Source organism: Mchenga conophoros, linkage group LG7 (assembly GCF_057382185.1).
Source record: "Mchenga conophoros isolate Kocher_MC1m ecotype Shallow Benthic linkage group LG7, M_conophoros_male_GT1.1, whole genome shotgun sequence".
Taxonomy (NCBI): Eukaryota; Metazoa; Chordata; class Actinopteri; order Cichliformes; family Cichlidae; genus Mchenga; species Mchenga conophoros.
Window position 1 is genome coordinate 37,934,774 of NC_140532.1, and position 288,358 is coordinate 38,223,131.

Genomic DNA, 288,358 nt, shown 5'->3' on the forward strand with positions numbered 1-288,358 from the left:
TACTAGTAGCACTACGAACCCAGGCCCAGTCTCATTGTACTATATACTCTAGCTTTACCATAGCTACGTGGGACCTGGGTTACAATAGCATAAGGGGGTCAAGGCCAATACACCACTATGCATGCAGTGCAAACTGAACAACTTGTTGATTTTCTAGTATAACTCATGAAGCCCTATTTCAAATGAAATGCAGTTATTCACAGGCAATTCAGACAAATAGACATACTTCTTTTCACTAGCTAATGAATATTCACTCTACTTGTTTAGCTTTCTGGCTCACTAAAGAGGAACAACTTGTGAGAGCATATGGGCGAAAGAGAGCTTTTTTATTTTTAACTAGGTGCTAGTTTGCAAAATATAAAATTCACTTTGATCTGTCGAGATCAAGACACAAAGAAAAAGCTCCGGTTATGGTACCTTTCGGTATATATTGTTTGCACTTGGATTATAGAGGGACATTTCAAGAAACTACTTAGTCTAAGCTGTGGGAATGGAGCAGACAGTGCTATGTGACGCTATGTGACGCACTCAGCTGTATTAAAGCTGCTTGTGTATTCTGTGCACTGTATTTCAGTGTGCAGCCATCACCGTGTTTGTAACTGTGTGTCATCCTGTTCTCTAAATAAAATTGCAATGTGCATGTAGTCCTGTCTTGATAAAAGATATGACATTTCTATCAGCGTGTCGGCTTGTGTGTGTGAGTGACGTCACATGCGGACAAAGGTCCCGTCCTGTGCAGTCTGTGTGGCAGTCTGTCGGCCAGAGAGACAGAGAGGGTGAGAGAGAGAGAGAGAAGGAGAGAGCCGCGCCAGCGCAGAGAGGCACGGAGACGAAGCAGAGAGCGCAAAGGCTTCGTTATCTGGGGGGGAAATTAAAACAACTTGCATTTTTGAAAAAAAAAAACAGCCAAAAAACAACAAAGCCAAAAAACAAACAAAATCGGGACATAGCGGTGGGAAACTTTGACCGATCTTTCGCTTTTTCCCCCTGCACGGACATAAAATGAAAGGGTTACCTGGCTGCATGTTGGATTTTAAATCTTATATTACACCGCTGCGGCGTTGACTTCAGAGTTGCGCAGGCAGAGTCTGTATGAGTTGTCTGTTGGAGGAATTTTAGACACTCCGGATCAAACTTGAGTTGGACATCCAGGAACCAGTCAGGGAGTAAGCTAAACCACCTACCCACTGCTCTCACTGCATGCAGGACACTGTAAGTATTTGATATCTTATCCTCACTGTTGAGAGATTTCCCCACAATTTAACATTTGTTACATAGAGGGGGTACATGTATAGGTTTATGTGGACCGCTGTCTTACTATGCACATATGCCTAAGAGTGGGCATCTTTTCATAATCAAAAGTATACCTGCCACGTAGACGTGGCGATAGAGCAGTCAGTTCAGATAAAGGCTTTGATGGTATTAGCAGATGCCTGGAGCCCCTCAGCGCACCGTTATTTCAACGGGAGACGCGCAGTTGTGCGTCTATAGAGGATGTGAGAACAGGGACGCGGCTGGAATGAAGGACTTGTTGCGCCAGAACTGGGCTCTTTATCAAACTCTGGGATTGGAACAACACTTGTAAATGGGAGTGAGAGGAAAAAAATAAATGGGCGTTGGGTGTAGGAGTTTATAAAGGCTGACATCTGTTTAGATTTTCCACGCTGATCTCGTTATAGAGAATGTGTTCTTATGATCTTATTTTAGATTTCTTTATCGAATCTCTGCGTCTTCCTCCCCCAAATCAAATCTAAACTCATTCTAACCAGCATCGGTTATTCAAGAGAAAACACTTGTGCTGTCAGTGTGAGTATTACAGATGACCAAACCACCAGCAGCATGTTGAAGCATTTCTTGCAGTGCTGGCGTCTTTCCAAAGAAAACGCCTTGACTCTGTCTTCTGCCGGCAGGCGTCAATCCACCCTACTCAAGCCCTAAAAATCAACTGTAACTGTTACAATTTTAGCAGACTTTAGTAACACCTTCGGGAAACAAAGTGATTTAGTTATTTATCGAACACAAGATAGTTAAGTTTAACTGTATGAATTTAGGGTACACAGGCTTCACCTGTTATGGCAGAGATGGATAGCTCAGAGGTCCAACTTGTAGTCTAAAAGTCAAAAGGAGCAATAATTCCAACATCCTAAGACCAACTGGGATGGAATGCTTGGGTTTTTTTTTTTCATCTGACAGGTTCTGATCAGATGCTGTGTTGTTTGTCGGTTAGTCATAATAAGTCATGCATAACAAACTGGAGATAAATATACATGAAACAGCTCTTGTGGGGACCTTGCTGACTGTTATCGGACAAAAGCACGTCTTAAAAGCTCTGTTTCTGTTATTGGCACTGTGAAACACTCTTAATGGAAAAATCTGAATCTCCCTTGAGACCCGTGGGACTTAATTTAGAACAGGTTTGCTCAAACTTTAACTTGCCCAACAATTAAGCTGAGTTAAGATGTTCTAGATGATATAGGGTGAAATGAAGCCATTGAGTTCTGTCCTTACTTGAGTTTTCTTAGTCAAAACTCCCCATGGCAAATTTCCATTTGAAGATGAACCATTTCACATCTATACAAGAGATAAAAAGGCATAACTGAGTACTTTTATGTTTCCTGAAAGAGCTCTTTTGAGCCACACACATCTGGTTTGTCATCAATCTCCACAGACCTCAGGGATGGATTTCTGTTACCTTAGCCTGGGTCATGCATTCAAATAAACACAGTTGGCTGTGTTCTTGCTTGGAAAGTGACAAAAGACTTCACAGCTGTGTTGCTGATGTGATGCGTTTTACTGGCTCCTTTTAGTTCCTGTTATTGGCAGTTTGCTCATTATATGCCTATTCCTTCTAAAGTATTATTATTGTTTTGAAGAATGTTATACACCCACCAAAAAACCTTGAAACTTGACCAGAAAAGTTTATTAAGTTCATGACCTTCCTTTTTTTTATCAAAGTTTCCACATGCACCCAAGATATGTGATAAGACCGCAGGGTTTCTGTGTCATCAAAGTAAATTTGAACTGATTGAGAAGGCCTGCTGTAAGGGAAAAAAGGTGCTTGATACATGCTGTCACTCCCTTTTGATGTTTCCTGATTAACACTAATTTGGGACTCAAATGGTGTCTCTGTGTCTGAGTGGGTGTGTTTATTTGTGTATTCACAAGAGAGAGTGAGACCACTGCTTACCTACCACCCGCTGTCACAGGTCTCAGGGGGTCTTTGATGCTAAAGAGAGTGATAGGACCATTAGCACTCCTGAAGAGAGATTTCAAATGACTTTGGCTGCATCCACACTAATGCGTTTTTGTTTGAAAACGCATAGTTTTCTCTCCGTTTTGGCCTCCCGTCCACACTGAGACGGCATTTTCCCCAAGGAAAACACAGCGTTTTGAAAACGCTCTCGAAAACGAATACATTTCAAAACGGAGCTGTCCCTTCACAGTGTAGACACTCGAAAGCGCAGACTTTCTTAAACGATGATGCGTTTTAGTCATGTGACGCAGTCATGTGACCAATTAAACAAAGATAGCGGAGGGCATTGTACAGCAGTTGTTTTGATTGCTCTCAATTTTGACAGCCCTAAAAAAGATTACTATCAGTTTGTACATGCTCCAGATAGCTTTTCTTCAAATTCTTTAATTCTCACTCGCATTTGCGCATGCGCAGGACTGGAACGTAAGCGTTTTCAATGTGGACGCACAACTCTGTGAAAACGACTGAAGAAAACGCTAGTGTGGACGCAGAGCGTTTTCAGACGAAAACGCCGTTTTCAAATCCATCCGGGCTAGTGTGGACGTAGCCTTTGAAGCGACTTTAATCATGGATTCGACATTCTCGACATTTCTTACAGCCTTAAGCAACCAGAATGAAAGATTTCTCTTTAATAGTTTGTTGAATATCGATTTAGTTTTATTTACTTATTTGATGGATAGTGTGGATAAGTTAGATTTTAATCTGATCATAAAAAAAACTAAGAAACAGGAGATCAATCCAACAAGCACAGTGGTTCAATTATTGTCATATATACAAAATCTCACATTTTTTGGACATTTCTTTTCTGGGAAATTCTTCAGTAGTGTAGTGAGCCACATAGTTCTTATTTACTGAACTAGGTCAATTTGTTCACTCTCGATATAGCTTATTTAAGTCATTCTCAAGTACTTATTTAAAAAACAACAACTGTATAAATCTGCTTTTTTTCATTTAGCATCATCTTATGGTAACAAAAATAACATTTTCAAGTAGCTGCAGCACTCTGTGACACACAAACCAAATTAATTTAGTGCAACATTTTACAACTTACACAGCTACTGTAGAGTGTTGTAAAATTAAGACATAACTCGGGAAGAGAGAAAGTGAGAGATGATAGTGTCATACAACAAGCAGGAAAAAAAAACAGATAAGTGTAAAAGACTTATGATGCCATTGTATTAAAAAACAGTTGATGATGATTTAAAGTGACAGTGTTTGAGTGCTTTTGTTGAATGATACTTTGTCTATATATAGATTTAGATATATATATAGGCCACAAACATTTTTATTTACTAGTCAAGTGCACTTAAAATATGGGTAAAGCAAAGAGAAGCACCTCGGGTTCTTAGCCCTTAAAGTTGTTGTTGATAGATTTGATGGGGTTACAGAAACATACTCATCTGAAAGTCATTCCAGAGAAGTTGATTCTTTTGACTTCTGACCTCTTTTATCAAACTAAACAGAACTCCCATTGCAAAGACTTACTGTCTCCCCTGAAGATGACTGCTTTATGTTTCCCGTCATGAGCTTTGACGTCCATCAAAAGCCTGGGTTCTTGAAACATCTGTGTTATGATTACTGGAACCCTGATTTTTCCTCCCCCTATTCTAAGGAACTGCATTCCACCCATTCTTACTCCATAGGTCCAGATTGTTTCCACATTAATGCAGCAACCTGCATGAATGTGTGAGCAGTTGCTGCAGAAAAGAAATTTCTTCAAGGGCCATTTAAACAGGGAAGTAATTCAAAATAGGCTGTTCACAGCTATAAAAAATATACACAAGATAGAACAAATAGTTATAAATGGTTTTAGAATCACTGATACTCTCTCTGAAGTTATCTTGACTTTTACTTACATACACATGCATTCTTATTAACATGAATTACAGATATTATGCTCCTCAGTGTCTGCACAGTCTTTGAACATTACTGTGAAGTTAATTAATCAAAATTTAAAAAATGATGCAATAAGGACCTTAAATCTAAAATGAATACAGTAGTTGTGATATATTTTATTATCAGTTACTGTCAATAACATAAACAATATCTGAAAATATCTCTCAAACTTCAGCTTGTTCTTGGTTCTGGGATCAAGTAATTATAGCTGTATATCTCATCTTCTGAAAACATTACCTTTGGCTTTTAATAGATAGACTTTGATAGAATTTGCTCATAACTACTTATTTGGAAGCAGTCGTTTGTTTTTCTCAATGTATGTAGCCATTTCTTCTGTTTATCCACAGGGAGGTTTGTTGCCATCTTCTACCTTTACAATTCATTTTTTTACCTTAGATAAATGGAAAAAAGAAATTGTGGTTTTGACAGGAAACTGACAGCTGTCAGATTAACACTACTGTGGTTGCATGGCTACAGTGATACACAATGAATGTTGTTTTGGGAAGTAAATATATTTGATGTTAATGTAGTTACTGTATATTCCAAACGAACTTCAGATAACGTCATGGCATGCTGGAAACATTCATAAATATTTAAAGAAAGCAGATTTGCACAGTTTGGTAAATCTATACACAAACTGCTCACAACTATCAGTGTGTACATATTATTATGCTGTCATCATGTAAGGTATTGTTTTTTCAATCCACAGTTTAGCTGGTGCTAACAGAAAAGAAAATGGACCCAATATTTACCCAGAAAGATTACATGAATTAGGTTAGAATACACAATCACTTGCACAAAGGGTAGATGTGTATTTACTGCAAAGTGTTTTGGATGCATACAGTACATGTTTTGGCTCTCCAAAATATGGAACAGTCATATTATGTTACCACTTTACTTACAAGTTCTTCTTTATTGAGAGGCAGGCTTTAAGGGCTTAAAAGGATAATGGTCAGTGTGACCAAAAGCCAAGTGTTCATCCATGTGATGTTTACATTGTCAGGAGCTCAACCCACAATGGTGCAGTACTGTAGGCTCGTGCTGCCAGACACTGGACCACATCAGTTAGAGATAAACACATTTAGTGGCTCTAATGCTAACATGGTTCAAGACATAGACCCTGCACTTACCACTTATTTCTCTAATGACCACTCATTAACTTCCTTGTAACAGATCATGTGTGGCTTTGAGGCAGAAGACGGTTAAAATCATCTGAAAGGTGTCTGTCATGCATGAAAGAAAGAGGAACTGAGAAACACCATAATGAGGAAATAATTTTTCAACCCAGCACAAATCATGACTCTTTCTGGGGTTCTGTATTAGTATGATTATTTGGTTCTGTACTTCACCACGCTCTTTTTGAAGTGAAACAATGACACTAACCCTTTTTTCAGATGTTACATAGCATTTTAAAGTAGTATAATTCAATGCAGTCGAAGAGTGAAATGCTCTTTTAAAACAATGCAATGAGGTCTTTAGAATATGAGGAGCCCTGCTTATTCAAGACTTTGTATGTAATCAGAAGGAGTTTAAATTGAATTTTGAATTTAACAGGGGGCCAATGAAGAGAAGCTAACATATGAGAAATATTACCTGTCTTTTTTGTTCCTGGTAGTGATACTTTGTACAAAAACTTAATGTTTCATTGTATTTCAAAGGACATATTTTGATTGAAATGACTCCCACATTACTCATAGTGTTACTGGAAGTATCTAATCAGCCAAATAGATGGCAGCAAATCAAACATGCTGACATAGTCAAGATAACCTGCTAAAGTGAGCATCAAAATTGGGAAGAAAGGTCAATGAAGTGACTTTGACTGGTAAATGGCCTGTATCCACCAATTCACACACAGGTGATGGTAAGCTACATTGTAGTCACAGCCACCCGGTGGCGCACTGACATTGGCGAGGCTGCCGGACACTGGCGCCACCGGGCCCTCTGACCACCACCAGTAGGCAACGGGTGAAGTGTCTTGCCCAAGCCGGGGCTCGAACCGGCAACCTTCCGATTACAAGGCAAACTCCCAACTCTTGAGCCACGATCTCCCCACAACGAATGTGGTTGTTGGTGTCAGATGAGTTGGTCTGAACATTTCCGAAATTGCTGATTTACTGGGATTTTCCCGCACAACCGTTTCTACTGTTTACAGAAAATGACCCAAGTAAAAGAATATATCCAGTGTGTGGTAGATGACTGAGTTGATAGGAAATGAACAGAAACTCCAATAACCCTTTGTTACAACTGAGATATGAAGATACTCATTTCTGAATGCACAACACATCAAACCTTAAAGGTACCATACCAAATGTCCATCCTGTGTGCTTATAATAGGAACCAGGCCTCCAATTCAAATAAGGCTTACCAAAATTGGACAATAGACGATTGTAAAAATGTTACCTAGTGTGATAAGTCTTAATTTCCCCTGGATCATTTCGATGGTAGGGCCAGACTTTTCTCTTAAAGCCTTTTATGACCATGGTTTACCAATCTTCCAGTAGGATAACACTCCATGCCACAAAGCTCAAATCATTTCAAACAGGTTTCTTGAACATGACAATGAGTTTACTGTACTCAAATAGTTTCCACAGTCACTGGATCTCAATCCAACAGAGCACTTTTGTGATGTGGTGGAATGGGATATTCCCATTATGGATGTGCAGCTGAAAAATCTGTACCAGTTGTGTGATGCTATCATGGTACTTTGGACCAAAATCTCTGAGGAATGTTTCCAGGACCTTGTTGAATCTCAGCCATGAAGGATTAAGGCAGCTTGGAAGACAAAATGGGATCTGGTATCCAATAAAAAAGGTATCCAATGAGCATACACAGATGAAGATACAGACATATGCATACATTTATGCATATGTAAATCTAGATATATACACAAATTAATCATCATTTCAAATTATGACCACATGCACACATTTGTTTTTATTCAGTGCAGTGCATTAATGGTTTTGACAGGCCAGGTTATTAAAGTGATGAATTTGAAGAACACTTTTGAGTCAAACCCTGAAATCTCTGCAGACGACACTGACGCAATCCCATATTGCATCTGAGCTCCGGTGATGTAATTTGTGGAATCTGGCTCTAATAGTGCAATTTCATTAGAGAACATGCCTGTTAATAAAATCCAGAAAAAAAAACCAAACAAAAATAAAAACAAACTGATACATATGGTAGTGACTGTTTAGGTAAAAAAAAAATGTAATCCAGTCATTGTTAAATACTTCAGTTATTATAATAAAACCACTTGTTATAAATGGTTCTTAGACTGTTTTAAATGCATTCATACAACCGTCCATCAATTATTCATCTATTTTAAGCATCTTTTTCTTTCTTTTACAGTTTCTTTTTAAAATATATCTTAAACCACTGTAAGAAGGAGGATTTTTAATAGCAGATTCCCCTTTTTATGCCTTCTAGCATAAAGATTTGCTCTACCTAAACATGTGGGACAGATGAGAAAGATCTTAAAGTTAATAATTTGAGTTACATGACAGTTCCAAAATGAAAAGCTGCATTATATGCCACCACATAGATAATAACTAGTGAGTTGGATTTTGGTTGTCACTAGACTTTCCAAAGCTATGATCCCTGTGAGAATTTATAGCCAAATTAAAACAGCTTTTATATGTTATTTATGATTCTGCTCATTATTTAGAAATAACAAATTGCTGTCAGTGGCTTTGGAAAAACCGAAAGCCACTGTGAAACCGAGCCGCCTCTCTCTATGTAATTTAGAAGTTAACTCCTTCTCCTTGTGAAATGAAACATTATTTTGTCAGTGCATCCAGGAGTAACCGTTCCCAATGTGCTTCTGTTGGTGGTGTGATGAAACGCTGCTCCTTGAATTGCCTGAAATATGATTTTTCATCTTTTAAAATGCACTATTTGTTTATTTATTTTACTGCCATAATGTTTTGGTAGAAAATTCTGTTCAATATTATGTATAGTATACTCGATATATTTAGCCTATCACTGTTTAGTGTGGTTTTTGTCACTAAAGAATATTGTGTATGTTTGAAGCTCCTACATTTTCTAAATGCATTCATATCACTACCAGAGAGCTCTTTTTGAGATAAAAAAAAGCAACAATTAAAGCAAGCCAACAATGTTGGTTATGTATTTCACTACTGAATTGCATTCTTGTTTATTTATGCAATTGTGGTGCTTGATTACACTAATAGTCCTACAAAGGTGTAGTATTCTATTCTATTCTATTCTATTCTATTCCAGTATAATGACCATTTGGGGCCATGTGTGCTGTGATGGAAGTGGTTCGAAGGGTATCATCCTCTGATGAGCTGTGAATCAGCCGGTCACGCCTGCAGTCACTCATGACTCAACACAGGCTCTCAATCCAATCCTTGTTCCGAGTTCTGTCGGTACGCAGCAACTGTTTGAGTGTATGTGCAAGTGTGTGCATGTGTGTGTGGTTTGTAATGATAAAGATAAAGTTAGAGAATGAAAGCCTATGTGGCTGAGTGTTTGTGTGCATGCTAGCTTGTAGAAGCCCTGCGTCTCTGCTTTCTGGGGTGGGAGAGATGGAAACAATGGTCACATTGTGTGGAGAGTTGGCAAAGATGGGAGGAGGGAGCTGGAGGAAAAGACGCAGGCAACAGGAGAGGAAATCTGAGAAGAAAAAGATTGCAGAAGATGAGCACAAGGGCAAAGAGGAGAGGGGGACACAGAGGTGGAAAGAGAAAAGGAAAGAGATTTGGAGGTGAGGGATGGAAGAACCGTGGGAAGTTATGAGACTTTTTGGTTTCAGTTTCATGTTTGAGTTGAACATGGATTAAACACACATTTAAAATTCCCAATAATCAAGCTGCAATCAAATATTTCCTATAGATAATCTAAAATGCATTGAAATGTAGAAAAAAATACTTTTTGAACCCATTTGAAGTACATTTCCAAACATATGGGTAGCCTTGCATAGTGATTCATACCATATACCATGATACATAGTATGAAATAAAATTCCTCCATTTTAGTCATTTTTGATCAATATGTAGTTGTTACATCCTGTGAGGCTGTGGGAGTGTGTGGGGTGTTTGCCCGCTCTCCCCGCCTCTTCCTCTCTTGCCACTCCTACCCCCTCTGTCTCTCTCACTCTCCTCTCTCCCCAGGACACAGCTGCTTTTGATTAGCCTCGTTTGCCACCTGACTCCAGTCAGCAATCACCTCTGAGGCTATTTAAACTGGGGATGAGTGGTGAGCAGGGTGGTTTTTTCCCCCCTCTGTGGTGCGACACGGTTTTTGTGCTAGGTTTTGGACAGACAGCCGCCTTCTGACTAGTGAGTAGATGGGCTTGTGGGCCCTGAGAGTGTCTCCCTGTGTTAAGGAGTAGGGTGGGAAGTGCCTCCCATTTTTGTTTAGTAGTCTACTTGTCTTTTGTTGCTGCGAGTGTTTCCTTTGTTTCTTTGGCATTATTGGTAAAACGGCATTGCCGGCTCTTTAAGTTAATGTCGTTTGTAATAAACCTATATCATTTGTAATAAAACTATATTAATACAGAACAACTCTGTCTGTTTTCCTTTTCATTCTGTTTCTGGACTCATTTGTTACTGGTCCCCTCACTCGCATGCCTAGATCCCTTCGGGGGGAACGTAACAATGTGGGGGCTCGTCTGGGATCTGAATGGAAGGAACAGCAATTGAGTTTTAGGGAGTTGTTTGCCGGTGGCCTGTTTAGTTGTATGGTATCTGCTGCGCTCTCTCTCCAGTTAGCAAAGGGGAGTGTCTAGCTGAGCGTAAGCTCCTCTTTCAGGCACTCATTTTTTATTTTGCCTTTATTATTTTCGGAGTAATCCCGGGTGGGGATTAGTTCCCTGTCGGGGGTAGGCTTGTTGGTGCTTTGTGCACTTGATGCTTAGCCTTTAAAGTTGCCTTGAGCCTGGTACACTCCAGAAGCTAACTAGGCTGAAATTTTAGTAGGTAGGTCTGGGGAGAGGGTCGGTGGTATTTTTATTTATTGGTTAACCTGCGGCCACACATTTCCCACCTGAGTTTTGGAGGTGGTGTTTCTTTGTTGTTATTGTTAGCCTCAGGTAGTTTTTGTTTTAGATTTAATGGCTACCTTTGATATTGCTGTTTTTAAGGAAAACCCCTCGCTTGGGATAGTGGCCTTGCCAGTGTCTGCCAGTCCACTTGAGCATGGTGTAGCATCTCAGCCTGTTCCGCAGGTGGCAGCTCAAGCTGTAGGTCCATTGGTGTCTACACCTGTTGCTCAGGGGCTGCCTGAGGACAAAGCCATGACATTGCCTCGCTTCGAACCTCTCTCCATTGAATCAAGTGTAGGCTGGAAGCAGGATGCTAAGCTCCGTGTACGCCTGGCTCGTCTCCAGTTGGAAAAGGAGGATCGTGAGAGGGAGTTCCAGCTAAAGGAGTTGGAGCTTAGGCGTTTAGACGCAGAGCTTGCCAGAGCCAGGGAGGTCGAATTGAAAAAGGTGGAGGTGGAGGCGGAGACAGCTGTTAAGTTGCGACAGCTGGAACTCCGGCAGGCTTCTCTTCCTCCGACTGCCTCCATTCGTCAGGCAGACACACCATTTGATGTAGGGAAAAATAGTCGTCTGGTTCCGGTGTTCCATGACACTGAGGTCGACAGCTACTTTGAGTCGTTTGAACGAATAGCCACGGCCTTGCACTGGCCACGGGATTCGTGGGCCATTTTGCTCCAATGTAAGCTGGTAGGTAAGGCTCAAGAAGTTTGTTCCTCATTGTCAGCTGAGGACAGCTTGGACTATGACAAGCTGAAAATTGCTATCCTGCTGGCTTATGAGCTGGTCCCAGAAGCCTATAGGCAGCGTTTCCGGGGGTTGAAAAGGGGACAGGGTCAGTCTTATCTTGATTTCGCCAGGGGAAAAAGGTGTTCTTTTTGATCGGTGGTGTGCCTGCAAAGCCACTGACCTGGCTTCGATCCGGGAACTAATGCTCATAGAGGAATTTAAGAACTGCATTGCTGAGCGCATCGCAGTATATATTAATGAACAGAAGGTTTCCTCGCTACAGCAGGCTGCGACGCTGGCTGATGAGTTCGCGCTCGTCCATAAAACCAGTGTCAGTAGGTATGACCGGCGCGATGCCCCAGTGAAGGCTAGCAAGGTGCCAGTTGCACCGCACCCAAAGAGTGAGGTATTTGGGTTTCGTCCCAAGGCAGACCGAAAGTGTTTTTTCTGTTTTTAAGTCTGGCCACTTGATCGCAGATTGTGACGCTTATAAACGGAAACAGTCTCGACTTCACGTAAACCAAAAGGGGTCAGGCTGATTAAAACCATGCCTCCTGTCAGTAGGCCCCCCTCCCCTGAGACCCCGGATGAGTGTTTTAAGCCCTTCATTTTTAAGGGGACAGTTTCGCTTTCTGGTAAGACCGAGGATAAGCGTGAAGTGACCATTCTGCTTGATACTGGTGGTTCACAGTCCCTCATACTAGCTAGTGTGCTTGAATTTAATGAGAAGTCTGACTGTGACTCTAGCATCATCGTAAGAGGTGTTGGGATGAGTTTTGTGCCTGCTCCCTCCATCGTATTTGGGTACAGAGTGAGCTGGTGAGTGGTTCCTTCTCAGTGGGTGTGCGGCCTTCTTTCCCAATTAATGGGGTGGATTTTATAATGGGAAATGGTATCGTGGGCACTTGTGAAGGCTCAGAAAGAAGACCCTTCATTAGTTAAGTGTTTTACCGCTGCAGCTCAGGATAAGGGTGGTGAGGGGAGCAAGAAGCAGACATTTTTCGTTTGGGAAGGTTTATTGATGCGCAAGTGGACCCCAAGGCCTGGAGAAGACTGGAGCGCAGTGCGGCAGATGGTGGTTCCGACAAGTCTGCGGCGGCATGTGCTACAGTTAGCACATGATCATGCATGGTCAGGTCATTTGGGTGTCACTAAAATGTATGACCGTATACTGCAGCATTTCTTTTGGCCGGCAATGAAAGCAGATGTAGTGCAGTTTTGTAACACCTGTCACACTTGCCAGCTTGTGGGTAAACCGAACCAGACGGTGCCCCCCGCCCCTCTACGTCCTATCCCTGCTGTCGGTGAACCATTTGAGCATATCCTGGTAGACTGTGTTGGCCCCTTTCCAAAGACGCGGGCAGGGAATCAGTTCTTGTTAACCATAATGTGTGTGTCCACTCGATTCCCCGAGGCAATTCCGCTGTGGAGAATCACTACAGCAAGCATTACCAAAGCACTAGTCAAATTCTTTACCACCTCTGGCCTCCCGAAAACTGTGCAGACAGATCAGGGTACCAATTTCATGTCCAGGGATTTTAAACAGACTTTACAGTCCTTTGGAGTTTCTCATTCTGTGTGTAGTGCTTATCACCGAGAGTCACAAGGTGCACTTGAGCGGTGGCATCAAACTCTTAAAGCAATGTTGAGTAAATATTGCCATGACACAGGAAAAAGCTGGGATGAAGGGGTCCCTTTTGTATTGTTCGCTATACGTGATGCGAAGCAGGAGTCTTTGGGGTTCAGCCCAGCTACCCTGGTGTTTGGACATGATGTGCGGGGTCCACTAAAGGTGCTGAAGGAGAGTTTTCTCAGCGGTTGTGTGCCTAAAACTAATGTGGTGGAGTTTATAAAAACATGCAAGGACAGGTGCCAACGGGCTACTTTGTTAGCAAAAGAGGCTCTCTGTGTATCCTAGGCAAACATGAAAAAAACTATTTGATCAAAAAGCAGTGGAAAGACAGTTCCAGCCTGGGGACAAAGTTCTTGTGTTGCTGCCTGTGCCTACTTCTGCCCTCATGGCTCGTTTCTCAGGCCCCTATGTGATAGTGAAAAAAGTGTCTGACACCAACTATATTCTCAACACCCCAGAACACAGAAGGAAGACTCGCCTATGCCATGTTAACATGTTGAAACCATACCATACCAGAGACACCAGCATGACAGAATCACCAGACACTGCTGGGACAGCTGTCCCTGGTTCAGTCCCTGTTACCCTGCCAAGTGTAGAAGTTAAGGGTGATGATGATCTGGGTACCCTTTCTGAGGGACAGCAATGTGGGCGGTTGTCAAATTCTGTTTTTTTTTTTTTTTTTTTTTAGCTAAGGCCGAGGCCAACCTGTCTCACCTTCCTCAGTCCCAGTGTAAAGATGTACTTGACTTGTTGCACTCCTACCCGTCTCTCTTTAGTGACGTACCCTCACGTACCAATGTTTGTGAGCATGACAGTGATGTTGGAGACGCAGCCCCAATCAAGCAGCATGCATACCGTTGCCCCATCGCCAAACGTGAGGTGATGAAAAAGGAAGTTGAGTACTTAGTAGAAAACTGCTTGGCACAACCTAGTTGTAGCCCCTGGAGCTCCCCATGTCTACTAACGCCTAAGTCTGATGGCACACCCCGTTTCTGCACAGATTATCGGAAGGTAAACGCTGTAACGGTCTGACTCTTTTCCGCTTCCTCGTATGGAAGACTGCATCGACAGCATCGGCCCTGCCAAATTCATCACCAAACTTGATCTCCTTAAAGGCTACTGGCAGGTGCCTCTCACTTCCAGAGCTTCAGATATTTCTGCATTTGTCACCCCTGACCACTTCATGCAATACACAGTAATGGCCTTTGGCATGAAAAATGCCCCAGCTACCTTTCAACGTCTGATGCAGTTGGTGTTGGGAGATGTGCCCCAGTGCAATGTGTATCTAGATGATGTAGTGCTATACACAGACACGTGGGCAGATCATATGTCCCTTCTGAGGACAGTGTTTCAGCGGCTAGCCGAGGCCTCGTTGACCCTCAATCTCTCTAAGTGTGAGTTTGGTAAGGCGACTGTCACTTACCTAGGTAAGCAGGTGGGGTTTGGACAGGTCCGCCCAGTGGAGGCGAAGATTGCTGCAATCCTGGACTACCCGAGTCCAACCACCAGACGGGAACTAAGGCGTTTCCTAGGTATGACCGGATATTACCGGTGTTTCTGTAAGAACTTTTCTGTGGTCGTGACTCCGCTGACCAAACTGTGTAGCCCAAAGGTGCCTTTTGAATGGTCAGTGGAGTGCCAGCATGCCTTTGAGTCGGCAAAATCTCTCCTGTGCAGCACCCCTGTGTTGGCGGCTCCTAACTTCTCTTGACCCTTTATGCTAGAGGTCGATGCCAGTGCCGCCGGAGCAGTTCTACTGCAGGATGATGAGGAGGGTGTGTGCCATCCGGTCTGTTATTTCTCTGCGAAGTTCAAACACCATCAGCTGAACTACTCTACCATAGAGAAGGAAGCCTTAGCTCTGCTTCTAGCTCTGCAGCATTTCGAAGTGTATGTGGGCTCCAGTGCTTCCCCGGTGACCGTCTTCACAGATCACAATCCCCTGGTTTTTCTGAACTGGATGTACAACCACAACCAGCGACTGATGCGCTGGGCACTCCTGGCCCAGGATTATAATCTGGTGATCATACACAAGAAAGGTACTGACAATATAGTGGCTGATGCACTCTCACGCAGCTCGCGATAAGGTGTTGTTGTTGTTGTTTTGGTAGAGCTTTAATGTAAGGGAGGGGGGGGAATGTTACATCCTGTGAGGCTGTGGGAGTGTGTGGGTGGAGTGTTTGCCCGCTCTCTCACTCTCCTCTCTCCCCAGGACACAGCTGCTTTTGATTAGCCTCGTTTGCCACCTGACTCCAGTCAGCAATCACCTCTGAGGCTATTTAAACTGGGGATGAGCTGTGAGCAGGGTGGTTTTTTCCCTCTGTGGCGCTACACGGTTTTTGTGCTAGGTTTTGAACAGACAGCCGCCTTTTGACTAGTGAGTAGATGGGCTTGTGGGCCCTGAGAGTGTCTCCCCGTGGTGAGGAGTAGAGTAGGAAGTGTGGGAAGTGCCTCCCATTTTTGTTTCTTGTCTTTTGTTGCTGCGAGTGTTTCCTTTGTTTCTTTGGCATTATTGGTAAAACGGCGTTGCCAGCTCTTTAAGTTAATGTCGTTTGTAATAAACCTATATCATTTGTAATAAAACTATATTAATACAGAACAACTCTGTCTGTTTTCCTTTTCATTCTGTTTCTGGACTCATTTGTTACTGGTCCCCTCACTCGCATGCCTAGACCCCTTCGGGGGGAACGTAACAGTAGTTTATAAAATGCAACCTACAAACTGTGGAAAACAGCTAGTTAGCTTAGCAGTAGAATAGGTGCAAAGTAAGGGTCAACAGCAACTCACTCAGACTATGTGAAGTCTCTTTATATTGCAAGTGTATATAATATTTTAATAGCTGACATTGTTAATGTTAGAAACTGGAAAAGAGGGAAGGTGTTCACTTACTACTGTGAGGTACGCATTAAATAAACATATAGAGAAGAGCCTTAGCTCATGAACCCCTTGCAAGCTTTCAAAGAAGACATTTTTTTTATCACTTTCATATGTTTCCTGTGTCTCATAAATCATTCACATCAAAGTACAATTTGAAAAATGCTCCACAGGATTCATTTTATGTACCAAAAATAGTTAGACATTTTTTTAATCATGATTTCACCCCAGCTGTGTGCTAAATGACTCCCTTTTCTCTTTCTGATAATTTATGCTTCTCTGCAATCATTCTTACATGTTTCGTGACTTTTTATGAAAATCTTTTTCTCAAAGTTAAAAACCTCAGAGCCAGGAGCTCACTCTGGAGTACAACACTGATAAACTGCAGGGATCCTGTTTGGAACATTAGCTTTTTTTAGTGTGTGACCTCACATATAAACAAGCTTCAAATGGTCATATTTCTGTCTGAATTCCAAAGCTAGAAGATGTATCATTTTCTCCATAAAAAGAAAAGAGAAGTTTCACGGTGAAATGCTACATCAATGAGACTCATTCAAGAAAGAGACAATTTGTAGACTACAATACTTCATATACAGCCTTTTATTGCACATGTGAGTTATAGATCACTATGGGTTAAACAATGTATGATACATAAAAATTTTCTTCTCTTTCATGAGTTCCATGAAGGCTATATGTTGCTTAGCATGGAATCCCAGATCAGTGATTGGTCTCAACGTGTGTCTTTCTTAAAGGTATTTCTCTCAGGGGTGCATTTCAATAACAGCAGCCAGAAGGCTGGATGATGCATTTTCAATAGAGTGGGAACAGACTCTACTGTTAAGTGTTTAGTGGACTTCTTGTCTGGCAGTGACTGAAGTTGGTTTATCACGGCACTTGTCAGAACAGTGGTTAAAAAAGTGCAAAATACATTCACAAGCAACATTTGTTTTGTAGCCAATTAAAAACAACAACAACAACAAAGCAAAAAAGAAAAACCCCAACAAAACAAAGTATCAAATTTGCTCAGCTGATGAGCATGAGGCAGTGATGCATAAGAACTCAACTTACAGTGGATAGCTCTTCACATAATCCAATCATAATATGCTCATCTATGAACTCGCAGCCACTTCAGTTCAATAATGATCAGCACAATAAACCAAGTATAACACAAACAAATGGGTAGTAAAAGGATGAGAAACAAGATGATTTTTGCATATTTGTTATTTGACAAGCTGATATATGCATAGGTTTCAGGCAAGTATTTCTCTCAGAAAATATCAGAGTGAACCACGTGTGGTCGGAGAGGACATGTAAAATTTCCATTTTCTGATACAAGAAAAAATTCTTACTTTAGAAAATGAGTACGTTCTTCAGATGATGCAGCTCAGATGGAGTTTAGCATTAGGACTGCATTATTATTCTGCTGTATAAATCTCAAATCTGTGTGTCACAGGTGAAGACAGCACAAAGCAGCAATATTTAGAATCAGATCCTGACCAGTCTGCTGTTATTAAACTTAGAATTTTGTAAGTGGACGCTTTTTTCTGTGCGTGCTATGTGAAGTTTTTTATTAAAGTCAAAGGAAAGAATTTGACACAGCCAGCTGTTTGCAACAAGCTAGACTAGACACTAAAATAACAAGTATTGAGGAGCTCAGATATGGAGGATTGCATCTAAACATGAAGTGCAAAGTGCAAATGACTTTATGTATTTTTTTGGTAACAATGGTAACAACCTGATAACAACCTTCATTTAATTTACATTTTCCTGCAAATGTAAATATAAAAGGCCAGTAGAAAAATCGCTAAATTGACAAAATCTTCTCTTTTATCTTGACAGAAAAGAGCCGTGTTAGCACAAACTGTTAAAGAAAATCAACACCCAAGAATTATTTCTTTATAGTCCTCATGCTTAGTGTAGTTCAAAAGCAAAAGCAGAGGCCGAGCGCTTGATGTGTCTGCCAGGAAACTGTGGTTTGCTTCCTGTTTGGAAGCTTTGACTTTTTGAACTTTGTTTTGCTTGGTTTTCACTTGCTGATTTGTTTGATTTGAACTCACTTTTTTCACTTCAGACACTAAAAGCTACTTAGATTTAGTAAAAGATTGTGGTTTGAGCTCACAGCATTAAGTCAACACATTGAAATATGGCATTTGCCTAGTGTATCTGACAGATGTAACAGATCTGCGTGACTATTACCTAAACCTGGTCCACAGCCACTCGTGTGAAAAGACACCCTGTGTGTAATTTGGAGAAAATGACAGATTTAATGTCCTTGCAATGAGAATGGGCTGGATAAACAATTTACTATGTAGCACATGCTGACATAGCAGTCCTGATTCAGTGCTTTTCTACTAATACCATAAAGTGTGTTAACAGATTTAAATGCCATGAGCCCGTTTCTATTACAGCTAACCTAAAGCAAAGTGTTGAAGATTTCCATAAATCTTTTAATAGTAATAAAAAAAGTCTATGGTCCTTTGTTTACCTCATTTCAAGCTATAGCTTCCATTGTATGTGGTACTGAATGCATATTCTAGGAACCGTGTAGTTTTGTGATTGAGCATTAGTATCTCAATTTTTCAAAGGTGAAAAATTATCTCACCCTGCAAGGCTGCATCATTTATTGTCAATTTAGCACTTTGTTGTAGCGTGAATAAGTAATGGTGAAGAACAACTAGCCCCTATGCATGTGTCAGTTAGGCGTACATTGACAATATACGGATGTAGCCTTGCTGTTGATCCTTGAGTAATGACCTCACATCTATGGATTCCAGGGTGGTCCTTTCATAGCCTGTTAGACACTTACACACACAAAACACACACTGAGTCTCTCACTCCGCACAGCCAGACTTTATCACACATTACTAACAAGCATGAAGAGTGTGTCGACACACACTTGGGCACAGTGAGCATTTTGTTCTCTTCTACACACTTCCCAAACGTTCCTCTCTTGCTCTCAAACACATTTAAATTCTTGAAAAATAAGTCACTGCACTGTTCTTTGTGTTGTTCAGGAACAAAAAACGAAATTCCCCTCATTCTATGTCCTTTTTCTTACACAGTCTTGTACAATATTCAGCTATCAACTGTTGTATGCAGATACATACACAATGACAGGATCTCCTTCCACAGGCTCCGAAGGTCTGATGAAAGTGAGAGGTCACTGACACTTCCTCCACTTTCTTTTGATAATGACTTGTCTCAGGCATCTAATGCCCTGTTGATTGCTCCCTCCAGACATTTAATGGCCATAAACTGCAGACGACGACATGGGCATCTGCTGTTGTCATTGTAAATGGAGACTCGATCCCTGTGACTTTCTTTTAAATTAGTGTTGCTGCTGTCATTTAGTTGTTCCTCATAATGCCTCTTCTTATTGCTGACTGACTGCCTTACATGAGCAATGATTAAAATCTTAATAATTAGATGCAGGAATGATATTGTCACTTCTTTAAGAAAAAAACCCAAAAAACTTCCACAGACACCAAAAGGAAATAACACACCCATTACAAACAGGAAAGGGGGGAGTATTGCAAATTTAGCAGTTTGCTTCAAAAACAGATGTGTTCTTTATTTTCACATGTCCTAATAACACTCTTTTGCAATGAGGCCATACAGCTTTCTATTTAACCCTCTGGGGTCCAGGGTAAAATTAGCTGTTTTTGACTACTTTTGATTTGACCTCTACATTTCACCTTTTAAAACTGTTTATCTTGCCTTGTTTGGTATCATTCTTTTCAGCACAACCTCACATATCTGAATTTGGAGTTATGGTTTCATTTTGACATAATGTATTAGCACAATTGATCTGAATTCAGACAAAAAACTTAAAATCAGAGTAGAAAAAAGTTATATTTCTTACTGTAAGAACCAAAAATATGTTTAACGAATCATTTTCAAAACTTGAAATGCAAATACAAATTGTACATTTTTTAAAATTGGTCATGTGATTTTGATGCCCTGGCGCATCCGTGGACCCCAGAGGGTTAAATGAATCCTGGTTTTAAAAAACTCAAACAATGCAGTTTCCTTACAGGGCTGGACACTGCACATTACTACACTGAAAATGATTTGCTCGCTAGCCTCAGTATACTATAAACCTCTGCAAGTCATCTTCTGTTGTCAGTCCTTTTAAAATGTTAGTCCTTGAATGATTTCCTTATATTATTTATTTTAAAATTTTTATATTTTAATTTTTGTATGGAAGAACTATGCAGGTTAATTAAAAAACCCTCTTTATTAACAATAATATATTTATTTAAAGAGTGCTTTCCATCATAGTCCTTTAGAAAGCACAGACCAGAGCTAACAGAGCTAACTACAACTTAATCTAAGCTGGCAGCAGTGAATGTAAAGAGTAGTAAAACTGGAAAACTTGTAATCTATACTGTCATTGTTGTGTATTTGGAACTCCCTAAATAAGCCATATGTAGTGCACTGACCAGGCTCTGTCCATGACTGCGCTGCAGCAAACAAGCACTGCACTATAGTAATCATGAATGAATGGCTCTACCTTGCTAATGGGCAAAACAAATCCTGTTTTTTCTGGCTTTTTCGACTTTCAAGAAGAATGTTATGCAGATATAAAGTCTGCTCTTGCATAAATAGGAAGCCAATTAAGAGAGGCAAAGCGCAGAAGTATAATGATCATATTTAGATGAACCAGTAAGAATGCAAGCTGCTGCATTCTAAACCACGTTCAGACCTCTAACATACCTCTTCTTTGGGTATCCTAATAGTAAAGCAATACAATAATCCAAACTAGATGCACAAAGGCATAAAATAGAACCTCATCATATTTGAACAACAAAATATGTCAGGTGAAAGAAAGCCATTTGAATGAATAAAAAGGGTTTTCTTAAACAATAAATAAATAAAAATAAATAAATGCTTTCTGTCCATCCATGTTTTAGTTCAGTAATACTTAAATTTTAAAACCATCTTTTCACCAAAATTAACAGGCATATCAATTTCCTCCAGAAATTGGTGTAAATAATTGTAGATCATCAGCATAACAATGGAAGACAATCTCAAAGGACCTAGTGAGTTTACATATTGGTGGTTAATGTAGTGAAAACAGCTGTGAACCAAGGTCCAAGGGTTCCATAATTAATCAGTTGCCAAAGAGTTTCATAAGTCTCTCCACGAGTGTATTAAATGAGCTGTATTAACACAGGGAATGATCGTTGCTTACACATAGACAAAACCATTAAAAAAAGCAAAACAAAACATTGGTAAATAAGCATGTCTGAAAAAGGAGGCCCTACTTTCCAACGCTGTCTGGTTAGTGTTTGGAAATTAAGAAGCAGATACATCCCGTAGGCCTGGAACAGTCCAGTAATCCAATACTGCTAATACAATGTACCACTGCTATTTTAGTAAACAAAATAACATTTTACTGGTGCTTCAGGCAAATATGGCTGCAGCTGGAGTTCTTTATTGGTCTTTAAGAAAATAAAGATAAATAAATAAAATGAAATCTAAATATCCAGAAAAGTATTTTCTTTAACTGGTTTCAACTTTAAGCAAACAGCTTTAAGTTGCCATTGGTGCACTGCAACGTCTAATACACACCTAAGCAATGTACGTATATCACACACTGCTCATTTTGCTGCCGTCATTCTGCTGTTTATACCAAACTTATACTTTAACGCATGAGTCACTATGGAACAATTGCACAGTCTTGAGAAAATTATTGGTTAGACCTGCAGGTTTTCGCTCTCCATTATATAACATTCAGAAAAGCAAATTACCAAGTTGAGTTGCAGAATTTGAACAAATAGCTTTGGCAAGCTTAAGTTTTCAATGCTTTCAACATTGCTTCATTTCCCAGGATGATTTTTGATTGTTCATGTGACTATTTTAGAGGTGAAGGTTGTAATAATTTTTTTTCTCCCAAAATTGCAAGTTAGCTAAGGAGGGGGGGGGGGGGGGAGGGGGCTTCATGTTTGCACTTTCATGAAGGGTTTCAAATAATTTGGATGATTACAGAAGAAGATGAAGAAAGGAAAATTTAAAAGAAAGACAAAAAAGAAAACACCAGCCTTTGACCCAAAACTTCCAATACTTGTTATTTCAGTCATTGTCCCCTCATTTTTCACCAGTCCTCCTTGTGTCTGTATCTCTAGGACACACACACAAACAGACTACTCATGCCCTGAGGTCCTGTTTCCGGTCTTAGGTGCATGAGAGACACTAGCCAGCATCCGTGTGGGACTTGAGCTTTATTACAAACACATATACTCATGTGAGTAGTGATTGTGTGTGTGTGTGTGTGTGTGTGTGTGTGTGTGGGAGAGAGAGAGAAAGAGAGAGAGATGATGCTGTTGTTTCTACTTATTTTCTCAGTAAATGGTAAAATGGTAAATGGCCTGTATTTGTATAGTGCTATACTTAGTCCCTAAGGACCCAAAGCGCTTTACACTACATTCAGTCATCCACCCATTCACACACACATTCACTCAGTCTCCTCCTCATGCATCTTTTAAGCATAAATACTAGTTAACCTCAACCAGATGAAAAAAAAAAGGCAAGCCTGCAGGCACAAAAAACGCAGCACCTTTGTGTAATGTTTCTGTAAACTTGTAAACTTCTGTGACTTGTAGGCAACACAAGCTTCATTTTACACATGGTTGTATATTGGACAGTGTATGTTTTCTATGAGATAATAGTGACTGCTATAGATGACAACTAACATGGAGCATGCTTATGATATAGATTAATATACTAGATTGCTTCACATCAAAATTGTAATGAATAGGCCCAGATTCTCACATTTAAAGCACACAAAGGCGTTTTGATCACACTGCATCTACTGTTTTGTAACAATTTCTAGCAAAACCTCTGTAAGTATCAGCCTGTCAAGATAAAATCTGAGAAAAGGATTCACGTTTCACTCACACAGCACTGCAATCAGATAATCAGATAAGCTGAAATACTCACATATGCTTTTGAACATTCAGTGGAAGTGTTTCTTTGTTTAGTTTAATGCTCCTTCTGTGATGATTTAACATCACAGGTGTGATTTACACGAGGTGATCAAGTAAAGGAAACAATAAAAAAGTTAAACAGCACTGACTTCATAATGCAGATTTTAATTTGAGGTGGTGCATGTTGTCTCAGTTCCATGGATCTGAAAAATAAACCTCCCTTTTGAAATTAAATCTATGGTATTCAAATATACATCAAAAGACTTTCGATTTTCTATGAAAATTTTATGTATTCCATGTCTTTTCTCATTTTAGTAAACACCACTACAACCATGGATGAGGAACAATGCTACTATAATGAGAGCATCACCTTTTTCTACAACCGCAGCGACAAGCCTCTTGCTAACGACTGGGACACCTACAGCCGGTTGGTGATGGGCCTTGGCATCACTGTGTGCATTTTCATCATGCTCGCCAACCTTCTGGTAATGATCGCCATCTACGTCAACAGGAGATTCCACTTCCCCATTTACTACCTGATGGCCAACCTGGCAGCTGCTGACTTCTTTGCTGGATTGGCGTACTTCTACTTGATGTTCAACACGGGACCAAACACAAAGCGTCTGACTGTTTCGACATGGCTGCTGCGTCAGGGCTTGATTGACACCAGCCTTACTGCATCTGTAGCCAACCTGCTTGCCATCGCCATTGAACGCCACATCACCGTGTTCCGCATGCAGTTACACACACGCATGAGCAACCGGCGCGTGGTGGTTGTGATTGTCATTATCTGGACTATGTCCATAGTCATGGGGGCGATACCCAGCGTAGGTTGGAACTGTATCTGTAGCATTAAGTCTTGCTCCAACATGGCACCTCTCTACAGCAACTCTTACTTGGTCTTCTGGGCAGTGTTTAATCTTGTGACTTTTGTTGTCATGGTGACACTATATGCCCACATCTTTGTGTATGTGAGGCAGAGAACCATGAGGATGTCACGGCACAGCTCTGGACCACGACGCAACCGAGATACCATGATGTCTCTTCTGAAGACTGTGGTCATTGTGTTGGGTAAGAGCATTCACTTTCAGTCTACGTACTGTAGCTGTTGATCTCTTGATAGTCACTAACCTAGACTTTCTAGCAGGATGCCACTGCCTATATATGTATTTGTCTTTGTAGCAATGACCCAACATTTGAAGTCGCCAGCAGCAGCAAAACGATGCATGTGTTAATTAGTTTAACTATGAGGCTGTTACATTCAACACTGAATCCAAGCACAATGTCCTCCTAGCACTACTGCAGACCTCATATATAGTAAATCATATTGGTCAGTGGTGCTCCCCATGATCATTATTAAAAGGCTCAGGTTTTTAGTTATGAAGTCACCTTTAAACTTATGATTGCAAATAGCCAAATGAGTATGAAAATAATTAAATATATGCAAGCAAAAATATATAAACATAGTGGTTTGAATAATGTGGTTTTGTTGATTTAAAGTATAGTAAATTATGTCTCTTTTAGAAGATGCATATATCAAGTACCAAGGCCCATGTCCATGCAAGTGCCTTTAAGGCTTTACGCTTCACAATAATTGTGCACAAAACAAAATAACTTTTCTGGTAGTCTGTAAACAACAGCATCTGTACTACCAACAGAATATGAGGAATTTAGATTAATCCCACATCCCATCTTTTATAGTTCTGAAGAAATTTTCTAGTGCTAGCATGTCCTGTTTTCTCGGTAAGAATTGTGAAATACCCTCAATTACTCTCCAGCTGTACTTTCATTTTCACCTATAAAGAACACTAACGGATGTCTGAGGTATATAGGCTGTGCATAAAAAAAAACAGATTACAGTTCTCACAGATACAGCTGGCCTCAGTCCAGCTTTCCAAACTAAAACTAAAAACACAGTTGCAATGAACAGCAGCAGTTTTTGGTTTTTTTTACTGTAGTGCTGCAGTGTGGTCAACTTTTTTGGTGTCTGTTTATACGCTGCAGATGTAACTCTGCCTGTTTAACCTATCACCCAAGCTGCGTGTGAAGTCTTGACAGTTTTATGTGTGAGCATTAAGCAGAGATATGTTTCACACTTTGCAGGACTCTGTAATAATCAGAATCAGAATCAGAATCAGAATACTTTATTGATCCCTGGGGGAAATTATTTGATCCCTGGGGGAAATTATTATAATCAGACTCTACTCCTTCTTCTTCTTCTTTTTTCATTTAAAACTAGAACAAATTAGCAGACCAGCTCAGTTATGTTTATGGTATGTTAAAAATTGTGGGGGAAAAGGCTTCTTAGTGCCTGGAAGCAGGATGTGTTGCATCCTAGACAAAACATACCACAGGATTGCAAGTGATCTCTCTCCTATGTGCTCTGCTATCTCATCCTGTTGTTGTCTTTACTCCAAACTTAACTCAAAGTAGTGGACAGGAGACTATGATCTGGAGCCTATAGTGGGCTAAAGAGGCAGAGAATGAACATCTGCTGTGTAGAGATGTTTTGTTTATTTCTTTACTTCTTTGGTAACGTATGAGGTAAACAGTTCTGAAATTAATCTGCTAGCTTTGGTGTATGTTTCCTAATGGCCATGGGGTGGAAGCTATATACCATGGTATGAATTAAATCTAACTGTCATAGTTTTCTTTGCAGATAATGTGATTTTTCTAGGAGGAAGTAGGACTAAAAAAAAAAAAAGTCAAAACAAAAAAAAAACCTTAATCTGCTTTTTCTGATTCTTCCATTGCTATAAATTATAGTTGTTACGTTTCGGTGTTGTCAGTGTTTTGTTTTTGCGTGACTGTCATGTGTTTCCTGTTTTATTTTGAAGGTCTGTTGTTATCTTAGTGTGTTCAGTTTACATTTTCCCTGTCTCGTCAGTTCTAATTTGCCCCAGCTGTGTTTTCCTCCTGTGGTCCATTCCCTGATTGCTCCTTCTATGTATTTAAGCCTTGTGTTTCAGTATGTCATGGTCGCGATCTCCCCCGTGTTGTAAATAGTTTGGTGTTCTGTTATAAATAAATAGTTTGTTGTAAATACTTTCGTCATGGGATATTTTCGTTTTGGGATTTTGGTGGAGGGCCTTCGTGGTTTTATTTTCCTTGTTTTTATTTTTCTGCGTTGCACCCCGGTTGCCTAGGCCGGGGTGTAACATATGGGGGCTCGTCCGGGATTGCCTTCGCTGGGGGGTCCGTCTGTCTTCGCTAGAGGGTCCGGGGGCCGGTCCAGCCTTCATCCGCCTTCGCTGGAGGGTCCGTGGGACCGCCCCAGCCTTCGTCGTCTGCTGGAGGGTCCGAGGGACTGCTCCAGCCTCCATCCGCCTTCGCTGGAGGGTCCGGGGAACCGCTCCAGCCTTCTGCAGCTGGTGGGCTGCGTGTCCGTGTTTGCAGCTGGTGGGCTGCGTGTCCATGTTTGCAGCTGGTGGGCTGCTCGTCTGTCTTCGCTGGGGACCCGTGGGACCGCTCCAGCCTTCATCCGCCTTCGCTGGAGGGTCCGAGGGACCGCTCCAGCCTTCGTCGTCTGCTGGAGGGTCAGTGGGACCGCTCCAGCCTTCATCATCTTCGTCTGCCTTCGCTTCAGCTGTCCGTCTCCGCTGGAGGGTCCGAGGGACCGCTCCAGCCTTCATCCGCCTTCGCTGGAGGGTCCGAGGGACCGCTCCAGCCTTCGTCGTCTGCTGGAGGGTCAGTGGGACCGCTCCAGCCTTCATCAGCGTCGTCTGCCTTCGCTGAGGGGAGGGTCCGTGGGACCGCCCCAGCCTTTGTCGTCGCTGGAGGGTCAGTGGGACCGCTCCAGCCTTCATCAACTTCGTCAGCCTTCATCCGCCTTCGCTGGAGGGTCCGAGGGACCGCTCCAGCCTTCGTCGTCTGCTGGAGGGTCCGAGGGACCGCTCCAGCCTTCGTCGTCTGCTGGAGGGTCCGTGGGACCGCTCCAGCCTCCACCAGCCTTCATCCGCTTTTGATCAAACATTTCACTTGGGGTTACATGTTTGATTTTTGGGTAGGGGGAAATGTTACGTTTCGGTGTTGTCAGTGTTTTGTTTTTGCGTGACTGTCATGTGTTTCCTGTTTTATTTTGAAGGTCTGTTGTTATCTTAGTGTGTTCAGTTTACATTTTCCCTGTCTCGTCAGTTCTAATTTGCCCCAGCTGTGTTTTCCTCCTGTGGTCCATTCCCTGATTGCTCCTTCTATGTATTTAAGCCTTGTGTTTCAGTATGTCATGGTCGCGATCTCCCCCGTGTTGTAAATAGTTTGGTGTTCTGTTATAAATAAATAGTTTGTTGTAAATACTTTCGTCATGGGATATTTTCGTTTTGGGATTTTGGTGGAGGGCCTTCGTGGTTTTATTTTCCTTGTTTTTATTTTTCTGCGTTGCACCCCGGTTGCCTAGGCCGGGGTGTAACAATAGTACATGCGTAAGCACATTTTTGCAGTAAAATATCAGTAATGAATATACAACAAAAAAAAACAACTTTTTTTTAACAATAGAAACCAGCATTATTGCTGTCTTTATCTATTGTCTAATGGATAAATAAAAATGTCAATTCTCTGGTGTCGTTACAACTATCCTACAGCTCCTTTTTTCTATTCAGGAATACAGGAAAAAATGAAAAGCTAAGTGGATGTAAGAACATTCGAATAACTGACTTCATATGAACTTTAATGATGTTAATGCAAGGTTGCATAGCTATTTGCAAAAGACTCACTCTATAAATCTAGGTAGAAAACAGGTTTTATAATCACATAACAATAGTAAGCATTAGGATTCAGGAATTAACATTAAGAAACAAAGTTACAGTCATTTAGCTTCATGTATTTCGGACTAGAGATGACTGTTCTTTACCAAAAATAGAAAAATAGCTTTATGTTTTTACAGTTTCTTTTCAGTTTAATCAGTAAATCATTAGCATCAATTTGAAATATTGTTTTAAAATTTTAGAACAAGCCACATTTATTCTTCTCCACTCAAGCCGACATGTTACTGAGAAAGTAAGTCTTTTGAGTGAGGGTGTGATCTGTTTTGGTTTAGTCTAAATGACGTCATTTTGAAGCACTATCAAGAACGCTCAATTCCATGCCCCAAACCAAGTCTCTCCCTTGTATTGCTTGCCTGTTTCATTGTACATGCACTGAAAACCTTTGGACTTCTCTTACTTTTCATTAAACAAAAAAACAAATAGAAACAAATTTGTTTTTTAGCTTCCGCTGATACAGATATCAGTATGTGCCAAAAAAATTGACTATAAAGGATTTTTCCATCTCCAGGAAAGAACATGTAAAATTCCAGTTGTTTTTAGTCGCAGCAACCAATTTTTAAAGCCCAATTCTTCAAAATTTAGTACCACACAAAAATCTCAAATCAGGAATATGTTTAGGCTGAGCAAGAAGTGAAGCTCGGGAGCAATCCTAACAAATACCAGCTGACATCATCTAGCGCAGCCAATATACTTCCATGCATCCAAATGGGAATCTACCATAAGGGAAAACTCTCTAAGCTATTTCAGTGTGTGTGTGTGTGTGTGTCAGTTGTTGGCAAATGCTGGAGTGTTCTGTGAATGATTTGATTATCTTAAAGCTTATGGTGTTGTATGAGGTCACATCGTCAGACAGCATGGAGTGCCAAGCAATACCATGCCCAAACAAATGCAGATGCCATATCACAGACTGGTACTTGTCTCCAAATTACAGTGTATAAGCAGTCAGTATTTACCCCGAAGACTTATTTCAGTATCTAGATTTCAAAGGAAGGACAGAAATGAATGATTGCACACTAACAAATGTGCCCTACTCATACACAGACGTTTCTGTAATTTTCTGCTATAATGCTGGTGTATTTTCTGGCTGAGCAGAACCAATCTGTAAAAACCGCAAGCCAAACGCTCCAATCTACTGTCAGCATGGAAACACAACTGGCATGCATCTCAAAGTGTCATCTGTTTTCTGTGTGTTTGAGTTTGTGTGCATCTGTGTACGTCACTTAATGCAAGAAATAATTGTAGACAATACAGTCTTTGTAATTGCTCCCTATGGCAGGATCTACGCCTTACAAATGTGATTTCAGCAGCATGGGTTGTTACTTTCAGGCAAACTTTAAACACTGCTTAACCCTTTTACATTTGAGGCCCTTTAAATTTGTATAATATTTGATAAGGCATTTTCTTTTTCAGTGCATTCCTCAAAAGTGAATTGTAGATTTTATTTGGACTTTTTCTGGGAAAAAAAGTCACACTGAGTATGTAGAAGTCTCAGAAACTCACAAAAACGCATACCGTATATCCAATATGACACACTTGACTTAGAGTTAAACAGTTAAATATACAAGGTGTTATAAATTGCTTTTAGATTGTATTCAAAATAATATAGTTTCCTTATTCTTTCAAATTAATTTTTATTTATTTCCTTTTTTGTTAAAACATATACATCTTAAACACAAAACCTGCTGCTCATTTCAAACCGGTACCTTCGTTTCATTCCCGCCTTGATGTCTGTTGTCTTCTGTATGTGTTTCTATAATACAAGTTACAATATGTCTCCAAAAAACATCTGATCCCACAAAATTTGAAAAAGATTTTCATGCTGCATTTGTTAGGGTGTCTGCATCTTCAGTTACAAGGTTAAAGGGTACATCAGTTGTTTTAGAACTAAATGATGAGAGGCTAACCATCTTCACAAACCAAACTAAGTCCAGTTGCCTTCTTATCAAGCAGCTGAGAGAACCTAAGTAGACCTTTTGATGTTGATGTTTGATTTTCTTTTTTATTCCAAGTTTATTAAAAAATAACAGATTTTAAAAAGTCTCAGTGCATAGATGAGTCACTGCTGCCAAGCAAACATCTCTGCAGATAAACAGATAGGCTATTTTTGTGTAGGTCAAGCAGGAAAGAAATGCCATTATTTCAAGGAACTCACTGTGTTTCCGGTCAAAAGCTGGTTTCTCTAACCATTAGCTCACTGTGAAACCACTACAAGACTCCATCACTGTGTACACCACAAGCATCTTTGTGGACTCTGTGCTGTGGACTCTCAGCTATTGAATGTGAACTTTAATCTAATCTTCTGTGTGGAAGCACTGATGTGGGTAAGAGGGGAATGGGAAAAGAAATCCTTCTGTGGACAAACGGGAAACTAATGGGCCCTTTTAGAAATATATATAGGGATCATGGTCATGACCACAGATAATGATTGGGTTAGAGAGACAGTTGAGACAGAATGTGAGATACAAGTACAAGATGAAGCAGGGGATGGCTGACAAGAATACAGGTTGCAGAAAGGAAAACATGACCACGATCAGAAAGAGACGTGCAATGAAAACAAATCCCAAAAAACCAAGATAGAAAGGAAGGATAAACTCAAGATTTTAAAATTCATAAAGGGATTTTTGAAAAACAATAGATTTTAAAAAGAAAAAGAAACTGAGGAGAGCAATAAAAAATGATACAAATAGATTAATGGTAGGAAAATGAGTGAGACTCCCAGAAGATGAAAACAATAATTCAATTTGGGGTGTTTTTAAGAGCCACAGAGAATTCACATTAGTGGAAACCTAAGCTGGCATAATGAGCCTTCCAAAATAATTGAGTAATGTAAATGTAAGACAGAAGAATAGGAAGCTGTTTCTTGAATGTAATATTTTAATGGGTGTTGAATATTGGATAACTAGCATAGACATAAAATTGTAATGCAAACATGCAAGTGTAATGTTTGCACAAAAACTTTTGTTTTCTAGTGTTAGCTTAGTCTTCCTACATTGGGAGTACTTATGAGTTTAGCTTTTGAACAAAAAAAAAGAAAAGAAAAGTAGCAGGGGCGTCGTTAGCGGTAGAGTTTGTTTTAAGTATGCGTGTTTCAGGCTTACTGTAAAAAAATATCAGCCCATAAGTGCTCACTTGAAAAGTAAACACATTTAACATCTAACAATGTAGCCATCTTCTTTTCTAATTTAGTCATTATGACCATTGTAAAGAAATCGAAGTAACTGAAAAATCAACCAACACTTTACTCACTTTCACCTAGCCAGCCTAACAGTTGTCTGATTGGCTAATGTAGTCGTATTAGTCTCGCCAGTCTTTCCCAAATAAGCATAATTATTAGGCAAGTTGTATTTTTGAGGAATAATTTTATTATTGAACAACAACCATGTTCTCAATGAACCCAAAAAACTCATTAATATCAAAGCTGAATGTTTTTGGAAGTAGTTTTTAGTTTGTTTTTAGTTTTAGCTATTTTAGGGGGATATCTGTGTGTGCAGGTGACTATTACTGTGCATAATTATTAGGCAACTTAACAAAAAACAAATATATACCCATTTCAATTATTTTTTTTTACCAGTGAAACCAACATAACATCTCCACATTCACAAATATACATTTCTGACATTCAAAAACAAAACAAAAACAAATCAGCGACCAATATAGCCACCTTTCTTTGCAAGGATACTCAAAAGCCTGCCATCCATGGATTCTGTCAGTGTTGTGATCTGTTCACCATCAACATTGCGTGCAGCAGCAACCACAGCCTCCCAGACACTGTTCAGAGAGGTGTACTGTTTTCCCTCCTTGTAAATCTCACATTTGATGATGGACCACAGGTTCTCAATGGGGTTCAGATCAGGTGAACAAGGAGGCCATGTCATTAGTTTTTCTTCTTTTATACCCTTTCTTGCCAGCCACGCTGTGGAGTACTTGGACGCGTGTGATGGAGCATTGTCCTGCATGAAAATCATGTTTTTCTTGAAGGATGCAGACTTCTTCCTGTACCACTGCTTGAAGAAGGTGTCTTCCAGAAACTGGCAGTAGGACTGGGAGTTGAGCTTGACTCCATCCTCAACCCGAAAAGGCCCCACAAGCTCATCTTTGATGATACCAGCCCAAACCAGTACTCCACCTCCACCTTGCTGGCGTCTGAGTCGGACTGGAGCTCTCTGCCCTTTACCAATCCAGCCACGGGCCCATCCATCTGGCCCATCAAGACTCACTCTCATTTCATCAGTCCATAAAACCTTAGAAAAACCAGTCTTGAGATATTTCTTGGCCCAGTCTTGACGTTTCAGCTTGTGTGTCTTGTTCAAGGATGGAATAAAGTTTTGTGATATTTTCAACATTGTCAAAATATTTAACCCATCTGTCTTTGTGCCATGTATAATTAAGTAAGTGAGTGTTTGCATGTGTTTGTGTCTGCACATGTGAGTGTTTATCTACCCTCAGTTCTGCATGTGTGTTTTGCGTGCATGTGTCTTTGTGGGAGTGCAGGGTTCACTGCCATAATCTGGCCTCTATTATTTCCTTATTTTTGTTCCCATAGACCAAAGATACTTAATTAGAATTTAAGGAGGTCTGGATAGAGAAAGTTTCCTCAAACAATAGTCCACAATATGCTAAAGTTCCTTATAGATTATAATTCAATGCAGTATATTACAAATAGCCTAACACTTGTCTGTAAACAGGCAACAACTGGCTGTGAAGCAAAAGAAAGAAATTACAATTCACCATTGTTGAATTAGTGTTTCCTATTTATTTTCAATGAACTGGACGGTACTTTCATAATAAAATGTTCTTTTTGCAAGTAAAGCAAGCAAGGTTTACATTCAAAATTTAAAAATAGCTTTTCAAGAAGTTGTCTTTAAATAAAGGGCTTATTTAAAGAAAAAAAACATGAAAAAGTGTAGTTTGAGTTTCCCCTTTTCTTCTATCTATCAGGATTAAAATAACCCTACCATAAATACGACAAAGGTTGCACAGAGTAAAATAGAAATGGTGTGATAAATATGTAGTATAGGTATGGGTGCATAAAGAAATGCATCTGTGGTCCACCTATTCGTTACCTAGGCCATAGACCCATGTTCTTTTTCTAATAAAAGATTATTTCTGTAAGGAAAAAAAACAGAGGATAAAAGTTGTGGAAAATAATGGAAAAGTAAAAAACATGTACCATACTTACCATTCATGCCATTACATTGCCATGTGAGCATTAAGAAAAGTCTTAAGATAAGAAAGAGAGCATGGTGGTGGTTAAAAAACTGTTGCTGTATCTTACACTTGGATAAAGCAATACATATTAATATTAGCAGTTCATACTATAGGATAGGATAGTCCTAAGTAAACATTTATACAAATGCATCATGCAAAATTTCTTTTAAGTAACTAAATGATAATCTGAGAAACTGCATAGTTAGAGAGTGTACAGGAACAACCTCTCATACATAACTCTGTACTTTATTAGGCTCACCTAGGACGTACGAGGGTGGATTCCCTTTTCCCCTTAGTACCGAATTAATTGGTGGCATAGATTCAACAAGACGACTGAAGCATTCCTCAGAGATTTTGTTCTACATTCATGTGACAGCATCACACAGTTGCTGCTTATTTGTCAGCTTCACATCCATGAAGCATATCTCCCATTCCACCACATCCAAATGGTGCTCCTTTGGATTGGGGTCTGGTGATAGTGGAGCCCATTCGAACTGTCATGTTCAGGAAACCAGTGTGAGATAGTGAGAGATTGGTGACATGGTGTGTTATCTTGCTGGAAGCAGAAATCAGGAGATTTGGATATTGTGGTCACAAATGCATAGATAAGGTCAGCAAGAATACTGAGGTAGGCTGTGGTGCTTAGATAATGTCCATTTGGTCCTACTGGGTCCAAAATGTGCCAAGAAAACAGTCTCCACATTATAATATCACCAGCATCAGCCTGAAGTGTTGATATTACGCATAGATGGATGTTGTTTACTCCACATTCTGACCTCACTGTCTAAATGCCTTCAGAAATTGATACTATTAAATTCGGTTCTTTCGGATTCTTTATGGCCAAAAGGACAAGGCTCAAAGTAGTCTTTTTACTTTAAAAATGATCTTTAACATATCCTGGATATGGAGACCTTTGCACACAACACACACCCCAAGGTCTGAAGCACAAACGGAAGCCTAGGTATTTATATACTTGCTCTCTAGTGTGCATCGAACAGCCTAATTGGTTTCACTTTCACTTGATTCTAGCTGCAAAAGCATGCAATTTCCTGTCAGGACTTTTGGCACAGAGTGTACTCAGAGTTAGGCCTTTCTTATATAAAGCAATGTAATCAGCATATAAACATTTGAGATGATAAATTTAAACCTCAACAATACTCATTGGACCAGGCAACGTTCTTCCAATCCTTTGGCGTCCAACTTTGGTGAATGTGTGTGAATTGTAGCATCAGTTTCCTCGTCTTAGTTGACAGGCTTCTAAGTTCGCCATGTTTTGCATCCTGAGGTGCTCTTCAGTATACCTGGGTTCTAATTAGAGATGGCACGATACCACTTTTTAATGTCTGCCGATACCGATATGAATCCGATATAGTGTTTTTTGTTTTTTTGTTTTGCCTGTCCCGTTTGGCTCTTTTGCCATCAGAATTGTTGTCTAAAGGCAAAGAAAGATGCCCAACGGATTTACTTTACCAGATTGACCATCCCAGCCTTGCCGTAATGGTCCATTTGATTCACCTTTTATTGTTTATTTTATTTTCACTTACTGAATATGGGACAGACTTGACTGGGGGAAAGAAAGAGGGAAAGAGAAACAGCTGAGAAGAGGGACGGGGGAGAAGGGCAAAAACCAAAAACCAACAGAATGAGCAGAAAAAAAAAAGAAGAAAAAAAGAAAAAAAAATGCATATATCAATCACCTGGGTCACCTGCTGAGAAAGAAAAAAGAAAACAAGCAGAAGAGAATATATAGTGATATAGTGTTTTTTAATCAACAAAACTGTTTTTTTTTTTAAATATCTTGCTGCATTTTGTATAAGTTCATACTCAAGTGTAAAACAACAACTACACTAAAGCTATTCTGTTATACCTGTATGCAAAAAAAAAAAAAAATTTCATAGTTCAGCAATACTGATCAATCTAATAAACCTAAACCTACACCATCCTCCCTATTCTGGTATTTTAAAGAGTACTTAGCGTAAATATTAAGCAACCTAACTAATAGGGTTCCAACTCCCAGCAACAACAAAAATAAATAAATAAAAAATAGGGAACCACCCCTCACGCTCCACCTCATGATGCTTAATCGACGTAATCAACCTTAATTTGATGCAGTATGAAAAAAAAATGCACAGAAATCAATTATTTTTCAAGAAATATTAAATAGATTCAACATCTTTCTTCAACAAAATTGCAGACTGCACAGATGGTACCTTCCCAAAGGAAAAAGTACTATAGCTTACTAGGGTATATATATTAGACTTAATAGTCACTATATACAGTAATTGACTTCTATTCATTTTACATCAAATTAAAACTTTGGGTGTAAGATTCGGATAATTATTTATTAAAAGCTAGACATTTTAAATGAGAATAAGAAAGAAAAGTATGTCTTTGTGCCCCCTTTTCCCTGTTAATGCCCTATCGGCCCCCCTGGCTAAACTTTGCTAGATCCGCCCCTGCACGGTTACCAGCCTCAGCTACGTAGAAAAAGATCCTCGAGTAGAAAGTAATATTAAATAAATTCTAACAACAGCTGATCAAGCTTAAACGTGCTGCTGCTGTTTATCTGCTGGTTTCCTCTTTCTGGTGCAAAGTGGGCCAAAAACAAACCAGAGAGACGGACTGGACAGAAAAGCCGATCAGCTGAGCATTAAGCAGTTTCATGATTGAAGTAGCAGCAAGAAGAGGCAGTCGCTCCATATATCGCTTGTTAAGCTTAACGCAGGAATGCTTTACAAACATTCAGAGATGGACTTACACACTTGCTTTGCATACTGAGGTAGCATGCCACAGCCGCTCTATCACGTGATGCATACTGCTCCGACATGCTAACGTTCTGAGGTGAGTTACGGCGTGTTGCAAGTTTTGTGAGGTGCTTTCGTGATATTTAATGGATCGGATTACATTTTTTATTTTTCTCCGATATCCGATCCAGTAATTTAGGTCAGTATCGGACCGATACCGATACGTAATATTGGATCGGTCCATCTCTAGTTCTAATATGTGATTATTTTGCTCAAAGCAGTCTGGCCATTCTCTTCTGACCTCTGCCATCAGTGAAATATTTTTGCCCAGAGAACTGACACTCCATGGGTATTTTCTCTTTTTCAGACCATTCCCTATAAATCCTGAAGATGGTTGTGTGGGAAAGTCCCAGTAGAGCAGCAGTTTCATAAATACTCAGACCAGGCCAGTATTTCAGAAACTGTATTTATGGGAGTGCAGGCCCATCTGGCAACAACCATGTCATGTTCAAATTCTCTTAAATCACCTTTCTTTCTCAGTTTGAAGTTTAGCTAGTTCTCATGTCTGTATGTCTAAATGCCTTAAGACATTTGATTGGCTAATTAGATATTTGTGTTGAGAGTCAGTTGAAGTAAAATTGCAGATCAGTCTTTATAAACCCCTTGAAGCAATACATTTTTAATATGTTGTTCATGAGCAATGACACAGTTAATCCATTGTGCGCTGCTGTTTCTAATAATTGCTTTGAGTTACGTAAATCTTGAGAATTATTCCACAAACTAAAAATGTCTCCCCTAAAGCTCTTTATCAGGTTTGACAGCAAAACGATTCCTTTAAAGGTTTATTTATTGCATTCTAGTGACACATGAGCCATTAACAAACTAATAGGAAAATGTGTCATTTATGAAACTGTTGCAATAGTAGTTTGTCATTGCAATAGCCACACACATCTTAACACATTTCTATGTACTTACTTATTTTTATAAGACAATGAGCGTGCCAAAGTAGTTTTCCTACGTTTCCATACACTTTCCAGGCCTGCTTCAGAGCTGTGTTTATTTACCTTCTTCCAGTGACTTTCCATTCTCCAGCCTCTTTTCCCTCCATGTGGCATTTTTAAGTAGTGACAGGGCAAAAAAAAAGAAAGAAGAAAAAAGAATCACATGTTGCTTCCATAAACAAAACTCTGGTTTACCCTCTGTAAACCTGGCATGGTAGTAACACTGTACACTGTGGCTATGGTAAACCAGCCATATTCTTTTGGGGTAAAGAGGAAATTCTGCAATAAATATAAGTAATGAAGGTAATTATATACTCTAGGATTCAGGAAGGAAATTAAAGAATTTGAGGGTTGACCTCGAAGGCCATAAAATCACAAAACGGCATTCCTTTCTCATTTTGAGTGGAAATAAAACAAATTTCCTTTACATATATGCACATATAGTGTTTTATTATATATTTTTCACTGGACGTGATCAGATTTTTTCATTTATTATTGTGATGGATTTTGCCCTACTACGACAATAACATATTGTGGATTGTGGTTAAGATAGATTGGATGCATAATAAATGTTTACATCAACACTGACACAGTAAGACAGTAAAAACAGAAAATACAGTCGCAGTCATAATGTTAGAGTCAAGGTTTTTTTTTTCTCTTGTTTTTCAGACTGGAAATTCTAAATGCTTCCTCTGAGCATTTTTTGTGCTGAGTCTGGTCCTGCTCCGAGTAAGATGTTTCACTGAGAGACAAATAGTTGAAATAGTTTCTCTGCTGGGCAATGAACTGCTTGAGAAATTTATCCAACTCTGGAGAGTCCGCTTGCATAGTTAGGAAGTGAGGTCAAGCTCCGCTGCAGCTGCCGCCTGCACAACACTAACAGATAACAGACCTTCCTGTCAATACTCTCTCGCTTTTGCTCTCGCTCTCTCTCTGTCAACTCTGCTCATTTCTCATCAAGACTCTTTGTTTTACCAAGTGGAAAGTCCTATAGTTGTCGTATAGTTAGGACAAATATTGTCTGATGACTGAATTCACAGCACTTGACATGCACGAGTAATGTCAGTGACCCTTTCCACTGCGCTAACATATTTCATCTACTCGGGGAAGTGTCCACTTTAATGAACAAAGTGCATAGCTGATTTATTATTTATATTTAATATTTATCACAGTCATTCAAATCCCTTAAATCTAAGTTATTTTTCATCAATTTTTAATGAGGTTTTTGACCTTATTAACCTTTCTTTACTTACATTTGGTCATAAAGAGATATTGGTACTTTGTTTTCTTGACTAATGGTGGTGTGCTTCATAAGTGATGCTAATGTGGTTGTAGAGTGATTGTTATTTGTTTCAACAGATACACAAAAAACATTTGAGAAAAAGGACAGGAAGGCTATCAGTGAGGTTTACTTGTGCTCATTATAGAGAGGCACTAAAACAACGCCATAGTGCAGTGTCTACCACTGTTGCCTCTCATTAAGGAGGTATCTGGTTCAAACATCCTAGTGAGCTGGGGCCTCATTTGCTTGTGAGAGAGTGTACTGTGTTAGAGGACTATTATACTTCGCAAATGGCACTGTACGACAAAAACAGTGTCATAGGGTTGCGCACCTCTCAGTTTTTGTAACCTTCCATGCTCAGCCACTGCTGCTGCCAGTTTGTAGAGGGAAACGAATGTGTGACTGCGCTGGTTTTTACCACCATTGTATTGATATCAGTATAGAAGCCCTGAGGGAGATGTTACGACAGTATAAAAAAAACAAAACAGGACTTTGTGACAAAAGCTTCTTCTGCTATACCAGCACTAATGATTAGGGTTTGCATAAGTGGCAACACCTATAACTCTTGGAAATAATGTAGTTGATATCGCCACATTAACAGCAGAAATAGATGTGTGATGACCTCAGTGGTGGTCTAAAAGCAATCAATGCGTCAAATTTAATGGGGTCCCTGGCCCTGTGATTGGAAAAGGAAATATCTATCTGATTCAAACAGAGGATGTTGCATTGTTAGTGGATTGATAGTGTTTTGTTAGAATTATGAGAGGTGGTAGGATGAATTCTAATGTAGCACCAAAAGGACCCATTTCCAAGTTGCCTGTATTGACTCGTTATTATTCAAGTGTAAGTTAGCAAAAGCCCAAACCAAGTAATCAGTTCCCAAATGTTGCTCATGAGTCACGACCGTTACTTACATGAATCTTGCATACTTGGATCAAAAACTGCTATGTGCTACAATTTTAAAATCCTAAAACAAACACAAATTACTTTGTAAATTCATGGTGTCATCATATGATGAATCTTAGTGTCATCATCTGTGGAACTAAACACTCAGTTGACGTGACCCAAAATGGAAGAAGTCAGCTTGATTCATGTGAAGAGACGAGTAAATAAAATAAATAGTATTGAATTGTTCAGTCTAAGGCAAAAAGGTTTCTTTCATACATATCACAAAATTACACGTTAGCTCCAAGTATGTAAGTATTATACTTATGACAATTTTAAAATAGAAACAGTTATGATGTGGATTACTTTTAAGGTTTATATTCCATTATGAGGTGGCTGTTACTCCGGAGTTAGTGGGTGGTTCAATCCCTAGCTCCCCCAACCTTTATGTCGAAGTACCCTTGGGCAAAATACTGAACCCCAAGTATCCACTGATGCATCAAAGTGTGAGTGTATGAATTTTAATGTAAAAGTGAAATAGAAAGAAAGGACTTATATGAATGTGTGTTAATGAATGAATGAGGCTTATATAAAAAAGAGTGCTTTGAATACTCTGAGTAGAAAAGCATTATTAATTAAGAACAGTACCAGTCCAGTTACCATTTATGTAGCGCAGTGTATGAAAGGATGGAGTAGGCTTCGGTTTTCTGATGGGCGTGTCAATTACCTCAACTAATATGTACAATTTGTGTTTTTTTAGGTGCGTTCATCATTTGCTGGACCCCTGGTTTGGTCATCCTCCTCCTTGATGTTTTCTGCGCTAGCTGCAATGTCTTGACCTACGAAAAGTTCTTCCTGCTACTCGCCGAGTTCAACTCTGCCATGAATCCCATCATCTACTCCTACCGTGACAAGGAGATGAGCGCAACCTTCAGGCAGATCTTGTGCTGCCAGAGGCAGGAGAATGTGAATGGGACGGCAGCAGAGGGATCCGACCGATCTGCATCTTCCATCAATCACACGGTGCTGACTGGCAGCACCATGCACCACCATCACCACCACAATGAACATTCGGTGGTATAAAAAAAAAAAGAAAGAAAAAAAAGCCCAGTGTCTTGGATATGAATCCATCTTGAAGGGATTATTCTCTACAGGAGATACAGACTGAGAGAAGGTAAATGAGTGTATGTGAAGAAGAATATGGCAACTAGAATGAAAGCTGAAAAGACTCAAGCTTTCTGAAGACAGAGCTGAAGAGAACTCTGATAGGCTGTTATTATTTTGTTTGTTAATTTCCATTTGTGTTAAATGTGTTGTCACAGGTAAAGATGATATGAACTATTTAAAATCTGTGAAGTAGAGTATTGCCAGTATAGTCCATCCTCTTTATCCAATCTTCCTAACTTTATGCCTGGTAGGTTTGTACCATTACTCGTCTAGAGCCCCATCATTATGAAAAGTATCAAACTTAACACCCTACATTTATGTTATTGTTGGTTGCTGACTCACCTGATCCCAGATTTACAACATAGTGTTTTTGATTTTCATCTCCATTTGTCGGGCAGAAGCTTTAACTTTAAATGGATGTGGTGTAGGCTCAAAGCAGGATATTGTTACCAATGTTATATATATTTCAAAAGATGTCATCCAAAATGAAATTCTGCCTATATTCACTTGTTTTCCATGTTTTGCAATCTACCAAAACCCTGTGACACTGTTTCATCCATGAATTCAACACAGTATTTTAATAACCTCAAACATTATCATTTTCTGCTGTAGAGTTGTCATCTATTGTTTAGCAACAAGTAAGTTACAAAGTACAACCAGGTTTGTTTGTTTTTTTTCATTCTATTCTACCTATCCTCTTTTATGAACACGCTCTTGTGAATCCATTAAATCAGGTTTTTGCTTCCATTCAGTTTAAATAAAGTAAGGATCCAATGTTTGCTACAAATCCTGGATTGTTTACTCCCTCTAAGGATTTAAAGGCAGGCTGTTCCAGGGAAAAGAGTAAGAGGAGGACAGTTATGTGAAGGCAGGATGAGAGTCATGTTTGGTGCACTTTCAGAGTCTTCATATTATGACACCAAATGTGCTGAGCAGACTGCCTCTCAGTGTTTTCCTTGGTCCCCTGATGCTGACCTCGGGAGGGAAAAGGGGGAATTGTGGAAGTGAATGTGAAAGTATCACCTGAGTTAGTACCAGATTGCTTTGTGGTACCTTGAGAATGGGTTATTTAACAGAACAACTTAAAATTAAAAAAGAAAATCAAACCTTTTGACTCAAAACCCTTCTCCCACTCTATTTTTACCAACTTTCATGAACTAACGATGATACGTGAGCATTTACCTACCTCACTTCTGGTGTAGCCATGCTAGCCACTGTGTCAGGCAGGGCTCTAGGCACAACAATGCTATGACTATGCTGTTGGGATGGCTAATGACTCACAACATAACCTTGATTAGCAGCAAACTGTGCAGTTTGTTGTGTCAAATTCTTCAAAGGTGTACACTTTTAAGGCAGTTTGTAAATTGTCAGTGGTACACAGTGAAAGTTAGCCAAAAGCAGTGCTCTTCAGTTTAGTTTAGTTTTTGTGTTTTTCACCTCCATTAGAAAAAACACATTTTTTAAACAAAAAAATAAAGAATTTGAATTAATTGTTTAGAGAATTCTTGAACTAAAACCCCACAGACACAGAAATGCATTAAGCCTTAGCAAATGTGCAGTTGTTTAACAAAATCTCAATGACCAGCATAGATGTTTACTTGCTGTAACACTGGTATCAGTGATATGAAGTAAGCAGATATCCAACCAAAACATGTTTTATTTTGTGTCTCTGTCAGAGAGATAGTTGACGCTTACATTTAAAGTATTATTGGTAGCTTATTTTGATTTTTATGACAGCAATGACAAATTAAAGTCTATTCTTATCTTCCCGCCTTAGGGTGCCTTTATAACTGACTCACTTATGAGTCAGTGCAGTTCGAATGGTGTAATATTTCCACAAGTGCTCTCATTAACTTGCAATTTTGTGCCAGCTGAAATCCAGCATGGCAATGCTATGATGCACATTGTTAAAAATTGCAAACTGAATGTTTTAAATCAAAACACATTTTGGCCAAAATACATAGACAAACCTCCCAAAAACTGACAGCAAAGTGAGAATCACTGCCAAAAGTACAGTCAAACGTTTTCCAGGAAACCAGATGTTTTTCAGGAATTTCAGCTGCAGAGCTAACATTAAGTCACCAGGTATCTTTGCCCAGATGTTTGGCCTATTAATCAGGCAATTTATGTTGTGATATACAGACAAAAAAAATTTTCACCATCACTCTGCAACACTTGCATACATTTTTGATGCATGTGTGAGATAAAGCACTGTGCCCTAGGGCACCTCAGTCATCACTTTTATTAGTCATTTCCTTCCTGTGCCAGTGCTTTTTTTAATCCCTAGCAGTACTTCTACTTGAGACAAAATGAGAGAAATATTCTAAGGAACCAATCCCCCATAGCAAACGTGTTGCATTAAATTTGTCCAGCTTTCACACTTTAATGTCATAAAAATCTTGACCAGATTTTGTCAATATATGGCTCTGGACCCAACACTTCATATTTGAAATTCACTGTAACATTTCTTTTAAGTATTAATTTAGGTTATTATATCAAACCAACTAAACATTCAGTGTCTTTGTTTACTAGTGTGTCAGTCTTTGTGTGTACAATATGTATATATAAAATATATTATGCAAAGTTAATCACCAAAGGGAAACATGTTTTGTGTCTGTAAATTTCACTGTGTTATACTCTGTCCAGATGTACTGTAGGGTTGTTTGTATGGTTTTTTTAAATGCCATTTGTATTGTGATCCTAAATAATGACTTTCCCATAAACACTATTACAGCAACATTAACTTGTTTGTGATGCAAAATTCAATATCTATGAGTGCAGTGCTTTTCAGTTCCTGTCCATAAAAAGTCAATTAACAGCAGAAAAGCAGTGATTCGCCCTCTTCTGGTTGAAAGTTTTAAGCTTAGAACATGTCCAATCATACCCAAATGTGTTTAGCCGCAACCACACCCATCAGTGCTGTCTGTATGCACTTGTACAACACTGCAGTAGTGAGAAGAGTAAAAAAAAAAGAGCGGTGTTATGTTACTTTTCAAGCTTGCTAATACACCAGTCCTGCATATGTTTCAGAAGGACAGAGTGTAGGATTTAGTGGCATCTAGAGGTCAAGTCAAAGCATGCAGCTAACACAGCTTGTGGCTAACAACCTACCAAATTAAAAGTTGTTAGCCAATGTAGAAATGCAAGTATCAGTATGGATACAATGCCTGCCCTCTTTTATGCCAGTGTTTAGTTATATGTATGGAGAGAGAGAGAGAGGGAGAGAGAGCTACAGATGTCAACAACAGGCCTCCTGAAACTGCCCAGAAAATGGTGTGATGACTTTTATCTCCTTAGATTATAACGTCATGGCCATTTTACCCTGATTGCTTCTTATTTTGTCTGAATGATGTGTGCTGTGTTTGCTGTGGCCTTCAACTGATGCTGCTTGACACAAACACTGTGTGATGCAGTTCAGAAACATTCTGTAATACCAAAAAAAACTGATGTGTTTAATAAAAAACAAAACAAATAACAAAGCTGTAGATCTGAACATTTTGTTTTTCCAAAGTGAAACATAACATTAAAATGATGTTGAAGGTTTCCAGGCAAAGAAAAAAACAAAACATGCACCACATGTTTTATATTTTTAAGTAATGGTGAAAAAAATCTATGTGATTTCCATATTATCTGTACTTCAGAGTCCAATATTAATAAATGTCCAACCACAGTCATGGTGTTGATACAATAAAAACATCAGCCTGACTCCAGGTGAAAGTGTGTGAAAGTTATCTATATGAAATGAAGGACCTATGTAAAAAACACACAAACAAAACAAAGACTCTGTCATGGTTGTTCTGTTTGATTTCATGCCAATATTTGTGCTTTTGTCCAAACAGAATGGGGAACACAGAAAGACACAGGCTTTTATTGTTGTTGTTGTTGTTGTTGTTGTTGTCATTTTTTTCCCAGGCCATTAAATAGTTTGTGGAAAATGAGCCTGCTAACATAGTTTGGGCAGCCTTAACTGTTACCAGAAATTTTTGTGCGACTGTGTATTTATTGTTGGAGGAGGAACACATTTCCTCTCAATGCTGTCTGTGTGCGACTGTTTTACATAGTGAGAAAATGCTGAATGAATAAGTTCCCGAACCTTACACAGTCTCCTGAGGCAGTGTTTCTGGACTTGGCTCATATTCGGCAGACAGTGTTGACAACAATTCATTAGACACATGTGATGCCATACTTGAAGTCATCTTAGATGATTTTGGAATGTAAAATGTGTATTAGACAGGCACATTTATTTATAGTATATGCGTATACATTAGGTTGTATAATCATGAAAGATATATTTGGGACGAGCTGAATAGGGGAAGGGACTGATAAGCATATGCTTCCTCCTTCTGCTTTTTGAACAAGACATTTTTGGGGTAACATTTTACTTTTGCTTTTCTTTATTTCCTCATTAATAGGATGGCTTTCAGCGATTTCATGTTTATTTTTGTTATATGTATTTACAATCATTACTCATATTTTCAAAATAAAGATTCGATTGACTGATTGATAGATTGATTGATAAATGGAACAGGTTTTCTCATTTTTAATAATGTTATAACGATGTAGAACTACCATTAAACTCTTATGACTACTTTATGCTCTGTCTAGTCTATACTGGCCTTTGGTGTCTGTAGGCTGATTAATTTGGAATACAAAAGTTAGTGATTATCTGGTGAATATATGGAAAACAATTTATTTAATTTGTGACAAAATATTCGACTGACACAATGCCAATTCCCAGTCTAAAACCATCTCTTGTGTGTTTCCACCAAAAAACAATTTGCCTCAGTGGCTAGAAGATATGATATATGAGAAACTAACCAGATGTAGCCCACAGATTCTGTTCAGCATGATTTGCCACAACTTCTGAAAGAAAGACATCATTAAAGAACTAGCATTTTACCAGCACTGGTGCAGCGTTGGTGGAAAAGAGGTCAAATTTGCATCTTTAGTGTAGCACAATTAATGCACCATGTGCACGTGGTTACAGGTGCAAAGCAGAGACAACTGGAGCTGAACCACTAATATGGTATTTCTGTATGTTTACTTACACTGTAAGAGTGGTCAGGGTCTGTGTCATGTGTGACATAAAGTATGCAGCAGTCCTTGCAACAGCAAAGAGATGTTTCCATGGAAAACAACATTGTCTCCCCTTCTGTGTGTGTGTCTGTGTGTGAGAGTGCATTTGCTCTGTTATGTTTATTGTTCCACAGCTTTGGAGTGGTAGCCTCCAGTTGACTGATATACGTCTGTTCACGTCCTGTTGCTGCCCGAAAAGGCCAATCAGGGCCAGTGTGGCCACGCAGGAAGTTCTCTGTACAGTTGCTGAGTGAGGGGGGATGTAACATCTTAGTCACAAAGTCAATATAGACACTTTCCATAGTTCCTCCCATGGTTTGCTGAGTGAAAAATTAGTCCCATTAGTCAAATGTCCTACTGCCTGTTTGGATAATGACTTTAATGGATAGAGTTGAGCATCATGTTGCCAGCTACATTTATGAAAGATGGAAAAGTCAACAAGACATTAAAAATCTGCTGAACAGCTCACATCCAGAACATTTAGAAAATACCAGCTTCCTCTGTTACACTAACACAGAGTTTTGACAAAACAGGAAGTGATTCTTAGCTATAATAACATATGACTGCCAGACGTGAAGATCTGTTTTTCATGAGGCCACAAAAATAATTCTGTTTTACTAATTTACTGTGAATAAGTGTTACCTCCCAGTAAGGATCAGCTGATGGCTTTGCAGTACACTGAAAACAAAAACACTAACAAAACAAAGAAGATGGAGACAGGACAAGGAAATGACTGAAACGGCTGCAGATAAGAAACAAAACACCACAATCATGGATTCACTCTTGGAGGAAAATAGGAAGGAAATTAGGAAGTACATTCACATGGCTCTTTTGTATAGATTTCAACTTCAGTGAACTTTGACCTGTGAATACTTGTTCAAGAGTTCCAAACCATCCTGAAAGTGTTGACCTTTGACAGAATAGATAAACCTGCAGGATTAAGTGCCAGTGTTGTTTAACGAGTACATATCTTTTGCAGAGGCATTTTTATGGCTGATAGAGTTGCCTGTGAAATAATTTTAATCTGCATCCTTGGACAGCACACCAAAGAAGAGCAACAAAATGCTTTGCTTCTGTTTTTTTGATGTGGTTATACACACACACAAATGACACAAAGGACTGTTTAGCATTTTATAAAACAAACATTTCAATTCACTAACAAAACTGTTTAAGGATGACTAGGTGATTAGGATTAAAAAATAAAAATACAAAGAATGAGTAATGATTATGTATTCGGAAGTAGCATGTTCATAATGAATGTGATCACCTCATAATTTTCATGATAGCGCCACATGCGGTCTAAAACCTACTAACATACCATTGTATGATTCTCTCTGTATTGTATTCATTGGTGGAGAAGTGATGGAGATAGGATTGAAAGACTCTGAGCCAAAGTGTAGATCAAGAAAAAGACGGATGAAAGTGCAAGGCCAGACTCCATACAGTCTAATCTAAACAGTTTACACATAGGCATCCCCCACAACGCACACAGATGTCCTCCATTTAACTTGTATACACACACACTGTTGCACTGAGATGCAAACGCAGACATTTTGAAGAAGTTGTACAATTGCAAATAAACAGGGCTTATTGCAGTCACATAGAAATTCATGGTAAAAATGCTTTGTGTAGCACCATTTCTCTAATGCATCCTCTTGCACTGAGACATAATAAGATACTAAGGGCCTTGTATAAAGAGAGACATGCAATGAAATAAAATAAGATATAGTTTGGGCTCAGAGAGAGAAAACTCTACCAGTGATAATGTCAGTAGGAGCTCCTGAACCAGAGCAACACACCTTTGAAAGTGATTGTGGACATTTTTGGGTTTTCTTCTTTAGAGAGGTGTTTTGGGTTAAGTATGATGGCAAGTGTAAATATCCCTTTCTAACTGCCTGAATTCAGATGCATGCAGACCTTGTGAAAAAAGATCCATCGTACTCTTAAAAAAAAAAAAAGAAGTCACATTTAGTTCTGACGTACAAACTGTTCAATAATTATGTTTATTTGCAAGCAATACAAAGAAATATACTTAATGTGAATTATGTATGACAAACAAAAGGGAAAAAGCCCAAAACATTACTGATATAATGCAACAAATACAGCAAAAATGTAACAACATGGCAAATTTTGAAAGACAGTTAAGTCAGCCATTCTTAGACAAAATCAACATGTTTTTTTTTAGATATGAATATCTTAGCTTTTTTTATTATATTAATGTAACCAAAATGGAATTTTTACCAAAGAAAAAAGGTTAAAGAGCACAAGCACTAAGTATGATCTCTAACCTAGCTGACCTAATAAGCTTCCATTCTAGATTTATATTTTCAAAATGAGGATGCAAAGACATGTGGGCAGTTTGTCACTTGCAAGAGTCTATTTAAGTCAGTAGAACGAGTCCCATTAATAATTCTATTCATAATATGTGAGTTTTAGTGCTTCAGTAAGGAACTGTATGAGAAATGTAAATGAAAGTGAGGAGAATTAATGAACTTATGCCTACTGTAATTTGTTCATATGTTCAAGAAATATCAATAACAAGCTAAAACACATCTATAAAACAAAACTAAAACCAAAGAAACACAAATAAAAACAGAATGCCCCGTAGTGGAATACCAACTTGTCTACAAAACAATCATCAGTGATTTAAAGTGACTGTGTGCCACTGTGGAATAAGCAAGCTGACTTGAAGAGAAATGTTGTGTACAATCTTATAATAAATATTTCATCAATCCCTTTCTACGACACTGTTAAAGAAAAAACCTTTCAAGTGTAGATTCTCTCTTTCTGTCCAGTGAACTTTAGGGTCACATTGAGCCTATTCAGAGCATTTGCTAAATTTTCATCAACGTTTACAAAAAAAACTCTCAATGAGAAAAAGAAAAAAACAGATGAATGAGGTACAAGAGCAACTACTGCTAAAAATGACCATGGTATATCTGTATGGCTGGTTTCCAAGTATTTCAGAGACTTAGGGTCTGGGGTGAGTTAACTGATTCAGGTTTAACATTTTTCAAAATTAAAGTGAACCTGTCAGATGGACAGCTCCCGGTAAACAGTCAGAAACTGAAATCCTGAATTCTGAAGTAGCAACATACAAATGACTACAATGTGGCCATGTTCAGTCTCCTGAACAGACAAGCTGCAAAAAGAAAATGACTGCAATTACTTAACCAGCTGAGCATGCAAAGTACAGTGCTGCTGTGGACTGCCTTTTTATTTTAGTTTTCTCTCCTTATCTTATGTACGGAGGTCAGTTATTGCAATTTGGTTTTTTTTTTTTTTGCTTAGGTAAGTTTGATAAATATTTCAGATTGTTTCTTTTTGTTTGTTGTTTTGGTATAAAGGCCACCATGAAGTTACACTCAGCTCCTTATTAGTGTTCCATCCTAAAGAAATAACATATTGTTAAAAACATTTAAAAATCATTGTAAAATTGTACCAACTGTGTGATGTGGCTGCTTGAAGTCTGATTAGGATGGGTCACCTTTATGTTGTGGTCTGGCTGGATCACACCAGACATGTTAAATAAAAAAAAAATTAAAAAAAACTTAACTAGAACCTGTTTGACTAAATGAAATAGGCTATAAGTCCTTAAAATGAAATAATTCCTACCTTGATCTCAAGAAACCCAAGAATAAATGTGAACAAATTCACTGAAAAGAGTGGAAAGAGTTAAAAAGGGATTTCTAAGGCTTTGGGACTCCAGCAAATCACAGTTAAAGCCATTATCCACAAATAAAGAAAACTTGTCCTGACACTTACTAAGAGTGGCCAGCCCACTGAGAGCACATAGAACGAAGGTTTTGGAGTGGTATAGGATTGCCTTAGACTGCTCATACTAGAAAACCTTCCAGTAAATTAAGTTCTGCAAAGAAAAGTGGGCAAAAAATTCCTCCACAGTGTCGTACAAGTTCTTGCAGCCAAAGGTGGTGCAACCAGTTATTAGGTTTAGGGGGCAATTACTTTTTTACATAGGGCCATGCAGGTTTGGATAGCATTTTCTGCTTAATAAATTAAAGCATCATTTAAAAACTGCATGCTTTGGCTATTTCTATTTAAAATTAAAATGTGGTTGATCAAGTGAAATATGTAAGTATAACAAATATGCAAAAATGAAATTAAATAAAGTAAATAAAATAAAATAAGAAATCATGAAGGAGACAAATAATTTTTCCCCAGCACTGAGTGCTTGGGCCCAATGTAAGTATTCATTAAATCATTAAAACAGCAAATCAATGCCTTTTGTACAGGGAAAACCAGTTAACAGTCAGCATCAGCTTCAGTGTGAGCATTCATGCTTAGTCTGTTTTGATGCATACGTTCTAGTATCCGATGTATGCTACTGAAGCCGGGCCTGTCTGATGGGTGTGTACTCCAACAGAGCCTCATCAGATTATAGAGCTCCAAAGGACAGTTCTCAGGACAGGAAAGGATGTGACCATCCCTCACATAGTAAATAACCTCCTCATGACCCATACCATAATATGGCTGCATCCCATGGGAGAAGATCTCCCATAACACCACACCATAGGCCCAGACATCTGACTCTGTAGTATAGCGATTGTAGAATATAGACTCTGGAGGCATCCAGCGAATGGGGATGGCATCATTTTCATTGGCTTTGTAGTAATCAGCTGAGTAGATGTTTCTGGAGAGGCCAAAGTCTGCAATCTTTACCACCATTTCCTCTCCAACCAGACAGTTCCGTGTCGCCAGGTCACGATGGACAAACTTGCGCTCAGACAGGTATGCCATTCCTGCAGCAATCTGCTTGGAAATCAATAACTGCTCTGTACAAGAGAGAAGCCCGGTCTCCAGCTCAGAGGAGAAACTGCGACCCGACAAGCTAGCACGACTGAGGGTGCGCACTGACTGGGTTGGAGATCTGCGACGCAGGAACTCGTTGAGGTCACCATGGGCCATATACTCAAACATCAGACACATTGGTTTACCCACTGCACACACACCTGAGGAGAGAGCACACAGGAAACTATTTGATGGCCTATTATATAGATTAGCGCTTTTATTTTCCCACCACAGATGTTTTTAAAGAAGAAACACAAATATTTACCATAAACACATCAGTCCCATCACTGAAAACACTAAATTAACAGTTTTTCTTCTACAGTATCACATAATGAGTTCATTTACCTTAAAATGCCAAAAAAACCCAAAAAAAACTATTACCCAGACATAAACACAGATGGGCATGTACTCACAAATAAGTCATGCATAAGTTCTTACATCTACTTTAGTGGATCTTTGATATAAATATGATATATTTATTTTTGGCAAATTAAGTTTCTACTTTTTTTGGACTTTTTTTCCTGAGCTGGGTTTGGGGAAATGATGGCAAATGAAGGCAGATTATTAAATTGAGAGTGTAATGACTGAGGCTGCTCATGTTATAAATATCACTTGTGATTAATACAAGTTATTTGAAATGTTGTGTTTACATTTTTAACAGTAAGGGCTTCCACGGGCTTTGGATGTTTGATGAGGACAGCACAAACAGTGCTACAGTATCTTTAAAACGACATGGATTTATTTGTTAAATGCCAATTTATACTGAATATAGTGGGAATGCAACCTTTATTTGACAGAACTTCCATACTTATTGGATAAAAACTTAAACTGCAGGAGTGAGATGTCAACTTTAAAAAACAAAACAAAAATCAAGCATATGAATGAGGTCTTTGGTGAAACAGGATCTTGACAAAAGTGACAAAATTCATCCTACTTTATTTCCTCCTTATTTACTGCAACTCTATAAAAGAGTGTCTGTCTGCTTGTTTGTTCTTCCATTCCTGTGAGTACTTGTTGCAGCTTGTGAGCACACACTGCCAAGACTAGCCCTCCGGTCTGCCATCCGTATGGTTCACAAAAAAGTTTCAGTTCTTTTGAGCACAAGTTAAAAAATATATTGCTAGATGAACAGAAATACACCACTTTCAAACAGTGCCTTCAGTTCACTCTTCTTTTCTTCTCACTTTAGTGCATGAATAGTGTAATTTATGCAGTTAGTGCATTGAAATGTACCAACTTATTATTGGCCGCAGTTATAATTTTGATTGACTGCATTTACTATTGCTTCTGTTTTTCAATGAAAGAAACTGGAAGCTCAATGGCCCATTGGTCATTTTAAATCAGTTTAAACATTGTTCAAACCCAGTAACATTTATTTCCCCTCCTTGTTGAGGTTCCAAAGCCACACAAATTATGAAATGTGTCATGCTGAATTCTGGGGAAATCAATGAAGGGCCTCATTTAGCTAGACGGAAAATCACTGCACAGGCAGCCCTTGGACTGCATTTGGCACTGCCCTCCAGGGATGTCCACTGCAAGTAAGGGAGTGCTCATATAGGTGCAGCTCAGTGGTGGAACACAGAGTTGGAACACTGTACTTCAGCGCACAGTTGGTCAGATGTAATCTTTTTTAAAATCTGATTGGATCAAAAATGTTGAAATAGATTCAAAATTTTCAAAATTGTGGAATGAGACAACCTTATGTAATCCACTCTTTTATCATTACTATTATTATTTCTCTGTTATTTTGAGCACACAGTTATTTCAGGAATTTAGGATTGAGAAAACTTGGATCCAGTTTTATTTTATGTAGCATCATTTATGAAACATCCATTAATCACATCGTTCTAATTATAATGATACCATGAACTGAGACAATCCCAAGCACAGTTTCTCTTCCTTAGCAGATGAAAGTGCACTGAAGACATTTTCATCTGGTAAAGATAAAGAAAAAAATTGTTAAATGAAGAAATCTGAATCTTTTTTCTTTAATTGAGTGATGAACTTTTTTTATTTATACAAATAAAAAAAAATTAAAGTATTCACTCATTTGTTAAGATTATTGTACAGGCAGAAAAGTGGGACTGAATACCTGATCCTGGATCGTGAAATGTGAGATTTCTTAATCCAAATCCAAATTATTCTGATCTATATTAAACTTTCTGAACAACTGAAGCCAGAAGCTAAAGTATTTGTATTTAGTTGTAGTTCACTTTTTTTGCGATTGCAACATACTTCCAATGAACTTTAGGGGCGAGGAGGAGGTTGGAGGTCATGTTCACTTAATTCATATCCTGTGGGTCACTAGATAGAACAGCTCACCAGAGAACAATTATCGTGTGTGTGTGTGTTTGTGTGTGAAGGTGGCTGGGTGTATATGCTTCTGTGTACAGGGTGGGGGAAACAAGTTGTAATTTAGTGCCAGTGACCTTTGCTAAAGGACGGTAGCTGGATTAAAATGTTTCACTCATTGCTAAATATATAGAAGACAGAGGCCACACACGGCACAAGACACATGTAGACTTATGGTATATCTAATTCTGACGCATTCGTGTTTTGGATGATGCATATATTCCTGCACATGATTTACGGCTGTATTATTAGTCTAGAGGATAATTAAAGGTTAAGGAAATAATCTAATCAACTCCAGTTTCATGCACACCAGAGTCTTTGCTCTTAGTGTATCACTCTCCAGATGAGTCATCTAAAATGCCACTCAGAAAATAACAAAAAATAGTGAGTGAGGGAGTGACTGAATGCTAATTTTGAAGAAATATATTGCACAACGACTGGAGCTGCAAAAGAAAACTTCTTTGAGCACAGCCAGTGATCAACAGCTCTGTTTACTCGCTGACTGCACCAACTATGCTGTATCTCCAAATGTCTTCCTGGAAATATATTTGGATGTGAGCTGTTTGTATTAGATTAGATAAACTGCATTAGTGAAGATACGGAATTTTAATAGAGCACATTTGTTTTATATTGGCCAACAAAGGCACATTAGTTGTCAGTCAGCACTTGTTTACTGGCAAACAGCACTATGTGGATTATTCTCGGACTTTGATAGGTCCACAGCGGGAAACAAACAAAAAAAAGCATCTGAAGAGAGTGAATTCTTTCCGAAAAATTGCTGTTTGGAAAATCAGACTCAGGGAAATACTAAGAGGCAATCTTTTCTTTTTAATTTTATTATTTAGTTCTTTTTAATGAAAGCTCTACAGTTTTTTGAAAGTTTATTGTTAAATTGTTGCTTAACATAAGCAGGTGAAAACTAACAACTGAATAGAAATATTCTTTTAAATGACCCAAAAGACTCTTCTATGAGTTGAAAAGCATTCTTTTCAAAAGCTCTTTGTTTGGTCCGGCTTCTTTTAAATAACTGATTTATTTTAGATACCTAAATGCACTTTCAGGCCATAAAACTCTGAAATCAAATAATAAATGTCGATTTCTATCAGTTTTTACATGTCCAATTCTGTCTTTTCAATCTTGTTTGAGTTTTTTTCTTCTTCCTCCATTTCCATGTTTCTGTTTTTCCACTTTACTTTACTTCTCCCTGAAGTAAACTCAGGGATTCGGCAATTATTCAATGTAAGCTCCATCTGTGACCGTTGTCTCTTTGGAAATCAGATTTTTCGTTGCACACTTTTTCTCTCTCGTTTGCACACAAGCACACACTAACCTAAGAGTCGAACTATGTTTGGATGGTCAAATGCGGCCATGAGTGCTGCCTCTCTCTGGAAGTCATTCTGCATGTCAGCTGAAGCTTCCTCCTTCAACATCTTCACAGCAACCATTGTGAAAGACTCCATGGGTAGCAGGCCTGGAGCTCTGAAACAGACACAAACAAAGATATTCATGAACTGAGCACGAAAATATTATATTATCAGTATTTCTATTGTATTGTTAATGTTTTTGTCACTAATGCATAAACCAGACTTTTGTTACCATATGTTTCAAATGTGTATTTTAGCTTTACCCAAAAGTGTCTAAGTAAACAACACAGCTATTTAAGCGTTAGAAATATGAATGAAACACATATATGAACACATATTTATGCTAATAGGTCTACAGAGAAATACTTCCTCTGTTGGCTCAGGCGCAAAATGATGTTTCCTAAAGTAGATATAGCTGGGACAATAATCTTGATAAAAACAATGATATCACACACATACTGTAGAGTCACACAAAAAACAGACTGAAGCGCTGATGTCAGAGAAGAAGTTATTTTTTTCCTCAGGTCTATTTAAGTAACTATCTTTCACGTGGCTCTGTGTGTGTGTGTGTGTGTGTGTGTGTGTGTGTGTGTGTCACAAATGATTAAGTGCACTCTATAGTCATGTATTTACTAAGTGAATGTGCACACAGGAAACAGCTTGTGTTTGCTTTTGATTTAGATTGAGATGCATACATTACATTGTACTAAAGAATGCACATACATACTGTGTACTTCATGTGCATATGAGTTTATTCCTGTGAAACTTCTGTTTTGGAGGTTTCATATCATAGTTGTATAATCATACAAGTGTGTGCGTTAGAGTATGTATTTGTGTTCATGTAAGTCAGTGTGCGCATTATGGTCCCAGAGGTGTCTATATACTGCATCTTTCTAGTTTTCAACGAGGGATTATCATCTAGCCTTAAGGACATCTCTCAGATTTGACTGACTATGCACTCAGGTGCTACTGTCATAATGCTGCATGCTATTATTGTACTGCTCTGTGATCAAGCTATCATATGATGTGATTTGTTGCCTCCGTTTATCTATTGCATTATATTTATGTGGCTTCTTAAATGTTGTCTATCGTGTGTTGCTTTGAGTTGACTTGTTATAATCATGTTACTTACAACACAATAAGAAATTCTATTTAAATTGAGATTCCTTTTTTCTTGTATTAATCAAATACTTTTTTTAGTTTTCAAAACAGGCAGTTGAGCATTGGGCTTTACATTCTTTATTTTGTAGCACAGTCATGGACGTCATATGGGTGACAAGGCTGTGTTGCATGAATAACAGGGAGTCTAACAAAGTTGAAAAACCTATATCGAGAAGATCTAAACTGATTTACTTCTGCTGTCCTGAATTCTTGGCTGTGACAGCAAACAATTATAGATAGCTGTGATTGTGAAATCCTGTATTCAGTAAACCTTGTAAAATACAACCAAAAAATAATTGGATTTGGGTTATTTTAGTAAACTACAAAAAACTGTCAAAGAGGCTTGATAGGTTCAGTGGCTCTGCTATATGTTTGCTTCATGGAGTCATGCCACTGTATGTCATCTGAATTTAAGCAGATTACACCAATATTACAACATTCTGACTGATAACGAGCGCTACAAACTTCTGACGACTGCTATCTATCAAGCCTAAAAAAATTAGATTCATGCTCATGACCGATTTATGACTTTTTAGAAATATGACCCAGCTCTGGTATTGAGTGTGATTAAAGAGATAGGTTTGCAACATTCATGTCATGCTGTAAACAGGCTCAGGGTGCAGTGAAAGTGACACCTGTAACAGCTTGCCTTGTGACTTTGTGAATGACGCAGCAGTTCTCAAAATGACCAGTGACCTTGTTTAGCCATGTCATCCTTCTCAATCCTGTCTCATTCCCTTGCCCTTTCCCTCTGCCTTAGACATATCAGCATCATCAGCTTAGTCCCTGGATGCGATTATGATTATGACATGGCAATATTAAATATTAGTGTGCAAAAGCAGTGCTGCGCTGGAAGAAAACATCCTTTTAGATCTCTAACCATTTGATGAGAAATACTCTTGCTTCCCCTTAATCTCTCTTTTTATCATATTTGTTCATCTCTTCTTTTGTCCATGCTGTATTTCCCCAGTTCTCTCTTCTTTCTCACCTGGCTTGGAAAACTCGTCCAAAGGCTCCTTCCCCGATATCTCGGACGTATTGAATATTATTTCGGGGATACTCAAGGGCCAACAGTTTTGAGTTCAGCAGCAGAGGAACGCGCTGGTACATGGGGTTAGGGTGGAGTCGATCGAGCAATAGCTCTGATGGAAGGGCGTTCAACATCGGGGTCTCTATTACTCTTCTAATAAAAATAAATAAATATAAGCGTGAGCATTATAAGGATAAAAACAGACACTAGATAAAGAAACATATTCCATCTTTATCATCTTTCTTTTACCTCTTCCGATTCCTCAGTTGCTTCTTCCATCTGCGGCAGCCAAGAATGATAATGGCAAGAAATACTGCAGTTGCAAGAGCAGTCAGGATAACGACGATGACAGACATTGAGTAAGCTGGAGATGACGTTGTGGTCACGGGAGGGAAACGAGGGGTCTGGAGAGGGTCTCTAGACTCTGGCTTCACTACTTAAAAGCACAGATATAGGAAAAGTCACTAAACTTGGAAAAATGACAAATCTAGAACTCTGTTGTCTAAAATCCAGATTGTGCAGTCAAAGTTTTGGCTACTGGGTAGCTTTTAGTCTACTGTAGGTGAAGTGTTGGTTTCAAGTGTAAAGAAAACAGGAACTGTAAACAGGTGAAGTGGGGAAAAAAGTTCTGAATGCAGAGGGCAGTACCTGATGCTATGCTTGTTTCCCCACACTGTGGAACAGCACAGTACTCCCAGCGTATGTTCGGATTTAAGGTATAACACCAGGGCTTGTCACTGATTCCTCCTGGGTTCCTGCAGTGATTGCCTGAATTCTTCAACTCTGGAATGACATCCACTGATAAATGGTGCTGGTGGGGAACCTGCAGGATAAAGCACAGTAGTAAGGATCAAAAAAAGAGAAACACTTTCTCAGGCCTTTCCCACTAAGAGGAATAAAATAGAAAAAGAAAAATCACCAACATACATACTGCAACAAGGACGGTTAAGTATATTAATTGGTGAATAAACGTGGTTTGCAACCTGTGAGTACAGGGCTGGAGTCTGTGTAATGCATGATCTCTTTTCTGTTCTGTTGCTGACCCTGTATTCCGAGGGGGTAAAGAGGAAATCTACCTTTGCTGAGGGATCAGTTCTAGTGAGTTTTCTGTGAAAGAAAGAATTGATTTGGATGGATAGTTTTTAAAACTGGTGAGTCTCAAATCAAAAGTGAAGCTAAGATGACCTTCCAAATATTTCTTCCAGGTTCTGTTCTGTGTAGTAAGGTTACAGCTCCATAACCATGGGCTATTGTGAGGGACATTAGGGGTTGCATGACTGTTCCTGGAATCTAGACTGCCAACTTAAATATGGAACATCTGGTGGGCTTGTATGTCATGAGCTTTAATCATAAAAAGAGCAATGGCCAACTCCATCCCAAGAGACATGAAGACATGAACTGAAAATGTTGGGTTCAACACATGTTGCTGTAGCTGAATGTGTGAAGTCAACAGCATGGGGTTGATTCCTAACTGGTGCCAGGAATGCTTAAAACAACAGGTCTTCGCACTAGAATGACAAGTTAGGCCATTTGTCATCGCCTTTCAAGATAATACACTGACATTTGGCAGGAAATGGGATGCAAGCCTCCATTGTCAAAGTGTAACACTTCATACAACCAACCATCCTCCCCAATCTTCTTCCTGCAGGCATTTTGCAACACTATTCTGCAACACTCTAGATCCATAGAGAGAGAGGATTTCTAGCAGAAAAGGGGGTTTTGGAGCATAAACAAATGATCTCTGCTGGTAAGTAATCCCCAGCAGTGGATCAAGTTGCATTTCCTGCAGAGAACTCGACCCTTTTTAATGTTTAATTAGTGGCCACTGTGTTATTATTTTATGGATGATTCTTACGCCGAGTCATATATATACCATGAGAATGACAGTGTTGTATAGTATGTTTAGTTCGTTAGCAATGTTTTCCCCTGCAATAAAGTTGTGAATCATCGTCTGCAGTATTTCTATGACTCAGCACAAAATGGCACCAAAGTTACTCCATTCATGTATCATGTACATTTACAGTTTACATGTTTGTGCTGAACGGAAATGTGATTTTTATGAGACAGAAGTCATTCTAAGCAGAATAGCATATGTTGTGGAGCATTACAGTGTTCTGCTCATTTCCTATAAAACTCAAAGAGGGATCATTTGTATTATGAAAATATTTATGTAAAGCATATGCTCTCTGATGTGTGGAAGATAGAAGACAAAGCAAAGGGGTGGGGCTAAAGGCTAAAGCCCCAATTTTGGGGGCAATGAAAGCTACTGATTAAAAAAATAATTCACAACATTTTTTTAATTTTTTATTTTATTTTGAAGGATGGACTTTGGCATATGTACCTCAGTGGTTTGGTCAGTTGCCTACCATTCTTACTTTCCAATCTTTAAACAAAGGATGTGTCAGACCATACATACTGTTGTAACCAGACTATATTTTTTTTATTAACTCCTTACTCTGCGTCTTGTACTTCAGTGTGGCTGTCATTTTGTTATGGGACAGCTACTTTGCCCTATAATGTATCACACTTTGGGTGTGACTCTTAGTTTAACACCCTCTGATTTCACTCTGATGTTTATATTTAACACAAATCTTGTCTGATTTTCTATAATAAAATGACAATGAGATGCAAGTAAATTTATGAACTTGTAAAGTACACATCCCCAAGCACCAAGGTCTATCTGAAAACATCTACTGAAAAAAAATGGTTGTTGAGTTCAAAATTGTGCAATCACATTAACATTGCCTTGGGAGAATTGTTACAAGAGACATTACCCCAATAATGGTGGTATATGCTGCTTACAAGGAGGAAATGAAAGCTTTGGTGCTGGCCAGGAACTTCAGCTTAATCATCAAAATGATTCCATCATGTTTAACAGCTCACCTTCTGACTTATGTTCAGCCAGGACATTATATCAGAAAGTAACAGTCTTTTCCTGGAAGCAGCATGGACTAAAGCCTAACTTCCTGATGTCACTCTGTCTTCTTTATAGCTTCAATCCTATTGTCCTAGTGCAGACAACACACAGCACTGGTTTGCTAAGCCCTGCTCCCTTTAGTGCTTCTGCACTTACCACTTACCAAGCCCTCTGTTTTCCAGTAACACTTACGAAGTTTATGATGTCAATTCAGACCTGCCTCTCAAATGTATGAGTAATTTGATGAGTCTGTGGTCACAATTCAAGATTATGGTATTAAAAAACACACTCGGAAAATCCAGGCTTCTTCATTTGTACAATATCATGTCTAAACAAAAAATTACACTAGTCCAATCTGTTGTAAATGGCTATGTAAAGGAGCTAACATTTTCCCTAATGTCTTAGAGATAAGACTTTAAAAAATCTTCTGGAATGAATCTAGAATTTAAACAAGACTATCTTAGAAAAGGAAAAATAAGGCTGGATAAGCATATATGTGGAATAGACTATTGTTCTTATCATAGTGCCATGCATAGAGCTTAGATGATTAGAACATTCTAATTGAAAGGACGGTGTGCATTGTTATTGTCACTATGCTATAACAGTGCAAAGTGAGCTAATTTTAATTCAAATTAGCAGATAGGATGCAAACTAAAGGGTATTTGTAAAGTCTTACAGTTCAAATAAAAAAAATAAAACAGTCAATGCCACCTTTTTACTTTCAGTATTCAACATTCAATTCCACGGGATTGTCTGCATTTTCCCCCCACAAATGATCACCCTTCATACAGTGCAGGTAATCTTATTATTCCTACATAACTCTCACCAAGCTCAGGCGTGATTCTGTTTTTGACATACATTGAAATTTACCACGAAAGAAGATGAGCTCATATTACAAGTTGACACTTGTTTGTTGAATGTTTTATGAAATGAGCCCTTTACCACAATAGGATTCTGGAGAAGGATTTTTTTTCTTTTTTTGGTAATTTTTCCAGTGCCTGCCTTTAATTAAAATACATTTCAATTTTGCAGAGAAAGGGTGTTAACATTCTGAAGCTAAAATAACTGCACATTTAGTGGTATAGTGGTACTAGTCTTGACTTTCCCATAAATACATGTAATATACAGTGACTATATTTCTGCACAAACCAATCCATGCACACAGACACACAAGCATCTCTGGCCAATGTCATCCAGTATTGAGAACAGTAAACATGTCACTGGTTTTAAGAGTGAAGATGGTTGAACTGAATATAATTCTTGTAGAATACAAAACCGAACCTATGTGTTTATGTTTACTTGTTTACATCAGACACGGTTAAATGTGGTATTCATATGTTTTCTTCATGTGGTCTTATGCACACATAGTTTGGGGTGTTTACGAAGAATAAAACAACAACAGTTCAGTAGTAAACATAAGTGTAAGTACTAACATTTGAGAACTGCATTAGAAAGCAAGCTTTTTCGCAGTTAGCAGATAGTAGAGTATATGTGCGTGAGCAAATCCAATATGCTGAAGTGGGAGTGGGAGTGGGTGTGTGTGTGCGTGTGTTTTAGTGACGGAGCATGTGGAACATATGCGTGTGAGAGCTAATTGCTTCCAGAGGCAGGATGTGACATAATGAGTCCCTCCCTCTCTGCTGACCTGGCACACACACACACACACACACACACACACACTGCACGGGAGAGTAGTAACAGTTCACCCAAACAGACCCTCTCACTGAGCAAAGCCATAAAAACATAAAGGGGCTTTTGGGCTACAGGAAGAGTGCGTGCGTGTGTGGGTGGGTGTGTGTGTGTGTGATTAACACATTTGTGTGACGCTGTATTTGCTGTTGTTTGCACATGTAAGCATTTTTGTATGCTTTTCTGCTTCTGAGTAAGGGAAAGGAATGTTTTAATATAAAACTGAACATACATAAAACCTAAAACACACACACACTCAAAATATCAGTGAAGCATCTTTTCTTGGTTAAAATCAGCTGAAAACACTCAAGTGTGTCCTGTTTTTTGATTACATGTGGTTATTTCATACTTTTGCTGGTTTTATACTTTAGTTATAAAATATCTAAGTAGTTTTGTAGCTCTAGGAACGTTTACGCAAATGTACCCAAAGACAACAATACCTGTTGGTTCCATGGTTGACATGGTGTCCCAGACCTGGTTACATTCACACTACCCTGGTAGAAATAACCTCGGTCATTGTAACATGTTCCTGTTGATGTCAAACAGAACAGTTTACCGTAAGATAACAATGTTAACTGTAGCAATTACTTTTTAAAATAATAGAGTAATTCATTTTTGCATTGGACTAATTATGGCAGCTAGAAACAAATTCATTGTGATGTACTGAAAAAATTTTGTACTTACTTGTAATTAGATCTTTCTTGATGTCTGAATGTAGAAAAGATTAAGAAAAATTAATCTAAATATTGAGAAGAAGAGGAACTATGAAGTAGGGCTGCCACAAACGATCATTTTGATAGTCAAGTTGTCACCGATTATTTTTGCGATTAGTCAACTAATCAGATCATGCATCCGTTGGACGTAAAACGTACAGCTTATTGCACCAGCAGCATCTGCTCTTATATAACTATCATTAGCTTACAGCTTTAAGTGTTTAAGGTATGTGCTAACTAAAAACAAAGACAAGATGATAGTTTATTAAATTTTAATGAAATCTGCAGATTGTTTCGGTGGAGTTTAATAAACTCCTTGCTATCTAAAATATAACAGGACACCGGAGTATATTCTCAAGCATCTCACACTTCTGATAATCAGTTGTCTGCTCAGCTGTGTAAAAACGATAACTTTAATCTCAGCCAAACCGATTTACTCAGGAACAAATAAAATACTAAAAAAAGCCAAACAATAACATGTTTAAGTTATCTAAGTGACTTATATATATTTAACCTGAGTAGCGAAAGACGGCGGTGGGTTTGAAAACGTTTTGCCGGGAGTCCGGTGTTCTCACCAGCTCTAGTGAGCCTTGACCCCCGGCTAGCTATCGAGCTAGTGGGTAACAGACGTCTCCAAAAACGTCAGAGTGCTTTTGAAAATATGTGGTTTCTTGATAAACCAAGCAGATATTTGAAGTTTACACAACTACATTCTCGCCTGGAAATATGTTAAACGTTTATTTTGTGACCCAGAAAGAATAATAAGAGTAATATTAAACCTAACTAGCTGTCGCCATTGTTGGAAACTGAGCTGGGCTGCGCTATGAATTCTGGGACAGAGCTACTTCTTCTTCTTCGGGGTTTAACGGCAGCTGGCATCCTTGTACATGCAGTGCTGCCATTTTCTGTTTCAGTCCGTTATTACACTCTTAAATCCTGCTACTTATTCCTGCGTCTTTTGGGATCTTACAAAGCTTCAAACGACGCGTCGACTATTAAATCAGTCGTCGACGATTTTGATAGTCGATGTAATCGTGACTAGTCGACTAATTGTGGCAGCCCTACTATGAAGTCATTTGAACCAGAAGATCAGTACTGATTCACTGAAACACACAAACACAGAGATACACACACCTGCAGCTATATATTTTGGCTCAATTCAGACAAACCCTCTTAATGACCTCATCAGTATCAATGACCTGCAGTGTAGCAGACCATGCTTTATTTGGCCCTTAGCACACACAGCTGTACCCAGCCAACTTTCTTTTACATAATGCTTCACTTACTTTTCATAGCTACTTTTTTTTTTTTAGTTTAATGAAAGCAGAAGTCAATGTTCTTTTTAAAAAACAAAAACAAAAAAATCTTTAATTTAACAGACTTGTGCAAGAGAACACAAGGTCAGTTTGCTCTTAAATACGTTAGTCTTTGCCCAACTTATTTTACAACTACCAAACTAACAATTTTTACAACTAAAGTGGTTCAACAAACTAATTAAACTTCACTTCAGGTTGTCTTACCTGCAAAAGGAACATATGTACAACCATCAGGGTCTGTGTAAAGACTTGGTAAGGTCTGACATTTTGGCAGCAGTGAAACGGGAGCCTGGGACCCGGTGAGAGAGCTGAAGAGTCCAGACTGGACTGAACTGCTGCCTTCTAATATCAGCCACGCCTTATGGCAGTACAGCTCCTTCACTGCCAGGCAGTGTTCTCTGTTTATGAAGAAAAGGTGTATCAGATTCAGTGATTCTTTCTTTTGTTTAATAAATCTGAATGGGTCCAAATCTGTGGAGGGCCAAAAGTGCCAAACTGAAATAAATAAATACTTATACTAATAATACTAATTAATTATGCATCATTAAGTAATGAGAATTTGAAATAAGTAAACTGATTTTTTAAAAAGTGATTGAGAACTGTACAGCAGTATATTAAATTAAATTAAATATTACTGTTTAATCAACAGACTGTTAAGCAGCTCTTTCTTAAAACCATCATGCATGTATGTATAACTCTTACTGAAAAAAAGATGGTAAATGGCCTGTATTTATATAGCGCTTTACTAGTCCCTAAGGACCCCAAAGCGCTTTACATATCCAGTCATCCACCCATTCACACACACATTCACACACTGGTGATGGCAAGCTACATTGTAGCCACAGCCACCCTGGGGCGCACTGACAGAGGCGAGGCTGCCGGACACTGGCGCCACCGGGCCCTCTGACCACCACCAGTAGGCAACGGGTGAAGTGTCTTGCCCAAGGACACAACGACCGAGACTGTCCAAGCCGGGGCTCGAACCGGCAACCTTCCGATTACAAGGCGAACTCCCAACTCTTGAGCCACGACCGCCCCAAAGATGTATATCACTTGTTAATGTTAGTTTATTAATTTATTTATTTTTACTCTAGCAGGCTTTTTCAAAACTTTCAAAACAGACAGCTCATGTTCGGAATTTAGTTGATTAAATATTAAATATAGAAAAATTTATCATTTCTGGAGCTCGCTTGAGATCAGTCACCGTTATGCTAGTCCAGATCCTGGTGAAAATGCTTGTGTCCTCATATTAAAATTTTTATTTTAAATTAAAAATAAGTTGTTCCAACTCATCTGAACATCTTGAAATAAAGATGAGATAATGAGATAATGAGTATTCAAAATATACTGAAAATGAGACATTACAACTACAACCGCCTACAACTGCAAAGCTCTCCAGCGAGTAGTGCGGTGCTCTGAACGGATAATTGGAGGTGAGCTTCCCTCCCTCCAAGACATCTACAGGAAGCGGTGCCTGAGGAAAGCGGGGAGGATCATCAAGGACTCCAGTCACCCCAGCCATAAACTGTTCAGACTGCTTCCATCAGGAAGGAGGTTCTGCAGCATCCGGTCCCGTACCAGCAGACTGAGAGACAGCTTCTTCCACCAGGCCATCAGACTGCTGAACACGTCATAGACACCTCACCTTCACTACTGGAACTTTAACATTATGCACTCCATACTGTACAGTAATGCCACTGTTTTGCACATGTCTCACTCTGTATATTTTTATATATTTTATTTATTGTTTACTCTATTTAATTTGTAAAATATGTGTACACACACACACACACGTGTAGAAAAATATTTAGTATACACATCCAGAAATGCATATACTATTATATATTGTACATATATTTATTAGTTTCAGATGTAGCCAATTCTTGTATTTTGCTTGTTTACATTATTGTATTTTGCACAACTCTGTTGCTTGTGAAGCTCGCACACAAGAATTTCACTCACATGTGCTGTACCAATGTACCTGCACATGTGATGTGACAATAAAAGTGATTTGATTTGATTTAAAGTTCACTAAAACTATAAAGTTATGAAGCTTAATTTTAATGTTAGCCTAACCAATTTGCTTTAAAATAAATAAAACACCAATTTAAACCAAAAACAAGACAAGCATTGTTAGACTTTAGAAGTGAATTATGCTACCTGTTAGTGACGTGTCGGTCGCGAACGAAATGGCTCTTAGAGCCGGGTCTTTGACGTGAACCACACGATCCGGCTCCTTATAGCAAGCCGTGGGTTTTTTTTTTTTTCTCTCACCCTCTCCCTCTCTCTCTCGCACTTTTTTTCTGCTTCACTCTGCAGCGAGCCTTGTACTTTGTGCTAGGCAGAGGGGGGAGGGGCGGTAGTTACACTCAGTAGCACAGGAACAGAACGGGAGGGACAGAGAGAGAAAGAGAGCCAGGGACCACAATGTCACATTAGAAAGGTATAGTAATCATCCACAGCTATTTTCAGTTGCAGATGATAAAGGATTCAGAAAGTTTATTTATGCAGGCCCATATGACAGAGAATATGCATCTTGTTTTTGTTTTCATATTTTAATTTATATTTAATTGTGTTGTGGTTTGCAGTGTTTTGTGTTGTTTCACTTTAAATTTGTTTAAAAGGAAAAAGCTGAAAATTTAAATAGTTTAAAGTTGAACTGTGACTAGTTGGTTTTTGTATTATATGATTTATTTATTACATTTTATGTGGAGTGAATAAATAAAAGTATATTTACAGTGGCCCCTAAAGACAAAGCACGTACTAACTCCAAAACACGTAAAAACTCAGAAGCACGTAAAAACTCCAAAACACGTATAAAAGACAACAGAAGTGCTCCAGGATGCTGGGCGCAGTGTTGAGCTTTTGTTACCTAGTGGCTACATAAGCCAGCAAGTACCAACGACCGGATTTGGTGTGTGGTAATAACAGGTAAATGAACTTTTTTTTTTTATTATTTGAATATATATGAGTGCTTGTATATAAATACACAAACAATACACATATGCTTTCAATTGTGTAATTTAAGTGATCTAGGTAGCTCTGTTTTGGAAGTTCAGTTAATGCTAGAAATGTGTTTTGGAATTTGTACGTGCTTTTTGGAGTTTGTACTTGCTTTGTCTCTAGGGGCCACCATATACATTTATATAAATAAAACCACTTTTTTTTTTTTACATTAGTAATTCCTTTTGTGCATAATTTTATATTATTGTTAATAATAAATTAATTAAAGCAACAAAACAACCTGAAGAGGCGGTTCGGAGCCGAAAGAGCCGGCTCTTTTTAGTGAGCCGAGCCGAAAGAGCCGGTTCTCTAAAAAGAGCCGGAAATCCCATCACTACTACCCTTCACTCAGAGGGTCAGTGGAGGTTGAAAACATTGGAGCATTTTCAGAGATAGTCTCTATTTTTTCCAAAAACAAATCAAGCTAACTACTTCCTAACTAATATTATCACCATTATCTGGGATCAGTCTGTCTAGATTCATTTTCTATGGTAACCCACCAAATATTAGGGCCTATGGTTGAGCTTCAGTGACAGTTACAGATAAGATACACTGCAACACAGGAACCATAAAATAATTAAATATGTTGTCAACAATTGATGACATATTTACATAATTAAATTTGATTTTTTTATGTATACATGTATTTCCAATTTTAATTAATTAATGAGACATTTAATCAAATATTTATTTATGTTTTTCTTTCAGCACTCCTGGCCTTCTATACAACCATATGTTGTGCACAACTTATATCAACCCATTCAGTTTTATTTCTACACTGTGCAAAAACAAAGAGAAAGGTAGACCTCGGAGAACAATACTACCTGCAGACAGGTTTTGGTGCAGGTCCTAGCCCTGATGGGTTGCAGTCAGGAAAGGAAGCGTGGCAGAGCAATGAGCGTAATGCAGGACTGCACACCCCACTGAGCCCTTCTACCTCTGCCCACCAGCTCTGAAGAAAGTACTCCTGCATGTCCTCGGGGTTTGAGAAGGACGAGTTAAAGAAAACCAGCAAATCGTCGTGCAATATTGTGCGGCAAACATCTCCACGATATGCACTGCAGTAGCCTGCGATCCCCTTATAAAGTCTGTTTAAAGGAGACACACATACAAACATTTGGCAAATTAAAGGCAAAATCACAACAAAATAGTTCTAATGCTTTTTTTTAATTTCTATACAGCTCCACTGTAGGCGTGTTATCTAACACATCTCTACCATACTAATTCCTGGGGAGTAAATTTTTTTGGGGCGTTTTTTTTTTTTGCTTTTTTCAAATCTCCTACATATCTAAGATACCCCTTCTCTCCTAGCAGTATGTGATGAAAAGGTTTATAACACATGAGATCACTCCCAAATCACCATTTTTCAACATCTACCGTTATGGGGAGTGACGATAACATGATCCTTTACTAATCATCGAATACCACATCATCAAACAGATTTAAGAGCCTAAACCTAACTAAGAACAGGGACTTGCGAAAGTAACTTTAGTGCCTAATTCATTAATATGTATTTGGGATGGCATGTTATTTCTAATAGAAAAGATGCCTTGTGTGATTCAGTCATGCAGCAAAAACTGGAGTTTGACCATATTCCATACCGTTTTCTAGTAATATTTCTTTGTGTAATTTAGGTATTTGTTATTTGCATATTTTAATTTAACAAAATCATTGAAAAGAAAACCAGTAAGAGTTGCAGACTAAAAGTACAGAGAGTGGTCTGTTTTTACTGTCTTGGCTTATAGCAAGTGTCCACTAAAAAGTAAAAAGAAATCATCTTTCACTTGAAATATCTTCTTTAACATCATCCAGATGTTGATCATGAAACAGGTTGGAGAAAGTTTAAGTGAGATTGCATCCTCTCTGTTCAACTTCCTTGCTGGAGCTCAGTCATACCTATTTTGCATAAACATGAATGTTTGTGGGACAAAGTCCCTGTATTCCTCTTTCACCCTGTTTGCCTCCTTTTCTTAATGCTTTCTCATCTGTTAGTCCTCAAGCATTGCTATGATCCACATTTATCTCTGTCTGCTCCACACTGCTGTGTTTCTGACAGCATGTACTCTGATAACCTTCACTCCAGCATCACTGCGGCCTGTCTGCATTCTCTTACAGACTCCAGATGTTCCCTCTTGGGGAGGTTGGTGCTTCAGCAGAGTTCAAGCCAAACTATCAAACTCAAAGGTGCCCTGTAAATCTATCAATTCACTCTTTTCTTTCTTTCTTTTTTCTCTTTCTTCCTCACCAGATCTCTGTGCATCTAGTCCAGATGTGGTCACAAGTGATCAAGATAAATGCAGCCATTAAACCTGCCTTTCTGTGACCTACAGCCCTCTATCCTTAATGTACTTCATTTTTCATCAAGGACCCTGAGGCCAACATTTTATTTTCCTTATTTTATTTCTATTTTAGTCTCGTTCTTTCTGCTTCCTTCTATGTGCATCTTGTCTCCCTCTTTCTCTCCATCTTCACAGTTACATAGTCCAGATGTGGCAACAGCAGCTGTGTTAAGGTTCAGAACAGTTCAAATTCAACTCACACCATATGGGTGATTGAGAGACCCACTCTCTTCTTGGCATACGGGCATGTTCAGGAAAATGAATAGAAGCAGCAACACAGAGACCTTTATGGTGCTTACTTTAAAAAAAATAGTGGCAGGCAATGTACTGTGAAATTATTCTGATTCAACATGGGTCAAATGAGCTGAAACATTTTCTATAATCAATTCAAATGTAATATATACAAAAAGAAGTAACAAAAGAAACAAAGCTTAGACAACTTCACACAAATCTGGCACATATCTTTTCTCTTACCTCCACTCTACTGGGAAGTGGCAGTATCCAGAGTACACGGGATGAATAGGAGCAAGTAGAAGAAGAGGGAAAAAGATGAGAGACAGAGTGATGAGAAATGGTTGATAGATGAAAAATAGTCCTAGCAGGATGAGAAAAACAACCATGATGTTACTCTCTGCAAGTCATCACTAACTGTGGAGAGACTGAGGGGCAACCAGGTGGAAGGGCAGTGTGTTCTGTTGGGGAACAGGTGTGTGTGTGTGTGTGTGTGTGTGTGTGTGTGTGTGTGTGTGTGTGTGTGTGTGTGTGTGTGTGTGTGTGAAGGAGTGGCTTTGTTTGAGGAGTAGTAACCAAATGGGGTAGGCAACAAACAGCTGAAACCACACAAAGCACAACCAATATAACTGGCAGCTAGCATAACAGCAGGTAGTACTGACAGTAACAATAAACACCGAGATAGAAGCTAAATAGAAAGCAGACATTTTTTCTCTAATATAGCAGCAGGCTGCAGCAAATTTGAAACATGTAACACCATAGTATAAGCTGGAAATCAAAACTTGCCACCTGCAACAGTGACTTTTGCAGTTGCTTTGACAGTGTTGGCTCCAGCATTGTGTCTGTTGGAAGCCAGGCACGTATATAGGGCTGGCTTAGTCACCGTCACCTTAAGAACAGAGAGTATCACCTCTCCCACTAATGTCTCCTCTACTGAGGCTCCGGAGATCTGGAGGAAAATGAAATTGAGACAAAAAGATCAAAGTTGTAAAAATCAGTCATATACATGCAATGAGCAATTTGCATATAACAGTGCAGAGATGCATGAAGACTTTCTGTGAGAGCATCCTAAGCTTAAATGACAGAGCTGGAAAAAATAACTGCACTACCTGGAATGGCCACTTGAGGCTGAATTGAGTCCTCTGCTGAATTAAACATAAATATCAGGTTTTGCTTTGTCTGCCTAGCTTTCCTGTTCATAACTGCTGCATGGGAGGTGAATTTTAACAATAATTTATATAATACAGGGTGCTGCATGACAGTTTATTTATATATAATATTACATATTTTATTAAACATTTATATAAAATATTGATAAATACTGAAACTTAGATATCTTAAATTAGAATCTAGACTTTATATAAAACTACTAATAATAAGAGTAATAACAGATTACTACAAGATGTTTTTCTTATTGACACTTTGGTCATTTGATATTTGATAGTGGTCTGAGTAAAACTGGTTAGTTAAAAAAAATAATTGTGTGTAAACTCCTCATACGCTGATCATTATAGCCTTTGTGTTAAGCTCATAAAATGAAATGCATTCAGTACGTGTCTGGCACCGATATAACCACTTGTATTATTTTAACAGATTTGAAATTCCCAAAGTGTTCACACATTGTAAATCTAGCCAGATAAAATGTATCTGTTGTTTTTAGATGATTCATGTATGTACTTATACATTTATAAATGATATGTGAGGACCTCTAAAGTGTGAGCATGTGAGTGTATGTGAGAGGTGCTATTAAGCGGCTATGTCTATATTTGAAACTGCGTCTGACACCGCCTGCTTTTAGGACAAGCTCCATCCATCCACTGAAATTAATGACCATACCAAGCTGCCAGAAAAACAACTCTCACAGTCATTTTAATCAGCACATGCCCACACATAGTATTTACAGGCATTAAGAGCATGTAATCACTTTGTAGCTAGCACCCAAGACTATTAAATACCCAGACATTATGTGGTATATGTCGACCGCAACAGCATGTTTAAGAAATGTCTGCTGCCTGATGAAAAAAAGCCCTGTTTTAAAGGTGGTCACATACACGTTCAAGTTTGCATTGTTCCAATTTGAATTTCATGCATTTTAAGGTTCCGACCCCTTAAAAACCTTAAAAAACAACCCCATCTTTCAATACCCCTCTCACACTAAAAAAAAACAAAACAATTAACACTAATAAATTCAAATTCAAATTTTTTATTTGTCACGTACACAGTCATACACAGTACGATATGTAGTGAAATGCTTGGACAACTGCTCGTGACCTAAAGAAAACAAAAAAGGAAAAGGCTATGAATAAGAAAGGAAATAAATATGAAAAATTTAATTAACAGAGTGTATTATAAGCTAAATGCAAGATCATCTCTTCAATCCTCTGTCACCATGATGATAATTCCTTTGCTGTGATCTCAAAGCCATTAAATGTCTGTGTGTGTGTAGGTGTGTGTGTGTGTGTGTGTGTGTGTGTGTGTGTGTGTGTGTGTGTGTGTGTGTGTGTGTGTGCATGCGTGCGTGAAAGAGACAGATAAAGACAGCAAAGGTTAAATGTGTAATTTTACATATATATGCATACAATCTCAGGTAAGGTCTGGTTTGTATATTTGCTAATGCTCACTCTGCTTCATGACTAATTATTTTGTTGCTACATGTACAAAGATTGCACAAATAAATTTTTCCCTGTATGAGTAGGTCTCGGGCAAAGCTCAAAGAAAAGGTGGAAGCTACTTTAGTATATGTTCAAAAATTGTAAGTTAAATGTTAATTTTTTACTTTGCACAGTCTCTAACTGATTTCATTTCTGATAAAGAAAAAACAACAACCCCAAAACAAGGAGGAATCCTTATGTTCACTCAAACTGTATAATGGACAGTTGCTTTTATAACCATAGAATATTGCGTATGACAGCCAAGACAAAAATATTCAGACCTGCGGGTACCCTTAGGTACCCACATTTAGTGTTGATCTTTAAAGTATAGCTTGTGTTCAGTTTCTTACTAAATCATTCGTTGTTTTATGTACAGGAGTAGCAGAAGTAGCTGCTTAATATAGCAGTACCATGTTTTTTTAGCTTTCCAGTGTAAGGGGGTTTTTTTGTTTGGTTTTGGGATTGTTGTTTTTTTTGCTAGTGTAGTGATAATAAGGCCCAGCTGCAAACTTTTTCCTTTTACTTTTGTGTCATTTACTCAGTCATTAGCAGATGGACATATATCAATAAAACCGCTTCTATTTTGCAGAGCTACACACAAGCAAGCTTGTCTAAAAAGAGAAAAAAAATGGCCTGTATTTATATAGCGCTTTACTAGTCCCTAAGGACCCCAAAGCGCTTTACATATCCAGTCATCCACCCATTCACACATACATTCACACACTGGTGATGGCAAGCTACATTGTAGCCACAGCCACCCTGGGGCGCACTGACAGAGGCGAGGCTGCCGGACACTGGCGCCACCGGGCCCTCTGACCACCACCAGTAGGCAACGGGTGAAGTGTCTTGCCCAAGGACACAACGACCAAGACTGTCCAAGCCGGGGCTCGAACCAGCAACCTTCCGATTACAAGGCGAACTCCCAACTCTTGAGCCACGATCGCCCCATAATATTATAGTATTAAAATGTATTATAGTATCCAAGTGGCAAGCCCACTTGGATACTATAATTCTTACTGGAGAACTGAAACCAATGGACGGATTTGTTTCCAAGAGTGCCTTGTAAGCATTTGCATTTACCCAGTGAACTGTCATCTCTTTAGCTATAGTCAAAAAAGTGGGTAATGATAATGTGTTGGATTTAGACAATAAGTATTTGTGTAGTTCTATATCTATGCCTACAGCAGAAAATAAACTATTAATTTGCTTTTGATATGGGGTTATAATGAATACAAATTGTAATCATAACATCACTCTCTCTTACATGACAGCTTGGACATTTAATCAATTATTGTTGCCGCTTTCCCATTATGTACAGCTATGCAGCTGACAATGTGTCACTATTTTAGCTACGTGCTAGAATTTCTCTTATGTTGGCAGTGTGTGACTGACATTTGAGCCAAATTCAACCACTGTTGCAACCACTGTGGGGGAGACAAGCATATTCCTGGTAGGATCACACAGAGGCCAAGGAATGGATATGTATAGCTGGCTGGATATTTTGATTAAATTCTATTTTTTTTGTTAAAAAATCAGTATATATTATAAAAATATCAGCATCAGCAGCTGTACAGGTACCCACAAACACACACACACAAGTTGAGTACTCACAGTATTCCCGTTTTCCAGCCAGGTAATGGTTGGGACTGGATTTCCAGTGGCATTACATTCTAGGGAAATCTGGCTGCCATACGCCACCCTTTTGTCCTTTGGAACCCGCAAGATTCGTGCTGGAGCTGAGGGCACACACAAACAACAATAGCGTAGAAAACACACATGGTTTTACTGCAAGCTACAGCTTACATTAAAATACATACCTTGTACTTCTATGGTGACAGGCTTTGAAAAGGCCAAACCAAAGCTATTCCTGGCCACACAGCGGTACTGTCCTGCATCCTCTTTCTGTATGTTATGAATTTTCAATGCCCCATAGTCGAGAATAGTAACACGGTCATTGACCTGGAAGAGTTATTGTTTGTTTTAAAAATAGAAATGATATATTAGCATTATTTATTACCAACTATTTGTCAACACAGGCTATGAGACGCAAGAAAGCAAACTGAAAAACAGGATAACTTTCCTTTTCAAGTAATGTCTTGCAGTTTTGAAAACCTGAAAACTATCCAGCTATTTGCAGTTCTGGTCAAATAGTGAAAAAAAAATGAATTACTCATGAGTATATGGTACTCTCAGACAGTTATTATTAACTCCATAAGTCAGTGAACTGCATGTATTTTACCTAGAAAACTTGCAGCAACTGTACCTTGATAAGCTCATCATCTTTGAGCCACGTGACATCTGGTTTAGGGTTGCCAAGGGTAACACAGGGCAACACTGCTTTGGATTCTACCAGTAGTGTTAGATTGGTGGGATGCCTTTTGATCTGTGGCTCTGATGACGAAACCAACAAGACATAGAACAGTGGCTTGGAATGTGTTCTTTTAATGATGCCTTGGTATTAGTTATTTTTTTCAAAAATGTGAACTAATGATCAGATTCGCTCAAACTCCAGTCATACATCCTTGGAAAAAAGTAAACATACTCATCTTTAGCTGAAGCGCTCCACAGCTCTTGGCAGGTTCTCCAATGCCATTACTGGCAAGGCAACAATACTCCCCATTGTCTGACTCTCTTACATGTGGGATGATTAACATCTGACCCTTTTCCTTGGTAAGGTACCGTGTGTCATAGTACCTAATGGGACAAAAAGGACAGTGCAAAGGAAAGAAGTGATCACTGGATATGTGTTCTATATGTAATACTCCTGGGTTAGACTACAGCCCCAACCTAACTCTAAACTGGATCAAAATTAAGTTCACTGTTGTAGTTTAAATAAAGCTGTAAACTTACATAATTTGGTGATTATTTTTGGTCCAGGTGATCTCAGCAGGGGGGTGTGACTCCACCTCACAGATGAAGGTGGCATTGTGATCCAGTAGAACGTCCACTGTCTCTAATAATGTGATGATACGAGGTGCTACAAAAAAAAAGATCCAAAGGAAAAAAATCAAGATTTTTCTTTATATATGTAAGTTATTTATTGTTGTAGTTGCAGCAGTTTGTGTTTGAGTTAATACATAAACATAGTGCGCTGAATTATGTTTTATGCTACATAATACACTGTTAAATGTTTATTGGTTATATGTTATTACCCTTAAAGCCTCAATGAAGAACAGTAAGGATAGTAGGGCTGCCACAAACGATTATTTTGATAGTCGACTAGTCACCGATTATTTATGCGATTAGTCGACTAATCAGATCATCATCCACTGGACATAAAACTACAGCTTATTGCACCAGCAGCATCTGCTCTTATATAACTATCATTAGCTTACAGCTTTAAGCTTTTAAGGTGCTAACTAAAAATAAAGACAAGATGATAGTTTATTCAATTTTAATGAAATTTGCAGATTGTTTCGGTAAAGTTTAATAAACTCCTTGCTATCTAAAATATAACAGGACACCGGAGTATATTCTCCAGCATCTCACACTTCTGATAATCAGCTGTCTGCTTGACGTTTATTCAGCTGTATAAAAACTATAACTTTAATCTCAGCCAAACCGATTTACTCAGGAACAAATAAAATACAAAAAAAAAAAAAAAGCCAAGCAATAACATTTTTAATTTATCTAAGTGACTCATATATATTTAACCTGAGTCGAGAAAGACGGCGGTGGGTTTGAAAACAATTTGCCGGGAGTCCGGTGTTCTCACGGCGCTAGTGACCTAGCCCCCGGCTAGCTATCGAGCTAGTGGGTAACAGACGTCTCCGAAAACGTCGGAGCGCTTTTGAAAATATGTGGTGTCCTGATAAACTGAGCCGATATTTGAGGTTTACACAGCTACATTCTCGCCTGAAAATATGTTAAACGTTTATTTTGTGACCCAGAAAGAATAATAAGAGTAATATTAAAACTAACTAGCTACCGCCATTGTTGGAAACTAAGCTGGGCCGCGCTATGAATTCTGGGACACAGCTGCTTCTTCTTCTTCGGGGTTTAACGGCAGCTGGCATCCTTGTACATGCTGTGCTGCCATCTTCTGTTTCAGTCCGTTATTACACTCTTAAATCCTGCTATTATTCCTGTGTCTTTTGTGATCTTACAAAGCTTCAAACGACGCGTCGACTATTAAATCAGTCGTCAACGATTTTGATAGTCGACGTAATCGTGACTAGTCGACAAATCGTGGCAGCCCTAAAGGATAGTACATTGTATTTGCTGTGATTTTGGGTGCAGAAGCTACAAAACTTGAATTAATTATTTTTTAATTTATAGGTGACTGCAATTTTAGAATTATATTGGCAGTTCTTAGTTAGTCATTAGATACCGTATAAGTAAACTATGTCTAGAAATCTAAAATACTATTACAAAAGCTTTCATATTTTATAAGGAGCCCTGTTGATAGACAAGAATAGATATTGGACATTTCACAGTCTGTACACTTTTCTTTTCTTTTTTTACATTTATTTCAGCATGCAATATAATGATTCAAGCACATTATAATAAGTGATAAGGAGGTCTCAACAGCTGCATCTTTTTAGCTAAATTATTTGACATTCTTGGCATTCTTCTGTTGGACTGAGTCATCTGTTTTAGTCAGTGAGGATCCAGCTAACACTGCTGACTAATGAGACAGGGTCAGAGGTTTTGTGCTTTGTCACAGTTTTGACCTGAGTAAGCAGAAGAATTTGACCTTGAGATAACGAAAGAAAAAGAAGAAGCATGTTCATTGTCAGAATTAACATTTAGGATTTGGTTAGTTTTGGAGGATTAAGACGAGGAAGGGAGGATAGCACAAAAGGAGAGACCAGTATAGAAGCTGAACTTTATCTAGTGTTTAGAGGGTTGCTGTTAGTCGGGTGAGGTTAAAGCAAAGACAACAGAGAAATTTAACATTCAAGGAAAGCCTTTATCCCCACAGCACCCAATGTTCTCCACTATCTGATTTCAGCACATGGTCTTTGTCAAAACTAGGGTGAATAAGTCACCAATTGTGTGTACAAACACTATGCAAAATATTACATATCTCTTGTGATGTAAATCCATCCAGACTAAAGATGTGATCAATATTTATTTGGCTACTCCGTCTTAATAACGGACAGGGAGTTGCAGGAATTTTGAGCTTGTATTTTCAACATTGTTTTGTTGCTCTAGGTTATTATATTGAGAAGTAGAGAGTTAGTAGTGGGTTTAAAAGAAAGATACAAAAAGCACACTTTTAAAAGACAAAGAGAAGTAAGGAGATGGAAACACAGGATTTAGATCAGAGAGTTAGGTTGCTTTAAACTTTGCACGAACTAAGAAGAGAAAGAGGAAAAATATAAACCAGCGGAGGGATGAAAGGAGAGAGCAGAGGAAGGGTGAGAGCATGGAAAGAGAAGAAGAAGAAGAAGAAAGAAGAAGCAATGATAGGATTAGGGCTTACAGGGCATTGTGCTTGTTTTGTCTTTGGTGAAACCAAGATTTCACAATAACATAGCTGGGAGAAGCAGCCACATCCCCACCCTCAATTCAAGGTCACTGCTGCTGTGACTTCCTACTGACTGATGAAAACAAAACCTATTATAAAGCATACTCATGTACTGAAAAAGTCTTGGTCTTTAGAAAAATGATATATTTGTAGCTAAAGTCAAAGTAAGATGGAGGTCTATGAACTCAGTATCAATGAACTATTCTATGTATTGTCTTGTCAATTTGTGTGGAGATTCATTGTCCCAAGAGAACAAATCCTAATTAATTCTGTGGTGAAATAACTTTCCATCTCATTAAAGGAAATTAACCACATGTTGAACTGCTGTTACCCTTGTTGTGGATTAAGGACTAGGCTGAATATCAGGAAACACTTCCTCTTAAGAACTTTAATTTTTTTTTTCAAGTATTATGTTGTATTAAAGTTGCAGCAAATTTGGAGAAGACTGTTTGTTTCTGTCTGCAATGTCTTTCCATTGCCAATATTATGTCTGAACAGATGGGTAACATCTGAAGACTGAAGCCAAATGACTCACCACTTAAAGCAAACGAGAACCTCTGCGGATCTGACCCCGGCAGAGGATTTTGTTTTTCCAAAATCTCTGAATGTTTTTTGGACACCAGAAATGACTCAAGGCCGTCAAGGCCTGCAATAGAGAAGGCCACTTACAGTGATCACTTCTGGCCTTTGCTATAGGCATTACAAACTCTTACAAACTAACAGCAAGTTCCTTTATTATTTTTAGTGTTGCTGTGTTAATGCTGATCTTGATTGGCTGAAGAAGTAGCAACCAGCTTGTTTATGCTAGTGTGCAGCACTTTAGAAATGTGTGTGTAATTCAAGAAATGTCCTGATAAAATGTATCTTTTCCTAATCTTTATCCCATAAAATGTGCTTTTTTCATACAGCCTGTAACTCATAACCTTTGGTTCCTTTGGAGTTTGCCTTGAATAAAAGTTTAGCCTCCAGGTTTTTTCCATGCTCAGAGATAAATTGTAAATACTATCCTCTTTCTCTCACACGCACACACACACCACACACACACACAACCAGGCATACTTCAATGCTGTTGTGCAGACCAGATAGAAGCTTTTGACTTTTACTTTGGACAAATGAGAACAAAACAAAAAAAAAAATAGCATTGTTCTCATGGTGTATCTGGTGCTCAGATGTCTGCAAAGGATTCTTCCATTGTTTATTCTAGTTCAGTTACACAGGCATGTTGAGCAACATTAAAAAGCCTCTTTAACTAATCAGGCTGCTTTTGAATCAATAAGTGATCTTGATTCTGAGAATAGACAGTTAATTACTTAACAATTATACATTGAGTCTGAAGGTGTACATATTGAAAGTCTAATTTTGTTAACTTGACAGATGCAGATTGAAACCATAATCCAATGTGTAGATTTCTGCTACTAAAAAGCCTGGACTGGCTACCTGTGCAACCACCAACTATCAAGTCTACTTTTCGACTGTCAGTAACAGACACAACATATAAACTCCATGTAGAAAGGCCCCAGCTGACCAGGAGACTCAAACCAGTTACCTTCTACTGTGAGGCAATGCTGCAATGTGTCACCACAGTTGGTTCGCAGTCATTTCAAATTAAACCAAACACAGGAAAATAAAGACAGATCACCCGTAGCATGACATGAAAGTCAATATTTCTGTGCCAGCCATATTGGCTTTGGTCAATTAATCAGTGCCTGAAAAAACACAAAATAAAACAACCAATAGTAATAAGATAATAACACTTTTATAGCACTTGTCTGTCCAAAGTTGCTAAATATTCATTTACATATTCATCACAGTTTGTTATACTGTGGTCAAGCCAAACTCGTCACTTGATCTTAAAAAGTGCACCCATGATCATTTAATTTTCACAGATGTTTAAACTCAAATATTGTACGCTTTTGTGCAAAAGTCTTGAGTCACCCTTTATTTCTTTATATTTAGCTTTATATTTAGGAAATAGGTTCAGTGATCTATTGAAATATATACAAACATCCCAGAAATACAGTATATAAGAGAAAATAGAAGCCAGTGTCCAAAGAGAAAATTTGAAAGACCTTCAGAAAGCTTGGAGAACTTGTTTTAGACCGCTTTAAAACGTACAAGAAAGTCTGGGTCCTTGGAAGCAAAAGAAAAAAATGAGGAGTGACTCAAGACTTATTGTAAATCCAGTGGAATAGTTTAAGATGTTAATGTGTTGTAGATATTGTTTAAATCAAATCTTCAAGAAATACTTTTCTTTTCTTATTTGACTGTAGTTGATCTGCAATGACGTGGAAGAAGCTATGCACATCAATTCAACCTTCTGATCAATGACTTCCACAGGAAAAACCTACAGTCAAACCTAACCCTACACCATGTCAGTCCACCGTGTAGCTTGACTGTTACAATAGCCAACCAGGCAAAGAGAAACTGCATCTGCACCACCTGTTTCTATGAGACGATTCGTAGCATGTATAGCTTTATGTGTGTAGTCTTTAAATAATTTCCAATGTGTAGTAGTGTATTATCGATGACTTCATCTACATCTTGCATCTCATGACCCTGAAGCTGACCTTATTGGTTCAACAACAAGCTCAGGTTTGCTGTTTCCTCCCAATGTGGCTCAGCAGGAGGTGTCTCAATCAGGCTGAGATGTGGTGAAGAAGAAGCAGGAATAGCTAGTTCCCCACCACCCCTACCATATGCTTCAGAGAGGATATCCCAAAGTGTAGGAAGGATGTAGATTTAATCACATTTACACTATGTTGACCTATAAACACCTTCTCCTTTTCCCTGCAGGATGTGCAGTGGGAAACAGGTGATTACATGTGCCAGGAAAAACTCAGACTGCTTTCTCTTTGTCTTCTGCACATTATATTCACTTACACATGTGCACCCATCCAAAGGCACGGTCTTAAAAGGTTTATCCTTTTTTTTTCGTTTTGTTCTTCTGTTTACATTTCGTGACATTTATTAGGATTGCTGTTGTAACTTGGCAAGCACATTGCAGCTTTCATGCATAATTAATTCAAACTTCATGTTCTTCTAATTATTCACAACGTCAGTGTAATAAGACACTTTAGAAAACTTTAAAAAGACATGCTTGAAGGACCTCTGGTGTAGGAGTCTCACTTACCTGTCTGCATGTTGTAACATGAAGGGATCAAAATCAGCAGAAAGACCAAAATGTGTTCCACAGTCGTCATCCTTGCTCTAGAATTATTGGTCAGACCATTATCTAGCAGATACATAATGAGACTATGGTGAGATTCCCCCAGTACATATAGAGATGTTCTTGTTGTGTTTCTCTCCTATGTGCATCTGCGTGTGTCTTAGCCAGGGACAGCCATGAGCTCTGCGCTCAGCAAGAACCAGCTCAATCACTCTGCGTATGTATCTGTGTGTGCGCGCGTGTCTTTTAACTTTGTAACTGACGGCGGCAGCTGCTTGCTGTCCTCATGTACAGTCACTCAGGTTGTGTAGTTCTGCTCTAAGCTCCACAGGCTCCAGTGCTGGTGTGTTAACTACATTTAAAGTCATCAACAAACAGTGTTTATTTATCATATTCATATAAGACACTAGGTACAGGTTTTGGTCAGTATGGGCATACATAAAGACACAGAAATTCTGAAACTTCTACATTTTTTATATGCAGTGCAAATTACTTTATATTGGCATACTACCCTTTTTCTCATGCACCAATGGCTCCATGTAAATCTGGTCAGAGGTGTGATCCTTAAATACACAAGTAAAATAACCAAAAAGCCACTAAAGTCAGCTCATGTCAACCATCAAAAGAAAAATAAGGTATATTTTATCTGCAGATGTATCCTCTTTTAATATTAATACTAAGTCATTAATATTAATATATAAAGAAATTTACAAATACGTATTTTTAAAAATATATAGACAGGCTTATTTTAGCACATTACTTAACATGCATTTACTGTTATATATTGACACACACACACACACTCCAGAAGGAAGCCTTTGTGCCCACCTGTTGCCTGCCAGCCTGTACGTCCTGTTTTATTTTGGGAAAGGAATGGCATTTCAGTTTATTTGCTCCTTATCCATTCTGCTTCAGATACACTCTACTATTGTACTCCATCAGCACACACAGTTAGCTTCAGTCTGTCATCTGTGTAGGTTTAACTGTTGACCTAACGGATGTCACAGGGAGGTTTGTTTCAAAAAATTAATAAATAAAGCGGATTAAATTAAACGTAAAATACAAAGGATTGTTTGTTTGTGACCTTCTTGTTTTGTTTTGTTTTATCATTCTGTTCTTATGGGCTTTTTGGCTAATTAGCAAAAGCCTATAATATGAGAATTCTTTAACTTACAGTCCATGTAAACGTTGCGTCTGATGAAATAATTCACATCTGTTGATTGTCTAGCTCCATTCACCCTTTGCTATTTCAAAGAGTACATTAGCCTATTATATAGTAAACAGTATACAGTAAATGTTATATAAACTGCTGCTCTGCCAAAGCACAGGATTTTATTAGTTTACACTGCTGCTTGACAGAACTGGGCTGTATGTAGTGTAATGAGTCCAGTTTTTTTTAATCAGTTTTATTGTTTCATGAAAGTGTTACAACACCAAAGTAACCCAAACACATCAAAGAGATCAGGTTTTAACCTGGTATCAAACCAGGATAAAACTGAAAAAGATAACAAGATCCCTCTGAGACTGATAGGCCTGGAATCTCTGACTCAGTATTACCAGATGTCTCTGTTAAATATTTGCACTAATACTCTGCCTCCCTCTGCTGACAGAATCGCAGTAGTGGCTCCAATTTGCATCAGACTGAGGTTTGCAAACATACTTTAAAGACGTCCATTGTTTTGACAACCGTAAACTTTTTAACTTTTTTTTCTCTACATAGGCTGTACTACCAGGTTTCTGCCCTACATTTTGTATTCATATGTATGTATTTGTTTTAATGTGTTTGTTGGTGCTCACATGCATGTGTATTTGACACAAATTGCTTATTTGAAAAGATCATTGCTAAGGCTTTTGAGATTATGACAGTTGAACAAAACGTCTGTTTTCTTTTGAGAGAACATAAAAAAATTACATTAAACTCCAAAGTCACATTTTTCAGTTCAGGTCAATTCAATTTTATTTATATAATGGCAAATCACAACAACAGTTACCTCAAGGTGTACTATAAGGTAAAGAGCATACATTAATACAGCAAAAACCAAACAATCAGATGACCCCCTATGAGCAAGCACTTGGAGAAAGTGGGCAGGAAAAACTCAGTTTTAACTGGAAGAAAGTAGGAGCATGCTCAGGGAGGGGCAGTCATCTGCTCAGGACACTCAGGGCATCGTGGGAACCCCCCAGTAGCCCAGGCCTACTGTGCATAACTAAAAGAGGTTCAGAGTCACCTGATCCAGCCCTAACTATAACCTAATAAAAAGAAGGAGTCAAGTTCTATTTTAAAAGCAAACATACTGAATGTTGACTAGTAGGATTTTGTGGTGTTACATGCTGTAACCTGAACATCAACAAAGTAGATGTTTGATCCTGGCAGTGTAAGACACCTGGTCTAAACTTTTAAAAGGACAAATGTGCAGGATGTGAATAAACTCTGTATTTAGAATGTTGAAGACTTTCTAGATGGTTCAGTCCAAATGGTACAAACATCAACAGTGTTCCAATCCCACTACAATCTCAGTTGATTTGTAATTTGTAAAATTGCCCAGCAGGCAAATGCAATGTGTTATGCATAACCCCCACTCTCACTCTCTCCGGGCATGCATGCACAAACGTACAGTTAAGTCGAGTCATATCTGGTGTCAGTCAGCCACTCCCTATGAACACTGTCTCAACATGTTCTGTAATAATTAACCAGCTGCTGTGGGGTGCTACACACGCTCACCTCCTGCCACATGCACCGTACTCTGGACCTCCTACCACAAACACACATGTACATTATGCACACATGAGAGCTCGAATATGGAGTGAACTTGCTTCATTCGATAGAAGATTAAAAGATACACTAGTCAGGTAAGAGGAAATTTACTTTTGGTACATCTTCACTTTATACTTTGGTTTGTTAAGGTGTTCTTTGCAGCTGTAAAAGAACCAAAGAGTGTCTGGCTTAACAAAATGGAAATGAAATGCGTTACACCTCTTGCTGAGCAACACTTGCCAGTCACATTAAGAAAATAAAAGACTGTAATAGTTGAATTCTTTATATTATTTGTATGAAAAGCATACTCATTCTATGTTAGCCACATGGGGTGGACACCAATGTCACAGACTAGAGCTCATGTGACTCGAGTCATACAGTAGCCTGATACAGCACAGTTTATCTGTAGGCTGGAGTAGAACAAAGCTTTGTCACAATGTTTGTCAAGTTTTGCAGCCCAGGTGCAAGAAACAACCAGAAGGTATATTAAAATGACATAATCAGGTCAAATCTAGGGAGAAACAAAGAGCAAGGGCTATGTATGAAGACAGTCAGATACAGAAAGGAGTGGCAAAATGGGGAGGAGCAAAAAGTAAAGTAAAGGAAGTAAAACAAATACATGGATGTGTGTTTGTTTTCTTTGGCCTCATTCCGTTTTTATAGAACCACAGCTGACAATCTGAAAAAGGCTTTTAGTGCATACACACACAAAATCATCTGTTCAACCTCCAGATAACATCGTACTAAAAGTAAAGTGAAGCAGTCAACTGTGGCACTGAATTGTGTGAAGTGTATATGCCAAAGAGTTGTAAAAGTTTCCGAGTGATTATCGCATGCTATCAGAACATATGCCCTCTCAAAATATAAATAAATAAATAAATCTATTTCCTGATGGCTTGTTTAGTGGATTAGCAGAGAGAGGGCTGTAAAGTGTTCACCTACAGTGGGATTTTTACTCACCACTAGCCTCTTGAGAGAACATAAATATATGCCATGGTTCTATTCAAACGTCACATTTGATGCTGATTTCTTTCTTCTTTTTTTTCTTTTTTTTTTTCTGCAAGCAAAATTTACAACTTTAAAGGTCACTTGTCTTCCAGTGGATGTCCACCCTCAAAGCATGCTTTGTATAGACTTTAAGAGTCAACTTTTGATTATAATATGCAAAATATTTTTAAATGAAGAATTAATTCTAAAAATGTATAACTACATTGTAACAAAATGCAAAAAACAAAATTATTTAAAATAATTACATGTTTGTGAATACACTATAATACTGTGAATGTGGATGCTGTGTGAAATGGTGATAAATTGCTGTGCATTCTTTATATTCTTCAGTATATATACAGTAGTTGTTTCCTTTATATTACAAAGGCTTATAAGAGGTCAGTGAAAGAGCTCACATTATTATATGCTAGAGCTTAAATTCTCTGCAGCTTACTACCACGTATCACGTTTTTATGACTAGAAATTGTTCTTGTTGATCACATTAGTGCTGTGATTTCTTAAAGCAAATACCATTGGAATGATTTAACCTTTGCATACTGTTCAGGACAAATTTGGACCATTTCAAGATTAAATATAAAAATAAAATACTTCAAAATGTCTAAATGTCATTCTTTTAGCCTGAAGAGTGGCTTGAGAAGTATTGCCATGGCACAGATACAAGGTCTGAAATATAGTTGGATTATGGAGGTCCAAAACCCAGTTAGGCCTTTCTGTGTGGAGTTTGCATGTTTGACCAATTCCAGAGCACTTGGGTTATTCTGGCTTCCTCTCACAGTCCAAACACATACCTGTTAGTTTAATTGATAATTCTAAATTGGGCTTTTGTATGAGATATTGCTTGAGCTGCACTAAAGTGATATATATATATTAATTTTAAATGGTTAAAACAAAACTTGTAGCTAAAAGTGATTTGAGTGGTCACAAAGAACAGAAAGGTTATATATAAATGAAAGTACATCCTGTGCTTGTTTGTGCTGTGTAACTACAAGCACAAATATCCTCAATGCGAGGAAAAAATCTAAAAATAAACAAATAAGAATATTTTTATACCGCGCAAACTGAGATTAAACTAACTGAGAGCTAAGATTAAAACAGAGCTCATAAGTGGGGTGGTGGGATGATAAGATTAGAAAGGCACGTGACTTACCAATGCTTTGAATGCACAGACTAGTTTGCAATAGGCAAGTTTTTGTTTTTTTGTTTTTTGCTTTAAGATTTAATTATAAATGTTTTTTTGTGAAACAAGTGAAGACAATGATTAATGCTTATAATAGTTCAACACGGTTATATTTGTTCTTGCGATTTTCACTCTCAGTAAAAAATAAATTACTATGCTTGTAATGGCTAAATCTCTTAGGTGAGATGATGTTCTCAAAAATGAGCGTTATTAGATTTAAAAAATGAAACACGTATTAATCTTAATAGGCAATTTATACATTCTAAAAAGAGTTGCTGATTAAAATTTGTTGGAAACCCTAAACTCTGCATGTTTAAGAGGGAAAACATACAAACTGCTGGAGTTAACTCAAACTCGTAAGCTGGAGTCAGCATGATGAGCGTGATAATACTTTTTTAAAAAACAATTTCAGCAAACATTATTATAAAAGTACATTTGCTCTGTGCCATGTACTTTAGTACTTCATTCACACAAACATGCCCACCTGGGAGTTGTTACATAGACCCTGGATTTTCAAATGAACTCTAACTCCAAGCTTCTATCACTATGATAACCATTATTATTGTAATTAGTAGGAGGAGGAGTTGTAGTAGTAGTAGCACACGGTTATAAACAACCTACTTAACATCACAAAGACAAAGGAACTGATTATGGACTTTAGGAAGCAGGCTCCTCCTCCTAACCCTGTCACCATCAGAGGGGCTGATGTGGAGATAGTTGAGGACTACCGGTACCTGGGGGTACACTTGGATTGTAAACTGGACTGGACCAAGAACACCAATGCTATCTTCAAAAAAGGGCAGAGTCGGCTTTTCCTACTGAGGCAACTCAGGTCCTTCAATGTTGGTAGGAAAATGCTGACCATGTTCTACCACTCGGTGTTGGAGAGCGTCGTGTTCTTTGCAGCTGTGTGCTGGGGAAGTGGGGTGAAGACAGCTGATGCCAACAGGCTGAACAAACTGATTAGAAAGGCTGGTTCTGTCCTGGGTGTCAGACTTGAGAACCTGGAGGAGGTGTCTGAAAGGAGAATGCTAAAAAAGCTTGTTTCTATCATGGACAACCCCTCCCACCCCTGAACGCCCCCATGATGGACCATCGGAGCAAACGCAGCAAAAGACTCATTGCCCCGAAATGCAGAACTGACCGCCATAGTAAATCCTTTGTACCGGGGCAATAAGAATAACTCTTCCTCACTCTGTAGGTGATTTTCCTGAGACGATTACCAATGTTATTCTGTTCCCTTCCAGACTGTGCAATATTACCCAACAGTACCTTATTGAATATTTGTTTCATCCCCCCATCATACGCTGCTACTCCCTTTATTCTATTGCACAATACTGTCACTTTCTAGAATCGCCAGCATTGATAGTTAAGTTATTTATTCACCAGGATATAGTTTTGTTTTTTTGGTTTTTTTGCCTGTCCCGTTTGGCTCTTTTGCCATCAGAATTGTTGTCTAAAGGCAAAGAAAGATGCCCAACGGATTTACTTTACCAAATTGACCATCCCAGCCTTGCCATAATGGTCCATTTGATTCACCTTTTATTGTTTATTTTATTTTCACTTGCTGAATACGGGACAGACTTGACTGGAGGAAAGAAGGGGAGAAAGAAAGAGGGAAAGAGAAACAGCTGAGAAGAGGGATGGGGAGAAGGGCAAAAAACAAAAAACAACAGAACGGGCAGAAAAAAAAAGAAAAAGAAAATGCATCTATCGATCACCTGGATCACCTGTTGAGAAAGAAAAAAGAAAACAAGCAGAAGAGAACAAGAGTAATAGAATAAACAACATCACAATGATATATGGGAATATGACAGTAAATACTAAATATTAAACATTATTGTGCAGCACATAAGATCAACAGAACACAGTGTGCTTTGAGGTAGGAGCCAAAAAGGGTGTAGTTTGTGGGTGTGATCACCCGTGTGTACACCTGTGAGCATGGACGCGCTTGTTTTGTTTTAAAAGGTTCCTTCATGTAATGATCTGCTAGAGGGTGTGGGGGGGCCACAGCCCCGTCCTCCAGGGCATGAAGCAGGTATGGAGGAGATCAAAACTCCAGACATCCAGAGGCCCTCAGAACACAAGGATATAGTTATATATATATTACTTGTTAGAGTTATCTGATACTATGTCTTGCACTATCCTACTGTATATTACTGTACACTACTATTCTTATTGTATATATTGTATATCTCATGTCTTATTCATCTGTTCCTCTGTCTCTCCTGCTGCTTTGAGCATATACATGACAAAAGAATTTCCCTCGGGATAAATAAAGTTATTCTTCTTCTTCTTATTATTCTTAAACATAGTGTTTTCTATCAGAAAAGAGTAAAAAAGAGTCTTTACTGATTCTTTGATATATTAGGGATTGTACATTGTGCTTTACTGTTACAGTGCCTAAATGCAGTTTTACATTAAAGTTTGTTGCCAGATTCAGTCAAATCTTCATGTGCACATGAGATACAAATACCAACGTTTTCTGTAGAAACTGCGTGCTTAAAGTTTTGTTATTGTTATTGTTGTAGCTGGCACGTCTCCCTGTGCAAGAGGAAACAGTCAGTCAGAAAGAGGAGTGCCGTGGCTTCTGGTATGACAGCTGCTGAATAACTGAGATATTACTTACCAGCAAACAGGCTGAGGCAGAGAAAACCGGTAAGAATGAAAGAAATAGGCATATATGACTGCTGTTTTCAGACTGCTGGGAGTTTTTGCAGGATTCCAGAAAATAACAGGAGAAAGAAGTTTTTGCTTTTTTGTTTTTTAAATGAGGCAACATGAATATTCCAGCAGTCCTCTTTGTCGGTCACAGACTTCGGCGTCTCTGACCAAAGAATAAACAAATGGTTAGGTCTACACTGTCATCACGGGTTGCTGGGTGGAGTGCTGCTATAAAATCTCTTAGAGACGAGCACAAAAAAGAAAGTAAAAGAGTGAAGGCATGTTAGAGAGAGAGAGAGAGCAAGAGAAAGAGAGAGGGATAAATATAACACATCAGAGAGAGAGACAGAGAGACTGGAAAGAGATATTTAAAGCACAGAAGGAAGAAAGAGGCAGACACAAAGACAGTGAGAAGAGAGGATAGCTCTGACTCACCATGTTAGAGGAGGTAAGACTCGTTTTATTTAATTTGTTCTTAGAAACACTGACAGCTGGTTGAGGATTGTAGAAGTGCACTGTAGCTCCCAGTGTCTTTCCTTGCTCAAGTTGCTCATAATGCTGGTTAACTATTTTTATGGAGCCATATGCACTACTACGCAATACTGTTCAACAAGTTGGCAGCATCTGGTGTTAGTCACCTGATTTTACACGCAAGCTTACACGTATATGTTTGAGGGTTTTTTTTTTATAAAGTTTTCATTAACTTTATAAAATTGTTTGTTTGTTTTCACAGCAGTAGATGACCAGACATGAATGAAGCAGCTCTCCTCCCAGTCATCAAGGCAGGGAATGGGCGAACACTGTCCAGGTGAGTTACTTTGTATACTAAATGTCATTTATGCATTCTGTATTTCATGTTCCCTTAAGTGGTTCCAAATAATCTGACAAAGAATGCAACATATAAAATAATAAACTAATAAATATGACCTGAACATTGTCGGGCTGTGCTGTGCAAAACCTTGCATTTAGTTTTTTATTAATTTTAGAGCGGAGTTTCTCTCCCTGTTTAATACCTACAACTGCTTCCTGAAGGACCAGACTCAACTTCGCCTCACTTACGCTCAGGTATGATTTAATAAGAATTTGAAATAGGTTTCCCTTTTGTTTCCCAATTCTTGGGATATTCACATTGCTAGTTAGTTAATTAATAGGTAATATACAAAAGCACCATGATTCAATGGTTAGTGCTTTGGCTTCCTGGGGTCAAATGCACCTGCCTGTTTAGGCCTGTCTGTGTGGAGTTTGCATGTGTGTGGGTTCTCTCACACTACTCTGACAGAAAAAGATTGTTTGTCCTTGTCTGTGGTAGCCAATAGACTGCAGACCCGAGGCCTGTACTTCAGTGTTAATCCTGGGTTTTTAGTACTGTGAAGGTGGATCACTTCTTACAGGTGTAGATTGTAGCTTACACTGCTAGCCTAACCTGCTCAGGAGCAGGTTATGTTCCACATCATAGATCAACAGGTATTTAACCACCACCTACTAGCCAGTTTTTCCTGAAAATAGCGTCACCATTCCTGGAAGATCTCCCAGACTTCTTTGCACAGAAAGCAGGTGGGCCTAAAGTTCAAGTAGTTTCTCCGTGTTTCCCCATTGAGCATCAGTATTAAATATAGATTCCTATGCACAAATTTATTCCTTGGTTTTCTGTTTTCCTGTTCACAGTGAACAAATTTAAAACAGTGTTATTATTCTATAAACTTTAATTTATAGACCTAAAACAAAGCACCCATTTGTACTTGCTGCTCTTACTGCGTATTGCATTTGCTTGTAGAATAAGCCTATTTTTTATATTTATTTATTATTTGCTTGTTTGTTTCATAGATCATTAAATAATAACCAATTATAATCCATTAGATTCCCCCATGACATAATGATAGAGCTGTAATTTTGATAATTCTGTTGTCTCATGCAGTCTCCAACTTTATAGCTATATGCAGTCCCGATCAAAAGTTTAAGACCACTTGAAAAATGGCATAGTTGAAAAATTTTGCATAGTTGGATCTTAACTAGGTTTCAAGGTTCCCACTGAAAAAGGCTGTTTTAGAGTTGATCAAAAGTTTAGGACCAAACCTCCCCAAAACAAACCTGTAAACCCCACCAAAACAGAAATCAAAGTTTCAAACATAAACTCAGTATCGAATAGCTCCACCGTTATTGTTGATCACTTCAAAAAATTGTTGTGGCATGCTTGATGCAAGCATTTCCTTGAGGTGAGTGGGAACATTTCTCCAAGTGGTGAAGACAGCTGCATGAAGGGCATCTATTGTCTGGAACTGCTGTCCAATTTTATAAACTTCCCTTGCCATCCATCCCCAAAGGTTCTCAACTGGATTTAGATCAGGGAAACACACAGGATGGTCCAAAGAGTGATGTTATTCTCCTGGAAGAAGTCCTTGTCCTGTGGGTGTTGTGTACTGTAGCGTTGTCCAGTCGTTACCACGCAGACGAGGGCCATGAGGGATGCTCTCTGCAGCATCTGGATATGGTCAGCAGCCGTTTGACACCCCTGCATCTCCTGAAGCTCCATTGTTCCACTGAAGGAAAAAGCACTCCAGACATTACGATGCCCCTTCCACTATGGCGTATAGAAAAACATCTCAGGTGGGATCTGCTTGTCATGCCACTAATGTTGGAAACCATCAAGACCATCAAGGTTACACTTTTTCTCATCAGAGAATAAAACTTTCTTCGACCTTTCAATGTCCCATGTTTGGTGCTCTTTTGCAAAGTCCAAACAGTCAGTTCTGTGGCTTTCAAGGAGACGAGACCTTTGAAGACCTTTTCTGTTTGTGAAGCCCTTCAGTTTCAGATGCCATCTGATGGTTATCGGGCTGCAGTCGGCACCTGTAATGGCCTTAATTTGGGTCAAGGATCGTCCAGTGTCTTGACGGACAGCCAATTGAATTCTCCAACTCCGTGCTGGTGAAATTTTGGGGTCTTCCACTTGAGTTTTTTGTTCCATAACCCTCAGGATCACTTAGGAAATTCCAAATGACTGTCTTACTGCGTCCCAACTCGGCAGTGATGGCACGCTGCAAGAGACCCCGCTTATGCAGTTCAACAACCCGACCATGTTCAAAAAGGGAAAGTTTTTTTTCCTTTGCCATCAGAACAACATGACAGTGTGACTACCTGACAGAAAATCCACATTTTTGTACAGATTTGGCCTTTTAAAGGCATGTGGTCTTAAACTTTTGATTGGGACTGTATCTAGCCATATAGCTAATAGTGAAGCTTGTTTTAACATGTCTGTGTATGTGTTTCTGTAACAGGAAGCAGATGGCACGGTGGTGGTGGAAGGCATGCTGAATATCTGCTGGGGAGTACGGAGACCAATCAGGCTGAAAATACAGGATGACAAGCAAATGTTTCCATTTGTTCCTAAGACCTCTCCAGATCCCACCAGTCCAGTCAGCCCACTGGAAAGCAAGAGGTTAACATCAAATTTTGTACAATATTTTTAGTACTGGTGGGAAACAGTGGCTCTGTGGTTGCCACCATTGCCTCACAGCAAGAAGATCCTGAGTTTGCCTCCACCATCTGACCGCGGGCTTTGCATGAGCTCCCTGCGTCTGCATGGGTTCTCCCGAGGTACTCCAGCTTCTTCCACAGTCCAAAGACATGCAATTGGTGCGGTCAAGTTAATTGGTGACTCTAAATTGGCCATAGGTGTGAAAGTGAGTGCGACTGGTTGTCTGTCTCTCTCTGTTATCTCTGCTTAAGATTGGCAACCTGTCCAAGGTGTACCCTGCATCTCAACCAGTGGTAGCTGGACTAGGCTTCAGCTCACACGCGACCCTACTGCATGACTACAGTAGTTATATAGCTAAAGTGTTTCAGGTTTTGTTTTCATAGTCAATCTTTCTTTCAGAGGAATGTCACGATGGGGAGAATATGTTGACCTTCACCAGATAGATGAGATGGTTGAGACACCACAGGAAACAATCAAAAACCCTTTACCAGGTGAACGCTTTTTTCTCTTCACTATCTCTGTCATTTCTCAAAAATGCTATCTTAACCATTAAATTAGAGTATATTATAGATATTGTTGGACATAAAATCTTGGCTTATGGATTATCATCAAATCTTATTGTTAGCTTTAGTTGAATGTTATGTCTACTTGTTTACACACATTTAAAACTGTCTTGTTTATTGTAGTTACACCATATGTTGAATGTGAACCTTTTTTTTCTGGGGGTGTTTGCACAATCTAAAGGACCACCTGTTTATGAGACCTCAACCCTGCGCCCTCCAAAGCAGAAGAATCCAGAACAGGAAGCAGAGTCCAACCTGTTCCGCTGTATGAGTGATGCCTCGCTGGTTAAAAGAAGGAGGAGCACAGGAAAGTCAGCAGCTCAAAGAGAAAAAGAAAGGCAGCATCGCTTTTCAATCAATGGCCACTTCTACAATTACAAAGTGGGTTTCTGCTTAAAACTGCCCTCAGGGCTTGTTTTCTTCATCATGAGTTTAAGGTCAGTGTTGTTTCACTCTGTTCCACAGACCTCGATCTTCACTCCGTGCTTTGGTACACCAACTAAAGTTCGTATCTCTAGCAGAATGACCACAAACCAAGTCATTGAACAGCTGCTGCACAAGTTCAAGGTAAGTTTGGTGCCAGAGGGCTGGTACAAAAAATTGTTGTAATTTATTTTGTGTACATGCAAGTGCTGTGAAAAAAAGGATTTTCACCTTCTTGAGTTTTTAAAGGTACAGTAAGTCTATGAGGTTTTTAATAGACAAAACCCCAATTTTGAACACACACACACACACACACACACACACACACACACACACACATATATATATATATATATATATATATATATATATATATATATATATATATGTATATATATATATATATATATATATATATATATATATATATATATTGATTAGTGTGTAATTAAATATTTTAAGAAGCTGATTAAACGTAGAAATAATGCATTAAAAAGACTTTGTTGTGAGCACCATTTGTGGATGTTGCGATGTTGCGGCTATCTTGAATACAGTGTCCAACATGGGTATCACCAGTCCATCCTTTTATGCATGTGACTAGAGACCAGGCACACATATAATGCACCTCATAACTTTTCATTCAAAGGTCACAAATAACTTACACACTGTACCTTTAAATACAAAATGCAGTTTTTAAATGATGATTTCATTTATTCAGGAGGGAAAAAACAGCAACCCAAACATATCTCTGCATCGTCCCCTCTTGTTAAATCATTAATTTTTTATTTATTTTTTTTGAATGCTCATGTTCATTTTCAGCAGCCACACCCAGGCCTCATTACTGTCAGACATGTTGAATCAGGTAATCGCTTAAATAGAACCTGTCTGAGAAAATTTAAACGGGCTAAAGGAGCTCGGAAAGCGACACACATTGCCTAAACCTAACTTACTTGAGAACAGATAGGAAACAAAGTCAGTGACATCTCAGTATGGAAAGGGTTACAAAGCCATTTCTAAGGCTTTGGGATTCCAGTGAAACAAGGTGATAGCCATTATCCACAAAGGGAGAAAACTTGGAACACTGGGGAAACTTCCCAGGACTGGCCGCCCTACAAAACTTACAACATGAACTCATTCGGGGCATAACAAAAGAACCAGCTTTATATCCTGTTACATCAAAAAAGAACATTATACCAACAGACAATGGTGATAGTGCGATGCTCTGTAGTTACTCACAGAGCAACTACAGAGCACAGAGCAACAGAGCAACTCCAGGTCCTTGCTGCTCTAGGACCTGGATTACTTCTTGTAATTAACGGAATCATGAATTCCTGAAGGAGAGGTTTGGATAGCTTTTGTCCCTTAAAAAAATGAAATCATGATCTAAAAATTGTAGTTTATATTTGCTCAGGTTACCCTTAAATGAAAATTATGAACACAAATGAATATTAAAATTTGCTTGATGATCTGAAATAAATGAGTGTGACAAATATGCAAAAATCCAAGAAATTAGGAAGGAGTCAAAAAAAAGAAATCACAGCACTGTTTAGGGAGGGAGGTACACTATATTGGCAAATGTATTTAGTCACCCATATCAATCACTGAATCCAGGTGGTCCAATCACTTCCAGGGCCTCTGGTGGGTAAAATCCAGTCACTAGGCACATAGAGTTCTTCTACAAACATTTGTGAAATAATGGGTTGCTCTCAGGGTTGCAAATATCTTATTATACCTCATGGATTAAGCATGGGATGTAAATAATGTATAGTCAGAATTCATCAAACCATAATAACTTCATCCAAAAAAAAATATGTATATATTTATATATTTCTTTGGCTGTATGTTCATCAGATACAGAACGATCCCCAGGAATTTGCTCTCTACTGTCTTCATCAAAGTGGAGGTGGGTTCATCTTTTCCACAAGAAATGCAATAATTAGACATAGCACAAGAAAATGCTGCACCAATGTGGCACTTGTGTGCTTTGTCCAGAAAAAAGGAAGCTGAGTAACACAGACCAGCCGTTATGGGAGCGCACACTGCGGGGACCCTCTGATGACATCATGAAGATTTTTTTGATGGATGCAGATGAAGAGGAAGTTAGTGATGATGTGAGTGTAGTAGCCATGCCTTAACTTATGGTAACATAATGTTACCCTTTAAGTGTTTTAAGGTACCTTAAAACACTTAAAGGGTAACATTATGTTACTTCTAATAAGGAGTTTTCTGCTTTTTTATTTGTTGCAAACTATATGGTAACATATTTTTCTTTGCAGGTAGCTCAATATCTGAACTTAGAGCTTCCAATCCTTGAAAAAGTTTTACAGAAACTCAAAGACGAGGAGAACAGAGAGATACAAACGATTGAGAACAAGTTAGTATACAATTTTATTTGCTTAAACGCTCTTGAAATGCTTTCTCACGAGTGCAATTAAGTTTTGAAAATAGAGAATATAAATAAAGAGCCTAACGGTGCGTGTTTTACCACTTATGCATGACTACATCTTCCTTTACACCAGTCAAAAAGATGTGCATAACCAACATTCACCAGTATAAAAACTGTAGTAACGTTTGAGGTCAGGTGGTGGCGCCAATATTTAAACTTTCTCATTTATTTTTTGCTTATGGTGTCTGTATCTCTCTCCTAATCTATCTATCTATCTATCTATCTATCTATCTATCTATCTATCTATCTATCTATCTATCTATCTGTCTGTCTGTGTGTGTGTGTGTGTGTGTGTGTGTGTGTGTGTGTGTGTGGGTGCCAGGTACAAACACCAAAAGAGAGTCCTGTCCAATATGTTAAACTGTAAGATGTCACGTCCCATTGAGACCAGTGTCTAACAACTCACCTGATTTCCTAAAACAAGATTCAACATTCAGTACAGCACCATTTCCATGTTCAACGATGAAAGATCTACAGAAATATGAGGAATTCTTTTCCCTTGTTTTTTTTTTCTTCACGCACTCTTTAATGTTATAATTCTGAATCTCTGATACATAATAAAGATGAACAATTTGGGATATGAAGCACGAGGCTGGTGTATATCCCATACAAAAATATATCATCCTTCCAGTCTTATGTGTCTTTTTCTATTTTAAACTGTAAAATAAATTAAAGATGCAAATGTAAGTTGCTGCCAGAAATTGTAGTTCACTGTGTCTGTGAATAAATATGGGACCAGCATGGCCACTTCTGTTTGTGCTTTCTGTTTGCTATGTTTGAGTTATGTGTGCCACTGGAGCTTTTCAAGGGTTAATTGGACTCTGCTCAAGGTTTCTATTTTTTATCAATGATCAATGTATGTGTATATAGACTTTTGATAAAACTATATTGATTGTTAATCGTACCTGTGCATGTGCAATGACAATAAAGTTGAATTCTATTCTATTCTATTCTATTTACTCTTTTTTCTTGTACTTTGTTATTTTATATGTGGTTGAGTTGGATGGATTTTATTGCTGATTTCTGGTATTTATTTTCCTGGTTTGTAATAAAGTGTTGATTGGCTCAATGGAAATAGTTCTTGTGTGTGGTGTTCGTCAAATTTTAATCCAGACAAAACTTTCCTTGAGACTTAGCATTTGCACGTTCCTCAGACTCCTGCATTTTCCTCTCTATGTAGTTTTCCCAGTGTGTTTCTATCTCTTCCATGAGAGTCTGCATAATACTTTGTACTTACTGTAGGCCCCTGTTATTTTGTTTCTCTGCCTCCACCCTTTTTTTTATTTGTTTGCCTTCATCTGAACCTCTCAAAGTGGCTGGTGGTTAATTTGTCACTTAGTCACTGTGCAGCCAAACATCGTTCCAAAGATGCCACACATGACAGGTTGAAAGTGGGGGAAATATGTCTAAGATGAATCATAAAATGATGAAAATGCCACTTTAATTAAATATAGCAATCATCAACAATGGTACAAACAAGATGACAAAGAGTGAATGCAATAATAAGCTACTTTAGGGGACAGATAATAGGAAAACTGGATGACAGGAGATAAAACCAGTAAATAAAAGTCCTCTCTCATTTTGCTTCTCTGTGTCTGTGTGTGAAAGATGGGAAAATGCTTACAGATGGAAAACTTTGTCTTAATAGTTAAATAATGAATGTGAAATGAGGTGAGCACTGCAGTTTAGAGGCAAAGACTTTGTAATGGCTTGCCAGCCCACCAGACAGCCTTATATTACTAAGCAATTTTCCTCCGCCATGATGAATGACTAAATGAGAATAAACAGATGTTTTATTGTAGGATAGGGTTTCCATGTGCACCAGTTTCCAAATGGTAGACTTTTAAGAAATGGAAAATGAGTGTTCCCAGTGGCACAGTTTTGCTGTTCCATCATGAAGGAGATCCATAGATGTTAGCTGTGCAAGCCCCAGAAGAGGTTTTACATTTCTGTTTTTGAAAATTGGGTTTTACTCAAGAGGAAGAATGTATTCTTATCCACTAAATGCAACTTTTCATTTAGTTCATTCATTTAATTTTCTTTTTTATTTAAAAGAAAATCATACAAGTTTGTAGTTTTAACTGAGATGATATTGTACATGCAGAGCAAATATGTGATCTATGTAAGTGTCTGACAACTCTGGGTGTAAGCCACAAGTTTAAAGAGAGAGAGAGAGAGAGAGAGAGAGAGAGAGAGAGAGAGAGAGAGAGAGAGCATTTGATTATTAGTTGGGTTTATTAGCTCATTTAACTGCCCATTAACAAACATGCACAAATGTCTAACCAGCCATTCACATGATAGCAAGGTCAAACTGGTTCATCAGAATTGAGAAGAAAAGTAATGGTTTCTCATTCCAGATAGATGTACACCAATGATTACAGACACACACACCAATGATTACAGACACACACGTGTGTGTGTGTGTGTGTGTGTGTGTGTGTGTGTGTGTGTGTGTGTGTGTGTGTGTGTGTGTGTGTGTGTGTGTGTGTGTATTTGGAGACATGGGCCTCTTCTTTCTTCTTAGACTGATCTTGCAGTAAGTAAACACGACATGAATCTTAGTTTGTATTAAAAAGCTAGTAAGATGGGACAATAAAAATGAAAACAAAAAAATGAAATTCTTCAATATTCATGTTTTATTTTACTGCTTAAGATTCATTTGTGTCTCTGGAGGTGCGTCCACAAAAGAAAGGTGATTGAATATTCTTATCATGGGTCTTTAACTCATTTTATGACTCCATGCTTCTTCATGGTGGATAACTGAATCATTTAATTTTAGACGTGAAGTTTGAGGACACTCAACATTTAGGCTTAATGTCTAAAATTCTGGCAGCAAACAAAGGTAATCTTTATTTATTCAAAACAAAATGTTTCAGCTGCATCCTTAACTGCCCATACCATGCCTGTGGGCAGTGGCTTACAACCTACAGTGTTATTTTGCATTAAAAGTTAATTATTATACATATTGGCTGCTCAGATGAGATTTATTTCAACTTGTTTGAGGTTAATGATTCCTCCCTTTATGGATTCAGATTTATCTTGAATCTAAGGAAGAAAAGGTTGCTAGTAGTTTCATTTATAAATCGAATTTCAGAACAATACCTAGAAAGTCTGACCATCCCATTATATTACATTTGGTTAAAAACTGATACAAAGGTCACAGAGATCTTGGACTGAAAACAGGACTGTCTCCAAAAATACCTCTGAGACAAAACAAGCTCATATCTCTGAAATGAACAATGATAACTGTTTCTGTTCTTTGTTCAATACAGAATGCATTCAACTTGCATAAACGGGATACTGCCAGCTTACACACTATATGACTGCTCCTCTGTGATGTATCATAACTGTTTCCAGAAAAGTAGCAAAATGGTTTTGCTATTCTTTTTTTTTTTTTTCTAAAGAAGTACCTCTGTTTATGAGTGTAATGGTAGCTTGCCTAGCTGCTAACTGTTACATTATTTTCTACGTGGCAAGTTTCTGACTTCATCTCTTTGCATGTTGGTGTTGGGTGTGTATAGCGCTGTGGTAGCAGCATCTGAATCACATTACTCTTTAGCAGGAGAAAAATTAAATATACACTGAATTTTGGTTTATTCCTAGTTGTTGATGAATTTTAAGTGATGAAGTCATTTCTTAGGAATGACTTTGCATGAGTGCCTGGAGAAGAAACCATTACTGCCATTCCCGATCATTCTGTGCCAATAGGACAAACAGACAAAATGTCTAATTTTGATATAGAAAGGATCAATAAGTTGTACAAATGCAGTGAGTACAAAAGGCATGGAAGAGACAACCCACTGTTTCCTAAAATGTATAATGAAATGTGTTTCTCATTCCTCATGTATTTTTTCATTGGAAGATATTTCTACAGAAACAGGTGTAGGAGATGTTATTTCTGAATGTCAAATCATTCTAATGACTCAATTCCTATCCTTCTTTTCAGACATTTGACAGAGCATGAAGAGAGATTGACTTGTGAAAAACTTCATGACAAAATGTCTAATCAGCTGATTTAGCTATAAAACAACAACAACAACAAAAACCATCAGTTAGATAAACATGAATAAATCATGAACATTTTGACTCTTACCTGCATGCATATGATTGAGTCTATTCTAAATAGCCCACAGTAATAACTAAATAACTGAATCAAGTTGACATTTTGCACAAATGGCACACACATATTTTTTTTAAGCTAAAGTAAAATAGAAAAAGAAGGCATTTCAACCCATGAACCACAACCATGGTAAACCAAATTATAATTGCATTCTGGCAAACCTTTTTAATCTTTATTTCAAATTTATGATTTGTTCATTTTGAACAATCCTCCACATCCACCATGTTTAATGTGCTGCATTACATAGTATTGAAAATATATCTAAATTACAGAGACAGGAAATAAGAACACATAAATTTGCCATGGCAATAAGCCTACAAAAGCAATTCAAATTAAAGCTGTTCAAAGTTTAAACATTGTCTTTAACTTTCCTGCACTTTTGTTTCTGCAGCTCGTGTTTGTTGTTGCGGGGGTTGGACGTCACCACAAAGCGGCACTTCAGATGCTGTGAAAGAGGAAACAACAATGAGCATTACATGAGAATCAAAAGGGAGCATTTCTCTAGATTTCTGTTTTTAACTTAATATTTATTAATATTCAGCTTTTCACTTTTTTTGCTTTGGAAAAAAATATTGTTGAGAGACTTTACAAACTTTACAGACTTTTACAAATGCAGACAGAGAAAACATTCACCTTTTTCACAGCACTGCAGCCCTTCAAGTCTTGGTTTTCAGACTTGGGACACTTGGTTTTTCCCACGACTGCATCGATCTTATAGTCGATTGTATTGGTCACCTACAAACATCAGCATACATAAATGTATATTTTACGCTGTAGTGGGATTGCAATAGTAAAACGCTGATTCATTTTGTTTGTGAAAGCTGATTCTAACCTGACTCTGAGCATCAGTCACTTCAATCAATTTGAACATTTTCTTGCCCTTGGGCTTTTCATTGAACATCTTCACAGCATGTTGAGCTGCCTCCTGAACCTCGGCTGAATCTGGATTCCTTTTAACCCAGCCACCCAGAAGAGGCTTGTTTTCTTTGATGAAATTAAACACACGAAAACACACAAACATTTAATTTACACAATTTCATCAAGATATCACATCAATGATTAAAAAAATGATGAATGGATATTATTATGAGGATGCATTTCCTTATTGCACTAAACCGTGTGCCACTTAATGCATCTGCCAATTTAGGAAATTATTAAAAGTGCTTACCTTAGTAATCCTCTTATATCCTAATATTAACTTGGATCTGCTTTCATTTGCAAAGTCATACACTATGCCGAACTCCATATTTTAGTCCAGAAACCACAAAACCCTGCACTGAGCTGGTCTTATACTGCCAAACTACACTGACTTCTAGGCCAAACCAAGCATTGCTCATCAGAATCTGCTGTAAAGCCCTACATGGCTCCTGCCTACATATATATCAGCGCGACTGAGGTATTATATGCAGATGCAGCCGACTTCTCATCTTTTCACTGCTCCACCCTCTTACTTTAAATAAGAAGTGAGCTTCTGATGTTGTGGAGATTAAACTTTGGAATATTCTTCTTTGGCCTGTCAGATCAGCTGAATCAGTGTTTTGTTCAATCACTCCTGAAACTAATTTCTCGAGGCTGACTTTCTTTTAATCCTTCCCCCATTATTTTTCCCCTTAACGTACATCTATTTGAGTACTCGGTGAGTAAAACAATGGTTTTCATCTTAACAGATTTAGCAAGGAGTTGCCCTTAAAACACAAGTTAAAGTTATACGCAAGGAAAAATGCAATTTTGTCAGATGTATGTCTGAAAACAAACACTCCAAAGTTATGAAAATGATAAATCACATTGCATTCCAAATTCTGCGTAAATTGCATCCATGCTGCAGATTTTACTGGACTATATATAATCTTCCTTACATACTAAGTACTGGTACTGAGTTTTCCTGATGGATTACTCGTTTATTATTTTTATTCCTTAACACTCTGCAGCTACAACTCCACCATGCCAAATTAAACAGCACTTGAACAAGAACATCTGTATCTGTGTTCTCTTTTTTTTTTTTTTTTTTTTTGTGTCCCGTTTGGATCTTTAGCCATCAGAATTGTTGTCTTAAGGCCAAGAAAGATGCCAGGCGGATTTATTTTACCAAGTGGATCATCATGGCCTTGCCATATTGGTCCATTTGATTGACCTTTATTATAATTATGAATTTATTTTATTTTCAGTTGCTACAAACGGGACAGACATGACTGGGGGATAGGACAGGGAGAAAGAATGAAAGAAAGAGAGGGAGAGAAAGAAAACCAAAGGGGAGAAGAGACGGTGAGAGGGGGGGGGAGAAGAAAAAAAAAAAAAAAAAAAAGCTCCGCCGGCAGCCAGCTGTGCCTGAGTGACCGAGCCCCAGGCACCCCACCTCCGAAGTGGCCCGAGCGAGCCCCAGGCTCCAGGCCCCGATAAGCGGCCGTATCTGTGTTCTCACTAAGATAAACATGACTCACTGTAGCCAACCAGACTGCAGTACAGAGTCATCAAATATGGCGCCATTTTGGTGCCGTTTTGACATTCAAAGACTTACTAAGAGGCAAAATGTAAGCTCCCTGACTGTATGAATGGTTTTAAACAATGTTATTTATTACCATCCAAACTATTCTGACCATATTATGCCATGCTGAGAAATCTGTAATGCAAGAACTGACACAGAGACACTGAAGCTTCAGCTGTCACTACAACTGCTATTTTATTCAGCATTTGCACACATTCTAACACTTTGTTAGCCCAGTGCATAACTTCACTCGTGGTGCAACATCTCATTTCCACAACAACAACTGTAAGCCATTAAAGAACACAGTAGCATTGGAAGAAACAAGCGTATAACAGCTACGCTACCATAATAGCAAACACAATTCCCTTAAACTCCAACAAACACGACATCCAAGGGGCACAACAGAAGATCACATCTAGCCTCTCTCATCATGCCACAAAAAATATTTAATGACTATCATATCTTTTTCACTATTAGCATTCGTATTTTTCTGTATTTTGTCTTGTTATTACCCTGGGTTGGTATCTGCATTTTGTTATTGTATTTTTTCTTCATCATTTGTATAAAAAAATACAGATGTGTATATGCACATTTCATCTCATCCTTTCTTTAATGCTGCGATAGTAGGCAATTTACTAATACATGTTTTTCATTGTGGCTAAATGTCATATGAATACACAAAGTCAAAGTAGCTGAATTGCAAATGTTTTGTCTGACTCATTTCTAGACTGTTAGTCATGGTTCTGACACAGATGTCTACGCTCCAGTGCAGTCATTGTTATATACCTCCATTGTACTTTATAAGAATGGCTCCCATTTCAAGCCCAATGTTGTTTCTACTTTACTGTCACCACATGTTGAGGTACTAATCAGAATCCAAGAGACAGATTCTGTCGACCCATTTAAACTAATTTGTTGAAATAGATGGATGCCTCTCATAATGTATTTAGATGAAGTTTAAATTAACATAATAATATACTGGTGGCTGTTTTTATCCATGTAGGATTTGCATCTAAAGAGCAAGACTAATTCAGTTCTGTTCAACTGAGTTTTATTTATATAGCCCCAAATCACAACAACCAGCCAACACTGCATGCATGATCTGTTGGGTCTAAATGGGCACTGAATTGGGATCAGACAGGGAAAAGAAAAACAACCTTTTCTAGGATCAAGTGCATTTAAAATGGACTTGAAAGGAAATGTGTCCTATGGTTGGAAATCATGGACAGTATATCTTTATTGGGTTGCTTGATTGTACATGCTGACACTATGTACGCTGGGCAACACAAACTGGTTTTGGAGCAACATGATGCTGCCAACCAGACAAGATTTTGTTTTTCAACTAATCACTGCATGATTTACAACAGCATAACTAACTGTGTAATAAAACAGTCCTGTTGCTAAACTGGCCAGAACCCATTGTTACTCAGGACAAATGACATCCATCATCTGACAAAAATAGACAAACATGATTTCAACAAAATTCCAGCTGATCTCATACAGTTTTGTTAAAAGGACAGATGTTACAACATAGGGTTAAACATCTGCAGATCCCAGCTCTTTCACAAAGCATGTTGCTGGTGTTGGTTTTAAAATCAGTGCATACTTTAAGGAAACAATGAAATATTTTTTAACTAGATATTTATGTGATCTGCAAATATTTCACATATTAATTTTACACAGCTTCTTAACATTTTTGCAAATGTCCCTGTTGGAAAGTGATATTTTTTCATGAATTTATATATCCAGTGTAAGGCTCTTTTGAAGCACATTAATAAATACAGCCACTTCAGTTGTCATGAAACTTCACATTTAAAAAGAAATAATGTGCGTGTATTAGATAGTATTTCTGCAGTATTGCCCCCAAAATTTCAGAAGCTATTTTTTCTGGCTCGCTTGCCTGTGACATTACTCCACATTTGCTTTTGCTTCTTATATTTCTTATCGATATAATTACTTACCGGCTATGACGACTTTCTCCACAAGCTGATCTCCCAAGCCCAGCTGGATAACTGATAGGCATATCAGCAGTGACAATGGAAGAGACATCTTTATACACCAAACTCTGCTGTGCTCCTCACAAGAGAAAGACTGGTTTCCAGAAAAACACTTCAGATGAGCAGAATAATTTACTTGTCAACCAACTTGCAGATGTCCCACTCGATTTGGTCTGTCCAAGTCCACAAAGAGAGCACTTAAATGAGGACAGAGATAAAGAGGATTTACTCTAGAAATGAAACTTTAAATAATATAGCTGAAAGGAAAAAAGTACAAAGTACTATATATAATCCATATAGATTATCCATCCGTATAGTTTATGCTACAAAGAAAGTGGAAATATAAATACCTTTTTGTTAAAGAAGTTGAATACTGGTGAGTGCTGGAGCAACAGAGGGTGAAACAGAGAAATGTGAGGCAGGAGAGTGAAAGAGGGAGAGGGTGGCGTCAGTGAATGCCTGTGACTATTCAGCCTTTCAGCTGTGGCCTGTATAACAAGCCAGTGAAGACCACACCCAGCTAATACCACATATGACTGCATGCATAGATTTAACCTAGGGTGTGAATGCCAGAAAAGAAATATTCAAGTGGAAGAGTCAGTTCAGATAAGTGTCTGACGGGCATTGTTGTGTGTATGTGCGCGCTCTGTTGTTTCTCTTTGAATGCATCATGTGGGTGTGTAGTCTGTGTCTATTTAGATTTGCACATTTCCATCTTCTCATCTTGTTTTAAAGCACTGGATAAGCCACTTTGTGGAGATCCAACACAAGCCAGATGATGACATCAGTCGGCATACAGTGAGTAACAGTGAAAACCATGGCACACAGCAAAACCACAGCAGGTCCAAAATATCTCTTATTATGGAACAAACTGTTCTGAAAGTTTTGAATAGATTTGCCAATATAAGCAAGTGGAATATGCTAAGATTACTCACTTAGTGAGCAACACCAAGTAAAAAAAAAAAAGTAAAAGAAAGAAGGAAAGAGTGACATCTTGTTTTGTTGTTCAAGACGATTATAAACAATATCCAGTGATTTTCATTGGATATCAAATAGTGTTGCTTTTACCAGCCTCAGGTCAGACATTAGAGAAAATTCAGAAAGTGCATTAAATTTTAATTATACAAATGGGAAATCACAGTATTTATAATCCTCATCACTTATGGGAGGCTCAGTTTAACAAAAAACTTGACCCAGGCTGAAATATTAACAAATATTTAAGATGGTTCAATCAAACAACTCACAACTTTAAATGATTTATTGCAACAATAGAATAATTACAGTTCTGAGCTCATCACTCTGACAGCGTGTTATATATAAACATGTAGTATGATGAGTAAATATACCCTTAGAGAAAACTGGAAGGGTGTGTGTGGAGCCCCTATGGTATATTGCATCTGTGCTAAGGGATTGTCTTGCTTTTCCTTTTGCACCACCACCAGGTTAAAATGCCTAAAAGCATAGGGTCTACTGACAGTAATCTTGCGATTACTTTTGGTAGTGGTATGCACAAGTTACAACTGTGCACTGGTGGTAGAGCTCAAAAACACAATGAGGTAAAGACTTGGTTGTAAAATATGTGTTGCTAAAATCTAATAACTGGCTGCATATGAACTGAGGTTTAATGTAATCTTACTGAGAGACAGCGAGCAGGTCAGCACTGGTGGATTTACACTGGCTTGCTTGAGTATTTGTGTTAAAGTGTGGTAAACTGTGGTATACAAAATGTGGATGATGTACACAGTCTATAGGACTGATCCTGTTCTTATTTTAAACTTATTGAACTCTGTAATGAGTTAAAAGGCCCAGCAGAGGGAAGCAATACCACAGAACATAAAGCAACAAGTGGTTGACTTTTTTTTTTATATAACTGTAGAGAAATAAGGTAAAGTTTTCTTTCTTTAACATTCACTTCATTGAGATGCTCTAGTGCTATCTCACATTATGAGTCCTGAGTGCTTAACTGTAAGCTCTATGTAAGAATTTGAGTTTGAGAAACTGAATATAGATTATTGGTCGTCGTCAACAAATAATAGCCTGCATAATAGATTTAAAGTCTACACTTACTTTAAAGTTTGTATTACAAGGTGCATTACTGTAACAAAATTAAAGAGAAGACACTAGCTTAATTTCAATCTAAATTTGAATATGTTTATCATAGAAACAGATATTTAATTGCTAACTTGAAGCCTAGTTTTTGGATGCATGAAAATACAGAAGTGTCACAACAGATGGCTAAATGAGCTACAGAAAAAAGACCCAGATGAAGGACGGACACATACAAACCAATGAGACAAAAGATAAGGCAGATGGGAACAGAGTGACAGGTACATTTCGTCCAGCAGTAGTAAGACAGATGCCAGGCAAGATAATAGACTGGAAGATACAAACCACACAGATGGATAGGTCAGCAGAAGGCAAAGGTAGTACACTCCAACAATGCCACAAACTGCTCTTTCAAAAGTATGAAAGATTTAAATTAACAAACACAATTTAAACAAGCAAACAAACAGTGAATGCTCATTTTCAGGAAAGCGGTATTTTTGTAAAGCTTGTAGTGATGGAGAATTCACTCCACAAGTGTTCTAGGACAGCGGTCTCCAACCTTTTTTGCGCCATGGACCGGTTTATGCCCGACAATATTTTCACGGACCGGCCTTTAAGGTGTCACGAATAAATACAACAAAATAAAACTAGTACCTGTACCAAAAAAAATAAGATTTATTCATGACACACGTGAAAAGACCCAGGAAAACCGAGTTAACGATCAAAACAATAACAAAATAACGCTGAAAACTGATAAAAACCCTGAAAACCATACATTTCACACCAGAGCCTCAACTCTCGCGGCCCGGTACCAAAAGACTCACGGACCGGTACCGGTCCGAGGCCCGGGGGTTGGAGACCGCTGTTCTAGGACAAACATTAAGCAGGTACACTCTGTAGGAGAAAAAAAAATCTCATTTCAAATATGTAAACACTGGATAAGCTGATAAATTAAGATGGACAACCAGACTCTTTCATATCTCTTTTACGCATGCTTGGCAATCACTGCTCTTCTGCTCCTAATGAGATGTTAAAATGTAACTCTTCCAAGCTGCAGCTAAAAAGGTCAGGGTCAGTAAGGGGGGCTGGCTGAGCTTTTGGAAATTGGAAATCCCCTTTTCAATGGAATAATTGATGTCACCCTTGTATGCCTGATGAGCGGACTGGAATCCAACTGCCACAGTTTGCACTCTAATTGTTCTTGACTGTTAATCATAAAACTGAACGAAAAGCTGCACAAGTGGCTGTTTTATTCTCTGTGGAGGAGATCTAGGTGAGAGGTCAAAGTTAGTTTACAGGAAAAAAGAGTGTAAAACAGACTTTGCACGAGAATTTGTTATGTCAGAAAGCTGTTTTGTCATGTGGTAAATCTGTCCCTGTGACAAGCAGTGGTTTTTTACTGCATTAGACCAACAGATGTGTTTTTCCACCTCTACCATTCATGGGGGAGGCGAAAAGGGAATTATTTCCAATAATTAGCTGTTACTGTCATGTCATTTATTGCTGCTGAAGCCCAGAGCACTGGAACCATTAATTGGTTTAATGTGTTATTTACTCATTAACAAACAGGTAAGCCAAATATAAAAAGAAATAAGTAAATCAGTGGTGCACTTCATGAGACGGGATCAACATTTTAGCTGGAAACCTGTAAAAAGCTGTTTTGCTTCCATCGTTATAGACATGTTTAATTACTTTGACACATAAGAGCTTATTCATGTCTAAACAAAACATTTAGCTAAATAAAATAAAATAAAAACAGAACTAACGTAACAATATTATGTCTTAAAAATAAATCACCTTAAATAAAATTAATATATCCAGTGAAAATCTTTTGTCAGTTTGGTGAAATCTGTAATCAAAACCTGCCTGTATGCAGCATTACTTTGCCATTGAAAAGTGTTGTGCTTTTATTGTTTATATTGCAATACCTATTCCGACTACCTATACCTATTTTATGCTATGTGCATAAGAAACAAACAGGTAAACCATGGAAAAAATTTCATTAGAAATTAAAAGAGGCAGCTTTTATAAGTACATTTTTTTAAAAGTTACAACTGCCTGAAGTTGAATTTTGATTATTTTCCATTTTTTATAGTAGACACACATTTGAAATAAACCTGCATACATTAAAAACAGACCAAAACATTCAGACTTTCATAACCCTGCTGTTGGAGACCTCGCTCTGTTTTTCATCCCGCATTCCTCATTACACCTCAGACCTATAGCTCAGCCTCCATAATCTCTTTACAGTTAGGGGCCGCCCACTCAGTCAGGTGATTGACATCCGCCGCCTCCAATGGCGCAGCAGCCCACTTTCCGGCCTCGTTCCTCTCTCCTCCTCCTGGTTGCTGTCCGACTTTGTTGCTCTCTTGCCCCGCTACTTCGTGTCTAGTGTCATCGGTGAGTCGAGGAACAACTCGTTGAGGTACCAGCCATGGAAGGCGACAATATAATAATGCCTGTTTGACTCGGGGATAGTTTCCAAGGTAAGTCCGGCCATTTAAAGTGTTTAAACCGGGCGGGAGAGGATTAGCGGCTAGTAAACTGCCTGTGTGTGTGTGTGAGGGGTGGTTGGTGAGGGATGTGGGGACGAAAAGTTTAATCCGCCTCACTACACGGGACAGGAGGGAATGAAGGGAAATGTACTCTACTGTTGTTCACAGTGGGGACTTGTCGTACTAGCCTCAATGTGGATCCCTGTTTAGGCTGTTAAACATCATACCACAGTCTTTTTTCCCTCTAATTGTATTTTAACTCCATGCCTTGTAATTATGGGTAAAAAGCTGGTGGTACCCTGGACAAAAAGCACTGGTTACAATGTGTTGTTCTTTTATTATTGATAAACTGAGCATGGCTGCTTTTTTGTTTCCACTGTTAATTAAATGTCTTTCAGTTGCTGTGTTTTAGTTTTAGATTTCATTTAAAAATGATGCAGTGAGAACAAGGTGCTGCATGATATTTAAATGTGTAAATATTGTTGTGATGGGTGGATTGTAGATTGGTGTGGTTTGTTTCTAGTGTACTTTTTGTATTATTGTTGTGGAAAGCGTGCTTGTGATTTGTCTAATTATTTTCTAAGTATAGTAAAATAGTGTGATAAAGGTAAAGAAAAAATACTTTCACTGGCTTTCATTGACATGCTTTGGTTCCAGTTCTGAAAACCAAGCACGGGAACTCACTTGGCAGAGTATAAATGAAGCGTTGAAATCATGGCCACTGAAAGCACTTGTTGATGTAATAAACAAGATTAGTCTTCATCCTGCCCTTTGTTGTTGTATATTTATATCTGCAATTAGTTCAAGTTCCAGGTCAATAGCAAAAGCTAACGCTCTGAGAACTCAATCAGAAACAAATACTTACTATAATGCAGAAGCAGACAGAGATACAGACAAAAAAAGAAAAAGATGACAGAGACACTGGGATGGGGTCTCACTACAGATGTGCATTCCTCTAACCAGTGGAGTGATCAAGCTTTTAAATAGAGCTCAACAGGAATGCAAACAGACGAAGCAGAATGATGAAGCCTGGAGGTGTCTCAGGAGTAGGAAAGGGAAGGAAGGTGGGAAAAGAAATCAGAAAAGCAGGCAGCGAGCCTTTTGCTTGAAATTAGCCGTTTCTTGAATGTTGCTCCGCTAAAATGAAAATGTGGGTCAAAGTTCATGTTGTAACATCTGTCTTTATGAGCTTAAAGGCTTTAAGAAACTCATAGTTGCCCACAGTGTAAGCAGTACTTCTGTATCAGTGGAAACATTTGAACCTTGCCAATAACTTTGTGTATTCCAGCATCAGTGTACGTCTGTGATTCTTTAAAGAGGTGGATGCAGCGAAAAGTAGGATCAGAGTCCACTTTTATTGATCAAGGATTGCACTGGCTCAAGTACATGGCCCTCAACAAAAATAATTTTTACATGTACTGAAAACGAGGAATATTAAAGTAAGAGCTGTTGGATCGGTTATGATTTGTAGAAGTTCCGTGTTAAATTCTTGGAGATAGTTTTCAGGAGTCTTAGTACTATATGTCAAAGACAGTAACAAGACAAAACTGCATCTGCTTTATTAGTACTATTATTATTTGAATTTTTCAGATATCTTGTATTTTCAGAAAAAAAAAAAGACTTCTCATTAGTACTTTGTTACGTTATGTTGTAAATTGTCTTTTGACTCTGCATGCTGCGTCTGCCTGTCAGTTTGCTGCTGGAACACGTGAATGTCCCCAATGAGGGACAATAAAGGATATTTCTATTCTATTCTAGTTTCTTGTGAGGCGGAAGCAATTGTACTGTTAGCTACAGTTGGCCAATAGGAGTCCATTTTTCCACTTCACTCCCATGTGGGAGTAAAACAGAAAACCGGGGTTGCTTAAGCCAGTCTTGTGATGTTAATTTGTCCCAGGTTTTCAGTGGTTCCCTGTTTGATTGCTGTTTATTTTTCTCCTTTAAAATCCATTCAGCTAATTCTATGCAGAGAGACAGATCGTGTAATTGTTGTTTTGTCGTAGCCAGACGCACAATGGGCTGTGTGGAAAGAGAAGCCAAACACCTGGCGTAGCATGCGTGTCACTTACAGCAGTGTTTACTGTTTTTCATTCGGGAGGATGCATCTCAGTTTGGACACCTTTGCGAAGAACCAGATTTCTTGACCACTTCACCACTGTGAAACTAAATATACACTGACTAAGAAAAACGAGGCACACCGGGCACCTTGTTGTTTACCTCTGGGATGTTGGCCTACCCACGGATTAAAGCCTTCTGTCTCTATAAAAGGAAAACTTGATGGTATTTTTTGCTTTCTAAACATTGTGAAAAATAGTGGGAACAAATTTGCTTTTTGGAATCACAGACCACATACATATCCAAAAAAGAAAGGGAAATCCAGGATCCTAAGCAGAGTAAAACAAGTCGACTGTGGCTGACACCTGCGTGTTTTGGCTAATGAAAATATTATAGAAAACATTAGTAATCAATTTAATCGTCACCAAGAAATACACAGGATCCGAGGCAAGGTTTAACTTAACCCAATCTTCCCCATTGTTGTATGAAGTATTCATTAACTCGCAGCAGGTTTATAAAGACAGACCCCAGACTGTATAGTCTAACTTTCTTCACTTGAGCACATGTTCTGTACAGCTCAGTACAGTTAAACTCACCTTCTAACACCAGGGTACTGTTATTCAGCTCGCTTTCCCTGCAGACGTCTTTAGCTGGAAGTCCAATCTCTGCTCTAGCTCTGGCCAAAAACCACACGAGCACACAGATACACTCTGGCTCCACACAGACCTTGACGCAGACTTCTGCATGCACATATATGTAAACGATCCAATGGCTTTGTGCATGCACACTCACACATTCACATGCACGCGGAGCCAAACGCACATCCAAGCCTTCATACTCTTCTCCACACTCGTATTTCACTAGTCACTCACAGAGGGCCATGGCAATCAACTTTAAATTAGAGAGAAAGCTGCTCCAAGAACTTGAAGGCTGTTTGCCAGGTCTGAGGCCATACTTTTGGTGTGTGTATGTGTAAGTAAAAGAAAGAGCAGAAGGAGCCAGCCAGATATTAAACCAACAGTGAGGGGCCTAGATAGGGGTCTCTCTAGTCCTTAGTGCTGCTGTTTAAGCAGTTTATCCCCACTCACCAGGAGCTGTGCTTAACTGTGCATTTGAAGAGTTATTTTGCAAGCCTCAAACTGGCAAACATTCCATTTCAACATATTTTATGAATGTCTGCCTTTGGAAGAGTTCCCACAGCTAGAAGCCACAAGATCAAGCCACTTAAGAGAGATGCGTCCTCTCTGTTAGGAGCTATGACTCTCTTCTGTGGTCAGCTGACCAATAAGGGCAATGATACTGTGGCGACAGCGAGGGTGAAAGTGTAATATTTGCTAGCCAGTAAGGATTTTTCCATCTCAAATAAAATCGAGCCTATTCTACAATAATTGTTTCCTTGTTAATGTATAATGGACTGGAACTTGGTGCTTTTCTACTCATTCATGCACACACTTGCACTCCGATGGATGCATCAGGAGCAACTTGGGGTTCAGTATCTTGCCCAAACATACCAATAGACCACCCGCTCTACCATCTGAGACCCAGCTGCCCTGAAATGTTAACATACACACTCTTTGATAAATGGGGCCTTGTGGTGAAAAGCTGAACTATGCTGGATCTGTTTTAGATAGCAGAACTGAACATAAGAATGCCACATCAATATTGGAAACAAATATGGCAGATATTTACACAAGTTTATAAAAAAAATAAAGCCCATAATAAAGTCCATAAGGACGCATGATTTTTGACATGGCTGTCAACATCTTCTTTATTTTTTATATCAGTTTTATCAGAACAGGTTTTATATCTTTTTATGCAGGGTGGAGACTGGACCATTGCGACCATTGGTACCTTGTTTTCCATCCGTGTAAAGAAGTGGCAGGAAATGAGTAGTTTCCTGCCATTGAGACACACTTTAGTAGTGTCTCAATCAGCCAATGCAAAATAGTTACTACTGTATCTTCCGCACTATAAGGTAGGGCTGCTCAATTAATCGAATTTTAATCACGATTACGATCTGGGCTTTCAACGATCATTAAAAATGACTGAGCCGATTATTAGCCCCTCCCTCGTGCTTTACTCTCGCGCTGCTCCGTGTGGCAAATCCAGCGCACCTCTCTGCATTTCGAACATGCGTCACAACAATTAAGAGCAGCGGTCCCCAACCCCTGGGCCTTGGTCCGTGAGTCGTTTGGTACCGGGCCGTGAGAGTTGAGGCTCAGGTGTGAAATGTATGGTTTCAGGGTTTTTATCGGTTTTCAGCGTTATTTTGTTATCATTTTGATCGTTAACTCGGTTTTCCTGGGTCTTTTCACGTGTGTTATGAATAACTCTTCTTTTTTTCGGTACCGGTACTAGTTTTATTTTGTTGCATTTATCCGCGACACCTTAAAGGCCGGTCCGTGAAAATATTGTCGGGCATAAACCGGTCCGTGGCGCAAAAAAGGTTGGAGACCGCTGATTAAGAGGACCCGAGGGAAGCTCGGAAAGCTAAGCAGAAGTTATTTGGAGAGGAGAGTGACTGCTGTTGGTTGAAAAGAGAGGTAAAAAAAAGACTTCAGTGGTGTTGCACACTATTTTATATTATATTTTAAAGTCATTATTCAATACATTCTTATTGTTAACCCTTTAAAGAGCCGCACGTTCAGTTTTGTGTAACTATTTTTAAATCCCTGTAGAACCTGAACCGCGTAAGCTAGCACAATAATTTTTTTTGTATATGAAACCGGAGGAGTTGTACTTACATCTTATGCCATCAGCTTGTCCTCGGTCACGGTTTCCTTCCACATAAAACTTTGCAAAAATTGCATAAAAAGCGCTTGCAGGAACAAAAACATAATATTACAGAAACACGCTTTGCCACTTCCCACAGTGAAACAGACGTCAGCACGAACTGTCGCATGTCCGCCATTTCCTGCCCTAAACCGGAAGTGACGTCATTTTCGCGGAAAATGTAGTTTTTTACTTGTAGGCCTTAAAAGCCTATACTGGTGTTTTTATAAGTCATGTTTGACTTTTCTGAATAGTTTCTGTGATGCTTAGAACTCGAATTACACTGCTGGAAATAGTTTATTTTGATGCACCTGCTGTTTTCTTTGCAAATTTGCATCATAGGATAGTTTTTTCGTTTTTCCTGCAGTATATAAAAATTGGTGTATCTCAAAAATAAAACTATGAAGACACTCAAAATAAATTTCCTGTTGTTGTAAACTATTTTTTGCAACTTTTTTGTATTTAAAGTTTTGAGGGATAAGCCTCTTAAATTTCTCCAAGTAGAAATATATGTAACAAAAACGATTTTCAATTTATTTTTTTTGTAGTTTATTGCACTTTTATGCAATTAATGTAGTTACTATGGACTTAATGCATACATATTATTAAATTATGGGCTATAACAGTTGTATTGATGTATAGTAACTTGAAATGCTCCCAGAAATGGCACTACAGCATGTATAAAAAAAATAATATATATATATAAGCTCTGGCGGACTTGGTTCTATGGTAGGTCTTAAAGGGTTAAATAAATATCGTCAAATAATCGAGATCTCAATTTCAGTGAAAATAATTGTGATTATCATTTTTGCCATAATCGAGCAGCCCTACTATAAGGCGCGCTTAAAATCCTTTAATTTTCTCAAAAATCGACAGTGCGCCTTATGTATGAATTCTGGTTGTGCTTACTGACCTCAAACCGATTTTATGTGGTATGCGGCGCTCAAATGACTTTGGTAAGCTACGAAGCTGGACCACTTGATGGATTGTCAGAGCATTACCGTAGTCAGGAGCCTCGCAGAGTAATCTGGGTGAAAAACTCCGTCCGCTTCAGGTCCCAAAGTCAAACGAACACTGCGGCATCACTGAGTTTCTCGAAACTTTCTAAATTCTTTCATCTTTAATAAAATGATCAGCGTTGCTGCTTTACCAGATGTAACAATTAAGTTTAACATCCAGGCATCCATGAAAACAGAATTTATTAAATTTCACGGAGTTAGAAGTTAGCTTGCTATTTTCCACCTAAACATGTTATAGCATGTTCTGACTGAGAGATTTCTGATAAAATGAAAACGTACAGCTCTGCTATCACTTCCAACATAAATGAAGACAAAAAACTAAACAGCAGTGTCTTTTGTAGGGTTACTGAAGTTGGGCTAGCTGGTATATAATAATGTGCTACGTGACATAATCCATCCACAATACGAGGTTAGTCATTAATATACTGCAACAACACAGGAATGGAGCAGCGGTAAGAGAATTTAACATTAATGAATTAATGGTATGGAAGTTGAGGAAGCAAGAAGAATGAGTTGAGTAAAATTTGACTTATCTGACTGTTTTGTTTCGCTTAATGCGCCTTATGTATGAAAACAGACCCGTTCATCAACAGTGTGCCTTATGGTCCGAAAAATGCGGTAGTTGTCCTTAATTGTGGTCATAGGTAGCTGTTTCCTTTGTCAATTTTCACAATACATTCTATGCTGCATACTGTTTACATGATCTCTGGCATACATCTAAGTGTAAAAACTTGTCATCATGCCATTGAGGATTTATAGTTGTTGGTTTGGCTTTAAGTATGGTTAACGGAGAAGGCAGTGACGGAAATATACTGCTTATGATTGTGATTGTTCCTGTGCTTTTTCTTCGGCCCGTGTGTCAAGGATTAAGCCGCTTATTGTAACAGTATTTCACAGAAAAAGTTAATAAGATAAAATGTCGTGAACTGACATTTGAATTCAAACTTTGTTTGAATTAAGGAAACCAAGTGGAAAATGTGATCATGTGTTTCACATTAGACACTATTATAGGGTACTGTACTCAACCCAGCAGCATCGTGTCTTCAGTGCTGTTGGATTGAAGGCATGTGTGTAAGTAAGTGTATTTACAGCGTCCACATTTTAGAATTTATAGCAAAATAAACACTTTGTTTTATCAGATCACTGATTGGTGGAAGCCTAAAGATGCAAGGTTGAAATTCTCATTTAATTCATTGTGTTTTTAAAGCAATTTCATTGCAAAGTCATTGTCTTTGCAATGGTAGCCTCTTTGTAGAAACTTCTGTGTGGCAGGGTTTTTGTGGATCCAGGGAAGATAACTGCTAAAGAATGTACTTCCTTCCCTTGCAAATGTACTGGATGATCTTCTGGACCTCGGCAGGATCTCTCAGGAAACTATGCTTTCTGTTTGTCACAAAGAACGATAAACCCTAATTTTACTGCGTGCTTTTACTATGATGATGAAGAAAGGTGCTGTGAGGTGTGTATGCTTGTTTTACTGTGAGCAGCATATATGAAATATTAATGTCCATGTGACTGAAAAAATGGGTACTTTTGGCACCTTGCTGCCATTTTGCCAGTGAAAATAACATCTATTAGGTTTAGCTGTATAAACAGTAACTCTTCTTTCCAATGCAGTGTTGACTCTGAAAACAGAGCTCACTTGGGAGATTATTAGTGCTTGGCAGAACCTTAGTCTGTTCTAGAAAAACACTATATTGATTGCAATTCTACCTCCACATTATGCACGGTTATTTGCAAAGCCATCATGAAGAATACAGTGGATTGATTTACAAGCTGGTGTGGAAAAGTTACCAAAATTTTACCTTTTTTTTAGCGCTAACTTCCACCGAGCAGGTGGTCATATTTAACATGACTGCCATGTCAAAAATATTGTTTTGAAAGTTGTGAACCTGTTGTTTTCAGCATTCGAAGAGGTCCTTGCTTTATTCTCTCTGCAGGGTTTATTTTCAGAGACAGGGAAGAACTCTAAGGGCTAAAGGGGAAAGAGATGATTGGTGCTCTTATTTTAGCCTTTGGTCAGTGTAAGTAGTGGTGCTTTCAAGTCTGTCTCCAGTATACGTTAGGTAGCTAAAAAACCTTGTCACCTTGCAATTGACCGTAGTTGCTAGTGAAATGAGTACAGTTTTTTTCAGTCAAGTGTAATTTTTGTATTTTCTCTAATAAATGTATGGATTTTGAGTGCAGTCCAGTGTGGAGACAGCAGCCTTGCATAGACAACATTGCATAGAAACTTGCATAGACAACATTTGCCATGCACATATGTTGTTCAGGCTTTGACCCAGAGTGGCTATGGCAGAGGCTTTGGTAACCTGTAGAGTTGATAAACATAGTGTTGTTGAAGCTCACAGTCAAAAATTAAAACAAATGTTTTAAAAAAGGGAGATTTTCTGGTGTGAATAATGTATTTGTGTTTTTGATAATCCAAAACAGTCCTTAGTGCTCCCTGTGTGTTCAGTTATTTGCATCAGTGATTCAGTGATTCCACTGTGTGGTGGGGATGGGGGGGGGTCATGTTTGTGTACTCCACATATGAATTGCCATTCATTTGTTTGTATTGGTATTTGCATGGGGTGGGATTTGTTTTGACGTATCTCGAGAAAAGCTCATCACTTGAATAGAGGTGTAACTCTTAATTTATCAGTTGAGTCACCGGAAAAATAAATAGCAACAACATTTAAATCATTTCATGATTTCTGTAATTTTTTTAACCAGAAATGTTAAAATTTTCATTTTTCTAATTGTGCTAATTTGAGGCTTTTATATATCAAGCTATCAAACTTGCATCTATAAAAACATCTATTGCTTTCAGTTTTGATTTCCTTTCATCAGAAATGTAGTTTCAAAGTTTTGTGTGATGTGCTGATTGGAAGGTAGTGTGAAGCTGGGCTGAAATACTTTGAAACGGTTTGGAAAAAAAAAATTCTTTCATTAGGTTATTTAGTTTTATAGCCACTCTCTTATTGCTACAAAGTATTAACACCATTAAAATGTATGTCCTTATGTTTTGCTCTGTGTAATTGAAGTTGTTTTGCATTAACTGTCATCAGTTAGAGCAAAACAAAGACTTTAGGATTTGTTTCATTTTATGCTTGAATATTTGGTGCACTCCAAAACAGTCCTTTACCTCTTTGTGTCACTGGGGACAAGGCTAAAATCCAAAACTGTCACTACTGATCCCTTTAGGTGACTATTTTTACCCTTCTCCTCATACATAATGAATAGACTTGTCTGTTTAAATTATATGACAGTTTTTATGTAGCCAAAATGTCTCTAGGGTCCAAAAAATGTATGTGTCTCTGTCATGACCTAATTCAGTTGGAATGTCTATGGCAAGTAGGTATGAACTTGCCCACAAATTATAAAATGCGTCTTCTCCCTTTGCGGTCTGTTTTTTCCCGCTTTGTTTAGGTTTGTTTCTCCCTTGTCCTTACTTTCCTGCCTTTTTCAGCTTTCTCTTTCCCTATCCAGTTTTATTGTTTTATATGCCCTCGGTCTCCCAGTATCTATTTCCTCCCCCTCACCCCCTCCCACTGTGTTGTTCCGTTCATGGAGTGTTGGCAGTCTGAAAGGAGAATAAATGGGTGTATCGAGCATGTTGATCTTATCTTATTTGGCAGGCAGGTGACAGAAACAAATGAATATGAAACTGAATACACTGCTAATGTTTCTTAAGCAGTTTTCAGGGCAGAAATCTTTGTTTTTGCAGGTGACGAAGCTTTGGTTATATACTTGCTATCAGTGTAAAACTGAATGAGAACTGTTGTCAAGCAGTAAGGCTTTGGCTGCCTGAATCTGATCAGCTTTCAGCATAAAGATTGCAATATGTAATTATCATATCGGTATGATGATGTGGTTTGGCATTTGGAATTGTTGCTGTTTGTTGATTGTTGAATATATGTCACATTATGCATTTGAATTATATGGACTATGGCTGTGCCATTAAATTTTTACGTGAGATAAAAATGCCAAATTACGATATCGCTGCTATAGCAACAACTTGTATTTACGTTCCATAGTGCATGTGTCAGTGAGGCAAGCCGGGCACATGCGAGATGTTAATGAGAGTGTGGGGAGTGAGTTGGAGGGTGGGGTGGGCTGCTTTTAACCATGTAAAGCACTTTGTGCTACATTTTTTTTTGTATGAAACGTGCTTTATAAATATTGATTGATTGATTGATTGATTGATTGATGAAGCAAGAGTCGGCCTCTTGTGATGAATTAGTACTTAAAAAGAGAACTGTTTCAATAATATCCAACATTGTCTGGTCCTTTGCAAAATCAGCATTAAATGTATTCCCGCTAAAGGAAGTAACAACAAATGTGTCCCATCACTTTAGGCAAAAACACAGAGTTGAGTACTACCATGCTATGGTGGAGTAGATGCTAGTAGCACGTAATGCACAACCTTAATGTAAACAAATAACTTCACTGAGCATTACTGGAACACTTGATAGTTGTACTCCATATGACAGGAAGAGCAAATGGTGTTTATGGTAGAAAAGCAGGACTTTAAGCAACTGGTTAAAAGGCTTGACCCAGATGAATCCCAGGTAGAAAATATTTTTCAGTTTTATATGGTACAGTATAAAGAGTTACAAGATTGATTGAAGTTGCTTCACTTACTGTTAAACTGGTGTCAACCAGTTATTTTATAGTTTTACCTAAAAATTCCAGAGAAAACACTACCTAGGATATTTTTGTGCTTACCTTTGATGGAAAATACCCTTCATTCACACATAAATGATACTGCCTACAAGCAGTTTCTCTTGAAATGTGATACAATTTTGAGGCTATATCGCCCAGTTTGACTATGGGCTAGTATCACAGCAGTGGTTGTCCTACGTGGAAGCAGTAAGAGCACACCTGATCCTCTGCCCTTTCAGCGTGTGTACTCTGAACTCTTTGGTAGTAGGTGTCAGTTCTTAGGAAACAATGGTAATGCATTGCAGCTTCTGTGTGTCACTACATCAGTAAGATAATTTTAATACAAGGCCTTAAAGAAGAAGCTGGAAAAAAACAGTTCAGCAGCTCGACATGTTGAAGCTTTAATGAAAACTTTATAAATACATTTTAATGATGAATTAAAGCTTGCTTAACACAAAAATCTGAATACAAACCACTGCATTCTCAGTGGTTCAGGAACCAATAAGGTTTGTTTGGCAGTTCATGTTCATCCATCCAACTGTAGTAATATTATCATATATAAATAAATAATAGTTATATTATTGATGTGTATAATTCAACAGTTGAGTTGTTTAATGGCTCTTTCACTGTGAGACAGTTTGAACACTAAATGTTTGCTTTTTCTTCTTAGAGTTCCTTCATCTAAAAAAGGCTTAAATCATAAAGATCCAAGTCTCTCTTCATTACATTTATCTTAAATGCACAGTTGATCATAGCTTGCTTAATATAGAAATGTCTGCCATCTAAAGTTTGTGGATTGTGTTTTTTAATTGTAATTTTCATTTGAAGACAGTTTTATAGTCATTTATCATGGTTGGTTGCAATGAGTCAAGAAAATGCCATTGACATGAATGCATTTCAACAACATTGCTCTGGGCTTAAGAAAATTAGCTGGCGAGAAACTCGGAAAATATCCAGTGATCTAGAGTAGATGGATGTGATAAATGATCCTTAGACTTTGGTTTACTTTGGCAAATCTTCAGCGCTAAACACATCAGATTGAGGTTGTTTGTAGATGACAGGCAATTAATGTTAGAGGATGGAAATAATGCAACAGATCAAAATATGCTTTAATATTTCTATACATGTTTTTCACCATCACTCAAGGAAGAATACATACTGACACAAAATGCTTTGCATGTTTAGGAACATGTTAAGAACATAGCTTTTGAGATTGATCAGAAAACACGATACAGACAGTTAGTAATGAGCACTTACTACTTGATGGCCATAGGGACTGTGTTTGCTTAAATGATTTTTTCATCAAGGCTTTTCCCTGAGTCAACATTAGGCCATTAGGTTAAATAACATTCAATGGGACACTGCAAAAGCATGGGTAGAAGTCTCTGTGTTAAATTGATTTCACAAAATGGCAGCAAAGTCCAGTGCACTGAGACAAATTATCTTATTGTCAAAAGTAGGGCTGCCACGATTAGTCAACTAGTCATGATTACGTCGACTATTAAAATCGTCGACGACTGATTTAATAGTCGACGCGTCATTTGAAGCTTTGTAAGATCACAAAAGACGCAGGAATAAGTAGTAGGATTTAAGAGTGTAATAATGGACTGAAACAGAAGATGGCAGCACTGCATGTACAAGGATGCCAGCTGCTGTTAAACCTCGAAGAAGAAGAAGCTGTAGCCGTGTCCAAATTCAGTAACCGCATCCTCCTGTGCCTGCATTTGTTGTCGTTGCTGTCGTTACAGCGACACAACGAAGACTGTCCAAATTCGAAGACTCCAACAAATGCGGCCGACAAATGCGCCCTTCATTTCCCCACATTTGAAGGATGGGTCGGATGTATACTTCGAGGCCCAACCTATCCCAGAATTCATAGCGAGGCCCAGCTCAGTTTCCAACAATGGCGGCAGCTAGTTAGTTTTAATATTACTCTTATTATTCTTTCTGGGTCACAAAATAAATGTTTAACATATTTTCAGGCGAGAATGTAGCTGTGTAAACCTCAAATATCTGCTCAGTTTATCAAGACACCACATATTTTGAAAAGCGCTCGCTCCCAACGTTTTCGGAGACGTCTGTTACCCACCAGCTCGATAGCTAGCCGGGGGCAAGGCTCACTAGGGCCGGTGAGAACACCGGACTCCCGGCAAATCGTTTTCAAACCCACCGCCGTCTTTCGCTACTCAGGTTAAACATGATATATAAGTCACTTAGATAACTTAAAAATGTTATTGTTGGGCCTTTTTTAGTATTTTATTTGTTCCTCAGTAAATCGGTTTGGCTGAGATTAAAGTTATAGTTTTTACACAGCTGAATAAACGTCAAGCAGACAGCTGATTATCAGAAGTGTGAGACGCTCGAGAATATACTCCAGTGTCCTGTTATATTTTAGATAGCAAGGAACAGACGGCTGAGTTTATTAAACTCCACTGAAACAATCTGGAAATTTAATTAAAATTTAATAAACTATCATCTTACCTGGGTGTTCACCTCAACAATAAACTGGACTGGGCTACAAATACAGACATCCTGTATAAGAAGGGCCAGAGTCGACTCCACCTGCTGAGGATACTGAGCAGGTGCAGGACTCTATTAAGGACATTCTATGGACACTGTGGTAGCATCTGCCCTTTTCTATGCAGTGGCCTGCTGGGGGAGTGGATGCACGGACAGGGACAGGAGCAGGATTGACAAACTGGTGTGGAGGTCTAGCTCCGTGCTGGGATGTCTTCTGGAGTCTGTGGAGGTGGTTGGCGAGAGGAGGATGTTAGTAAAGCTGACATCCCTCATGAACAACCCACATCACCCACTGCATGAGTATGTGAGTAGGCTGAGCAGCTCCTTTAGTCAGAGACTGAAACACTCTCGCTGCAGGAAGGTCGCTTTCGCAGATCATTCATCCCAACAGCAGTTAGACTCTATAACTCCTCAATCACGATGTCATGACTCACTGGACACTGTGAACATCCACGGTCACCATTTCATGCATAATGGACCTTCAATGTGTATGGACATGTGCAGGTATATATGTATGTATAGGTATACATATTTTAGTGTGTATATGTGTGTGTGTACATGTCTATACATAGGAATAGTAGTGGTACAATAGTTATGTTAAGCTATATAGTTTATGTCTTGCATAGTTCCACAACCATATCCATAGTCACATACTGTGTGTGCTACCGTTGTATATAATGTATTATCTTACTTATTTTCATTGTTTGTACTTATTTGTATTTTTTGTATTTCCTTCTGATATCTGTACCTGAGCTGAGGTAATGCAAAAATTTCCCCGTCGTGGGATCAATAAAGTTTTATCTTATCTTATCTCGTCTTTATTTTTAGTCAGCACATACCTTAAACATTTAAAGCTGTAAGCTAATGATAGTTATATAAGAGCAGATGCATGCTGGTGCAATAAGCTGTACGTTTTACGTCCAGTGGATGCATGATCTGATTAGTCGACTAATTGCAACAATAATCGGTGACTAGTCGACTATCAAAATAATCGTTTGTGGCAGCCCTAGTCAAAAGATCATAAACTATACCTCAACATACTAAACTAACAAATATATATTGTATGTGGATGAGGAGACATCCAAACTCGTATAAAAAAAACCCAAAACCTTTTGGTGGTGTCACATTGAGCCGGTTTTTGGTTTTAAAAGTCTCCTTCCCTCTGCGTCTGCCTTTGATCTCAGACAGGGTTCATAATCTGACTCCTGGATCACTAAAGACACACACACACACACACACACACACACACACACACACACACACACACACACATTAGACATGAACACACAAACATGGACTATCTGAAAATCAACAAACTTGGGAACCAAATCATGGTGGTGCACTGTAAATCAACCTGCTATCTGCCTTACTATCTCAAGAAAACCCGTTTGATAGTCTGCTGTTTGTGATCTAGGTCTGTGCAGCAGAGCCCTGCAGTCTGATGAGGGCTTTGTTACTCAGTTATTCTGAAAGAAACTTTGTTATAGATTTCTCGCTTAGTGCTTCCAGTAATTAAGGAAGAAAAGGTTGTTAGCCTGCTGTATCTTTTAGAGTATTTACTTCATCCTGACACATATAGGGTCTGTATACTCCAGTGTCTGGCTTGACTGAATAGGTATACTGTAAATCTTCCAGTGTACACTGTAGCAGAACTCTGTATATGATTGTTGTTTATTTTACTGTATTTTTTTTCCTGATTTAGTCTGAGAGACCTTGACTTAAAGCTCTACTTTCAGCTGTTTCCCTATTAATATGGGGATTTTTTTTTTTAATGTCCCAAAGGGATTTGTGTCTCATCCCAAGATCAAACCGAGGCATCTTTCACTTGTTAGGCGAATGTGTGAACCTTCATCTATGGAGCCACTCTGAGAGGACTTGATTTAACTGTTAAAACCCAGGATCAAAAAGACAATAACAGTCATTCTGTTCTTAATGGTAGTGTGTAGCAGATGTTGAGTATAGCATAATACATAATAATACTTAAAAAAAAACATACATGTGAGCTCATAGGTGGCAAATTAACCCAGTTATTGACAGTTCATACTGGCTTTTTAGCCCATTTCACTTCCAAACAGACGTCAATCTGCTTTTTCATGTTGTTTTTGATGCAGGTGTCCAGAGATCACAGTTCAGGGCCTTTAAGTGCTGTGAATAATTAGTTTTTCCTCTGCTCTGCTTTACTTTCATTGCATTTATTTTCCTTGTTGCCTCCTTTCTCATTCCACATCTCTAAATTGCTATTCCATCACATTCCAGCCTGCAATGAATTAAACGTAAGCAGTCTTAAAATAATGTTTTTTAAAACTAGCCCCCATCACTCAGATAAATTACACCCTGCAGGCAAATGATGAAATGTATGCGTGCCTGCAACTTATTTTTGCTTTTGTAGAAATGAAAAATAAAAACATCTGGTATACAGTAACTAACTAAATGTAACAGCTTTTTTTTTTTTTGTGTGTGTGTTTTATGATTTTCTTTTTCCATTCATTTGTGAGTTGTTTCCTGTGGTGCTAGGTCAAGTGCACATTTATTTAGCTTTTTTGTTATGAATTGGTATTATTTTATTTTTTGATTTCATAGCTGGTGTTCTGTTTTTTTCTATCTATCTACAGTTGCTATAATTGGTCTATTGCTTTCAGGATAGAAGACTTTCAAGTACTGGTCAAATTTTGTTTACCTCTTCTCTCATCAGATATCTTGGAGTTTAGTCAATGTTTAGCCAATTTTTTGCTTCCAAGTAAAGGCCTTTGTTGCACTTACACATGTTAAAGTGAAATACGAGTGTTCAGTCTCCTTTTAAAACAGTTTTGTCCATGAAAACCTTGACAGACTTTGCATTTAGTTAAAGATATTTACCTATAGTCAGTTGCTGTATTTTTCAGTCAAGTTTTATGACTGGCAGGAGAGGCATTCATCATATAAAATGTGGATTGCATTAGGATCGTTCTTGCTCTGTGCCTTTCTTTTTGTTTGTCTCTTTGCCAGAAGCATTTTTGGAAGGGCAGTCAGACAGTAGTAATCAAGAAAGCATGAGTTTCTCATATTTAAGCACTCATAGGATTTTCTTTCCTTGGTTTCTACTGTGTTGTGATTGGAGGTAAAACTGGCTGTTTCACTGTGCCCTTGTGTATAGTAGAACAACCACTGAGGTTTAACATGGAATGATGCTGTTTTTCTTCTGTTCTTTTGCACACTTATTCTTGTGTTTTGTTTAGTTTTTTCTTCTTCTTTTCTACTTTCTCTTATCACTACACTATAAAATCTACCGTTTTTTTCTTCTTCAGCGTGTTGAGACAGTCAGTCAGCCGGTCTGTAGTAATCGGAAAAGCATGGAGTTCCCAGCACAGTGAGTCATCTCCAGCGAACAGGGGTCGCGCATGTGTGTAGGATGGTTGAAATGCGAGTGGGTGGCAGGGGGTGGGATTTCTGTTCGTGTGGGTGGGTGTGTGTTGGGGGTGGGTAGGTATGGTCCACATGTTTGTGTAGTTTGGGTGTATATGTTCCTTCATGTTTTTCCTTCCTGTTGAACAAGTTAGAGGTCTCTGCTTGCTGTGTAATGGTCATCAGTTAGTGAGAGCCAGGCAAACGTAAATTGGTGTCATAAAGAAGAAAACAAAAACTCAAGCGTTATAGCACCTACTTATCTCTTGTTTAACATTCTTAAGTTTATTGGGCATTTTTATTTGTTTTGGTTAATTGACAGTTACATATGCTCTATGTTATCATTAGAAATGCTTTGACATCAGACTGATAATAAACATTGAGTTTTCATTCCGTTTTAGATGTTTGTTTGTTTTTTTACAACAATAAATTGGGTGGGTGTATAGTTGGTTGGAAAGTGGGTGAGTAGGTATGTACATGCCTAGCCCTAGCTATTTTTTAATATACAGTGCTGGTTAACTGTTGGTTACACAGCCACCTTCCAACTGGGTTTTAACATTATTCCTATCTGTCTGTGATGGGAAGCTCTAAACTAGCTTGACATTGTGTTTGCGCCGTGCTATGCACGCTGCCAAGTGCCACATATTTGAGCTACATTGACAATACTTTTATACCAATAAAGACTAATTAATGGTTTCGTAGATAAAAACATAAAAACATGCAGACACAAAATGTCTTCAGATCTTTAATTCCATCCATTATAGTGCGCTCAGTTTTAGTATTTTCTGAGTGTTTTCTTATTTTTAGACTTGCAAACTACTCCAACCTGCCCATATTGGGGGTTTTTTTGTTTGTTTTTTTAGCAAATTTGCATTTTCTTTCTAAGAAGTATAACTGACAGTGTATACAAACTGTTTGTATTTTCAGTTTTAAACAAATCCTAAAATTAAGTGCCCCACATTACTGGACGGTGCATCTTTGTACAACTAAAATCTAACTGCTCTGTAATTATACCTCTAAAATGCTGTTTGGTAGAGCGGTTCTATACTGCCTTGAATGTCTTCATGTGCTTAAAACACTGAAATGGCATGAGGTAGTCGGAGCAAATCAAGTTGGAGTTGGTGCTTACAAATGTAGAACAAAAGGTAGCTTAAATTTCATTTAAAAACCTGTGGAATAACCAGTGGAGTCTATACATGGGTTTTAAGCCATATGGCAAAATGCTAATGTTGTTTGGCAGGCTAATGCTATCTACCATTATTAGAAAGCCAGGTAAAGTCACAGCTCATTACATATATTTCTGCAAATATATTATAGTGTTCTTGCAAAACATTTCATGTTTGGATATTTACACATATATACATGGTATATTTCTAATGAGCGGACATGTACTCATATTTATGGATTATTATGTGCATGTCAGGCTGCTGCACAGGCTAATTGAATTGTTACAGTATCAGATATATCAGAGTTTAATCTCACCGGTTCTAGTCACTGGATGATCAATTGCATCTCTAATTAGACTAATATTAGTTTCGCTGCCACAACAGACACTGCAGTGTAACAAGCAGGCAAGAGAGTCATGTGTATCTATCATGTTCATTATAGCTGAAATCTGGGTCTTTTTAATATTTAGAAGAAGAAGAAACTTGAGTTAAGTGTTTTGATTCTATGCTAAACTTCTGCTCCATTAGACTTAACAGTTGTTTTCTTAACTAATCATTTTTCAGATTAGGATTCTCTAAAAAGCATTGGATGCTAACCTGTTATGAGGTAAGGCACTGCTATCTAAACATTTCTCACTGTAATGAAATAGTGTCAATGGGAACAAATTACAATATTCAAAAAGTGTAAACAGTCCACTTCATCATCATTTTTTTGTGTATATTCATGCACTTGTGTGTTTCTCAGTGTTGAACAAAACACAAATCTTCAGCTATCTGCTTCATGTCTTTATAATTGTTCCCAGCCGTAGAATGGCGCCAGTCAAATGTACATGAACACGCACTCACACATACTCAGATGCAGAAACTCTCAGCAGATTATCAGAGCAGTGTGGCAAAAAACAGAACTGGGCAGTGGTTCCTGGTCGGCGAACCTGCTGGCTTATTGACTGAGTTAGATAAAGCTTTCATCAGCAGCATATGTGTTCAGACGCTGTGTGTAAATGTGTGTGTAGTTGGTATGATATTTTTTGGGTCTTTGACAGCAAGCCATGAAATGACACATGACTTGCTTATTTTCAATTGCTGTTAGAATTCAACTGCTTGTTCAGTTAGCATAAAATTCAAATGGTATTGATCACAATGTCACAAAAATGTCTGTCTCATGTCCGTCCTTTCCTTTGGTCTCTGGTTGCTTATACATATATTTGTGTAAGAGTTTATCTATATATTTATATCTCTTTTCTGCATATTGTTACAGTTTCTGATGATGGGTTGGGTATGCTACTAATTGATCACATTTGTCTGTGTCTGTGTATAAGGCTTTGTTGGATAACAGAGAGCAGATGTGGGAGGGTAAGTGGGTGTATGTTTAAAGAGCTTGTCATTGGCTCATACAGAGCAGATGTTGTTGGGCCATCATCTTCTTCTGGCTACTAGCAGTAATGATTCAGATGCTGGACCGAGCGGTATAAAGTGGAACTCACAGTACAAAAAGCATACAAAAGCTCATTGTTGCAGCCTCTCTGTTAGGATGTGTAGTTTGTTAGCAGAGTGATAGATGCATTGACGTTTGTTTAGGTCAATATACGGTTGAATGGAAGTTCTAACTAGGACACTAAAGCTATGGAATTTTCCAAACCACAGCAATAAAAGACTGCGGTTTACGGTAATATTCTGGTACTGCCAGCTGACTCCAGCTGAACGTAGTCCAGACGGTTAAGCGTAGTTAAGCACAGCCAAACATGTTGAGTGGTGAGATCACATCTATGCTTGATTTTTAGTTAGTGGAAAGGTTTTCTTTGTCACCTTTTTGTATTCAGTTTATTTTAGTTCACTCCGTACATTTACAAGAAAACCACAGCTTGTAAACAAATGTCACCAGAACCTTTTTTTGAATTTGGTTAGGTTGACAGTCTTATTTTAGATTAATTGCACCTTTTTAATGTTTAAAGGCGAAATCTGAAACTGTTCAACCATGCAACTTTTTTGGTGTATACAACAGCCCTAGATACATATATACATTACAAACACCTAATTAAACTAAAAAAAGTATGTTGCACAACTCATGTGTACATTCATAGAGAAATAGGAAAAATTATTTTGTGTGACGCATCCAAATATGTTTTGTTTTTTTCATGTCGTTACTTGATTGAACTGTATATGAGTGGTGCAATGGGGCTTCCACAATACAGTAAAAATGATAAAATTCTTGAAACCACATTTTATGATTGAAAGGCTTATTGTGCTAGGCGACGAGTCTGACCACAGTTGAGGAGTAAATAAAATGCACACATGCATGTCTGGTTGCATTTTTCTAATCTCTTAGATAAGCAAATGTACATGAAATGATGACTGGGAGTTTTCATTCCTCTTTGTACTACTTCAAACTGAATAAAGTTACACCCCTATAAGAAGGTTTGTTCTGACTGGTGCTGGCAGGGAGGTTCCACAGGACAACATCTGCTTGGCTACTATGTTTGTGGTCACTTGATTCTACTGAGAGCTGCTAAGCTAGAACAAAATGTCTTGGCTTATATAAGTTGGTTACCAGCAAAAGAGAGGCTGGATATTTAGTTGGAAAAATCTTTAAGTCACAGGAATGACATCAGTCTGGGAGATCAAGCCATGTTTTGTGTCCTGTAAAAGAATAGGCTTTTGATTCTTACCATGTTCTTTGAAATCATCAAGATTATTAATGGTTGAAGCTTGGCAATCATTGGTTTGCTTTTTTAATTTAGTCCCATAAATAATATTTCAGTAGGACTGATGAGTTGGTAAAGGGCTATAAAAATATTTGTATAGATGGTTGTATTTGCATATACACCTGGTTGTGTATGGACCAGACCATTGTGACAGATGTTACATGTAAATAAATGATCATGGATTCTTTGACAGTATGTTACAAGCTAGCAGTTTGCTGTTTGCCTAGAAGGTTTAGCTAAAGATCCTCAGCAGTTAGCAGTGGGACTGGTTTTGAACCACAAGAGTTTCATCAGATCTCTCTTGTTTTGGATCACTATGGTCTTGCATTAACCAAGAGACCGAATGCTGGCTGTGGTTAGCATCATCACATGGTGTTTACTCTGACTGTGACTGCTTGTATATTTTTTACTAATTCCTCTTAAGGATCGAACACCACGTTGTGTGCAAGAGGCTGATGATTATCTATGGATGGGGCTAAGCAGGTGCCACAGTGTACAGTTTAGATTCATGGTTTCTTACTTTGTTATAAACTTTTCAAAAAGAAGCAGTACCAGATGTATAACGATACCAAATGTGCACACATTTTCTCCAGAAAGAAGAACTAGCAGAAAAATTTAGCTGATGCTTTGTTACTAGACATGGCTTAAAAGGTCCATTATCAGCAAAACTGTTATTGGTCATCCATCAGTATCTAACTGGATTGCTTTTTTCCCCCCCTGCAGCTGATGCAGCGTTTGAGCCACATAAACACTGGTTCGATTTGATTGGAAAGATGATTTACTACAGCCTCCATATAAAAGATTAGGCTTGGATACAACTTCAGATTTTGGATTAAAGAACCCAGACACAAACAAAAACAACCATCTGAAGTAATTGTAATTTTTATTTCCACCTTTAAAAGAAAATAGGTCACTTAGAATTTCTCTAAACTGAAAATTATTATTATTATTTTACTTTGTTTCTACTCTAGGTTCATTTTTTGTGTGACTGTATACTGCTGTAAAACAAAACACAAATATCAGCATATTGCGGTGCTTGAGAAGCTGGAACCAGCCCTAGTCTAAAAACAATAATCAGTTAACAGATTTACTGTTGATTCATTTCCTGGGGATCAACTGGTTGTTTATGTAAGAAATGGCACTGTTTTTATCCTTTAACTTCAGACCCAAAACACGCTGGAGTGAGAGTGCTGTTGCTGGGCCGATACCAGAATACCAGTCTTTTCTTTTTCTTGCATGTCGAAAACTTTTTTATGACATACTGGGAGAAGTGTTTATAAACCAGTTTGACATTATGGCATTAGCATTGCTTTTCTGTCATCGTTAACCCACTTCACAACCACTTGTTTACTGTTAAATCGCAACTAAATCACAAAGTAAGGAGCAGCTAAAGGTGCATGATGTTTTACTTTACGATTTCTTTACAGTCTTTGAATTTTCACTGTGACTTTTATCACCCACATGCAGAAGTACAATCACAAACAAAAATGTACTAGTACACAAAACCGAGTGATGTGTGTGGTTATGTGTGTCTGTGTATGTGTGTGTGTGTGTGTGTGTGTGTTTAGCTCTGACTTCACCCCATTATGCCTTTCAGTATGTGTTTGTTTGTATGTGAGGTTGGCTTTAGTATTACAAACTTGTATGCAAGCAGGATTGCGGTCTTCATTCAACTGTGTGTGTGTTTGCATGTGTGTGAATAGCTGGCATATGGTAGCCATCTAGCCCTGGCGGCAGTGCTGAAGGAAATTCCAGCGTCGTAGAACTAAGCCAAGATACTGGTGCTGCCACACACACGCACACGCATGCATGTGTACACACACACACACACACACACACACACACACACACACACACACACACACACACACACACACAGAGAGAGAGAACAGTACAAGTTTTTGATACTTCTGCCAAAGTCATGGACACAGAATAATATCTTACATTTGAAAGTACTAACAAGTTGATGGAAAATTCTCTTTTCGGCAATAACCCAAAATGACTTAAAAAATTACTCCCACTCTTTCCTCCTAATGAACTCTTCTTGCTTTATTTTGCACACAAATGCATAAAATGCACACCATCTCAGGCCTTGGTCTGTGGATTGGCTAGGTGCTATCTCTGTACACAGATGGCAGTCATTATTTCTTGTGTGTTTAGGCTTGGGCAAAAATTGGAAGTAGGCCTAAGCAGTTTGACTGCTGGGTAGTATTACCAAGGTTTAGTTTCTGTTGGGTCCCATGCTCTGTTTTCATTGTCAGCTATAACTAGTTACGGTACTCAAAAAAGTATGTGTTACACATAACGGTTTACTTTTCTTAAAAGTAATTTTCTATGTGATTTAATTACTTGATGGAGAAAGTAATTTGTTACTTTTGGATTACTCCAAACACACACACACACACACACACACACACACACACACACACACACACACACACATTCCTGTCTTGCATAACGACTGAGGACCGGGTAAGTGTACTATCAAAGTGAGGACCACCATTTCTGCTACACTTGCAGACAAACCTTTGCCATTTTTGAACACTGGGTGGCTCTCTAACACCAAAAATCACCTCAAAATCTTAAAACACTCAAGTAAAAAAAAAATCTCATTCTACTATCAGAATGAGGACCTTGTCATTGAGTGCTATTCAGGTGATTTTCCACCAGGGGGTGCTTTTGTGTTCGTTTCTGTCTATATGTTTTTTTCTGTTTGCATTTACTCCTTGACATTTTCTATTTTAGTGCAACCAAATAATGTTAAAGTTAAACAGTCTCAACTTTATACATAAATAGAATAACTAAAAAGTTCTGATAATCTATCAAGACAACCCTACATAACAAAAGGTAGTATTACATTTCAAATACCGCTGTAGATTTTATTAATAATTACCAAGGAAATTCCCACAATGCTGCAACAAGAGCAAATTCAGTTTATTTCACAATGTAACATCCTTCCAGAGGAATAATAATTGCTATTATAACAATGAAGACAACTATTAAGTCTAATGACTTACAACTAAAATAGTGATCAATAACTTTGATCAGTTTGTTTTGACTTCTGCCAAAAAGAAAAATCAGTAAAGCTTAGGATGGCTACAACTGTACCAGTATGACCTTCCTGCTTCCTACATAATTCCCAGCCGTCTTTGCACTGCCGTCTTCTCTGCTTCACTCCATGGCCTCTTGACCTTCGCACGGGGGATCTCTACAAATAACACAAAAGACAACATGGACTGTTAACTTTACAACATGTATGTAACCGTAGTTTTTTTGTTTTTGTTTTGATTTTGAAATGGGGTTCTGCTTGTGTATATTTACAGAAAATGCCAAACCAAACTGTAGGTTCAACAATTTACTCAACATTTTGTACCCAAGATATGTAGTAAGCACTTTTAAATTAAGTATTTTGAGTTCACAGAAACATGAGATCAGTTATTGAGTAATATACCTACAGAGTGAAACAGCAGCCAATTTACTTTTATACATTTTGTTTTCAAAGGTACATGTTGCATCTAGCCTTTTAAAATAAGATGCTAACTAGTTATTAGTCCTGTTAAAATCATTCATCATAACAATATTCTTGTAAAAAAACAAAAAAACTGTCAGACTTTAATAATTTGCTATTGTTTTAAATAAGGCAAATATTTCTGATGTACTAGTAATAAAAAAAACCTGTGCTGTTGGTAGTAGTTCTAATCTAGTTAACTGACATCACATATTTTAAGTCAATTTTTTTTTATTATGAAATACAATTGCTAATATCCTTGACAATGTAACAAATTACCTAGATCATGATTCAGAACCAAACATAACTGATTGACATGATCTTTCATTTTATCTGAATTTATGCGTTTTATTTGACAAACTGTCACAGTTTTGCGACTGGCGCACAGATACAATACCAAAGAGCAGAATTAAGTTTTGTCTATCATTAGTCATAAGGCCTGTACTACAAAGCACATTCAACACATCAAGGCTATCTTTCCATAATCTGGATTCACTTAACCTGAAAGTGGCGATCTGGATAAGTGGTCACAAAAAGCTTAACCTGCATGGTCGCATGAAAGGGGTGGCATTGTGAGCATCTGTTCACTAATGATTATTGAAAAGCGTACTGGAAACAGAAGCTGATTTTTCAAAAGATAAAAGTATAGTATTAGGCAAATATGAAGATATTAAAACAGACTGCAGCATAACTAAGGGAGGATTCAGGGTCACCTGGTCCAGCCTGAAATATATGCTTTAGCAAAAAGGAAAGTTTGAAGCCTAATGTAGTCTACTCGATGAGCTTTGTTGCTTGTACTTGCCGTTTCTTGCTGTCTTTTCACAAACCTCTCACTGAAAATGATGGTCCATACTGTCAATCTAGTTCACTTTACAAATTTTGATTTTAAAACACAACATCTGTGTGTGTAATTGGTGGAAACTAAAATACGCATTGTAAAAAAAAATAACATTGAGATAAAGTAGTTGTCTTTAATTGGTAAATCATAGGACCTTAAACAGGTATTTTCTATGATAATATAACAAGACATTTTCAGCCTGCATTTTTTTTTTTAATTCCAGACTTGTGAAATGACCTGCAGAACCCTGCCATGTGTTTTGTAGTGCTGTTCTTGCAAAGTGTGAACTCACGCAACACAGCAGGTTAAACTAGTCACTCACCAGAATAGGTAGCCTAACAAATCATAAATGTAACAATAAAAGTGAAGCAATCATTCTTTCAGCTGAACTCTTTAGGGGTCATCACAGCGGATCATCTCCTCAACCTCCTCCTATACCAGCATCCTCCTCTGTCACACCAACCTTCTGCCTGTCCTCCTTCACATCCATGAACCTCCTCTGAGGTCTTCCTCTTCTCGTCCTGCCTGGCAGCTCCATCATCAACATCCCTTGGCAGCCTCCTCTGCACATGTCCAAACCATCTCAGCCTTGTCTCTCTTTGTCTCCAAACCTCTGACCTGAGCTGTCCCTATGATGTAGTCATTTCTAATCCTGTCCATCCTGGTCATTCCCAATGAAAATCGTCATAGCTTTCCTCACTACCATTTTGTAAACCTTTCTTTTCCCTCTTGCTGCTTTCCTTTTATAACACATCACCCCTGACACCCATCTCCACCCCCTCTGAATTCTCCTCTTCAACTTACTGTAAAGCAATACTTAAACATTTTCAATAATTTTTCTAATTACCAACAAAATAATTCTGGATCAATATTATCAAGAATTTTGTGTTTGTGTAGGCATATATTCTGCCACAGAGGACAAAACTATAAGGAAATAAAGTCATGTCTACAACCTGATTCATATACTGCAAACAGAAAATTTTAAATACATTTAAAGCTTAAAACATCTCACCCTTTGCTTTGGCCACTTTGGTTTTTCCCCTTTTCCTCAAAGCCAGTCTTGCTTCCTTGCTCTCTTCTAAAACAGAAACACACAAACAATGGTAGCTGTTATTGTACAAAGCAGATTGTACTGGAATAGAATTTGAGTAGAATACATACAACAGTGTCACTACATTTCAGACAAAAGCTTAAACTCACCATCTACATCTGAACTCTCTTCACTGGTGGGCTCCGGTCTCTTTTGAGAGGAGAAATGCTCAGAACTTCCACCTGAAAAACAGAAACATTCATGTGCCACATCTTCCTAATTCACTGTGTTTTTGTACTGAATGACTCTGTAAAAAACCTGACCTTCATCCATCTCACTGCCTCCTCCTTTTTCATTTCTCTGGGGGACACGGAGTAGCTGCTATGTCAAATATTAGCCATCTGGAGTCACAAAAAACTTCAAACACAAACAGTATTGTTGACAAATATGACAAAAAACAAAGATGCAACAACAACGTGCAAAGGAGCAATCTTAGCTTCTCCAAGTGTCACTATGTCATCCTAGAAATGAAATTACTCTTCTTTTAGTTAAGATAATTAAAACAATGCAGCACAACCATTCAAAGGTGCCATTTGTGTAAACATGCACTGGACAAATGTAACAGTTTTTAATTTAGAATCTGGGTCGTGGTGATAAAACCACAAATCTCTGAGATGTCCTTTTTTCATGTGTTGTGAGTCTAGTTCTTGCTGTAATAAAAGAGCTCACTATAGAGTGAGTGTACATGATCAAGTGTTATCTGTTGTATAGACTACTGAGCACTGAACTAGGCCAACAGTGTGTTTCTTTGGCTGTAACATGCCACCCAGTTCATTTTACCATTAGGAACCCAAGCTAACAGGTTAACGTCACTCTCTAATATTAGTCAATGTCACATACATAACTTGCAGTTGCATAGCAGTTTATCAAAAATGCAGCTTATTCATGAGGCAGTATACCAACAGCTGTACTAGTGAGCAGGTAACACTTACCACCACTATCAGAACAGCCATTATCACTGCATGCGAGCGCCACGTTATCGTCTGCAATGTAAGAAATAAATATTGAAAGGATACAATTATATTTGGACATTTTTTATGAAGAGAGAAGTCTATAACATGACATTACTGTAAAATGTATAACCTAAGCTAATTTCTATTGTCATGAGCTTTAACCTCCTATGACCTGAACTCTTTCATGCCATTTTTAATTTCTCTTTGCTATTTGGGCTGATTGGGACCTGATGTAAAAACAAAGAATTATCTGAATTTTTTTTACCTCTCTTGTTTCTGAGAGGAGTGAGATCCACATACGAGGGCATTTGTTTTAAATTTCGATAGAACAGTGGCAGTATAATGTCCTTGTAGAGCAAAATTTAGTATTTTGGTCGAGACAACCCAAAATGTGATGTCCACATATGTGGACACCAGGTCCAAGGAGGTTAAAGTACACAACACTAACAATGCACCATAAAACAACAAGCAGGAGATCATGAATAGAAGACTAATCTTATTTTAAAACCAGTGCCCATTTAAATTTAAGATTATGCCAGTCAGGATTCAGTTTGAGGTCCTCTAGCAAGGAATTCTACATGTTCTCTCCTGAACAGGAAAAGCTGTTTCTCCAAACAGGGATTTAAGTGACATCAGCTTCCAGCTGGAAGCTAACAAAGCCAAAAACTAAATACGACCATAAGATCACTGAGCATGTGGGAAACCTGGTTAATAAGCATTTTTTTTTAATTTGTTTCAGAAAAATACATTTATTAAAATCATCAACCAAAAATTTCTTTAAAACATACCACTGCTGTGATGCTGACTTTGTCCTATTGCTTGATTATATACCATGAGACGGTGTTTGTAAACACGTTATACATGAAATTAAATGTAAAATAAATTCTCAGAGGATCAAACTATCTGTTGCATAAATAAATTGAATATATCCAAATAAATTTGTCATTTGAAAATCTGCTCATCATTTCAACCTGCTTAATAACAAAAATTTTCACATGTGAAAAGATATGTTTTTAAAGTTATAAGACTTCACTGAGCTCGTGTATTCCTGGCTGTAAGTAAAATAAGATGTTGTGGTATGACCGTGGTATCAGACTGCAGAGGACTGCACAGGTCTGCAATGAGGACACAGGCTGCAAACAAAAGTTACGTTCAACAATTTTTTGTCTTTGTCTCCTGTTTCTGTTGTCTGTTTGGGACTGTTTCTCATATCTGGCTTACATCATTTATATTATAAAATGCTGAGTTTCAACCATGTGTTGTCCTTGTGCCATTTTCAGGTAAAGAGGCTTCAAATGATTTTCTGATCAATGCCTATTTTATTTACATTTTATGCAGAACGTGGGGCCGATGTGATGCACATGAGTATTGTTCTAGCAGCAGTTGTTCATATTATAAGCAACAAAGAATCACATTTAGAAAACAATCACGTCTGATCTAAGAATCACCTATTCCCACCTTAACTGATAATGATTCTTAATGCATATTATAGTTTGTAGTATCTGTTGTTTGGTCTGTTGTTTGACACTCCTACGTACGATTCAGTAACGATTAAAGACTACATGTTCAAATATTCGATAAGAAGGCACATACCTGTATTTGGCTTGCTGCCGTGGCTTCCTTCACCTAATACCAAAGACAAAAGTCAAAGTTACTTCTCAGTTACAGTTAAATAATCCAGTTACAGTCAATAATGACTTGGAGGTGATACAGTAAAAGTGCACCAACAGTTTTGATGCAGCCCATTACCCATTCATTTACAGTAGCTCACCTCAATAAATATACAGGTGTCTTAGCAGTGAGCGCTCATGCAGGTGAACCTGCTGTAAAAATTGTGACCTACAACTCTATCAAATTTAAAGTAAAACAAAAAAAAAAACATGGAGCATCACAACGTTTCACCCGTTTTAGATATAGTAGTATTAGGCATTTAAAAAACAGAGTGTCATATAGGAAAGCTTATATGCCTTCTGATGGCTACACTGTTAGAGTGACATCATTTCCTTTTTTAACATACTTTTATTAATTACTCTCTGTACATAAAGCAATATTAGGACAGCATGTTATTGTTTCCTCCAAGGTGAGTCTTATTATAACACTAAAACATAGCAGCCAAAGAGACAACACATAAACACACTTTCAATTGTTGGAAGGCACAATTATAACACACTATACAAAAGGCTTATATTTTGTATAAGCATGTACATTATTTGCTTTGAATAGCCAAATTAATACTACATGACAGCCTTGATGTTCCACAGAAAAACACTATCTGAAGCCCACTTCAGCAACAGAACACCAGGCCTTCTGTCCAGTTATGTTTGACGGTGAAAAACAAATGAGAGGAATAAGACAAACGAGGCTAAACGGAGCACGCTGCTCAGCTGGGTCATGCTGATGTGCGGCTACGTCAGTAAATATACTGGACGGACAGACGCTGCTCAGTCACTGAAACATCGACACCAACATAAAACTCCATGTTGGCGTAAACACGTGGGAACGTTTATATTTGATGGATAAAGGAGGACAATGATTTCAAGCATTTTGGATTGTAAACACTTTAAGACAACAAAAGTTAAAGCATTGCTACGCGCATGCGTCACACTTCAGTCGTTTCCTTTACATATTTTGAAATGCTAACTTGATAGATGTTATAGCTGGGCAACTGAGGTTGGGTTTTAACAAAAGATTAAAGCGCTCGGAATAAAAGTGCCTTTCGACTAAATCTAGGCTAAAATTGTGACTTAAAAAGAAGGGGACAAAACCCAGTCAAGCTATAAAATGCCTTAAAGAGATACCCTAAATAAAACGGTACAAACCACAGTTTGGCCGCTTGTTATCTTTAATAAAGTTTGTGAAGAATTAAAAAGCATTCCACTAAGCTGTGTTGTGGCGAATCCACTTAGCCAAAAAAATGGATCGGACATCAATTGGAGAAACGATAGTCTTTATATAAGGCGTCAAAAGGGGGAATGTACAACAAATAAACTGCTCGACATCAGAGCAACATATAATGGCTTCCCAAAACTTTCTTTGCTAGCTAAAAACCCAGAGTAACTTTTGTCTACCACAAAGGATTCTGGGAAACGCAGTTTTCTAATGAAAATACCTGTTAAATAAATTAAATCTATAATTAACAGCTCTCACTAAACATGTGACTAACACTTAAATCACTTACAAAATAATCCAAATGCTGTTATCAAACAAACTGCACTAAAGTTACAACAAGCTGTCTTGTTAAAAGGCTGGAACTCACACAGGTCTGCAACCAAAACACTGCATAGGATTTTTCATTTTAGACTTTTACTCACTGAAACCGTGAAAAATCTCTAACTTCATGTTTTCTTGCAAAAATCATGTTTTTACTGTAATTAAGCGTACATTTTTCCCCTTTAAACTGAAAACCAGATCCGATAATTATTTCTTACGTTAATTTTATATTTCTAAGAGCGAGACTGAAGAGAAATACAGATAGAAATTGCCAGAAATTGAGGGGGAGGGGACGGTAGGTTTGGCATAAAATTTAGTGTTAAATATATCACGAAGGAATCGGTTTTTGTTCCTATGTTCAATTATAAGAAAAATTATGCATAGTTAATTGTAATAAAATATAGATTGAGATGAACTTTATGCATTGTTCAATTAAAAAAAAGTATATTTACTGCCATGTCATTAAGTTAAAAAAAAATTAAACTTAATGTAAGATACCTTTTTCTTTCGTTTCTTAGAAAGACAACATTTGCACAGTTTTCATATAGCAAAAATGTGAAATCTTACCTGCAGAAAGCGTGCTTTGCAGTCTTCAGAGCTCCACTTAAACGGCTACTCCGACTGTGGACTGAATGACGTCACATGCCCTGCAAAAGTTTGAGAGCTGCAGTGCAGGTGCGCGGGGGGAGGGTCACTGATGGAGGAGCAGAGAGAGCCAAAGTTTTCTCCTCAGCTCTGACTCTCAAACCTGATTTACAGGCTACAATATGTGAAATAAAGGAATCCTGACATTTATTTTAACTACAGTTTAGTACACATTATGAAATCACAAAATAAAATTTATCTAAAGTAAGATTTAGTTTTACAGTCTAATTAAACTTTATATATATCAGTAGTGGAAAGAGCCATTACCATATTATTTATTTATTTTACACACACACTAAACAGCTATATTAGGTACACTTTGCTAGTCCTGGTTTGGACTCTCTTTTGCCTTCAGACCTGCCAAAGTGCTGGAAACATTTACCTGCCCCTCCCCCACTGCAGCAGCTATGGGGGAGGTGCAGGGCATCAGTTAAGTTGGGAGCAGAGTGAGCTACAATTCTCTGCTCAGCTCTCACTCAGGCTCAGGCTTAGTGTACTGGCCAGAACACATGAAACAAAGGAACCCTGACATGTTTTACTACAATTTAGTACACATTATAAAAGCACATACCAAGATTTATCTAAAGTAAGATTTAACTTTACAGCCTAATTTTACTTTATATACATCAGTAGTGGAAAAGTACTTAGTATTTATCTAAAAGTATTATTACCATAGGGAAAAGAAATACATATATATACACACAGTGGACTCATTGCGAGCCCTTCAGGAGGCGAAATGATGCAATTTAATGCAAAATACGTATTTCATCTGCTATGATGGGAAAGCCAGATATTTCATAGATGAAACTTTGAAATATCTGGCTTTTGATGATGATCAAACATTATTTTTTCTGCATATAGGGGAGAAGCATGTTAGGAGTCGAAGAGAAGGACAGGCAGGAGCGTGGAGGTACTATGACTGGCAAAGGGAGAGAGCTGGCTGATATGACTGGAGAGAAGGAAGGTAGATTTACTGTGTGTGCAGGAGACCAGGTTGAAGGTTGGATGTCAGTTAGAAGAGAAAGAGGAATTCTGCAGTTAGTTTGATAAAGTGGTAGAGAGTGTTGATTGGAGCAGACTTCAGTAGCCATGTAGGTGAAGGAAAGAGAGATAATGAGGTGTTAGATAGGTATAGTGTTAAGCAGAGAAATGCACAAGGTCAAAATTAGGAAGATGGAAATGGCTGGGGTGAACTCATACTTCAAGAAGAAGGAGGAACAGAAGGTGACGTAGAAGAGTGGAAGAAAGTGTACACAGGTGGCTTACATCCTAAACAGAAGGGTCAGTCTGAAAGAGATAGGAGACTGCAAGGTGGTGTCAGGAGAGAATGTAGCCATGCAGCATTGGACACTAGTCTATAGGATGACTTTGGACGTCAAGAAGAGGAAGAGAATGAAGGCAGAGACAAGAACTAAATGGTGGAAGCTGAAGAAGGAAGAATGTTGTGCAGTTGTTAGTTCAGGGAGGAGTAGACATTCTCTGGGTGGAAGGGAAGTGTTACCAGATGACTGGAAAAATACAACTGAAATGGTGAGAGAAAGGCAAAGAAGGTGTTTGGTGTATCTTTTGGAGAGAGAAAAGAGGACAAGGAGACTTGGTGGTGGATTGGACACTTTCCTGTAGTTCCTCAAAGGAATAGCTAAGAGAAAGTGCGATAGTCAGGGGAGATGGATAAAAGTAGACAGGAATACTGGGAGGCCAGGCCAACTGCAAAGATAGAGGTGGCAAAGGAAAAAGCTTATACTGAGTTGTACGTGAGGCTGGGTACTAAGGAAGGAGAACAGTACTTGCATGAATTAGCTATACAGAGATTGAGCTGAAAAGGATGTGCAGCAGGTTAGAGTGATTAAGGATAAAGATGGTGAAGAGAGTGTGTTGAGAAGATGGAAGATAGAAGTATTCTCTCACTGTCTTCATTAATGAAGACATTAATAAAGACAGAAACTGAGGACAGATGGAGGAAAGTTAGTGAATCAGGAAGCGCAGGGGATAAGTAAGGAGGAAGTGAAGGCAGCTATGAAGAGAGGAAAGGCAGTTGGTCCACATGACATATCTGTGGTGGTATAGAGATGTTGAGGAGAGAGGACTTTTTTTTTTTTTTTGCCTGTCCCGTTTGGCTCTTTTGCCATCAGAATTATTGTCTAAAGGCAAAGAAAGATGCCCAACGGATTTACTTTACCAAATTGACCATCCCAGCCTTGCCGTAATGGTCCATTTGATTCACCTTTTATTGTTTATTTTATTTTCACTTGTTGAATACGGGACAGACTTGACTGGGGGAAAGAAGGGGAGAAAGAAAGAGAAAGAGCTGAGAAGAGGGATAGGGGAGAAGGGCAAAAAAACAAAAACCAACAGAATGGGCAGAAAAAGAAAAAAAAATGCATCTATCGATCACCTGGATCACCTGTTGAGAAAGAAAAAAGAAAACAAGCAGAAGAGAACAAGAGTAATAGAATAAACAACATCACAATGATATATGGGAATATGACAGTAAATACTAAATATTAAACATTATTGTGCAGCACATAGGATCAACAGAACACAGTGTGCTTTGAGGTAGGAGCCAAAAAGGGTGTAGTTTGTGGGTGTGATCACCCGTGTGTACACCTGTGAGCATGGACGCGCTTCCATCCATCCATCTTCATCCGCTTTATCCGGAGCCGGGTCGCGGGGGCAGCAGCCTAAGCAAAGAGGCCCAGACCTCCCTCTCCCCAGCCACCTCCTCCAGCTTATCCGGGGGAACACCAAGGCGTTCCCAGGCCAGCCGAGAGATATAATCTCTCCAGCGTGTCCTGGGTCTGCCCCGGGGCCTCCTCCCGGTGGGACATGCCTGGAACACCTCACCCAGGAGGCGCCCAGGGGGCATCCTTGTCAGATGCCCGAACCACCTCAGCTGGCTCCTTTCGATGTGGAGCAGCAGCTGCTCTACTCTGAGCCCCTCCCGGATGGCCGAACTTCTCACCCTATCTCTAAGGGAGAGGCCAGCCACCCTTCGGAGGAAGCTCATTTCTGCCGCTTGTATCCGCGATCTCGTTCTTTCGGTCACTACCCACAGCTCGTGGCCATAGGTGAGGGTAGGGACGTAGATCGACCGGTAAATGGACGCGCTTGTTTTTTTAAAAGGTTCCTTCATGTAATGATCTGCTAGAGGGTGTGGGGGGGCCACAGCCCCGTCCTCCAGGGCATGAAGCAGGTATGGAGGAGATCAAAACTCCAGACATCCAGAGGCCCCCAGAACACAAGAGACCAAGGAAGACCAACAGAGGGGCAGCCGCGCCACTGTCCCAGTAAGAGCTGAGGAGAGTCCTAGATGAGGGCTCACTCAGCAGCCGCGGAGCAGAAGCCAGGGGGAGTTGCAGTGACGCGCCCGTGAGCTCCGCCGGCAGCCAGCTGTGCCTGAGTGACCGAGCCCCAGGCTGAGAGGCCGGGGGCACCCCACCTCCGAAGTGGCCCGAGCGAGCCCCAGGCTCCAGGCCCCGATAAGCGGCCGCCAAGGAGTGAGCCGGTGTGTACCTGGACGCCCATCCCCTCATCCTCTCATATGCACTTCACACTCAACCAACGTGGAGACAGACATAAAGAGACGCTGTACACACGATCACACTCCCCAAGCGTACTCAACGAACCGGGTCTAGGTACCCTTGCCCCTGGAGGGGGGAACTGCACCCAGACCCAGGTGGTGTTACCCTTTTCCCTGCGGTGGGGAGAGGCAGACCGCCCCGACTCCGCAGCAGCAGGGAGGCCCCACACTCCAGATGGCCAACTCCTCCTCCTAGCCCCCCCGCTCCAGCAGGCCGCAGATAACGGGGGTGAGAGAAGACTCCAAACCTCCTTCCACCCGCTTATTGTAGTGTTGATGCATGTGTGTTCTAAGGTGCATTTAAAACCCAGGAGGGCATGGAGCTACCTGCCAGAGAGCAGCAGGTAAGCGCATAGTCCCTCCTGCTAGCCCTCAATGTCTACGTGTATTTAAAATTGAGAGGTGGGCAACCACGCGAGGGGTGAGGTGTACACCCTGATGGTAATTTGGATTCCGTGTATCGTGCCCACTCCCAGAGAGGACTTTTTAACCAGATTGTTTAACACAAGTTTGGAGAGTGAGGAATGAATAAGTGTACTGATACCAGTTTTCAAGACCAAGGGTGATATGCAGAGCTGTAGTAACTACAGAGCGATAAAGCTGAGACACACCAAGAAAGAGTTGTTGAAGCTAGGTTAAGAAGAGAGGTGATGATCCATGAGCAGCAGCATGGCTTCTCACTGAAAAAGAGCAGTGCAGATGTGATGTTTGCTTTGAGTGTGTTGATGCAGAAGTATAGTGAAGGTCAGAAAGAGTTGCACTGTGTCTTTGTGGATCTGGCAAAAGAATATGATGGGATGCTAAGAGAGGAACTGTGGTACTGCATGAGGTAAGTCTGGATGTGAGGGTGGTGCAGGATGTGTTCAAGGTGAGGGTGGGATTACATCAGGGATCTGGAGTCAGGAGGAGGGACAGGAAACAGAAATGAGTATACAAGAAGGACAGCTCATGCTGAATGGTATGGAGAGAAAGTTAGAGACAAGGCTGAGATGATTCAGACATATGCAGAAGAGGGATAGAGGAAATACTGGACAAAGGAGGGAGAAAACAGCATGACCTCAGAGATGACCTCAGAGGTCAACACCAGAGCCTCTGGTGTTGTGACCCCTAAAGAGAGCATTTCTCTCTCATATGTATATATATATATATATATATATATATATATATATATATATATATATATATATATATATATGTATATGTATATATATATATATATATATATATATGTATATATATATGTATGTATATATATATATATATATATATATATATATATATATATATATATATATATATATATATATATATATATATATATGTGTGTGTGTGTGTGTGTGTAGATGAATGATGGATCAGGTGATCACATAACATGTAATGTGATCACCTGATCCACCATAGAGATCATAGAGGTCCTCTTTTGGATTGAGATCTGGTGACTGTAGAGGCCATTTGAGTACAGTGAACTGAACTGTTATGTTTAAGAGTGCAATTTGACATCATTTGAGCTTCTTGACACTGGTTATTATCCTCCTGGAAGCAGCCATAATGAGATGGGCACTTCTGATGGATGGGACATATTTAATTTTTATAAAGTATTACAGAACACATGAGTCAATATTATATTGCATTACAGATTATATATTAATGGTAGATTTTCACTAATAGAAGCTTACAGTAGAGGAACCAGGTTTTAATATAAAAGGGAACACAGCAATATATGTATCCTTTGTACGGAAGCCCATGCTTTAATATAATCTATCAAAATTCACCAGTATGATTTATAATAGTTTGAAAAATACTTGAAACAAAACTACAGTTTCTTGCACATTGTCTATATTTATGTTATGTAGACACAATTTGTAGCTCACTACTAAAGCAGGGTCAAGGTGGTTTTTCAGATTCAGTCTCCTATTTGTGGAGATATTTTGGTAAAATATGCTGGTAACACTAAATCGAAAGCAGCCCCTCAAGACGTTAAATGATTTTTTTTTTTAACTGAATGCTCTAAAAAAGTTACTTATATGCCATTTCTATAGCAGAGATAAAAGTATGGTTTAAAAAGAGACGCCTAAAATGAGAACCAGAAGGCAGAAATGATGAGCTGCATTAATAATTTCTAAACCTGTCTCACATTAACTGATCAAACCCATGTTAACTAGCACACTGTTTAGTTTAAATTGAAAATCCAGTCGTAATTTTTCAGGAACTGAAGCACTGTCTCGTAGCCCAGTTTAGGCCAGTCCATATTCAATATTTCTATTTCAGCATTTAATTTCAAAAATTGTATTGGTGTGCTTTCCAATTTGGGTAGACCAAGACCAGATATTAAAAGTAAGACATAATAATATGTTTAACTTACCTTGTAGGGTCTTTACCCTAAAGTATAAAGTGCCCTCAGGTGACCTTTGTTGTGCTTTGGTGCTATATAAATAAAATTGAATTGAACTTCAAGGCGATAGAGCACTATTTATTTCTCCTTCATTAGATAAACTGTCATTATCTTCATTTGTAGTGAATGGGCAAAGACAGTAGTTGGCAGTAGAGTGCAAAAAAGTTCTTGGGTGCAGTGACTGTCCAAAAGCAGTAGGGGCAGTAGAGAGCAAAAAGTACTTGGGTGCAGTGACTATCCACAACCATAAGGGGCAGAAGGGCAGTAGAGAGCAAAAAGGCTCAGGAGCAGTGATTTTTCATAACCACTAGTAGCCAGTAGAGAGCAAAAGTGTGTGTATGAAAAGAATAGCAGTGTGTATAGAAGTGTGTATTTTTTCTCGTATTTCTATCTTTCTGAGGACCTCGCTCAAACTTTGAGAGAAGCATAAAAATGGCCTCTAGAAGCCATTACAGTGAAAAACAAGTGAGGACCATATTAAATGTCCTCACTTTCCCAAAAGGTCCTCACTCGTAAGGTCTAAAACCCGCGATGGTCCTCGCAAGTATAGCAGAACAAGCACACACACACACACACACACACACACACACAGATACATGTGGGAACACGTGCATCTGTGTGTGTTTGTTAAGCACTCTGGTGATGCAACTCAGATTTCGTTGTGTTTTCAAATGAAGTGACAATAAAGGCTTTGAATTTGAATAAATGACCAGAAACACATTTTCACATAATTACCAGTTCCATACACTGACACAGATTCTTATCCTAATGAGGCCACATACTGTCTTTCTTTACGATGTGAAAAGCCTTCAAAACAAAGAGACTTAAAATTGCCACAATGATTCTAGACACATTTACTGGCACAAACGGAGTCTACTACAAGGCTGACGGCTAATCACTGATTTTATTGCCTGTCAAAGTTCAGCTCTGGCTGCTGGGCTGGGGTCAGCAAACACTAAGCTTTAAGATCACTTTGGGTTCCTCACTATTATTACGTTAGCATGCTTTCTGTGCAGATGCTTGCTAAGAACTGAAGCGTTAGCAATAAAAATACATGTAAAATCCATATTTCTGCTCCGTAAAGGCTGTAGACCCCTCCAGGCCGCAGAGCCATTGTAAGGGCGACCGTGGCTCAGGGGGTTGGGAATCGCATCTGTAACCGGAAGGTCGCCGGTTCGATTCCTGGGCTCTCTGTCCTGGTCGTTGTGTCCTTGGGCAAGACACTTTACCCTACTTGCCTACTGGTGTTGGCCAGAGGGGCCGATGGCGCGATATGGCAGCCTTGCTTCTGTCAGTCTGCCCCAGGGCAGCTGTGGCTACAACTGTAGCTTGCCTCCACCAGTGTATGAATGTGAGAGTGAATGAATAGTGGTATTGTAAAGCGCTTTGGGTGCCTTGAAAAAGCGCTATATAAATCCAATCCATTATTATTATAATGCAAGTAATGACATTGTAACTGTTTTGTAATTAGTACAATAACGCTCTACTTTACGTCCTGACCATAACACATTTTATAGGTCTATTTTTCATGTATGTATGGATTGAGCTATTTTAAAGTCCAACTCTATATTCAGAGCTCCTCTCCTGGTCTCAGTATGTCAGAGCACTATTATTAAAAAGATGTCAAAACACAGAAGAATAGTGTTAATTAATTTCCAGCTCCACAATGATTGAAGTTTTAATAAAAATATACTTGCCCTATTATTGTCCTATTTTTTTCCTCCTTGTAGAGGAATAATTTCCCATGCTTATCACTTTTCCTATTTTCTCAGGATCATGACACCTCCTCTGTCCACTTCACTTGTTTTCTTATCTTGTGCACTCAAGACACGTCTGCATTACATGGTTTTGGTTTTGATATGTGACTGAATGCGTTTCCCCTCTCTGGGTACCTATAACATTAGTGTTTCTCCCTCCTATGCATTTTTAAAAATATCTTTGTAGTTTTCTTCTATTTCATTTTAAACTCTTATTAGTAGTTGCTAGAATCTCTTTTGGATTAGTCATAGCTGTAAGGTGAGACATAGCATGTACCTGGCAAGCTGGGACCAAAAAAAAAAAAAAAAAGTAAAAACAGAATAGGCAAAGGGGTAAAAATCATAATGGGCCAGGTATTATCTGACCAACTTTTATGGAATGGTTTGTCTCCATAGTTTAATAGTTGAATATGTCCAAGAGTCTGCTAAGACATCAAGAAATATGATATGAAGAATATGAAGAAATTGGTGTTGGGATAACGGCAAATCAGATAACATTTAAAGTTATACAGGAGGCAACCTGCTTCTGTCCGACTCATTGACTGCAGTCACTGTGAAAATAATTGGTGAAGGTTTGACCCGTTGTTCCTGATGTGTGGAGTCTTCATTGTCTGTGGCTCACAAGTCCATCCCCAGCTCCAATATAGCACTACATGTCAGCTGTAGATGCCAACAGATTTGAGATTTATCACGGTAAGCCCCAGTATTATCACAAACAGATTGGCTGTAAGTGCCAACTTGACTCAATTCATTCAAGATCTGACTCTCTTATTGCGCTTTTAACCCTGTTGTATTATTGTCTTGACCTACCAAAGTTGGTGTGAAGTTGGCAACGCTCTTCAAGTGGTTTCACACTTGGTTCCTGTCTTGGATGTGACCGTTTGAAAGGCAAGAATCTTGATTGCACATCTGTTTTCCTTATTGCGACTGTATCCTTATTGTCATTAATAGCACCCATGTTAGTTTTTACCCTGGTTTTATGTATCTTAGAAATGACCTTAAGTACAATTTAAAAATATAAATGTATAAATTAAAAAAAATTAAAAGATTGGGGGGATAAAAAAAACCCCACACATAGAGTGCTTCACAAATTTATTAGACCACTCCTATAAAAAAAAGAAAACACAAATATTTTAGCAATTTGTCAAAAAGTTGTTTGAAACCATAAATAAACTGAATTCAGGTTTTATTCCCAATTTGAGCCAGCACACTGTCAATTACTCAAGCATGACAGTCAACCACTAACTCTAATAAAATTAAAAATAAATGCAAGTGCTTTACTATTTTTTCTGGTTTTTTTAATAAAACAGTAAATTGAAACCTTCATAGATGAGAACATATTATTTATTTTAGTATTAAATAATATGCATTCGGTTAAAAAGCTTATTTGAGCACTTATAATGCAATTATTGAGCACTGTATATTTAATAATAGTAATAATTCATGGAATGATTGGCTCCTTACAAAACAGGCTGGTAAAATTTAAAACTAACATTAAAATGTATCAAATATTTAAGCCTCTGAAAGGAGCTGCCTTTCAGAAAAACCAAAATAAATGAAGAAAAAAGCAACAAAAACACAGTCCTGCAACACACCTTTTCTGTTTCGGGTGCACTTGTGGATATCAGTATCTTCTGCTCACACTTGTACCACCAACTCAGTTTCCCACACTTTCACAAACGGATAAATCGACTGGGATACACTTAGACTGCATGCATCTCTATTTCACACTGACATGGGTGCGCAATCACATCCATATCAGTGAGTATTTTCCACTTACTTGGATAGGCATACAAATAAGCTGAAAGATATATGTCCACAAACTTACAGGAAGCCTGACGCATAATGAAGCTCTTGACATGTGGAAATACAAACACACACATGCCAGTCGGCAGTGTTTTTGTCACTGGAAAGGTCAGACAGAGTGGGTGTGCGGTGATTGCCATAGTGACCTGGGTAAACACCAGTGTCATTGTAGTCCTTGCCCATCATCTTGCAATAAGCCATGTTGTTGGTTTAGCGCACACTGTGTACTTTTTTAACTCTGTCTCACACAGACACACACAATATACATGCTTAGGTTAGGTAATCCCTCAGTTGATCATCATTGTTTTCTTGAATGAAGTGACACACACACACACACACACACACACACACACACACACGTACTCATGTACAAGCTGATGACCTAACAATGCAGGCAATATTCTAAATTAAACATCATGTAGGTTAATGTTTGATTGATGACATCGACTCCAGTGACTCGTCTTTATGAACAGGACATCCTGTAATATTGTTTTTGTCACTGGACAGTAAAACAGTGAGTCTGTATGAGAGTGTGTCTAATAGTTTTTGTGCATTTCTTTTTTACACTTAACATTACCATTTATTTCCATTTGTTAATTTTTGTCTACATTTTAGCCTCCAGTCGTTTGCTCTTTGTCCTTTCTCTCTGTTTCTTCTGCTCTATTTTCTCTCTCATTCTCTGTCTCGTTTCTTCTCTTGTAAAGCTGTTTGAATGTGCCGTGGCATGCCAGAGTCTGAGTGACTCACCATGTGGGATTGTGCTGCCAACGAGAGGACTGGCTAATAGAGATTCCTTTTGGATTGGATTATTCACTGTCAGTGTGTGCACGCCTCATTTTACTATGAAGTTCTTTTTATAATCACATTTTTTAAAGTAAAATGACACATCTGTGTTTGACTTTCCTTATTTTAGAGCTACTGGAGTTGCAGTTATTGCTTGCCTTTTTGTCAGGATAACTTAACCAGTTCAAAGGTGAAAGTCATCTCTGTTGGATGGGTTGGAAGACATTTCTACAAGTTCCCTTGTATCAGTTATTCTTAATACTCTGGAATGCACTAAAAGGCATAGAAGTCTACAAAAATAGGAGCAGTTTCATTTTCAAGAGTAAATGTCTCATTGATAGACTTAAGGCAGCTGTTGTTTTGCATCTTTGGGCATGTGGGAATACTTTCTTCACGGGTGCATCCTAGTGACAGAATCCATGGCTACATTCCCCTGTCTATTCTAGGTCTTGCTCGAAGAGTTACAGTAGAAAGGTGACTGGTGGTGGTGAGTCAGAGAACAGACACACACACACACACACACACACACACACACACACACACACACCTTATGAAAAGAAAGAATAGAAACTGGAGAATCTCTTAGTGGTCCTTCGGTTTTTTCAAGGCGTGGTGGTAATTTTGTATTTAGACTTGTGTTCCAGTAACCACTAGACTAAATAAGCACCGTAGCACATCATAGTTCACTCTAACTCATAACGTATACACTAAATAAAAGCGTAGTTCTCCACTTATGTATTTGGAAGACAACTTCAACCTGCTCAGTAAGTGCTTTGTGGTAATCCCGGGCTTGTACAGATTTTATCAGTCAGGTTCCTTCAGCTGTGGAGGTCTAGTATCACAGAGATTGGTTGAAGAACGAGGTCAGCTGTGCTTTCAGTGGCAATAATGAACTGTCATTGGTACCTTTTAGCTTCACCTTGAAAAGTTTATCATCACAGTTCATGGTTTTTCATGAAATTTCAGAAGATGGTTCAAATAGTTTTTTAAGCTAATAATTTAGATTTGAAAAATAACCAAAGAGAGAATTTCACTTTGGCATAGAAGAAGGGGTGAGGGACTCAAAAGTTTCACTTATTTGTATTATTATACTGTATTTATTATAGCAGTTGTAGGTGCAAGGTAGGGTTTCTTATGTTTTTTTGTTTGTTTATTATTTATCTGTTGTCACAGCAGTGTACATTCAAATCACTCATTTACTATAAGATTAAACAGCTGGGAACGTTCTCTAAAAAGGGAAGAAATATCCAAAACAAAATAACAACATACAGTTGTAAATCAGTTTTCACTTTTCTTTGGCTAAGGAAAGAGCTTTGGTCCCGAATAATCCCTAGTAATACAGTAGCCTAAGACATTAGCTTAAGGTACTAGGATGAAATTCTAAACTCAGTTGAGAAGCTTCATCTAACAGAGATGAACTATTATTTTCTATTATTTTTCAGTGACATCCTGTCCCTCACTGACTCAAGACACCTCCAGTTTCTTAACACTGACCTTCTGAATCAGTTTGTTGGTTCTGCTGGCATATCTGGCACTGTTGCTAAGCCCACCAGCAGAAAACAGAAAAGTAAATAGCACTTGCTGCTACAGACTGGTCTCCAACATCTTGAAGATCTTCAGGAACAGTTAACCAATTTCAGATTCACACTTTAAACTAGGGATTCAAACTCTGACAGTTAACTGTTTCGAGGGTATGATGCAGCCTTCCATAATAGAGTGACTTATTAACCACAGCTAACTTGTGGAAAAAATGTCCACAAATGAGTGACTTGTTAACTACAGTTGTGGTGAAAATATTCTTCAATGAACAAATGTTTTAAACCCAGGATATCATTCATAACCATCCATAAATATTGTTTATTTACTCGTGTAGTTGAAATCCTGGTCCTGGATGTCAACACAGAGAATGAGCAGGAATGTGTTGCTTATTAATGAGAGGACAGATTAGCTTTTTGGTCTCAGGGAGAAGCATTGTCTCCAAGTATTAGGGAAGAGGAATTAGAAATGTTTGCGTAAATATATTTACTGGACCTTGTACTGTCTGGCAACAGAGATGGAAAATGCCTGATCAGGAAAACACAAGCAGGGAGGGAGAAAATGAGACCTCTAAAGTTTTGAGAGGGGTAGGCAGAGATAAGAGGTGTGAATGGAAAAAATTATGTGGAAGTGAGTTCAGCATTATCTGCTCTGGTGGCTATGGATAAAAGAAGGACGTGGAATATGGTAAGATATTTTAAACAATGACATATTTATGTATAGTAATCCTTGAGCATTCTAGCACCCGAGGAAGGCACTATAAAACAGGAAAAACCTGGGGAAAAAAGCAACAAAAAAGACAAGGCAAGCAGTTGTAAAGACCTTTTAAGTTTCCCATATCTGAGGCACTGTTTACATCTACTCAGTTAGTTAAATTGATAGCACTTAAGTGAATTTAAAAACGGTTGTATTATTCCAGTAGAGGATTAAGCTGGTCTGGATACATATTTAAACAATTGCTTGAAGGGCAGTGACATTACAGCTGTATGGACAATATATTGAAATACTCAACACTCATTTTATATAGCTGTGCATTACTTAATTTGTTTACTTTTGTGTCACTTTTTGCATTACTTTTCTGCTATTCTTGCAATTATTAGTGCAAAGTTGATTAAAAACGAGCCCAACTTTACTCAATGTCTTTGTGACCGCAGTTCTACTGTAGAAACAGGCAGCATTTCCTTTGGTGGATGCCCATTTCAGCAAGACTATAGTTACAGTGGGTTGTTATTTTAATTTCTTGGATGGGTTGGTCCAGTTCTTGGAAGGACTAGCCACTTTTTGAAGAATGCCACATAATGCAAAGTACTTCCCAGCCTTAGAGCTGCATGCCCTGCTTTTAAATGATACTAATCCACTATCCCACATTTTTCCCTGTTTGATTTTTAGGAAATCGCATTATGTATTCATAAACTTGGTAGTTTAGGTTAGATGAGCTTTTAAGCTCAGTCACAGATTTTCTGTTGATTGCGCTGTTAATAAACTATTTTGGCATGGCTCAGTTTTCTTAAACATTTGCTCACTCAACTCAAATTTGGCCTTTTTACAGTGTGGAAAATGTGGCCAAGGTCCCATTGCTAAGCGGAGTAAGGAAAACAAGCACGTGTCAAGGTCTTAAACAGTAAGCAACTAGCTTAGAGTGTTGTATAGATAACACTACATTGCCACATGATATGCATCATTGGGAATAGAGTGCTTCTATGTTCCTTTATAGAGTTTTAAGACCCGAACTCTTCCACGGCATGCATTTTTAATTTCTCTTTGATATTTGGGCATATTGGGGCCCGATGCATATTGGGGCTTATTTTTGTTTTTATGAAAAATCAGAGCCACATATGAGGATATTTGTTTCAAATTTTGATAGAACAGTAGCAGTATAATGTCCTCGTAAGTGGATATCAGGCACTTGTAGAGCAAAATTGAGTATTTTGGTCCAAATAACCCAAAATGTGATGTCCACATATGTGGACGCCAGGTCCTAGGAGGTTAAAGCACGTTTAAATTGTAAATGTATTTGTATAGTGCTTTACTAGTCCCTAAGGACCCCAAAGCGTTTTACACATTCAGTCATTCACCCATTCACGCACACATTCACACACTGGTGATGGCAGCTACATTGTAGCCACAGCCACCCTGGGGCGCACTGACAAAGGCGAGGCTGCCGAACACTGGCGCCACCGGGCCCTCTGACCACCACCAGTAGGCAACAGGTGAAGTGTCTTGCCCGAGGACACAACGACCGAGACTGTCCAAGCTGGGGCTCGAACCGGCAACCTTCCGATTACAAGGCGAACTCCCAACTCTTGAGCCGATTTATGGGTGATTTAACCTGGATTTTATACAGATATGCATGCTGTACTTCTCCTTAACCTCCACTTTTCAAATGACTCACTGTATAAATTTTTTCTTGTTTATACGTTTTGTTAAAAAAATTATTTAAAAACTTGAACAAAACAAAACTTGAACAAAATGATTTAGCCTATGGTATGATGAGGAATGGGCGATGAAATATTTACTCAAACAAACAAAGGTGTTCAGAATATGGATGTTTTACTGTGTAGAGAGTATAGCCAAGCACTCACTGAGGAGTAAAGTAGTTAAAAAAAAAACAATTTATTCAGGTCTGAAAAAGCTAGCAGGCTAGAGATGGTGGACAGTCATCAATATGAATACCTCGTGTGAGATATCAGGTTAGAATTTGTTTTATCCAAGGATCTGAATAAATATTCCCTTTACCCATTCATGCCTGTCAACAAATATTTACCTTTTTTCACATTAGACAACAGTAAATATGACAATGTCACCCATGAGAAATTAAAACTGTTTCCAGACATAGTGTACCTAACATTGTTGACTTTGTTGATCTCATAAAGTGATAGCTTTAGACACCAGTATCCATTCTCAAATAGCTGCCCAGAGTTTGCACTAGACCTTATTTATGTTTGTTTTTTGAAATAAGGAAAAAATCCTTGGATGTCTATAGTGGACTTTGGGTTTGTGTGTTTTGTCTTACAGTAACATGTCTTACAGTAACATTCGACTTGAGCATGCTACACATGTTGTGCTAGTCCTCCACCTGGTAGTTGGTAATGTGTTCTTCTAGTTTTGTTCTTTAGTGGTGGTAGGCAGACAGCTAATACATGCATCACAACCACCTTCTGCTGTTAGTATCTCATTAAATAATAGTAAAGATTGGTAAAACATAGAAAATACATATTTTAAGACCATTCCTGCATAAATCACTGCTGTGCAAAGGTTGAATTGTCACTACACTTTTGAATGTGGGACCTCCATCATTGGACTCTTCAGCACATACTGCAGTGCAATAGGCAAATCATAATATAGTGTAAGTTTCATAATACTATTATTATATGAATTAGTGTTATAATACCCGAGTGTTGGGTAGCTCCACCTAAGTAATGTAGCTAAGTCTGTGTAAAAATGGAGATCGCAGTCTGAGGTTTAAAGTTGCTGAGTGTGTGATGTGTGACATTACGGCACTGAATGTAACACTGCTGTGCCAGAACACCAGTGGAAAGTGGAGTCTTTGCTCCCCTATCTGGTTTTCAAAAACATCTTTAGGCGATTCAATTTTGCGAGACACTGATGGTGCCTTAGTTTTTTGGCAAACACACATGCTACACCTACTAGAAAGGAAGCAGTACCAATGGATCAGTCTGATATTTTCCTTAAAAATTTTGATTGTTAAAAGATGTTATGAAAAAAAAATATATAAGATGATTTAAATCAGCTGTAAATTTCTGATAAATGAGTTTGTAATCATGGGTTTAAACTGTTTTAACCTGGAACTGAGCTTGTGCCAGTACTAATAAGAAGATATGGCTGAACATATAAAAGTAGGACTTCTAAATCTAAATAAATGGTTTCTGATTATCTGAAATTATGTAGAGCTAAAATAAATTTATTTTTTTTAGGGTTTACTTGTCTTTTGTGACAAAGTAGTCAGCTTTATAGTTTTGCATAAGTTTCGTTACTTAAAAATATTTTAAAATTGTGTCACATAACTTCAAATAGATAGCAAATGGTCTTTAAAATGGAGGCATTACAAAGTACATTGTACAATACTTGGTACAGCAGCTTGAATTTGTGAATCCAGTGAGTGAATATGATGAACATTATCTCTTTGAGATAGCTGATCTGCACTGATGCTGCTTAACGGCATAATTAAGTATCTTTAGTCCAATGGTGTGGGTTTACATGGCAAACAATAGGTGTGAGTGTTTCGACACCACTACACCCTACCATTGTGTTTTGCCCTGTGTATCACTATGCTTTTGTTTTGCTCTGAGATCATTATGCAGCCGTCATCCTATTTGGCTTACATTAAGTCCTACCATTAACTGTATTATTTTATTCACAACACTCTAAATCAGTGTCTAAAATTTACTAAACACATCGTAACCATTGCTTAGACATTGGCAAACTCACAGCACTTACATCAGCCAAACACAACACCTTCATGTCCAGATGAAAGCTGATTATTTATTTTATGGTTTAAACAAACATATGATCTCTTTTGCTGAGATGCCAAGAACCAGAGGTGAATGGTTTAAAGTGCTTTTGAATAGACATCGACATATTTGTATTGCTAGTATAACACAAAATTATGATGGAAGTATTGTGATTCCTCAAAATCTGCTGTAAATGGTAACATAGGGAACTATGAATTATTTTTTCCACTATTTACAAAAGTAAAATAGGATTCATTATTAAATTGATTTGTAGTCTCAACAAATGATATTTTGCAACCTATTCTTTTTTCATGTTTGTCTAATCCACACACATGCTATGTTGAGAATTACGACAATGATTGAGAAGGTAGCAGTGAAAATGTCTGTTGTCTAAATTTTGGCGCACAGTGAAAAAAAAAAAGCCATTAACTAAGAAAAAAAGACATTGATATCAAATAAGAGTTTATCTCATGTCTTTTGTGTCATGTATTGCTAAAATCTTGCCGTAGGTATTATTATAGGAACCAAAAAGTATGTCTGAAGCTTTTTGGAACAAACTTTTTTTCCCCCTGAAACGAAACAATGATTCCTAGACTCAGATTGCTTTTTTAAGGTTGTCTTTGGAAAGGATATACGATATTGTGCAGAAGTCTTGAATCACAGCTCATTTTTAGGGTGAATTGTTCTTTACTTTGTGAAGAACTTTTTCTTTTCTTTTTCTTTTTTTTTCTTTCTTTTTTTTTTTTTACCGAGTTTTACAATAATTTTTTTAAAGTGCTATTGACTAATAGCTCCCCAGACCCTTTGATAGGAGCAGCCTGTCATTAAAGTACAGTTTGTTTCCATTTAGTTGAACCTGTCAAAAATGTGAGATAAGACAGTTTGACAGGCAAATAGTATTTTTGTGCCAACAAGATGATTCTCAAAAAGCTATTAGCTTAAAACTTGGGACATCTTGTTATAGTGTGAACTGTATCCTTAAAAAACTGGACAAGTGCAAGGCGAAAGAAGTTGCACCAAAAAAAGAGCCAAAATCCTATTTACAGCTAAGGAAATTGGGGGGGAAATCCAGCAAAACCTGACACAGCACCTGAGAGATGCACCTTTAGCTGATTCATCTGCTGTTCACTGAAGCTTCTTAAGAAAGGGCACCAGTGAGAAAAGACTGACGTATTCCAAATTACACAAGAACTGGATTGAAAATCAGTGGTAACAAGTGTTAAGGACTGATTAATCCAAATGTCAAATACCTGATTCTAATTGTTGTTGATATACACAGAAGAGGTAAGGGGAGAGGAACAACAGTGAGTGTCTACAGTCATGTGTAGACTCTCACAGTTGGAGGCTCTGTCATGGGTTGGGGCTGCATTTCAACCAGTGGTTTTGGGGATTGTATCAAAATTGATATAATTATGAACTCAGAAAAGTACCATGAGATTTTGATCCACCATCTGGAAACCATCTGATTGGCAGCGGCTTCATTTTCTTCAGTATGACAACAATCCCAAACACACTGCTAATGCAATAAAAGCATACCTGGATAGAAAAACACAGTGGAGCACTATCATCCATGGATTGGCCTTTCCAAAACCTGGATCTCAGCATTGTTGAAGCAGTGTGGGATGACCTTGGCAAAGATTGAAGCAAAATGCAGCCAAGATCCAAAGAAGAGCCCTAGAAAAACATCGAGAAAATAGGGTGCATTTTGCACAACATTGTATATAAGCTTAAAAGTCAAAGAACTTCTAACCACTCTCTTTGAAATGTTTCTCACTGTTATGCTATTCTATAATGACCATGCCATAAAACTGTAAATATTAAAGAAACTTGACTATAAGGTGGTGATGTTAGTATACGTACTCATGGAAAAATCTCGAGTGTACATTAGACTAAAAAGAAGAAAAAAAGAAATAGTCCCCTGGATTTGGAGGTGGAGGTTAATTAATCTAGCACTTGATTTCTCCGCCTACTCCCTTCTTTGTGTTTCTTGTTATCGTCGGATTTCATACCACGAAAAGACTGTTAGATAAGCTCACTGAAGGTCTCTGTGGCCTTCTAACTCGCTCCTGATATTTTCTTTCATGAACCATGTTTCTCTCTGACATTGAAAGAAGTGCAGTTTCTGTACAAATAAAAGAAGTTTGTTCTTACCTCATTGTGATGACTTCACCAGGCAGGATTAACCCACAATCAACCCTACATTTTCATTTATACAAACATGACATTGAGCAGTTCAAAAGAGTGAAGTTGAATTATGAGTAACTTTATAACATTATAAAATCATTGTGCTTCTTATTCTTTGCTGTGGGTCAAACCAATTTTTCTGGATTTATTTTTAATTTTTTTTAAACATGCCTGATTAAACATTTTTATATGTTATTTACTGATGTGTGTCTCATATGGATAAAGAAGCAGTCAGGAAGGGTTCATGTGACTGTCCCTGAGCTTGTGTGGAGTTGGAACTTTCTTTTTCTTTTTTCTTTTTTTTTTTGAAGTCCTTGCTTGCCTTGTCTGTTTTTTAATCACACTACACAGGAAGACATCCATAGTTTTGCGTCTTGTTGTTTAAAGTAAAATTGTTGCAAGTTATGTGGTTATGTAACAAAGGATAAAAGCATTTAAAGCTCGGTGCACTTTCTCACATTCACACATCTGACCAATCATTGTGTGAAATATAATGAGAGGGTTTGCTGAAATGATCTGGTTTCTGAAAGTTCCAACAGGAAGTTTTTAGAGAGTATCATCCCCTTATCTCATTTCGCAGTTTCTACATATTTGATTTTTTTCCCCTCGCCTCCTCTCTGTGTGCGTCAGTCCCTCCTACCTCAGACACAGGAGGAAGAGATGCGAGGAGATAGGAGTCGAGGCAACTGGCATTTTACAAAATGAGACATTCGTGGTTGGCAGCCGTCAGTTTAAAGCAATGTCAATTAGCTATGACGGGTGGCACGGCTGCACCATGCTTTGCCTCTTGAATACACTTAATAGTGTTCCAAAAAATTTTATAGATTTAATTTTATACACAATGCTAAATTGCAATCAAGCTGTACTTTGCATGTAGTGCTAATTAGGAAATGTAGCATGCCAACAGTGCAGATACAGACATCATCATGCCTCATATCTTAGTTTAAGAATGCCAGCAGATAATTAGACTTTAGCTCCAATCATCACAGTGATTGGAGCCTAAACACTGAACCTTCATTGTCTTAAATTCAGAACATCTGGGAAAAGAAATGGAGAATTTATAGAAAACTTGAAGATAGATGACTTCTCCAACACATGTGGAGCTGACGATCTTTTTTTTTTTTGGCAAATGGAAACCTAGAGTCTTGTCCAACATATTTTCACTTTTGTTTTATTTGGGAAATCTGTTTTTAATTTTGAGGAGAAAAAAATCTCTCAACAGTTCCACCACTGAGAGATGGAGGCAAACAGTGGTCTTGGCCAGGCTCTATGCATTTTTGGACTTGGATAGTTTCTGATACTGAATTTTCAGTAATAAGGAAGAAGCATGTACGGCATGATTTGTCAAGTAATTGCATGGAACATGTTTCTAAGCCATTTATACATCGGTATGTAGTTTCTGCTGTGAGGAAACTGACAAAAGAAATGGAAAATTCAGGTTGTTTATGGGCACATTTTTGTTTTCATACCAATTTTCTAGTACAAAATGGACCCAGAATGGAGGTGATGATGATGATAATGCTGCTGCTGCTCATGTTAATGCTTTAAAATAACTCCTAATCATAATGCTACCTCTATTCCTGACTCGATCTCTCTTTCTTTCTAGATGCCAGGCCTTTTGTTCAGCCCTGTGTGTCTGACAGTCATCTGGTTTTTATCGTGGTCACTGTGTCCCAGTTGTGCTCAGATCTGGACCGATGAAGGTGAGACACATGCGCACACACAAACTGCATTTGAACACTTTGCGGAAAGACCTTTTCTGTTTTAACAAGAAGATCTGTGACAGTGCACTTTCAAATTCATGTGCAAACACATGTACTTACACACATATTGTGTTAAGGATCAGGGACAGATTCCTGTGTCAGCTATTTTGGGTGCTCTTGACTTATCTTGACTGCAAGTACTTGTGAGATATAAAGCTCCTGCAACAGAATGGAAGAAGGAAACATATTTTTAATTTCTTTTCTTTTTTTTTAAACCCAGTGCATTTACTATGAAAAATGAAATTGTTAGAAGAGCCGTGACCAGAGAAAGTCTCATTACTCACTTTTGTTCCAACAAGAATTTTATTGTTGAGCCTTTTTGGCCTTAGTGCACAGATTTCTACAGCATTGAGATTCTTTCTCACTTTCTTTTTTTCTTAATTACTCCAACAAAATGAACAGCTTGCCCATAGACCTTCAGCTGAAACTGTCAAAATGTTTCCTTTTCAGTTCTCCTTTTTTCCCCTTCTTTTCCCTGCAGCAATTCCACACTCAGTTTTTATTGTCTGGAAAATACTAAGTTTCACACAGCTTGCAATTTCTGTGTCCACCCTGCCATCGGATTTCAATGTTAGGAGAGACCTGCAACCTTCCTGTGTGTGTGTGTGTGTGTGTGTGTGTGTGTGTGTGTGTGTGTGTGTGTGCCTATGCACGTGTGTCCATGTATGTGGGTATGTGTACTTAAATGCACATTTATGTGTGTGGTTTTATGTCTGTGTGCGCCTGTGCACATGTCTGGGTCCTCTTGCCAGAGGCAGAATCAGATATGAGTGGAACGCTGCGGGTTTGGGGAATAATGTACTTCACTGCCAATAAAACATGAATACACACATTCAGACCAGCCAAATCTTTGAGCTGCACCAAGGCCCCGGGTAGGACACATACATGCTCACACACTCACAAACGCAGAAACAGAGGGAGGATTTTGTGTGTGTGTGTGTGTGTGTGTGTGTGTTTTCAGTGGTTGAAGGGGAAAAGAAAATCTGGGTAAAGCTGTTGGGAGAGGCTCTACAAGAACAAAAGTGGAGGGAAGGAAAGTATTACACAGAAGATGAAACAATACGAAAAGATAAAGGTGAAAGGTAATATTTAACCTACTACGCTTGTTTTGTTATATGGACACAAGTGGGGTTGAATGATTAAACCTTTTTATATAGAAGTTACAGTTAAATGGCTACTGGTTTAGCTTGCAGGTTAAGCAGGTACCCATATCCCAAAAGGCTAAATGCAGCAGCCCAATCTCAACTTGGACCCGAGGGCCTTTGGAGCATGTATGCCCTCACACGCTTTCTCCCTGTTTTCTGTTCACTGCACAATGCACACGTATCTAATCAAGGTGGAAAGTCGAAATGCATAATTAAAATAAGAAATTGCAATGCAATATATTCATTACACATAAATTGAAATGTTGCATATCTTTTCTTTTATTTTGATAATTATGACTTATAGCACATGGAAATTAGAAATCAATTATCTCAGATTATTAGAACATTTACTAAGATCAATCAAAAAAGGATTTACAATAAAGAAATATATAACTTCTAAAAAGTATGTCTTATTTGCTTGTGGCTCCTTTACCATGAATCACTCAATCACTGCTGGGTAGCTTTGATAACATACCTTAGCTCACCTGTATTTTGGAGTTGGTTATTTCTCATCTTTCGGACAAATACCTCTGGCTGTCCAACAAAGCACAGTAGTGACATCAGGAAACAATTTGGCAGTAGTTTGGGCACCATGGGGAAATGCCAAGTCCTACTGGAAAAGGAAATAGTTGGCTTTAGACTTTGGATAAAACCAACCACCACCAACATCGGTTGATGGTATGGCACGCCAAATCATTAAAGACTCCAGAAATGTCAGTCTGTACTTCAAACACCTTGGATTCTGTGCCTTCAAGTCTCTAAGACCTTGATCTAGCAATCGTAAAAGTAAAGTATTTATTTATTTTTCAGAAATCTGTAGTTTTGTTTTTTTGGATTTTTTTTGTTTGAGTTTTGCCTGAACCCTTACAAGCTTTTTTTCTTTTAATGTTTCCAGATCTTACTCATTAAGTTGTTGATTGAAGAGCAATTAAACTGATCAAATTAATTCAAACCGTAAATAACAAGATGCAGGCTTATTTTTATTTCCATTATTGAAACTGGAGAGCGTTTTTCTCATTTTGAAAGTTTTAGATGTATCTTTCTATCACAGCTCTGTTTCTAATGTCACTCAGCTTTGTACTCTCCTCTTTGAGCATTTATCTCCTACGCTCAAAAATATAAATGCAACCACAAAGTCACTGTGGATCATTGTTCCTCTTTTCCCAGCGGTCTCATTTTGCACAGCTACTAACAGCAGGAGTGCCAGTGAAAACCAAATATTGAAACTGCTGTCAGTAAAGTCGTCATCTTGAGTATGTGTCAAATTTAATTTAGGATTTACTTAGTTGGTCCCCAAAGGGCATACGCAGTTGTTATGGGAGGGGGAAAAATAATATATGTAACAACATATAGTAGATGCCTCTTCTTCTCCATGTGATTTCTGAACATAAAAGGAGGTTTCAGCTTAATGAAGCCACTTTATTAAGTTTGTTACAAGATAATAAGATACAAAAAAAGCTGAATTAATGGAAAATGCAGAATCACAAACCTGGGGTAGATTGTTTGCTACCAAGGGAGGAGAGGTCGGCAGGGAGTATGCATGCCTGAGTGATTGAGGTTAACATTAATGAAGGTGTGTTCGTGGCAGACTGGCAGTCAGTGTTTTTGTTTTGTTTTTCTTTTCCTTCACACTGAATCTACTATAAATGCTGGCATTCACTTTTTGTAGCCAAGCTAAACATACACACAGATACTCATACTGGAGATAGTGTATCAAGTTTGCAAATCACTACAGCCACCTCAAATATTTGCTCAGGTATACACTAGTCTTAGTATTCCTTCAAATCTGCACCACCCTGCAATTTTGTGTGACAGCATGTTGTAGTTTTGCAGATTACAAAGAATATTACTGATATCAAAATTTCATATCCATAGTCATTAGTATCCATTGTTGCTGGATTTAAATTGGAGAATGATCTTTAAAACTACAAGGTTACATCTGTATCTAATCTTACATTGTTTAATAAATAATATACCAAAAAGCCCTAAACTGTTAGGTTGCCATAGTTGTCTATGGATTAAAGCATAGCTGCAGCAAAGCTGGTGAAGAGGAGGATATCAGAGATAAAACCTAAAAAATCTCAGCAGATAAAACTAAAGTTATCTCCATTATTCAATACAGCAGTAATTTGAAATAGAAATAAATACAAGTCACCGTGAAATATGTTACTGTGTCTTTGTGAAGTTAAGACTGGGAAACCAAGGTGATTTTGAGTCTTCTGTAATCAATGAGTGAGCGTTATCAACAAGAAAATTGAAGGTTCCATATTGTAGAAAGTGAACACTTTTCATATTACAGCACTTCCAAGTTTAAAACTCTCACACGACCTGCCGTACTGTCTCCTTTTGTAGAAGCCAGTACGACAGGATGTTCCTGGTATTTTGGTGAAACGTTTCACTGATCCTCTGTCCATTATTAAATGGCTCCCAGATTGGATTTGCTGATACACAGTAATATTACTTTAATGATGGAGCAGCTTTATACTGTGAGCCAAAGTCTCCTCAGCCTGGTGTCTGCAGGATCCCTTGCCTTGTATGGTCATGTTATTGTGACACGGCAGAATATACTGTAAATGGTGCCGCTTGAATCACATTAATACAGACAATGCTGACACATGGTATGTTAGATTGTGCAATGTGCAGATACTGCAAGCCAGACAACACAGTGCTTTAATATTTTATGCGATGTCTGTGTTTGCAGTGTCAGGCGAGCAGTATGGGCGCTTGGAGTCGAATGTGACACTGGCATGCAATAATTCGGAAATCAGGTAAGGAAGAAAAAAGAGCAACACACTAGCACACTTGTTGTGGTGTTGGAAAGAGTTGTTCAGTATAGCATCTCCATGCATTTGCACGCAGAGCAAATTTGTCATAAAGGTTTTGATGATATTAATTGATATACTGAAAAACTGTTAGACTCATTGTTTTTCTTAGTTATTTTCTTACTCAGAAGGTTCATTTTTAATGTTGGTGTCAAAAGAAGTTTGCCATAGTCCCCAGTGTCATCGGCCTAGAAACCAGTTTGCGGCCATCTGTTAACTACCATTAGGGTCATTAGGGAAGCTGTTTCGAGAGTGGTTGCTGGAGTGTGCTGTGAATTCAATCGCTAAGCCTCAGTCATATTGGCTTAAGGCCAGTCAGTCACTGGTAACCACTGGTCGCTGGGGAATTGTGCGTGTATTCCCAGAGCGGTTGCAGGAAATTGCTTGCTTTTGCCAGGTTAAATTCATTGCAAAGAAGTACATGTTAATGCCCCCAAAACCTCCTCTGATTACTTTGGTCACTTCAGTTTGCTGCTATTTCCTGTAGTATGTAGGGTAGACATCGAATTGACACACAAAGACTTGCCACTTACTTGCTAAGATGCAGTGCAAATCAGGAAAATATAATGTTGCACCTTTTTAAATGTGCTGGTTTCAGCTGTAAAGCACAATTTTTCAAGTTTTACTACAATTTGGTGGTTTGGTGCAGATAGGCCAGGGTCTTGGGTGAACCATGGGTGAATGCGGCAATCCTCTAGCAACCAAAGCAATCACAAGGAGGTTTTTAGTGCTCCTTCCTCAACCAATTTTAGCCAACAACCACTTGCCAGCCAATAGGAATATATTTTTCACTAGTGACTGGAGGTTGCCAAGTGGTCTTTAGGCCTGCTTAACCGAGGCCTTAATTACAACAAAGAAACTTAACAGCAGATATCTTACTTAAAAGAAAAACCCGTAAGCTTTACAGAGATGAGACAAAAATAAGATACTACACATAACTGAAGCATAATGCCAGCAAATTCCATCAGAAAAGATTCTGAAGAATTAGTTGATTATACGAACATATACTGTGTCGTCCACAGGACTATAGAAACCTTATCTTTTTATGGCGTATACCTAATTGCTCAAATGGTCAGTCTCAGGTATATTCATGCCTTTACTCTACTGCTAAAATTGTTCATTGTCCTGTAGTGTATTGTATGTGCCTTCATCCTGTTTTTGTCATGCTTGAGTGAAGCACTGGCGTGTTTAACAGTAGTTTTCTGCCCATACAGTTACTATTGGCTTCAATAGCTGCAAGTTAACAGTTATCATTAATTTGGTTAACTTTACTTGCACCTTTCTTGTCATAATGCAGCTAAATAATGTACATGACTTGACATGAATAAGGACGGCTTCTTAATGGCATCAACAAACTGTGCATTTTGTTATTGTTTGACTTACATAGCAGAAGAAAGTAGTGTGTTGCTCAAAAAAAGTAATAAGATGTACTTCTTTATTTTAAACAAAAGGGGGGCTGGCACAATAAAAATGAATGTAATATAACCTGTACTGATGTTGTGTTAGTTGTAGTTTCTTTATAAATGAATGTTGTAACATGTATGTTTTTGATATTAGGTGCTTACTGTTATTGTTCTAATCTAGGATTGGAAGCATAATAACCAAAGTCTAACATGTCCCTGACTAGGTTACCTGTGTCGTGGCATCTCAGCCACAGCGCAGTGTTACCATGGCATCAAGTGACACCAAATGGAAGCTTAGTCCTGCTGCGTGTCAACCATTCAGCGCAGGGCACCTACAGCTGCTATGACAACAGTGGGCGGCTCCTCCGTTCTATAAAACTCAGGCTGGGCCGTAAGTGTTCCTGTGACTTGTTAAGCTTGCTCTTAATTTATGGGTTAGCACCATTAAAAAGGTCTGTTCTGTATCTAGTCTTTTGGCATGGGACTGCAGCCTTCAAAAATTCAGTTTTCTAAGCAGAAACCTGTTTGCATCCCTGTGTTACAGGCCCCATGTATACAGTAAGTCTCCCAATCCCCTACAGATCTTAGAGGAAGTTTATGTTTGTGCCCCTGAGAAATTCTCATTTCTTTTACAAATTTATCTCAACATGTTTTTATTTCCCTCTGGATCTGCATTTTTAATGAAGGAATTTAACAGGACAACTTACTGAAACAGTGATAATCAGAGCACCAATGCTGGTCCTCAGAGGAAACTGGTCTTATCGTTTATCAATTAGACAAAATTGCCTCCCACTTCCTATAACTGTCTTGCACAGGAAGCATCTCCCTAAGTAGGCTTCCTTTTGAAGTTCAGGGAATTTTTCCATGGTACTGGTCATTCAATATTTTGGTTAATGTGCAGGAAACTAGGGCACAGACACCGAGCTGTTAATTTTAGACTTGAAGACAAGCCATATAAACTTTAAAATATATAACAACTTATAACAGAGCTCTGAAAAACATCACTCCCTTTCTATCCTGAAAATGATCTATGCCTTACTACTGTTCCCCAGATCCCCCTGGGCGGCTGACCATTTCCTGTCAAGTGCCCAATCACACACATGTTCGCTGCTCCTGGGTAGAAACTGTAAAGACCTTTCTGCCAGCAGAGTATAATGCCTCCTTCAGGTAAGAGCTAGTTACTGCACAGAGTTGAATTTTGAATGCAGTGTGTATAGTTTGAGTAGTATGCTAATATATAGTATATATCAAATTATCCTTCTTTGAGTCTGCTGTTCTTCCTCCAACTTGTCATATGGCTCTTAAGCTGGGCACGCATACCTTTGCAAACTGTAGTGTTCTCAAACAGGAAACAATACACATTTAAAGTGTTTTCATGGACTGCAGTAGACACTAGCAGGAACAAGACTGACTCTTAAGGACTGCTGAGTAAAGATTAGACATTCAGCTGGTGGACAATTCAACAAATAAATAATAAGTGTAAACAAATACAGTCACAATATGACTTTTCTACTCTGAGATGTAAGCATACTGAAGCACTGAACCACAAAAGGGCTATTAGATCTGTTACCTTTTTGCTGTTGAGGTAAATAATTTCACTTGTGCCATTGTCATTTCTGTTCATTTTATCTTTTGTCTCACTGGTAAATGTTTGGCACACTTCGAAAAAATTCTTATTGGGAAACACTAGAAGAGACTGATTCTTAATAATTCATCTGGAATTTACAGACCACACACTACACAGCTTTATCTGGTCACTGTAAACACCATAAGCCTTGGCGGAACAGACTCTCAGAGCTGACATGTACACACTACATTTATATCAGCCTGACATTTATTTAGAGGCTTCAGTATTGAGCTGTGGTGAATTGGTTGTACTATCTTTGCTGTTTTTAGCACATATTTCAGTTGTCATTAACTCTAAATAGCATTTTTTGTGTGTTTTTAAGCAATGGTAAAGAGTGGAGCCCATGCATCGTGGACGTCACCCAGAAGCACTGCGATGTAGTTCACCCTGCTTTCTGGCAGCCCATCCATACCCTTAGAATCACAGAGACGAATGCACTTGGGTCTAAGAATACAACCGCCAGTGTTAAATTACACGAGCTATGTAAGATCACGCTAAACACACTTGTGTAATATAGACCTCATATATACATTACATTTTAAGGATTTTTTTCCCATTTCCAAAATATTACCTGCATTATGAATAAACACACAAAACAAATTCTGGGAACACAAAGTGGAATTTCACACATGCACAGGTAAAGTTAAAGCAAACTGGTGTGTACAGAAGACAATGCATCATGATATCTAATGACACACGCCTGTCTTTGTTACTGCTGTTATGACCATGCCCTTGTGATTCTCATATTATGACCTAATTCATCCTGTTTTGCTGCATCACTGTCAAAGATTTACAGTTAACAAACAGTCAGGTGAATAAACAACACTGAGACACTTGTGTAGGTTAACGTGCTGCACGGGTGAAAAGCTCAGAGCGAATCACCCCGAACTGCAGTATTCGTTTATTTTTATAGGTTACATCGTCAATATGCAAATATAATCACATTTCCTGTTACGCAGGTCCTGATGCTGTCTGTGTGTAAGCTGTGTGTGTGTGTGTCACAGAGTATGTGTGTTGCAGGTCAATTTCTAAGAATAATATAATGCAAGTCAACTTCTGCGGATATGTATTTCTGTACTGGTCTCTTGCGGTAAATGCCAGTGTCACAGGGTTAGCTTCCTGTTTCTACAGAAAACTGTGTCTGGTGAAATATGTATAACATAACTTTTGAAGAATAAGCAAATAAAACAATAAAAACTACCTAACAATCACTGTCTACATTTTCACTGCTCTCGAATAGAGGCGTTCATAGCTGTTTGAGATCTGTGAATGGCCATTAGATGTTGTTCACCATTTTTCCCATTCTCTGCATTTTTGTTTAACACACAGGTGAGGGCAATATTTAAAACAATGACAATAGTTAATGAAATCATTGAAGTTAAATTGGATTCATTGTACCAGTTGTACCAGGTCATGATTTTGTTTCAACATACTTTATTTCATTAACGTCATTATTTTAGAGTTTTTGATCACCAATAGTAACATCAAAGTAAAACAGCATGAGAGATTTTGTATGTTTTTTGCCCAGTGAAAATAACAAAATATAATACTTAATCAAATTTGATTTAATCCTGTGTTTTCCAGTAAAACCAGACCCTCCAGAGTCAGTGTTGGTGAAGGAACTTGGAGGGTATCCAAAGAAGCTACTGATCTCATGGAGATTTCCCTCTTCCTGGCCCCAGCATGATGCTTTTCCTTTGATATTTCATATCAGATATAGGCCACAGGGCTCTATGTTCTGGTCAGAGGTTCGTAAGCAAGACCGTTGATTTCACTTCAATGTCGATGGGGTTGTAGTTAGGAATAAACTTGAACATGCACATTGGAGAAAATATAAAAAATGTTTCAAATATTTTACCAGCAGTTGAAAATAATTTTTTGATTTCCAACTGATAAAGCACAACTTTCTGCTTTTATAAACTGAGATAAAACATTAAAAGCCGCACAACTGTTTCACTGTTTTTGTTTTGGTAGGTCACTTTAAACACACTACAGCTAAACACAAGGGGGGAAGTGTTGGTCATGAACTTCTGCATTGCGGTTTCTTTGTTTTAACTTTCCAAGTTGACTGCTACCATCTTGTGTGTGTGTGTGTGTGTGTGTGTGTGTGTGTGTGTGTGTGTGTGTGTGTGTGTGTGTGTGCTCCTTCCCTGACATGTTTCTCTCTCTTTTTAACCAGATTTACTCTTTGGATAATTCAATTGTAATATGGGACGCTCTGGCAGGCCACCTTCACCAGGTTCAGGTCCGAACCCGTGATGAAATTAACGCGGAGAGCCAGTGGAGTGAATGGTCTCCTCTGCTACTCGGCAGGCCCTGGGAAGGTAGGAGGAAAAATTAAAGTAGTCCGTATCAGTCATTTTATTTTGAGAGTAAATTTACGATGCAAAAAGCGATCAATAAATTAAGGCATTATATAGATTTGATTAAAAGGTAACACGATCAAATAATTATCTTTAAATACACTTAAAGTTGAATCACATTCAGTTAAGAGTAGTATTAGAACTTTTATTAAAGGCTTTGTACTATTCCTGTCTACTGACTGAAGTAAAAAACTTACTCTGGGCCTGTGTTTGCCTTACAGACTATACCACCCCTGAGCCTGATGTGGAGCCAGAGGACATCTTTACTCTCCCAACCAAATCAAAGCCTGAAGCCTCCACTCCAAAGTCACGGGGTAAGACACCAAATGAAAACTGTTATTACAATCAGCTATGTTGGGGGTCAACTAGAGTGCAGCTAATGTCACTAGATTAGTACTACACCACCTAGGTTGCTACCACAATTACCACAACCCCTTTTAGCACTACTAATATTAGACCTGCTCTGTAACAGTTGCTATTACCGTTTCATTACTAAGTAATTTTAACCATAAATGATTTTCATTTATTAGCATGTTTTTAGCAGATTGTTTTTTTCCGCTCTCCCTCTGTCTAGATTTTACTCAGTTATCTTCAACAGCTGAGAAGCTGAGGCATTATTTACAGTTATTAGAGGAATTAAACACATAGCAGTAGAATGAAAATTATGTTTATATATGCATTTTGCTTTCCTATAGCACTTAGAAAGGTCTTTCTGGTTCTTTGACCCAATAGCCCCTTGAATTAGTGTGGATGGCCTGACCTTATGTTTTGTAAAAGTTTTACAAAACATAAGACATTTTTAACTCGAGAGTCCCAGACTCCGGGTTAGGTTCGGAGAGTAGCCTGGCACTTAGTTGTGGTTGTCAAACTTAAGGGTAAGAGGCATGGGGATGCGTTAATGTCTGCGATGTCATCACAAAGACAGCCAATTATACATTTCCCTTGTGTGTATGTGTGGTCCTCCTCCTCCCCCTCACACATAGCATGGGGTAGACAGCAGTCACTGTGGAGGAAATACTACTATCAGAGAACAATTTTTAGCCAAAATATGAGCACCTCTTGTCCAAGTGATTTTTAAGTGCACTTGATACTGCACTTACTCCAGTTTCCAGTAACATGCCCAACAAGTTTGAAGTGGATCAGATGAACAGTTACTGAGATAGAGGGGAAAAAAGAGAAATATGTTTTTTTAATGATGTAGGTGTCCTTCAGTGTATCTATTGGCCCTTTTTTGAGCATATATTAGATGAAAATGATTGAAAACCACTGAACTATGCGAATCATAGCCTAATAAGCGCAAGACGAGATGTTTTTACCTTGTGTTTTGGTGGCATTGAGAAGGCTCATCGGGCATTGATGCAGCAGCAATCTCTAGGAAGGCATTTATTATGGTTATTACTTGTTACTTGATAGAACAGTGCAAGTAGCTTGTGCCTGGCTTCATCACCAAATTACATATAATTGCAGTAATTGGCACCTGTGGGTTGTCATGTTTTCTACGATGCTGTGTGCACACTGGATGAAAGCAAAGTACATGGCAAGCTCAGGTATACATGGGAAAAAAACAGAGTTAAAAGCAGCCTGCAGCTGCAAGCATGCCGTCTAAAATATACACATCCAGGATACGCACAACAAGTATACGCCCACCCACACGCAGTATATACAAGGAGACAACTACAGGTTTGGCAGTGGAGGACAGGCTAAAAGCCTGTGACTGGTGCTGTTGGATTATTTAAACTGGTGTCCTGTGAAGCAGATGTCTTCTTCTATTTGTGTCAGCGTGTGAGAGAAAGCACTGTCGTTTGCAGATGTGCTCATAAATCACCTTTTAATGCTGTCAGTAATATGCACTTTTGCTTTTTCGTTTTTGGATGTGTTGGTACTTTTACAGTTCGGGTTGATGTTTTCTCTCATTTGTGTATGTGAAAGCGAGTTGTTTACTCCTCTCAGTATAATAAATGCATGTTTGGATGAAAAGCCATAATGGCAGATTTCAAATTAGCTTCTCACCAGGGAGTAATTAAATCCAGGAACACACACAGCTTTTTTTCTTTCCATTTTTGTCTCACATAGATGTGTAAACTTCTTTTTTTTTCTCCCCATGTTATGCCAATTTGGACTTTTATTGTATTTATTTCACTGCACTTTTACATCTGCTTATTCCATCATGTGTGCGTTCGTCTCTCTGCAATGTCCTGTGTGAATTCTGTCATCTGTCCTTCTCTGTACCTCCCACCCTGCTTGTTTTGCTGAACCTCCCTTCTCCTCTGCTCCTCTTCTCTTCCCACCCAGGTTCTAAACACGGGGATGAAGGTAATTTAGGTCTGGTGATTCTCCTGGTTTTGTTCTCAGTGGTCATCCTCACCACCATCTTTTCCCTCATCTTTGTTGTGTGGTAAGAAAAATACACACACAGGCATATCCCACATCCACAGTCCATGACTGTGTGGTCTGTGTCTCTGTTTTAGTTTGAGTAACATTTTTTTTCTTTTTCTTTTTTTTTTTTTTTTTGGATAGCCTGGCATTCTTAAAGTTTTTGTCAGTCAGTGTTGATGTTTCATTTTGTATATCCAGGATGAGACAGAGGCGACGTGATCATGCCACCAAACAAGAGCTCACCTCTATGGTCAAGATGAAGTCCATCCCAATCTAATGTAAGAAACTGTTACTATTTTTTAGAGGCTTTTTGCCATTTTTATTCCCCCCCTTACATAAACTATGCTGCATATGTGAACATACCTGTCTGTTTTTGTGTTTAGATGAGCACATTTGGGAGTTTTGACAGTTTCAGACATTTCAATGGTGAACAGATTCTGTGGCAAGGAGATAATTAAACTCCTAATTAAATGTCACTTCTTTCAAATTTGTATAAGTACAGCAAAATGCCCTCAAAAGAGCACTAAGCTAGTGAGCCACTGCCTAAAGAAGAACCAAAATGGTTCAAAAGAATGCTATAAACAACATTCAGACAACCCTTCAGATAGCTAGCCAACTTGTGATTATAAGGCTAACACACACACACACACACACACACACACACACACACACACACACACACACACACACACACACACACACACACACACAGATTATAACCCTCTAAGTATGGCTGTATATCTGTCATCTAACTCTGCTATTTAAATCTGTGCTTTTGTAAAACCTTTTTCCCTCCTGCTTCCCTCTACTCTGCTCTCCTTCACGTGCTCCCTTCCCATCTTCATTTTTCATCAGCTTTTTCTCCTCTCATCTCAGGTTAATTTGAAACATCTTCAACCCATCAGCCCCTTCTGGGGTTTCACCAGTGTGTCAGCCTGTACCATTTCCCGCTGTTAACATGCTGACCGTCCATATTTGGCTATATTAACCACAGAGCGTCATTCAAGAGTCCATCCAGAATCCAAGGCAGCAGGAACTAACTCATGTAAAGAGCTTGACAAAGTAAGGTCATTACCAGTTTATATCGGCTGACTGATGGACAGTTTTTTTGAAAGATTTCCTTGGACATATTCAGTGACTACAAGTGCACTACCCATAATGCAACATGAGACTCCTACCTGCCGTCCATGGGTATAGGGACAGTCCTCTTCACTTCAGCAATGCTCACTACTACACACGACTGTAGGAGCAACACTGCACAGGGACATATGAGTTCACTCATAACCAGTGCTCTGTCAAGTCTCCCCAAACATTTTTTTTAAACTTTTAAGCAACAAATAAGGAAAAACAAGTGCAGCTGCCAAACAGGAGCAAAGGGGAACATTGTTTCTGGAACAACTCGTCACCCAGAACTCCTCACACTCTCAATCACTGTGAGAGGTAACACATGTTCATTCTCACCTCGACTGATTGACCGACTCAATGCTGTGAAGGAAGCAACACTTCTGCTAATTTCTGTGCGTGTCTGATGCCAAAGAAGCAATGACGGGCATTATGGGCTCAGGTGGGAGGCAGGGAGCAACCTGTCACCTGCTGCTGGCATGAGGGAGAATATGGACATAGAGAATGAGGTCCGGGGTTTAATAGACTTTGTTTCATTTATGACAAGTGATTTTATGTTGCATGATATCCCTGTTATGTTGTCTGGCATATTAAGTAAAGGTTTTTTTTCTTTTATTGTAGTTCTTTCTGTCCATCCATTCACTGTTTCTAAATGTGTGCGAATGAAAGACTCGCATAAAAGAAAGAGGGAAAGATACTGGCCTTTCACAGATCACCAGCATTATGAAAATACATGGATTCTTAGTCATCTAATGCCAATAATAATAACCCCAGGGTCATTGTGTTAAAAAAAATGGGAGTATGTTTTGTTCAGATTCATTATTAAGTCAAACCATGAAATCATAAGAAAAAGAGGAAAGTAGTAAATCTGAAGAGCTGGAACTTAAAATTTAATTGGAATAGATGAAAATTGTTGTCATAAACTGACTGGTGTAGTCAGCCTTTTAAAGACAAAATATGACATAATGAGGCCGTTAAAAAAAGTTTCCTTATCATGTTTTTTATTTTATTTTTATTTTTTTAATAAATTACAAGATTAGAGTGATGTTACTAATGAAATGAGGGCAAAGGTTTAGATCAAAAGGGGCCCTCAAAGGGCCTTTGAGGGGACAAAAGCAAAAAGTGCTACAAAGTAGCTTGCTTTATTGTAACACGAAACATGGAAAGTGATGCAGAAAGTGCTGCATTTGATATCATTAGGAACAATGTGTGTACTCGCACGCCTCATATCTGTCCATACACGAGAGAGGTGCATTCTGGGTGGTTACTACGGTCTTGTTCACCATAGTAACTAACATCGAAAGGGGTACGCAGCACTAGGCTTTCACTGCAGTTACTAAAATGAATGTAAACGATGGTTTTAGGATGCTGATTTTTCTTGGGGTTTTTGTTTGTTTTTTAGGGGACATTTGGGGAGAGGAAATAAACAGCGGGGCATTGGCACAGATCGAATAGTTGCCATCAACTGCAGAGATTGTACAAATCTAAGAACCACCTGCATCAGCTGTTCAATTAACCTTTGAGTTTATGAGGTAGATCAGTGCATGCTGGGCGGTGGTGGAGATGAGCACGCACGCAATAAACTGACAAGAGTAACCCTCGCTCACTGTACATCTGTCTCAAAACCCATCGCCTCACGGAAAACACTCGATTTCTGGGTGGCCAACACTTAAAAATACCTCCGATACAGCTTGTCTGCTTTAGTCCTGCTTTTCACACCTGTGCCTATAAACCTTGTGTCCTGCTAGCTTTGCACCACAGATGGAACCGAGAGGCTCTTCTGCTTGAGAAGCAATTTTTCTTTCTTTCTTTCTGCTGGTTTGGTTGTTACATTCTGCTCATCTAAGGCTGTGTAGTTTCTTTTGCTGGCTGTCATTTCAGAAACACAAGGTGCATCCAAGTCCAACTTTTTTTTGTTTTTCCCAGTTTGGCAACTGTATTGTCTCTCAAGCTAGCTCCACATATTATGCATGGATCCAGTTGAAGCTTTTTTGTATATTATTGTATATCAAACTTTAAAAAAATGCATACCTATGTTATATGTGGTGTTTATATGTAAGGAAAAAACATAATCTTTGGGGTAGATTGACAGACATGGTTTAGCTCAGTCTTGTGTTAAGGACATTTCTTTTTAATAAATCTGTCATTCTACACCAATATTACATAGGTAAATGCATTACATGCTCCCTGTCAATCACTCTAGGTCAATACTAAAACTCATTGGACGAATTGGAAGTGAATACAGTGTCAATGAAGGGAGACTTCAATAGTATTAATAGCCTGAGCTAAGCCATTTCTTGTGAGTCTTCCCAGCATTGTGTGTGTGTGTGTTTTCCCCCCCAGTTATATGAAGCTGTGTTACTGTACGATTACTGTATGGACAACGTGTTTACTGAGTTAGTCCTTATCCAATGTTTAATTCCTTTTTTTTTTTTTTAAATAGAACCACAAATGGATGTTTTCTTTTCACTGACACTCTCCTTCCTCCATTCTTGTGGCAACATTCACAAAGACAGTGAAATATTTAAAAAATTATTCACAGAGTCAATTTGAGAACCCGCCCTTTACTTCCTTTTTAAATTGTGTTCCAGTAAACTCGGGGCTCTGATGGATGTGAGATATAAAAGGATGCATTCGGAGCTTTTGTACTAGAATGTGCACACAAATTTGATTTTAATTTCTTCTGTTTTTTGTTTTTGTTTTAAATATTACTATTGGTGCAATGAATGTCATCTTTTTGTCATTTAAAACAATCTTTGTAGCTGAATCTTTGTATAGTAAATTCTTTTTCTTATGCTTGTCTTGTCCTTCCAAGGTCCAGTCAAAAAAAACTTTAATCAAGAGTGAACCCACTACCTGCTCTCTGTGTGACTTTTATACTAAATATTCAGTTTTATAAGGCCAAATTAGGAATTTAAAAAAGATGGTAAATATAACATAGAAGCCACTTTGCCATAATTACTGGATTTACAGGTAATAAAGTTAATATTTTTCCAATCTACACAGTAATGTAAAAGTGAAATACCTGTTTTAAAGATATTTTTATGATAAATATTCAAAGTAAACTTTGATAAATTGTATAAACCATCCATCAGATTCAAGTTTCCGGGCACAGTGCCATATATTTTAAAAGGCGCCTATAAATAAGATGTGTTTTTACTATTACTATTATTATCATTATTATTGTTATATCAGTGACTGTTGTTCACCCTGTCTATTTTGTTTTTAAGGGTTCAATGTGACATGTTTTCTGTAAGTGTATGCCTATGGAGTTCTTTCTGTCTTTCTTGGTGTTTTTGTTATTTTTTGTTTTTTTCTGTGTGGACAAACTTCATTTACAGTCTGTTCCTCTGCGATATGTGACAGTTAGAGGAGCCTGTTGACTTTTAGTTCTCGCAACTCCGATGAAACTCAGGCATCCATTCTCAGATGTACATAGTCATTTTTGTTTCCTCGTGTTCAACAAATATCACCATAAGCTGTTTTTTTTTTTCTTCCTTCCTGTCCTGGTGTCTGTGAAATAAAAAAAAACTATTTTATCACACTTCTATTCCTTTTTTTTCTCTTTTGTTTCCCATGAAAATTCAATGTTATGGTTCACTAACCTTTTGTCCGTAGTTTCCATTATCTTTTCAGTACAGCTGCGCATTTGTTTTATAAAGTTTATCTACTTCCTTGTGTATCACAGTTTATTCTTTGGTTGTTTGATGGAAAAAAAATCCAATTGTCTAGAGTTACTCAAAAAAAAAGATGTCTGTTATTGTTTGGTTCTTTGCGTTGTGTAAAAGCTGAAAGAATTTCCCCTTAAGGCCTTTTCTCTTTGAGGCAGTTTCTGACGTCTAAATGCTTAAGCTACCTTTTCTTGTCTTCGTGACAAGGAATTTTAAGATGAATAATTAGAAGGAAATAACCCCGATATTCTCATCACACTTTGACAACAGTCTTATTTGTGGTGCAGGGGGGTTTAGCGCAAAGATACTTTGTCGTAGACAGACAAAGTTGGTGGCACCAGGTAGTGCTACTAATAAAGTCAAAGAAGGGTGATGAATATCTCTACACCATGTAAGGAAATATAACATAAAAGGCAACGTTTGTGGTGCAAATAAGACAAGTCTTCATTGTGGCTCTCAGTGCTTCTGTTTATGCCCATCATAACAGCCGTACATTATAGCTCAGAAACCTTTGATATTTAAATCTCATAGTGTACTTGGTGCAGTCGGGCGTGACACTCTCAGCCAAATAAAGAGCTATAATCTTGGTGATAAAAGGAAAAAAATGCACAGATTCATTTTCCAATCTGCGCTTCTGTTTGAGCAGTGTAAATCAGTTGGAGCAAGTATAAACGTACTGTGAGTGGAATACACACAGTATTGTATTAGCACATTGGCACAAGGGCTTTGTACTGACCCTATAGGTCAGTTTAAGACAATACCACTTAGAAAGATAAAAGCTGTTATTGCTCGTGTTTGCCATCGTTAGTTTATAAATGGAGGTAACTGTCTTATGTTACCAACAGTGAGCTTTGCCAAGTAAGCCTTTTGGTTAATGTATCTCAGACCAGACAATTACTGTATATGCTTAGTGTTTCATAGCTGTGCACTCAACTGTGCTTAACGAGGGATCTTAGAACATTTATCCCACCAGGCATGCACTGTGAAGCAGGATTTTGTCTCCGGTAATGTCAGGGTTAACCTTGGCTTTTTAGGACTATGAAGGTGGTTCGTTTCTTATCAGGGTTTGTCACTACAGTAACTTATGCTGGAGCAGGGCCTGAAAAAGTCAACAATCCTTCACAGATAACTTCCTTTGTGAGGTTTGAACCCAGAATCTCCTTGCTCTAAGGTGACAGTACTCACCACTGAACCAAAGTCTTATTAGACCAAAGGCTGCATTTATCTGGGTTTTTTTTTGACACTTCACTAAAACTTTTCTGGTAAAATGCTGCCTCCTGGTGGTGAAAGGTTAAGACTGGCAGTTTGCACATTTGCCTTTCACACAAAAAGATCTCGGAGGAGGCCTGAGCTAGTGTACTCCTACTGCTGGACGAAAGCCCAGAAAAATAGGATTGTGTCAGGATGTTAAATCAGTGCCAAATCAAACACGTGGATCCTCTGCAATCCCGTGGAAAACAGGGGAACAGCTAAAAGTATGCCCACCCCCCTCATTTCTTTATTTTTGAGCAAATAACCAGACCTTACCCCGTGACGAAAAACTTTCAGAGCCCTTAGAGAACTTCAGAAAGATGCAAGTCATTATACAAAAACACAGCAAATATACACAGGATACATTTTATTGAGATAAAATAACACTACATTAAAACTATCTTGTTACTATATACTTTACTATTAACCAAAAACATATTTGTCCAAAAATACAAAACATTATTTTAAAGCACAAAACTTAAATAGTGCAAATTCCAACACTTAAAGTCATATGGTAAACATAAAAGAGAAAATGACACTGGCAGTTAAAGTGGGACAACAGCCAGCGTGTAAATTCCTTCCATAAGCACTAAACTTCAAGTTAAATAAGTGTAAAGTGGAGGCCGGTGCTCTGTTTGCCACTGTTAAAGCTGTTTTTCCGCATCCTGGTAGTCATAAGCAAAGCTTTACAATGCCTTTGTCTTCTATGTTGGTTTTGTTTTATTTAAAACTCCAGTGTTACTCAACGCTTCTGTTACTCAAACAGTTGTTTCCGATCCGTTCTGTGACCCTTCCAAGAAAGTAGCAACAAAACAGACAAGCCTGTAATAAATCAAATAAAGAGCACTTCAAACTATTATGTACCAGCAAGTTTGTTTGTTTTTCTTCCCCCAAACAATGAGCACTTTTCAAACTTTCTCCCCCTCATCCATTATTTTATTTCACAATCACAACTAAATATTCCTGACTTACCTCCACTTACTAATGGAAATAAATAAATAAATAAATAAATAAATAAAGATCATCAAAAGTGAAACTACAGTAGCCACCTAGTGGACAACAGGCACAACTACAACCTTAATCACCAAGCACCAGCTTTACAAAAATGTATCCCTGTTTTCCATCTGGAAACAGACAATTCAAGTCCACCTTCTCTTATACTGAAAGCATGTTGCTTATATTCAAATACCCATTTCTAAACCCACTATAATACAACATTACTAAGCATCATTTAAACCAGTGTATAATACTGTTAATGAGTGTTTATGTTATTTGGTCTACATCTAAAAACAGTGTAATGACAAAAACTCTATATGTGGTATATCTTTGCTGCTGATAATGCAGCAAAGTGATTATAATGAGTGAAAACAAACAGTCCTGCAAACCCCGTTTTCACCGCTGAAAAGCTAAATTTCAGCATATAGTCCAGGGGTGTCCAACTCCAGGCCTCAAGTGTCAGTGTCCTGCAGGATTTAGATGTGTCCTTAATCCAACACAGCTGATTTAAATGGCTAAATTACCTCCTCAACATGTCTTGGAGTTCTCCAGACGCCTGGTAATGAACTAATCATTTGAGTCAGGTGTGTTGACCCAGGGTGATATCTAAAACCTGCAGGACACCGGCCCTTGAGACCTGGAGTTGGACACCCCTGATACAGACTGTACCTCACACTGTTAGCCATATAAATATGGCAGCATTATGGGAGGAAAAATGCTGGAACCACGCACAGATGATTAACACAGCATGTCCCCTTTCTTCCATTTTGATGATCTAAATCTAAACTCAACTTTTTTTCAAGTTTCACTCCATGCTGTGTCAGGACACCGAATCACACCGACTTTACTCGTCCGTCACAGTTTTTGCTCAAACGACGAGGGCCGAGCTTGAAGCCGTCAAAGAAATACATAACAGCAGGAAGCCAAAACCTAACTGAGCATCTTTACTACAGCATGTCTTAAAAGGGGATTCATTCCCTTCCTGTGATGATTGACGTGCACAGTAAAGAAGCCTCTGAGCCACATATAACTCACTGTTGGCAAGGTTTCACCTTTGGAATAAGGAGACTTGATGTTATCCATTTCTGTGGCTGGCTCAACTTACCCTACAAACTGATTTCTAAAAACTGACCATTACAGGAAAAGTTATGACTGAGTGCACATTAAGGCTTCTCCAGGCAGGAAAATGAAAGTTGCAGTATGTTGACATGCTGGATATTACAAGCATTAACAGCCAAAGAGGACATTTTGTTTAGCTGCTGGTAATAGACATGGGAAATAAAGAACCGTATGTGGGCAGATTTTTAACGTACTATAAAGAAAAACAGTTTTGAGGTGCACTAAGAGTGAAACTGAAAGACGTCTCGCAGAGCCTGGAATTGATTTTGCCTTTGGTTGACGTTTCCTTCAGCGCCCTTTGAATGAGGCTGGATAGTGACAGTAAAAGTGATGAACCTCCATCGGGGTTTAAGTCTGTGAGGTGTTGTGTAGGTGAGCAAAAAGTTGGGCAAGCCCTGGTAAAAAAGATATGAGTAAAAAGAGGGTTCACATCTTTACATTTAGTCCCCAGGTTATTGAAGAGGATTCTGATACAAATCCATGCCATGAAAAGGAAAACAAACAAACAAACAAAAACAGTGATTGGCACTTATATTGGGATGTTCCCATTTCAAAAAGCTAATTTAGTATTTTACAGCCATCTCCACCAATGAAAAGTCAAACGTTTACTGCTTTCCTTATAATATAATGAGCTTTCTCATTCTTTGTGAGAAAAGAAAACAAAAAGTTTTCATTATTTATGTCAAATGAACTGAAAAATGTCTTCATAGCCATATATACGTGTTCTTCAGAATTTAAAGGTATTTGATAATTATTTTAAATAACTAAGAACATTTTTATCCAAAGGTGATCCAAAGTTGGTGATGCCTTAAACATCGATGGCCACCCCGTGTTTAGTGAATATCACATCTCTGGTTCCCGTCAGGTACATGAGCACTGAACACAGGTGAGGGAGCGTCGCCGTGGTGCTGACGTATAACCAGTATGGGATCGGCGCCGTGTTGCCGAATGGGCACACCCACAGGCCGTGGCGCACTGCATCCCGGACGTGGTGTGTCACCATGGAAATGAAAAGCATCCATGGCAAGGAGCACCAAGCGTCTTTGAGGCGCCCGAGCCACATGAGGAAGCGGAGAGTGAGACAGATGATGGGAATGAGAGAGGAACAGTGCAGCGGTGGACGCTGAGGGAGTGAGACAGCAGCCTGGAAGAGCAGTGAGAGACAGCGTTAGCACCACATATATCCTTTGGAAACATGTCAATCCATGTCAACAGTGTTCTGTACTGTGGAGATCCTGTCATGAGTCATGCTCCAGCACACACACACACATACACACACACACACACACACACACACACACACGTATGAGGTATAGGGCTGCCACGATTAGTCGACTAGTCACGATTACATCGACTATCAAAATCGTCGACGACTGATTTAATAGTCGACGCGTCGTTTGAAGCTTTGTAAGATCACAAAGGACGCAGGAATGAGTAGTAGGATTTAAGAGTGTAATAACGGACTGAAACAGAAGATGGCAGCACTGCATGTACAAGGATGCCAGCTGCCGTTAAACCCCGAAGAAGAAGAAGCTGTGTCCCAGAATTCATAGCGCAGCCCAGCTCAGTTTCCAACAATGGCGGCAGCTAGTTAGTTTTAATATTACTCTTATTATTCTTTCTGGGTCACAAAATAAACGTTTAACATATTTTCAGGTGAGAATGTAGCTGTGTAAACCTCAAATATCTGCTTGGTTTATCAGGACACCACATATTTTCAAAAGCGCTCCCAACGTTTTTGGAGACGTCTGTTACCCACTAGCTCGATAGCTAGCCGGGGGCAAGGCTCACTAGAGCCGACGAGAACACCGGACTCCTGGCAAATCATTTTCAAACCCACCGCCGTCTTTCGCTACTCAGGTTAAACATGATATATAAGTCACTTAGATAACTTAAAAATGTTATTGTTGGGCCTTTTTTAGTATTTTATTTGTTCCTGAGTAAATCGGTTTGGCTGAGATTAAAGTTATAGTTTTTACACAGCTGAATAAACGTCAAGCAGACAGCTGATTATCAGAAGTGTGAGATGCTGGAGAATATACTTCGGTGTCCTGTTATATTTTAGATAGCAAGGAGCAGACAGCTGAGTTTATTAAACTCCACTGAAACAATCTGGAAATTTAATTAAAATTTAATAAACTATCATCTTGTCTTTATTTTTAGTTAGCACATACCTTAAACACTTAAAGCTGTAAGCTAATGATAGTTATATAAGAGCAGATGCATGCATGATCTGATTAGTCGACTAATCGCAAAAATAATCGGTGACTAGTCATTATCAAAATAATCGTTTGTGGCAGCCCTAATGAGGTACATCTCTAAATTAGGGCTGCCACAAACAATTATTTTGATAGTCGACTAGTCACCGATTATTTATGCGATTAGTCGACTAATCAGATCATCATCATCATCCAAAATAAACAAAAAGTCCTTCAAAAATAAAATGCAGCAACCATCACTGGACGTAAAACTACAGCTTATTGCACCAGCAGCATCTGCTCTTATATAACTATCATTAGCTTACAGCTTTAAGCTTTTAAGGTGCTAACTAAAAATAAAGACAAGATGATAGTTTATTCAATTTTAATGAAATTTGCAGATTGTTTCGGTAAAGTTTAATAAACTCCTTGCTATCTAAAATATAACAGGACACCGGAGTATATTCTCCAGCATCTCACACTTCTGATAATCAGCTGTCTGCTTGACGTTTATTCAGCTGTGTAAAAACTATAACTTTAATCTCAGCCAAACCGATTTACTCAGGAACAAATAAAATACAAAAAAAAAAAAAAAAAAAGCCAAACAACAACATTTTTAAGTTATCTAAGTGACTCATATATATTTAACCTGAGTCGCGAAAGACGGCGGTGGGTTTGAAAACAATTTGCCGGGAGTCCGGTGTTCTCACGGCGCTAGTGACCTAGCCCCCGGCTAGCTATCGAGCTAGTGGGTAACAGACGTCTCCGAAAACGTCGGAGCGCTTTTGAAAATATGTGGTGTCCTGATAAACTGAGCCGATATTTGAGGTTTACACAGCTACATTCTCACCTGAAAATATGTTAAACGTTTATTTTGTGACCCAGAAAGAATAATAAGAGTAATATTAAAACTAACTAGCTACCGCCATTGTTGGAAACTAAGCTGGGCCGTGCTATGAATTCTGGGACACAGCTGCTTCTTCTTCTTTGGGGTTTAACGGCAGCTGGCATCCTTGTACATGCTGTGCTGCCATCTTCTGTTTCAGTCCGTTATTACACTCTTAAATCCTGCTATTATTCCTGCGTCTTTTGCGATCTTACAAAGCTTCAAACGACAAGTCGACTATTAAATCAGTCGTCGACGATTTTGATAGTCGACGTAATCGTGACTAGTCGACAAATCGTGGCAGCCCTACTCTAAATGTATGTATGCATATGTATATGTAGATGGATCAACTGACAGGTCAGATGCGTCTCTTAGATCTTTGCTGGAACTTTTTGGATTTATATGACTTATAGAAGCTGTTCAGTTTTTTCACACTGCACACCATGCTAAGATATACCAAGTGTTTAGCTAATTGCTCTTTGAGAATCACTTTGTTGGTGCTGACATACAGTTTTATGCCTGTCAATTAAACTGTTATCTACTGTCTGTGTGTGTGTTCTCTATCAGTAACACAATGAAAGAAGTTACTAACATGTTTTTGTAGATTCAACTAAAGAAATGAGAACCAATGCTGTGTTTCTGCCAGTGAAAGTGTCTAAAGATACAATTTAAATTTTTGATACATTGCTACACTGTTGGGCTGAAAGACCAAAAGAATAGTCAATATTTCAATGATGTAATGGATGACAGTCATTTTTTAACATACATATAAAATGAAGTAGTATTTTTCTTGGTGCGTCACCATAGCTCACCCTGTGGATTGTGCTATGTTCCCGGCATAAAATCCATATCAGAAAAGCCCAGATTGAATTCTGCCCCAGGCCTGTTACTGCATGCCACTTACTTTCCCATCATTTCTTCTGTGTCTAACTGTTGTTATGTAACAAAGGCAAAATACCCCCCAAAAAATCTTTTTCATAAGGATCCAAACTTATTAATATTCAGTGGCCATTTGGAGTAGAAACCATTTGCACTCCAGCATTGGTTCTCCTGGCTCGCTCGTTTGATTTAGCATCCCCGTGGATTATCTGACAAAGAAACTGAACACATTTACAAGAAAAACATGGCTGCTGCCAAACACAAACACCTACAATCCCTGATAAATAGCAACTCATGAGGCTTAAAAATAAAAACAAGTCTGTGAAATTAAAATTTTCTGCATGGGTTGTTTCAGTGTTTTCTCTCAGTGGGAAGGTTATAATGAACATTGTGTCCTGTAATCTACTATAATGGCACATGTATGGGTGCATTTAAGACTTTATCACTAAATAATTAGCTCTCCAAGAGAAAGGTGAAGGACTTAGGGAATACTTTGTACCCTATCATTTGTAAGCTTATTAAGCATTCAGATTAACCCTCTATGGCGAAAGTCTTACCTTGAGTGATAAGGATCCAGCCATATAGAAGTGGTCCAGGTCTATGATTGATGCCAGGAGCCCTGCGAGTAACACCTCATATAAATCGCTCTTTTTCCTCAGTCCAATAACAACCGCCCATGACCACAGCCCCACCAATCCGTGCGTGGCGTTGTCCAAGACAGCACGCAGCCACAAGTGTTGCTGTATGACAGACAGCTGTAGGACGTGGTCTGCCACCACACAGAACATCCCGAGTCCTGCCGACGCCAGCAGGGAGGCGGAACTGAAAGTCTGCAGGAGGGCCTGAGCTCTCTCCGTCTCCAGAGCCAGGCTGAGAGGTACGGGAGCACCATCTCCCCTGAGGCCAGGTCCCAACAAGGGGGACGAAGAAGGGGAGGAGTCGAGCTTGGAGTAGAATCCTTGCATGTTGTTAGATGGCTGGAGGGGCCAGTCAGCATTAAAGGTCAGCAAGATTCAGGCAAACTGGAATAAAGGAAATAAAAGGTTCATCATTCACTGCTTATCTGAGCAAACGTGAAGCAATCACACACACACACACACACATACACTCTAATGCATGTTCATGGACACAAATTTTATTTTATTTACTTATTTTTGGTGACAGACTTTGACACTGATGTATTTTAACAGGAAGCATATTTTGTGTCTTATTTAGATTCTTTAGAGGACACATGTCAGCTGTCCTGAGGGCTTTCTAAAAGCAGCTTCCACTGTATTGCAACTCAAACCTAACTGGGGAATTTTTATAGACAAAACATAACCAATGAGTTCTTGATAATAAAATAACAATTAAAACAATCCAACTGTAAAATTCCCACTACCGCCACCCCCATCCTGTCTCCAAATGTGGACAACATTGCCTTTTAAAGGTGAAATATATTCATTTGACATGAATCAGTGCATATGAAACTGGACAGATGAAAAATTGAATATAAAGGCATAAATTTGGCCCGCGGACCAGAGTTTGACACCTATGCGCTAAAGGAAATCTCGGAGGAATCTTTCCAGCACCTGCTTAAATCCATACCAGGTAAAAGGGGGAACAACCCAATACTAGCAAGCTGCGCCGAATAAAATGTCCAGTAAGTGCACGTATTTCAGTTACAGATCATACCTATATGAAAAGAGCAAACAAAAACCACCCCGCACCTTCCACATAGGAACAATACCTAATAACAACACATAATAAAGTACTGTGGAGAACTGAACAACAAATACAAAGTTCACACACATAAGACAGTTTGAGTTCCCTGAAAATCCACAGCTTTCCAACACCCAGATTATTTTTTATTTTTTGGACCATGGGGGCATGCAAAAATAGATCTGATGCGTCTCATGCAACTGAGCGAAATGTAGGACAGACTCAAAAGGCGCCCTGCTTTTGTCTTTTACTACCAGCTGATGATGCAACAGCAGTGCTTCTCTTGAAGATGCTCCTATGAATGAAAATTTAATTAGCTGGTTATTTTTGTCACCGGCTAGCGGCTCCAGCTGAAGTCCCTGCCTGCAAAGCTCCTTGCGGTCCGCGTAATGTTTGTTTGACTTGACATTAAAGTCAAACAAACATTAAAGACATCTTAATTAGACCCAATATAAGCGAGCTAAAATAACACCACAGACAGTGCTAGGCGCTACGTGGCTAGTAGTGACAGAGATGCTGCTATGTGTAGGCGGACAGCAGCTGTCACGATTAGCGATGGATTGCACGTCATCGTCCCCGATTTAAAATTAAGAACAAATGTATAACCGATCAATAGGAGATTTTTTTATGTCATTTTTGATGAAACGCTTGGAAAATAAACCAACCCTTACCCCATTTCCCTGCATCCGTAAATCTACTGAAGTGTTCACACTTCTTCTGCTGTGTTGTGTTGTAGCGCCAACGCTCAGCGGTGCTTTGCTGCCACTCGCAGGGCATGAGTGGGACCCACCAGCAAAGTATCGCTAGAAGACCAGAAGGGTTCAAATCCACTATATTGCCAAAAATATTTGCTCGTCTGCCTTCATACGCATATGAACTTGACTGACATCACATTTTTAATATGATGTGAATGCATGCTTCCTTTGCAGCTATAGCAGCTCCAGCGCTTCCGAGTGCTTTCCAAAAGGTTTAGAAGTGTGTTAATGGGAATTTGACTATTCTTCCAGAAACACATTTGTGAGTCAGACCAACAAAAGTATTCTGTCAGGTTGTGCGTCAGAACTCTGTGCAGAGGTGTCAAGGTCTACCACACCAACAATTCTTCAAAACATGGATGGCCTTTTTCTGTTCCAATTGTCATGTTATAACAGGAAAGGGCCATCCTGAAACTGTTTCCAGAAAGTTGGGACCATCCCACCTCCACTTTTCACTTGGCACAATGCAGTCAGACAAGTACTGTTGTCCTGGCAACCACCAAACCCAGACTGGTCTGTTGAATTGCCAGACAGAGAAGTGTGATTTATAAAAACACATCTCCATTCTTAAGTCTAGTGGCACCATGTTTTACACCACTACATCTGAGGCTTTGCATTGCACTTGGCAATGTAAGGCTTGAATGTAGCTGCTTGGTCATGGAAACCCAATCCATGAAGCTCTCTGTGCAGTCTTCTTGAGCTAATCTGAAGGCCACACGAAGTTATGAGGACTGCTTCCACTTGGTTACAACAGATGATTGTGGAATGTTTAGTAGCAAGAAAACTTCATGACTAGACTTGTTGCACAGGTGGCACCCTATCATGGTACCATTCTGGAATACACTGAGTTCCTGAGAGCGACACACTTTTTTACAACTCTTTGTCTGCATGCCTAGGTGCCTGCTTTCTTACGCCTGTGGCCATGTAAGTAATTGGAACAACTCAATTGATTTATTTGGATGGGTGTTGTGTGGTGTTAGTTCAGCAAGTATTACACACACACGCAGGTAGGAACAGAGGATTACCGGAGTTGACTCCTTTCTTTATTTTTCTTTTTTTCTTCTCCAAAACCACAACCAGAACAACATACTCACTAGCGCCCTCTAGCGCTTCTGGTAAATGCATCTACAGAACAAATGCAATAGTATGTGTGGACACAACATCTCCCCCTTTGAACAAGGACTTCTTATGTGAACCTGACTTCATCATTCTGATGTATGTCACCTAATACACTTTTAACATATTTCACATTACTCAGTAGCATTCACTTTCCCATGACAAAGTCTTGGGTCCAGCAAGGTGGGTTCCTCATCCTGGTGGGCCTAAGCCTACTATCAGACTCAGAGTTAGATGCTAGATCAGTTCCTGGTTTATGACAGTCCATTGTTGTGTCAGAATCAGTACCTGCGTTCAGCTCTGACAGAGCCGATAAGTGTGAGGCGTTCCAGGTCCGTCCATCATCCAGCAAATAAGTGTTTGGTCCTTTCCTTGTCATGACAGTCCTTGGTTTGGAAAACTTTAACTCGCCTTTCTTTACCTTCCACGGCTTCCTAACCCGTACCTTGTCACCAGGCTGAAAGTTGGATGGTTTGGCGTGTCTGCGAGCATCAGTGTATTCTTTCATTTTCATTTGCTTATTCTTAACTCTTTCGCACATGGTATGCCTCTCTGTCTGAGGAACAGGCATATCCATTACCTGTAACTTTGTTCTCATTCGTCGTCCATGGAGCAGTTCTGAAGGGGAAACTCCAGTTGTTGAATGAGGGGTTGCTCTGTAGTCCATCAGGTAAGTTCTCAGGAACGATTTCCAGGGTTGTCCTTGAATCGAGGCAGTCTGTAGGCAGTCTTTAATGCATCTATTGAATCTCTCAACTTCCCCATTAGCTCTTGGGTAATACACTGAGGATCTCAGGTGTTGGATTCCCCTGCTTTTCAGGAAGTCAGTGAACTCAGCAGAGAGAAATTGAGAGCCATTGTCACTTATCAGTGTCTTTGGATTCCCTTCACGAGAGAAAACTACAGAAAGGAATTGAATGATAGTAGCTGCATCAGCTCGGGGAGCAAAAGCTACTTCAGGCCACTTGCTAAAGTAGTCTACCAATGTGATAGCAAATCTACAGTCAGAAGGGGCTATTTCAAAAGGGCCTATGATGTCCACAGACACCTTTTCCCAAGCAGCAGCTGGTAAAGGAATGGGTTGGAGTGGAGCATCATGGGTGACAGCGGACTTGTCATTCTGTCTGCACGTTGCACAGTTCTTTATCAGTGTCTCTATATGACAATCCATTTTGGGCCACCAGTACATTTCCCTCAGGCGTTGTTTGGTACGGACGATGCCTTGGTGAGTTTCATGAGCTATATCAGTGAGTTTTTTCTGCAACGACTCAGGCACTAGCAATCGATGTGTACCTCTGATGATGCACTCGTTCAAGACCGCGAGTTCATGGCGGATTGGGAAGTACGGCTGTAAGTCAGGATCCAGTGACGTCTTCCTAGCAGGCCAGCCTTTCTGTATCTGCACACGGAGCTTTGTGAACACTGGACAGTCTTTGCACCCTGACTGGAAGTCATCCTCAGACACAGCACTCAGATCAGTGAGGATGGCTGCAACTGACTCCACATCCTCTGCACATGCCATGTCTGTCTCGGAAAGTGGAAGCCTAGAAAGACAATCAGCAACATGGTTCAGTGACCCAGTTCTATATTCCACTTCATAATCAAACTCCAACAGGCGAGCTGACCATCTGGCTATGCGTAGACCAGCTCTGTTATTGCCCTTAGTAGTCAGCAGTGTTGTAAGTGCTTGGTGATCTGTTCGTAGGAGGAATTTTCTGCCCCAGAGCCATGTGCGCCATTTTTCAGCAGCCCAGACGCAAGCTAGAGCTTCCTTCTCAATGATTGAGTATTTCCTCTCTGCATCAGACAAGCTGCGAGATGCAAATGCAACAGTATGTTCTGCATCATTACCGTCAAGTTGAGTCAAAACAGCACCTACACCGTAGTCTGAGGCATCTGTTGAGACTATGGTTGGCTTACTGGGGTCGAACATCACCAGGGCAGGGCTGTGCACGATTAACCGCTTGACTTGATCAAACGCTGCTTGAGCTGCTTCGTTCCAGTGGAATGAACAGTCCTTACGCAGAAGAGCTCTCATAGGTTCAACAACAGTCGCGTAATTTGGCACAAACTTGCTGTACCATGCACTCAAGCCAAGAAATGAGCGCAGGGTTGCAGGATCAGTAGGGGGCGGAGCATGCAGGATGGCAGTGACATGAGAGTCATCTGGCAGCAGACCTTCTGGACCGATCTTTTGACCCAAAAAGCTCAGAGTAGTTTGACGGAGTTGACATTTGTCAACATTGAGTTTCAGTCCTGCATTGTTGATTCTGTGTAACACAGCACGCAAGTTGGCCTCATGTTCAGCTTCTGACGTTCCGTATATGATGACATCATCAAGGTAGCATTGCACCCCTCTCTGGCCGCGTAGGATTTGTGTCATCATCTTTTGGAAGGCTGCAGGTGCTGAACTCAACCCATAGGGAACTCTGCAGTACTGGTACAGTCCTTCATGTGTAATGTAAGCAGTGAGCCCTCTACTCTCTTCATGTAGTTTCAGCTGATGGTAGGCGGATTTAAGATCCAGGGTGGAGAACATGACAGCCCCACGCAGCTCAGACAGTATGTCCTCTATCAGTGACAAGGGATGACTGTCAGCGACCACCGCTTTGTTAGGTTCTCTCAAATCAACACACATGCGTATGCCACCAGTCTTCCTTCTAGTGACTACAATCGGGGAGACCCATTCAGATGCATCAATTTTCTCTATGATGCCATGTTCCTCAAGGTTCTTGAGTTCTGCGGAAACAGCATCACGGACTGACAGGGGTAAGCGTCGAAGTTTCTGCTGTATTGGCTTCACTTCAGGTCGCACCTTCACTTTATGTACAAAGTCCTTTGCACATCCGAATGCAACTGGAGACTCACATTCCTGTTTACATTGAGTGGGCAGAGCCGAGGTTTGCTGGAGTGCAGCACAGACCTTGGGACTGTCAAGAACTAATTGTCCCCCTTTTATGTGTAGCTGGAGGGCAGTCACCAAGTCCATTCCCAGTATGGGTGTTCCTGTTCTCACAATGTAGAGATCTGTGGAGGCACTCTTGCCATTGTAAGTAATGTCAGCTCTAAGACACCCTAATACATCCAGTTTCTCTTTTGAATATGTAATAAGCTGAACAGCTGGATTACTTAACTGAGCCAAAATTTGTGCTGTAAACATGTTCAGGCAGTATGGAAACACCAGACCCTGTGTCTACTAGTAGCTTAACAGTGCATGCCTGTGCAGTATTTGGTACAGTGACTGCAACAGTGCACATCAATTTAGCCGGATCACCACTGACACAATTGTCAACAGTTAAAACACACATTTCAGGAACAGTCACTTCATTAACAAGCTTATGAGAAGATTTACACACTCTCGAAAAATGTCCGATTTTCCCACACGTATTACATTTGCAGTCTTTTGCGGGGCAGGATTTATCATTGGCTTTGTGATCAGCTGAACCACAACGGTAGCACGTCGGAGCTGTATCCGTTTTTTTAGCTGCTTTGTATTTTGGCTTGCGCATCTTCTTTTGTACTTGAACAGCGGCAACAGGCTTTGTTTCACCGACAGCAATGGCCTTTGCATCAGCTATTGCAGCCTCTGTACGCCTAGCAATTTCCAAAGCTCGATCGAGCGTCAAATCCTCCTCCATTAGCAGTCTTTCACGTATACGAGCATTATTTGTCTTCTCTACAAGTTGATCCCGCAACATTTCATTCTCCATAGCCCCGAACTTACATTGATTCACGAGCTCACGCAGTGCTGCAACGTAGTGATCTGTAGACTCACCGACAGCTTGGGCTCGTTGCCTGAAACGGTATCTCTCGGCGACAACATTGACTTTAGGATGAAAGTACGTTTCCAAAGCCTTTACGGATCCCTCGTAATCATCCGTAGCGAGTGGTAAGGCGCTGTAGATTCGTTGTCCCTCCGTTCCCAAGCAGTGAATGAGCAGGGCCCTCTTCCTCTCCGTAGCAAAGTCATTACCCCCGATCGCCAGCAAGTAGTTATCGAACAACTTTTTCCACGCAGCAAATGGAATTTTCGGTTCGCCCGGGCAATCCAGGAACACAGCCGGGGGTTGCAAAGAGAGCAGAGCCATAACTTAATCACCACTACTCTCGTCGCCACTTGTTGTGTGGTGTTAGTTCAGCAAGTATTACACACACACGCAGGTAGGAACAGAGGATTACCGGAGTTGACTCCTTTCTTTATTTTTCTTTTTTTCTTCTCCAAAACCACAACCAGAACAACATACTCACTAGCGCCCTCTAGCGCTTCTGGTAAATGCATCTACAGAACAAATGCAATAGTATGTGTGGACACAACAATGGGTGAGTGAATACTTTTAGTAATATAGTGGAGGTCAGGGGGGAAGCAGGGCCTGTATGAAGACAGCAAGTGAGTGATGAGTTCTGGGGTAGAATTGACAGATGGGTTTCAGGAGGGAGTGGGATTATATCATGGACCAACTCTGTGCCTCTTCTTGTTCGCGATGGTTTACAGATGAGGTCAGGCAGGAGTCTTTGTGGACTATGATGTCTGCAGATGATGTTGTAATCTGTAGTGAGAGTAGAGAGGAGGTGGAAGAAAGCCTATAGAAGCAGAGGCATGCTCTGAGAGAAAAGGAATAAAAGTCAGTAAAAGCAGGACAACTACAAGACTGAGACAAGTGTAACAGTCACGATGCAAAGAGCAGAGGTATTGTAGATAGATGAGGTTAAATACCTGGGGTCAACCATCATAAGCAACAGACAGTACACAAGAGAGATGATAAAGAGAGTGCAGGCAGGGTGGAGTGGGTGGAGATGACTCAACAGACTGACAAAAGAGTACCATAACACAAGTACAAGAAATACCTTTTAGCAGAAAGGTGATTCAGTTCATGTGAACACACTGCTTCCTGTTCCCACTGTAAACACTGTGAAATGAACCAAACCTTTACCTGGATGACTAAGCATGCATCAAGTGTCATTTGTTTCAGTGGGACAACAAACTAAAAAGCAAACCAGGGAATTAACAGTGCTCTCACTCCAACTGCCAAACTGCCAAGCACTGTGCTGCAGAAATATCAAAACATTTAGAGAGGAGATCAGAGTTACATATAAGGAAATGTTCCTTTCCTTTCCTTTCCTTTCCTTTCCTTTCCTTTCCTTTCCTTTCCTTTCCTTTCCTTTCCTTTCCTTTCCTGTCCTGTCCTTTCCTTTCCTTTCCTTTCCTTTCCCTATAAATTTGCTAATACAAGTTGCCACAAGAGGGAGAAAGAGTCTACAAAATGTATCTCAACACTTTAAACGAGCACACACCCAAATAATAATAAACACCAAAGGAAAATTTATTAAAATAATAATTTCTTACTTATCACAGTGTTACATTCAGACTTCTCCATTACATACACCATAATCCAAAAATGAAAAAAAGTCTCCAAAATAATAATTTCATGCCTCTAAAATACATTTGGGCTCAAGTTTAATTAAAAGTGCATTTCTGGGGTGAATCCGCAAGGCAGAATAATTCTAATATTGAACCCCGGCTGGCGGAAAATATTAATTCTCATATTTCAAATTAGGCAAACCTGCTGAATGGAAGGTATTTAAATAGGTGTGTCAGTTCAAATCCTGAAACTTACCATGCAATAAATTTTAATTTCACCACTCATATTAAATCCAATTTTAATAATGTCTCTATTAAAGATCCGAGATTAGATCTGTAACGACAGAGTCTAATCTCTTTTAATGGAATGCCTTTAATGTGCCAGTTTCTCTTTATTGTATCCCTGTAGATCAAATTCAATCTAGATGTGTTGGTTTTTTTTCTACATTTATGCTCTGTCTGCCCTTTTTGTATTCTTGTCCCCCCTTTGTTACACCGAGTTCCACTTGCACATGTACTTATCTATTTTATTTTTTTCATTTTTGAGTATTGAATGGTGCTGCAGTGCGCGTCTGCTTTGACATTTGACAGACCATTCTGCTGCACACACAAATCCTCATTTGGAAAACACAAACCTTTTGTGAAATGCTCTGGATTCTTCAGCTTCACAATGTACTGTGCGGATTTCACGGAAGGAAATGCAGACAGCTGCTAATATGATAGACTCACAATATGTGAGTCATCAAGCTTGTGCAGTGAGTTCCTTGATTGATCTAAATCTTGCCTAGTTTTATCTGTTCATGGAAGGCATGCCTCAATTCTCCAAGATCCTAACAATCACAAGAATCTCCACAATTTGAGAACGAGGCTTCAATGCAGTGCTTGGCAGAAATATTAGGCCGCAATGTTCCACAGCGGCTGTGCCGAACATGACCTCTCATTTTGTGTCACTGACTTACAATTGCAGTACTTCACAGATGTCAGTGCTGTCGAGTGTTGTCATCAGCATGTGTGAGCTCGATGTGTAAGGCTGACAAGCAATTTGTGGAGCAGGCCTGTGATTGGTTGGACTCTAGATGCGAACATGATTTGGGATTCAAGCCACCTTGCCGTGCAGAAAGTCACTTCTCACGGTGAAACGTTCCTTCTTTTCCTCATTATCCATCATTTCAAGTCACTTTGTTGTGACATGAAACAAGCACCATTAATAACAATGATGACCTATTTTTGTTTTTGAGGACAGATCACAAGAAGTTGATGGCATTTGGGTTTTGCCTCATAATCAAATTCTGTTGAACAAATAGAGTGTGTGTAAGTGTTGGATGTTTCAGGTCACCCAATGACAGGGCATAAAGAACCTGAGATGTGCGTGGGCTTGACTCAGTTAGCACCATGGGGTGACTCGCAGAGACCTAACACTCGGGTTTTGACTGTTTCAGGACCATAGACAGCGCACAGCAAGACCCACTGCCTATGCTGCCATCCAGTGGACAAATGCATGACAATTCTTTAAATAAAGTTGACTATTTTTGCTTTATTTTTTGTGGCTTGACATTAACAAATTAACACAAGACACATCAGAATCAGAATCAGAAACAGAATCAGAATCAGAATCAGAATCAGAATCAGAATCAGAATCAGAAACAGAAACAGAAACAGAATCAGAATCGTGTTTATTGGCCATGTATATGCGCAAACACACACAAGGAATTTGGTCCCAGGAGTAGATGGTGACTCTCAAGCACAGCAATGTAAATCACAGCAATATGTAAACGACACAATACACACACACACACACACACACACACACACACACACACACACACACACACACACACACACACACTTACGTGTATACATATATATATATATACACATACATATGCACATATGCACACATACATACACAAAGGTGTGTAAACCAAAAATAAATAACCAATCTAAATCTTACATACATAAAATACAGGATGACAGAAATGAAATGAATACCACAGAATGTACATAAGGTGCAGCTGCAGTCTGCTAGTGGGAGCAGTGTGACAGTTTGACTGTTTAGGAGGGAAATGGCTAGGGGAAAGAAACTGTTCCTATGTCGGATGGTCCTGGTCTGCAGGCTTCTAGACCGTCTGCCACAGGGCAGCAGGTCAAAAAGTCTGTGTCCAGGGTGTGAGTTGTCTGTGAGGGGGGCGCCAATGATACCCATACAGTCTGCACCTGTCCTGTTTAGTGGCTGCACCATACCAGACTGTGATGGAGGAGCACAGGACAGACTCAATGACTGGAGTGTAGAACTGGATCAGCAGCTCCTGTGGAAGACTATACTTCCCCAGTTGTCACAGGAAGTACATCCTCTACTGGGTCTTTTTGAGGATGGAGGAGGTCTCCCACTTCAGGTCCTAGGGATGGTGGTACCAAGGACACCGGGCTGTCTGATATGGTGAGGGGGAGCAGTGTTGAGGGATGTCTCCTGAAATCCACTGTCATCTCTACAGTCTTAAGCATGTTCAGCTCCAGATTGTGCTGACTGCACCAGAGTACCAGCTGCTCAACTTCCTGCCTGCATGCAGACTCATCACCATCCTGAATGAGGCCAATGACGGTGGTGTCATCTGCAAACTTCGGGAGTTTAACAGCTGAGTTCTTGGAGATGGAGTCATTGGTGTAGAGCAGGGGTCGGCAACCCTAGGCACGCATGCCACAGCTGGCACGCGAAGGGTTAACTGATGGCACGACCATAGTTGGACTGGCCGTCGGGCATACCAGGCATTTGCTCTGTGGGCCGATGATTTATTTTTTTGTAACGGTATAAACAACGAAAGGTGGTGGATTGGCCAGCTGGATGCTGACCAGTGTGTAAAAATAACTCAGTTGTTTGGTGGTGGCTATGGCGTAGCTTCCACAGATTCAGTAACATTAGCAAGTGGTGGAGGCCAGCAGGTGGATGAGGGAAAGGGGAGGCAGGAGGAGCGGAGACCCGAGGCAGCCTGTAGCTAGTGATTTCCCGCAGGTCCCTCCACACTGACGCAGGGATGTTGGTTGAGAGCCGTTCTTTCAGCTTCTGGGAGTAGATCTTTTTAGCTGCTTTGATCTCCCTGGTCAATGTGTTCCTGACCTGCTTGTACAGGGCCCTGTCACCACTTCTGCAGGTGTCCTCCTTGGCCTTAAGAAGATGTTGGATTTTAGGAGTTAACCATGGTTTATTGTTGTTGTATGTGCAAAAGGTCTTGGTTGGCACACACACATCTTCACAAAAACTGATGTATGATGTCACAGTGTCCGTCAGCAAATCCAGATTCTCAGATGCAGCTTCATGTAAAGTGTAACATGTAAAGTTCCCTTAAAATCCAGAAAAATAATTAAAATTAAAAAAGAAAATTAAAAGAAAATGTCATGTAAAACTATTTCATTTAATATGTAGGTTTTTCCAGTGTTTTCCAATAAAATAAATTTTTATCAAATTTTATTTTTTATGAAGAACAGGTGAATTATTCTCAGTAAACCATTATCTGTGAGAGGTAAACAACTCTACTGCACAATATAGTGATTGAAATGGTTTCTAATGGAATGACAAATTATGTATAAACACTGTTTATTGGGATTTTTGGTCTCTAACCCTTTTAAATAACTAAACCTGCAATGTTTATTGGATCAAACTGAGTCAGGGACATCATTGCTGTCCCCTGAGAAACATAACAGATGGGTTAGCCGTACATAAAAATTTCACAGGGGGTCACCACAGCGAGTAGCTCTGCATACTCGATTTGGCAGATTTTCACTGCGTGTAAAATAAATCACTCCAAGATCATTTTAAGTCAAAAAGTTTTAACTTTGGCACCCAATTTAAAATAATGGGAAAATGTTCTTTCCTGCAGTCCATCGTTGGCACACACTCTGCCTTTGTGAAGTTCAGATTGCTTCAGCTTTTGTTGCAATGTTGTTGTGCAGGACTGCATTGCAATGAAATATGTGTCTAATATTATTTTTCCTTCATATATGTGGATGGCAAATCACTGCAAAATTAACGCCAGCCTAACACAGTTTACTTAAGTGTCTAATAAAGTAGCAAGTGAGTGTATATTAAAGAGAGGCTGCCTTGGAGTATTCCTTGTTAGCATATCTGGCACAAAGAAAATACCTTTGAAAAGAGACTTTTTGAAGAGCAAACAACACATTGCTGCCAAAAGCAGAAGCCGTGTGCTCAGCGAGTCGTGTGCGGCGATGTTCATCTGACTTGAAAATGGTGTGAAAACTGGTGAAATAATGCTCAGAGAGAAGTTGGGTGTGCAAACGTCTTGAAATATTAGCTTAATGAGGAAGTTAGAATATTAGGAAGATGGACAAAAACAGTTTGACTGAGTGAGGCCGTGGATAGAGGGGAAGTAAGCTGAGTGTTTAAAGAGGTCAGAGCCAAAAGCCAGATCAGAAGTGATATGGACACAGAGATCATGTCATTCATCCAGTTTTCTATGAAAGGTCAAACTAGTCATTAGAGCAGAGCAAGGCGGATGGAACTGACAGGCTCTGGATGGTACACACACACGCACACAAAGACACACACACTCTCAATACATCTGAGGTTAATATGAATCACATCATGGTTGTGGACAAAGAGAGCATGGCTAAAAACCCATCTTTGATTTAATTAAAGCTATAAAGAATGAAATGTCATCATACAGAATTATTTTTAGCTATAAAATAAAAACAATACAAAGAACACAAAGAACAGAAACCTCCGTGGTTGTGTACCCTCCTTGTTCAAGTCATGCACTGTCATTGTAAATATTAGTTGACTCCTCATTGACACTGACATTAAAAAAAAAGCAAAGGGCAGATCAGTATAAGCAGGTGGAGAAGAAAGGAATGAAAGAAAGAGTAATGAACGCGATAACTACACAAGCAGATACACTCTTGTCTGCTCTCGCACACACAGGGAACTGCAGCTGACAGCTGTTAGATGGTGTATTGATTTGTCCTCGGCCTCCAAATCGGCCTGCCAGAGCTTGTCAGTATAATGGAAGAAAGAGAGCTTGAAAGAGGGACGAGTGAGATGGCGAGACAGCCAGAGTGAAAGCTAAAGGTCAAAAGGGAAATTTTGACCAGCCGTACCTCCAGTGCTCTGCTCATATTTCCTGTTGCATGCACATCGGTGCAGATGTTATGTATCTGTGAAGCTGCTACTTGTTTACAACCCGTCTGATCATCTCGTTTCGGCTATCAACAATGCTACAGCGTTCACAGAACTCAGCCGTTATATCTATGAGTGGCATGTCATTGTGAGAGATTAAAATGATGACACAAGTCATTAGGGAAAACTCACAGGGTGCATTGTGGAGGAAATTTCATATTTTCCACTTTTATCTCCGTGTATATTCTGCAAGCAGAATCAGCTTGCATATAAGGTTGACCTTTGCTGCACTGATCAAAACGTCCTCTTCTCCTTTGAGAAGCTCTCATCTATTCACTCTCAAATGTTAATTAGAGAACCGTGTTTGGTGAGGAACAGAGAAAGATAAGTGCACAGATGCAACCCTGGGAAATGACAGTTGGCTTTATTGGTAGACAAGGCTGAAAGGGACACAGACACAAATCCCCTGCCACCTGTTTTTCTTCCTTCCCTCTCTGCTAGGAGAGGTATAGGAGGTCGAGTGTAACTTTATTTCTTTTCTGTCTGTGAACTGTGAGTGTGCTTCCCTTTGCATGGACAGTCTGACCCACATGCATACACCAAAAACACATGAAATATTTCTGGATGAACAGCCATCCATTTTGTGCAATTATTTATAGTTTAAAAAAAATCTTCTTTTCTTCTTTTTTCCAGTCAGTTCTACAAATATACATTTCATTTTGACCTTTCTAAACATTCGGCTCCCCTAATGGGATATAGCACAATCATCAAGTCAGTTTGTCCAACACTTTTGATATCTGCAAAACTATTTTAACAACATCCCAATTTCTCTCAGATGTGGGCTGTGTGATGCACTTGGCGTAGTAGCATGGTAAAATAACATACAAAGACAAAAATAAAGCATACAGAACTACTAATGATCAGTATGTGGTCATGACCTTGTCAGCATGCTGATGATGGCATTCAAGTAAACACACTGCTGAATCTCTTGGAGTCTAAACTTAGTTTTGTTTTCCTTGTATCCTTCTGTGTATTGAGTATGAAACTGACTTTTAAAAAATGCACTCGTCAAGGTTGCTCGAACCAATGCTGCTCTCAGTGTCTTTCTGAGAATTGACACAGATCCTCTATCTTGAAATTTTTGCAATTTTGAATATTCCCCCCATAAAAAAGAAAACAAGAAGAACTATATCAAGGATAATGCATCATGCCCATAAAGTATTAAGCTTTATGACCACTCCATGCAGTGTCGGTGGAGCTTGTTAGAATCTGCAGACACTCATCTTTCAGAAACAAACTGAGAAGCAAACGACGTTACCTCTGCAAGGTCAAAAGTATCGATCTGTAAAACCTGAAATGAGGCACTGTGTGTTTATAGCTGTGTCTGGGAAGTAATTTGTCTTTACTTTAATTATAATGAAAACTTGTTGCATCTTCTTTTTTTTAACATCCCCCATTGGCACCTCACCTTCATCTTGTTTTGCCAGGAGAAAATCATCAGGATCAACCAGACGGAGCAGGAGGCATTAGTCTGCCCTCATGTGTTATAAGTTCACAAAATGAACATGAGGCCAGTGCATCGTAATTCATTGTGAAATGGTCACATTTAATGGTTGAAACCTGTCATTGTATATACATCTATAAAAAAGACCCCAGGTACAGGTTACGACATTCTACGGCTAATACATACATTATTATTAAATAATAAACTTTTTGTTCATTGTTAAAGTTACATACTGTATCATAGTTTACAAAATAGGATCAAAGAGAATTAAGCCATTAAGAATGTCTGGAGAAAAAAAAACTAAACTCCTATATGCGTCTTTTTATTATTTGTCCATAAAAAATACAATAAACACTTCAAGATTCCTGTGAATAACATAATATTAACTGGTAACTGATATTGGCTATTGAAATGTAAACTGCAAAAAGACATTTCTAATGTTTGTAAAGGCGTCAGAAGTCAGACAGCAAACTGATTTGTGTTACTGTATTTTACAGCACAGAGCAGAATGGAAAACCAACATAGCTTGTATCAGAGTTCCAGTAACCAGCTTGGCTGCCATCAATACAAAGTCAACCCCAAAATAAAAAACAACGGTGGGGAAAGAATGGTTCAGTCTCAAATCCACTTTATTTCATTTATTTTTTGTTGGTTTTTTTGTTGTCTTTTAGGTTTGTTTTTTTTTACAGTTCAGGTCGTCCTTGCCGGTTTCTCAAAGCTCTATGTAAAGCTAACTGTAAATAAGCCAGACTATGGTTATTGACTTCTCCAAAGTGTTAGTCCTCTTGTTGAAAAAACAAAAACAAAAACAAACAAAAAGAAAAAACAACAAACAACACTCTGCTCTGTCAGTTGTTGGAGATGTGCAGACTCAGAGTCTGACTGAATAAATTTGTGACTTCTTTGTTAACTGGCGGGTTGACACAAACATGGGCTGCAGGGCTTTGTCCCCAGTTTGATTCCTGTAATGGGTTTCAGCATCCATTAGATGTCACGCATACACGTGCGCACGCCCAACTTTCTGGGGGTTTCATCCCATGATGAAGACAGGCACAGGCTTCAGGAAGCTCAATGACTTGGGTGGGAACCACTTTGCTGGGGGTGTAGTGGAGTCTTTGGCATGATGATTAAGCTGTATAAGGGGCTGTAAGTATACACACAAATACACGTGCCCTATATCAGTGTGTGTCTGTGTGTGTGTGTACTGCACTGCACTGCGACTTAAGAAGAGAGTGAGTACAAAAAAGAAGAAAAAAAGGTCAAAAGAGATGTCAGCTGTGGCCTTGATTCTGTTGCCGAAGAGGAGCCTCTAAAACCCAACTGAGACAAATCAGTTTAAAGTGGCTCATCAAATCCACCAGGGGGTAATGTAAGACAATAATCTTGTTTTGGTGTTTGCCTCTCAGGTCGCTGCAGTTGCTGTTGGTGATGATACCGATGACAATCTTCCAAAGTTCCTCTGTAGATTTTTCTTGGGTTTTTTTGTCAGCAAATCAAATATTCCAAAAATGCTGAGTCGCATTATCGTTGTCTAATGTCTGAATAATTTTGGTGAGTAACTGTGTGATGGACCGAAATGATCAATGCACTGTATCCTTGAAACATGTGCAAAACAGGAAAAAATACCAGCCTCCTCCTTCTTCTTCTTTGTCCTCCTACTTCACATCAGCCTTCAGCAATAAGACATTCACATCTGCAGAAAGAGGAACACAAATTAGCTTCGTCAAGCTGCACTGCATCAAAATATGAATGATCTGTCTTCTTGCCTTTCTCTTATATGTCATTCTTAATTTGTTTGCTTTTTTGGCCTTTATATTTGGTTCAGTGGGACTTTTTTTTGACTTAGCCATAACTCTGTTTGCAAAAAATGCAAATCCCCTACACATTTGTTTGTGTTTCTCTTCTAATTCTTGGCAGGTAGCTGCACACTAGTGTGACTTCTCCAATCCTGTTGTGCATATGTGGCTCAACTGGCAGGATGGCAAAAGAGGACAGTTTTTCTCTTTTTGCGTTGTGTGAAGTTATTACACATTTAAAATCAGTGGGTAAAATGGGCAAAAACAACATCACAGTGACATGTGTATTAGGCATTGGGTCATAACTACAGGGAGTGCAGAATTATTAGGCAAGTTGTATTTTTGAGGAATAATTTTATTATTGAACAACAACCATGTTCTCAATGAACCCAAAAAACTCATTAATATCAAAGCTGAATGTTTTTGGAAGTAGTTTGTAGTTTGTTTTTAGTTTTAGCTATTTTAGGGGGATATCTGTGTGTGCAGGTGACTATTACTGTGCATAATTATTAGGCAACTTAACAAAAAACAAATATATACCCATTTCAATTATTTATTTTTACCAGTGAAACCAATATAACATCTCCACATTCACAAATATACATTTCTGACATTCAAAAACAAAAACAAATCAGCGACCAATATAGCCACCTTTCTTTGCAAGGACACTCAAAAGCCTGCCATCCATGGATTCTGTCAGTGTTTTGATCTGTTCACCATCAACATTGCGTGCAGCAGCAACCACAGCCTCCCAGACACTGTTCAGAGAGGTGTACTGTTTTCCCTCCTTGTAAATCTCACATTTGATGATGGACCACAGGTTCTCAATGGGGTTCAGATCAGGTGAACAAGGAGGCCATGTCATTAGTTTTTCTTCTTTTATACCCTTTCTTGCCAGCCACGCTGTGGAGTACTTGGACTCGTGTGATGGAGCATTGTCCTGCATGAAAATCATGTTTTTCTTGAAGGATGCAGACTTCTTCCTGTACCACTGCTTGAAGAAGGTGTCTTCCAGAAACTGGCAGTAGGACTGGGAGTTGAGCTTGACTCCATCCTCAACCCGAAAAGGCCCCACAAGCTCATCTTTGATGATACCAGCCCAAACCAGTACTCCACCTCCACCTTGCTGGCGTCTGAGTCGGACTGGAGCTCTCTGCCCTTTACCAATCCAGCCACGGGCCCATCCATCTGGCCCATCAAGACTCACTCTCATTTCATCAGTCCATAAAACCTTAGAAAAACCAGTCTTGAGATATTTCTTGGCCCAGTCTTGACGTTTCAGCTTGTGTGTCTTGTTCAGTGGTGGTCGTCTTTCAGCCTTTCTTACCTTGGCCATGTCTCTGAGTATTGCACACCTTGTGCTTTTGGGCACTCCAGTGATGTTGCAGCTCTGAAATATGGCCAAACTGGTGGCAAGTGGCATCTTGGCAGCTGCACGCTTGACTTTTCTCAGTTCATGGGCAGTTATTTTGCGCTTTGGTTTTTCCACACGCTTCTTGCGACCCTGTTGACTATTTTGAATGAAATGCTTGATTGTTCGATGATCACGCTTCAGAAGCTTTGCAATTTTGAGACTGCTGCATCCCTCTGCAAGATATCTCACTATTTTTGACTTTTCTGAGCCTGTCAAGTCCTTCTTTTGACCCATTTTGCCAAAGGAAAGGACGTTGCCTAATAATTATGCACACCTGATATAGGGTGTTGATGTCATTAGACCACACCCCTTCTCATTACAGAGATGCACATCACCTAATATGCTTAATTGGTAGTAGGCTTTCGAGCCTATACAGCTTGGAGTAAGACAACATGCATGAAGAGGATGATGTGGACAAAATACTCATTTGCCTAATAATTCTGCACTCCCTGTAGTGTCTGTAAAAGCACTTGGATGCTAAACACATCTCCATAATGCTTGTGGCAAGGAAAAGAATAATGCTCCCAAAGTCAATTAAGCTATTAGTTGGAACAGTAATGAGTTAATTTCCTTAGTAAGTTATGATATAATGTAACATAAGGGATTAATCCTTAATAGCAGTAACAGCATCAGCTCGTAATGTTATGAGCTGCTTTTCATTTTTTAAACACTGCACAAGACTGCACTTTCGTTGAGCTGCCATCAACTCAACCATCTAAAACATAATAAGGGGCTTCTAACAGCTTTTGTGTAAGAAACCAAAGATGTTGGGACTCAAACTATATGACTTGAGCCAGCCCTCATTTCTTCACAATAAACAAAACAAAACACTCACAAAATTGTTCTCCAGGCTTTCTGAAGCTCTTTTCAAATTTTTCTTTGGACATGGGTGCTTTCCCCCTTATTTTTAGTCTGATACAAGGATTGGAATGAGAATGAGTGAAAAAAGCAGCCAATGTCATTTTCAGAGGGGTTTTTTTTCCACACTTAACACTAATCTATGAACCATTCAAGCATAAAAAGGTACCTAATACGGATGAACCAATGTTGTGTCTCCAGACAACTTAGTAAAGAACCAACTTTAAATTGTACCATTAGGTCTTTTGTTACTAGCAGTAAAGCGGCCTGTCATAAAACCATAAAACCTGTTCCTAATTCTTTAAGATAAGATAACCTGTATTTGTCCCACATGTGGGAAATTTGTTAGTTTGTTAGTTTAGTTGAGTTAATAAAAAATATAGTTATGGGCTGTTATAATAACAGTTTTAAAGGCATAAAATAATGTTTCTGCACCAACAAAGTGATTCCCAAAGAGCTATTAGCTGAAAACTTGATATATCCTCACAAGGTGTGTAGTGCATCCTTAAGAAATGTGAGAAAACTTGACAAGTTGAGTGCAAGAGACTTGGCAGCCCTAAAAAGCTACCTAGACCATATGAACAGTGTGTGAAAGTCATGTCCTTAACTAATAGGAAACATTCAAGTAAAGACCTGACACAGGATCTGACAGATGAATCAGACACTTCAGTTGATCCATCAATACTGGCATACGTGGATAGAACAATTCATAACTGAAAACTATCAGTCATTGATTGGCCTTCCCAGAGCTCAGACCTGATAAATGGGATGGTACTTAGTTGGAGTAGAAAAGCATTACATAAGTGCTCAAAGCACTTTTTATTACCTAATTTGTAGCCAACATCAAAAGAAGAGCTTTAAATGTCATTCAAGGAGCCTGAAGAACTAGACTACTTCAAAACTACTTAAAGAAATTAGAAGAAACATTGCCTAAAGGAACTCAAGCTTTGTTAAAGAATAAAGCAACTTGAAATGTTCGTTACAATTGTACAAACTTTTGTTTCCTTATATATTTTGTATTTTCATGTGTGTTTGCACATTTCAATGAATTGCATCACCAGCTTCCAATTCCTATAGGAATTAAGTTGTTTAAGACTCTTACACAATACTATATAATCGTACTGATAATAATTTCCTATAATTTGCAATAATTCTCTACATATGTCCAGAGTATTTTCTAATTGTGTCGTCTAATTTGTCTGTCACCCTTTCTGCTTCCCTTTGTTGTTATAGAGTTATTAATCCTTTGGTGTGTATCTGTTGACATGGAAATGTTGACATCTTTTGAAATGGAGTGTGCTTGTAACTCTAAAACAAATTAGAACAGATTCCCATTTGGACCTGCACATACAGGCTGCATGGGAGGGGAACTGGCATGAAAGTGCCTTAATTGTATTCAACCATTCCACTTGCAGCGGGTGTTCAGCTGGAGAAGCGTCCATGTTTAATGTATTTTTGTTAAAGTGTTATTGGTATAAAGCTGTCGCTAATCTTTTGATTAAAGTAAAAAGAAAAAAATACAACTTCTACGCATGGTTTCATTAATTTTAGATTGTATATATTTATTTTTTAGCATTTAGATAAAATATGAGTTCATCAGAAGGACTGCTCAGGTCGAGCCGTTTGGAGCCAAAGTTAGAAAAACAAGGATGAGATGATTTGGACATGTGTAGAGGAGCGATAGTGGATATACTGGAGAAAGAATGTTGACTATGGAACGGCCAGGTGGGAGAAGATGAGGAAGACTATAGCAAACATTCATGGATGTAGTGAAGCAGGACAAGCTGAGGGTTGGTGTGACAAAAAAGTACTATGGATAGGGAGATTATCTGCTGTGGTAACCCCTAAACAGGGCAGCCAAAATTCAGTTCAATTCAATTCAGTTTTATTTATATAGTGCCAAATCACAACAACAGTCGCCTCAAGGCAAAAGAAGAATAAGAAATCTAAACCTTTACCGTTACTATTTCAACAGGATTTAAAGAGTTAACTACCCAGATGTTACAGCTCCTGGTCCATTAAACATGCTCATGTAAACAGAACATATAAATATATGTCATATAAACACATAAACAGACATGCATCGACCTGCCAATACATGAGTGAGCAATTGAGTTACTAATCAATTTGAAAACTGGATCATGTAGACTAAGGAGTCTACATGGTGTATCTATGTATATGTATATACATAAGTGATGTGTATATATGTGTATGTGTATGTGTGTGTGTATCCGGGTGTTGTCGCTCACCACATAAGCAGCAGCAGCAGCATTCCTAACAGCAAACGGGAGAAAAATGTGATGACCGTGGCAGCTCCTCCCACTGGAGGTTCAGCCTTCTGTGGTGCGTTGGAGCATGGCATGGGGGAGGTCTTAGTCTCTGTAGAAAATTTATCAGAAGACACAATAAACCTTAGGAACATATTTTAATTAACAATTGCAATCCTTGGTGAGTTTTATCATTTCTCTGTGTGTTTATTTATTAATTTTATTGGGCTAACACAGTGCACAATACTTCTGTCCCTATGTGTGAAAAACATTAAAAAATGACATGCTGATGAATGGATGCTGAAAAGTGCTCATCACACCAGGAAGAACCAAGCAGAAAGGAAAATACAGTGAAGAGCAAAATCAATTGTAATCTGCACAAGCAATCAATATAGAACTTGTCAAGGCAGTTATGAAGTGAGCTGGAATAAAAAAAAAAATCCCCTCCATGCTAAAGCCGCAGGGAAACGGGGCAAAGAAAGGACGGGGAACAAAGTATATAGATGAAATATGGAGAAACTGGAACGGAAACAGACGGCAAGGTAAAAAACCCCAAGGTAAAGCAGGCGGGGAATACAGCATGAGGTGGATAGAAAGAGTGAAAAATAAAGGAAATGTGCAATAAGGTAGTTAATATATTGCTGATAATAGTCAATTGCACAGCTAGAAAATCTATCCATTTATACCCAACTGTAATACAAAGCCGTAGAACAACTGGATTCACAAAAACTCTTTTGACTGCACCAGGGCTTGACTAATACTTTGCATGGCTTCACATTTCAGAATAACAAATCAGTAAAGATTAAAAAAAAAGAAAAAAAAAGAGAAAGACAGATAGAAAAAAAGGTCTCAGCAGCTTAGTAGCAGAAGCAAGTGAATTTTAATACAATCGGCACGCAATTTTCTTAAAAGATCTACTGACTTGTACAGTCTGGTGAGTGCAAAAAGTGTATATTCAATTACGGAAACATTAAAAAGTTATGATACTCTTGTATATTTTCAGCTAATCCAATTACGCTCAAGCGTACGAGAGTGAGAGAGGCACTTAACATCTTGTGGCAAACATAAATATGCTGAAAATCACTATGTGCTTAGGCATTTTTTAGTGCTTCGGTTTTTCATTGCTCGACAAATAAAAATATCACAGTTTAATGCTTTAGAAAACGGGACCTCTGCTACAGCTGCAGGCAGCACAGTAGATATTAACTGGTGCACAACGTTTGCACTCATTCTTTTTTTAGCGAAGAGAGAATATGATTTCCCTCTTCTTGCAATTAATGACTGTTGTATAGTACTGCGATGGGAGTTGGGAGATATTAGAGGGAAGCAACCAGGTGTGAAATGGCAAGAGAGAAACGAAGGGGGGGGGGGGGGGGGGGGGGGGGGGGGGGGAGGTAGGACGCATTTAACATGTTCAGCAGCTCAGTGCAATACTTCCTGCCTGGAGCAAAACATTGTGCTTTGGAGTGACAGAGGAAATAAAAATTATGCAGAAAATAATGTGCCTGTGACAAGGAAATACAGTCATGGGGTGTATGCTGATGTAACAAGCTAGGTGAGGACAGGTAAACATAGCAGATGAGACAGTGATGTGATGAAGAATGGAGGAAGAGGCTAAGAAAAGCAGAAAGACGAGGAGGACAAAAAGCTAATGAGATGAGAAAATTGCTGAACGACTCGAACTCCAAGCACGCTGCATGTTTATGCAAATACTGTTGATGTGTGAGGTGCTAGGATATCCTAATCCAAAATACACACATGAAAGTGGTGTCTGTTATCATCCAGAAGTGTAGAGTTTCTGTTTTGGAGATTAGATTGGGCTTTTTTGTCCCCCTTGCTGCTGTATTTGTGGGTCAATGAAGTCATTTCAGCAGAGTGGCAAACAAGGTGGCATAAATTATGAATCTAAATTATGAATCCCCGAAACAGTTTGGAATGGCAAAGCAGCTACTATTGTAAAGAACTTATGTCATATGTTTTTTATATTTACATTGGGATCACCTTCGAACAGATTATGCAACACTATCTGTTGACTTTGACACTCTGCTTCACCTTAGCAATTTTTACTATAAGTTTACACAAACTGTAGTGCTTTTCAGAGTGAGTATACAGAAGAAGAGGATCTTAAAGCATTTATGCAGGGTTCAGCCTGGTTGCCTTTTAATAGATACTCCTGTTCTACTATAAGGCATGAAACAGAAGCCATACATTTATAAATAGCCCCAGACATGAAATACACAAACTAATATACAGTGCCAGACAGTGTCCAGTTTCTGTCTCACACGCTGGGTGAGGCACCAACTTATATCTTAGATGCAATGCCTCGGCTAATCCGCTCTTCTTGGAATGTGGTCGCTAAGCAATGGCCCAGTCACAGAGGATGGGATCCTTAAATGTCTCTTGCCTGCCCCCCATGCTATCCTTCTGATTCAAAGCTGCTCTGTGACGATGCTGGGAAACAGAACAGCCACTTAGGTTCAACTGGCAGCTACTTTTGCATGATGTATAGGTGACTCTCTGTTGTTGGGGGGAGGGGTGGGGTGTTAGAAAGGAGAACACAAAATGTGGTACACGGACAGTGGAGAAGAAAAGGAGAATGTGTAACTGCGTGTTAAGACTCCGAGCAAGACAATCAATAAGTCACAGGAAGTCTGTTGATTTACTATTCGGCTGAGCAGCCAGAAAATATTGGTGAGTGTGGAGATGTTAACAAGTTGGTCAGCTAAAAGTAGCAGGCCTTGGCTACATTTTATTTTGTGTGTGTGTGTTTACGAATCATAGACAGGAATCAGATATCGTCTCTGTTTCCTTATTGCCTCATTGCATGGTTCTACTTCAGTAGTCCCATTCTGCTGTTCTGGACTGCTATTCAACTTTGTTTTTTGTTTTGTTTTTGTTTTGCAGCATGTTTTGCATCATTATCCATTTGCACTGTGAAGCACCAAACAATCCGTTCCACAGTATTTGAGCATTTCTGAATCTGAGCAGTCTCTTGGCCTGGACATTACATCGTATTACTTCTATCAGCAGCCACACTATCAGTAAATACTAGCATTTTCCATTGGCAGCCATTCAGGCACATGGCGTGACATTGCTGTTTTTTTCCTTATTCATACATTTTTTTCTTTTCCAAAACTGTGCAGGCTCTTTCAGACATTTTCTGGCCTAATCTGGCTTCTCTGTTCCTGAGTGTAACCAGTGGTTTGCACATTGGTGTAAACCCTCTTTGTTAACATATATAAATCTTAACCATGGAAAGAATTCTGTGATCATCCACTTGATTTTTGTGTTTTTTCAGGCCTTTTTGGTAATCCTGAGCTCGCCAGTGCATTCATTCTTTTAAGAATGCATACCAAATTTGAATGCAACCTCACAAAGTCATCACTTCATATTAATTATACATTTGATTTATCATGAAATGACAAGGAAACAGACCTAACCTGGCCATTAAACCCCTGTTCAGTGAACAGTCCAATTACTTTTGAGTCTCTGAATAGGGAGCACTTTATAGAAAATGAAGTCTGAACTTCAATCATCTCTTGTTTGCTTGCTTTTAAATCCAGTGTTTATGGTGTACAGATGCAAGTTTACAAAAAAGTGTCCAAAAAAAGACTATATAACTCATTATTTATATAATCTGTTACAGTTTTTACAAACAAGCAAACAAAGAACAGTGTACAGATCACAGATCAGCTGGAATGACAGCCAAATCTGAATGTAATTAGTGATCGAGTAAGAGTAACATTTGTAAAGGAAAGTAGAAAAAGGCCAGAAAGAAAAGCTAGAAATTAATATGAGTGAGAATAAGAGAGAAGTGAGAAGGGAAGGAAAAGAAATGGAGAGAAAAAAGAGAGCTAGAGGCAAGATGGAGAAGGATAGGGGAAGAGAAACAGGACAAGGGGAGAGGGAAGGGAAGCAGAGAAGCGGCAGCTGGATCGAGAAGGAGCATGAGGAGAATCCCAATAACCTCCTGTTCTCCGTCTCCACGAGACCAAGAATAATACACTGTGTACTGACTGAGTGTTTATATGTGTGTGCGTCTGTGTATACACTACAGGTTATCAAACTGAAGGACTCTCTGTGTGTGTGGGTGTGTTTGTGCTGATGTGTTTGTGGCTCACAGAGTATTGGAGGAGGCTGCATGTTGTGAGTGTGTCTTTCAGCATTAGTGTTTGTGTGTTGCCAGGTATGTGTGAGCTCATTTAGTGCTGAATGTGACGATGATTGTGCAGTGCTACTCTTTGCCAAGAGGAGTCAGTATTCTACCGTAAAACCATTACGTTTTAACAGACTCTCAGAAAGACAAAGAGAAGCACAGACAGACAGACTTTGCCCCTTAGAGAAATTAGTGTCAAATTATTGGCTTCAGAAGTGAGTGAAAGAAAATAATGGTAAACCCACATTAAAAATGTTTTAAACAGACAAATACAAATGCATAAATACACATAAACCCAACAATGCAAACCCACCAAACCATTATAGCACTATGGTTTGGAAAACTCGGGGGAACAAAATGAAAGTTTCTGTAGTGTATTGGTGTGAGTGCTCTGTAATAAATTACAGCAAACGAAATTAATATATCATAAATTCAGAGCTTTCCTCATGTGGAGCATTAAGTGAATAGTTTGACATTTTAGGAAATATGCTTATTTGCCTTCTGCCTCAGAGTTAGCTGAGGTGATCAATACTACTATCTTTTTTTTTTTTTTTTTTTTCCTAAATGACATCAGAAACAGCAGTATGCGACATTACGTGATGGCAGAGCTTCAGTTCATCCTTTGTCATTTTTTTTTTTTTTTTTTTTTTTTTTTTAAATAAATAGGACAGGGGGAATGAATGAGAGAGAGAGGGGGAGAGAAAGAAAGAAAACCAAAGGGGAGAAGAGACGGTGAGAAGGGGGGGGAAGAGAGACAAAAAAAAAAAAAAAACTCCTGGGTCACCTGTATGGAGAAAAAAAAAAAAAAAAAAAACAAACAAAAACAAACAGAGGAGACAGCAAACAACAAAGAGCAACATAATAATAGAGAAAACAAAGCACCATCACAATAAACTAGCTAGTCATAGATATCAGTATTTACTGAGTAATAAACGATATTGTGCAGCACGCAAGATAGACAGCGCACAGTGTGCTTTGAGGCAGCAGCCAAGAAAGCTTTAGTCCGCGTCTGTGAATACCCATGTGTGCATACCTGTGTGGATCAGCATGCTTGCATTCCAAAGGTTTCTCCATGTAATGATCTGCTAGGGAGTGTGGGGGGGCCACAGCCCCGTCCTCCAGGGTGTGAAGCGGGTATGGAGGAGATCAAAACTCCAGACATCCAGAGGCCCCCAGAACACAAGAGACCATGGAAGACCAACAGAGGGGCAGCCGCGCCACTGTCCCAGTAAGAGCTGAGGAGAGTCCCAGATGAGGGCTCGCCCAGCAGCCGCGGAGCAGAAGTCAGGGGGAGTTGCAGTGACGCGCCCGTGAGCTCCGCCGGCCCCCAGCTGTGCCTGAGTGACCGAGCCCTAGGCCGAGAGGCCGGGGGCACCCCACCTCCAAAGGGGCCCGAGCGAGCCCCAGGCCCCAGGCCCCGACAAGCGGCCGCCAAGGAGTGAGCCGGTGTGTACCCGGACGCCCACCCCCAGACACAAAGAACCACCAACACACCGACACCTGAGGGAGTCCGCCACCGGCAGGGGAAGTGGTGGTGGGTGGAGATAGGCCTCCAAACCTTGGAGGGCCTGAGGTGTCCCCAGAGAGGTGGCGTCTGATACCCAACCTGACATATAGACACAGACATACAGGCACACACAGACACAAACATCCATTCCCACCCTCATGCTCTCATATGCACTCACTCCACACTCAACCAACGTGGAGACAGACATAAAGAGACGCTGTACACACAATCACACTCCCCAAGCGTACTCTACAAACCGGGTCTAGGTACCCTTGCCCCTGGAGGGGGGAATTGCACCCAGACCCAGGTGGTGTTACCCTTTTCCCTGCGGTGGGGAGAGGCAGACCACCCCGACTCCGCAGCAGCAGGGAGGCCCCACACCCCAGACCGCAGTCGGACGGCCAACTCCTCCTACTAGCCCTCCCGCTCCAGCAGGCCGCAGAGAATGGGGGTGGGAGAAGACTCCAAACCTCCCTCCACCCGCTCATTGTAGTGTTGATGCATATGTGTTCTAAGGTGCAATTAAAACCCAGGAGGGCATGGAGCTACCTGCCAAGGAGCAGCAGGTAAGCGCATAGTCCCTCCTGCTAACCCTCAATGACTAAGTGTATTTAAAATTGAGAGGTGGGCAACGACGTCAGGGGTGAGGTATACACCCTGATGGTGATTTGGACTCCGTGATTGTGCCCACCCCCAAGATCCTATATGTATGTGTAATGAGAGTGTGAATAATGTGAATGTCTAAGTTGTGGGATAAAATTGAGGCAATACTATCATACTACTATCATTGCCTGTTCAGTCTAATAATACAGCTTGCTAATGATCACACATCTCATTTGCTTACACTGGATGTAAAGATGACGAGGAGCAGCATTATGTGAGGGTTATCTCAAGGACAGTCTTTTTTTGTCAAATAGCAGTTCAACCCAGGGAAGCGATCAATTTACTACTCTTGATGAAAAAGAGGTGTTGTAGAAGAACCATATGGTCAAAAACTCTTGACTTTTAAGTGACTCTTTAAATCATGGAAGCATGTAGGTAGCATGTAGGCTGTTGTCTGTTTTTGGAAATCTGTTATAACGAAGAAGGTTGTATCTGAGTTAGAAACTAAGAACCCATCATGCTCACAGAGTGGCAAGAAGTCAGAGTCAAACCTGGCTTGCCTTGAAGCACTCCCTACTTTATCATCTTTATACCTTTTAATGGGACCATAAATTAGAAAATGAATATCATGCAGTATTAAATAAGAATTGAAACTAGTGATTAAGACCATAAACTCACCAGGAAAATGTTACTGCAATCAAGTGAGCAATAGGGTTATTCGATCATAAATCGTAAAGCCAGACATCTTACTGGCAAGCAGATACCCCCTGCTGGTCATTCAAAGAATGCAAGTTTGAGGCGCTTTGAGGAAGCTGTGTCCATTTTTCTACATATTTTGTAAGAACTAAGTCGCTTTCTACTGAGTTATATAGTTGTAATGCTAATACTACTACTACTACTGCTACTACTACTACTAATAATAATAGTAGAAGTAGTATCATACTATACTACTTATATTATACTACATACAATTGTGGAAATAGCAACCTTACATTTTTTTGCTACAATCTGTGAGTTGTTTTTTTAATTAATATTTTATCAGCTTTGTAATAAACTTTCTAGGGCTAGTAATATATTTTCATATTATTGAATAATCTAACACATTTTGCAGACCTGCATCAATGTCTGTGCTTGCCTGTCTGATACAGTACGCACAGTTTAAAGTTGATCTTGGTGGTTAGTTTCAAGATGTAACATATCGATAATAGAAGCTTCCTCAGCCCGAGTGCTTTCACGTTATGTTCTTTTAAGTTGCATAATTTAATACTGCAGATGTACACATTGCCAGTAGACCTACTAAGGATATATTTCTGCCCTAGCCACTTCAGCTTAGAGGGTCCACAGACAATGTAATATTCCAGTTTTATACAGTTTTTCCTCTGCATGACATTTAAAAATGATCTGTTTTTGCTAACTTCAAAAGATTAAAAGTACTGTTGCTGTAACATAGATGTATACTAATAGTGTGTCCTTTGACATTAATATAGGGTATTGATAAATTTGCCCACTTGCAATTTAAGCTGCTTTAGTGTGCCCACAGGTGCTGCACAAATATAAGCTACTTTGCAACCCACCTTCACACCAGCCCCACATTTCATGCCACATTTCATATCAGCTGTCATGTTCTGCTCTAATTTTTTGTTCTGCTAATTTTTGCTTCATGCTTTTTGTGTTCTGTGGTAGGGCAGTGAGGTCATAAGGAGAGTGTCACTGAACCATACCACCAAACATAAATTAATGTCCTATAGGGGTCCTGACTGAACACTCATCTGGTGAGTAAATACTCCCTACATCTGCAAGACTAAAATGGAAATCGTCCAAATCCTTGTCTGCTTCTTTTTTTCATTCAACCATTTCTTCTTTCCTCCATCAGTGTGATGTGAAGATGGTGCAGAGACAAGTATTTGGGCCTTGAATAGGTGTCTTGCTGAAGGTCTTCAGAAAGTTTTGAAGATATTAATTTCACAAGTGAGTCGTCCTTTGTCTTTGCTATATGCTCAAGTGGTGCCAACTAAATAATTCCCAGAGACTGTTTTTGTCACAGTCACTGAGTATAGTGTCCAGTCAACACATACACACGCACACACACACAAAATCCAATATCCATAATGAATTTTTTAATATATATGATCTGCCAGAAGTTGACATTTTTTTGACAACATAAGAGCAGTTTTTTGGTTTTGGTTTTTTTTTAAAGGAAGGGCTCAGGTACTTAGGTTGATGTGTGTCGATTTGTCTCGAGGCAGATGGGTCTTATAGCTTAGACTGTAATAAAAATTCAGAGCTATCAAATGCTTATAGTGTACTCTGTTTAATCATTAAGAAAGTTATTAACTAAAATTAATTTCATACCTAAATGCTTCAGAAAATTTACTGTGAAAGCCACAGGCAAGAGGAACAATGTCGAGAATGTTATTGGAATACTATATTATGCTATCACAATGATTCCTCCAGCCAACAGACTACAATCTCATTTAACTTTTAGTGTTAACTTTTGTTCACTACTAACTTCACAACTACACATGAGCCATCTTAACATGTTAACATACTACTGAGCCCACTATGTTTTACATGCTATTATTTTTATTTTATCCCTCTATCCTTTCAGTCATGCCAGTGCTGTAGCTCATTAGAGTAAGCTGCTGAATGTGGGAAATATTAAACCTGCCAAGCAACTGTAATACTCTGATAAATATCAGTGGTATTTATTTTGTTTTCATGAGAATAAGTCGAAGAGAAAATAACAGTTCATGGTGAGGTTAAGAATGGTATAGATATGTGATATAAATGTATTAAAATGCATAAATAGTGTGTGAAAAAAATCAGTTACGTTAAAAAACCATAATTTCATGGAATGTGAATGTCTGTTAAAAGAGAAGAAGTGTAACTTGTTTTGTATGCTACGTCACGAGAGGTCATGACTTGCAGATGACTTCCGGGGGAAAGAGACTCGCGAGGAAGAGAGGAGAAGAAAAAGGAGAATTACTAAAATGGCATAGACGAAGCATGGACTTCGGGACTGCTTATGTCACCAAAGTTGTTCGGCAACAACATATCACCCGTCTGCGGACTTCCCGGTAATCATTCGGAGCGTTTGAGCCGGGCTTCCCGTATCTTTTGTGCTTGGCTAAGCACGAGGCACGTTTGGCTACGTTGGCTAGCTGGAGCTAGGCTAACGCCACGGCCCTGGCTAACGGAGATTCCGCCGGAGCGAAGAGACGGAGTTTGAGAGTTGTCTCGGGAGAGAGTCGCTAACCGTGGATGATTTGCTGCTATCTAAGGAACCGGAGATTCGTTACTCGCTGCCGCGAGTGGAGACGGTTGCTACCACAACGAGCGAGTTATTCATCGGAGGAGGTGGAGACATCACGGATACTCGGAGGTATTGTTGTTATTATTAAGAGCTCCAACTAAAGCGCGCCAACAACAAAAATAAACTAAGAGTGCACTCTGGGGAAAGAATAACATTGGACAGGTTAAGGGAAAAAATACTAAAATCTATCCCCCGGGGGTTTATTGTATGTTTTGTATATGTGTTTTTTTCATGAAGAAAAAAAAAGGGTTGGATGTGAATTTCCTGCAATTGTTTAATACATTTTCTAACCCTGAGATCCTGTGTTGGGTTTATTGCATGGTGTCTTATCATTTGAGTATTCACATGTATTAGCCTTAATCGGTTAAGTGTATTTCCTTAGCCTCCGCTTGTCTGTGTAGACACGAGAATCATATGAACCTTAGACTGATATTTATTTTTCGAGATGTATCTTTTATCACAGAATGTTTAAGTAGAGTCAAGACTGCACCCGAGGGCATAAGGGGGGAGTCTTGTCACACGAGCCGGTGGTAAAAGTGTTACATTTTTGGGGGCTCGTCCGGGATGTAATTTTGTTATGACTGACCTGGTTTTCCGTCATTCACCAAAGAGAGGGAACTAATTTTTTTTGAGATTGCTAAGGAAATTATTTTTATTGTCAAGTGTGGTTACATTTATTGTGAGATCGCTTACTGTTTGAGCTAAAAAAAAAAGAAAAAAAGAAAAATGGAAGCAGTTGAAATTGAAGCTTGGTGCAAAAGGAAGCAGTTAGCTTATGGACATGCAGTTGTTTTGAGTGATGTGGACCCCGATGTCACAGATGCAGTTCTGCTATCGGCCTTGAGCCAGGTCAAAGTATTTGGAAAATCCGAGATAGTTGACCGTTGTCTTGATGTAGCTTCTAAGACACAGTTGGTACTGATCAAGACTTCAACTGACTTAAAAAATCAAACCGTACCGGATGTTGTTGGACTTCCTGGGGAGGCGGGTCCATGGCCAGCTCATGTGCTCACTGCTCCTGCAGAAAATGATGAGTTTCAATCTAAGCTAATGTCATTCCTGAATGCGGAAGGTAAAACTCTTACTGACGTTGGTGGCTTACTTCAGCCTTCACCCCTTGATGTGAACACGGCTTTGATACATGCTATCAGTTCCTTAGTGGATAAATGTAACACCACATCTGTTGATTCTCAGAGCTATCGTAAGCTGCGCATGTTCTCTGGTGTGAAACCTACGCCCAATGGGGAGGAAGAGTATGATGCCTGGGCAGAACAGACAACACATCTGCTAGATGAGTGGCAGTGCAGTGACAACATAAAGAAACAGCGAATAGTGGAAAGTCTGAAAGGTCCAGCTGCAGACATTGTAAGGTTCTTGAGAGTCCAGCAGCCCACTGCAACTTCATATGACTACATGCAGGTTTTGGAGACGGCTTTTGGAACAACTGAGAGTGCGTCCGATCTTCTGGTGAAGTTCAGACATACCTACCAAAATGTGGGCGAAAAGTTGTCTACTTACTTGTTGAGGTTGGATAAACTGCTGCACTGTATTTTCAGAAAAGGAGGCGTGGCACTGTCTGACATGAATCGATTACGGATGGAGCAGGTTGTGAGGGGAGCACTGCAACAAGACATGATTGCACTTCGTCTTCGTATGACTCACAAGCTGCGAGAACCCCCTTCTTTCAGTGAGTTGCTAAAAGAAGTAAGGGAGGAAGAGGACATGCTCCAAAGCAGAAACGATAGTAAGAACCCAGTAATGTCACAGTCTGTAACTCCTATTTCTAAGTCGGCACCTGAACAAGAAGTTGATCCTGAAGTGGCAAAGCTGAAAAAAGAGTTAAGTGTCATGAAAGCTGAGATGCTTAGTCTTAAAGCTGCTACGGTTGCATCACATCCAGACACCCAGATTTCACAACCAGAAGTCCCTGCCAAGCCACCTTATAAAAGAAATGCTACCCCACAAAGGTCTGGCTATCAAGAGGATAAACCTGGAATATTTTGCTACAGATGTGGGGAGGATGGACATTTTAAGAGAGAATGTGAAGGTGAAGAAAACCTACTCAAAGTCAACAAGCGCCTCATTAAACTGACAAAGAAATCGGGAAACTACCGCGGGGTCCAGTAGAGGAACGGCCTGGCATCCCGGTGGTTGTAAAACGTTCCACCAAGTGCAGCACCTTAGAGGGAAAAGTGAAAGACACTGTACCTGCAGGCTTAGTGGGCCCTAGCTCTGTAGTGTCGGTACAGATTGAAGGCATCTACTCTAAAGCCATACTCGATTCTGGTTCTCAAGTAACCCTGCTGTACAGATCCTTCTACGACAGATATTTGACACACCTGCCATTGACGTCTATCGACACGTTGGCGATATGGGGTCTCAGTTCCGCCGAGTACCCTTATGATGGCTATTTGTCACTTAGGCTGGAGTTTTTGGAAGCAGATGTAGGTGTGAGTGAGACCATTGATGCACTTGTGTTGGTATGTCCCGACCCAGTTGTGAGAGGTGAAGTTTCCCTGCTTGTTGGCACCAACACACCCACTGTGAGGCGATTGCTTAGCCACTGCAGGGAAAAGGGAGGAGAAAACTTTGTGAGATCCATGCACATTCACCCAGTCTTCAGAAAAGTTTTCAGTGAGATCTCAGTGTTACCACCTGATGCTGACAGTAACCAGAGGGGAACGGTGTGGTTCACCCAAGCCAAACCTGTCACCATACGGCCTGGGGGAGTCGCCCAAGTGGCTGGGGCACCAAAGTTTCATGGAGTGCTGGGCACTCAGACAATCCTTGTAGACTCACCTGATGACCCTGCGAATGAGTCACGGTTTCCCGATGGACTCCTGGTGAGACCAGAGTTGCAGACCTCCACTGGTGTGACGGCCAAAAGAATTACTGTTCTAGTTAGAAACATGTCAGCACGGGAAATTACCTTGACCAGAGGGACACCAATAGCTCATCTGTTTCCAGTCGACGTTGTGTCATCTCTACCTGGGAGAGAAGAGTCTGAAGTCGAGTTCGCTGGGAAGCTGAGCCCCTTTTTTTTCAACTTTGGAGACTCACCAGTTCCTAAGGAGTGGAAGGAAAGGTTGGTGACAGAAATGATGGAGCGGAGTGAAGTTTTCTCTCTGCATGAGTTTGATGTCGGATGCAGTAAGAGCACCCAGCACACTATCAAAACCACAGAGGACAAACCATTTCGGGAGAGGTCTCGTCGGTTGCCACCTGCTGACGTAGAGGCATTGAGACAGCATCTAGCGCAGCTAAAAACTGCTGGTGTTATTACAGAGTCACGCAGTCCTTATGCCTCACCCATTGTGGTCGTGAGAAAGAAGAATGGGAAAATAAGGATGTGTGTGGATTTTCGGACTCTAAACCGCCGCACCACTCCCGACCAATACACGGTGCCAAGAATTGAAGATGCTTTGGCATGTCTCAGTGGAAGCAAGTGGTTCAGTGTGCTTGACCTTCGGAGTGGATACTATCAAGTGCCCATGGCAGACTCCGACAAGGAAAAGACAGCTTTCATTTGCCCGGCTGGATTCTTCCAATTTGAAAGAATGCCACAGGGAGTGACAGGGGCTCCCGCTACATTTCAGCGGGTAATGGAACAAACTGTTGGAGACATGAACTTGCTTGAGGTGTTGGTCTATCTCGACGATCTCATTGTGTTTGGAGCCACGCTTGAGGAGCATGAGATCCGGTTGCTGAAGGTGCTTGACCGTCTAAAGGACGAAGGACTGAAGCTGTCACTGGATAAATGTCAGTTTTGTCAGCCATCGGTGACTTACGTTGGGCACATCATATCTCAAGATGGGGTGTCTACTGATCCAAAGAAGACTGAAGCTGTAACCGCATGGCCAAGACCCAACACTGTGACTGCATTACGGTCGTTTCTTGGATTCTGTGGGTACTACCGGCGTTTCGTGAAAGATTACTCCAAGGTAGCTCACCCATTGAACCAACTGTTGTCTGGTTACCCTTCAACTGCAAAGAAGAAAGTAAAGGACAGACAGGATGGTCCGTACCTTAACCCCGCAGAGCCCTTTGGTGGTCGCTGGAGCGGAGAATGTGAGGCAGCCTTTGAGGAGCTGAAGCGACGACTTACCCAAGCTCCTGTGTTGGCCTTTGCCGATCCTCAGCTACCTTATGTGCTACATGTAGACGCTAGCCGGGAAGGGCTAGGAGGAGTGCTGTACCAGGATCAAGGTGAAGGATTGAGACCTGTGGCTTTCGTCAGTCGGAGTTTGACTCCTTCAGAAAAGAATTATCCAGCCCATAAATTGGAATTTTTGGCGCTGAAGTGGGCGGTAGTGGACAGACTGCATGACTATCTGTACGGGACCAAGTTCGAGGTGAGGACAGACAACAACCCTCTGACATATGTGCTAACGTCTGCCAAGCTAGACGCGACGGGTCACCGTTGGCTTGCTGCCCTGTCTACATATGACTTTAGTCTCAAGTACAGAGCAGGAGTCCAAAACATTGACGCTGACGCTCTCTCTCGCCGGCCACAATCGGGGTCGATATCCAAATCCGAGTGGGACGACGTTCCTGCAGCAGGAGTGAGAGCCTTGTGTCAAATGTCTGGGGTGATGAAACATAAAAACCCACGATCCGGAAGAGCCATTGACTCTTTTGGCACTTCTCCACAAGCTATCCCACAAGCTTATTGCAATCTGGCTTCTTTGAGTGTTAAGAATATGCCTTTTGTGAGTCTTGCTGAGTTGTCGACCGCTCAACGGGAAGACCCCGGCATAGGACAAGTGTGGACAGCTCTGAGTAATGGGAATAGTAACCAAGTTGACAAGACCAAGCAACCAACTTGCTCTTTGCTGTTGAGAGAGTGGGACAGGTTAAAGATGCAGAAAGGAGTGATGTATCGCATTGTAACTCCTCCAGGAAAATCACGCTGTTCTCAGTTGGTACTACCAGAAAAGTATAGAGTCCCTGTACTGAAATCACTGCACGATGACTCTGGTCATTTGGGCCTCGACAAGACATACGGCTTGGTAAGAAACCGGTTCTACTGGCCTCGGATGAAGTCAGAGATTGAAGAGTATTGCAAGTCTTGTGAGAGGTGTATAAAAAGAAAGACTCTACCCAAGAGAGCTGCACCTTTGTCGCATTTGCAAAGTGAGGGACCGTTCGACCTTGTTTGTATGGACTTTTTGTCCATAGAGCCTGATTCGAGCAGCACAGAAAATGTTCTGGTCATTACCGATCACTACACTCGTTATGCTCAAGCTTTTCCAACAAGAGACCAGAGAGCCTCTACGGTTGCAAAGGTGTTGCTGGAGAAGTATTTCGTTCATTACGGACTGCCACGGAGGATGCACAGTGATCAGGGCAGAGATTTTGAAAGTCGTCTTGTTCATGAAGTGTTGAGTTCGCTTGGAGTTGAAAAGTCAAGAACGACGCCCTATCATCCTCAAGGAGACCCTCAACCCGAGAGATTTAATAGGACGTTGTTGGACATGTTGGGGACCCTGGACCCGAACAGAAAGAAAAAATGGAGTCAGCACGTCGTTCATTTGGTTCATGCTTATAATTGCACTCCAAATGAAGCTACAGGTTTCTCTCCTTATTTCCTTATGTTTGGGCGTGAAGCTAGGTTACCTGTGGATTTGTGTTTCGAGACTTCTAGTGATGGCACACCACAGAAAACTTACCTCAAGTACGTTTCTGACCTGAGGAAGGAGTTAAAGGCTGCCTATGAACTAGCAGAGTCCGTCGCGGCCAAACAGAATGAGAACAATAAGCAGCGGTATGACAAAAGAATCAGGTTCGCACAGTTGTTACCTGGAGACAGAGTCTTGCTACGAAACCTCGGGTTACAGGGGAAGCATAAACTGGCCGATCGCTGGGCGTCAAAACCATATGTTGTGGAAAGCAAGATGCCGAACCTACCAGTGTTCCGGTTGAAACCTGAAGATGGTGATGGACCAATCAAGATCCTCCATCGAAATCACTTACTGCCTCTTGGGGAGAGGATATGTCTAGACTCTGCATCCCATACGGATCTCACCCCTACAAGGAGAGTCTTGCGACGGAGGAAACAGAAAGAATGCACAGACAAGCCTGGAAAGGAAAAGACACTATCGCAGAGAACGGCAGATAAAGACTCTGAAAGGGAAGGAGTCACGCCCCGTGATAAAGATGAGAAAGAGTACACTGACTCCGAAGATGAGGATTTTGGACTTTGGTGTGATCTGACTGTTGAACCTCTCAGGTGCAACATGGATAGTGATACTCTGGAACCATTCAGTCTGGATTTGGGTATTTCCTTAAGCGACGTAGCTGAACAACCAAAAACAGTTGGGCTGGGAGTAACACAGGAATGTGTAGAGGAACCTGAGACGGACAGTGTAAATGAATCTGAGTCTGTTGAGATCACCGAAGCCGAATCACCTGATACTTGCGAGAATCCTGAGGAGACAGGGAAAGACAAAGTACTGCCTGAAGACATTCTCTTGCAAGAAGAGGACACTGAATTTAACTCTGAGACTAATCTTGATGTTGACATTAAGGCCAGACCTCAGCGGTTGAAGAGGGCTCCTTTGAGGTTAACTTATGATGAACCAGGTCATCCCAGTGTGGTAGCCGCCACAACAGTGAAATATGTCTCTTGTTTTTATAAATGGATAGGCACACCCATCTTTGCTTAGTTGTGTGTTTTACTCACCTGTTGTGCCATAATGGTTTATGTTTTCAAGGTACAAAGTCATGAGGGCATGCTTTTCTTTGGTGGGGGGAGAGTGTAATACTCTGATAAATATCAGTGGTATTTATTTTGTTTTCATGAGAATAAGTCGAAGAGAAAATAACAGTTCATGGTGAGGTTAAGAATGGTATAGATATGTGATATAAATGTATTAAAATGCATAAATAGTGTGTGAAAAAAATCAGTTACGTTAAAAAACCATAATTTCATGGAATGTGAATGTCTGTTAAAAGAGAAGAAGTGTAACTTGTTTTGTATGCTACGTCACGAGAGGTCATGACTTGCAGATGACTTCCGGGGGAAAGAGACTCGCGAGGAAGAGAGGAGAAGAAAAAGGAGAATTACTAAAATGGCATAGACGAAGCATGGACTTCGGGACTGCTTATGTCACCAAAGTTGTTCGGCAACAACATATCACCCGTCTGCGGACTTCCCGGTAATCATTCGGAGCGTTTGAGCCGGGCTTCCCGTATCTTTTGTGCTTGGCTAAGCACGAGGCACGTTTGGCTACGTTGGCTAGCTGGAGCTAGGCTAACGCCACGGCCCTGGCTAACGGAGATTCCGCCGGAGCGAAGAGACGGAGTTTGAGAGTTGTCTCGGGAGAGAGTCGCTAACCGTGGATGATTTGCTGCTATCTAAGGAACCGGAGATTCGTTACTCGCTGCCGCGAGTGGAGACGGTTGCTACCACAACGAGCGAGTTATTCATCGGAGGAGGTGGAGACATCACGGATACTCGGAGGTATTGTTGTTATTATTAAGAGCTCCAACTAAAGCGCGCCAACAACAAAAATAAACTAAGAGTGCACTCTGGGGAAAGAATAACATTGGACAGGTTAAGGGAAAAAATACTAAAATCTATCCCCCGGGGGTTTATTGTATGTTTTGTATATGTGTTTTTTTCATGAAGAAAAAAAAAGGGTTGGATGTGAATTTCCTGCAATTGTTTAATACATTTTCTAACCCTGAGATCCTGTGTTGGGTTTATTGCATGGTGTCTTATCATTTGAGTATTCACATGTATTAGCCTTAATCGGTTAAGTGTATTTCCTTAGCCTCCGCTTGTCTGTGTAGACACGAGAATCATATGAACCTTAGACTGATATTTATTTTTCGAGATGTATCTTTTATCACAGAATGTTTAAGTAGAGTCAAGACTGCACCCGAGGGCATAAGGGGGGAGTCTTGTCACACGAGCCGGTGGTAAAAGTGTTACACAACGTTGTCATTAACAACCTGACATCAGCGCATTAGCTCAAAGGACTGTCACACTGAGCTGCCAGCACATTTGTAGACTTCTCTTTGGGTTTCCTTATGTTTCATTGTCCTCTGTTATTGATCTTTTCATGGAACAATGACTCATGTATTTTGAAAACGTCTGTTAAAGTACATTTACACACTGAACAGCCTCCAACCAAGAAAGATCTGCATGATAAAAACGAGTCTCCCTCTGACTGAAATTGGGGCTATAACTTACCAGTTGTTGTGTTCTGTAATGTTATATACAATATTGCACCACTAGAGGGTGGTGTCATGAAAAACTGCCATTGAAAATATAGAGTTAGGAAATAGAGTTAAGATGGCGAACTGTTAGCATGATGTGTCACCCTGCTACCCCTACGATTTACGGTTATGTGCTGCATTCATCCTCCTTGACAAAGATTTATTTATCACCAGCCATCGTTATACCAGTATGAAATTCCACTTCAGTTGTGGAAACAACTGGCACGGGTTCTTCAATCCAGGGTGTAGCATGGACAGCAACACTCCAGTCACTCCATGTTCCAATCTCTGTGTCCTTGGCAGCCACCTGATGAACACAGGGATATCAGAAGTATTCGATTCAGTTTTATTTATTTAGCATCAACTCACAACAACAGTTGCCTCAAGGCACTTTATATTGTAAAGTAAAGACCCTACAATAACCCTCCTTCTTTTGGCTGCTCCACAACAGATGACCTGCCTCCATCTAAACCTATTCCTATCCCCCACTGTCACACTGACCCTCTACATATCATCTTCACTACATTAATCTTCTCTCAAGTCTCCCTCTTTTCCTCCTGTCTGACAGCTTAACATTCAACATTAATAGTAAAAGTGTAAAATTAATGCGATTTCAGTAGAATGTACATAATACTGAACCCAATATTTACATAAAGTATTGAGCTGATCTTGAAATAACCTTTTTTAACCTTCTTTTTTCTTTGCTAGTTAGTATGAAATCTTTACCTGGATGATGTACTCCTTCCCAGCGTAGGCATCAGTGATGTTATGGGATGTAGTGTCAGATAGCTCCACCTAAACATCAAACGGAAAAGAGCATGGAGTCAGTCTGGATCGGAAAACAGCACATGTGGTTTCCCTGGGTTACAGTAGGGTGTGTCTGTTTTATTTTTGCAGTATATTAAAGTTGTTATCAAATATCTTTATTGATAAATATGGTCTCTATGGCCCTGGGGATATGAAAGGTTCCAAGATTATGAATTATGAAAATTCTCGGCTAAAAAAGACACTTTCGAGGTCCCAATTTAACTTTTGGTTTGGATCAACTGCCATTCTACCCACAGCTCTACCCATAAATTATAATCTCTGTATAGCAATCCAAGCTTGTTTTATGGAAGCCTCAGCTGTGCCTTACTGAATACAGTGTTTCTGCAGTGATCATTTATTGATAACACATCATTCATCATTATTCTATGAATAGGTCAAGTGTATTGTTTTATCCCTGTGTTGCTTTACATTATTGAATTGATTGGACCTTGATGGCCTTGCAGCCACAACACTCCATGCATACCAACTGTCAGACACACATGTAAAATACCAGCTGCATAATTGATGATTATACCAGAAAACATTGGCATCAATGCTACATAATTTTATGACACAATATTATGCATGCCAACATTTGAAAGCCTTTTTGCGCACACTTTAATTTGCAGAGCGAAACAGAGAATTAACTAAATGTTTGAGTTACAGAGGAGTGTATGAGAGAATGATTTGCTGCTCCTCTGTAATTTACGGTTAGTGTGTGTGTGTGTGTGTGTGTGTGTGTGTGTGTGTGTGTGTGTGTGTGTGTGTGAGAAGGACTGAAGGAAAACTAGGTGGAGGTTCAAAGACTTTTTGTTTCTCCTGAAGTCATAATAAATGATTTATTGGCGTGCCTGTTGCCTTGTGCAAGAGACATATAACCACTTGTGCACCTGCAGATGGACACACACACACACACACTCATACACAAGTTTAGGATAATGGGATACTGGATAGGTTACTTGAAATTTCTAATTTAACAAATAGATACAATTTCATCTAAAGAACAATATAATGAATGTACATACTGAAAAATAATGAACAGGAATATGATAAAAAGAAAGTGCATTCAATTTGAATCTTAAGGTTTTATCTATTGGGACATAGAAGCAGAAGAGTTGGCTGTTTGCTGGTCTGAAACATTCCAGTGTTTTTTGACACAACGCCAAGAAGGAAAGACATCAGCACTGATTTTGGAAAAGCAATGATAGCTGCCAATCAATCTTGGAAGGATCGCTGACCAAAAAAGCCCAACATTCTGCAGTGTGAAAGATTATCCAAAAGTTCACAACATTCAAGACCGTTGCCAATTTTCCCTGGAGTGGACGTCCCACCAAATTCACCCAAAGATCACACTGTGCAATCCTCAGAAAAAAATGTCAAAAACCCCACGCACTAGATCTCAGTCTCTGTAAGCCAAATGTACATGTGACACGTTAAAGTTTACGATAGTACAATTAGGAAAAGACTGACATGTTTGGAAAGTTGCCAGAAAAAACCTCTTCTCTCCAAAAAGAACAAGACAGCACAGCTTAACATTGCAAAACTGCATCTGAATAAACCACAAGAGTTCTGGAACAATGGTCATAATGCACAGAACACCGTACATAGCATGTCAACACAAACATCTCATACCAACTGTCAAGCACAGTGGTGGAAGACTGATGATTAATGCTTGTTTTGCAGGCAAAAGACCTGGGCACATTGTAGCCATTTGTTGCCCATAAATTCCTCTGTATACCAAAGTACTGTAGAGTGAGACCATCTGTCTCACAGCTAAAGCTTGATGATCCCAAGGACAAATCTACAACAGAATGATTGAAAAAGAAAATAATCAAGGCGTTGCAAGTGTCCAGTCAAAGCTCAGATCTTAAAGTAATTGAAATGTGGTGGAACCTTAAGAGAGCTGTGCGCAAACGAATGCCTGCAAAGCTCAGTGAACAGAAATAACTGGAGCATGGACTGAAATACCTCCACAATGATGTGAGAGACTGAAAAAGTCATATAGACAATGGATATTTCAAGTCACTTCAAGTTATTGCTGCTAAAAGTGATTTCAGAAGCTACTGAAGCATGGGGGCACTTGGTTTTTCTACACATTGTTCTCCATCTTTGACTTAAAAAATAATCACACTGTGTAATATGTCCCATATTATTGTTCATCTCAGGTTGCATTTACATTATTTTAAGGCTTGCTAAGGACAATGATTGTACATTTCATGTAACCTGTGCTGGCTAGTTAATAAAACTTGTCAGAAAAGAGATTTTACAGACCCTGACAGGCAGCTGACCTGCTGGAGAACACAAATATAGTCCAGTACTTGATAAATGATTGGTGATGCAATCATGTAATCTTGATAATTCCAACTCTGCAACACAAACTACAACACGTGCTACTGATGCCCACCTAGCTATCTTCTAAATTATATTTATGGTAATGTTTATCTAGGTGAGAATTCCAGTAATGTCAGAAAAGACTGCAATTACACAGACATTTACATGAATGTCATCAACACCTGCAGCAGCAAGGAAAAAAAATATTCAAATGTTGTTTTTTTCCTTTCTTTTCACCATAAACTCACAGCTCACTGTTAATTACACTCAAGTAATTTAGGTTCTTCATTAGCATCTCTGGCTATTGTTTCTAGGTTTTGACACCATGTTAATTACTGATGTTTGGGAATGCAGCAATTTCACTAAAGTGAAAAGTGAAAGTATCGAGCAAACGACAAAAAAAGTCAGCAGTCAGATGAACGGAGAGGATATCAACAAGGCAACAGCGTAGCCAAGTTTTCTAAACTGCTTCTTTTATGAAGAAGAAAGAAAAACAGAACAAAAACAAAACTGAAAACACCTGTGAACGCACTAAGGCACAGCATAACCAGCAATGGATGGATGTTTACAAACTATGTGATTTTTCTCTTTGGCTTTGATTCGCTAACAAATAATCTAAAACAGATGAGGATGAGAGTCTAAATAAAGTAGGGGAGTAAATAATAATAGTGATAATAATAAAAATTCGAAATATCACTAGCAGCTGCTCCGAAGAGTCTTGTGATTTGATCAAAACTCCCTCACAGCCACCATATAATTTTCACCCACTAACAGTCATAGCCAGGCCTCAGCCTGGAGTTTCCCCTTTACTTCTCCACTCCTCCAGGATATGAAAACCTGTAGTCAATCTGACAAATAACCCACTGAAACAACCCCAGCATCACCGCTTTCTCTTTATTCCTGTAAGCCGTCTCTCATCGCTCACGCTCTATGTAAAGTTGACCCCTCTGTTTTCCACATTGCCTTGAACTGAGGCAATGTATTTTTCAGCTCTTGCACCCTCGCTCTCTGTTTGGAAGGAAGCTTAGTCTTTATCTGCCTAACCAAGCGCTACATTTATAGGCTTAATTTCATTAGTGGAATGCAATAACAACATCATTTGAGCATGTGCGTGTGGTTAGACTGCAGTGTATATTGTGTGTGCATATGGATTGGTTAAAAGACGTCTGCGCTGGCTTTGAGGCTAAATTGTTTAGATGTTGTCCAACCAGCATATCCAGCCATTGCTTCTATCAGCATTCCTTAGTGACTGCAATCTGTATGTGTATGTTTGAATAGTGATGTCTATGTTAATCTGCTCACATCTGTTTGACTATGTGTGTATGTGTTGTTGGGCTTTTATTTTTTTATCCCCATCTCTCTATATTTTTCCTGTGTGTGTGTCGGTGCTTACATTCGATATTGGAAAACACACATACACCAGTTTAGGCAAATATGCCTTTGTACAATTGTGTTTGCGTTTCTTTGTATTCGTGTATTTATTGTCATGTCTGCACACGTCTGTTGCATTATTGTTTGTGTTTGCGAGGCTGAACCGGAACCGACGGATGCGTACATCAGCATGTGTATGAACTACATATACCGTATGTCTATGTGAGGAGGAGTAAATGGAGTAAACAGCTTGCAAATAAACATTTCCAGAGAGATGGATGTGTTGCTGTGTTGCCAAGTGGCTAACAGGGAGCAGTGAAAGCAGCACTTAATATCGCGTAGTAAAAGAAGGTGGCGAGGAGGGGCTGAGGATAGATGCAAGGCGATTCACTTTGAAAAGGGCTTTTGCTATTGCTGCCAAAAAACACTATCAGATCATTCACACTGCAAGACCAAATCTGTGTGATGTGCCATGTGGTGGTGAAGGTTCAGTGATCAGCCAAACTGATTAAAATCACCTGTCTGGACCTATGTAGGTCTCTGTGATCCTACAGACTTACTTAAAAAAACTGAGCATAATCCATACTAAAAGTGTGCGCAAGCAGAAAAGACTAACAGTTATTTGAACAAAAAAAGTCAATTTTTTCATACACACTTGCACACAGTGTTCCTTTTATGGCAGTCCACCTGGAAATATGCATATCTGGATCGGCTCTTTAAATGGCCACATTTAACCATAAATGGTCAATGCAAAGTACCTCGTGAATCTTTATGCATAGAAATTAGTCTCTTTATTGTGCTCTTTGAACCGTCCTTGACCACTGTTTGCTGTGCAGTGGGGCGCATTGGAGGGTATGTTAAGTCTGTTATGTGTTGGTGCATGTCCCATAACATCCACATGCCAGCAGCCAAGGTTTCCCAGCACAATACTGCCTTGTAAGGAGATAAACATTGCGATTCACCTCACCTGTCAGTGGTTTTAATGTTGTTAGTGTAAATTTACGTATGTATGTGTGTGTTTGGGTGCATGTGTTTGCGCGTGTGTGGGGATATGTGTTTCACATGTGTCTTCAGGGCTGATCTATTGTAAATAGAGCTGTTCAAAGCTGTTCATCAGACTTGTTTACCGCTCATTAAAATTGTTTAGTGTTCATTTAAATTGTATGTAAAAGTGTGCCCACACATTTGTATGTGCAGTTCTACACACTGACAGACAGGCAAGCAGGTACACACACACACACACACGCACACACACACACACACACACACACACACACACACACACACACACACACACACACGCACACAAAATGCCACTCCAAAAACATATATATTTATCTTGCCATAATCATGTCTCATTAAGACAGAGTAAATATTCACTAACCCTGAGATATAATATGATAATAATTCAACCATAATAGACTAACCACAGAATGGACTATTTTGGAGGTAATTACTAAAATATTACTACAGTTTCTTGTTTAATGAATAAACACATATGTCTTTTGTTTGTACACAGCATATGCAAACATGGCTGTTTGAAGATACTTGCTGACGTTACAAGAAAACAACGGTAACCAAACCTCACCTTTAATTGCCGCTAACGCCATCTTCCCAAGGTGGGTCGTGTCTACTGATTGTTACTGGCAAGTTTCAAAGTGAATGAACTGTGTTTGAAGCAGCATTTACATTCTTAGGACATTTCCCAGCAGAAACTCCTCCAAAACAAAGCAAAGCAAAATAACCCACATATCTCAGTGAAGATCAAAGGAAGAGAGAGCACTACCCTGTGGTTACTTTTGATTTCTGCTAACACTGACCCTGCGTTTCACAAAATAAGTTTACTAACCAGCCTAGCAAGTTAACGAGCCTGGTAGGTGGCAAGCTAGTTAAGCACCATAAATAAAAGTGGTACAGGTAGATAACTGATTAAGCAACACTGACTAATTCATTAACAAGCTAAATCAAGTTGTATTTAACATGAGCTGGGTCTGCAACAATGTAACAACTTCTTACAAGAAAAATATATTCTCCTAACAAAAATATAATTTAAGCATTAGACAATAAATCCTGAAATAAAAAAAAAAACTGTTCAAGTACTGTATCACACTGACAGCGGTGTCTACAAATAACTAAATGGATAATTGTGAGAATGCCTGGTGTGGTGGTCATGTTTTAAAAAAAGGTCAGGGGACTCTGTCTTAGACAAATGTGCTGGTATTGGAGCTTCTGTTTAGTTTGGTCCCAGGTTACTCTAGTAACCAAATAATACAACATTATTACTGCTGAGCAATAATCTTGTGATAAACTTAACCTGATAGACTGTATTGTGTAAGGATCAATAAAGTACACATCTAATTTCTTGTCATTCTATAAAACTGGAATGCATGACAAACTTTACATTAGTAGTAAAGACAGAAATTAACACTAATATATTATGCACTCTATATTTTCTGCTTCTTTGTTCTAACTTTATTCACAGCAGCTTGTAAATACTGTGTCACTCTCAGTCTGTTATAACATATGCACAAAGACACACACAATAAACTTCTACAAAACCCCAGACAATGGGAGAGGCAGAGAGACGAGCTGTGAACATTCCTTAGGGATTGCTTAAGAAACTACAAGGAAAGTAAGTGACCCTTTGCTTTTCCTCTTCTCTGCCCATCTCATTTATTTTGTTTCATGCCTCATTTTTCTTGTGTTCTCTTTAATTGTTTTGCCCCACATTGCTCTTGTCTTGTCTAGTACTTTGTTCAGTGTTGAAAAACTACAAACAATACTTTCCATGTAGAATCAATAGAGGTTACTCTCATCTTAACGTGCACAGGTACAAATTCATTGTGAAGTGGAAGTGGAAATAAAAAGAAACAGAGGAACTCCAAAGGACTGCAGTGATCATGGCGGGCTTTGTATAATAAAAACAGTTGTAATTGTAACTTGTATGATTGTGATAATGCATGCTAAGATATCATATTTTGTTGTACACATTATCTGCAAGGCCATTCATGATAAAGCTACAGGTTGTAGGCTGACCTGGAAAGGACAATAAGACATGCTGACCAGTAAGGAGAAAGGAGAAATACCAGACAGAAAAACCAGGGGAAAAAATGAAGAGGCTGAGAAAAGAGGATGCAAAAGAGAGAAGAAAAAGCAGAAAGAAGGAGACATGGAGGGAATTGGCGTCGGTGGTCAGATCTAATCCAGTGAGCATGTCTCTTGTCCTGGAAAGGAAACCCAATTATATGGCACTTCCACTGGCCCGATGGCGCTCTGTGTGTATGTGTGTGTGTGTGCATTCAGAAGGTTGGTCTCATTAGGTTGACTGACAGCTCCCATTTTTCCGCCGCACTCTCCTCCCATTTGAGAACACATACACACGGACACGAACACTAGGTCCAGGGGTAATTTCTCAGACAGTATTTCTCTCTTTGAAGCCCCAATCACCATAGCAGCAATTACTGTAAAAGGAACCCCCCCACCAGCCAATCGAAAATCCCGGACTAGACCTTACACCCTTAAAAAGCGTGCAGTAATTTGAACAACACAGGAGGTGGAGTTGGCTCTGTATTAACACTGTTTTATGCTATCTGCCAGCGTGTTAAGGATGTGAAACATGAACATGTCATAAAACCTAAAATCAGAGTTCATCTTTCTCCTACTCCTCTACTGTAGAAACTCTTAAAAGCTCAAGTCACATTTCCAGAATGTCTTTATCAGCTCATAATCCTGCCTTTCTGAATGCTGATCAAATGAAAGCTTGCCCTTTTTTAAAGATGCACACATCCTTATGTAGATGCTGTGACATGTCACACCTTATACACACATTAAGACAGTAAATGGAAAATCATGGTCTTATATTGGAAAAAGGGGTTATTGTCCACGTATTATGAACAGCATTTACATAGCACTTCTGCAGTAAGTGTTATATTTCTCCACTCATACAGAGAATTCATGGTAAGTTTCCCTGCTTAGGCCATTTTAGTATGCTGGTGAGCAAAACCAAGCATTGGACCCTCAACCTTGAATTAGCTGACATGCTTTACCGTTTTACACAGACTTGTCATTGGATGAACTGAATGAGCTCAGAAGAGGAGTTATTTAGATGTGAGATTTGCGCCAAACAATTATTTTTAAAGCTTCGAATGTTTTGCTTTGACATGTGCGGAACGGGAAGTCAGACATCCATTAAATAATGTTTTGATTTCTCAAATAATCAAAACCATGAGACAAATGACAAATAGCATTAATTATATTAGGATGCAGTGTTTCACAATGTGAATTCTAAAAGGGGGGAAAGAACCAAGGACTGATTAAAATGATTAATTATAAGATAACAAAGTATTAATGCTGAGCTTTGTTCAACTGCTGCTCAACAATGGCTACTTTCTTATTAGAACCACATGGTGTGATGTTATTTTGAAACATACTATCATATAAAAATCACAGCTGATAAAGCATTACCTGCATTGTTAAGGCACTCCTCAATGGCTGCAGTCTCCCTTAGCAAGACAGTAAACCTTACCATACTTCAAAAAAACTGCTTAGGAGAAACATGTCAATGAGCCAAGGCTACCCGATCTTCAGGCGCTCTGTGCTCTGAGTTGCCCCACCTTGTAAAACAAACCTCACAGTCTTCAGTTTTTCTATACTCAGTCTAATCTGGGAAGCATGACTGAGAACTTGAGAGAACTGAGAGCAGCAGGTATATATATTTTTTTCCAAATCCTTAACACGGCTTTGTTGACTTCATTTGGTGTCTGTCATGTTCATTTAATTAGAACTATATTGACCATGAGAAGCAAGACCCCCCCATCATGCTAAGTCAGAGCAGATAGATATGTGTGTGACAGGCCAGACTGACACAGTGATATAGAAATCAATAGAGGCAGAGAGAGGGCAGTGGCCCCATTCATCTTCATTTCACCCTTACACAGTAAGACATCTAAAGGACTACAAATAGAAAATGCTGAAATATTCCAACTGCAATCTTGGAAAGAGACACAAGATAAGACCTCTCTCTTGGATGACTCATATGCCCTCTTTTAACTTGTTAACCCCCCCCCCCCCTCCCCCCTTTAGAGAATCTTTAGGCTTCTCTTGTGGGGAATATATGTAACTGTCATATTCAATTATTAAATAATAAAAAAAAAGTTCATATTAATAAAATGCTAAGAGTTTGCACAGTGTAAGACCATGCCACTCTCTCTGTCTCCCTGTGCAAAATGTTTTTGAGTATATGTAAAGGTTTTGATCCAGCTGTAATGTATTTTGACAGCACAGCCTAATGATGGTGACTTTTATATGTGATGGCACTGAACGTGCAGTTTGTGTGTCTATGTGCTTGAGTGTTAGGATGATGGGGTTTGATAAATGATCTGTCTGTGGCAGCGTCCTTTAGATGGGATGTTTTTCCCAAACAAGGTCTACACATTTATCATGTGCACCTATAGATACAAATAGATGGCTTGAGGGACGGATGGTTAGACAGGTGGCTTAATGCATGGGTGGAAGGGTGCATATGTCGATGAACGAGCGGGTGAAAGGGGGAAAAAAAGAGATTGTGGAAGCTGGAAATAGAAACTAATGGTAGAGTGGGAGGGAAAGGTGAAAAGTAAACACAAAGGTGGAAATTTGGACATAAAAAGAGAAACGGTGGAAATAAAGAGAAGATGGAGAAAGTTCAGAAGCACTTTTTCGCTTTCATGATGTGCACATCAGTAAGTTCTTATTCAGTGCCAATCTCTGCTTTTTCTTTGCCATGATAATGTTATTCATGAAAATACAATACTCTAGTTACGCACCATATGCATAAAAAATTTACAGAAAAATCAAATACGCTCACTATGAGCAGTGCATGTGAATTGTGACTTCATGTTTCCATCACTTCCAAAGAGATTACATTAAATCCTTTAGAGCATATCCTTAACCGTACTACTTCTTGCCTAGCACTACCCAAACCTTAAATCAAGACTCCAACCTTAAAATTACCAAGGACTTGCTTTTTGACCCCTCCCGAAATACCGTATGAGTGTGTAAACAGATTTATGTTCCAAAATCAAAACTAAAACGTACGCACACACAAATACAACTCGTGCCTCACTATTGATCCATCTAAGTGCTTGCTAGATGAGAGAGACTTTTGGCAAACATACACACACATTGGATGAACAGATGGAGAGAGGTGGAAAAGGACTGATGGCAAGACGGCAACAATACGGTACGTAAGCTGGAAAAAAAATTAGGAGGAGCGAGGAGAAGAAAGGAGGGATAAAAACTGAAAGGAAAAAGACAGAAGCTTGACCAAATGTGAGGTGGGAGAAGAATGAATGGCGGAGAGAGGATGCAGCACACATGTGGAATAAATAAATGAATGAAAGGCTAATCTGTTTTGCTCAAGCAGATGAAGATTAAAGAAGGAAAAAAAATAGGTCTGCCTCTTTTCTTTCTGCTTCGACTGCTGCATTTATTCCATCAGTTTCTCTGAATTTATGTATTTAACATGGTGGTTATTCATCTTTTGTCCAGTTCTTGTTTTTCACTATGTCTGGTGTATGAATGCTGTATGTATTTGTAGGTGGACATGGTGTTTGCAGAAATGCAAAAGGTTATTTCAGCATATTGCCAATACTAACCACCTTAGTCTATCAATATAAGCAATAATTTATGTGTTTGCTGCTTTTGCATATACACACATGCATGTTCTAGAGATTTCTTGACATTTGTATGCATGGTAGGCTTAGTAATTATGAAGCAAAAGAATGTATGTGTGCAGTGATATTTGTGAGTATTGATTTATATGCATACCAGCATTTAATTGCATATCTGCGTATCTGTCTCTGTGTGTGTTTCCGAGTCTGCATGAAAATATCTGTGTTTTCACTTGCCTGGAGTTCAGCATCATCCCCAAAGGGCAATTACAGCACAGCAGATGCAGTTTCATACCATGAACTGAATATTGAGCAATCTGAAATTGTTCTTATCACAGTTACTGGTCCATTGCTTTAATTGCTGTGAGTGTATGAGCTCACCTCTGTCTGAAGGGAGCGTGAGGAAACGATGCACACAAGGCCATGGGAAACAAAACAATTCACCGACCATTTAGAGATATACAGATGCATTTTCATGTGTTGTTTCTGTTCTCATTTTGATAATTCGCTCTTGATAAAGTGTACTGACGTAATGTGAAGCGAAACGGTGGCTGCGGTCATTCTCTGAATTTAAGGTGTTTTTAGTTGACACTAAATGAAAGAAATTCAATTTTATGAACAGGGGAAGAGGAAGTTTCATGGATTAAATCCTCCTTTTTTTTAACACTCACTTGCTTAATTTGTAATAATTGAAACCTGTTGATGACAAAGAGTCAGTAAAGGGTTGGGAGCAAGTATGTGCATTCCTTGTTGTGAAATGACCACTGATGAATCTAGGGATATAACACAGTGGTGTGATAATGATGTGTATGAAGTGTGGCTATCTGCCAACAACTAAGATGCCAGCTCACGCACATCATCCTACATTGTTTTACAGCGAGTTACTGATCAATAATTAATATGTTTTTGGTTTTTTTTCGCTTTTACTGAACTACAAGGGAATCACATATCGGTGACTTACTTGTTCCTAGGGGCAATATGTGTGTGTTACAAATCACATTACTCTATGCTGTGAAAAACTAAGTACATCTCATGGTTAGGTAGCTCATAGAATTTATATATATACACACACATATAAACACATTTATTTATATACAGCTCTGTTAAGGTCCTGCTACAGCACTTCAGCCAGGTTGAGGTCTGACTGGTATGAAGTGTTTGTACTAATATGTTGTGTTTGGTTTTAACCAAGCATGGCACCATGCTTTGTGGCCAAACAGCTCCACTTTGTCTTAATTTCTTCATACTTTTTCAGTGTTTTGCAACTTTTTAGCGTTTTTTTCTTCTATTTGCACATGCTAACTGAGGCCTGTGGACTTGAGTGGAGATGTAGCTGTTGGACTGCACAGTCTGACTTTAGGATGTAGCAATCCTTCAAACTCGTGCTCGTGAAAGAGGGGGTCACTGATGATTGAGGGCATTTAATTAGCAGCACTTGGATGCTGCTTGCCCTACTAATTCCTATGGAAGCAGTTAGGCTGTATTTAGGGTTTCACAGGACTACAAAAACGTTCTTTTTTAAATGACTGTGCACTGTTTCAAATGTGTAATAGCAGCTTCATGATCTGAAAAAAGCTCAGTACCAAGACTCCTAAACTAGTTGTAATTTTACACAAATCAGTTGTTTGGCAGGCACAGAAAAATAAACATTTAAAAAGCGTTCCCATTTCGAAATCCAGCAAAGCAGTAAATTATTCCATGCCATGAAGTTCAGCTATCTAAGAGAAATAACATTTAGGTGGTGGGGGGGCTTCACTGTTAATGCTGCACTTTACTTTGCACTACATCCATTTACAAACCACCACTAGCTCAATAAGAGCACCATTCTGTTGGTTTTTAGTGTTTTTGTAGCTGTTTTTATGTCTGGCACACCTACTTAAAGGTTAAAAAAATATATGTACAATTCAATTCCCCAATGGGCTTGTTTCTGCTAAGTCTAAAGCTTTTCCCCCTCCCTTTTTCTCCATTCACTCCACTAGTTTAAGGCTTAAAATGTTTCAGATATATTTTCTCATCCCCCCCCAATGAACCATTCATCTACCTCCCTTAAACTTCAAACACCAGGTAACCAATAGCCTATAAAACTTCACTTTCAAAGCAGCCTCTTGTGCTCCCTTTTTCTTTACGTCTCTCCAACTTTCATCCATTTATCTGTCACACTGCTCTCCATACAGCAATTTCTCTTTTTCTCTCCATACCTCTCTCCCTAACCATCCATTCTTCTGTCACTTTTCATAATCAACTAATATGGTTTCAGTCTTATGCGCTCAATTTCACCTTACATCTTTTCAAATGTGGACTTTGTATTATATTTCTGTCCCCCTTGTCTTGGACTCGAGTTCAAATGCATCTGTGTATCTATGCATGTCTATCTCATTTATGTGTCTCGTTTTACTGTATCTATGAGCATCTGCTGTCCATTAACGCCCAATCTCCTTCTCTAACGCACTCCATTCATCTCTACTTCAAAACTTTTCCTCATTTGCCTCCACCCATCTGACTTTCCATCACTCTACCTATCTGTCCCAGTCATCCCCTCATTCTTCAGCACGATGGATGGTTTCTTCTGAGGATCAGTCTGATCACATGACCGCTTTCATTTCTGACTGAAAACACATTTCAAAATATAACATGTGAAAGCCATTCGCACCCAGCTCTGCTGTCCGACCACATTAAAGGAGAATTCCTAAGCAACACTAAGCACTTCAAGTTGTATTAAACCTCTGATACTAAAATCAATCAAGTATATATGGGGGGCAGTAAATAGTGCGTTTTATTTTGGCAGCCTCATTAAACTTCAATTACTGATTTATGTCACAGCTTGATAGTTCTAAATCCAAATATCTGCTGCTACAGTGCACTACCATAGATAGTCATTAAACCCATCCTCAACAAGGGCAGTAGCAAGCCAAAAGCTGGGTTTTCTAAAATAAACTTTTTTTTTTTTTTTTATAGTAGTACAGTTCTTGATTCAGTGTATTTTAAATTTCTGCAACGATGTGGTCTAATAATGTGGTCTAACACATGAAAGATCCCTGGTTCAAGTTTGGAAAGAGACACAAGAGACACAAATCCCTGGGAGGGCTGTGCCAAGTCATCCATCTGCTGTGGCGACCCCTTGCGCATAAGGGAGCGGCAGGAGAAGTAGTAGGTTCACTTGTATAGTGGCATTCAAAATTATCTGAAAGAAGCTTTGTCTGCCCTATTTACTGTTCTTCAAACAAGACGGTGTGGAAGTAATCAAGAAGCCAAAATATTTGCAACTGAAGCTGCAATTTTGGTTGCTGTGTCATTCGTTCTTCAATCAACCTACTCTGGGTGTGTTTTTACTCAAACCAGTGTCAATAAGCTCAATACCAGCGTATTACAATTGCAAAAAAGTGTAAATGTAGAAGGTTATGTCGAGGTTTAGACAAATGTATTACATTTATAACATCTCTAATAATAAATGGTACTCTAACATGACAAGGCTGTCTGCTAGTTGCCACTCAACCTTTTCAATGAAGTGGCATAATCGTAAAAGTTAGTGGAGAAATTAGGCAACTCATACAAATACAAATTCAGCACACACTTTCTGTGTGATTGAGAACAGTGCCAACACGGTTAACCGACTGTTAACAAAGGGAGCCAGAAGCACAACTATAAAGTGCTCACAAGTCCAGAGGTGATGGTGTCGGAATTTCCCCTTCAGAAAACCACACTAACGGCTGCAAAAATAAAAACCGTGACCACAATAACATTCATCAAAGAATGCCGCAAAAACGGAAAACCTTGGAGTTTTCAGCTGTCATCGACTCTATTTATGCAATTTCCAAATTATGTCTCCTTACCAAATCCAAATATTGACTTAAGGTTTCCCAACTTTCAGGTCACGCGTCGGTTCACATATTGATTGATTAGCAGCAAGGGTGAGAAGAAAAACTTTGAGTGTGTGTGTCAGATTTAATCATCAGCTGGAACCACAAAGATCTGAGGCTTTATTATAACTACAGAGAGGCAGGAAGTGACTGAATGTCAACGTGTTTATAAAATAGCACTTTGCCATTCATATGTGTGACTGTGTCACGGAAGATTTGTAGAAAGATGTAACACAAAGAGATTATATATCATTTCTGATATCGCTTCTTTGTGTTTGTAAGGATGTGAGAGATGTGGTAATAACTAAGTGAACTTGGTTCTGCTGGCTGTTCCCATTCTGTTCTTTAAAACCAAATACCTATTATGTTACCTAAAACCTAAAAGCAATTTGGCAGTCAATTATACAAAACTGAACAAATCCCCACACTTGAGAAGCAGGGACTTGGCAATTCTTGTACTTCATGACTCATTCGAAACATTAAACCATTTGCTCTAATTGCTCTAATTAATTTTCAGCTGAGCAATTATTTAGACTTTCAGTTCATTGCTGTGAAGGGTCTTAAAGCCAGCTTATCAGGAGGAGGGTTTACAGTTTTTCTCGATTGCTTAAACACTATAACCAGGCCTCTAAACTAAAATTTCAAAACCGTAACGCTATTGTTCAAAAAGCTCACCCATTTCCCTGAACTATAAACACTATTCCCTGCTTTGACATGACTCAAATTTGGTGAACTGTTACTGCAAAACTCTACACACAAATCCCTACATTTTACAGTGCTTACACCATGTAGTCATTTAGAAAGCACTAGCATGCAATAATGTTAACTTAAGTCAGCATAGCTTGAGCTCAATTAGCACACAATTAACCAGGTGGAAACACTAGGAGTCAAAATTTAGCACACACCAATCAGAACCTGCGATGGATAGATAAAAGGGCCAAAGTCAGCTCATTCAGGTTTGAAACAATGGATCCAAAGAGATGCAAAGGAAGAGGACGTGGTGGAGAAAGAGGACATGGTGAAGGAGGAGGACGTGGTGAAGGAGGAGGACGTGGTGGAGGAAGAGGACATGGTGAAAGAGGAGGGTGTGGTGAAGGAGGAGGACGTGGTGGAGGAAGAGGACATGGTGAAAGAGGAGGGTGTGGTGAAGGAGGAGGACGTGGTGGAGGAAGAGGACATGGTGAAAGAGGAGGGTGTGGTGAAAGAGGAGGACGTGGTGGAGGAGGAGGGAGAGGTGGAGGAGGAGGAGGACGTGGTGAAGGAGGTGGAGGTGGAGAACGACGGCGACAAGGAAGGGGAAGAGCAAGGGCAAGAAGACAGTCAGTCTCGGATGAAATTCGAGCCACTTTAGTTGACCATGTCCTTGTCCATGGGATGACTATGAGGGAGGCTGGGCAACGAGTACAACCAAATTTGAGTCGCTTCACTGTTGCCTCCATCATCAGAACCTTCAGGGAGGAAAACAGGTAGGTGTACTTGCAGTAAGACTGCTTTGTACAGTAACGTTTAAGTTACTGAACTTATGTGTCTTGAGTTTCAGTATGTTTCCATTATTTGCCTGTAAAATGAATGTGTGACAGTTACAGTAATGAGTGCTTCTATTTTTGTAGGACACAGAGACGACCACCTGGTGGAGGCAGGTTAAGGCTTTTGTCGGAGGAGCAAGAGAGGGAACTTGTAAACATGGTAATTGCAAATAATGTAATCCGCCTGCAAGAGATTCAAAGGAGAGTGATTGAGGATGATCATCTTTTTCGAGGCATAAATGCCATCAGCCTCTCCACAATTGACCGCATCCTCCGAAAGTATCAATTCCGGATGAAACAGGCATACCGAGTCCCTTTCGAACGAAACTCTGACAGAGTGAAAAACCAACGTGTGGAATATGTTCAGGTATGAGTTTTGATACTGTATAAAGTATTGTGTACCATCACAGCATGGCAGTTTATGCTGCCATTTCAGCACTCTTGAACTGTGGTTCAGGGTACCGATTGACTCTACTGTGTTATGTGTTTTGCAGAGAATCTTTGAGATTGAAGGACGGCCTGTTCCCCATGAAATAATCTTTGTGGATGAGGCAGGTTTTAACCTGACCAAAAGAAGGAAAAGGGGGAGGAACATAATTGGTCATCGGGCTATTGTAAATGTCCCTGGTCAGCGTGGGGGGAATGTCACTATGTGCGCAGCCATCAGCCAACGAGGGGTACTCCACCACCATGCCGTACTAGGACCCTATAACACTATGCTTCTCCTTGCTTTTCTTGATGGTTTAAGACAACATATGTTCCAGCTGGACTACAGGGAACCAGCACAGCCAGAGCAGCCTCACTACGTTGTTGTGTGGGATAACGTCAGCTTCCATCGCGCTGCTCTGGTTCGTGACTGGTTTACCAATAACCCAAGGTTTTCTAATATCTTTCTGCCTGCATACTCTCCCTTTCTAAACCCGATAGAGGAGTTATTTTCGGCATGGCGGTGGAAAGTGTATGACCGAGAACCTTATGTCCGTGTTCACCTCCTTCAGGCCATGGAAGAGGCCTGCCTAGACATATCAGTAGATGCATGCCAGGGGTGGATCAGGCATGCAAGAGGATTTTACCCCCGCTGCCTGGCTGGGGCCAATATAGCCTGTGATGTGGATGAGATTCTCTGGCCTGACCCAGACCAAAGACAAGATGCTGAGGTGGGATAATGTTTCTGGTGTGTGTTGTACTGTATAGTACATGAATGACAATGTGCCACTGTACATACATTGGTTGCGTCTTTTGTGTTTATCATGTGACAAGGGTTTTGAAGGGGAGAACCATAAGCAACCTATTTGTTTTGGAACTATTGTTTTGAATTAATTGTACCAGTGTGCAAAACTCTGTTGTAGTGTGTGTGTTTTTGAGGGCTTGTGTTTGATGTCTGAGGGCAAAGTTTGGTTTTTCAGCAGGAGTGAATAGTTTTGGGTGTAGAGCTTCATTTTGACCTGGAAATAGGATGTTTGGGAAATTGAGTGAGATGTTATGGATTTGTGTTTACTGTTGTGAGGATATGAGGCGTAGTTTCAAGAAATGTGTTTTAGCAATCGAGAAAAACTGTAATAAAGGATGCCTGGATTTTTTGTTGATGTCTTCGGTTCAGCTTTGCAGTTGTTTTCCCCTTTCTTGTAAAGCTCATGATGGCCTGCTTGGAGGGTGAATAGACCTAAATCACTATCACGAAATAACTCGACACCAAAATGCTTTAAGGTTTGCTGTACAGAACTACAACCTTGCCAAAACTCTTCTTATTTGAAGTGTAGAATAAGTAAGAAACAAAGAAGTACCATCAGACGAACTTTTCCGCAGTTCAAACCAAAGAAAGCTGAGAGGAAAAGTAGTAAAACAAAGAAACTGGGGGTGAGGGTGGTGGAGTGAAATACAAAGACAGTGACACAAGAAGGTGTTGAAGGACAGACAAGATGAATGAAGTAAGAGAAAAAAAGGTATTGGTTTATAATTTGTGTGTGTTAGTGTGTCCATGTGATTCCAAGCCAGGCTCTGTAACTCAAGCTCTTGGAACAACACCTTAGCAAACCATTGACATGTTAATAACCCTGTAATATTAGACCTTGGTAGACAGAGCTTTTATCCCAGGAATCCTATAGTGGACACATATGCTTTTACTGTATGAAGCCCTCAGGGAATTGAACCCACAAAAAAAATACTCAGATTAAGTAACATACACCAAAGCAGCCGAGCAATTGTGTCTGTCTGACCAGGGATCAAACTCCAATTTTTCGTAATATTCAGTAATTGTTCTCAGAGGCATCTCTTGACAGGGATTTTTTTAAAAAACAAACAATTTCTATGTTCAATTTACCTTGGGAAATACTATTGATCAAATGTAGAAGAAAAAAAGAGGCTTATCCCCGTGTTTCAATAAAAGTGCCAGATAAGTAAGCATTTCTTGGAAAAATAAGATTATAACGTGAAACGATACTTCCTAGCGCTTTAAGAAAAAAAGCAGTATGCCGTTTCCATTTAAAAGATTATTTTTTGTGATAACTTCAAACTCTGGCTGCGCTATCTGAGACCCTTTTTCTTTAGAGCACCAATAATTAATAATTAACTTCTATCCTAGTGTTGACTTGCAGACACTAAGAAAACAGTGTTTGAGCAAACTGTTCTGACCATTTATAACCTCTTTCTTGTTTTTGGCTTGTGCCAGATATTCCACTTGTAAGTTAAAATTTTCCTGAAAAAGAAAAGAAAAACAAAACTTTTCTACTTTGCACTAACTAATAAAGCTAATTTTCTCTGCTCCACTGGATAAAACCTTTTTCATAATGGCATAGCAACACGTCACATCGTATTTCTCATCGCACCATGTTTTGGGGGAGGGGGGGCCTTTGTGAGCACTAGTGTAAAAGGTACTCACATGCTGCCACTGCTCTCGGATGAGCGGCCGGTATCGAAGGAAGTACTTTAAAGGGAAGTTATCTATGTCAGGCCACGTGGCGGGGCTGTGCCAGGATACCTCCAGTCTCCGAGGGTTGAAGCGGATCGGGGTCGCTGTCACACGTTCCGGGGGGTCTGGCTTTACTGTAAAGTGGGTATAAACAGTTAGTTAAAGGGGAATATTAAGGTCACTCAGACAGTTGCATAATGTTTTATATAGCACTAAATTGTGTCATAAAGGTGGAGTTAAGGCATTAACTTGTTACTTTAATGATACTTATTTATATCATTGCACACTTTTTTGTTCTTTTTTACTTTAGAAGAATAACAACAATTTTCATAGTTTCAAGTCTAGCAGTGGTCAGCAGCAATTGGCTGCACTCTCAAGGTTAATTGGTGAAATGTCAATTTAGAGAACAACAAATATGAACTTTCACCAAAGACCTGCAACACTATTTGTCCAGCAAATATCTGCACAAATAAAAACTTGCAATGAAAAGTGAGAGCTTTGAAACATGCAGGAAGGGGAAAAGACAGGCAGGGGTGGTGTAACAGAAGCACCTGTTGAATTGAAGACAGAATACATTCACTATTTAGGATCTTCCAGCCTCTGAAACATGATTTAGAATTTTTATTATTTTTTTATTATATCTTGCAAGTCTTGACATGATAGAAGGGATCTATTTAATATTGCTACTACCATTATTATTAGTACATGCTTAAGGTCGCAATGTATTCTAATGCAAGAAAGACTTTAAATAAGGCTGAACTGAAATAAAAAGCTTTAGCTGAAAAAAGTGTCTGAGGTATCTGTGGCAAGACAGAAGATGAGAAGCCATCACTCCCCAATGAAAAGGCATGTGTGTCTGAATACCTGTCCACTGAGGAACACACCAAGACAGAGAGATTGAGAGAATTCAATTGAAAGCTTTTCAGATGATATTGAATGACCCAGTCTTTGTTAGATCACTCCCACAAGGGAACACACCGGCCTGCCACTTAAGCTACATGAAACCCTTTCCCATCTAGATGCAAACATAGCATTACACAAGCAAATGGAAAACCACAGTAATAATCTCAATGTCTGATAACATACTGATGGCAGCAGTGGATGAAAGCAATGTGGATAAAAAGGTAATGCATACTTATGAAGACTCATAAACAGGCAGCACATAATTAATGATTGAAAATACGAAAGATGGCTGTTGGCACATACAAACAAGACTGCTTTCTCACTCGAGAAAGAGATGTTAACAATCTCTTTTTGACTTTCAAGTAAATTTTAAAAATCCCGAAAAAACTAGGGAAGCACACAAAGAAAAGAAAAAGAAAATTGCATGCTGGCAGAGCAAGAGCAATGTAAAGCCAGCAGAGACCAGAGAGAATAAATTTTCTTTGTTCAACAGCACCTAACAGAGGAAAAACATGTGCAAGCACAGAACAAAACAGCGAGAAATATGTCTGGGTGGGGCGTCCCTTAGGTTTTTAAACACCTGAAACATATACTAGTAGCTTTGTGTTGCATGAGTAATGAACACATCCTTCACTTGATGACCTCTGCGATAGCAGCTGGGGCGTGACAAAGGAGTGCTTTTTTTATATGAGAGATAAAAGAAAGAGAGGATTTACACTTAAAAGAAGGGTGTGAAATTTACCGAGACAAGAAGTGTTTGGACATTACTGACCGATGCAAATGCAGATTTAAATTTGTGCAATGCAAATACCAGGAAAAAAATATTGTCAGCTATATGCCCAGAATTAGTTTGAAGATAAAATCAACCATGTGATTTAACAAGCTATAGAAACATAAACAAAAAGAAAGACAAAAAATGTGATCACAGGGTTTCAATTTTTTTGACATCCCGTTGTTCGATATGTTCTTGCCTGGCCTAAAAACGCCTGTCATTCCAGCTTTAGCTTTGTTCTTTCATTTGTGTCCACATTACTGGCCCTCTATCCTCAGTCTCATATTGCACAGTAACTGCAGTCCCTTATTTTCCCCTTTGTCGATGTACTGTAACATAAAAATCTAATCTTTCACAGACGAGAGACAAACTAATTTTTTTCTTTTAAAAATGGTGGAAAATGTATCTGATATATAGCTTCAACATGTGGTCTCTTTAAACATAAAAAGGGTAAATTCTGCAAAAGAGTGCTGTGCATTTATTTATACATGCATGTATTTTTCGTTTTCTCTGAAATGCTCTGATTTACTGTTTCTAACACGACTGCCATGTGTCTATTCCCTCTACCTAATGGTGTAGCCTGTTTTTTTTCTTCAAATAAATAGGCTTTTCAGAAAGAACAAAATCTGGACATCAATTCACTGATGTGCTGGATGACATCGTCTAGCAGTGCACTTGCACAAATGGGAAAATTGATCTGCAGTGTTATCTTGCACATTGATCATTGAATCTTGTCTAAGGTGTAATGACAGTTGAGAGTTTTTGTAATGAAGTCCCAAATCAAAATCTCGTTTCTGAAAGTAGCCTGTTTTTGAATTTGTGAATGGACAGATTGCACGCGCGAAAGAGAGTCAAAAGCCAAAGCACAAGCAATTCTGTTGGCTAAATTTAAGGACTAATCTTTGCACGACTGTGGTTTTAATTTGTTTAAGTTACACAAAGTTTGAAGTTTCATTTTGTGTTATTTTTTTAAGTTATACAATGCGAGATCTTATTACTAAAGCTGGTATCTTTTTTTTTTTCTTCCAAGAGGAATTTTACAAAATTCTAAAATTCTTCTTCGCAGCTTTGAGGTAAAGAATAATTTTGAACATGGCATGGTTGTTGGTACCAGATGGTCCAGTATTTCTGAAACTGCTGATCTACTGGGATTTTCCCACACAACCATCTGTAGGGTTTACAGACAATGGTCCAAAAAACAGAAAATAGCCAGTGTCCAACAGTTCTCTGGGCAAAAATGTCTTGTTGATGTCTGAGGAAAACAGCCAGACTAGTTCGAAGGAAACAGTAAATGAAATAACCACTTGTTACAACCAAGGAAACAGAAGGGTTTCTCTGAACGTACAATGTGTCAGACCCTGAAGGGGATGCCACTCCTGTCAGCTAAGAACAGGAAACTGAGTCTACAAAACTGGAAAACAGAAGATTGGGAAAAAAAGTAAAAATCCCGGTCTGATGAGACTCGATCTCTGTTGCTGAATCCTGACGGTAGGCTCATAATTTGGTATAAACATGAAAACAGGTATCCATGCTGCCTCCAGGTGTAATAGTGTGAGGATTACTTTGCTGAGTATTTTTGATAACCATCCTTTCATGACTGCATCTCAAACTGATTTATTGAACTTTAAAATAAGTCACTAGAGCTCAGGCCGAAAGAGCACCTTCAGCATTTGGTGAAACAGCAGAGACACATTAAAAATATACTTTGACTGGTTACTTCTGGCTGACTATTGTAGCCCCCACAGACTATCCCAAGTTAATACACCCGAATGAAGACCTCTCTTCTAAGAAACAATTCAAAGCATGACACAAGTAACAAATAATTTCAATGATTTCAGTTACTGCAGCTACTCTGACCTGGTGGAATTAGGTTACAACATATTGTCTTTCATCTCATTGGATGAGTAATGTAGTAAAGCTGAATGACATCGGGTGCTCAGGTGGGCTGCTGTCAGAACTGCCAGCAAAAAAAAGCTCTTTGTTGTAAGTGAAAATACTTTAACTGTAGAAGCCTTTAAAGCTCGGCAAGATCAGTTAGCGTTTGATCATCTTGGCACTAGAAAGCTTTAAGTTATCATTTGATGAGTGTGGAGCTTCCTTGAGGGTTCTCTTTGTAACTTCACCCACAGCACGCACATGTAGGGACACACACGCAAGCACACACATCTCATCTCATCTAATTCCGCCCCAGCTTTGGTCGGATGAACAAGGACAGTTGAGAACCGTCTTACTCCCGCTCAGAATTCAGAAGTGAACCAGGAAGCATGAAATTGTTTTATTTATTTACGATCTGCCTCGTTGTCCCTGAAAATGAATGTGACTTACATCATAGAATGGCATAAGAAAGACTTTTAACAATGCAGGAACGAAGAACAGATGAGGTGAGGAGAGACAGGAGGGCTAAGTTTCAAAACATACTTTGTTAGAAGTTTTGGCCTTTCAACTAGCAACTTTGCAAACTTTGCAACTTTGCAAAGGTTTGGGCTTGTTTTCTAGAGTCAGTGACAGAAAGTTTCTGTAGCCACCGCTTCTCTTTGGGATCAGTGACAGCTGTATCAGTTATCCAGGAGGAAAAGCGAGTGATTGCGTGTAGATCTACAGTTCAAAAGAAGCAAACTTTACTTTATTCAGACCAGAGTATGTAACACCTAGCTATATGTAGCTGTAAGCAACTAAGTATGTTTTAAGGCTTAAAAAAAATAAAACAACCAGAAGCATGGACGAAAAATGCAGAAAAAAAGTGAAATAAAATGATTGTTTGATAATAGCAAAAGAGAGGGAGCGATAACAGGAAGGAAGGAATTAAAACAGGAGGAAATAAAGGTGGGAAAGAAATGCAAAGTTACACTTTTCAGGAAATGAAGAGAAGGAAGAATTAAATGGTATTTTGCAGTGGGGTATTTTGCTATTACCGATAGTTGAGGGATATTTCCTCAGCCAAAGCACTAATCCGGCTACCATTAGCATTTTCATGAGTCCTGTGTCCGGGGCTTGGCAGAGCATGTCACTGCCTCATTTGGTTACTTATGTGTACACACACACACACACACACACACACACACACACACACACACACACACACACACACACACACACACACACACACACACACACACACAGACTTTCTTTCTTTCCTCTCTCTCTCTGTCTCTCATTTTCAATACCTAACCCTCTCAACCGACACTCCGCACAATCGCTCACAGCCCCATTGGTGTCTGTGTGTGTTTATGCACCATGCACACCCATATCACCCTAAGCAATGCAATAGAGCTGAGGACTGCTGGCAGCAGTTCCCTTATCTATCAAAGTACTCCTCATTCCTTCTTTAAAATGAATTTCTCCTCTTCACTGCTTTCCAGTCAGAGTTGCTTGTGAATTTCAAGAGTACTGCTGTTATTATGTGGCCTTTGGTAGAGTAACTGATGAAAAACTTCACAATTCAAAGTTAATTTTGAAATTACTCGCCACATAATGAATTAATTAATTGAAAGTAAAAAAAAAAAATCAACCTTGAAGCACATTTATGGCTTCTTTTGTTTTTGTATTTTTTTAGATCAGAAATGTGCTGATATGGCAGCTGGTGTTTTGGCTGAGGGAAAGTGAGAAACCAGACCATTGATTTGTGACCATCACATCCTGTCCAAACCTCAATTAAATACTGTTTGCTGCAGAAAAGGTTCAGAGGTCGATTGTTTATTATCTGCTGCTTTTGGTAATGGCACGGATGCACAGTCAGTGGGTTTCTCGCTAATGGACTATGCTGTGGGTTAAAAAAACAAACAAAAAAACCCCAAACAAAACTGTACACTTCTGCTATCAGCTGGGTGACATTTATTTGGCCATTGCATTTTCAATTTTCTATGTCTTCCTGGCACCAAGCATTGCTGTGTGTGCAACAAATCTCCAAAGGGAACCAGAAATGAATGAAATCAGTCATCTGTGAGCAAACAAATGCATTAACATTGCTCGGCGGTTGGCACACACAAAGAGATGCCTTGACACTCGGCATTTTAGTTTTTTCCTTTGCCAAATACCCGTCAATCTTTGTGGGAAAAACATTTTACATTTGTCCCTGAACTATGTGCGGATAACGATTTTAATGAAAAAGTGGTAATTTGTTGCGAGCGGAACGGTTTAGGAGCAAATACTTGTAAGATTTTCAAAATGTCAGTGTGGGTTTCATTTAAACTCTTTGAATTCAGGGCTTAATGGAACCCTCTAATTGTGAGCAAAACTTAATAAGAAAGCACAACTGTTTCCTTTCTGTGTAGCTTCTGCAAAAAGCCTGTAATTCATTTCGAGTCACATTTGGTCAACACACGCAACTTCATGAGTGCTTTAAGATGCAACGGAGTGAAGGAACAGGAAAAGAGAATGTAACAGAAACCACAAAGCATAACACAGAGCATGTTTTACCTATAGTGGACTCTTCAAAAGTTTTAGTGGCAGAAGCTTTCCCCAAAGCATTGATGGCTGTTACATTAACTTTGTAGGGGAAGCTGGAGAAAACCTCTGGGAAGCGTACATGGCAGCGGTTCTTGTGGAACAAATCTTTCTTCACCTCGAGTGAACGCTGGTTATGTCTGAAGAGAAAAAGGTGAGAGAACAGGGAAAAAAGGAACAGCTGTTGCAGGTTTTCTGCTTAAAGGCAAAAACTGTTGTAGACTAAAGACTGAATGATACAGATACTTAACACAAACACTGAACACTAAAGACATGGGCTTGCTATTAATTAATCTTTAGCTATGGCCCATTCCTCATCTTTATTCAAAGAGAATAATATTAGTGTTACACCTTCAATGAAAGCACCTGCCATGGTGTTGGCTGTGGGACTCTGGGAGTCTCAAAGAGAACTTGACAGAGACCCACTTCTAAAATGCTAAAACTCGTCTAGGCAACCGAGACTTGTTTGTTTGCCATGTTGGACTAAGATATGAACCAAAATGATTGTATCACTCTTACTGTTTTATTATTATAATGGAAAAAATAACAGGAAATAATCTTCAGAAGGAGGAGTTCGGAGAGGCCATGGAAAAAGACTTTCGGACTGCCTCGAAGAGATTCTGGCAAACCGTCAGGCGTCTCAGGAGGGGAAAGCGGTGCTCTACCTGCACTGTGTATAGTGCTGGCGGAGCGCTGTTGACGTCGACTGAGAAAATTGTCGGGCGGTGGAAGGAATACTTCGAGGACCTCCTTAATCCCACTGACACGTCTTCCGGGGAGGAAGCAGAGTCTGGGGATGAGGGGTGTGACCCACCAATTTCCGGGGGCGAGGTCACTGAGGCAGTTAAACAACTCCTTGGTGGCAGAGCCCCTGGTGTCGATGAGGTCCGCCCCGAGTTCCTGAAGGCTCTGGACGTTGTAGGGCTGTCTTGGTTGACACGTCTCTGCAATGTTGCGTGGAGATCAGGGGCAGTACCTGTGGACTGGCAGACCGGGGTGGTGGTCCCCATCTTCAAGAAGGGGGACCGGAGGGTGTGTTCCAACTACAGGGGGATCACACTCCTCAGCCTCCCCGGGAAAGTCTATGCCAGGGTGCTGGAGAGGAGGGTTCGTCCGCTAGTCGAACCTCGGATACAGGAGGAACAATGCGGTTTTCGTCCTGGTCGCGGAACACTGGACCAGCTCTTTGTCCTCTCGAGGATACTTGAGGGTGCATGGGAGTTTGCCCAACCAGTCTACATGTGTTTTGTGGACCTGGAGAAGGCATTCGACCGTGTCCCTCGGGGCGTCCTGTGGGAGGTGTTGCGCGAGTATGGGGTGTCTGGCCCATTGCTACGGGCCATTCAATCCCTATACAACCGTTGCAAGAGCTTGGTTCGCATTGCCGGCAATAAGTCGGACTCGTTCCCGGTGGGTGATGGGCTCCGCCAGGGCTGCCCTTTGTCTCCGGTTCTGTTCATAATTTTTATGGACAGGATTTCTAGGCGCAGCCAAGTGGCGGAGGGCTTTCGCTTTGGTGGCCTCAGAATCTCATCTCTGATTTTTGCGGATGATGTGGTTCTGTTGGCTTCATCGGGTGAGGGCCTCCAGCTCGCACTGGAGCGGTTCGCAGCCGAGTGTAACGCAGCGGGAATGAGGATCAGCACCTCCAAATCTGAGGCCATGGTTCTCAGCCGGAAAAGGGTGGAGTGCCCACTCCGGGTCGGGGATGAGTTCCTGCCCCAAGTGGAGGAGTTCAAGTATCTCGGGGTCTTGTTCGCGAGTGATGGGAGAAGGGAGCTGGAGATCGACAGACGGATTGGGGCTGCGGCTGCAGTAATGCGGACGCTGCACCGGTCAGTCGTGGTGAAGAGGGAGCTGAGTGTAAAAGCGAAGCTCTCAATTTACCGGTCGATCTACGTCCCTACCCTCACCTATGGCCACGAGCTGTGGGTAGTGACCGAAAGAACGAGATCGCGGATACAAGCGGCGGAAATGAGCTTCCTCCGAAGGGTGGCTGGCCTCTCCCTTAGAGATAGGGTGAGAAGTTCGGCCATCCGGGAGGGGCTTAGAGTAGAGCAGCTGCTGCTCCACATCGAAAGGAGCCAGCTGAGGTGGTTCGGGCATCTGGCAAGGATGCCCCCTGGGCGCCTCCTGGGCGAGGTGTTCCAGGCATGTCCCACCGGGAGGAGGCCCCGGGGCAGACCCAGGACACGCTGGAGAGATTATATCTCTCGGCTGGCCTGGGAACGCCTTGGTATTCCCCCGGACAAGCTGGAGGAGGTGGCTGGGGAGAGGGAGGTCTGGACCTCTTTGCTTAGGCTGCTACCCCCGCGACCCGACCTCGGATAAGCGGATGAAGATGGATGGATGGATGGATAATCTTCAGAAATCCACAGGTTTCATCCTGAAACATCTGTATATGCATAAAATGCACTTACTGTACTTCCACATCAAATGTAGTGTTGATGTACGTTGAATGCTGCTGGTGCCAGCTGCAGTAAAAACCTTGAGGGTAGGTGTTGGACCTACAAGTGATAGTAGGCTCCAGAGGGGGAACTATAGAGAGAATAATGAGAAGAAAAGGGAGGGGAAGATGGTTAATGAATATCTACATGTATACAACTGAGGCAGACATGAAAAGAAGCATATCAAGAGGAGGGATCACAATCAGATGAATGCACATTGCAATATTCAAAGGCAAGGCAACAGTGCCTTACACATTACCACACTGCATAATTCAGTTTCCATCAAATGTTTAATTGAAAAGGCTGCTACTCAGTTAAAATTAAGACATGGTTCTGCCAAGTTTTTTGAAAACGTAATTAATTTTGTTGTTGTTGCGTACTATATTTAAATATTTAATAAGACTAATTAAAATTTAATGAAAGTTTAATTAAAATCATGGAAATTTTAGAGTATGACTTTTCTATAAAGTTAATCTCAGGCAAAATTAAAAGTGATGTTTTCATTTCTTCTCTATATCAGTGCTGTTTGCCGTTGTGGCTGAGAGAATCAAAAAAAGAAATTAAAATAAAGAAAAGAAGGAAATAAATAATTTGTGGTGATTTGTTTTCTTATTTGTCTGAATTCTGTTTATAGAGTAAAGGAAATGATGAAAAAACAAAGGAGAAAGGGTTGCAGTGTTTGGGGGATTGGCGTTGGGGTGCCGGTGTTTATGCTGTGGAGACACAGAGGATATTGAAGTGGTAGAGCACAAGAAGAATAAAAAAGTTTGGCAAGAAAACGTGATGTTACACCAGCTCTAACCTCCTCTGAGATTAGGGTTCTTTTTCACGGTTAGCCAACCATGTACTCGTCTGCCACTCCCTCTCTCTCCACACAACTTTTCAACATTTTACCTTTGTTATAGCGAATATAGCGCATGGACACAGCTCCACTGCTAAAACCAATCTTGGTGAGTTTCATTATTTCCCCCCTTGTGAAGTTCTTTTGTGTCTTTTCCTTTCACCTAATCATCCTCCTTTTGCTTTCAGTTAGCTGATGTTGATCTAAATTATGGCTTATAATTACACACTAGAAGGTACTCATCAATTATTCAGATTACTGTGGGGTGTGTGTGTTTGTGTGTGTGTATCTAGCTATATATCTAGGGCTGAGGACATGCTCCAGACAACTGCACTTTACAACACTTAATACAATACTGCTTCTTAAATTGTTTGCTTATTGCATATCCTATTGTACACTCTATTTCCCTTTTTTGTTTTTTATTTATTGTGTGTTTGTCTGTGTTTTTAAACTCTCTGTTCTACTCTGAGTGCTAATGCACAGTATTTTGTTATGTGAAGACATAATGACAAAAAAACTTTAATCTGTCTGTCTGTCTGTCTGTTGTTTTGACCAATGTGAGAAGAAAGTGAATATTTCAAACAGCAGCATCTTGATAAGATTTAGATAGAGACAACTCAAATGACTTCGGGAAAGTAGTTATTGGGATGATTTATGCAGGGGTGGTGTAATTCTAATTTAAAATGTCAGTACAGTGGTAATAAACACTAGGTTATATTCCAATTTAGAATCAAAATGAATTCTATTTTATTTTAATGATTATTTTACTTCAATTCAATGTAATTAAATGTATATTTTCAACACTACCTAGAGTTACTGAAACCATAGTATATTTAAAGTGAATTATCCAGTCCTTGTTGTTATTAAATAAAATCTACATTTAAATTTCCAGTATGACTGGCCTGACTTCAAAGCAGCCCTTATTCTCCGGGATACACTTAAGCTCTGTGGGACTCACATCATCTCAGGATTGACTGTTCTCGTCTTTGCTGAAAATGGTTATTTAGGACCCTGGTTGTGCGTCTGGGTTAATTGCATCATGCTACAGAGTGAATTTGGGATCAATCATAAGTATTCCTACAGCAAAAAGTCAAAAAATCAAAAATGTCTGAAACTTTTGCACAGTGCTAGATAGCCTATTTAAATTGAGATCACTCTTTGAAGTGATTTATAATAATCGTTACATTTTTGATTAAATAAATGGAAATGCCAAATATCTCATCAGTGGCAAACGTTCCCTGGGTCTGAAAAAAAGATGCAAAGTGACTTACTCTATCAGATGTGAGTACCACTTTTGCTTGTGTGATTTATCCACAGTTTCTTAATGTTCCAGTCACCACTTATAATTACTGAGTGGATCTAATTAATCTGCGGCCACAGTTTCAGAACCAAAAATATTTTTTCTTCCTATCTCAGCACTTTCTCTCTCTGGATGCACACTTATTATGGCTTGGTGGATATAATAATAACAAAAATAATATTAAGCATAATCTAGCAGCATCTTGTTGTTGTTTTTTCCTGCAACATCCTTGTAAATTTCTTGGAACACCTCCCTAAAGGTGTATACGGTCAAACACGCATACTCTCACACACCCACAAGCAAGAGGTATGCATGATTGGCTGCGGTGGGGTCGTTTCACTGTCACACACAATCAACTGTGTTTAAACGGTCACCAAGGCAACTAATTAGACCGTCAATAACGTCTAATGATGAGGTGCCATGGACGACATCCAATCGCACTCAATTAATCGTGGAGACTAATTGGGGCCATCTCAATCAATTGGCTTCTCATCTGAGAGTTTCAGTCAAAGTCGTGAAAACACAATGTTAAACACAGACATCGCCACACACTATTATCAGTACAGACCCACACACACACACACACACACACACACACACACACACAGAACTGAGGCTGCTGTCATTCTCCTGGAATCATCCATAATTAGTCAAAAGGGTTTTTTACAAAGTTGGAAAAGCTCAGACAGAGCAGCTAAAGATTAGTCTGTTAGAGGAAAGAGAAGCAGCAAGAGGAAAGTTGAAAGACAAAAATTGTGCGGATTGGCGAGAGATATCAGGTGTAAAGAAGATGAGCATAGGTGTGTGTGCTCATGCCAGCCGTGTTTGTAGTGGTTTGTTTGAGCTCTGGAGTGTTTGCGCCTTTAATTTAGTTCATTTTCCCAGATGTGAGTAGTGTCAGTCAAACTACCACTGAAACACCTTGAAAGGGCAGCTTCTACTGCAGGGTTCTTCAAAGGGGGCTGATGTATGGCTTATCAGGAGCGAGAAATCTCTCTCTCTCCATCTACCCATCCACGATCGCTGGGAGCAAATCCAGCTATCATAGGGTGAGAAGTGGGGTACACTCTGGACAGGTTTCCAGTCTGTTCCACGGCTGACACAGACACTATGGACCCAATGGATTCAAACCCAGGACCTTCTTGCTGTAAGGTGACAGTGCTAACCCCTTTACCATTGATACTAAACAATTTTTCAAATCTACGGTTTATGTGTGTGTGGAGACAGATAACACAGTTATAACAATAAACACAGACAAAAATGGACTAATGTGGATACAGTGATTAACCTCTGTCCAATATAACTAACTCCAAATCAGTTTGATTTCAAATAGAGCCTAGCCAATATAGAATTTTTGGGACTGATACTATTATTTGATATTTGGTGATTTTTGAAAAAGCAATATATTGGTCGACTCATGGAAGATAAACATCTATCCCACCCTTAGCCTTACTAAGATACTCTGACAACTCAGTTTAAAAACAAGGAAGTTGCGCAGTCTATCAACATCAACATATCAACAGGTTTAACCTCCTAAGACCCGAACTCTTCCACGACATGCATTTTTAATTTCTCTTTGATATTTGGACATATTGGGGCCTGATATGTAAAAACAAAGAATTACCAATTTATTTTTTTTTTACCTTATTTTTGTTTTTAAGAAAAATAAGAGCCACATATGAGGATACTTGTTTGAAATTTTGATAGAACACTAGCAGTATAATGTCCTCGTAAGTGGATATCAGGCCCTTGTAGAGCAAAATTGAGTATTTTGGTCTAAATAACCCAAAATGTGACGTCCACATATGTGGATGCCAGGTCCTAGGAGGTTAAGGGAGTTTCTCCCATCTCTTTCTTACATTTATACACATTTTATATGTAAACTGCCCAATTTGTGTAAACTGCTCTAATTTTAATTTGTAGTTCATTGAGATGTATGTTATTAAGCTAATAATTAATATGTGATTTCTCGAAGACTGTTAAAATGTAATTAAAAACTGAGGTCAGGGGTCTGTAATAGAAAAGTGGAGAAATGAGGAGGAAGGAAGAAAGACGGAACAAATGGACTGGCATGAGTGGAAGTAAAGAGGAAACATCTCAAAAGATAAAGGGAAATGTAGAGGAGATGACACAAGACAGCATTCTTTCATCATATTATACTAATGTGCCCTTAAAACAAAACAAAAACAACAACAAAAAGCACAAACAACACATAAGCATGCGCACTGACAAAGAACTGCTGCACAGTTTCTCCAATAATATTACAACATCAAAAGCTTTCGATGAATCTCATTAAAGTAGAGTTAAAAGAACAAGAGATCACACACCTGTAGAACAAAGGCAGCATAAATATTAAAGCAAATAAAACAATAATTGAAATTAAAATTACATTGAGCAGCCGGTCATTTGTGTGTGTGTGTGTGTGTGTGTGTCTCTGTGACATAGCACCTGAGCTAATGGCACACAGTACACCGCTCATGAATAAATGGTATTTGAATTACTGCCTTTTCATCATCTGGTTTGAATTGCTAAATCAAACGTGATTCTGAAGGTGCTTTTTGTTAGCCTCACGAACCACAAACCACATGTGTGCATACTCAAGTAGTAGGGTTACTTTTTAATGGAAATAAGTTGCAGAAATGCATACAGATTTATTCTTGAAAGGTAACTTCATGAGTTATTAACTAAAACAATGTACTTAAAACTGTGAACCAAAGTACCAAAGAGTATAGAGCTTCTATTTCGATTGAACTGAATTACCAGCTAAAGTTACAGTGAGATGGTGTCAGTCAGGAATTTGATCAATTTTTGTTGGGGGGTTGGGGGGCAGCAGCTTGTTCATTTCATTGATAAGCAGCCAAAAAACACTGCAGCTCTTTCTCTCTCCCCATATTCCCTCTTCTTCTCTGCCACTATTCTAAACCTGTCACACAAAAATTCAAGATCTTGCAAAAGAGGATCTTTGTCACAGGAGCACTCACACAAACACAGAAATGTGATGAGGGACAATGACATCCAGTTGCCTGGTTGCTAGGCTGCAGACACTGTAGTAAATGCTATTTGGTTGTGTTGGTAGCCTCCCTGTTGCTTTGTGTTTGTGTTCATATGCATCCACATTCATTTCATTTTGTGCAGTGTGTGTATGTGTTTGGAGTGAATTCTCTGACTATGACAACCAAAATGAATGCATTTTCTTCCCTTGCTCCAATTTCTCCATCCATTCACTTTGCAATAAACATGGCAGTTTATAGGCCTGACAAAAACACAAAATTGCAACTTTATCAACCTTCCCTGATTCTATTTTTGCTTTCCTGGAATCAATTTGACAAACTACAAACCAGTGTTGTTACAATAGCAAACAAATCCAACTATTCGACTACCTATCCCTCCAACTGTCTAAATTCTCTTTTAGTGTAAAAATTACATTTTTAGAAATCCTGTTGGAAAGAAGTATATTCTCTTGGAGTCTGTACCGGTCTGAATGGCATAACTTGTTTAGGCAGATGGCTTTGGTCTCTGCTTGAGTCAGCCTGCCAATGCCAGGCTCACTGCATTTTAGATTAGCTTAGTCATGTGTCATGGGAGAAAAAGGAATGTAAATAAAACTGTAGAACAAAGTCGTAGAGACGCTGTGGTGCCTTTTTGTCCAGACCAGCTGTCTTGGCTAACGGTAATGTAATTGTGGTGTAATATTTTTAACTGCCACTCCAAAGCTATGATAAAGTGTACGCGGACACACGAGTGTGCATGCGCTTGTGTGCCGTGTGTGTGTCCGTAATGAGAATATGCAATTTTATATATACATAATCAAAACAGTGCAGGAGTACTAAAAATGTCATTCATATTGTGCTTGCGTGTTGTGCGCGTCTGTATACCACTAAAAGTTTGTGTGTCTGAAGTTATGATAAGCGCATTTTTAAAAAGCACGTCCAACTTTTTTTAAAGACTATATGTACGCATTTTTGTGCCTTTTTGTGCATCTTCTAGATTTGAAACATTTCTGAGGAAACTGCAGCGTGATTGCCGAAGGTTTGCTTGCTACTGCTGACGCTGACTGTTTATAATCTCCACTCGGTTGATGTTTTAAAAGTAAATGGTAAATGGATTGTCACTTATACTGTATAAGGGCTCAAAGTGCTTTCTTACTACAAGTCCCATTCACCCAATTACACACGCATTCATGCTTTTGTTTTTATCTGTGCCCACACTTTGGCTTGCAGACTGGAGGAATCAGAGATCGACCCACCACACTGGAACGTGGAACCACGTTTCTATCATTTATGGTATTGCATCAACAACATTCAGCAGTGCACACTCAGCTCTCTTTTCTGTTTCTTGCTTCTTTTCTACTTTCCTCCTGTATCCATCTTTATTCTCATCCTACCAACCACTCTCTGTCTCTCAGCAGTCTCCTGGTTTAGAGCTGTTTCTTAACATGAGCGAGTGAATAGAGGGGCAGTGGGTGTGCAAGCGCACACATAGACACACACACTGCACAACACAATGATGCCTTGGCATTCCAGGAATGTCTGTGAGCCAATTGGAAACAGCCGTGTGTGAGAGATGAATGAATGAAAAGAGGATGGATACCTTATGAGAGCATCAGGAGTTGATAAGGGACGAGGAGGGAGAGAGAGAAAGGCAGAGAAACTAGGTAATGCAAACAGGTTATTATTTGAAATAATGTATTTTTGCTCTTTATAATAAGATTCTGTCATACTTATCCATCACTAATAAGCTCTGATAACAAAGTTATTATAAAAAAAACTGAAACAGCTATCTAACCATGATATATAAGCTGTAGTAACCTAGATTTATCTTTTAAATAGGACAGAAAAAAAGGCATGGAGGTGGTGAAAGGGTTGCACTGACCTCTGTAGCTCTCAAGGTCAGACACAGGAAGACAACCATTATATCTGGACACTTAAATTACCCTGCAGCCAGTCTCTCACCCCCACTAAAGCACACACACATGTACTTAACCAACTGACATCACAAATCTTGCTCAAAGCTCAGGAATAACAAGAAGATTCACGCCTGAAAACAACATCTCACTATCTACTGTATCTACAAGAAGACAAGACAAGGCGGGTTTCACACCTGCCAACAAAAAACAAGTAATAATAAGTAACAGTGCACAAATGCATTCACTTACTCCACAATATGTGATTTTTTTTAACTTGTACATGACTTGGTCCACTGAGTGTTCTTGACTTTCCTCAGAACTCTGCGCAAACCAGCAGCCTTAAATACAGAAGCTTATGAGAGGCTGCGGATTCCTTTCATGCTACTTCATTCTGGCCATATTTCATTATTATTTATTTTGAAAGTGCAGTGGAGATTGCCAGGAAAGTTGGGGGAAACAGCACGGTGCCATTCATGAGTGATTTGTTCATTTAAAAGTAATCTTCTTAGTAAAACTTGGAATTCAACTTTTCAAGCCATAGTCTCACATGCCTGGACCTTTTTTAAACTTTTACTTTTTTTTTTTAGTTCCTTTCCAGCTTGTGCACAACTTCAACAGCAAAGGTCTGGCACTACAAGGACAAATGAAACAAAACAAAAGCAGTAAAAAAAAAACATATGTGGGCATTTATTTTCCCTCACACTTAACCAAGAAGAAATTCATCCTTTTATTCTAGTGACTGAATGCCTCTGAGCAGATCTGCTTATAGATTGTTTTTGCCAGGGCAACACAACAAACAATTTGGTTAGCAGGGGACTGAGCCCAGCAGCATGTCAAATTGTACGTATGACAGGGTGACACAAATTTAGGCATTGCAATGATAATTTTTCTGTTTCAAGTGGGAAATGGAAGGGATATTTCTTATTTTCTGCAGTTCTGCCCATGTGTGTACGCTATTTGATCAGTGTCATTCCTAACACTTTCTTTGTAGCTCTTTTCTGTACTTTAATATAAATTATGAACCTGCTATGTATGTTGGGATTTTTTGTTCATGCTAATTAAATAATAATGTTAGCAGCCCTTTGAATAGCTTAACTCAAACAAAGTAAGAGAACGCTACATGGATGGTTGGCCACTGAAAGAGAAAGGATGACATCATGCTAGAAATGAAGCTAGAAATTGCCATTCCATCAGTGCAAAATCCTGTCTCCAGTAAGCAGTACGTAAATGGACTGCATTTATATTGCGCTTTTCTAGTCTTATCGACCACTCGGATAGTTTCACTGTAGGGTCTTACTTGCAGGTAGCCTTTTACTGTGCAAAGCTAAAATTTGAGTGCTGTAAAGCACTTGAGTTGAGATGTCTCCAGACTCGCTAAGAGGTAAAGCTCTGTGTCACTGCAGCAATAATAGCCCGAGGTCCTGTCACTGCAGCGACAATTGCCTCTTAGCTGATGTGTCCATGATGGTGTAATGAGTGACAACCTGGGATTGACCAATCAGAGGTGTCAGTCTGCCAAACGCGCAAACAGCTAACTGCCATCACTCCCAGAGCGAGCCATGAGAGAGGCAGGTAACACCCGAATCGCTGATGTCTGAATCGAAACAGCTGACTCCCTTTAAATTTAGCTGTCAGTTTCAAAGCTAGACAGACAGACAGATACACAGCGAGACAGGCAGGGAGACGAAGAGAAATCAAAAGTATCTGGCCTGTAAAGCTCGGGGCCATCATTGTTAATTCTGCCAGGAGCTTCGTGCGGGAGCACACTGTGCTGTCTTTTTACATAAAGCGCGTTTTCTTTATAGAGTTATGAAAGGTGTCACGTTACTATGGAGGCACAAAGACTCATTCTGCACAGCGAGAAACCTTTAGATACACACATAAACTAGTTGAGAAAGGTCAAACAGGCAGCTGCACGAACTGCGAGTACCTTAAAGCAAAAATAGGAGGCTCGAATGCACACACCGTATACACCCATAGAACTAACAAGAGATAGAGCATTTTACGCAGCCACATGTTGGGGCTACTGCAGAATAACAGTGATTCATACTAATACCGTAATGCTATTCTAATGGAATGTTTGCTCAGAGACTTTAAGCTACATGGTTTCAATCAGGTCCTCCTAACACCAGCTGTGCACAAGCCGATCTAACCCAGGCTCCCTGTCAGCCAAGCTGGAAGATTTCAGCTCTTGGCAATGTCAGCAAGAGTATAAGTGCCTGCAAAACTTCAAAAAAGAAATGAATACTGTCTGTGTTTTCTCAGTACTGTATGAGTCAGTTAGTAAATGTGAAAGGGTGCCCGTAACATGTTATTCTGCTGAGGTAAAGACAGCATGCATTGAAAAAGGAAACAAGGAATAAATAAAGATTTAAAATTGCGCACTGGATCATTCAGGTGGATTCAACGTGGATCTGAAGGTTCTGGTAGATAAAAATGTATCACACTGGCCAAAAGGCATTGGTTGAGATCATTCAGTGGTAACCATATTATGACTAAATGATTATATTGAATTTTTCATCAATTCTGCTGCTGGAAAACAAATTAAATGACCTTTTTGAAAGAAATTTTGAAAATGTTGCCTATGACAAAAAACATGCACAAAGCTAATGTGAAGAAACAAAATGCTACCAATTATAATAACATAGGCAATACATAACAAATCTGAATTGCACAAGCTGTCTAAAGGGATATATTTCAACTTGGATTATGTGCAGATGTCAAAATTCGATGTGACCTTTCCCCGTAACAGTTATTAAATCCACTTCAGCTCAGAACTGGTCACTGTGCATCACAAGTGTGATATATTACTTGTCAAAGCATAGAAAGGAAATGACAGTGTGGAGTATTCTAACATGTCCTTTGCCAGTGACTCTAGATCAGGAGTCAGCAACCTTTAAGACCCAAAGAGCCATTTGGACCGGGTTTCCACGCAAAACAAAAACTGTTGTGAGCCGCCACCCTTATGTCGCCTTTGGGCTTTTGGAGCCTTGACTTGACTTTTAAAAATAATTCGAAAAAAAGCACTATGCTGCTGAAAAATGAAAAATAGATATTTGCAAAATTCTGCCTAAATATGTATTTTACCAGGTTAATGTGTGTGGCGGGGCGTGGTCTGCAACGCCGCTGCAGGGGAGGCGGACGCACCTGAGCGGCACCCGCAATCACGCCTCGCCGCCTTAACGTCTGTGCCGTCTATGCTGTTGTTGGTATGTGTCAGGCTGTGAGCTGAAAAGCTACAGCCGGCTGTATGCGTCAGCAACCGTGTGTGAAAAGTGGTCAATAAAGAGATGCTGAAAAGCGTGTTCACGCAAACATCGTCGGGTCTGCCGTGATATGTTTACAATGGGACTTCTGCTCCTGAACCTCTGCGCACAGCGTCTGCAAATCGGGGATGTACAAGTCACTTTCATCTTTATGCAGGACTGTAAGCTGTCGTCTGTGAGGGGTGAGCGGTGTTTGTTTTTAACAAAGTTCACGGTGGAGAACAGCTGCTGACATAATGTGGATCCGAAGATCCATAACTGGCCTACCTGGGGTTGAAAGTCTCGATAAATGCACGGCGTTTCGCCCGGTACACCGGCTTCTGCAAGTGTGACGCTTATTTTGAGCGATGAAAAAATAATAAAATATAATTTTATTTTTATATGTCAAAATCACAATAATCTTCCAATTTAGAATTACAAGTTAAAAAAAAGAACTAACATAAATAAAATACACTTCAGCTAATTACTTCTAATTTATTTTCCCAAACCGCGCGGAGCCGCACTATAAGGACTAAAGAGCCGCAGGTTGCCGACCCCTGCTCTAGATCATAATCATAAAATTCAGTTGCTTTATCCTTGAGATAAAATGTCCAAAACTTTCCAGTTCTGGAGGCATGAACCAGCAGGGAGGAAGGATAAATTAAAGCAATACAGCAAGCAAGAGTCAGTCTACATGGTTCAGTGAAAAAACAAGCAGTGATCTCATTCCCTCAGCCGCATTTTGGCAAAAGCACAACCACAACAGGATGCTCTTATCACACCTATCCTCATTGCTCTGAGTGCTGTTTGGAGTCAGCAGCAGGAAAACATATACACACAAGCCTTGAGTTTTGAGCTCATTGCTGAATTAGAGTGATGGGTTAGAATGAGCTGATTTTCTTTCCCCATTTTTGTTTATCTCCAAGTGGATTTTGTGATATTACCAAACGGAAAAGTTTGAGAAGAGATCAGAGACTGTAAATGCTAACATAAAATATTGAACATTCGTTTTTCCTTTCCATAAAACATGTGTTTTCTTTTCAAATTGTGGCAATTTAAAGTCAAAAGATTTCTGTCACGAGCCGCAAACACACAAGTTACAAATAGTCCAACCGAAGAGTAATGGTCTTTCTGAAATTCTTTCTTGTAAATGGTTCTTTTTTTAATTTGCCTGCCATGCAAGCGATTCTGCTTGTTTGCCTGACTATATCTGCTTATACATCCTAAAAACAGAAATGATTCATTGTCATCAACAAGAGTGCTGAGTTTCAGTCATATATTTGCATTCAGATATTGCTTAAGATGATTGTTCCCACCTTGGTATTTGGGATGCCAGATGCCAGTGTGCAGTTTGGAAATCATAGCTGGAGATTTTATTTAACTACACTGGAGATGGTATTCCATGATTACATTCTGTGATTAGACCCAAGCTGTTTTTAATGGAGCAGTACTGCCGAACAATGCTTAATGTGAATTCTTAATTTTATTTTAACTTTTATTCTATTTTATTTTTGCTGAGAAATTTAGATTCTTTATGGAAACAATTAAGTATGTGGCAGGCAGACAAGAGAGGGAGACAGGCAGTCATGCGGGGTGGGGGTGGAGGGTGGGGGGTGGGGGTGTCAGAGATTAAAAGCAAGGAACAGAGAAAAAAAATACAAATAAAAAGAGAAAGAAAGGAAAGAGCGTGAGTAGGCAAGACAGAAGAAAAGAAAGAGGATAAATGACACTTATTGTTCCTTCCTCTTGCTGTCAGTTCTCAGTAATGCTAATGATTAGGCCAATCTGACAGGATGGCACGCACATTCACACAAACACACACACCGTGTCTCCTACCCCCCTGGTGTTGCATTCCAGTGCCCAGTGTCAATGAGAGGGAACCGCCACATTACATGGCTGTTTGTTCCTTTTGTACGCTCGCCTGCAATGCTTTTAACACCAGGAGGTACGAATGTGTGTGTGTGTGTGTGTGTGTGTGTGTGTGTGTGTGTGTGTGTGTGCGTGTGTGTTGGGGGGGGGGGGGGTGATCAGTACAAAATCAAATTTTGTTTAAGAAAGAAAAACAAAACTTTTAACAGGTTTTGAACAGTGACACTGTGCATTCAGATTACCATGAGCAAGCAGTTTCATTCCCTCATATGTACCTCTACTGTGTTGGAGTAATTGTGTTGCTGTTCCTTTTTTTCATTATATGCTACTTATAGTGAGTCTATAGAGTGCCAGTTACTGTGGCCTTAAAGGAAGCACAGTTTAGATTTGAAAGAAAAGCGAAGCCAGAACATAATCTGACCTGACTAAGAAAGCAGAAACAGTTGTACTTGTGTCTTAAGTGTCTTTTTTTTTTTTTTAAATGTATTTTTTTTATGATGAATCCTTTACCATCCATGCTGGACAAAAGTATGTAAACCTCTGAGCTAATGTTCTCTGAAAGCTACTTTCAGTTTGGTCTCCCAAAGACTGGACTTGGGGCTGTAGAAGTTTTGTACACTTTAAACACGTCTTAAAACTCTGATTAGTGAAAGAGTCTCCTTTTGTCATGAGCAGATGGCAAATGTAAACTAGGGAGTAATCACAAGAACTTATATAGGACCATAGAAATAGGCCTGAAGAGAAAAAGGCTACAAGTGGGTTTCTGGTACGCATGTTAAAATAAAATGAACACAAATAAAGGAAAATTATGACTGTTGTTATTCTCCCCAGTAGAGGCCAACAAATAAAGACCACATCAATCTTGAAACAGCATAACAACTAAAACTTGCAGAAATCTTTGTGACTTGCCAAAAGCCCTGCTAGTGTGTTCACTATGAGAAATCACTGAATAAGAAGAGTGGAAATGGAATCAAGCAAATAAACAATGAAACACGGTGGGGGTAGCATCAGCATTTGGCGCTGTTTTGCTATTTTGGGGCTGGGACATCATTACATCATTAGGGGGTGGGGAGACTGTATCTGTGTCATGGCAACAGTCCATGACTTCAAGCTCAGAACAACCTCCTTTCTACTGAGCAAACACAGGGAAAAAAGTTCTTAAAAGTCTACACGGTACAAAATGATTCTTACTTTCAGTGAAAGTTAAGGGGGCCACGCAATCTTGGACTTAAGTGGGATGCAGAACCGTTAAATAAGTATGCATGCTTGTGTGTGTGTGTGTCCTGAGGGAAAAGAGGGATCTTGGTTTAGACTAAGTAACAGTGGAATGTAATTGAGCTGAAAATTGAAAAGAGGAGCCGTAGCAAAGCCAAGCTGGTGTGCATGTGTGTGTTTGTGTGTGTATAAGCAGGTATGCTTTGGAATGTGATTCGATGTGTGTGTTTGTGCACAGGATTATTTGTGTGTGCGTGTGTGTGTGTATACCTGTGTTTGGTTGTGTTTTAAACCCAGAGTGGGATGCCAGTGTAATCCTTGCACAGATGGACCCCCAAGGATAACAGAATGACTGTTGAGTGGGTGAACCATACAGGTATGCATATGAGAGTACACGCACACACACACACACACACACACACACACACACACACACACACACACACACACACACAGTCCCATGCCAACTACCTGAGAGTAAAGAGAAGTGAGGATGAGAGCATGCTGAGTCTCACTCCCCTTCTCCCCAGAAACACTTGCTTAGAAAATTGGAAAGAGCTATGCCATCTCCACTGGGCATCACTCATGATGGTTCATTTTAAACCCCACATAAATAATGCAGTGGGCACAGAAATAGGTGATATACTGTATGCTTGGTGCTTTGGAAAGTAGTTTGGATGTCGCGACACTGTAGTTCTCCTTGAATAAATGTATAATCAAACCCAGAGATACATAGCCATGCCAGTGATTAAATCAAGGCAGGAAACGACTGATGTAAACATGGACACACAAAAGTGGTGAAACCTTGAGATTTTGCCCTGAAGGGGTCACACTGTCTAATCTATGAACAGTGCCATAAAGACTAATGGCCACTTGAGGAGGAAACAGAGTCAAGTGGATGTAAAGTATTAAGCATTTATGTTTCTACTTTTTAAGAGAATACAGCTGAACTTTGATGCTAATAGTACAGGTTATATTCATCACCCTTCACTGGAAGTAAAGTGAAACGGTGTCCTTCCCACAAGGTCGCCAATTACACATTCAAAATATTAACTACTCAGGCGCCTAATTTTTATGATTAAAGTATGCCATGTTAATTTAAAGTCAACAAACCTGCAACTTTAAGGGCTATTTATCATCTCATATATGGGTCAAAGGATATTTTCTTCTGCTACTTTTGGGAAAATTGACACTTCAAGAGGAGGTGGAGTGTTTTTCTAGTTTAATGATAAAGCAGATAGTTATGTTTTGCACCCATTAACCACAACAATAAAGCAGGTAGAGTTAGTTACAGTATGATGTTTTGCTGGAATGGGGAACGTTTGGCCAACAGAAAAGACTTCAAGGCACTGAATCTCCAAATAATCATATATCTGAGGGATGGAAAAAGCACAACTGACAGAGGTAAATAAGATAAAAGTAAGATGTGAAATATTTGTCCTGTTAGTCCTTTATGTGGGGGGACTAACAGGACAAATATTTCATATCTTACTACTACACAAAATGTATGTCTCTCTGTTTGTTTGCAAACTCTTCCTAGACCATCAGGACTTGAGCAACCAGATTTGGCACACCAGTGCATCTTATGCCTCTGAAGGTTCTTATCTGTATCAGGTCTAAAGGTAATCATGTTACCTAGCAATCAACTTGCGATAGACTAGAACTGTACCAATGACACCTCACAAAAGCGTGGATCATTTTAGGAACCTCCTAGAAATGGACTAAAATTACCCATTTTTAGAATATAAAGAACATCATCAGCCATTTCCAGCTACATGTCAGTTGCATGGGCATGGGCCTATTTCAAATCTGCGTAATGAGGATAAAGGTTTTAATTACTTTTAAATACATGTTTTTTTTTTTAAAATAATCAAAACATGTTTGAAGCCGATTTATTTGTCAGAGACATTGAAAATGTAACCACTTGCACTGCTTTATACTTAAGAAGGAAGACTTGAGCATGAGATATTCTCTCTTTTCCGAAGGCTCTTGGTGCCTAGGTATATCGCTTTTGCTGACTAAAACAAAAACTCAAACTGAATCATGAGAGTTGGTCTGGTGTGAACCCACATTTCACTTAAACAGGCCAGAGGCTTCACTGCCTCAGTTCTTGTATTTCTGATAAACATGAAACAGAATCATTGAGTTTCTTTGACAGTCCTGGCAGGTGGTCAGTTCAGAAAGCAAAAAAGAAAAAAAAAGTATTTCCCTCATCTCCTTTTACAGTTTCTTCTCTCTTCATCGTATCATTTCTCAGTGTGTCTCAGTGTGTTTGTAAGTTCATGCTGTGTGTGTGTGTGTGGTCTACAGACAGGGTCATTTGACTGCTTGATAAGCAACACACACAGGCGCTGACAGCTTCATCCATCAGGATGTCTGTCTGATGGACAGGTCCTGTAGAGGGGTCAGACTCCACACATGCATCTGTATATTTTTGTGTGTGGTCAAATATAAATACAGTAAAATAAAGTTGGCAAATTGTGACTATGCATTAATCAGAATGTAAAACAGACTGTGCACTCCGCTGTGAGGACCATTTCTTTCTTTTTGGTTTTTAGATGCTGCCCCCCCCCACTGGCTACTCTTGCTTTCCTCTCCCTTTTGTTTTTTTTCCCCAACAGGTTATAACTCTTATCACTTCTTACCTTGGCATTAGCTGAAGTGCACATGAAGGAAAAGATCATCAGCATGTTTATACTTCTTTCATCTTCCCTGGAAATTGCAGCATGAGGGTTCATTCATCCAATAGTTTGACAACCTTGGGAACTTTGCTATTTTGCACATTCATTCATCCACGGGTGCACACAAATGACGACACTGGTATGTGAGAACATGCATACCAGCATGGCGTAGGAAGAAAGAGCGCTGTCACTCATTTCCCAGAAGCTCAAGATAGCTCCCAAATACCTAACAAGTACGTTCTGCCTGGCAACACAAGCAGCTAAAGGAGGTAAAGAGGAAACTGACCTCCAATTTCTAGATAAATTGACCCCTCGAGATGTTTCAATGCATTTTTTTTATTCACAGGCAAATTTGTTACGGGAACATGACGCGTTGATTGCAGTTATGTCATTGTCAATACGGGAAGTTACATAGCTAACCCCTCCTGCTACTCTCCCATGACACCCTGCTATGGAAGCAATAGTAATGAGAAGAAAAGCAACGCATACTTGAAGTCTCGGTTCAAAATGTGCTAAAAAAAATAAAAGAATGACCAAAAATCTAAGTTAGAGATTGTTCAAGTGTCTCCCTACTGAGTCATGTGTTTCTGAATTCCTAAAAATCAGACACAGTACGCAACCAGGTACATTCTGATTCAAACTGTGGGTATTTCCACTTTCAATATTCAAATAAACACGCCATTTATCTGTCTCATTCCATTCACTGTGGTGACATTTTTGTGACATTTAACATTTTATCTTCAGGTTTCCCTCTGTGTTTAACTCTTTCCCATCCGCTCTCTTTGGCCGTCTGACTCTCACAGTTTCACATCCCAGCCAAACTTGGCTCCTTTGTCCTGCATGACATCACAGACATAAGGTCATGACAGGCAAGACAGGAGGAATGTGGTGCGAGAGAAGGATAGAAAGCATAAAAGAGAGAAAGACGGAGAGACAGAGAGAATTACCAGATGATGGAAAAAGGGTACGTCTGCGAGGGAATGATAAATTTTAAAAGACGAACCCCCCCCCTAAAAAAAAAAAAAACGGGAAACCAGACGGGGAGAGTGAGGGAGAAAGAATTCCATTCAGATGGGCATGAATGGACTTCACAGAGGACTCCCAAAGCAGCACACACATATATAATCGCACACACACACCCTCACCTACCAATGCTATAACCCTTCAGCCCTTCGGCTCCCTCTCTTGCAGCCTTTTCTCTCTCATCCCTCCATCTGTCCCCTCCTTCTCTGTTTGTAGTCCTTTCATTAATCTCCTTTAGGGGAATCAGACAACAGCCCCCCCCCCCCCGCAAATCCACACACACACACACACAGAGATCCAGAGGGGAAAAAAAAAGTTTTCACACATTCAGCGGTAAGCACAAGTTCCACTCTGTTACACAGTTTTGGAGAACAAAAGAGGCCTGGTAGGTCTGATAAAGGCTGTCCGGAGCATGTTTTTAAAGAAAAATTACACCTGTTCCACAGATGACTATATATTAATACACTCCAACTTTTAGAGGTGCCCAAATTTCCATTGTTTTTACAAATATCTGAGTCACTGAAATTAAGAAATTTGCACAACCCAGCTTGTCCTGATAAACTACAGCACAGATGAATAGTTTCTGATGAATATGAATAACAGTTTTACTGAAATTGTTGTCCTTTTGTAGTCTAGTAATTTCTGAGCATGCTTTGATTACACGGCAGTGGAGAATTATGACCTTACAGTGATTTATATCGTTATTCCTGGTTTTCTTTGTTGGGTTGCTTTTAATTTGCCGGCAATAACAAACAATAACAGATAGATAGAACAGCAAATCTCAGTCCGGACATGTTATACTGGGAATTTCAAAATACTGGTCAATAGGCTAAATCAGCATAATCTTAAATGGGGTCCCAGAATTCTCTGATATTAACTGTGAGTTAGTGTGAGGCCACTGTTAAGCAAAATTACTAAACTGGTTCTAGTTTTTTGTTTTCTTTATTAATTTGCTGCCTACATATAAATTAAAGCTCATCACTGTTTTGACTTCTCATAAATTTACATTTTTAACATGTAGACACAATCTTCTGATCATACATAGAATGGCTATTGCTTCATTAAATAAAATAAAGTAACAAATTCCAATACAAACTGAAGAGTGACTAGAAAACGACATTCTCTTTGGCTTTCTGTTCTAACCAAACAGGTCAGCTTGACATAAGTTGTGATGACTTTAACATTATTAAAGCCTATTTTCTTTTCCTCTCAAACAGCTCATATTTGATTTTCAAGTGCACATCGATGTATTATGCTGTTTCACTTGCAAAATTAAATCTCCCCAGTATTTATAGTTGGAGATATACAGTTACTCTGGAATTTACAAGAAGTATATAAAGGCATCAGTGTTAATCATAACAGATCTATTAAATGCTTCAGGCATGAAAAGTCAGAGTTCAAGGTGGATACTGGCTATCAAAAGGTTAGCTCCACTTATGTAAATTTTGCTTTTAAGATAAACATCTTTGTAAGAAAGCACGTCATGCTATTAAAACAGTGCAATGTGATCGCATATAAAAGTGCATGCACGTGAAGAAAATGCAGCCAACTGAATAACAAATAAAAAATAATTTAAGCCATTTTTTGAATGGAAATTGCCTTAACTTCTCAAAGTGTTTTATTTAATGCAGCCCAGCTAGCGTCTTACTTCACCCTCATGAGGAATCATTTGAAAACAGCTGCAGTAATAACTGAGAAGAGCTGCAGGATATGGTGGCCTTTGCGGTTACATGGTAAAGAGTAGAGAAGTGGGATAGACGCAGGATGTGGGGTATTCTACAATGGCTAACACGGTATGAAACTTACTCTTCTGACCACAAAATCACACGAGACAGATTGCATTCTCTCAGATATCGCAGCAAAACCACATCAAGGACAAATCTGTCATTCTGATGGAGAGAAAAATAAGGTGATTTAAAGAAAAAAAAAAGGGAGAGATGGTCCGAGGACTGAAAAGTGAAACTGGAGCCTGGAGGAGCAACACAAAGTTAAAGTTAAACAAAGTGAATGAGAGAGACAGAGAAACCCATGTCACGCACCAACCATCAGACAGACTTCCATGGTGACTAATTAGTTTGTCGTCAGATCAATAAGTCATTATCACATTCAAAACAGAACTGCACAGACATTTATGCAAAAACACAAAGGGATGAACACATACAAATACACAAACAGATTCAGGGGAGCCACACACAATTCCTTGCACGCACACACCCAAAGTTAAGAGGTTTGAGATATTGAGTGGTTGGATGAACTTTTCCAAACCTCTCTGCTGATGCGGTGAAATAATTTCATCCCATTAAAAACAGCGAAGCAGCCTTGGCCAAACTAATTATGGTGAATTCTGTCAAATGCAAGGGAGGAGAAGGGTGGTAAATACGATGTGTGTGTGTGTGTGTGTCTGTGTCTTTCTGTAGCCACAGATGAGGTTAACACACACAAGCCAAACGTGAGCGCACCATCTGCAGATGAAATTAAGAGCCAATACAGCCCATCGAATCCAGAATCAGCTGGAATAATCCAAACCAGATCATTTTTATTTTCAAATCAATAACATCTTGAGCTCATATTAATCTCCATTCACTCTTGGTTTACACAAAACAAAAGACTTGACGACACAGCTGTCAGATGGTGTATTGACAACTGCTAATCGAATCACTAACGACAGTAATAATTACATAGGATCTACAGCAAGAACAACAATACCAGTCTGTCAGTCAGAGCATTAGCTGTTAGATTAGATGCACTAAATGTAGCCACATATCGTGTAATGGCAGTAGCCTCAAGCATGTTTTAGAGGGTAATACAAGCACTAAAGTACTAAAGTACTAAAGGGAGGAATGTTGTCCATTATTCCAGGAAAAAAAGAAAAGGAAACTCATCATGCAACTCTCCAAAAAAGGGCTTAATCTAGAACAGTTCTCATTACTGAAATAGAAGAGTTGTCTCGCTTCTCAATCAGCCATACAATAAAGCTTTTAAACATTTGTTTCTGCAGAATTGGGCTTTGTAAGTACAACAAAATACCCTAAGCAGAACACATAAAAATGAATCTGAAGACTACTAGACCCTAAAGATGGATTGCACAGTTTTACACACAGCAAAACACTGAGCTAGCTAGTCATTAGAGTGTGAGTGATGGTGTGTTATGTTTGAGCTGACTCCGGTCTGCATCAAGGCCGGAGTCAGCTTCTCTGCTCGCCTCATTTTTTATTTTCTCAAATTTCTCAGTTTTTCCAAGCTCCCCCTTGTTTTCCCTCTCAAAGTGTAATATCCATGTGTTATTTCAGACTCGCTTTCTTCGTCTCTTTTCGTTAATTGCTTTGCTGGTCCCTCTTGGTCCCTTTCTAATGCCACGTGTTTGTTTTGCTTTGTAAATCGTTAAAACTCATTTTCACTCTTGCTTTCATTCACTTTTATAATCTGCTGTCTTCTCTCTCTTCACTCCTTTTCCTTTTCTTTCGTTCTTTTTTTGTCTACCATTTTCCTTTTCCATCCTCTTGATTCTCTTAATCTCCTGCTGCTTCTTTGTAGACAGACAGCTGCTCCATTTAGAGGATTTGATCAGCTTGATAAACCAAAACAAATGCCCTCAACAATGCATCTATATATGCTGATCACTAGCATGATCTTTTGTTAATTTTTTTTTTATGGGAAGTAAGGGCAGAGGATAAGAGAGAAAGGAAGAAGGACAGGATGGAAGGGACACACTGTACAAACAGCATGCCTGCTTATTTCAGTTTATGGTTTAAAATATTAAATATTTGGTTTACAATAACATTAAGTGGCCTGGGCCTGAGTTATGGTGCCGCAGTGGGTTCTCTGTTTGTTTTGTTGTTTATAGTTTTAAAATATTAATCCTATGTTGTAGACTAATAAGGCTAAGTGGTCTGAGTGAATGAATTATAGTCTGTGCATAAGTTTGTTAGGTTTTTTTTGCAGCACTGATCACATTTGCATGCTCACACACTCATGTTCCATCAGAGGTCATATCTCAGATGGACTGTGTAAAACCTATCATGCCGATGCTTGCTTGTTATATACTAGATAAACACTCACCTCCATGCTCGTCGGCCACTTAAACTGTGCATTGATGCAGCAACTCATTGTTTTTATGCATGTGGATATGGTCAAGACAGCCTGTTGTAATTCAAATTGAGCATCAGAATGGGGAAGAGAGGTAATTTAAGTAACTTTAAATGTGCTGTGCTTGTTGGTGGTGGACGGGCTGATCTAAATATTTCAGAAACTGCTGATCTACTGGAACCTTCCCACACAACCATGATTAGGGTTTAGAGAGAATGGTCTGAAAAAGAAAAAAATATTCAGTAATACTAAAAAGGCATTCCTGGTCAGTGAACTGGCCAAAAATGCCTTGTTAATGTCTGAGGTCAGAGAAGCATGGCCGGATTGTGTTAAGCTAATAGGAAGGCAAATAACCACTCCAACCAAGGTATACAGAAGAGCATCTGTCAGATGGGCTACAGCAGCAGAAGACCGTGTTACTCACTAAAGAAGACAAAAAAGAATCTAAGTAAACAGAGTGTCACAGTAGACATTTTATTGCCTATACTCTGCAAGATTTAAGTCAGCAAACACTTTCACTCATTCAGAGAAGAAAGCAGTTTCAACAGTTTGCAGTTTGACCAAGACCAAGACAACAGTGAGGGCAGAAAACTGAAGCTATCATAGAATGCTGCAAAAAGATGTTGGCTGGATAGATTTTGGCAAAATTGGTGCACTTTGGACCCCTACCAGGTATCTTTTAAATACTACATGAATATTCTTGCTGACCGTGTCCAGCCCTTCATAATCACAGAGGTTCAATCTTCTGATGGCTGCTTCCAGGAGGATGTCACAAAGCTTAAAATACATCAAACTAGATGACTGACAGTGAGGTCAATGTATTCAAATAACATCCACAGTCACCAGATCCCAATCCATTAGAACATGTTTGTGATGTGATGAAAGCTGTTTTATGATGCTGTTAGGGCAATATGGACAGCAATCAAGTTGTAAAGGTAAGAAGGAATCCAAACCACTACTATCAAGATGCAGCTTATAAAGTATATATATCAGGACATTCTTTATTTATTTTTAATGTTATAGAGTACAACATGTATTCATTACATTTAAAAATCTATAGAAATAAACATGGTGGTGCTATAATTAGGACTGTCGCTTCACAGGTTCTGGGTTGCATGGTCTGCCTGTAAATTGGCTGTACTTTGGTTGTCTGTCTCTCTTTGTTAACCCTGCAACAGACTGCTAACCTGTCCAGGGTGCATCGCTCCACAATTCTGAACTGGATAAGTGGAAGGTGAATGGATGTATTTATCAAGTCTGAAGCTACTTCCTCCTGTTATAATTTAGGGAAGAATTTTGACAATGAGCTGAATGAAAAATCCCAATATTATCAAATCACCTAAACTTGGAATAAAAAAAACCTCGGAGAAGGTTTACTTTAAACTCCAGGGGAGATAAAAGTGAATACTTATAACTGCTCAAGCTGTTTTTGACATTTTCAGAATTTCAAAGGGCATCTTTAACTCTTACAAAGCATCAAATTGCTATTTCAATAAAAAAAAAAAAAATTAAAAAAGAAAGAAAAAATCCTTTGTGCTCTATTGTCTATTGGTAACAACCAAAAAATAGCCTCTTACAGTGTACATTTTGATGTTGCATTCACAACAAAATTCAGTTAGGTATATGAACCAAATTGGCTGTTGTGATGCCAGAGATACAGAGAAACAGAAATCCAAAATTTAACAACATGCCTGCTCAGTCACATGCCATCTCTTTAACCTCCTAGGACCTGGCGTCCACAAATGTGGACATCACATTTTGGGACGTCTAGACCAAAATACTTAATTTTTCTCTACAAGGGTCTGATATCCATTTACGAGGACATTATATACACTGTTCTATCAAAATTTGAAACAAATGTCCTCATATGTGGATCTCATTTTTCTCAGAAAACAAAAATTAGGTAAAAAAAAAATAAAAATCTGGTAATTCTTTGTTTTTACATTCTTTAGGTCCCAATCAACCCAAATAGCAAAGAAAAATTAAAAATGCATGCCATGAAAGAGTTCGGGTCTTAGGAGGTTAAACCAATACCACATTGTTTGTAGCATGAAAATACCAGATACTGACACTTGAACTGAACAACTATATTAGACATGTTACAGCCTTGCTTGTGAGATCAGTACAACATCACTCAAAGAACTGCCATCTCAATAAATGACTGCTAAATTTCTCCATTTCTCCAAGATATGCTTTAGCTGGCTGGGACCAAAGAGTTTGCATTTGTGGATTTCACCTTTCTGAACTGTCAGCAGGCATCACAATGTGTTGACAGCTTCAAATGAAACCTTAAAGCTATGTTTACTGAATAGCTTTCTTGAGATGATGCAATTCAAAATATTGTTGATGCTTTTTTTCCCCCAGTTCCCTTCCACCGCAAGCGGCAAAGAAAGACACAACTCTCACAGCATGTTGAAAAGTGAATTTAAACATATTTTGTGCCTGAACAGTACACACACACGCACACACACACAAACACACACACACACATAATAAAAATGTGTATATATATATATATATATATATACACATTTTTATTATTTATTTTTTTATTTATTGATGTCCAACTCATTTTATTCGGACATTTTAGTATTTTTATGTGTGAAGAATTATCTAAATTCTGTGGAAGCTTGTACAGCTTTCTTTTTCATACTGTATTTTTTCTGCATTTATCTACAAACACGTTTGTAGATAAATACAGAAAAAAATCACATCTTTCTGTGTGGTATAGGTCTCTGGGGGGATAATGGTTGGGTAGAATAATTTCTGTGTGATAACTAATGGGATTAGCAGATTAAATAGAAGATTACAGCATGGCTGTCTCCATCACCACTTTACCGAAATTAGAGGGAAAAAAAGCAGGTGGAAAAAGGAATGAGATCCATCTAAGATATACTGTATAAGGAAAAAGAAAACTTCTTTTGTCAAGAGCTCTATCTATCTATCTATCTATCTATCTATCTATCTATCTATCTATCTATCTATCTATCTATCTATCTATCTATCTATCTATCTATCTATCTATCTATCTGTGTGTGTGTGCGTGTGTGAATACAAAAGTCATGTCAGCATCATTTTTAAGGCAATGTTTGTCAGTTTCAGACACTTTTGTCAAATTAAATAAATTAAATATGCAACTTAGTCTGACTAATAATTACTGTCATTTTGCTTTTGACGGCTTTCTTGACGACCACGCTATCTATTGTACAAAATGATGAAGAATACAAATGCAGTATCTCCACTGACTCATGCTACTTATTTTTAAACAAGTGCAAGGTTAGGGTTTTACATCTAGTGTGACCCCCAGGGGACCACACTGGAGTTTGATTGAAGTAAAGCCAGGATCACTGTTTTGAGATAGACCTGACAGCTTTTCTGCACTGCACCTGGATTTGACAACACCTGTCACACTTCACCAAATGCACTGAACCCTCTGCGCATACTGTGGTGCTCTGGGAAAAGAAAAAATAAATAAAAAATAAGAATAAAAAGCAGCATTTGAAGCCCACGGTGAGAAAAAAAACCCTTAGAGATTAAAAAAAGGAGAGCCTCTGTCATTTTTGCACCTTTGTTTAAGAAGCGGTAAGTGCAGTCCAAAAACTGTTAATGCTTATTTGTGCAAATAATCCATCCTGACTAAAATTTTATTGTAATTTATGAATCTGTCCTTACACACACACACACACACACACACACACACACACAGACACACACACACACACACACACACACACACAAGCCCATTATATTTGTGTTTGTGTGTGTGTTTCTGTGTATGCGTGTGTGCGTGTGGTACTGTGTGCCACTATCTGGGAAACAACAACATAACAGATTCCCAAAGGACACGCTAGATTTGGACTACATTGAGGTTTATGGTTCTAGTGTCCCTGAAACTAAAAACTGTCTACTGCTATTACCAACCACTGGGACTGACTGCACATGTACACACATATGCATACAGTATGTTCAGTCCTTTGCCCACACGGTAGTGGCCGGGAGGAGAAGGCCATGGGCAGACCCAGCCAAGGCCACAGGTCAGCAGATTGCTTGTCATAACAACACAGTCTCCTGTCTGGTTCACCCAGGATATTTGTGGTCAGACTTGATTTGGGCTGAAAAAAATTATACAGTGTAGGGATTTTTTTATTTGTATCTCTCAAAAAGGAAAAAAAAAAAAGAAAAAGAAATATTAAGTCTTTTGGTGCAGTTTTAAACAATTGCCTACCAAATATTTCCATCATAATTAGTTCTTTTGGATTTTGTTGTTTTTTTTTTGGGGGGGGGGGGGGGGGGGGGGGTTGGAACGTACACATGCTGTGGATGCAACTCTAACCTTATTTTAATTAATTTACACAACATCTAACAACGTAGAAAAGAATAAGCCAACCCATTCACACACACACTATTAACTGTATCCCTTAATTTCTCTTTTGATATATTTAAAATGTAAAACATGGTGTCCTCAGTCCCAATTACATCAAAATGTTTAGCTCATCCCATAAAAGTACTTGCTTGTAAAATGTTGTGCATGAAGGAAAAGAAGAAAGAACTCCATTAAGAAAGCAGACATCACTGATGATTCACTTTGAAACTCATTCAGTGTGACATTAGTCATAATATACTTGTTCCTCATTATAAACACATTAGCGTGCTTCTGGCAGGTTGAGCGGTAGTCTGGGTCTGCTCTCCATTATACTGGAACTATAGTGTAAAGAGAGGAGCTCCTTACTCCCAAGTCTGCTTAAACACTGAAAGATACAGTCACAGAAGGGCCAACCTGAAAATGCACTCGAAGCTTTAATATGACAGTGAACAGAAGATTCGAAGAAAGCTTCAGAGAAATCAAAGGCAGGGATCAATACTGATCCAGGAAGAGAAAATTTCATAGTCCAAAGAAAAAAACCCTATAAATAATTTGGTGGGCTTGTGTGCAGTATTGTGAGTCTCTAATATCTGTTTATATTTAACAGTCAGATTTGGATTTACCTTCTGTTTCTTATTATGCTCTTAATTGTGTTGCCTTATGGGACGTTTTTATAAACAAAGCCTTTTATGATTAAAGTGGTGATTTTTTTGCACCAAATTGAAATATCCTCGAGGTCTAGCAAACATGTTAAATTCATTTTCTTTCTCATAAACCTTTGGCAAAGATGATTTTCTGCATATTTTCACACCTTAATCACTTAAATACATGTTTACATCGATTAGCAGTGTTCTTTTAATCTACTTTTTTAGTTTGGATGCTTGATTACAGCTGCCAAGTTAGACCATCAAAGCCAAGGTTTAGCTTTAAAAGTAGCGGAAAGTGGCAAGAAAGGAGCCAATGAAGTGAGCCTTCTCAAAATTTATGTGTAGTGTTTTTCTGTTCTATTTCAAGATCAAGCTTATAAAGTTTTATTTTAAAGCGAGGAGACTAGCTTGTGTGTTTATATGTGTGCGCCACACAGTATCAAAGAGCAGGCTATGGTGTTAGCTGGATGGGGATGGAATGTGACATGACTAATCGGTGCGTGGCACACAAACACCACCGATGTCACATACCCAAGGACCTTTCCTCTCCCGAGTGCAGACGCACACGTTCAGACAGAAAATCACAGATATAGCCTAGACAATATATTATGTTGCAGTGAAATCATGCAAAAACAATGTGAAAGCTGTGCAGAGTCCCCGTGTAGAGGTGCACTGCTGTTGATTGTGCGGTTACTTTGAACGGCAATTTCATCTGGCTGACGGAAATGCGTGTGCGTGTGTGCAAGGGGAGAGTGTGCTTTTTCAGCGACAGGGGGTCAGTCACCTGGAGTGTTAGGGAATTTTCTATGAAAATATTCCCCTGTAACTGAAGAAGCCTTGTGTGTATGTGTGTGTCCACGTATGTATGTGTGTTCATTTTGTCAGTATAATTTGCAAGTAGTTATCTGTGTGGCTGTATGGATTCTCTGTGTGAGCGTGTGCACATGTGCGTGTTGCAGGCTGGCTTTAGGCCAAAGAGAATAGAAGCCTTGTTGGTGTTTTAAATGCCTTCTTGGATCTGACAGGACATGTGCAGGCATAAAAGCATGCCAATGAGGTATGCGTGTGTGTGTGTGTCTGTGAGAGAGAGAGAGAGAGTGAGGGAGAGAGTTTGCGTTTAGAGAGTGATTTAAGGAGCCAGTTCATCAACCATTAGACCTCTTGTCCTTTTAGCATGTGCATGTGTGCATATGTGTGTGCTGAGAGAACACTGATTTCCAAGAAAGCTGTCACATGATGTTTAATTTTACAAACAGCCTGACATATCGCTCCTGCATTAACACTCTTTCAAAATAGGGCAACACTGAAAATAGGACCCTACATGTGGTGCTCACAAATGCTACTTTCGGAGAAGCTCAGTCATCCCAGCGCTCATCACACCAAACATAAAATGGCCACGACATCAACAGATTTAACATTGTTGTTGGAGAATTGAGATAGATTTAATTTAATTGGTCACAGGTTTATTACATAAAAAAGGCAGGTGAGTGAATTAGAAAAGGAGGGAAAATAAGTCAGTGCAAGAAAGTGGAAGCTCTGACTAATAAAAAATTAGCAACTTTCCTTCCTCTTAGTCAGAATAATCTTCTGGGATCTTGGCACAGATGGAGGCATCTTTTACAATTACTGTGGCTTCCAATTACATAAAATCTCTTAAACTATGTTTCCCCTCAATATAAATTCTTCAACCCTAAGAAATGTTTCCATGCAGCAAAAAATACACTTTAATTGGAATGAAGGTTATGAATTGAATTTAACACAGTGTGTAGCAGGGATTGTTAAGAGGAGATTTTTCCAGTATCTGTCATCCAAAACTGTTTGCTGAATATATGAATCCTCTGCCTTTTTGTTGATTGCACCCTTGCGCTGGACTGATGGCAGCAGAAATGGTACCCTCCATCTGCAACATTTAATAAATGGATGAGGTGCAAACACTCAAAGCACCGCATAACCGTACATAGCTCATTTAGCATTTGCACTCCAATTAAACTTTGCACAGGCAGCAAGAGGCTTGTGCAAAATAGGACATTTCTACTTTTTATGCACTGCAAAGTGGTTAACCATTAGGCAGCAAAGTATTTTAAATGTGTAACCAGCCAGGAAGCGCTTTCTCCTCATCATTTAGAATGGCTTTATGAATCTTTGCATGTGCAACAGGCTGGAAAAAAGAAAAACAGTAATGTAAAGGACAAAAGCAGGAATTATGAGTAAACTCGAAAAATGGTATGGCAACGTGCAATTATGAGAAATGAATCACACAATATAGACTCATAAATATTAGGGACTGACAATCTCCAGAAACACAAATTGTTATTTTCTGCATCGGGAAAAGTATTTTGGGGAGAACTCATTATCCACCAAGAGGGTACAGCCTGGCCATGGATGAAATCAAGTCAAACCACTGCTACTGGTTATCTATTCCTCTTAATAAACAGTCTTAACTGAGCCTCAGCTGCACACATCCCAGCGGTCAAGCTGTGAGTTAATCAACCCTGGCCACCATAAAATAGAACATTCATATCGCTCTCTGTACTGTCATCATCTGCTGTTGATTTCCAATCGCAGTTTAGCACAAAAAGAATTCGAGTGTATTTGTGTGAGTTTGTATGTTTATGTGAGTGAGAGTGCATGGACAAGTGTGCACATGAATCCTAGTGTACGTGACTGCTTCGTGACTGCCTATATATATAAATATAAAACTGTGGTTTTAAATGATTCTATTCAAAGGTTGAATTCGTGCCCCTGCATCACTTTACAGAAAAGGAAGAAGAAGGAACAACATTGAGCAACAGCAGAAAAAGAAATTATGAAGAAAGAGACAGTTAACAGAGAAGTGAGAGTGAAAAGCTGAAGACAGTAAGAAACTAAAAGTAGTATTTCGGACAGGAGCACGAGATAGTGAGACTGACACAAAACCAAACAGGATCAGGAAAAGATGACAAAAGCTGTATGAAAAAAAGAGAAAGGGCAGATTGGAGGATGGTAAAATAATGGAAAGGGCAGAGAAAACATTGTGAAAAAAGCTGTAGGAAACATAACTAAAAAGAAAGGGAGCATGGGAAAGCAGCAAAGAATTTCTGACAAAAAAAGGAGGAGTGTCTGAGAGAGCTTTACGCAGTTCTTGGGTGATGAAATCATGAATGCCCCCCTACCGTGGATCACTCTTTGAGGGCGCGTCCTGGCTCTCTCTCTCTCTCTCTCTCTCTCTCTCACACACACACACACACACACACACACACACACACACACGCACGTGAAAACAGATCTGCAGACAAACAAACACAAATCGAAGCCGATGAGAAACACACACAATCCTTAAACACCAAATCCCATCTCGACCACCATCCCAAGCTACGATTCTGTTCCCCTCCTCTCATGCATAGCGTCCTGCTCTCCCTTGCTTCCCCTTTCACTCTTTCCCCCCATCGCTCCTCACGCTAAACATAAGGTGACAGTCCGTGGCCAGAGAGGGATAGATTGACACAGAAAGAGAGAAGAAAAAAGACAACTAAGACCAGAGAGTAGGCAACCTCTTGACAAGAGGAAAGAGAATGGGATAAAGAAAGAAAGGTTTTAGATGGAGATATACGGAGGCCAGTGAGGGAGATTATTTAAATCTTTTTCACTTGCTTCAGACTTAACTTCAAAGTATTCTTATGAATGGCTGAAATGACAAATGTTCTTTCTAGCCTATACGGCTCACATAGCTGAACAAGAAGACATTGGTGAAACAGGCTTCTGATGTCGGTTGGTAGAATCTGGCTGACTGCTCACAGCATCCCTATTAATCTTAATGCTGCATACTTGAGCAACTGAATAGGTGAGCGGATGGATGAAAATGCACATCGTACATAACAGTCGATCGCTGAAAAACTTTGTCTCGTCTCCATGTCTCTTAATCGCTAAAAGGAAAGGTCTCATAACATGTTAATAGTGCATAGTTACAATGACCACTGTAACATACAAACATACTGTGTGGGCTGATATCAGCATAATTGTATTTCAGTACATTTATGAGTTGTTGATTGATGTAGAAAACTTGACACAGTGACTCTCAGCATAAACAAATACATAAATAAATGTGTAGAAGTGTATTTTAATTAAAATGTCATACCAAAGATAACCGTTAACTGGTATCATGCATCATTGGTCTACTTAAAGCTAAGAGTTGCACTTGAACTTATTTTATATAATATATTTTTCTTAATGCAAGAAGACCATCTGTAGAATGACGTCAAGATACATCTACAGCAGGTACAATGGATTTGATCATTTTACAGTGGCTTTCAACAATAATACCGAGCAAAATCATAGTAGAGATGCGAATTTCTCTTCTGATAATGGAGCAGAAGCCACAGCTTTCCTTTTAAAAAACTAACTCACTTCTTCTGAAAAAGCTCACAAACATAACTGGAATACAAATGCATGCTTTTTGAGGGTTTGTGTAGATGCGTAGGAAAACACTGACGAAACCAGAAGTGGATGAAACTGACTGAAGCAAAAGCAGGGCAGAGAAAAGTCCAACTTCCTGGCGCATTACTTCATCACTATGTGGCTAAGAGACATGGACACGACTTAATGCAACAGATGGAATATTCGATTACAGGCTGCATCACGGGTAAATTAGAAAGGAGGAGGAACAGGAGAGTGATGTGCTGTCACAGTATCAAGGCAGGGAGATGCACCGTGGAAAGCCACATGCACAGTCATTAAGCAGACAGCTGGCCTGAATCCATATATATATATATATATATATGGGTCATTCTTACTATTCGGTGCCATTTGAGTCCTAATGACATAATATGGTATATTTAGTGTAAAACTTGTCTAATGCTTATTTCTAAACCATTTTCTTGTATGTTTAACCCCCCTCTACCATAGAACACATTGATATATACACAGGATAAATACATTAAAAGTAAATTACTTTTATTTTAGCACAAGTCACTAAAGTACTATGTCCCCAGTCATGCTTGCTCGACTTCAGTTACAAATATAACTTAAAAAAAAAAAAAAAATCTAAATTTTTCATCATTTCTGGATTGGCTTATTTCTAATGTTCCTCATCAAATGTTCTTTTTTATTATTAATGCATGTTTAATACTTAAAATCTTTAAAAAATGTTGTGTCCCTGAATCAACTGTCACCCCTGTTACTCTGATAAGAATTCCATAGAACACATCACCTGATTATTCTTTTAGTCACATGACACTCCCGGATGTAACATATTTTGGAGGGAAAACTTTCAAGAAGAAGACGAGTAAGTACCACTCTTTAATCAACCCTTTTTTCAATGTTTTAGCAAGATTTTGTAATGTGGCAAAGCATAACACGTCCAACCTGTTACGCTTATTAATAGTGGAAACAATTTTTTTTTTGTAATTTTTATAATATGGCTAATAAACATGTTAAAAATGGTTCTTAGTGGTCACCATGTACTAGCTTGTTGTTCATCATACTAGTAGTAATGGCTAAGTTTAGCATAAAATCTCCCCCCTGTTACCGTCACCCCTGTTATTGCTATGCACTGTAACATGAAATTTCCTTGCAGATTTTAAAAAGGGACATTGTAGCTTTTAGAAAATGTAAATATTACTATAACTGTGTATTCAAAACAGTTATTAATAGAAAATTGAATGTCCTGTAACAGGGTGGACATTTGGCACGTCATGGGTAAAGACTTTGATTTTAAAAAATATTATAATATAATATCCTTAGCTGGACCAATACATTTTTCTTATAGGTTGAAAATCCCTCTTTTAGATGAAATGTTAAAATAATTCAAAATTTTGTATTTTTTGATGAAGAGTGATCACACTGAAATGGCACCGAATAGTAGGAATGACTCATATATATATATATATATATATATATATATATATATATATAAAACACCCAGCACGCCCCTGCGGGCGGTTTATCCTTCAAGCTCGGGTCCTCTACCAGAGGCCTGGGAGCTTGAGGGTCCTGCGCAGTATCTTAGCTGTTCCCAGGACTGCGCTCTTCTGGACAGAGATCTCCGATGTTGTTCCCGGGATCTGCTGGAGCCACTCGCCTATCTTGGGAGTCACCGCACCTAGTGCTCCGATTACCACGGGGACCACCGTTACCTTCACCCTCCACATCCTCTCGAGCTCTTCTCTGAGCCCTTGGTATTTCTCCAGCTTCTCGTGTTCCTTCTTCCTGATATTGCTGTCATTCGGAACCGCTACATCGATCACTACGGCCGTCTTCTTCTGTTTGTCTACCACCACTATGTCCGGTTGGTTAGCCACCACCATTTTGTCCGTCTGTATCTGGAAGTCCCACAGGATCTTAGCTCGGTCATTCTCCACCACCCTTGGGGGCATCTCCCATTTTGACCTCGGGACTTCCAGGTTATACTCGGCACAGATGTTCCTGTACACTATGCCGGCCACTTGGTTATGGCGTTCCATGTATGCCTTGCCTGCTAGCATCTTGCACCCTGCTGTTATGTGCTGGATTGTCTCTTGGGCATCTTTACACAGCCTGCACCTGGGGTCTTGCCTGGTGTGATAGACCCCAGCCTCTATGGATCTTGTGCTCAGAGCTTGTTCTTGTGCTGCCATGATTAGTGCCTCTGTGCTGTCTTTCAGTCCAGCTTTGTCCAGCCACTGGTAGGATTTCTGGATATCAGCCACCTCCTCTATCTGCCAGTGGTACATACCGTGCAGGGGCCTGTCCTTCCATGCTGGTTCCTCGTCTCCCTCCTCTTTCTTGGGTTTCTGCTGCCTGAGGTATTCACTGAGCACTCGGTCAGTTGGGGCCATCTTCCCAATGTATTCTTGGATGTTCGTTGTCTCATCCTGGACTGTGGTGCTGACACTCACCAGTCCCCGGCCCCCTTCCTTCCGCTTAGCGTACAGCCTCAGGGTGCTGGACTTGGGGTGAAACCCTCCATGCATGGTAAGGAGCTTTCTTGTCTTTATGTCAGTGGCTTCTATCTCCTCCTTTGGCCAGCCTATTACCCCAGCAGGGTACCTGATCACGGGCAGGGCGTACGTGTTGATGGCCCGGATCTTGTTCTTACCATTCAGCTGACTCCTCAGGACTTGCCTGACCCTCTGCAGGTACTTGGTGGTTGCAGCTTTTCTAGCGGCCTCTTCAGGAACTCAATGGGGATGTGGCGTACAACACTAGAGGCCAACTCCAAGCCCATAGCACAAGTCACCATCAAGTGCGGGATCTACCAAGGAGATGCTCTGTCCCCACTGCTGTTCTGCATAGGCCTGAACCCCCTCAGTGAGATCATTAACAAGACTGGCTACGGATACCGACTACGGAACGGAGCAGTTGTCAGCCACCTCCTGTACATGGATGACATCAAGCTGTATGCCAAGAGTGAACGAGACATCGATTCACTGATCCACACTACCAGGCTATACAGCAATGACATTGGAATGTCGTTCGGACTGGAGAAGTGTAGCCGGATGGTAACAAAGAGAGGGAAGGTAGTCAGAACTGAGGGGATTGAACTACCAGAAGGCAACATTGCAGACATAGAGGACAGTTACAAGTACATGGGGATCCCGCAGGCGAATGGGAACCATGAAGAGGCCGCTAGAAAAGCTGCAACCACCAAGTACCTGCAGAGGGTCAGGCAAGTCCTGAGGAGTCAGCTGAATGGTAAGAACAAGATCCGGGCCATCAACACGTACGCCCTGCCCGTGATCAGGTACCCTGCTGGGGTAATAGGCTGGCCAAAGGAGGAGATAGAAGCCACTGACATAAAGACAAGAAAGCTCCTTACCATGCATGGAGGGTTTCACCCCAAGTCCAGCACCCTGAGGCTGTACGCTAAGCGGAAGGAAGGGGGCCGGGGACTGGTGAGTGTCAGCACCACAGTCCAGGATGAGACAACGAACATCCAAGAATACATTGGGAAGATGGCCCCAACTGACCGAGTGCTCAGTGAATACCTCAGGCAGCAGAAACCCAAGAAAGAGGAGGGAGACGAGGAACCAGCATGGAAGGACAGGCCCCTGCACGGTATGTACCACTGGCAGATAGAGGAGGTGGCTGATATCCAGAAATCCTACCAGTGGCTGGACAAAGCTGGACTGAAAGACAGCACAGAGGCACTAATCATGGCAGCACAAGAACAAGCTCTGAGCACAAGATCCATAGAGGCTGGGGTCTATCACACCAGGCAAGACCCCAGGTGCAGGCTGTGTAAAGATGCCCCAGAGACAATCCAGCACATAACAGCAGGGTGCAAGATGCTAGCAGGCAAGGCATACATGGAACGCCATAACCAAGTGGCCGGCATAGTGTACAGGAACATCTGTGCGGAGTATAACCTGGAAGTCCCGAGGTCAAAATGGGAGATGCCCCCAAGGGTGGTGGAGAATGACCGAGCTAAGATCCTGTGGGACTTCTAGATACAGACGGACAAAATGGTGGTGGCTAACCAACCGGACATAGTGGTGGTAGACAAACAGAAGAAGACGGCCGTAGTGATCGATGTAGCGGTTCCGAATGACAGCAATATCAGGAAGAAGGAACACGAGAAGCTGGAGAAATACCAAGGGCTCAGAGAAGAGCTCGAGAGGATGTGGAGGGTGAAGGTAACGGTGGTCCCCGTGGTAATCGGAGCACTAGGTGCGGTGACTCCCAAGCTAGGCGAGTGGCTCCAGCAGATCCCGGGAATAACATCGGAGATCTCTGTCCAGAAGAGCGCAGTCCTGGGAACAGCTAAGATACTGCGCAGGACCCTCAAGCTCCCAGGCCTCTGGTAGAGGACCCGAGCTTGAAGGATAAACCGCCTGCAGGGGCGTGCTGGGTGTTTTTATATATATATATATATATATATATATATATATATATATATATATATATATATATATATATAAGTACCTATATTTTGTATTATGGATCACTGCTGCCAATGTTACATTTTCAGAATAATCATGAACTTAACAAGTTAAACAAGTTAAGTTGAGTTGAAAACTAAGTTAAGTTGAAAACTAAACACTACACCACAACATTTACAGGATTACTTACATATGTACAACATTCTTACTGTTTTCTTCTTATGGACACAGCTTAATGAATCAAACATAACAATATAATCCATTAAAATGTATCATGTCAGAACTGAAACCCTACATTCACTTAGTGCTACTGGGTTAGCTGTGCCATATGCTAAAGATTCCTAAGAAAACAGTCTGCTTTGATGATGCACATGAAGTTTCTGTGGGGGGTCATTTACAGCACTTCCCACCTCATTCACCTACATATCCAAATCTCCATACAGGGAATGAGGTGACCCTGTTCCACTCACTGAGATTAACAGACTTTCAGAGATTGAAAGTCAATAAGTATCTCAAATGACTCAGCTCTGTAATGTGTTATACAGCATAATGAACGTCGATCAGGTTAGGGCTGATGTCGGCACACCGGAGTGTGGGTGCTCCTCTCTATCAGCACATCACAGCAGCTGCAAAACCAACAAGCCATGTGCGTAACATTTCTTCAAAGTGCACTTCATAACAGGGTTTCTAACTGCAGGTTGTTACAGACAGTGCCTGTGTAGCACAATTGCATGATAAAATAAAATAAAATAAAAGGCTACATCTCACCTTTGTGTTTGAGACTAAGTAGGCAAATTTCCAGGATTTTTTTTATTTTCTTTCCAATATTTGAAATTATTTTCCTTTATTTAGTTAATGGTAGCTTTCATGTTGAAACAGGTTTTTGGTGGCATGATGACAAGTTCTCTCCCCCTTCAATCTCCAATGCTGACAGTGAAAGTCAGTTTCTGGTTATGTTATTATTGGTTGCAGTGCAGACCTTTTCAAAATGCAGTGCTAAAAATTAGTTTATTTTTTATGCATACCAGTGACAGAAATAATTTAACAGACAGGGAGAGAGGCTGAAATATATGTACTAACGGATTATGTAACATAATGGTTACATATTAACGTGAAAACACAATTTTTGTGCCTATTTAGCACCAAACGCCACTTTCAAAACTTTCATAAATTTTTTATATCAAGTCTATTTATCAGGCGGCAACACAAATCTGATGTTAAAAAGCAGCAACATATTTTTTATATGTTTTGATATTATAATATATAAAAGTTGTCTGTATGACTGTTTTTGAATTGCATTTTTAAATGAGCTAAATATTTCTCAGGGTTTTTTGTCTAATTTAAATACTGCATGTTCTTTCTATACATAAAAACAAACAAAAACAAAACAAATGACCAAAAAAGAAATAAAAGAAAAAAAACAACTTAAAATTAAAAAAGGGAAGGTTGATGGTAAAAAGTGAATATGAGGCTTACAGTATGTGAAGTGTTGCTGCCTTAAAGTACTCAAATCCTCTTATCAGACACACACAGAGGACAAAGCTACTCTCTATGATGTACCAACAACAGCATGTCGTGGTAAAAAAATGCTATAATATACCGTTGTCACTGGAGTTTTGTGGGGTTCTCAGGCTTACCAAAGGTATTTCTGTCTTTATTTCCAGTTTATTTTCCTGCAGGGTTAAATGTGCCTTTAAGTGTGAATCATCTGATTATTAAAAGGTAATCATTCAGTGCACTGAATTGTGATTCAGCCACTTATAATAGGTTTTACTGATCTGTATAAGTATGATGATTTTCAGTTATGGTGATCTCAATTTCACTACTGTGGACACAGCATTTAAAGTTTGGTCAGTTAAATTACACAGGTGACATTGTCCTTAGCCAGCTACCTCACCAAGACTGACAGTGAATAAAATCTCCTTGTCAGAAAATAAATGAAACTATAATTAACATGAGTGTGGATGGTGTGTATAAAAATATTTTTTGTACATGCTATATTTAAATGTATTTTAATAATCAACACTAAATAGTAATGCAAGAATGAAATATATATATATACATGCCAATTAAATATTTTACAATATCTTACATTTTTTCCTCTGAGTGACCTCAAATGCTCTGGCTGATGTTCATCGATACTAAGTGTAGGCTCAGCTGTCAAAACACCAGGTGTGAAGCATCCATTTACTATTTGGAGACTGTAAAACTTTGCGAAAGCCTCATTTCTGACTGATGACAGTGATATTATGAGTGAGTGTCTGCAAGATGGCGCCAGTGTGTACGGCAAGCCATCTCCGCTCCTCCGAGTTCCTTTTGTTGTTAGCTGTTTTATTTTCCTCATGTTTTCTGGATGGAACCACATTAATTGTTTATGACCGTCAAACGCTGCTGGATCTCCGACCTCTGAAACATTTCCGACCTTTGAAACATCAACCAGCATATCCACTTTTGAAATTGGGAAGCGACATTCCGTCTCCCATAGACACGACTACTGGCATTTATTGCCTGCCTTTTTTCCCCCCTGCCAAGAAACGGCCCAGACGACGGGGAAAACAGAGCGGCATCTGGATTCGCATCAAAACTTATTTGAAACTACATGGTGTAACCAACTACTACGCCATTTCGGATATCCTCCAACCCCTATCCTCTCTCCATGACCAGCACACCATCAGATTACCCCGCCATCGATGGATCCGACAACTCGCTAATTCGGAACTACCAATCGTCCACCAACCCACTAGAAGCTGGATACGGGCGCGTGGTGGTGGCGTGAACCACAGCAACCTACGTCCGCTGAGGCGTGCTCCAAATAGCGATGAGATGACTACGATCAAGATGGCTGTGCTGAACATTAGATCGCTGGCGAACAAGTCTTTCGTTCTGAATGATTTTTTTCTCTCCTCCGAGCGAGACTTTCTATTCCTGACAGAAACCTGGATCCGACCTGGTGAGTCTGTCTCCCTATCGGAATTTCTTCCACCAGAATGTACTTTTGTCAGTACTCCTAGGACTTCGGGCAGAGGGGGAGGGCTAGTCACGGCTTTTAAAAACAAGTTCCGTGTGCGACAGCTTCCCCCAGCCATATTTTCTAGCTTTGAGGTGCAGTTACTTGAGTTGAACTGCTCCTCCCCGATCCTCTGTGCGGTGGTATATCGCCCACCAAAAGTCAATAAGGATTTTATTCATGAGTTCGCTGACTTTTTAGGAAACCTCTTGGTTAATTATGACTGTACTCTCATTACTGGTGATTTCAATATTCATGTCTGTTGTGAGTTGGACCCACTGGTCAAGGACTTTCTTGCTCTTATAGACTCTTAACCTTACTCAGTGGGTCAGTAAACCAACCCATATTAAAGGCCACACGCTTGATTTGGTACTATCCTACGGTTTGGACATTTGCATTACGGACATTTATAATCCTGGGATATCGGACCATTTCCCGGTTTTGTTTAATGTCAATGTGTGCAATATGGAGCTGAAACGTGAGGGTCCTGTGCAAAATATACGCATGATTAACTCAGAGACTATTGCTCAGTTTTCTATGGCTCTGACCAACACTGCCTTCTGCGAAATTAACTGGGATACAGCTACACCGGTTAATGAACTCGCTAACTCCTTCATCGCCACCTGTACTTCTATTTTAGACACTGTAGCTCCTTTAAAGACCAAACGCCTTAAACCATTCCGTCA

At 39.3% G+C, this 288,358-nt stretch overlaps 8 protein-coding genes across 19 annotated transcripts in view; 4 read left to right on the plus strand and 4 right to left on the minus strand.

The window, feature by feature from the left end:
- The first annotated feature begins 764 nt into the window (after positions 1-764).
- On the plus strand, positions 765-44,958 carry lpar1 (lysophosphatidic acid receptor 1). Its single transcript, XM_085279153.1, has 3 exons — positions 765-1,212; positions 23,634-24,389; positions 39,959-44,958. Exons 2-3 carry the CDS (start codon positions 23,651-23,653, stop codon positions 40,279-40,281), a joined length of 1,062 nt encoding a protein of 353 aa, XP_085135279.1. The 5' UTR covers positions 765-1,212; positions 23,634-23,650; the 3' UTR covers positions 40,282-44,958.
- Positions 44,959-46,609: 1,651 nt separating this feature from the next.
- On the minus strand, positions 46,610-79,835 carry musk (muscle, skeletal, receptor tyrosine kinase). 2 transcript variants are annotated; one of them, XM_085279155.1, is made up of 17 exons: positions 79,620-79,835; positions 73,867-73,993; positions 73,559-73,710; positions 73,280-73,407; positions 72,834-72,975; positions 72,628-72,752; positions 69,155-69,314; positions 68,609-68,615; positions 66,620-66,883; positions 62,997-63,190; positions 61,448-61,471; positions 61,204-61,292; positions 56,806-56,980; positions 56,407-56,593; positions 56,116-56,310; positions 53,933-54,081; positions 46,610-50,411 (listed from the first exon to the last, which is right to left on the minus strand). In XM_085279155.1, the coding sequence occupies exons 1-17, from the start codon at positions 79,732-79,734 to the stop codon at positions 49,705-49,707; spliced, it is 2,940 nt and encodes a 979-aa protein (XP_085135281.1). In that variant the 5' UTR covers positions 79,735-79,835; the 3' UTR covers positions 46,610-49,704. The 2 variants fall into 2 exon arrangements, with proteins under 2 accessions (XP_085135281.1, XP_085135280.1); XM_085279154.1 differs by lacking the exons at positions 69,155-69,314; positions 72,628-72,752; positions 72,834-72,975; ... (2 more) ...; positions 73,867-73,993; positions 79,620-79,835 and having other exon boundaries at positions 46,611-50,411; positions 56,407-56,590; positions 68,609-69,132.
- A 2,534-nt stretch (positions 79,836-82,369) lies between these two features.
- On the plus strand, positions 82,370-95,111 carry rassf6 (Ras association domain family member 6). 7 transcript variants are annotated; one of them, XM_085279158.1, is made up of 12 exons: positions 82,370-82,505; positions 87,127-87,707; positions 87,993-88,067; positions 88,246-88,324; positions 90,535-90,695; positions 91,134-91,225; positions 91,479-91,678; positions 91,763-91,864; positions 93,572-93,623; positions 93,713-93,831; positions 93,997-94,094; positions 94,489-95,111. In XM_085279158.1, the coding sequence occupies exons 3-12, from the start codon at positions 88,009-88,011 to the stop codon at positions 94,562-94,564; spliced, it is 1,038 nt and encodes a 345-aa protein (XP_085135284.1). In that variant the 5' UTR covers positions 82,370-82,505; positions 87,127-87,707; positions 87,993-88,008; the 3' UTR covers positions 94,565-95,111. The 7 variants fall into 7 exon arrangements, with proteins under 7 accessions (XP_085135284.1, XP_085135285.1, XP_085135283.1 ...); XM_085279159.1 differs by having other exon boundaries at positions 87,996-88,067; XM_085279157.1 differs by having other exon boundaries at positions 87,127-87,253.
- A 466-nt stretch (positions 95,112-95,577) lies between these two features.
- On the minus strand, positions 95,578-103,227 carry LOC146570611 (cystatin). Of its 2 annotated transcripts, none has more exons than XM_085279165.1 (5): positions 103,116-103,208; positions 102,730-102,938; positions 99,119-99,270; positions 98,920-99,021; positions 95,578-98,731 (listed from the first exon to the last, which is right to left on the minus strand). In XM_085279165.1, exons 2-5 carry the CDS (start codon positions 102,815-102,817, stop codon positions 98,636-98,638), a joined length of 438 nt encoding a protein of 145 aa, XP_085135291.1. In that variant the 5' UTR covers positions 102,818-102,938; positions 103,116-103,208; the 3' UTR covers positions 95,578-98,635. The 2 variants fall into 2 exon arrangements, with proteins under 2 accessions (XP_085135291.1, XP_085135290.1); XM_085279164.1 differs by having other exon boundaries at positions 95,579-98,731; positions 102,730-102,962; positions 103,116-103,227.
- Positions 103,228-107,132: 3,905 nt separating this feature from the next.
- Positions 107,133-174,487, plus strand: il11ra (interleukin 11 receptor subunit alpha). 4 transcript variants are annotated; one of them, XM_085279167.1, is made up of 13 exons: positions 107,133-107,297; positions 120,445-120,623; positions 157,929-158,025; positions 161,932-161,998; positions 163,680-163,846; positions 164,508-164,622; positions 165,405-165,565; positions 166,667-166,830; positions 167,262-167,406; positions 167,667-167,759; positions 169,738-169,840; positions 170,020-170,099; positions 170,677-174,487. In XM_085279167.1, exons 2-12 carry the CDS (start codon positions 120,567-120,569, stop codon positions 170,096-170,098), a joined length of 1,248 nt encoding a protein of 415 aa, XP_085135293.1. In that variant the 5' UTR covers positions 107,133-107,297; positions 120,445-120,566; the 3' UTR covers position 170,099; positions 170,677-174,487. The 4 variants fall into 4 exon arrangements, with proteins under 4 accessions (XP_085135293.1, XP_085135294.1, XP_085135292.1 ...); XM_085279168.1 differs by having other exon boundaries at positions 172,346-174,487; XM_085279166.1 differs by having other exon boundaries at positions 107,134-107,297; positions 170,698-174,487.
- Positions 174,488-176,215: 1,728 nt separating this feature from the next.
- On the minus strand, positions 176,216-184,425 carry tmem267 (transmembrane protein 267). The gene is made up of 3 exons (XM_085279171.1): positions 184,316-184,425; positions 182,501-182,965; positions 176,216-179,124 (listed from the first exon to the last, which is right to left on the minus strand). Exons 2-3 carry the CDS (start codon positions 182,906-182,908, stop codon positions 178,789-178,791), a joined length of 744 nt encoding a protein of 247 aa, XP_085135297.1. The 5' UTR covers positions 182,909-182,965; positions 184,316-184,425; the 3' UTR covers positions 176,216-178,788.
- A 13,159-nt stretch (positions 184,426-197,584) lies between these two features.
- The window catches only part of cntfr (ciliary neurotrophic factor receptor), a 251,646-nt gene continuing 160,872 nt past the window's right edge, over positions 197,585-288,358 (minus strand). Inside the window, exons 5-11 of the mRNA XM_085279172.1 lie at positions 249,629-249,746; positions 247,182-247,348; positions 241,061-241,224; positions 222,367-222,435; positions 221,827-221,947; positions 203,821-203,950; positions 197,585-199,196 (exon numbers count right to left, since the gene is read on the minus strand). Of these exons, the coding sequence (XP_085135298.1) occupies position 199,196; positions 203,821-203,950; positions 221,827-221,947; positions 222,367-222,435; positions 241,061-241,224; positions 247,182-247,348; positions 249,629-249,746 (770 nt within the window). The 3' untranslated portion in view covers positions 197,585-199,195. The remainder of the gene's footprint in view (positions 199,197-203,820; positions 203,951-221,826; positions 221,948-222,366; positions 222,436-241,060; positions 241,225-247,181; positions 247,349-249,628; positions 249,747-288,358) is intronic.
- LOC146570615 (uncharacterized) lies at positions 237,922-239,727 on the plus strand. Its single transcript, XM_085281204.1, has 3 exons — positions 237,922-238,122; positions 238,267-238,549; positions 238,677-239,727. The coding sequence occupies exons 1-3, from the start codon at positions 238,031-238,033 to the stop codon at positions 239,346-239,348; spliced, it is 1,047 nt and encodes a 348-aa protein (XP_085137330.1). The 5' UTR covers positions 237,922-238,030; the 3' UTR covers positions 239,349-239,727.

Excerpts from the sequence above, each read along its gene's own strand:
- musk (XM_085279155.1), bottom strand. The coding sequence starts at position 79,734 with ATGTATCTGCTAGATAATGGTCTGACCAATAATTCTAGAGCAAGGATG. Across the intron at positions 72,976-73,279 it reads AAGATGATGAGCTTATCAAG|GTCAATGACCGTGTTACTAT; the intron begins GTACAGTTGCTG and ends TAACTCTTCCAG. Across the intron at positions 61,293-61,447 it reads CAAGAAAGATCTAATTACAA|GAACATGTTACAATGACCGA; the intron begins GTAAGTACAAAA and ends TGACATCAACAG.
- LOC146570615 (XM_085281204.1), top strand. The coding sequence starts at position 238,031 with ATGACTATGAGGGAGGCTGGGCAACGAGTACAACCAAATTTGAGTCGC. Across the intron at positions 238,123-238,266 it reads ACCTTCAGGGAGGAAAACAG|GACACAGAGACGACCACCTG; the intron begins GTAGGTGTACTT and ends CTATTTTTGTAG. Across the intron at positions 238,550-238,676 it reads AACGTGTGGAATATGTTCAG|AGAATCTTTGAGATTGAAGG; the intron begins GTATGAGTTTTG and ends TGTGTTTTGCAG.
- LOC146570611 (XM_085279165.1), bottom strand. The coding sequence starts at position 102,817 with ATGTCTCTTCCATTGTCACTGCTGATATGCCTATCAGTTATCCAGCTG. Across the intron at positions 99,022-99,118 it reads TGACTGATGCTCAGAGTCAG|GTGACCAATACAATCGACTA; the intron begins GTTAGAATCAGC and ends TGATGTTTGTAG. Across the intron at positions 98,732-98,919 it reads GCTGCAGTGCTGTGAAAAAG|CATCTGAAGTGCCGCTTTGT; the intron begins GTGAATGTTTTC and ends CCTCTTTCACAG.
- tmem267 (XM_085279171.1), bottom strand. The coding sequence starts at position 182,908 with ATGCAAGGATTCTACTCCAAGCTCGACTCCTCCCCTTCTTCGTCCCCC. Across the intron at positions 179,125-182,500 it reads CTGGATCCTTATCACTCAAG|GCTGCTGTCTCACTCCCTCA; the intron begins GTAAGACTTTCG and ends CTGCTCTTCCAG.
- lpar1 (XM_085279153.1), top strand. The coding sequence starts at position 23,651 with ATGGATGAGGAACAATGCTACTATAATGAGAGCATCACCTTTTTCTAC. Across the intron at positions 24,390-39,958 it reads GACTGTGGTCATTGTGTTGG|GTGCGTTCATCATTTGCTGG; the intron begins GTAAGAGCATTC and ends GTGTTTTTTTAG.
- rassf6 (XM_085279158.1), top strand. The coding sequence starts at position 88,009 with ATGAATGAAGCAGCTCTCCTCCCAGTCATCAAGGCAGGGAATGGGCGA. Across the intron at positions 88,325-90,534 it reads TTCGCCTCACTTACGCTCAG|GAAGCAGATGGCACGGTGGT; the intron begins GTATGATTTAAT and ends TTTCTGTAACAG. Across the intron at positions 93,832-93,996 it reads AAGAGGAAGTTAGTGATGAT|GTAGCTCAATATCTGAACTT; the intron begins GTGAGTGTAGTA and ends TTTTCTTTGCAG.
- il11ra (XM_085279167.1), top strand. The coding sequence starts at position 120,567 with ATGTTAGTAAAGCTGACATCCCTCATGAACAACCCACATCACCCACTG. Across the intron at positions 158,026-161,931 it reads TCAGATCTGGACCGATGAAG|TGTCAGGCGAGCAGTATGGG; the intron begins GTGAGACACATG and ends CTGTGTTTGCAG. Across the intron at positions 164,623-165,404 it reads GAGTATAATGCCTCCTTCAG|CAATGGTAAAGAGTGGAGCC; the intron begins GTAAGAGCTAGT and ends TGTGTTTTTAAG.